The sequence below is a fragment of the Pristis pectinata genome, chromosome 2 (assembly GCF_009764475.1).
Source record: "Pristis pectinata isolate sPriPec2 chromosome 2, sPriPec2.1.pri, whole genome shotgun sequence".
NCBI classification, from domain to species: domain Eukaryota; kingdom Metazoa; phylum Chordata; class Chondrichthyes; order Rhinopristiformes; family Pristidae; genus Pristis; species Pristis pectinata.
In genome coordinates this window covers 114440941-114726401 of record NC_067406.1, presented here as the reverse complement: position 1 = coordinate 114726401, position 285461 = coordinate 114440941, and the positions used below count along the sequence as shown (strand labels likewise).

General features: G+C 40.9%; 2 protein-coding genes across 8 annotated transcripts; one reads left to right on the top strand and one right to left on the bottom strand.

Moving 5' to 3' along the window:
• Positions 1 to 93509: 93509 nt before the first annotated feature.
• On the top strand, positions 93510 to 123108 carry gatb (glutamyl-tRNA(Gln) amidotransferase, subunit B). 2 transcript variants are annotated; one of them, XM_052041495.1, is made up of 13 exons: positions 93510 to 93646; positions 96784 to 96925; positions 99917 to 100030; positions 101920 to 102112; positions 103705 to 103827; positions 109094 to 109207; positions 109498 to 109582; positions 110599 to 110643; positions 111879 to 112068; positions 113244 to 113377; positions 116078 to 116156; positions 117389 to 117523; positions 122650 to 123108. In XM_052041495.1, the coding sequence occupies exons 1-13, from the start codon at positions 93534 to 93536 to the stop codon at positions 122800 to 122802; spliced, it is 1620 nt and encodes a 539-aa protein (XP_051897455.1). In that variant the 5' UTR covers positions 93510 to 93533; the 3' UTR covers positions 122803 to 123108. The 2 variants fall into 2 exon arrangements, with proteins under 2 accessions (XP_051897455.1, XP_051897464.1); XM_052041504.1 differs by lacking the exon at positions 109094 to 109207.
• A 540-nt stretch (positions 123109 to 123648) lies between these two features.
• fhip1aa (FHF complex subunit HOOK interacting protein 1Aa) lies at positions 123649 to 255848 on the bottom strand. Of its 6 annotated transcripts, none has more exons than XM_052010118.1 (13): positions 254835 to 255848; positions 251869 to 251888; positions 186261 to 186492; positions 182855 to 183478; positions 170444 to 170602; positions 168448 to 168534; positions 163592 to 163759; positions 161773 to 161852; positions 145311 to 145513; positions 142766 to 143827; positions 135697 to 135875; positions 129417 to 129558; positions 123649 to 124909 (listed from the first exon to the last, which is right to left on the bottom strand). In XM_052010118.1, the coding sequence occupies exons 3-13, from the start codon at positions 186360 to 186362 to the stop codon at positions 124710 to 124712; spliced, it is 3006 nt and encodes a 1001-aa protein (XP_051866078.1). In that variant the 5' UTR covers positions 186363 to 186492; positions 251869 to 251888; positions 254835 to 255848; the 3' UTR covers positions 123649 to 124709. The 6 variants fall into 6 exon arrangements, with proteins under 6 accessions (XP_051866078.1, XP_051866081.1, XP_051866077.1 ...); XM_052010121.1 differs by lacking the exon at positions 254835 to 255848 and adding an exon at positions 253911 to 253928; XM_052010117.1 differs by lacking the exon at positions 251869 to 251888.
• Positions 255849 to 285461: the final 29613 nt, after the last annotated feature.

The following is a 285461-nucleotide window of genomic DNA, read 5'->3' as shown; positions in this document are numbered from 1 at the left end:
TAACCTAGAGGCATAAAAACTTCCTAAGTTTTTAATCATTTTACAGAGAATGAAATAAAGATCGGTACACACATATGGCATTAAGCTAGTAAGTGAAATGCTACAAACCTTTTAAAATAAATTGTTTAAAGCCCATAACATTTAAAGTTTTTCTGGGGGAATTAGACCATGTGCCAAATTCGTGTTTCATAGCTTGTTCATTAATTATGGCTTAGTATATATCTCTTTACAAAAGAGAGGAGTATGATGCAGATGTTGTAGTTAGAGGACAAGTATGAAATATTGGATTGGATAAATGCAGAAAAGAGGGAGTATTAAGAGTTGTAGAAACTTTGAAACGGTAAGTCCCAGATGAAATATATACCAGGCTGTTAAAGAAAGCAAGGGAGAAAATTGCAGAGACTCATGAGTATTTTTCAATTTTCCAAACTCCAGAAGTTGTGCTAGAGAATTGGAGGATCATTAATGTTATACAGTTGATGGTATGAACATTGTGAATAAAGGCCAGTTCATTTAACTTCAATGTTGGATAAGTTATTGGAATTAGTTCTAACAGACAGTACAAGCCTTCAGAATTAGATTTATTATCATTGACTTGGGTGTTGTGAAATTTGGTCCAGTGTTATTATCCCTTTCAAAGTGTGCATAAAAGGCATTGAGTTCATTGGGGAGTGAAGCATCACTGCCATTTATGCTGTTAGGTTTCGCCTTATAGGAAGTAATGGCATTGAGAAAGGCACGAATTAATCAAGGACAGTCAGCATGAATTTATCACAGGAAGTTCAGAATGTTTGACTAACTTAGTTGAATTTTTTGAGTAGGTAACAAGATGGGTTGATGAGGGCAATGCATTTGATGTAGTCAGCAGGTAGGCTTTTTAGAAGGTCCCATGTGGTAAGCTAATCAAAAAAGAAAAAGTCCATGGGATCCAAAAGAATGTTGGGAATTGGTTCCAAAGTTAAACTGCTGCATAGATGCAATTTCCTTTGTCCAGCTCTGAGGGGTACCCACCTCCAAGCAATGATAAAATAAAAAAAAGTTGATGAATGTTGTTGACCTAAAAGGTTACTTTGTGAAAGACATCATAACTCTCCAGCAACATGACTGATTGTACAAGAAACATTTTCATTGCACTTATCGGCCTATGTGGTTGTGAACTTGTTTCTTGACCGTGTTCCAATCACATGAGCAAATTGCCACAGTTAGATTCATCCAATTACAGTCATTACAGAGAAGTCTTCCTCCTTGGGACCTGATGATGTTGGTTTGGGGATTTCAGTTTTCTCCTTGGTTAGTTTCACTTCTTAAGAGAACCTGTGCCACTCTATTACTGATTAGAGTGTCACAGTAAAATGACCAAAGGTTGATGGTCATTGGTTGCTTTGGTTCAAACTAAGCTTGAGAACCCTTCAAGTTATATTTATTGTTCCAGTGTTTTCTGAAATATTCTCTTCCCACCCAGAATATCCAGGCATCTCTATGTTGAAGAACCAATGAGATGATCATCCTGTTATTAGCAGCCGTGTTTGCAGTCAGTTACCATTTCTTCCCTCGCTGATTTTTTTCCCCTCGCCTCCTTAGATTTTGATTCCTTTCTGAAGTACAATTCCAAGTACTTTTTGCTTTCTAGTGCTTTGATCAATTGGCAAATTTTCATTTCCAACTATTGAATGCGCGTTGCAGTGGGACCTGAGCCAATCAGAAATCCTATGAAGATCTAATGACAAGTTTAAGGATTTCCGAGCAACTGTGGTGAGTTTAATTATTAACAAGTGTTACACATCATTTTCACAACAGTGACCTTTTAAGCTTGTTCTGGAAGATTCATTGACTGAAGACAATATTGATAGTTGGTATGAGTTTTTTGCTGGAAAGTAGCAAATAAAAAGAAACAGCAAAACAGCTAATTCTTTGTATTTAGGAATGTGGGCATAGGTTGCTTTAATCATACTGACTTTATGTACCAGTTCTCTTAAACTTATAGCATTATTCAAAATACTTGCAGCTTGCATTGATAAGTGAGTAAATTTTACTTTGGCATCAATTTGAGGAAATTGCAAGATTTCACCTACTGTGATGAATTTTCATACTAACAGTGTTATCTGTTGTGATTGTGAAATTCTGCAGAACATGCCCTTCCCTTTGGACTGATCTCTGATATCTTTATTCAACTTTAAAACACTGAATGAAAATTTAAAAAAAATTACGGATATTGGAAGTCTGAAATAAAAGCAGAAAATGCCGGAAATGCTCATAATGTGGTTGTCTCCTCATTGGACAAACCAAACACGGATTGGCTGCGTGCTTTGTAAAGCACTTGTGCTCAATCCACAGGGATGACCCCAACCGTCCAGTTGTCTGTCACTTTAATTCTCCATCCAAGTCCAACTCTGACCATCTGTCTTGGCCCTCTGAACTGTTATAATAAGGCCCAACATAGGCTTAAATAACAACATCTCATCTTCTATCTGGCTATGTTGCAGCCTTCCATATTCAATGTAGCTAACGCAGTTGCTCTGTTTGTATCAGAACTGTCCAATTATGCTGTGGTCATCCATCTGTAACATTGAGTTATTCTCTCTCCACTAGTGTGGTCTGATCTGCTGGATACTCCTTACAGCTCTGCATCTCACAGCATTTACATGTCCCTTTATTTGCGCACTGTCTCTCCAACTGTCAACATTAACCAATAAACCAATTAGCTTATTGTGCTGTATTGTTCTTGTTCTATAACTTATCAGTATAGCAACCCTGGCAATATTATTCCCCTTGTCCTGTCCATCTCTCACCCACCCTCTCTACAACTTAAAACTAACTTGTTGTCTTACTTTGCTCCTTCTGTTTCTTTACCTAATTTTCTGCAGATGATTGGCATATTGATGCAGAAATGTTGCTGTAAAGAAGATGGGGACTCAATGCTTGTAGTAGGGCTCCATTTGATTTTCTGTACTTACAGGATCAAAAAATATTATTGAATTATATTGGGCTGCCAAAGGAGAGACCTGGCACCAAACACATTGTTTCTGCAAATCTGCCATCTTCATGTAGCTTTTAAAATCTAAATAGCTTTGATTTTCTCAACATAAGACTCACAAGCCTATAGTTACATATGTAGGTGTACACTGAAATTTCAGAAATGATTGATTAGTAGTCGAGTTCTCTGTGTTAAGCTTTCTTGATCTATTGGCAGAATTGTAGATCCAGTTTTTGTGGTTTATGGTGATCATGACTCAGTAATTTGAGCCTGATACCACAGAAATCACTTAAGCAGTTATTTTCCATGGTGGAAGTCTGCATGTGACATTTTAGCAGGGGAAGCCAAGGCACTAACAGCAACCTCACAAACATGACAAGTGGGAGATCAAACACATTGAGGGCAAGGAAAATCCAAGACAAATGGAGATTCTCAACTTGTTGCAGCCTTCATTTTCCCTCTCAATATCACTCTCAATATCACCTTTGGTCTGATCTGTCATTAAATCCATTGGAGATTGCACTACACTTAGTCTGAAACCTCATCTCAGGCTGGTTTGCCATGTGACCTAACCCTGAGAATCATTGAAACACATAGACCACATATGATAAGGTCTCACTCCATGGAGACCATGTGGTCTACAATAGCGTAACTGCAATAATCTCACCAAAGCAATGACCTGTATGAATGCAATGACAGAGTTGCATTTTGTGCCTTTTGCAAAATGGATCCTCCAAAGTATCACAATATCATGAAAATGTTTTTATTAACTATTCAGCAACCAATCAGTCATATCTTTATTTACAAAATGGCTGCCACATTTGCCTACATAAATCACTCCACTTCAATGTAGTACATCATGCAGAAAGTGTCTTGGGGCAAGGAAAGCATTATACAGTCTTTCTTTCAAGCCAGAGCAAGCACCCATGTGTCATAAGTTATGTGCTCCTCACAGAATGAAACCTGTTTTGTTGACTATTTATCATAATTGTTGAGATGAATTTGGCTACATGCCACTACTTTGCTCTTCCCAATTTGTCAACAAGGCAATTTCATTTTAAAGTAATTTATTTTTTCTTTATGCTATTACATTGAGTCACATTTTAATCTCATATCAAAATAGGCAATCCTAAATTATTAAGAAATAGAGAATTATATTTACAATATTTTTGTGAAGGAAGTAAATCCTTTTCAATTTTTTTTACTGATTTTACAATGTCCACAACAAATTAACAGTAACAAGAAAAAGATGAACCATTCATTAAATCTGTAAAAAGAATCATTATATAGGACACAGTCTGCCAGTAATCAGCATTAATCTGATCAAACGTTTTAATTCAAAACCATGCAGGTCATCTGAAAAACATTGTATTCAATTTTATGCATTTGCACACTCTTATTCTTTTATTAAACCACATACAGTTTTTGTTCAGCTACAAAGAGCAAACCGCCTGTGGTTCCAAATGCTCTATGTTCATAATTGCAGAGCTCACCTGTAGGACTAAACAAGAGGACTCTCATATTGCAATCTTCCAGCTGCAGCTGCTGGCTTATGGCTAGTGACAACTATGTACCATCACTCTCCCTTGGCTTGCAAATACTCCTCATTCAAGTCTCGTTTGGAGCTCATAGGACAATAGGAAATAGAAGCAGAAGTCAACCATCTGGCCCCTCATGCTGCTTTGCAATTCAATGATCATGGCTGATTTTTTTACCTTAGCTATACTTTCTTGCACGAACCCCAGATACTTTGATTCCCTTAATATCTAAGCTTCCAAACTCAAGAGAGTATAGGCCCATTCGGCATAATCTATCCTCGCACAACAAACTCACCATCTCGGAGACAGTCTGAGGACCTTTGCTCTATTGGAAGTATATTCTTCCTTAATTAGGGAGAACAGACCTGTACACAATATTCTACGTACAGTCTCAAAGGGCCCTATATAATTGGAGCAAGGTTTCTCTACTCCTATATATAAATCCTCTTACAATAAAAGCCATTTGCCTTCCTAACTACTTGCTGAACCTGAATGTTAACTTTCAGTGATTTGTGTAAAGGGATACCTGTGTCTCTCTGAGCAGCAATGTCTTTCAATCTCTCACTACTTAAAAAATAAAATGCCTTTGTATTTGTTTCATCAAAGTGGATGATCTCACATTTTTCCACGCTACATATCATTGGCCAAGTTCTTGCCTGTTCACAAAGCCTGTCCATATCCTCCAGAAGACCTTGTTTATCCCCTTCAAATCCCACACTGCCACTTACTTTTATTCATCAGCAAACATTGATGTATTACATGTGGTCATTGATTATATATTGTGAGCAACTGGAGTCCCAGTACCGATCCCTGCAGCCTCCCAACCTGAGAATGACCCTCTTATTCCTATGTTCTGTTTTCTGTCCATTACCAATCCTGAATCCATGCCAGTGCATTACCTCCCAAAAGCACACACTCTAATTATGATTAATCTCTCGTATGGCTCTCATTCAGAAGTCTAGGTACATCACAACAACCAGTTCACCCTTTTCTATTCTACAACTTCAAAAAACTCTATCAGATTTTTCAAACATGATTTTCCTTTCATAGATCTGTGTTGACTCTGCCCAATCCATTTATTATTATCGAAGTGCCTTGTTACCACTGGTCCATAGTTCCTTATTTGCCCTCTCTCATTGATCCCCCAGGGCAAAATGAAGCATCTCAACTTTGTCGGACTCTGTAAAGCTAACCCACCCCACTTCCATTTCCTTCTCCATTATATTTACAGATTTAGCATTCAAAACATCATCCACCATTCTCTCCTTCCTTTAATTCTTTCCCTTTTACTGATATTTCATACTTCAGCTTTAACAAGGCCTTAATAACCTGAACTCTTTCTATTAATTTCATTGGTTTTCCTTGGGTTATTTTTGAAAAAGAGCGATTGTCATGTAGTAGCCTGTTCTTTCATAGCAACCAGAGGTGAATACTGAAAAAAACAGTTTGAAATATGCTGAGTAATGTGCAGGGTATTTTTTTCCATATCTTTATCCACCTTCTATATCCCTACAAGATCACTTTGAGTGGAACTTAAACTTGGAGGCCATTTAAGTCCAGGTGTGGGAGCAGGGGTTAAAACTGGCAAAGATGTCATCGCATCAAGAAACCAGCTTTTGGGCTCGACTGCACACTGTAGCATTCCTTCTGTGAGGGACTGTTGCCTTTAATCAGACGGGAGTCACACAATTAGAGCAATACTTCAACACAGTTTTAAATTTAGTATCACATCCACATGTTTCCTGAGCTTCCTAAAACTTGCCAATGAAATCCTTTTAAGAACGCAGGTAACCGAGGAGACTGAATCAGCTAATGGAAACCTTGCTGTAAATACTTAGTCTTCTTGCCTGCTAATAGAGTAGGTTTTGCATACAATACTTGCTGTGAGGTTACTTTCTACACCACCTCAATCACAGCAGAATGCATGATGTAACAATTGCCTTGGATTTGATCTTAGATGGAACAAAAATGACCAACAGCAAGCTCTGTTCTGAGCCCTGTAGCTGGACAGCAGCAGTGGGTGCATCGCATGCACAGCCAGAGCTCAAGTTTCCTTCACAAGTCTAAACTGCAGTCTTTTGGGAAGCTCAGGGTATTGCATCAAGTTGTGGGAGACTTCTGCTCTCTCCTGGATAAAGATCTAGTGTCTGGTGAACTTGGTGTGCATTCTTTACAAATAACTTTCAAGTTAACCACCCTCAGCTTATTAACCATGAGATCCTTCTGGGACTCTGCCTAAGATACATTAAGGATTTCGCGGTCAACAGTCCACAAATGCTCACTTTGCCTGATCGGTGGGTTCCCAGGGTGACAATTACACAAAATTGCCTGCAATGATATCAATCGAAATGAGAAGCTACTTGGGTTTGTAGCTCTGGTGTCTTCCCACTATTGCAGACTCACAACTCTCATTCTGTACACTCCCAGATCATTTGAATATTTGTAAATACTAAAGCTTGCACTCTGTTAAGACTTAGATCTTCAGGAGGGATTAAAACAAAGACTTAGATCCATTTTGGACAATCCTGCAAAGGAAAAAGATGAGGACAATACTCCTTACTGCTGCCCACTTGCCCCAAATCAATTACATTCCACCCCAAGGATGCACTTGTTCATCACAACAAGCTTCAATTAGTTATTGGGTTGGATTAGCAATTGATGATTGCTTTAATGTTGATGTCACCAAATCTAGTGAAATGTGTCCAGCTCTGCAGAACTCAAGCCAGAGCTCAAGGTTGTGTCCTTGGATGCCAACCCTCCACTGCTGCTTCTGCCATCACCATCTATACTTGAACGTTTTTGAAATGGGAGTCACCAGGTAAATACCCAAATATCCATCCCACTTCTTCCACCAAAGTGTGAGCACAGAGGCTGGTGCAAAGCCTGACAGACTCCTGTGGCAATGCACTGTTGGAAGGGTGAAGCTCCTCTGAGAACTTGTCAGCCATGCTGGTCAATGCATTCTGCTGAATTTTTGAAGGACCTGCAGAGAGAAAAACCTTAGTTAGTTTTGGCAATATTAGAACACTTTGCAGGCTATCTTTATGAATCATATTTCACTCACTTTTGAAATGAAGCCAATATGACCAGGTGTGGTATCATTTGATCACCAATATTTAACTGTGTCATCGTGTTGCTAGGAGCTCCCCAACTCTTCAATAGCCAGAGACACTGAATTTCCACAGATCTTCAGCACCACATTTTCCATGCTTGTTTATTGAGAAACAAGTTTGATACTTTCAAGTCTCTGTGCACCCACCTGCTCTGTGCTCCTCCCTTATGATGAGTATCTCTCTACAGTTATCAGGATCTTTCCTTCCAAGCTGAGGAAAGCAAACCTTTTCAATTCTTCCTCAGAGCTCTGAGAATCAATCTTATGATTCTCGTCTGCATTGTTTCATGTGCTTGAATATCTCACCAAATGCCTTGGCAATCAGGACAGAACATATTTTTGAAGATACAACCCTTGTGCACAATTTGATTCTAATCTTACCTGACCTATACTTCACTGTTCTGAGGTTCACATTCCCTTGGTTTTGTTGCCTGTTGCTCTACATCAATTTGTGTCAATCTTTCAGCTATTCCAACAATATTCATAGGTTATCCATATTGTTTATTTTACCTTATTATTTGTACTTCTATGCACTTGTCCTCGTAAATATCTCACATTTTATAACTAAGCCAACTCTACTGCTTTTTGGTATCAACAGCAAATCTGACAAATTTGCATTTAATTTATAATTCCGTCATTTATATAAATGAAAAACAGTTGTACTCTGAGCTCTATGCCAAAGGATTCCCACTCGGTACAGACCCCGCACCCAGCCTAACCCTTCCAATGAGTACTCATTGCTTTCTGCTCTTCAATATGTTTCTTTTCATCTTTGAATTTTATTTTTACCCTACTGTTCTTAATTTAACAAATAATTTTTGTGTGCGTGGGGGGCACATGCTATCTGTCATTTAGAAATCAAAGTTCACACCTGGACACTGAGGATGTTACTTTCTGAAAGAAATTAATGAGTATGGTCAGTTCCATTTGCTTTTAACTTCATGTTCACTAGTGTTTACTAGATGACTAGAACACAGACTTTCCTCAAGTTTACGGCTGAAGTTTACAATGAGTGGAAGTGACACTAATCGATTGTAATTACACCTGAGTGTCTTATACCATTTTTTGATCATTCATATCATAATCAGCTTCCAATGTCCATTCTGATAAGCAGTGTGTTCCATATCACCTCCCAAATCTTTCCTGGCACCTTGAATTAGATAGTTTTAGTTATGTTCAGTATCTCAGAAATGGAACCATGAAGCTACTGACTTGTTGAAAAATCCCATCTTCATCATCAATGTCCTTCAGGGCAAGGAAGTTGTCCATCTTTCCCTGGTCTGGACTGTATTTCATTCAGGAGTAATTATGGATGGACAAAATGTGCTGGTGATATCCATATCCTGTGAATGAGTGGGAAAATAATTGGAGGACAACAGTCAGATTGTTCATATTTTGATAGTGCAATTGCAAGTGACTTGGAAGAAAGATTTTTTCCAGGAGAACGTGGAAGTAAGTTGTCAAAGGGGAGGGGGAAGTGACTGGTAGGGATATCGGGTAGTGTTTAGAACTGGCCTGGTCTATGAACAAGACCACAGGAGCAGAGACACCATGGACAAAGGCAAAATATGGATGGAAAATTTTACTTTACATGGGATGGATAATTTAGGAAACACCAGAGGATAATTTAATCAGATGGGTTAGAACAAAGGAAAAACAAAATGGGATTCTTTATATGTAAAGGCAATAAAATATAGCAATTCTTAACCTATGTGCACTGCATGACTGAGGATTTCATAAGTTTTGATGAGATATTTATAGACTTTGTCCTCCCAGGTCTGTCAGGACATATTATATTCGCCCATCCCTCCTCACCTGTCCCAGCTGTGCAGCATCTGCCTTACACAATGACTTCTTTGTATTCAGGTAATAGTGAGACTTGAGTAAATCACATGATTTAGTAAAATCTTAGAACCATTTGTGCAGAGCCTATTACTTTACATATCATTAGGAACCATATGCAGTGACGTATGCCTTGAAATATTTTAATACTTGCCTTTCTGGTGTAGTAGCTCTGCAACTGCACCATTAATTCATAACTTAGTTGGTCAGTTCAGCTCTTTCTGAAACCAAAGGAAAACATTACGGGCTCCCTGATGGTTCACTGGGTAAATCTGTTTTCGAAGCCGTGCAACCAGGAACGTTACTTTGCAGTTTTCTATTAAACAATAGACTGGCATAAGGCTATGGCTTCTTCCTGTGGAACCATTCCCCAGTGTGAGTCATTGGGGATTAAACAGACTAACCTAAACTAGGCCTGGGATAGCAGTTCGAGATTAACCCACACTTGTTCTTTGCATTGCAGGTAAATTGCTGCTGCCTCTTATGATAGGTGATTAATGTGTGTACCCCACACTATATGTGCTATTGGTTGTACACATCAGCTGGGGGTTCAACTTTCAATGTGGCAAGTGCTCCTCTTCTTCTTGGACAATCCCATGGGATTTAGGAGGGCTTGCTGCTCCTCAGTTTCTGTGGGTTCTGAGGCGGCAGGGGGCAGGAAGGGGTTTATGGGATGGATGGGTTGATAGTTTGGGAGGCAGTGTACTTCTTCGATGTTAACATCAGGCTTTCTTCTGGCCCTGACTAATGCACTTGAGGTTCACAGTGCTAACTTGAATGGTCCTTCTCTGTTAGAGCAACGATGGGCTGAGGATCTTTTGGGCACAAAGATTGGCAGTCTTGTAGACAGTGAGAAAGATAATCTCAGGCTACAGAAAGATATTGATCAGCTTGTAATTTGGGCAGAGCAGTGGCAGATGAAACTTAATCCTGGTAAGTTATGAAGCAATGCATTTCAGAAGGTCAGATAAAGGTAGGACGTGCACAATGAATGACAGAGGGCTAGGGATTGAAGAACAGAAGGTCCCTGAAGATGGCAGCACAGATAGATAGTGTAGTAACAAAGACAGGCAGGATGCTGAACCTCATTAGTCAGGGTATAGAATATAAGAGCAGGGAAGTTATGGTACCAAAAACAAACTGTTGGAGGAATTCTGCAGGTTGGACAGCATCTATGGATGCAGAGGCGAGAGGGAATGTAAGGGTTGGAAGGAAGACTGTTTAGGAAGGTTAGGGTTGGAAAAATCTTGAAGGAGAAAAGACTCATGGGCAGGGAGATCGAGACCAAATGGGACTAGGGGTGGGTGGGAAGCAAGAAGGAGGCAGTGAGCAAGATCGTCGGTGACACACAAGTGTTTGTATACATCCTGACAGGCGTGCGTGTGTGTGTGTGTGTGCGCGCGCACGCGCGCACGTGCATGTTTTGATAAGAACATCTGTGTATCTGCATGTGTGTTTGCATACTGACATGAATATGTATGTGTATGTGTGTGCTGGCTAAATGGATCCAAAGTTAGCCTAGTGATAGGAGGCAAAGAGTAGTGGTGGAAGGATAATTTTCTGATTGGAAGTCTGTGACTAGTGGTGTACCACAGAGATCACTTCTGGGACCTTTGTAACTTGTGATATATATTTATGACTTGAGTGTGAACATAGAAGGTACGATTAGTAAAATTGTGGATGACCCGAGATTTATTGATGTTATTGATAGCAAGGAAGATTGTCTAAGGCTCTAAGGATATGGATCAGATGGAAAGTAGGGCAGAACATTGACAGATGGAATGTAATCTCAACAAGTATAAAGTGATACATTTTGGAAAGTCAAATAGGGGTAGGACGTATACAGTAAATGGAAGGGCACTATGAAATGTTGATGAACTGAGAGACCTAGGGGCTCAAGTCCATAGTTCCCAGAAAGCGGCAACACAGGTAGATGGGGTGGTGAAGATGGGGTGGCGAAGATGGGGTGGCATGCTTGCCTTTAAAGGTTGGCGCATAGAAAATAAAAGTTGGGACATTATGTTGCAACTTTACGAAACACTAGTTAAGCTGCACTTGGAATATTGTGTGCAGTTCTGGTTGCCACACTATAGGAAAGATGTGGCCTTATACTTGGCTATAAGGATTTTCGCATAACGCAGGGTTCTTAAGGAACATAACCCCCTCGTTAATCTGGAGAGAGTTGTGACTCTTCGTCAGCAGGTCACTTTAGTGTGGAAAACATTCCAGCCAATCCTAATCTTGTCTTCACCTTACATCGATCCATATGCTTTGAACTGAGGATTCCAGAGTGTGCCCTGGCTACAGGACACCGAACAAAGGGTATTCACTACACACTCTCAAAATATTAACTGAGCCCGCTTTCATCTGGTTCCATGTGAACTGAGCCCGGTTTCATCGTATGGTTATAATTTCACCTTTTACGGCAACAGGCTTCCTTTCCGCTTGGTCGCAGCTCAGTGGCTTTAAATCAGGTTCCATAAAAGAAATTGAAAGGGCAAACCCATTTACGACTGCATGTCTCATTCTTCTGCTCAGTCCTTCGGGGCAGAAATCCATGTCGCCATAGTACACTGTTCTTTTTAAAATATAGAGTACTAAGGAAAGGGTGTGACTCCAGTAAGTGTTCTGGGTTATTTGATTTCATTCCTAAATTGATTCATTAGACTTAATTTAAATAATTTTCAATGAGGGATCAGCAGACGAAACCCAGCGTCAGAGGAAGCAGAAAATTAATGTTGAGGATTTTACACGATATAATGTCAACCAGTTAATAAATATTGGCTTTAAATGCTTCTAACTGTGGATGACTGCTGCCATGGTCAATATCAGAGCTCGTTCATCTCGAGCTCAGCTTTCATTCAACAGCAATAAGTCAAGGCAAGCCTGCACATAAAAGTTACAATTCACTGTAATATAGAGTATTCTAATAGGAAACCATCTCCAAAGGTCTCAGCATGGCAAACAGACAGTCTGCATCTAAGCAATAATTAGCTCCAAGGTGTTCATCTAATCCTGGATATCTGCCAAAATGCAGGATAAGTACACACCTTTGAGCAGGTTATTATAGTTCTGATTTTTTAGCATATTTTTCTTTGCCGCCAAGAGTCTTATACAGTAACAATATCTGACTGCTTTCTGTCCTGCTAGGTTCTTAACTGAACACGGTTCAATTAGTTTGTTGGCTAGAAGTATCGGACAAAGCACAAACAGGATATCATAACCATTTTGTTTTCAGTTTAGAGTTTCTTTTAAGTATAGTTAACATATTCTGTTTATTTAAACAACAGTGCTCAGCAGTGAGATAACTTTAGACATTTCTTTTACCTCGCAGTGAGGAGGAATGCTGAAATCTGATTGCATCTTGAGTTGAGAATTCAACACTTTTCAGCTGAATTGCCTGATGTGTTGTCCCACATTATACATTTTGTCTGCCTGCCTTGTGTTGTTTTTGCTTCTTGTTATTCAAACAAGAAGCAACACATTTATTGGAATTTACAATTTTCTTGCCTGACCCTGCTAATGGAGACAAGTTGCCACAGTGCCAGGGAAGAGCATGTCTGAGTGAATGCCATGAACAGTTAGTCTAGCAATAGACTCCCAGCTCCCCAGCCAGATGATCATGAATCCCAATGCCAGGGATAGTTGTCACTCAAACCCACTTGAAACAATTGGACTGTTTCTGCAAATCTTGACCTAAGTGATAAAAATCCAGGCAACAGCCAATTGTGTGTCACAGCAAGGCAGGGAAACCCCTGACAAGTTTGCCATGGCTCAGCGTAGGGCATTTCCTGTTGGCAGTAAACAAAACTGGGTCAGCGACTGAGAGACAGGGTATTCCTGCCCTCCCTGACTTCAAGGAGAAGACGAGCAATAGAAAAGTGTCCAAATACAATGAAGTACTCCATAAATGGTGTCAGGATTCAGCACGGCTTCACAAACTGCTTCATGATTCTTTTTGTTCATAATACATTATTAATGTTATTTGTTTCAGGAAGCCCTTGTTGGACATAAGTAAAGCGAAATGCTGAGGACCCAGGCTGCCATAACTTGTTTTGAAATACCATGAAGTCTACTATTAATTTTGCGATGCTCCAGTTTAAGTACCTACTTACATTTCAGATCAGCCCCACTATCTTTGAAGAAAGAGAATCAACTTTCCAGGATTGCCCTGAACTCTCCAGGAAATACAAATTAATCTCTTAGGAAACTGCTGTTAGATCCCAGGAAAAAGAAAATAAATTGAGAAAAGAATTGAGCGTTTACTTATAATTTGTTCCGCTCTTTTGCTCGTTGGATTATAAAAATGGTGGTGAAGGTAAGTGTTGACCTGTTGATCAGCTGAAGGTGAGATATTATCAATAAAATCTTCAGCATCATCTTGTGGAAACTTGTCTTCTGCTGAATTTAATTAAAGTTTTTTTCAGATATTAAGGGGGATTGATAAGGCGGAGAGAAGTTATTTCTGTTGTTTGCTCTAGGACCGGGGATCATAGTCTAAAAGTTGAAAACAGGCCTTACAAGAGTGGTTAGGGTGAAAATTTAAAACTCCCTCCTGCGAATAGTAAATGACACAAGGTTAATTGTTAATTGAAGTCTGAGATTGACAGACTTTTGTGAACTAAAGGAAGGGAGGGAAATGGACCTTGACATTGTACCTTGCTTCAAAACCTAGGCTAAAATGACAGTCTGCTGAGAAAACATGCCAATTTTAGTGGGGACCAATGAATTTACTTGCACCATATCCCATTATAGTTGGACCTCTTATGGTGTTCTTTTCTAAACTGTGGCAAAGTAGGTTGGACTAATGGTAAGTATAGCAGCACAGACTCAGGGGTAGCCCCCACTTCTCTGATGCATGATCAGAACTTGTTCAACAGCTGGGGTGAAAATCAAAGCAGTTGGGACCCTCTCCAAAATAAGTAAAAGGTCACTTGCAAAAGAGCACAGGGCACTGGAGGGAAGTACGTTAGTGTGAACTGAAGATTGGTTATCGCAGAGGCAGCAACCAGTCAGAGTACATGGGTCTCTTTCAGACTGGAAGGATGTCCCCAAGGTTCTTGGTTTTTAGTTATTTATGATGTATATTAATGACCTGGAGAAAGAGGCAGAGTGTAAGGTATCCAAGTTTTCCAAAGACATGAAAATAGGTGGGAGGGCATGTTGCGATGATGATATTTGGGCTCTACAACAGGATGTGGTCAGTTTCAATGAGCGGGTGAATGGAGTTTAATGTGGGAACATGTGAGGTCACGCACAGAGGAACCTAAAGGGAGATTACTAACTATATGCTGAAAGATTGCTGATGCGTGAGGTATTGGGTGATCCAGGTATTCTTATGCGCAAATCACAAAAAATTAGTTGGTAGATGCAGCAAGTGGTTAGGAAGGCAAATGCCTATTGACGTTCATTGCAAGAAGGTTGGAGTTTGAAAATAGGAAAGTATTGCTACAATTGTACGGGATTCTGGTGAGGGCACACCTAGAGTACTGTGCACAGTTTTGGCCCCTTTATTTATGAAAGGATGTACTGACATATTGACATTGGAGGCAGTCCGAAGGAGATTTACATGGCTAATTGCCGGGATGAGAGGTTGTCCTATCATAAGCAGCTAAAGCAATTAGATCAACATTCTGGAGTTTAGAAGAATGCAGGGTGATCTTATTGAAACATGTAAGATCCTGAGGAAGAATGACAGGGTAGATGTTGAGATATTTGTTGGAGAATCTTGAACAAAGTACAAGATTGGGGGCAGTCATTTGAAACTGAGGTCCACAGGAACTTCTTGCACAGGGTGGTGAATCTCTGGAGTTCTCTGCTCCAGGGAGTTGTAGAGTTTGGATCACTGGGAGTATTTAAAGAGGAAGTAGATACATTTTTGGAAAATCAGGGAATTGGGGGCTATGGGGAACTGGCACAGAAGAGGAGATGAGGCCTAGGGCTGATCAGTCACAATCATATTGAATGGCAGAACAAGAGTGAGGGGCCGAGTGGCCTAATCCTGCTCATATTTTCTTATATTCTAAAATGATGAGAAATCTGACCCATTGGCACCCACAGAACACATTGTTGTCTACCATAACAAGACCTCCAATAGTCCTGTAAGGACTGTCCATTTAAGGATGCTCAGATAGGCCCTTCCTTGTTGAGGCCTGTTTGGTACTCACCTATTTACACCCTAGAGCTGCAACAGTTATGTCAAACATGCATTCCAAGCACAAGTCCATCACTGGCACAGAAAAAGGCGATTCAATGTTGTATCATGCAATATGTGTGTTAAGAGGTGCCAATCACGTTTACCATTCAGCCTTGCACCAATTCAATCCCATAACCCATTTTAAAAAAACATGAGCAATGCAATTGAATCTCAAGGCCATGATCTCATCAGCCTAAATCTCTAAATGGTGGAACAGATTTCAAAGACTTAAAAAGGCGCATTCATGCCATTATCTTCCCTCTATGTAGACATAACATAGCATTTATGAGTGGACTTGTTATATAAGCCTCCAGCAAAGACATCAGGTTGCTTGGCACTTTTTTCAGAGGAGTATTTCTGTTCTGTTAACATGCATCAAATTGGCTTTACCATAGAACCATACAGCACAAAACAGGCCCTTCGGCCCACCATGTTGTGCCATCCATCAGACCACCCTCACACTACCTAACCCCTTCCTCCCGCATATCCCTCTATCTCATGTTCTTGCATATGCCTATCCAACAAGCTCTTGAACCTGTTCAATGTATCGGCCTCCACCACCACCCCAGGCAGTGCATTCCATGCACCAACCACTCTTTGGGTGAAAAACCTCCCTCTGACATCTCCCCTGAACCTCCCACCCATAACCTTAAAGCCATGACCTCTCGTCTTGAGCATTGGTGCCCTGGGAAGGAGGCGCTGACTGTCTACTCTATCTATTCCTCTCAATATTTTATATACCTCTATCATGTCTCCTCTCATCCTCCTCCTTTCCAGTGAATAAAGCCCTAGCACCTTAAGCCTCTCCTCATATTCAATACTCTCCAATCCAGGCAGCATCCTGGTAAATCTCCTCTGCACCCTCTCCAATGCCTCCACATCCTTCCTATAATGAGGAGACCAGAACTGAACACAGTACTCTTCATGTATTTGTGTGGGGAGAGGGATTTCACCTTCACGGGGAGAATGTACCCTCTTGCCACCCACTATGAAAGTTGTGCTGGTCTGTGTCTGGGGGAGGATTCTTCATCCATTAGCGGCAAACCCAGCTATTAGGTTGGAGTTACTCAGGAGCTGTGAAAGGCCACAATGCAGAGAAAGCTGCATTTAATATCACTGCAGATTTGGATGTCACACACACAATGTGACCACAATACATTTGGCTTTAACTTGAGCCTTTGAGAAATATGAGAAGCTATCAATTTTCATATGGCCTTTTCAACACAATAGATGTGGAAGGCTGGGATTTATGAGGGTATAGAAATACGGCATAAAGATAAAAGCTGCAAAATCAGCTATGAATTTAATCATGGAATAAAACAAGGTGGAGAGAAGTAGTAGAATTCAGTGCAAATAGTTCTGCTATTCTTGTTGTGCATCACATTTTATTCCTCCACGTAGTTCACATTAACTTGCTTGTAAATAATTGTAGCTTGTAGCTTGCTTATAGTAATAGAATACTCATTGCAGTATCATGCAGAGACTCGTCAACACAAAGGAGTTCTGTAACTGGAGGAGGGTGATGTGTGATTTGCCTGCTATAGTCATTAGTACAGTGAACAACGAAAGTGTAGCCTTTTTTTCTTCATGTGTTAGTTGTGAAGGGCCACTCATCGTCTTTTAATACATACAAGGCACAGGTACTAGAGTTTGGGAGGTTTCACCACAGGATTCACGTGCTTAAAAATAATTTAATATCCATACAAAAAACTGTTACTAAGTGAAAATACCATCAAGTTATACACTGTTTAAATGTTCCCAAGCATCTTAAAAATGTACTTGGCAGTATAACATTTTGCCATTGAATGGATGTTTTGTCATAATTATTTGGTTCCACACGGGGACGTGTGCAGTGTGTGACATGCTCTCTGTTTATGATTCAATGCCTGTTGTTGGGCCCCTTGGTATTCAGCCTTTCATTACTTACAGACCCAGATCTGCAGACTACAGGAATAAAAAGCAATTCACATCTACTGATTTAACATTTCAGTTTAAATTGCAATTATATTTGTTACCCCAATTCTAACAAAACCATAGGTCATAAGATAACCCCATCCTTGTGCCAATGCTGACTCAAAATCAATCTACTCTGCATTTCCTTATGTATGTCCCAATGCTGTCAAATATTTTTCAGGTACTTGTTTAATTGTTCATTGTTTCACTGTAGTCTTACCTTCAGCCACAACTTATAGCAATGTCTTATTAAGACAACAAGGATCCAAAAGTATTGCATAAACATTGATTTATTGTATACTCATACAGCGAGATTTGGAGCGAGAGATTTGAAAAGAGGTGAGTCTCTGTGCTTGTACTTGGGTGTTTCACCTTGCAGGAGTCTAAAAGAGGCACATTTGCAAGTTGTTAATAGTTGATTGGATCATTGGCTAGTTAACAGCAGGCAGTGAAAAGAAGTAAGGGTCAAGCAGAGCAGCCATTTTGGAGCAGCCATTGTGTGAGTGTGTCAGTGTTAGAGTGTGGAGCTGAGGCTTTGGCTCAAGAGGCTTTGGCAAAAAGAGGCAGAGGCTAAGGAGTTGGCAACTTGGAGCGAGAGCGGGTGATTGAAAAGAAGTGAATCTCCTAGCTTGCTTGTGAGTTTCACTTGCAGGAATCTAAGAGGTAATTCAGCTAATTGTTAGTTAATAGGTGATTGGCTAATTAGCTAATTATCAGCAGCTAATAAAATGAAGTTAGGGTCAAGAGGAGCAGCCACTTTGGAGCAGCCATTTATTTTTTTTTCCAGAGGGGCTGCTGTTTAGTCAAAGTGCTGCTGGTTATCTAAGTGTGGGCTTTGGTGAGGAGGGTGAGAACAACTAAGGTAAGGTGAGGGTAGGTTCTTATTCTTCTTTTGTCTATTTATTTTCCCTCAAAGCTTTTTTAGTCATGGCAGGTGAGCTCAGACCTGTGTCATGCTCCTCCTGTGCAATGTGGGAACTCAGGGAGGCTGCCAGTGTCCCCGATGACTATGTGTGCAGGAAATGTGCCAGGCTGCAGCTCCTGACAGACTGCATGATGGTGCTGGAGCTGCGCATGGATTCATCATGGAGCATCTGCGATGCTGAGAACGTTGTGGATAGCATGTTTAGTGAGTTGGTCACACTGCAGTTTAAAGGCCTAGGGAAAGACAGGGAATGGGTGACCAACAGGCAGAACAGTAGCAGGAGTCCCCTGTGGTCATCTCCCTCCAAAACAGATATACCGCTTTGGATACTGTTGGGGGAGATGGCTCATCAGGGGAAGGCAGCAGTAGCCAGGATCATGGCACCATGAGTAGGGCAGGAAAATGAGTGGCAGGGCTATAGTGGTAGAGGATTCTGTGGTAAGGGGAGTAGATAGGAGTTTCTGTGGCTGCAAATAGGAGTCCTGGTTGGTGTGTTGTCTTCTGGGTGCAAGGGTCAGTGATGTCTGAGTGGCTGCAGGGCATTCTGGAAGGGGAGGGTGAACAGCCAGTTGCCATTGGTGCATGTAGGTACCAATGATGTAGGGAAAAAGGGGGATGGGGTCCTACAAGCTCAATTTGTGGCACTAGGAGATAAATTAGTAGGACTTCAAAAGCAATAATCTCAGGATTACTACCTGTGCCATGTGCTAGTCAGAGTAGGAATAGCGTCATAGTTAGGATGAATATGTAGCTTGAGTAGTGGTGCAGGAGGGAGGGTTTCAGATTCCTGGGGCATTGGAACTGGTTCTGGGGGAGGTGGGACCAGTCCAAACTGGACAGTCTGCACCTGGGCAGGACTGGGATCAATGTCCTAGTGGGATTATTTGCTGGTGCTGTTGGGGAGGGTTTAAACTAATATGGCAGGGGGATGGGAATCCATGCAGAAAGACAGGGAAGCAAAGCAGAGACCAGAGCAAAAGTTAGAAAAGAGTGGAGTACAGAAAAGTCAAATGTAAAGGACACAAGGGTAACTAGAATCTTAAAAAGTCAATGAGTGTAAGGGCACTTTATCTGAATGCCCATAGTATTCGAAACAAGATCAGGGAACATGTGGCACAAATCGGTACAAAGGGGTATAATTTAGTGGCCATTACAGAAACCTGGGTGCATGATGAAGATGATTTGGAATTAAATATCTAGGGGTATCAGGTAATACGGAAGGATAGGTAGGAAGGTAAGGGAGGTGGGGTAGTGCTCTTAATTAAGAAGTGAGAGACAATATAAGATCTAAGGAGCAGAATGTTGAGTCTCTCTGGGTAGAGATAAAGAATAGTAAAGAGAAAAAAAATTACTGGTGGGAGTTGTCTATAGGCCACCAAATAATAACATTACAGTGGCACAGGCAATAAACCAAAAAATATCTGATGCATGTAAGAATGGAATGGCAGTGTCTGGGGGACTTTAACTTCCACATAGATTGGGTGAATCAAGTTGGTCGAAGCAGTCTTGAGGAAGACTTCATAGATGCATCTGTGATAGCTTTCTTGAACAGTATGTTAGTGAACCTACAAGGGAAAATGTGATCTTGGATCTGGTCCTGTGCAATGAGACAGGTAAAACTAACGATCTTGTAGTTGGGGATCCTCAAGGAAAGAGTGATCATAGTATGATTGAATTTCACATGCAAATGGAGGGTCAATAGTTTAATCTAAAACCAGTTTATGATGCCTAAACGAGGGAGACTACAATCGGATGAGGGAAGAGTTGGCTAGCGTAGACTGGAAACGGGCGATATGGTGGAACAGTGGAAGACTTTCAGAGACTTCATGGTGCTCAACAAAAGTATATTCCAGTTAAAAGCAAGGACAGTAAGGGAGGGGAGAGCCAGCCTTGGATAACTAAAGAAATAAAAGAAGGCATCAAGCTAAAAGCTCGTTATACAAAGTTGCCAAGAGTAGTGGGAAACTGGAAGATTATGAAAACTTTAAAAAGCAGCAAAGAACCACTAAGCAAGCAATAAGGAAAGGGAAGATACTTTATGAAAGTAAAGTAATGCAAAACATAAAAACAGATGGTAAAAGTTTTTATAATTATATAAAGTGGAAAAGAGTGGATAAAGTGAAGATGAGAATGGGGAATTAATATTGGGTAATGTAGAAATGGCTGAGGCCTTGAATGACTATTTTGTGTCGGTCTTCACAGTGGAAGATATGTCTAACATGCCAAAGAGAGATGTTATGGACACGATGGGCGGTGAGGACCTCGATACTATCACTAAAGAGGTAGTGCTGAGAAAACTAATGGGCCTAAAGGTAGACAAGTCCCCTGGTCCTGATGGGATGCATCCCAGAGTACTGAAAGAAATGCTGGAAGTTATAGCAGAGGCGTTTGTGATAATTTACCAAAATTCTCTGGACTCTAGGTAGGTCTTGGCAGATTGGAAAACAACGAATGTCATACCACTGTTTAAAAAAAAAGGATGTAGGCACAAGGCAGGTAACTATAGGCCAGTTAGCTTAACATCTGTAGTTGGGAAAATGCTTGAAGCTATCAGTAAGGAAGAAATAATGAGGCACCTGGATAGAAGTGGTTCCATCAGGCAGACACAGCATGGATTTAGGAAGGGCAGCTTCCATTTGACAAACTTAGTGGAGTTCTTTGAGGATATAATGAGGGCAGTGGATAGAGAGGAACAAGTGGATGCTGCATACTTAGATTTCCAGAAAGTGTTTGATAAGGTGTTGCATGGAAGACACCTACGGGTGAGATAAAGATGCATGGAGTTGGAGGTAGTGTATTTGCATGGATAGAGGATTGGTTAACCAATAGAAGGCAGAGTTGGGATAAATGGGTGTTTCTCTGGCTGGCAATCAGTGGTGAGCAGGGTGCTGCAGGGGTCGGTGCTGGGCCTGCAACTGTTCACAATGTACATTAATGATTTGGAAGAGGACCAGGTGTCACGTATCCAAGTTTGCTGATGACACTAAATTGAGTGAGAAAGCAAATTATGCAGGGGATGTGGAGAGCCTGCAGAGAGATATAGATAGGTTAAGTGAGTGGGCAAGGGTCTGACAGATGGAGTACAGTGTTGGTAAATGCGAGGTCATCCAGTTTGGAAGGGAAAGTAGAAGATCAGATTATTTAAATGGTGATAAATTGCAGCATGCTGTTATGCAGAGGGACTTGGGAGTGTTGTGCATGAATCGTAAAAGGTTGGTTTACAGGTGCAACAGGTTGTCAAGAAGGCAAATGGAATGCTGGCCTTCATTGTAGAGGGATTGAATTTAAGAGCAGGGAGGTTATGCTGCAACTGTACAGGGTATTGGTGAGGCTGCACCTGGGGTACTGCATGCAGTTCTGGTCTCCTTACTTGAGAAAAGATGTACTGGCTTTGGAGGCAGTGCAGAGGAGGTTCACCAGGTTGATTATGGAGGTGAGGGGTTAGCCTATGAGGAGAGATTGAATCATCTAGGACTATACTTGCTAGAATTCAGAAAAATCAGAGGGGATCTTATAGAAACATATAAAATTATGAAAGGGATAGATAAGATAGAGGCAGGAAGGTTGTTTGGTAGGTGAGACTAGAACTAGGTGACATAGCCTCAGGATTAGGGGGAGCATATTAGGACAGATGAGGAGGAACTGCTTTTCCCAGAGAGTAGTGAATCTGTGGAATTGTCTATCCAGTGGAGGCTACCTCATTAAATATATTTAAAGATGCAGTAAGATAGATTTTTGCATAGTAGGGGAATTAAGGGTTATGGGGAAAAGGCAGGAAGGTGGAGCTGAGTCCACAGCCATGATCTTATTGAATGGCAGAGCAGGCTTGACAGACCAGATGGCCTACTCCTGCTCCTATTTCTTATGTTCTTGTGTTGTCTGATAGAATAAGCAAATCAATAGTTCCACTGAAATGTTTTGCTGACCTTTATGCCAGTTGGTTTTGATTGGAGGATCATACTTAGTAGTTAGAACAGATCCAGAAACACAGGGAGTCATTGCACCCAGTTCTGACTCCTGTCACCACTTCCATATGATCCCACTGTTACTTTGCCGCAGGCAGGAATAAAGTGATGTGGATTGATCTGTCCACTATATCGTTACGGGTATTCGATGTTCTCGGGGTTAATGATGCCGTCTGTTTCAAACAAAACAAACTCTGTGCAAACAACTGTTGGGTCCTTTTATGTGGCTCCACTTCACAGCTCTTCAATTCAATTAACTACAATCAGCCTGCTTCCCCAATGCATGGATCTGAACATCGTTAATCATTTGGTGCCAGTTTCTATTCATCTGCATCACCAGCTTGTGTAAAGAAAATCATTTAGAATAAATCACCCTAAATACTTTAGGTAACCCACATTTCTCCCTGAAAATATACATTCATGTATTTTTTACACTTGCTGGTTGCTGTATATTAAATGCTTTTTTAAACTCTGTTTGAGCTGATAAATTGAAAATACAGTTGGAGAAAGTGGTAATTGTATATATTATAAGGAACTGGAGGAAGAGACTGGGCCACATCATTCAGTAGTATCCCCCCCAGCAATGTTCCAGGCTTGGCACGGTAACTGATGGTGGTGGCCTTGGGTCAGGGGCACTGCTGGTGAATGAGGGATGGTGACAGGAGGACTTTGGATGTGAGGTGAGATGGGGGAGAGAAGCTACAGAGGGTGGAGAGTAGAGGACTAGAAGGGAGCTGTTGTGGGGATGAAAGGAGGGAACCAAGCAGCAGGGAACATTAGGGAGAAAGGGGGTCATGAGGGTTAGAGACAAGAGGTTTGAGGGAGGTTTGGACACTGGAGGAGAAGAGATTCAGGGACTCCCTAGTTCACTCCTCCCTCCCCACCCAGCCTGCTCCCACACCGGGGACTTGCCCGGTGTAGGCTCCCTGCCCCTACACCACCTCCATCCAGGGACCCAAACAGTCCTTTCAGGTGAGACAGATTCACCTGCACCTCCCTTAATATCATCTACTGGATTTGGTGCTCCAAGTATGGCCTCCTCTACATTAGAACATAGAACAGTACAGGCCCTTTGGTCCACAATGTTGTGCTGACATTTTATCCTGCTCTAAAGATTTATCTAACCCTTCCCTCCCACATAGCCCCCTATTGGTGAGACCAAACACAGACTAGGTGACTATTTCACAGAACACCTGTGCTCTGTCTGTAACTGTGACCTGCACCTCCCTGTTGCCAGTCACTTCAACTCCCCCTCCCACTCCATCACAGGTATGTCAGTCCTTCTCCACTGCCAGGAGAAGTCCAATCGCGAACTGGAGGAACAGCACCTCATTTTCCATCTTGGAACCTTGTGGCCTAATGGCATGAACATTGAATTCTCCCACTTTAAGTAATCCCCACAACACTGCCCTGCCCCCCCCCCCATGCCTCTTCTTTTCTTCCCTTTTGGAGTGTATCTCTTTTTTCTACCCCTTTTTCTCCTCCTTACCTTTGACCCATCCCCCAGTGGATCTGCTCTCCCCACCTGCCTTTCACTCTCTTACTTGCATCTACCTATTACCACCTTGTGCCCACCCTGCCTCCCCTCTTTTGTCCACCTATCACTGCTGTTTTTTCCCTCTTGTATTGGGCTTTCCCTTTTCCTATCTTCAGTCCTGAAGAAGGGTCCCGAGCCAAAATATTGCCTGCTTTTCTCCACAGATGTTGCCTGGCCTGCTGAGTTCCTCCAGCATCATCGTGTTTTTCATCTAGATTCCAACATCTGCAGTCCTTTATTTCTCTGAATCAAGGAAGAGAGTGGTTCAAAGGAAAAGCAAGGCAGAGGTAGTAGACAAGGTCTGCCTGATGTGTTGGCATGTGTGATTTGCATGTGACTGTGCAGATGTGTGTGTGCTCATGTTTGGGCACATGTGTATGAGTGCATGTCTGTGAATGTGTGTGCATGTAAAAGAAAACAAGGCACTTTGTTCTGAGCTCTATCCTGGCCAGAGACTGCCAGGTGGACAGAGGAAATGAGTCAAGGGTGTTTTCAAGGCCTCCTTGAGAAGGTGTAGCATCCCCATTGACTAGTGGGAATCCTTGGCCCGGATCATTCAACATGGAGAAGGAGCATTCTGGATCACTGAGAATCCTGAGTTATTTGCCAGAATCTCTCAAGAATAAACAGCAGACAGTGCACCAGCTCCTGAACTACCCACCTGGCCACTCCATCAAACACCACTGCCTGCCTCACCTGTGATAGACTGGGTCCCACATTGCTTTCATCAGACACCTCAAAACCCGCAGAACACGAGTAGCTCTTTGATGGTGCGGGATGGTCTGAGAAGAATTTGATGGTAAGAAACAGGCTCTATTTGTGTCAGTACAATATATTCCAAAGCTAAAGATCCTCCCTCTCATTGGAGGACCCTTCCACAGGCACTTGAAATTCTCCTGTGCCTCAACTACACTTCAACTGTACTGAATATGATGAATAATATAAAGGATGCTGGCAAGAAAGAAAATTTGGAAAGGATCACAGCTAAGCCAATTATGTTGTCACATATATTCAACAATTAGAAGTTGTTTCATTGTTATCAAGAATGAAGTTCCAGATTTTACTCTCCTTAAGCCACAGCTCTCAGTCACATTATAGTGTCTGTGCTGGTACCCCTGGCTGCGGTGGGTAAATCAAAATAGATCAAATCCTTCTTAACTTTCCTGCTTTCATTAACTGGTTAAAACACCAAATGGTGCACTTGCCCTTTAAGTTGCATATGTAAATTCAAATATGGAACGTCAAATATGTCAAGCATTTCTCTATAGGATAAGATTCGCACAGAGATTTCTTGATTTTATTCTTCTGTCTGGGGAAGTGGTTCAAGGGTCCAAGTTAACCCTGTTTTATTTAATTTGACTGTTACAATACAACAAAGTGTCTAACAAATAGGTGTCAAGCTGGCTCAACATTGGCAATCTTCGCGTCAAAAGGTTGTAGTTAAAGCTATGGTCTGGAATTTGAGGACTTGATCCAGCTGAAGCTTCAGTAGGAAATTCTTGTTTAAAATCTGGAACAAAATCTCCATGTTTGTTTTGAAGATTAGAAAGATAATGTGGCTCTCTGAGGGGGCAGTGAGGTGGTCTTCCTCTGTCCTGAAAAACATTGTTTATTCCTCCACCAAAAAATAAACATTGTTTATTTATCACAGTAGCAGAATCTTGCTAGGTGTAAATTAGCTTCTACATTTGCCTATGGCATAGTCGTGCTCTTCATTAAGCTGTTCTGTGTGATGCCCTGAGGAAGTGATAAGGCACTTGAGAAATGGAAATGCTTCTAGTCTTTGCGCAGACGATTAATATTCCTGCAGCGCCTGATGCTGATCTGTTCTCACTCAGGAACATATGAAGGTCGCAAAGCAGAGAGGTTGTTGTGGCTCCATTCCAGGAGCATGCCCTGAATCTTAGACTGCATAATAGAAATCAGCTACAATCCTTGTAAAGTTATGGATGAGCTATATTAAACTAGCAGCAAAACAATTACTAACAATTTTTAAGAATTAATTGAATTCCAGAATGACTATGTTGCCTACCTTCATGTTAATTAGTTGTATTTTACAAAATCACAATGTTTGAACACTGGCATTCAAATTATTGGAACTTTTTTTAACTGTCCCATTATTGTTGAGGGAAGTATCTTGGCTTGCAATGAACATTTTTTCCACTTTATTTCCAAGGTCTTAGTCTCTCTCTGAGGCTTTTATTTGAGTCATGCATCTTTAGTTATTGTTAGTGATGCTCTCAGCCAGCTGTCAAATGCTATGGAGGAGCTGCTGGGTGAAGGTGGTCAACTATTCCTGCATGGGCATGTTCCCTGTACCCAGTCTCACTTAATATCCTAGATATCAATCCTAGTAACGGGCTTTGAGGCTCTGACTCGTGTCCTCCTGTTCCATGGGCTCTTTCTAGGTCTGCCAATGCAAAGCAATTCCCCAAAAAGGAGAAAAGTGCAGTCAAGCAAGGATTTTATTATAGAAGAAAGGCAAACAATTTTAATACATTTTAATCTTGCAAATTGAATCACAGGGATAATGTTACTCAATGCTCCAAAATCTGTTCACATTTCTTATTTATGTGAACATGTAATATTGAGGTGAATGATAAATATTTTACTGAGGCAATATAAATGGAAGTTATTATTAAGTCTTAAATATTAATGACTATTGATGATCCACAAATGGAAATATATTGTGCAATTATTTAAAACATAAATCAGTTATTTTAGTAATGATGGCACTTTTTTTACAATTTGATGTATCCAAAAAATAATTAACACTGTTGGAGAGGTATTTATTGAAAACCAATTAGGTGTTTTTTTTGTCAGTATGTCATGGGCACTGAATGAGATATTTTGATGTTCAATGCACTGGCTATCAGTGTAAGTTTTACAATATTAATAGAACCTGTATTAACATGAATATATTGTATGCTAAAAGTGGGAGAATAACAAACATGGTAAACTTGGTGTAGTGCTGAACAGAAAAGCAGTATGTTATTCTGAACATAAATATTTACTAAATATCTACTGAGAATTTCACTGAGTTTAATACCACTGTCAATGTGCAAATCATCCAGATATATTTATGGCAATAAAGGCAGAGCCCCTGAGTTGCTAATCATCGAAGATTGCTGGACAGTGTATGCATATGTCTTGAAAACAGGAAGTCACCTTCAACCTTCCCAGGAGCTTCAAAAAATTGCTGCATTTACAAATTAAGTATAAACTACTCATCATAGAAAGTTTAGGCTGAAAGCTTACATTACAGGACATTAATCATGAGACTTGTGTGTCTGAAATACTGGTCTAGAAAGGCAATGATCATGTGTGGAATCTCACTTCTGTTAGTAAATCATTGTCAGGGATTTTTAAAATTTAACATTTTTCATTACCTCTTCTTTACATTGTTACTTTTCATTGATTTAATCTTTCAGTCTTAATCCTATCTTCATTTCCTTTCTCCACCCTAATTTGACTCGAGGTAATCCTACTTCATCCTTTGACCTTCCTCTGCTTCTCTCTCGATGCATGAATCTCATTGTGTAAGAGGAGAGAGGCAGGCAGAGATACCTGGTCTTTTTGTTCACCAAGGCCATTATCAATTTGCAAGAACAGGGATTGGTACCATGGGATATTTCTGGGTAGAAGACTGAGGGCAGGAATCTAACTAGCATGCAGCGAGAGTCCTCACTACACCAGTAACTGGGCTGGTGAGCTCGGGGCTTTATTTTGCTGTCCCAGTATAACCAGTGTTGTTCATCAAGGCATGACTTTGCATGAAGTGCTTGAGCAGTAAGAACCACATATAAAACAAATCCAGACCAAAGAGTTGAAGCTTTTTTTAATAATTTAGTCACCACATTGATGGTTCCAATTCACAGTGCACAAAACACTGGGAAATCCAGCAGCTTGGTATACCTGTCTGTCTGCCATGCTTTTACTGCAAGGATATTGTTAGGCTGATAATTTTGTCGTCCTGATCAATACCTTCACTAAGGGACTGATGCCACAATTGCTCCAAGAGGGTTCTGGAAGGAGAGCAGGTGATTGCTGTAGTCACTTTCTGGGTCCTTCACCAGATAAAAGTAATTCATGTGAGCCTGATAATAAAATCCTCTGGTCATGAAGCATTTCCTTAATATGTTGAAATCTTGGAAACTATATGTTACAGAAATCTGCAAACGGAATGTGATGAGTGAACCCTGAGGGACTTTCTTCAGATTTTCCTTATAGTAGAACTAATTCCTTTACGTCATCCTGCAGATAATAATCTTGCTTTGCAACAAAAGGCGCAAAACCTTTAATGTCTACATTATCTCAAAATATTCTTGTGTGAGAGGGGTATTTTTAAAGCCAGTAACAGAAGTAGGATCAAACCATCTGAATAATTCAATGGGCCCCAAGGCTGGATAATAGAAAGTACATTAATTTGAGGAAATTGTTTTCTCTCCTCCACTCCTGAAAGTGATTGAGTGGCTCTGAGGCAAAGTTGCAGGTCGTTGGCTGCTTTATAAAACCTCACCAAGTGGTAACAGTGGATCTGCCTGGTGAGTGTTAGCAGCATGCTCCTCTTTGGTCAGCAGCTCTTTAGTTTCCGACCAGGTACAAAGCTTCTTGGGCAGCAATCCATCTTCTGCGTCCCACAGCAGGTATTTAAGAAGGGAAAAATCATTCTTTCTTGAAATTGAAAATACAACTTAACTGCAACTTAAACTGCTTAAAGTCAGAATAGGGTGTAATTTGATATGGCTGGGGGTGAGGATTATCAAGTTTGGGATTGGGAGGAATGATAGCTCTGAGACAGGGTGCTACACTGTACTTTAAACATGTTTACCTTCTGTGGAAGCTTCACAAACAGTAACTTGTTTTATAGTCTGATGTAACACGGAGAAAGAACTGACAGATTAATTGTCTTTACTCTTGAGCTTTCCTAACGCTTAAAACTGTAATTAGAAATGCTTGTGAAAGGTTAGCACAAAAACCAATTGAACTTGGAAGGTCAAAGTTTGTGAATGAGCACCCAGCACAGCATTCCACAGCTGTGGAGGTGACTATTTTACCAGAGTTCAGAGCTAACGTAAATAAGAATTACAAACATTTATGTAGCCTACATTGCACTCTGAAATGCCCCTAGGCATTTGCAAACAGTGAATTACTTCAAAATACTCTGGCTGCTACATGTGCCCTGGGAAGACCCAACAATGGACTAGCCATACACACAGAAGCATTCTGTCATAAGGTCATGTTGCCAAGCTCTACAATAAGCTCTGTTGGTAATCCCATCTAATTTTTGTGGAGTAGTTTTTTTAAAATTTGTCTGACTTTTGGACTGCTTTATTTCCTGTGCAATGAACCTAATTTTTAATTTGTGCCCAAAGTTCTCCCAGTGGCTCAACAGGTTTATCCAGTCAGTGACTGAGGCCCGGGAATCAAGGAGTCCCAGATTCCAATAACACTGGGTCATCTGGTTTCAGTCAGGACTGTAGCACAGATGTCACAATAGACTCTGGTATCCTGTGGGCTTGGGACGGGGACAATTCTGAAAGCAGCATTGTGTGGCTGGCAAGTGAGAATGTTACTGGCTTTAAGAACATAGAACAGTACAAAACAGTACGGGCCCTTCAGCCCACAATGTTGTACCGACTTATATAAACCTACTCCATGATCAGTCTAACCCTTCCCTCCTACACAGCCCATAACTCTCCATTTTTTTTTTGCATCCATGTGCCTATCTAAGAGCCTTTTAAATGTCCCTATTGTATCAGCCCCTACCACCATCCCTGGCAGTGCATTCCAGGGACCCACCACTCTGTGTCATAAAACCTACCTCTGACACCCCGTAAACTTTCCTCCACTCATCTTAAATGGACGTCCTCTAGTATTGGCCATTGCCACCCTGGGAACGAGGTGCTGGCTGTCCACTCTATCTATGCCTCACATAATCTTTATACTTTGGATCTAAAGGCCCTGCAGTTTAAATGGCATTCGCATTCGAGGCTCACAGGAATAATAGTGACTTGGGAGGGAGACTTTGGAAGTGCAGCACAGGAGGGAATCAATACCTCAGTGTGGAGGAAGGGAAGAAGGAAAGGAAAAGGTATTTCCTTTGTCCAACTCTTTTGCACTAACCTTGCACTAATTTTGTATCCTGTATACTGTAGCAACTCGCCGCACCGGCTCCCGACATCGCGACGGCGTCGGAGGCCCCGATCCAAGATGGCGCGGGGCCGCCCTCCTTCCCCAGCGTTGGGCTGGGAAAGCCCGTGTGCGGGAAGGTTAGGCGACTCGCGTGTGACGTCAGCGCGGGAAGTTTTTGGCTATTAAAAGGTGCACCGCGCCCTGGTCAGCATTTGACCTCTGATTTTGAAACCAGCGACTCTGTGTCTTCATTTCGTAGTGTGTAGCTAGCTGCTACATTGGTGACCCCGACGGGCCCAAACGTTTTTGGATCCACGATGTCTGCACAGCAAGATGTACAGGCAGTAGCCCTTAAACTGCCCACTTTCTGGACCCTCCGGCCCAGTGTCTGGTTTGACCAGGCCGAGGCCCAGTTCCAGGTTCGCCAGATCACCAGGGACGACACCAAGTACTATTATGTGGTGGGTGCCCTCGACCAAGACACCGCTGCCCAGGTCGAGGATTTCATCCAGGCGCTCCTGGAGGAGGAGAAGTACGATAATTTCAAGACCCTCCTCGAGACTTTCAGCCTTTCCTGACACGAGCGATGGGTTGGGCGACGGACCCCCCTCCGCGCTCATGAATGAGATGTTGGCCCTGGCAGACGGGCATAAACCCTGCCTGCTGTTTGAGCAGATCTTCCTGGAGCAGTTACCTGACGACATCCACCTGCTCCTGGTGGATGCCGATTTCAGTGAACCCCGGAAGTTGGTCACCTGAGTGGATGTCCTTTGGCGGGTGAAAAAGGAGAGCGGGGCGTCCATCGAGTGCGTTGCCACACCACGTGCCCAGCAGGCCAGACCTGGAGATCGAACGCTCCCCACCCGCCACCAGGTCTGAGGCACTGACTGACCAATGGTGTTCCCACCACCAGCGGTGGAGCGCTGACACCCGCAGATGCCGGCCACCATGCAGGTTTCTGGGAAACACCAGAGCCAGCCTCCGCTGTTGGCTATGGCAGCTGGCCACCCGGATAGCCTCTTGCATGTTTGGGACAGGAGTTCCAGACATCGGTTCCCAGTGGACACCGGAGCCGAAGTCAGCTTCGTGCCTCCCAACGGCCGCGAGACTCGCAACTGCATGCCAGGACCCGCCCTCAGAGCCGCCAATGGCAGCGCCATTTGGACCTTTGGCACCCGGCTGGTACACCTCCAGTTTGGCACCTGCAACTTTACTTGGAGGTTCATCCTGGCCGCCGTCGCACAACCACTCCTTGGGGCAGACTTCCTTCGTGCCAACAGTCTGCCGGTTGACCTGCGGGGTAAGCGTTTGGTACATGCCAGGACCTTCCAAACGTTCTTGTTGGGTGAGGCCAAGCTACCGGCACCACACCTCAACTCTGTCACCACGTTGACCAACAAGCTTGCCAGGGTCCTGGCAGAGTTCCCGTGCATACTAACGCCCCAGTTCTCCACCACTTTGCCCAAGCATGGTGTCCAGCATCACATCCCCACCAAGGGCCCTCCCCTCCATGCCTGCGTCCGGCAGCTACCCCCAGATGAGCTCTGCCTCGCGAAGGAGGAATTCAAAAAAAATGGAGGAGCTGGGGATCTTCTGCAGGTCGGACAGCCCATGGGCCTCTCCGCTACACATGGTCCCCAAGGCAGCTGGAGGGTGGTGGCCCTGTGGCAATCACCGATGCCTCAACGACATTACTACCCCGGACCAGTACCCCGTGCCACACATTCAGGACTTTGCTGCCAACCTACATGGGCGGTCCATTTTTTCCAAGGTTGACCTCGTCCGCATGTATCACCAGATCCCGGTGCATCCAGACGACATTCCGAAGACGGCGTTGATCACACCTTTCGGCCTCTTTGAATTCGTCCGGATGCCCTTTGGTCTCAAGTACACTGCTCAGTCCTTCCGACGACTCATGGACGCGGTCGGGCGCGACCTTGACTTCGCCTTCATAATACCTGGACGACATCTTGATTGCCAGCAACAGCTGCCAGGAACATTTCATGCACCTCCGCCAACTCTTTTCTCGTCTGAGGGATTTCGGCCTGACCGTCAACCCAGCCAAATGCCAATTCAGGCTGGAGACAATCGATTTCCTGGGTCATCAGATCGACAAACACGGCGCCACACCCCTGCCTGTGAAGGTCGACGCCATTCGCCATTTCTCCAGACCCACCTCCATCAAGGGCCTGCAGGAATTCCTCGGTATGGTAAACTTTTATCACCGGATCATACCATCCGTGGCCCGCATCATGCGCCCGTTGTTTGCTCTCCTGTCAGGCAGAAGCAAGGACGTTGGTCGGAAGAGGCTCACACCGCATTCATCGAAACCAAGCAGGCCTTGGCGGACGCAGTCATGTTGGTGCATCCTCGCACAGACGTCCCGACTGCCCTCACGGTCGACACCTCCAGCACAGCGGTCGGAGGCATGCTCGAACAGCTTATCAAAGGGCGTTGGCAACTGCTGGCGTTCTTCAGCAGGCACCTTCGACCACCAGAGCTCAAATATAGCGCCTTCGACCACGAGCTGTTGGTATTGTACCTGACCATCAGACACTTCCCTTACTTCTTGGAGGGCAGGCTGTTTACTGCTTTCACCGACCACAAGCCATTGACCTTCACCTTCAAGGTCTCAGATCCCTGGTCAGTACAGCAACAGTGGCACTTGTCGTGCATCGCAGAGTTCACCACTGACGTCCGCCATCTGTCGGGGAAAGAGAACATGGTTGAGGATGCACTGTCACGGCCCACCATTCAGGTTTTGTCCCGGGGGTGGATTTCGGCACCTTAGCAGAAGTACAGCGAACAGACATGGAGATGCCCAGCTATCGAACCGTAGTTTCGGGCCTGCAACTGCAAGACCTTCTGGTAGGCCCCGGTGGGTGCACCCTGCTCTGCGATATCTCCACAGGTAGACCCCGTCCCAGCTGCCTGGTGCAGACAGGTGTTTGATGCTATCCACGGCCTTGCACACTCATCCATCCGGACTACTGTCTGGATGGTGTCAGACAAGTTCGTCTGGCATGGCCTGCATAAGCAGGTTTCCGAATGGGCCCGGTCCTGCACGCACTGCCAGACCTCGAAAGTACAGCAGCACGTCAAGGCCCCCTTGCAGGATTTTCAGCCTACTCACCGGAGGTTCGACCATATCCATGTCGACCTGGTCGGCCCCCTTCCAGTCTCCTGAGGAGCGCGGTACCTCCTCACAATTGTCGACTGTTTTACCCGCTGGCCTGAAGCCATTCCCCTTGCAGATACCTCTGCCCAGTCCTGCGCACGGGCCCTTTTGTCAACTTGGGTGGCCCATTTCGGTGTCCCAGCACATATCACTTCAGACAGGGGAGCTCAATTCACCTCCAGCCTGTGGTCTGCCTTCGCCGACTTGTGGGGTTCCCGGATCCACCTCACCACTGCCTATCACCCGCAATCCAATAGGCTGGTGGAGAGGTTCCATTGCCACATGAAGTCGACACTCATGTCCTGCCTTAAGGGGCCCAACTGGGTAGACAAACTCCCCTGGGTCCTGCTGGGGATACGCACCGCGCCAAAAGAGGACCTGCATGCCTCATCTGTGGAGATGGTCTACGGAATGCCCTTAGTTGTCCCGGGTGAGTTCCTATCAGCCCCTCGGGGGCCAGAGGAAGGACCTGCCACGGCGCTCGACTGGCTGCACGAGCGGCTTGGAAGCCTGGCCCCGATTCCCACCTCACGACACGGACAGGTCCCGACCCGTATGCCAACTTCCCTCCAAGACTGTAAGTTTGTCTTTGTCAGGAGGGGCGCGCACCGAACACCGTTGCAACAGCCGTACAATGGGCTATTCCGGGTCGTCAGGAACAATGGATCTACGTTTGTGCTGGACATTGGGGGGCGCGAGGAGGTGTTTACGGTCGACCGGCTGAAGCCGGCTCATTTAGACTCGGACCAACCCATGGTGGTACAGCGAGCACGGCGCAGGGGCAGGCCACCAAAGTCATAGTTTATTTAATTCTGGTTTTCGCGACGGTATTGCTGGTTCTTGTGGGGGGGGGGTTATGTAATGACTCACCGCACCAGCATCGGACCTGCTCCCGACATCATGACGTCATCACAGGCCCCGATCCAAGATGGCGCGTGGCCCTCCTCCTTCCCCAGCGTTGGGCTGGGAAAGCCCGCGCGGGAAGGTCAGGTGACCCGCGTGTGAAGTCAGCGCAGGAACTGTAGCGCGGGAAGTTTTCAGCTATTAAAAGGTGCACCGCACCCCGGTTGGCATTCAACTTCTGATTTTGAAACCAGCGACTCTGTCTTCGTTTCGTAGTGTGTAGGTAGCTGCTACAATACACTATTTTTTGCACTTTTTGTGCTTGCACAATTTTTCTGTGTTTATTGTATGTCATCTGTTGTGAGAGTCTGGGGGAAATGACATTTCACTCCTCCATGTGTTTTTACAGCATATGGGTGAATGACAATAAAGTATAACTTGTACTTGACTTCTGCAGTCTGAGCATTAAGGAGACTGCAAGTGCTGGAAATCTGAAATAAAATCAGTGTTTTAAAAACTCAGGAGGTCAGGCAGCATCTGTGGCCGGAGAAATGGTCGGTGTTTCGGGTCAGTGACCCTTCATCAGGACAGGGAAAGTGTGGACTCTGCGTATGTGCCTGATGCGCTTGTTGGTTGCATTTAGATGTATGTAATGAACTTCTTTTAAGTTACTTTTGGATGTGGGTAACCACTGGAACTTCCTTTGTGTCAGAATTAGACGAATGTAAAACAAACTGAAGACGGTGTGGTATAATGATCTGCTGACTGTGCGTAGAATCATTTTATGATGCATTACAGAAGGCCATTCAGCCCATTGCACCAATGTCAGCTTTTTAAAATACCTAACCAATAAGATCTACCCTCCTGTAGCTCTGTAATTTATTCCTTCAAGTATTTTTCTAATTTCCTTTTGAAAGTTACCATTGAAAAGACTTCCACCACCCTTTCTGACAATGAATTCCAAATCAAATTGAGTAAAAATATTTCTTCTCATGTTGCTTCTGATCTGTTTGCCAATTGCTTGAAACCTGTGCTAACAACAACTGTATTTATGTAGCACCATTAAGCTAACAAAACATTCCAAAGCATTTCACTGGAGCTTTATCAAACAAAATTTGTCAGCAAGTCCATTGAAACTAAAGGCAGATTGGCCCTATGGAGCATTTTAAAAGGAGAAAAAAAAAACGATAGATGAAAATTTAAGGGGGTACTTCTGAAGTTTGGATCCTTGGAAGCTGAGGACTAGAGAGACTAGGTTCAGAGACTGGAAATGGAGGAGCAGAGAGATCTGGTTTGGATTCCTCAGGTTATCAGCTCTTCTGCCATTGTGAACTTTTTCACCTTTTTATGTAATCAATCTTTTATGGATTTGATCATCTTTAAATCCCCACTTGACATTCACTGCTCTAAGGATGGTCAGTCGAGTTATTGTCATATGCACAAGTACATGTATGCACAGGTGCAATGAAAAACTTGCTTGCAACAGCATCACAGGCACACAGCATCATATAAGCAGCATTCAAAAGAAAAACAAATTAAGCATAGATGTACAATTTTTACAAGGAAGAACATAATTAACACAAAGAAAAACAAAGTCCATTTTAGTGCAAAGTGGTATATGGTGGTCATAATGTTGCTAAACTGTGGTGTTTAGGGTTTTGCCGGTTGGTTCAAGAACCAAATGGTTGAAGGGAAGTAGCTGTTCATGAACCTGGTGGTGTGGAACTTCAGGCTTCTGTATCTCCTTCCCGATGGTAGCTGTGGGAAAGATGGTATGGCCTGGATTGTGGGGATCTTTGATGATAGATGCTGCCTGGAGGCAGTTCCTTCTGTAGATACTACAATGATGGGGGAGGGATGTGCCCTTGATGTGTTGGGCTGAGTCCACTACTCTCTGCAGCTTCTTACATTCCTGTGCATTTGAATTGCCATACCAGACCATGATGCAACCAGTCAGGATACTTTCAACAGTGTATCTGTAGAAGTTTGTTGGAGTGTTCAGTGACAAGCCCAACCTCCTTAACTTCCTGAGAAAGTAAAGATGCTGGTGCACTTATGATTGCATTGATGTGCTGGGCCCAGGACAGGTCACCTGATATGTTAACGCCCAGGAATTTAAAGCTGCTGACTCTCTCCACTGTTGAAGTATGTTCGCCCTCCTTCCCCTTCCTGAAGTCAACAATCAGCTCTTTAGTTTTGCTGACGTTGAGCAAGAGGTTGTTGTTGCGGCACCTCTCAACCAGGTGTCCTATCTCGCTCCAGTAAGCTGAGTCATCGCTACCTGTGATTCGTCCAACAACTAGTGTTGTCAGCAAGTTTGAAGATTGCTTTGGACCTGTGCTTAGCCACACAGTCGTGTGTATGGAGAATAGAGCAGGGGACTAAGCACGCAGCCTTGAGGTACACCTGTGTTGATGATCAGCGAGGAGGAGATGTTGTTACCAATCCTCACTGCTTGGGGTCTGCCAATGAGGAAGTCGAGTATCCAGTTGCACTGGGAGGTACAGAGGCCCAGGTCTTGAAGCTTGATGTTTGGATGGGATGATTGTGTTGAACGCTGAGCTCCAGTTGATGAACAGCAGCCTGACATATGAATTCCTGTTGTCCAGATGGTCCAGAGCAGAGTGAAGAGCCAGACAGATCAAAACTGCTGTTGACCCATTGTGGCAGTAGGCAAATTGGAGTGGATCCAGGTCACACCTGAGGCAGGAGTTGATTTGCATCATAACCAACTTCTCAAAGCATTTCATTACAGTTGATGTAAGTGCTACCATATGGTAGTCATTGAGGTAGGTCACCATGCTCTCCTTGGGCACTGGTACAATAGAGAGCTCTCATTTCTCCAGTTTCTGCAGATTATGTAAGACTTCCTTCCATTATACCATTCCAGTAAATCTCCCTTGCATCCTTCCTAAGACCACCAACATCATTCCTAATGTGTGCCCTCAATGTTCATGCCAACAATTGTTTCATAACTTACTTGGCTTTGATCTTCTCATCCACTTGGCCAGTCTCCCAGGATCTAGGATGACTTTCTCCTGCTCCGCTTCTGTGGGTTTTGATGTAGCTGGTGAGGCCAATATTGGGCCTGCAGACTCTGCCACAGGTGGAGCAGGAGGTGATGTAGTTTGGCACACGGTGCACTCCTGCATTTTATTCTGGGTTTCTGTGTAGTCCCCACCAATGGACCTGAGGTCCTCAATGCTCCTTCTCTACTTTGAGCAGTCATTGGCCAGAAATTCCCATAAGCCAGTGAAGATGTCACGATTATTCAAAGAGGCAAATGAGAACACCCTTCCGTCTTTTCCTCCATCCACCTGGTAATCTCTTTCTATGGCAAAGCTGGTTTTGAGGTTGACTGAGAATAATTAGGGCCCTAATACTGGGATATCAGCCCATGAGAACACAGATATTAGTTCATGGATCATCCCAGTGGATTTGGAGGAGTTGGCAGAGACAATATTGCTAGTATCTTTGTGATGTGCCTGCTGCAGGTAGTCCAGTGTCAGAAGCACTTGGGAGAGCAGGAATCACTGCTACCTAGTAGGCCAGAGCTTTGTGTGGAGTTTCGGGTCTTGGTCTTCCTCAGACAGCCAAAAACTGTGCTGAATTTCATCACTTGTGTCTCTCTTTGCTGAGAGATGCGAAGCACTCCACATTTTCCAGGGTCTTGTTGGAGGACAATGTTGTACAGTGGGAACAGGTTAGTGGAGGACCTTTATTTTATGGATGTTAAATGTAAGGCCTGCTTTCCCATGAACTTCGAATGAGTTAAAGATAACTTGAAGCTTAGCCCCCAAATGTATACCTATGCAAGCACTATCTGTGTACCACAGCTTGTGAAGTTGCGTTGACTTGATTCTAGAATAAAGGTGATGTAGGTTGAATAGTTACCCATTTGTCCTGTTGATTAACTCCATTCCAGCAGGAAGCTTGGAGGTGATTCACAACATTGTAGAGGGGAAGTTCCATGAAGGATTGGGATGATGATTCTGCCTTGCTTGACTCTGGTCTACACAGAGAATGGATCTGTTGTGGACATATTGGTTGATATCAAGGCTTGCATGATTTCATAAAGCTGATATAAGATGGTGGTATTAGTATACTTCTAATTATACTGCCAAGGATCCCATTTCCTTTGGAAGGCCCTGTTAGTGTTATTCCTCTTTCAAGGACAAGTGCATGCTCTCTTGGGTCTCTGTACTCTGTTCAATATTGTGCCAATCACTATGTATTGGTGTTTTTCATTCTTCCTACTAACAGCTAACATTTCTCACTCCCAAGCTCTGCAGAATCAGATTTACTAATACCAGTTTACTAATCTGAATATATTCCCCTGAAGTATGGTACTATCTTCCTCCTTTTACTCCACTGCTGGCTTTTATCAGCTGTATCCTCAGATCCAGATCATTATTATATATCAGTGTCTTAACATAACCACACTTCTCTCCACCCTGAGAAACAACTGTTTACCACTCTTCTCTGCTCTTGGTCCCTTAACCATGCATTTTAATGTACAATGCATTTTAATTTTGCTAACACTCATTTTTACAATTATCTTTTGAAAATCCACATTCAAATCAACTGCCCTATCCTTATCAAAGGTTTCTATTACCCCATCAAAGAAATTAATCCAGTACAAATGAATTTGACAAGGGCTTCTGATGCAATAGGTTTTGTCTAACACCCTGCCATTTCCTGTGTGTTTATGTGACCTCCAACCATTGTATCTCAGACATTGAAATGTCCCCAAATGTTGCATCAATGGGAGAAGGGTTGAAAGTTTTGCTCATGTTGACTAATGGAATGATCATCTCTGTGTAAATTTATAAGCAATGTCAACTAGAAAAGAAGATACTGGCATTGGTGTTAAGGGTGGAAATAACCCTACTGTCAGGTTGCAGGTCAGCTACAAGTACCCTTGTTGTGGTAAATCTCCTCAACTGGTGCCCAGCTGACCAAATAAACCTGATGAACTGATCATTGGCTAGTAGGTTGCTCATGTTTGCTAATGCCACATAATGACAACAATGAAATATCTTCAAGAGTTAAAGAAACCCAAATAGTTTCTTTAAAAATATATATTAATACAAAGAATTAAGAAATACAGAAATGTATTTATTGAAACAAAATGCTGGCAAGGAGGAGTAAATATTCCAAAATATGTAGTGCACAATCACTTAGGGCTCCTTTACTTTCAATTCAAGAGGAATAAAGAGAAAATGCTGCTGAATTAGCCCCCACCACTAGCACACACATGCATAGATCTCCCTCTCTGTAGTTTTGTCCATCAGCACTGAACAGTTTGCTATATGACACTAGATATTTGTTATGCTATTTTCTGCAATTATTCCACAGACCCTAGTCAGATCTTCAAACTATTCACCATTGTAGGGGCCAACTGGTTCATTGGTTCCTACATAAGCACAGTATTGTTGTTTTGCAGGGCAATAGATCTTCAGAGGGATGAGCTTGCCTCCTATATCCTACCTGTGATCCTAATTCCTCATTATGTCACAACTTCCAGCTTTAAAAGGAATAGGGAAAGATTGTCAGAGGCGCTATCGTGAGGCTACTTTATCTACCAAAAAATTTAGAACTAGGAGTATAGGCTCGGAATCAATGGTTGGCCATTTGGAACTGAGATAAGGAAATATTTCTTCATGTGGTGGGTTGTAAATCTCTGGAATTCTCTATCACAGAAGACACTGAATGCTCAATTGTTGAGTATGTTCTGATAGATCTTTAGATATAAGGAGTAAATCAGAGAATATTGGGGTCATGGAAAATTGGATTTGAAGTACTCGACTACAGTGCTCTCAATGAATGGTAGAGCAGGCTCCAGAAGCCATGTGGCCCACTCCTCCTATTTCTAACAATATTATGAAAGTGCCCAGTGCGAACAACTTGGGGGAATTGGAGATGGACAACAAATGTAACTTTGTTAAGGTTTTTTAAAAAATTGCAGTTTTTAAATGCCTAACATGATTGTGGTTTTGTTTGAGGAATGAATAAAAGTTTCTTTATTTATTTTGTTCACTATCTGGCGACGTCAGACCCTTATAATTGGGTGAAGCATTAAAAATCTGCATATTTTCATTATATTGAAGCTCTGAGCCATGGGACAAATTTCAATAAACAGTGTTTTGTGTTGAAAAATATTGAACTGTTGGTGGTTGGATTGAGGAGGGAGGGAAATGTGGAGGACTTTCCTTTTTATTGCCACCATACAATTGTTCAGTGAAATTGCCAAGGATGTAATAGTCTGAATGTAACCCGCCCATGCAAACCACTTTAAGGTGCCTGCACCACAGCAAAAATTAGAAAGCAAACAATGAACCTTCTCTTGAAGCATAACAAAGGGGCTAGTGTAAAATGGAACAACACGGCTGTGTTGCAGCCAGCACCGTCTTGCATTTTGTTTTGACAATATTTCCTGTTTGTAAAGAATAGGCGTCTATTGTTGGGGCAAGTGTAATGTGGTTATCTGAAGCAATCAGTCTCCATAGGAAATCAGTTAAAAATAACAGCAGGGGAAGAGTGGATAGTGTACATGTCCTAGTTTGTGTACAGCTCTGCTGTTAACTTGACCTAGGCTCGCGACACCATCAGCTTTTGTTTTTATGAATGTATATAAGAGGCTGAGTTTCTAACAATGTCTCCATATTATTTTGCTAAACTAAAAAAAAGGAAGAAACCTAAGTCATTGGAGAACATTTCTAAATCACAAAATGATGTAAAACCTCGAGTCAAGAGGATACAGGAAAGTGCTGACGGATGGGTTGCGTCCATGGTAACCAGAAGATCCTAGTGCTCAATTCAGCCTTTGGATGTCTTAATTTTAATACAGGAAGAATTATTCTTTTAAGAATTTAATAAAGCTTGGTCTGCTTTGTGCATAGAAAATATCAATTCCCAAACCGACATCTTGCTCTGGGTGGGCACTTTTGACGTCGTTCACCTTGGTTGCCTTGATAAGAAAATAAAGCGTACATTGTTTTCGTCCTTCCATTCTCTGTAAAGTGTATTAAAATAGAGAGTGGGTTGTGTTGAGGTAATCAGAAATGAGAGAAGAGGCTATGAGATGTGAGAGTCATTTTGACGTAGGACAATTTATTTTTATTCTCAATGTAGGTGGGAGCATATATAACTTAATTGAGTTAGTTCATGTTGTTGGACTGAATACATATCATGCCATCCAAACACTGCACCAAGGTCACCAACTCTGTAGACACTTCTGTCTTCTAAAAGTTATATTCACAGAAGTTATGAGTTTCTATTTCACACTGCAGGTTAATGCAGCTCAGTATGAAATGCATAGTTCAGTACTAAAATGGAAATACTAATAAGATAAAGGGAGGCATTAGATAATTTGGGATTCAGAGTAGTCCTGATAACAGCTTTGGTGTGGTGTGGACATCTTCTTATGTTTGGGCAATCCAGCCAGCATATTGAATTTGTTGACAAAATTCGGTGCATCTCAACCTCCCTACTATAGCCTTTCAACCTGGCCTCCTGAGGTCTAGCCCTGGGCAGACTCTGTTCATCTCCCTATTCATGGAAGCAGCAACTGTATACTATAGATAGCTAGCCCTGAGCACTCCAGGCTGCACATACATTGAGATGAAAGGGGAATGCTTCTAGGGACCAGCAGGAAACTGATGGCGGTAACTCTCCATTCTCTCCACAAACAATCATCTGCTCCTGTTTGCACCCTCCCTCCATACTGATCCTAGTGTACAGAACTAGCTGTGACCCTGGGCCTGAGTCAGTGCCATGTACATGGCCCAGTACACGAAATTCAGCTCAACTCTTCCTCTCACAGCTCAACCTCCATTACACCAGGCCTATTGATCTTTAACAAAATTAAAGCATGTACGTTTAGGGATACCCCTAAGAATTGAGAGCACTATGTAGCATCACCTTTATACTTTGTTGTACTGGGCACTGCTGATTGGCTGGGAGTTTCTGCCTTCTGCGGACAACTTTAGCCTGCTCTTTGCCTTTGCATTGACAGCACAATGAGCCTGCAATGTATGCAGTGAACAGGTATCACAGGATTTCAGTTTCACCAGATCTTGGAAGAGGTAACATTTTCCAATCGTTAGTAATTTAAAGTTATTGTTTTTGGGTGGGGTTCCATGGAAGAATCAGCCCTCCATTAAAAGGGAGGAATGGTGTGTGTAGCGGCCACTGAGGCTTCACAGCTCCTGTGACTATTGGATCTCCTCTGTCTGATATGTTCTTCAATTGTCATTTTTTTTGCAGGTTGTTGTAATGTCTTCTCATCTTTCAGAACAATAACGTTAAGAGTGTTGGCAGAGATATTTCCTACTCTCCTCTTGTAATCACCTCCACCCCCAAGCCACACCCAAACACCCCCTCTCAGTAACTGAGTCTTTACATTGAAGTACTTGCTATATTTGTTTTGCCAGAACCACATAGACTGTGCAGGGTAGGTCAGTGCTAAGTGTTTATCAACCTCGTGATGTATTGCCTGTTTTCCAAGTGCCATTGTTCTTAGTGGGAAGCCCGTTGCAGTCATGGACAATAGTGAGTTGTTCATTTATAAATGTGTTTTGGGATCAAGGCCACATCATGGACTGAATAAAGTGCCTGGCAATCTGAAAATCCATATGTGTAATAATCTATTTTTAAAACAATGTGCCTTGTTTTTGTTTCTAAGCTTTTGTCAGTGTTCTAACATGATTTCACTTATAGTGAGTGTTGGAGTTAGTGATGGCACCAGAGTCAATCAGTTGTATTCACACCTTCCTGCTTCTTCAATTGCCTCCATATAAAACTCTCCTGCTGTTACACATGTTCAGAAAATCATCTCCCCATTTACATGCATTTTAACTTGTTTGACAGAGCTAAAAGACTTCTGTCCAAGCTTAGCTGAGGAAATGAAAAGGGAGGAGATGCCAGTGAGGAGGGGAAACTATTTACTGAGGTTTGTGCTGCTGAGCTCATCTTTGACATTTTTTTCTGCAATTGGAGGACCTATTTCCAGCATAGAATTGGGAGGAAGGTGGGAATTCTACAAGAGAGAGGGGCAAGGAAAGTAATTCCCTATGGATTTCTCTAAAAACAGCCTATCTTTAATGTTATGTAATTGGTACATTTTGATGCAGGGTCTTGACCCAAAACATTGATAATCCTTTTCCCCTACAGATGCTGCTCAACCCACACTGAGATCCTCCAACAGTTTGGTCTTGTTTTGCTCCAGACTCCAGCATCTGCGGTCTCCTGCGTCCAGTTTATACCAAAGTTCAGTTTAAGGATATTCTGTCACATCCGCATCAGGAAATGATGATCCTTTTTGTTAATATCCAAGGAAGAGCTCTCAGATTGTACTATTACTGTTCATTTGTGAACTTAAGATTTTGGCAAAGGAGGCTGACCAGGGTGGAGTGTATCCTTCCCAGATATGTTTCCTAGAAGGAGGCTGTTTCACAATATGATGATTGTGATTAGTGTCATTCAGTATCCTGCCTTAGGAAATCAAGATAAAATGTTTGACCCACTTGACTGAATATTTTTATTCTTAGTTGAAGAGTAGTTTTAATGCTACTTTGATCTTAACATGAAGTATGAACTAATTATGATAATCTCTAGTTAAAGAGACAATGTACAAATGATTAGATCCAATTAAGTTATTGGAACAGATATTGCTGGAATCATGGCATTTTTTTTTCCTGGGCTTTTCATTTGTTGAAATCTGTTAATAGAGGAGTCATGAAATTTCTATACGCGCAAGATTAATTCTACAAGAGATTCATTTAATGTTTTCTCTACTGTTCTTTCAGGTGGACAGATGGGAATCATTTGAAATTTAAACAACTTTTGCAAGAAGCTGTATGAGCACCCAGCAATGATTCAACTTTTAGCATTCTTCTGCAGTTAAACTATTCCTTTCAAATGTTAGCAAACTTACAAGGTATTCTTAGCTGAAACAGTTTAACATATCTCTGAAGTATGGCTTCAAGGATTTTTGCTTAGTGACTGTGGGGAAGGTGATTTGCTCTGCCCTCATGGGTAACTGCCTTCATTCTCTGAAGTAGCAAGACTGCCCAAAACTATATCAATACATAGGCAGCAATTTTGATCTGAGGTAGGCAGACGTATTCCATCTCCATTTCAGCCAAGTAATCAAAGGTGGCGTTAAAGAAGTAAGATATTTTCCACAGCCTTAAGTATCCACATTTCTAGATTCTTCACCTACTTAAAACGCCTCATTAAGTGTCAGCAGACATGAAGCTTGTCATTCCTTCCACTGCCCAACATTGTTGTAACCTGGTTTCCTCTTTCCTTTTTCTTCAGACGGAGGCCAAGAGTTCTGGGTCCACAAGCACTTCATTCCACACAGTGTTATTCCCTCTCCCCTCCAAAGCACCATCCAAGGTAAATGGATTTAGGGAAAGCCAGAGGGAGTGACTCAGTCTTATACAGAATATGTATAAGCATGAGCAAGTGTAAAAACGGAGGGTAAGAGCTTCAACATAAATGAAAATCAACAAAACTGCAAATGCTGGAAATCTGAAAGAAAGGCAGAAAGTGCTAGAAAAATGCAGCAAGTCAGGCAGCGTCCATGGAAAGGGGAACAGGCAACGTTTTGGATCTGTGTTGACAGGGTTTCCACCTCTGATGAAGGTCACAGACCTAAAACATCGATTGTTTCTATTTCCACAGATGCTGCCCGGCATGCAGAGTTTTTCCAGAGTTCTGTTTTTATTTTAGAGCTTCAACATACATTCTTGAACAGTTGCCTTGGACACGCAGGGTGAAAAATTGCAGTGACCAGCCCCTCTAACCAGAGATCAGGTGGACGGATCAGAGGCAGCACATTTTCACTGCTGGTTGTTGATGTTACTTCTGGATTCCTCCTCTGTGGATTCCACTGTGATACCTTTTGCAGAACAAATTCATGCAGCATGTAGCTAATGGCATCAATCCTAAAAGCTCTAGACGGCAATTAGTTGTTGTGGCTCCAAACTGGCCCAGACATTTCAGAATGTCGGTATTCCATTTGACCATACCTCTAATAGAGGCACACACAAGATTACATCTGCATTCAACTCTGATCGGGGAAGTTGCAAAAATGTCATAAGCCCTGGCTGCAAAGGATTGTCTTTATTTCCCACAAGAGACATAAAGATCAAATATTGGTAGGAAATCTTGCAGAAAGTCAAACCTTTACTCGTGTTAAGTCATAGTAACAATTATAGATGAGCTGCACGTTGAGACAGCACTATCCTGTGTGATTCATATTGTTAGTTGCACTGTTTAATGGCAAATATAGGGCCACACAAATATAATCAATAGCTCACTGCACTTTTGGGAATCCTGTTGCTCTGAAATTGTACAGCTCTTTCAACTGCTTACTGTTGGTTTTGGGAAAGGAGATGAAGGTTAATGCTTCCTTCGCCTATCTTGCATCCGCTGTTGATATTTGCAATTTCCCCAGTGACCACTTAGAAGCAGCCCTCTGTATAAAAACTGAGTGAAGCTGTACCTCTAATGATCCCTGAGGCTACGTTGATGTTATTTTCTGCTCCATTGCTTAATAAGTCTCATTTATTTCTCATCTACGTGCTGCCCCTTTGCCAACATCATCCCAAAACTCAATGTCAGCTTGCACTTCTATGCTAACAATCCCCCAGCCTTGTCTCACTGCCGCCCTGCTTGACCCAAGATTACTTCTCTGACATTAGAATTTGATGAACAGAAATTTCCTTTAACTAAATATTGGGAAAACCAAAACTGATGTCATCCAAAACTCTGTTGTTTGTGTACTAACCCTACATTATCTCTCATTCATCCATTACCCTTGTACAAACCAACTGACACTGGCTCTCGATTTGCCTCAGTTTTAAAGTTCTCACCCTTGTTTTCAAATCTTTCAGTGGTCTCACCCTTCCCCTTCTCTGTAATCTCCACCAGCCCTATAAATCCCTGGGATGTCTACACTTCATCAATCTGTCCTGTTGATGAACTCCAGATTCACCTTTACTGGCTACAGCTGCCCATATGTTCTCTGGAATTCTGTCCCTTAACCCTTCCATCTCAATTCCCCAATTTTCTCCTTTGACAAACATTAAAGCCTACCTCATTGACTAAACTTATGGATTTATGATATTAATAGGCCAAATCTTCTTGTTTGTGCCTGAACCTGCTGACTTTTACCTGCTTAACTGGGCAGAAATTCAGGGCTCCCAAATGAAGAAGAAAGTCCCAATCTCTCACTCAGCAGATTGTCTATCCCAGGACACCTGTACCATCCTGCAGAATTCCTTCATGAATTTCAATAAGGAGTGAAAACTTCTACAGATTTTCCAGCATTTAGGCTTAGGAATCTACATGGTGAACCTGAGCCAGTTAACCTGGTGTAAGTGCAGTGAGCAGATTGATTAAGATTTTAAGATTTCTTTATTATTCACATGTACGTCGAAACACACAGTGAAATGCATCTTTGCGTAGAGTGTTCTGGGGCAGACTGCAAGTGTCACAATGCTTCCAGTGCCAACATAGCATGCCCACAACTTCCTAACCCGTACATCTTTGGAATATGGGAAGAAACCGGAGCACCCGGAGGAAACCCATACGGTCATGGGGAGAATGTGCAAACTCCTCACGGATAGTGGCCGGAATTGAACCCAGATTACAATGAGAAGAAGAGGCGGCAGACTGAAGCTTTTGGTTTATTATTGTCACTTGTACAGAGGTACAGTGGAAAAACTTGTCTTATTTCATACAGATCAATTCATTACACAGTGCATTGAGGTAGTACAGGGTAAAAACAATAACAGAATACAGAGTAGTGTCACAGCTACAGGGAAGTGCATTGCAGGTAGACAATAAGGTACAAGGTCAAACAAGGTAGATTGTGAGGTCAGGAGTCCATCTTATCGTATAAGGGAACTGTTGAATAGTCTTATCACAGTGGAATAGAAGTTGTCCTTGAGCCTGGTGGTATGTGCCCTCAGGCTCCTGTATCTTCTGCCTGATGGGAGAGGGGAGAAGAGGGAATGACCTGAGTGGGTGGCGTCTTTGATTATGCTGGCTGCTTCACCAAGGCAGCAAGAGATATAGACAGTCCATGGAGGGGAGACTGGTGTTCATGATGTGCTGGGCTGTGTCCACAGCTCTCTGCAGTTTCCTGCAGTTTCTTGCAGTTCTGGGCAGAGCAGTTGCCATACCAAGCTGTGATACATGCAGATAGGATGCTCTCTATGGTGCATCGATAAAAGTTAGTGAGTGTCAAAGGGGACATGCCAAATTTCTTTAGCCTCCTGAGGAAGTAGAGGTGCTGGTGAGCTTTCTTGGCCGTGGTGTTTACGTGGTTGGACAAGGACAGGCTATTGATGATGTTCACTCCAAGGAACTTGAAGCTCTCAACCCTCTTGACCTCAGCACCATTGATGTAGACAGGTGCATGTACACTGACCCCATTCCTGAAGTCAGTGGCCAGCTCTTTTGTTTTGTTGACATTGAAGGAAAGGTTGATGTCATGCCACCATGTCACTAATCTCCCTATCTCCTTCCTGTACTCCGACTCATCGTTATTTGAGATGTGGCCCACTATGGTGGTATCATCTGCAAACTTGTAGATGGAGTAAGCAGAATCTGGCCACACATTCACGAGTATATAGGGAGTAGAGGGCTGAGGACGCAGCCTCGTGGGGCACCAGTGTTGAGAATAATCGTGCTGGAGGTGTTGCTGCCTATCCTCACTGATTGCAGTCTGTTGGTCAGAAAGTCAAGGATCCACTTACAGAGGGAGGTGTTGAGTTCCAGGTCTCAGAGTTTGATGATGAGTTTGCTTGGAATTATATTACTGAAGGCGGAGCTGTAGTCAATAAACAATAGTCTAACGTGGGTGTCTTTACTGTCTAGATGCTCCAGAGATGAGTATAGGGCCAGGGAGATGGCATCCACTGTAGACCTGTTTTGGCGATAGACGAATTGCAGTGGGTCGAGGTTGTCTGGGAGGCTGGAGTTGACGCGTGCCATGACCAGCTTCTCGAAGCACTTCATGATGGTGGATGTCAGCCACTGGTCAGTAGTCATTACCTTGTTTTTCTTGAGTACCAGGATGATAGTGGCTTTCTTAAAACAGGTGGGAACCTCAGAATGAAGCAGGGAGAGGTTAAATATGTCTGCAAATACACCCGCCAGCTGAACACAGTATCTGAGGACACGACCAGGGACACCATCTGGGCCAGATGCTTTCCTTGGGTTCACTCTCCAGAAGGCTGATCTTGTGTCCTCGACAGTGACCACTGGTTCAGTTGCATTAGAGGCCGTCAGGGTGAGTGGTGACAATCCACTCCCCTGTTCAAAACGCGCATAGAATGTGTTAAGCTCATCAGGAAGGGATACACTGTTGTTGACTCTTCTGCCCGACTTTGTTTTGTAGCCTGTTATAGCGTGTAAAGCCCTGCCACAATGGATGGCTGGTCTGGGACTCTATTTTGAACTGGTGTTGTCTCTTGGCATTCCTGATAGCTTTAGAGGTCGTACCTCGATTTCTTGTAAAGGTCAGGGTGACCTGATTGTAGGTGTAAGGTAATTTCCTTTTAATTTCATAGTTAAGGTCATAATGTCATGGAGATGTACACGAAGTAATTGGCCCTGCAGTCCACCATGTCTATGCCGACTTATTTGACCAAATTAGAACTGCATCCTTTCTATGCCTTGCCTATTAAAGTGAATGTCTAACTACCTCTTAAGTGTAGTATTTGTACCTGATTCCATCACCTCCTCTGACAGCACATTCCAGATATCAACCACTATGTGTAAAAACACATACCCTTGATCTCCTTTAAAGTTTTCACCTTTCACCTTAAAACTATGTCCTCTTGTTTTTGATATCTTTACCGTGGGAAAAAGATTTTGACTATCTACCCTAGCTACCATATTTCACTTAATTGAGTCAATTTAAGTGTATTTAATTATTCCAGATTTTTAAGAACTTGAATTTAAAAAACATTTCTAATAATTTTAATATCTTAACAGGAATTTTTAACAGTGCTAGTAATTTTCACTGTTTCTGAATGTCAGATGTCCACAAATATTCAAACTATGGTGCACCACAGGGATCAGTGCTGGGATCTCTGTAGTTTGTAGTACATATAAATGACATGGATGAGAATATAGGGGGTATGATTCATAAGTGTGCAGACGACACACAAGTTGGTGGGGTTGTAGATAATGAAGAAGGTTGTTTAAAAATACGGGGACATGGATGGAAGATGGAATTTAATCCAGACAAGTGGATGCACTTTGGGAAGACAAATTCATTGTGGTGCTCTTTATTACTGTTGCAAAAGGCTAATTTTCATGCCTATCACAATAAACTTGAACTTGATTTCTAGTCAGACCAATGGAGTAAGTGGCAGAGACGTTAGGAGGGTTGATGTACAGAGAGACCTTGGGGTGCAAGTGCGTAGCTCCCTGAAAGTGGTGACACTGGTGTTCAGAGTAGTAATCGTGTAGCAGTTAGCATAACACTTTACAGCGCCAGCGACCTGGGTTCAAATCCGGCCACTGTCTGTAAGGAGCTTGTACATTCTCCCTGTGTCTGCGTGGGTTTCCTCTGGGTGCTCCAGTTTCCTCCCACATTCCAAAGACGTACAAGTTAGGAAGTTGTGGGCATGTTGTGTTGGTGCCGGAAGTGTGGCGACACTTGCGGGCTGCCCCCAGAACACTACGCAAAAGATGTATTTCACTGTGTGTTTCGATGTACATGTGACTAATAACGATAAAGATGCTTGCTTTCATAGGCCAAGGCATTGAGTATAATTGAGATGTCATTTTGTGGGTGTGCAAAACATTGTTTCGACAGCACAGAGTATTGTGTAAAGTTCTGATTGCCACACTACAGGAAGGATGTCGTAGTAATAGAGAGAGTACAGAACAGATTCCCCGAGACGTTGCCTGGAATGAAGGGCTGTAGTTATAAGGAGAGATTGGATAGGCTGGGTTTATTCTCACTGGAATGTAGGAGGCTGAGGGTGACCTTATAGAGGTTTACAAAATTACGAAGGGCATAGATAGGATAGATAGAATCTTTTTCCCAGGGCAGGGATGTCTAATAACAGGAGGACACAGGCTTAAGGTGAGAGGGGAGAAATTTAAAGGAGATCAGAGGGGTAAGTTTTTCACACACAGGATGGTGAATATTTGGAACGAGCTGCCAGAGGAAGTGGTGGAGACAGATACAATTACAATGTTTAAAAGGCACTTGGACAGGTACTTGGATAGAAGGGCATAGAGGGATACAGGCCCAATGTAGACAAATGGGATTAGTATAGATAGGCATCACAGTCAGCATAGACAAAGCAAGCTGTAAGGACCTGTAACTGTGCTGTACGTTTCTATGATTCTATGAAAATCCATGACAACTTTGACATGAGGATGGTCTTTCATGAGTAATTAAGGCAGATGGGGGCAGTGCCTGTTAGTTACAGCGGTGAAGTTCTGTGCTATAATGGAGCTTTGTGAACATCCGGAGCCAGTTTCCTAGCAGAAGACTGCACCAAAGGCCTACTCCAAGTTAGAGAGGGCTTGGAGGGCAGGTGACTAGTGAGCTCATGTAACTCAATGTCAGACTGGCCCATTAACTTCTTGTGCCAACTTTTCTTTGTGTTGTACTGTGTTAAAGATACTATATGAAAGAATGTTGTTTGTGCTGTGCTACGAGCATTTCACACCTGCTTCCCTGGTAAACAAAGCTGCTGTGGGTACTGCCCTTCATACAAGTGGAAGTGTCAACACTTTGACCTGTTAATCTAGTACGTGGAAACTGGTGGCTGGGTAACAAATATCCACCATCAAATGAGACTCATTGGAAATGCATGAGCAGACAGAATTCCCAGTAGGAATCTGCTTGTGACTGAGAGAGAAAAATCAACACCATTATTAAAAACTGCTGCAGCGTAATATTACCAATAGATTCCGCAAATGTGTCAGTAACAACAAGTGAAAAACACAAGAAGCCCTTCAATGAAGGTGGGGCATCACTGCAGTCTTGGGGCTGATCTCGACAACACCAATTACATTTATTACTTATAGCAAAGCTATTCTGAGTTACTACACAGGAATGTGATTGGAACAAAATCGATGCCTTACAACAATTCCTAACATTTCAGTCAAATATAAAGATTTTGGGCAGCAGCTTAAAGTGAGTCGGTGAGGTTTAATGAGGAAATTCCAGAGTTTGGGGCCTAGGCAGTTGAAGGAAGGCCATAAGCAATGAACTAATAAATCCATTGGAGAATCAATGACCCCATGCAAATGAGGAAATAAAAAAATATTAGTGAAAAAATCTACTGGGGAAGTAAATGACCCTGAAGACTGATAAACTGCAAGGACCTCACAATCTACATCCCAGAGGTTTGAAAGAGTTGGCTACAGAGATATTGAATGCATTCATTATCATCTTCCAAAATTCTACTAGTTCTGGAATGGTTCTTGCCGATTGGAAGGTAATAAATGTGACCCCACTATTAAGGAAATGTGGGAGAGAGGATGCAGGGAATGCTGACCTGTTACTTCAAGATAAGCAATGGGCAAGTGCTGGAGTCTATCATAGAAGATGTGATATTAAGGAATTGGAACAAATAATAATATTGAGCAGAGTCAACATATGTTTATGAAAGGGGAATCAGGTCTGACTGTTGGAGATTTTGAGGATGTGTCTACTAGAGCAGTTGAGGACGAACCAATGGATATGGTGTATTTGGATTTTCAGAAGACTTCCGATAAGGTTCCTCACAAGGGGTTGATGAACAAGGTTAGGGCATATGGAATTATACTAGCCTGGATTATGTGTTGGCTAACAGATAGAAACCAGAGAGTAGAAACACAAAGGTCCTTCATGGGCCAGCAACTTGTGATGAGCAGGGTACAGCAAGGATCGGTGTTTGGGCTCCAACTATTCACAATCTATATCAACAAATTTTCCAGGGGAACCAAATGTACCATTTCCAAATTTGGTAATGACCCAAAACCATGTGGGAATGTGAATGGTGATTAAGAGGCAAAGAGCCTTCAAGGGATTTAGATGAACTAAGTGAATGGGTAACAACAAGGCAAATGGAGTACAATGTAGAAAAATGTGAGGCTTTGCACTTGAGTAGAAAGAAACAGAAACACTGAGTTTTTTTTGAATGGTAAGATATTGGGAAGCACTAATGTTCAGAGCCCTTGTACACAAGGCAGTGAAAGCTAATATGGAGGGACAACTCATTTAAGGCTGTTATTGAAAGAGGATTTAAGAGCAGAAGAAAAGCTGTCTAACTACAACTATATAGGGCCCTGGTGAGACCAAATGTGGAGTATTATATGCATTTTTAGTTTCCATACCTGAGAAAAGGAGATACTTGCAATAGAGTGAGTGGAGTGAAGATTTACCAGGCTGGTACCTGGGATGAAAACCATGTGGAGAGACTGAGTGGGTTATCCCCTTATTCCCTGGTATTGAAATACACAAAATTCTTAAAGAGCTCTATGGGGTAGATAGGATAGAATGTTTCCCCTGGCTAGATGTTTGTTCTCACGTGCTCTCTCCATAGAAATGGAGACAGAGAAGTCGAGGCAGGAAGGTAGGTCTTGGAGATGAGAAATGTGAAAGTAAGGGTTCCAGATATTTTGCAAGCAAAGTTGATGAACGTTCCTGAAACCAGGGAAGGAGTAGGAAATAGCACTAATATTGTCATCCATTTACAAGGTAGAGGAAGAAACTAGATCAAGGTATGATTCACATTTTTCCTGAAAAGTCCTGGGTGGCTGGGAGCCAATGGCTTTCCCATGGTATCTTTTTTACTGAAGGATATGAATGGATTCAAAGGAGAAGTTCAATTTAAGAATGTTTAGCCAGGTGGAAGAGGGTGGTGATAGATCTCTGTCAAGGAAGAACTATAGGCACCATAGACTGTCTTGTATTGGACAGAGGTGTAAAAGGACTAAATGTCCCTGATGAAATGGGGATTGCTGGGACCAAGAAGATGGTAATGGCTAAAACGACAGAAGATGTAGAAGATGTTGCATATGCATGTCAAGAGAGACGAGACAGGAAGATAGCAAAAGAGTTGAGCTCGGAGGAAATCAGTCCAATGGGGCAAGGCCAGGCTGAAATGAGAGGACCACCTGGGCAGCTTTCCTTGTGGATCATGGCAAGAAAGTCAAAGTGGACTACACATGTCTGATAAGCTATGGAAGATGGGCATAGAGAGAAGGACCTCCAGGAGAAATTATTTTGGGTAATGATAGTATTATGTTCAGTGGTGAGGTCAAGATCCAGGAGAGGTTTAAGGCATCAGAATTGGTGTTGAGACTTCCAAGGTAGGAGCTAGTTTAATATACCATCCTTATCAGCGCAGTTCATCACAATGTGCAGACATTATTATGTGTTCATGTTCAGAGGTGGGATTGGTTCGAGTGAGGAAGGTAGAGAAATCAAGGTGCCTGACTGACAGATTGTTGACGGGATTGCAATGTAAAGATCTAAAGAAGTTAAAAGGACAAAGTAAGGACGCCAAGTGAATGGAGAATGTTGAAGATGAGATCAAGGATCTGTTGTGTAATGAGAAGAGTCAGACAGACGTGGATGAGAGGTGAAGGTTATGGAAGAAGAGCTCAATGTCATGTCAACCTTGAATTTCATTGAAGTGGGGGACATAAGGGGATAAGACTAAACTGAGGACCAGATTTTCACAGTCAGAAGAAGAAAGCCAGAGTGATAGTTAAAGCACAACAAAGAGATTGGATTGGATGAGAGGATTGTTTCAAAGGAATGTGTAGAAGAAGTAGGATCTGCAGGGGTGCTGGTATTCTAGACCAAGGAAGATTGTGCTATCTGGCATTTGAAAGAAAATAGTTTTGTATTAAAGACAGGATGACACAAGTATAAAATGGAACTACAGACCAGGATAGCTTTGAGATTGTCAGTCAATGCTGCTACTGCTGCTAAGAGATCATTCCTGTGATAGCACAGCACAGGATGTGGCAAGAGAGAGGCTGAAGACGTATTGAATATTTAGGGAATATTGTGGAATGGTGCTGTGTTTGATAGAATGGGAGGAGTCACTCAGTCTGGTGTCTCCGTAAAATAGAACCTTGCAATTTGACAAAACTAAAGGTTGCGGTGTGTTCTTAGACTTGCTGGTGGATTCCTGTATCTGGTCACAGTGAAGGGACACTAACAGAGTGAGGGTTTGTGATTAAGAACTGGAGGAAGGGCCCCAAATTAGCATCAATAGTTTGTAGCTTCCTAACTGATTTCTTATAACCAATTTATATGGTGGTTTTTGATTGATATCAGGTCATATTATTCTTTATTTCTCTCTCTCACACAGAGTTCTGCATTTAAGATCTTCAACTGTCCATCAAAAATTTCAGATCATCATTGGTGTATTCCTGCCAGTTTTCAGAAATCACAGCTAACATTTCTCTCTCATGTTAGGAAAGCCAAGTCCAGGGTTTTGGGAGGGAACAAATTTCAATGAGGGAATAAAAGATATGAAAGGTGACAATGAATAGGTTTAATCATTGCCTTGTTTTGGGATTCATTTAACATTTTTCCAGAGATGATATATTCTTGTTTGTCTTAAAGTGTAGTGAATTTGCCATCTGAAATGATAGGTGGTTTAGATGCTAATGAGCTAGCTTTGATGATGTTTCCTCATAGGCCATAAATAACAAGCAAATCATAAGCTGTGCTGGCAAGTTGCTGATCCTTGGTGCATGGCAGGAGACCTGGCAGACCTTCCCTCTCTGACTGTGAACAGTGAGAGTTAAGATCACAGAGGCATAGACAGTCAATCACCAGGAATTTGAAACAGAATTCTGCACGATGAGTCAAGATTTCAAAGAGAAATCTATAAAGCATTGAGGCCAGTAAAAGGCTGTAAGAAAGTTACATAGGAAATGATTGTATAATATTTTTTATTAAGTTAAGGAAACCCACCCACTGATATGGGGAAGTGCAACACATTCATTATTCATTATAATTGACCAAGTGAATCCAATCATAACTGTTGGCAATTTATTGATTCACATCAAGCCTCATTCCAACAAATGCTTCCTTAATCTATCATTGGGGATATTTAAAGCAGATATGCAAGCAACATAAATTTCCTGTTCAGAAAATGACAATGGATTATTATTCTAACCCCAGGTTATGCTATTATACAAGTATGTAGAAGTATTGAGCCAATGTCCATGAAAATAATGGGCTAAATTCCATGTAAAGTGCTTTATGTTGATGCAGCAGTCAAATAAGACAAAAAATGAGGTTGAGGATATGTGCACGTACTTCCAATAAGAAGGGCATTGATTGCCATCTTAGTAAAGGGATTTTTTTGCATACTGCTACTGACTGTCAGGAATATGCAGAACAGTGAGATTATGATGTCAATCGATGTGCATGCTGATTTATTGCCAGCACTGCCACCTTTGAACTCCACATTCCAGCTGACGTCCTGTTTTAGGCATGTGTGACTGGAGAGAGCTTTAATGACTTGAAGGATTCTGCATCCCCCACCAGAAGTACTTAAAGGTAGATGAGCTGTGTACTGATTACTTGTTGGGTTATTTCTTCTGGCTTCTGGCTCAACTGAATGGGATTTTAGAGCTTTCCAATACTGAGCTATGCGTTGTCTGCATGGAGTGGTTTATGGTTATATCAAACATGTAGGCAAATGCCTGATATCATGATGTTTTGCAGCATTTCACTGTGTCACATTTACTTAGCCGTGAGACGTCAAAGCCTGGCAAATAAGCGAAGCATTATCCTCTTACAACCTCTCTTTGAATTACATTCTTGCGCAGCAGATATATAAGTATCTTGCTATGACGGGACATTATAATGTTCAGCATCAATATCCACCTTTCTATCTTAATTCCATGTGATCAAGTAATTAATGAGCCAAATCAATACCCCAAAAATAGAAAATGCACATTGAACTCTGATCTTATAGTGTGGTCATCATATAATGCATTCAAAAATCATCCTTACTGCCTTTGTCTCTCCTGGTGTTTCTATGAAGTTTTTCTCCAGTGGCTGCAGCCTGGATGATTGAGGAGAGTCCAGCTGATTTTGGAGGGTGACCTTCAGCGGGTCTGGATTTTGAGCACCTGACTTCAGTCTGCGCCATCACAGCCTGGGCTGCTGCAGCTCGGACTGGCTGGCTGACAGCAGCTGCAAGCACTCCAGCAGAACAGAGCAGAAAGATGAGCAAGTTCAGCAGGTCTCCATTTCATGGAGGCACTGCCAGTCTTCCAGGGTGGTACCTCAACAATCCTACTGATTTGTTAGGGGCAGATTGATGGGCTGGCATTGACATCCCTGCTTCCATTAGAATGCTTATGGAGGTGACCAGCCACTTCATGCTGAAAAAGTTGAACTCCAAGCTTTGCACAAAGTCCTGTGCCAGACTTTCTTGGCATTGAATATTTCCAATGCACCAAGCATTTGGCTAATGGACAGCTACCTTAGCAGCTTGATACATTGAAGTCCTCACCTCTATATCAGAGTTACTGTATGACTTCACCCCATGGCAAGATGGCATCAAGGCTGTTCTCTGAGGTCCAGATCCTAGCTCTAAACTATGCATAGTGTCAGTCTCTGAGGAGGGGTGGTTGTGAGTGAGTGACAGACTCTTTATTTAACTAGCTACTTCTCTGACTGGAAAGTCTCCATTTCTTGGGTATCTGAAATGAGAAAAAGTATGACTGGATTGTGGAGAAAAGAGGGTAAACTGTTTCTTCTTTCATCATCTGTAGTTTGTGAGCCAGAGAAGATTATGGGACAAGCCAGAAGTGGATGTGAGAAGGATGATTAGGTATCCCAGATCACTCGACAGACATGATTTCAGCGAAACCCTTGCTGTGATAACCAACATTGTCTTTCTATGGGGCTTAATACATGCAGGTGTATTGGTCTCCTTCAGTTCTTTCCAACTATCCATTCTTGCCTGATCTTCTCCTGCAAGGAAGGGGATCAGTGATTATCCTGCAATATGCTTGGGGAATTGATTGATTTGATGCAATAGCTGCCGGTCAATGCAAGTAGTGCATCATGGGTGTGAAGTTTGCAACAGTGCAAGTGTGTGAGAGTGAAGTTAAATATTCAAACTGAAGTGTTGATTGATGAAGATTATTGATTGATGGCTGATGGGTTATTGAGCAGTGGATGAGGCCAGTGGAACAGTTGGTAGGTCACGCTGTTTGAAGATGAACCCATTTGACCGTGGCAACATATTAAAGTTACTTGCTTAGTGCATTCCCCTGCACAGCATCCGTGTTGCTGGTGCAGTACTCCAACACTACTTCTTCATAAGTACATGCCACAAGAGACTTCTACACCCCTGTGGGCACAGAATGTCTCTTTTCTCCACACCCTGCTCCAAAGCTTCTGGGCATTATTGGAATTTCTGGGGTACGGTCCTCAACCATGACCCAACTTGAGCCATTCCTCAACTACTTTCAACACAAGTTCAGTTCCCAAAGGTCTCCCACCATTAAATACACAGTGAATGCATGTCAATCATGGCTCAGGTAGGAGTATTGTCTTCTCTGTTTTAAATGTTTGTGAGTTCAAATCCCACACCAGACACTTGACCTCATTGTACATTATTGAAGGAGTACAACATAGTTGGAGTAGTTGCTTCTGATTAGACATCCCGCATAGGCCCTGTCTACTTTAAGATGAATGTTAAAGAGTTTGCAACATTATATTAAAGAAAACCAGGGGAGTTAGCACAGAGACCTGGCAATATTTAATTCTCAATTTGCAACACAATATCAGATTATCTGGTCATTATTACATTGCTGTTTGAATTTATGGTGCACAAATATGGGAAATTACAACATTGACTACATTTCAAAAGTAATTAATTGGCTATAAAGTGCTTTGGAATATTGTGAAGACTATATGAATCCATTTTATTGTTTTTAATCTTTTATATAATTCAGCAGGCAGCAATGCAATAAATGGGTATGAGTTCACTGCATTGTCAGAATCCACAATTTTCTTTAAAAAATTTGATAAATAGTAAATTGACTATTATAAATAGCAGTCGTTGTGTAAAAGCAGAAAACAATCTTCCCAGGAACAGTAGTTTGAGTGATTTTAATTAGTTCAACAGCAAAAACATCAGCACTGGCTTAATAAGCCAAATGGTTTGCTTCTCTGCTATTACATTCTAAAGCTGTGGTTTATAAATCTTGCCAACCGGTATCTGTTTTGTTTTCAGCAGCAGGTTTGCTCATATGAGGCCCCCACTGGAAGGTTTGTTTATTCAGTAATGCCTGATCGATAGGGGTGCTTCTGATGTTTACTTATCTGATTGTGGAGCTGGAAATGTGGAAGAGCAAGAGCATTTCTCCTAGACTGCAATCAAAAATGTTGCCTGCTCCCCTCCCAGTTTCCTGATTACAAAGTCTTTCTAACTCCCCAGTCACTGTTTCCTTCCTCAGTCTCCTGAATCCCTCCAGAGCCACAAAGAACTGAAGTTTGTTTCTAAAGGAATGGATTTTTTTTTAAATGGAGAAATTGTTTTAAGCTTATGTGGGACTTTGGTTAGACGAAGTTGTATAGATTCTGATCTCCATATTACATAAAGTATGCAGCATTGGAGAAGGTGCAAAAATGATTCACAAAATTATACCAGAAAAACAACATATTTGGGGATCCTGTCTCAAGGAAGGATAATACTGAGCATAGACTGAAGGAGTTTTTAAGATGACAAAGGGTTTTCACCGGGCCAACAAAAGAAAGGAAGAAGGCCATTTAATCCATGTAGTCTGTTCCATACTTTAATGAGATCATGGCTACATAATATCTCAATATACTTCAGTGCATTTGGTAAACAAAATTCTTACAATCACAGATGTAAAATGAACAAATAACCTACAATCTATTGGTGTTTCAGAAGAGTTTCAAGTTCCATCACCCTGTAAATTCTGGATCTAGATTCTAATGGCCTGAAAAATCGGATTCTAATGTTTAAACTATGCCTTCCAGCCCTGACTCCCAACCTGCAAAAATAGTTTCTGTCCATCTACCATAATCAATTTCTTTCAATATGTTGATATTTTCATTCAAACTACCCTTTAACATCTCAGATTCCAGGAAATATAACCAATAGTTTGTATAATCTCTCCTCAGAATTTAACCCTTGGATCTTTCCATAAATATATTCCAAATTCCCTCCAAGACCAATATCTTTTTCACCCAGCTTCATTTCCTGCCAATATATCCTTCATTATGTAGAGAAAATGTTTCCAAAACGAGGAGTCAAAAATGCAAGATAGTTACTAAAAAATACAAGAAATTCAAGAGAAACCTCATTAATCAAGATGGGCGACATGTGAATTTTTCTATAACAAAAAGTTTAGGTGAATAAATGCATGAGGGAGAAAGGAAAAGAAAGATATACTAATAAGATTTGGTTTCAAAGAGATGGAAGGAGGTGTGTGCAGAGCATAAACCCTGGTACAATGTTGAGTTGAATGGCACATTTTGAGCTGTAAATTCTGTGTATGTATCTTGGGTGAATGTCCAATCTATTTCGGTTCAATGGAGCAGAGGCAAGAATGTTGTAGGTTGGCTCACTTCAGTATCCCAGAGTCAAATAAAATCTTGGAAAGAGTTGCAAGACCAAGAATGCAACTGAGTTGGAACCTGCAGGAATGAGGGCACCCTCCCTTCATCCTGCCTCTTCCAAAATATCACGAAAGAAAGAATGGATGTAAGAAACCTCCTGTCTTGTAGAACTTTTGCTGCCCAAAAATAGACTGAGTTAATAACAAGCACCTCTTATTTCTGAAACCCTGCTCATGTCATGTGAAATCAGTACTGCTGAATGAGTGACATTAAGAGATTCAGGAGTGGGGAAACAATGGGACTGAGGGGATAGACTGGGAGATTGGAGGCTGAGCCATGAGTGGGAGTAAGGAACAGAGTGCTGGAGTCTGCCAGATAGGTCAGAGAATGGGACTGGGCCAGGAATGGATGACTGCTTTCTCCCAAGTGAGTGGCCATAAACAACATCTCTTGTTTAAGGCGGTCAACCCCACCTCCAACTTTCTCCCTACTATTTTCAATCTACAGACCTAATTTTCTTTATTTTTATCATAAATTTAGGAAGTAATTTTTCCCCAGAAATAGGACCTTAAGCTTAGTACAAGTAGATTCCAACCTGTGTTAATCTGTCACCTGAAACTGGGCCATGGTCTCAATAGGGAAATCAGTGGTTCTGGAGATAGTAAACAGAAAACAGAGATACCTTTTGAGCTGATGTATAAACATCTCCAGATGAAATTGTGTTGGTGGAATAGATATTTTTCATAATGACATATGTCGATCAGAATGACAAATGCTCAGAAATGCAAACTGGTGCATTTGTCTCCGTTTTTGATTTTCATTCAGAGGCTCCTTTAAATTAGCTAGCTTGGAAATATGGTTTCCAATGGTTGCAAATGTTAAAGCCAAAACTTTAAAATTCACATTTTCATCTGCAAGATGTTTTGAAGCTCAGGAAAATCTGAGCCATTAGCAAACATTAACCATAAAACTGCTCCACTCTCCACAGAAAAAAAAAGATACTGAAAGCAGGGTCCTCCTTAAAGGGATCTCCAGAAGCCATCCAAAACACAGTAGTCTTACGGTTTTGATGATTACACCATATGGACATTCCTATTTTACAAGAAACCTGCCTGCCACTCATAGATTGCTACAGGTCCCATCACTCCCAACCCCAGCTCCACATAAAACTCTTTTAAATATTAATCTGTTGCTTGATTTTATTGAGACTTTACCAGTTTTCCCAGCCCCAACACCCTGCATTCCAGACCAGTGAGCTGCCTGTCACCTCTGGGCATGAATAGCTCACTGGTTCTACAGTACCCAAATGAGGGTTAATCCTGAAGTCAATCCAAGCTTCTCACTTGTCATTAGCCATTGTGAAGTCACCTTGCCCAAATGGTCCATGGAATGGGCCCCAACTGAAGAAATGTCTCTTCAACATAAAATACGTGGTTATAGCTGAGAGCCAAGTTATTCTGTGTGATATACCTACTGCATAATTATAGACAAGCTAAATAGATTTGCATAATTATCTTCTTGCATCATTTCCAACATTATTTGAATGAACATCAATTGTTTGATTTTTTCAACACCAACGAGATTTGAATATTTCTTCTCTGAGTCAGACAGGTTTTGCCTTAACTGTGGTAATGATGATTATATAATGCTGGTCTCTATTGCATCCAGGGCAGGCACGGTAGTGTAGTGGTTAGTGTAATGCTATTACAGTGCCAGTGACCTGGGTTCAATTCTGGCCATTGTCTGTAAAGAGTTTGTACGTTCTCCCCATGATTGCGTGGGTTTCCTCCGGGTGCTCCGGTTTCCTCCCACATTCCAAAGATGTACAAGTTAGGAAGTTGAGGACATGCTATGTTGGAGCTGGAAGCATGGTGACACTTGCAGGCTGCCCCCAGAGCATTCTATGCAAAGATGCACTTCACTGTCTGTTTTGACATACATGTGACTAATAAAGAAATTTTAATCTTTAATCTACACTTTCATTTTGCAAAAGAAAATTTCCCAGTTTCGACCAACCAGATATCTGAGTGAAGGTGTGAGAACCTGTTAGGGAAGAAATGCCCTTAGCAATTTAACCAGAGAGAAACTTTAATAACACCCATGAATGTAATCATCTCATTTGCCCTACCCAAGCAAGATCTCTGTGGCATAGGCGGTGTTGCTGGATAGCCTCCAAGTCTGGGGGAAAAGAGGAACTATTGGGGGAAGATATATTTGAAAAGAATAGCAATGACAACTTGCATTAATATAGTAGGTATTTTCACCTGGAACTGAATATAGCAGACTGTTGCAAAACTGCAGAAAAATACCAAAACACAATCAGTTCTAAATTCATTCCTCCATTCAAATAAACTTCCAAAGATTCTTGTTGCACAGTATTTTTTACTTGAAGCCAGCAACATATTTATAAATGAGAGTAATGTTTAAGAAGAGTTAGAGTGAGTTAAGGGTGACTTCTATTGAGACCAGGTTCAATTTTCAAGTAGACAGGAAACAAAGTTCTGCCGGAATCAAGCTGATTACTGCGTGTTTATTTACTCTCACTTACTGGGTGGCAGGATGTGTCACTGTAGGTGTCCTTCAAAATTGCAATTTGCTGAATCCGCTGTGCCAGAACAAAGCTTCACCTGCTGGCAGCACACATCAGGAAATCGTGGAATGGAAAATCACAGGAAAAATGTCTACAATTTCCTAATATACACCGGTGACAGGTGAAGTATGAGTGAGCATTTGGAAGATCAGCTTTACAGTGTCCACTGGTGGAATTGGTGCCTTGCTAGCTCTTCTGGTGTGTTCCCCTTTTCTGTCTGCAGGAGAACCAAGTCAAAGCACTATGTGTCAGTCACACCACTTGGCACAAACAGCAGCACAGACTGAGGATTTGTCCCTGAGGATTTGGTCGGTTTGAGGAAGGAGCACTGAGTGAATTACAAAGCAAGAGTGGGTGTGGCAGGTGACAGTGATGATGGATGAGAAGCAAGAAGCTGCTGGACAGCTGGTCAGCTGCAAAAATAGGCGTTTGGATATCATTGGGCCTGCATATGAAAATTAGTACATGATCTTGATCATATTCTACAGCCATTTAACGCAAACATAGGATCTGTGACAGAAGTCATTACTTTGCTCTGTGCTGTTGAACCTGATGTCATATTAAACTGAAATTCACAATGGCATATTGAAAAACTGCACATATTTCAGGAGCAGGACTCATGGAGTCAGGTAAAATTTACACAACAGGAAATCTATTATTGATAACCTTCCTTCAGTCAAAACATCAGAAGTCAGGATGTTTTCTGATGATTGCACAACATTCAATTTCATACACAACTGCTCAGCAAATGAGGCAGTCCAGGATTGCTCCTAGACAACAGGACCTAGACAACAACATCCAGGAATGGGCTGAGCAGTACAAGTAATGTTGGTGCCACAAAAATGCCAGGCAATGACCATCTCCACCAAAGGAGACATCAACAACCTACTCTCAACATTCAATAGCATTATCATTGTCAAATCCTCCACCATCAACATCCTGGAGGTCATCATTGACCAGAAACTCAACCAGTCCAGCCACATATATACCATGGCTATAATAGCAAGTCAGAGGTTGGGTATCTTGTGGTGAGTGACTCACACCTCCTGACATAACAAAGTCTTTCCACCATCTGCAAGGCACAAGTCAGTCAGCAGTGTGGTAGAAAACTGTACACTTGCCCAGATGAAAGCAGTCTCAGCAAATTTCAAGAAGATCCATCAACAAATATGTTTGGGATTATGCTGAAGTTATGAAATTATAGATAGCAGATATTAATTAAAATGAGAACCAGTCCTTTCACAATTTAACTTTAACTGATGCTTTGGGTTTATTGAAACCAATCACTGGGTGTGGGACATTCTGATTCTGTCCCATTGAAACTACATGGAGGGGGGGGGGGGGGGGGGGGGGAAGACAATAGATGAATTTTCATGTAGATTGGTAGTCATCAAAAACTTCAGGATGAGATCAGGGAAGGCATTAAATGACCATCTCCTGTATCAACACATTGTTAAAGGTGTATCCCTGTCACTTAATGCACAGTTCAGGGCAGGTCTGTCTTGTCACTGAATATTCTGGCTGGTTGTATATTCAGGGAGCCATCCCTCAACACAGTGACAAAACAGGCATATTTTGGGGGTTTGGAGTTTGCACTCAGAGGCTTTCGGAACAGACACCAGTATTGAATATTTAAAGAGGTTCTGTTAGTTGGGATATGCTACCATTGTAAATATGTATTCTGCAAATTTACCTGACTATATTCAAAATGTTAAGGTTAAGTAGATGATTATAGCCATTGAAACTGTAGTTAATTGTTTATTGTATCTTTGTGTTTAAACAGTATAAAACATTGTGTCAGGAAAGTGAGATTCTCTTTGACCCTCTCTCCAGAAGACCTGCTGTGTGAATAAAGACTTCTATATCTCCATGTTACAGCTTCCAGTTTAGTCAGTCACAACAAAATGAAGCAGCCCACTTGATTGACACCATGAGCCATTCTAAACATTCATTTCCTCTGCCACCGGCACATTGCGGCTCCAGTGTGTACCATCCACAAAAAGGTCTGCAATCACTTGCCTAGGCCACTCCAATAGACTTCCCAAACCTAAGACCTTTACTGCCAAGCAGAACAAGGGCAACAGGCGCACGGGAACACCACCAATTTCCCTCTAAGTCATACACAACCTTGGCTTGGAAATATATCACTGGTCCTTCATCATCGCAGGGTCTAAATCCTGGAAATGCCTACCCAACAGCGTTATGGGAGTACCTTGATCAAAGGGACTGCAGTGATTCAAGAAGGCAGCTTGTCACCATCTTCTCAAGGGCAATAAGGGATGAGCAGTAAATGCTGGCATTGCCAGTGACTCCCAAATCTGAAAAACTGAATTTTAAATAATGCCAGCAATCTTTCACATTACAGATCCTCCGATCTAGCTTATTTAAGGATCATACGTGAAGCAGATATGATAGCAACATTTGAAAGGCATTTAGACAGGCTCATAAACAGGCAGGAAATGGAGGGATACAGACAGTGTGCAGGCAGATGGGATTAGTTTGGATTGGCATCAAGGTCAGCACAGACATAATGGGCCATGTTGTGATTGCTGGATTGAGTCATTCGGAGGCTGGAGCTGAGAGACATAAAAGGTCTCTATTCAGCTCAGCAGATCTTTTGGGGAATCTATTTCTCCTCTCCCAACACTCAACAGTACAGTGATGATTTATATTTTTTAAACACAGAGACAAAATAAATGATTAACTATAGTTTCATAGCTATAATTACCTACTTAACTTTAACATTTTGAGTGTAGACAGAAAACTTTTGCATAATTACACGTTTGCAATAGGAGCACATCCCAACTGACAGAGCCCATTTTAATATTCAAATACTGGTGGCTGGTCTGAGAGCTTCTGACCATAAACTCCAGACACCCAAAATAAACCTCTTTTGTTACAATGTTGAGGGATGGCTCCTTGAATATACAACCAGAATATTAAATGACAAAAACAGACATGTCCTGAACTGTGCATTAAGTGGCAGGGATAGATCTTTAACAATGTGTTAATGCAGGAGATGGCCATGTAATGGCTTCCCTGATCTTGTTATGAAGACTTCAATGAGCGTCAGTTATACGAACGTGCATCTATTGTCTTCCTCTGCATAGTTACAATGGTACAAGATCAGAATGTCCCACACCTAACATTGGTTTCAATGGCCTTAAAGTGTTACTGAAAGTTGAATTGTGAACAGGTTTTATTTCTGAAGACTGGTTCTTATTTTAATTAATGCTTGCTGTACCATATAATTCCATATCTCCAACAGTCCAAAGGGCGGGGCTGTTCCTCTGCGGTACTGTTCTATGTTCATATACAGAGAGTCTTTATTGGTAGACTAATGTGCGCCACTGCTTTGACACTGAATGGGCGTGATTGTTAGCCATAACAGTGCACATCTGAATTAGGCACACTTATAACTGCTGAATCAGAATATTGTCACAGTCAGGCTCCAAACTTCCTTGCCCAGTCCATAAAAAAGTACCATCAGTGCTGATTGGCCAATATAGGCTGCAGAATCATCCCATACCTAACAGAAGAGGAAGCTTCCATTCTTAAATAACACTTCTCACCAGACAAATGTCTAGCATGAACATGAGGACAGGTTAAAGGAAGCATATTGCAAATAATTAATAGGATGCCATTTTAACAATAAATCATTAAATGTTGATTTCACCTCAATCACAGATTGGCAAAAAATGTTTTCATAATTAATGATCAGAATTAATTAATAAATTGAACATCAGATAACACTTCTAAATGGAATAGACAGATTGAGTTGATTCTTTTGTATTTTTTAGATTTTTTTTCTGAAGAATGTACAATAACTGCCAAATGAACACAATGTTTAAAGCAAGGTAACATTTATGTAATTGATTTAAGCATATTTATTTATATTTTGACGAGTGATTATGCCATTTTAATGGCATTTTATCATTGATAGTCTGACCTCACTTGTTGATTTATGCAATCCTGAAGACTGGTCAATAAAAATTAAAAAGGCTGTCTTAGGATGAATGTTTATTTTACCTGTTGAATTCATTAAAAACTAATAATTGGATTCTGCAAGCCTGAATATACATTTTCACCAAGAGGATTTACCAGGCAAAGCATATGGCTATCCGTCCTTTGGGAATAAACAGTTGCAATTGTTATTTTCACATTGTTGTGATAGTTTTGTTTTTGATTGTGTAAAATAGTATAGGAGTTGATTAAAAAAAAATGGACACCTGTGGCGCTGTGGTAGTGGGAGCACAGTGCTGTTGAGGGTTAGTGAGCCATCAGATAGTCTACATGTGTGTGCAACTCTTAGTGAATTGAAAATTTGGAAAATCTCATTCATCTGATAGAAATGATCTATTATCGTTCATGACAATTTCAGCAGAGATAGCTTCAGGACATTTCTCAATGTATTGATCTACCTTTGGCTGCTCCACAACTAAATGGTTCAGCCTACTTGAATGGTAGATGATATCAGCAAACAATTATGGATTTAAGAGACCTGAAATCTCCTTACTTATCTAAATGTCGGAGCCACCATTTGGAAACATCCTCAATATATGCTCTAACCACATTGAACTTGAATCAATATTCACCCAGTCTTCATTGTTATTGCAATGATTTCATTACTTAGAATTGAACTGGTTACTTAGAAGCCATCCTTCCAGTCCGCTCTTTTGTATAACTTAGATGCAACATTAAAAGAATCATGTTTGCTGTCAGTGAAGTGTGTATGAGCTGTCATATCCTGTGTTCCTTTTGCAAACTAAATTTTTGAAGTGAAATTGTTTCTGTTTCATCAACATTGTGAAATTCTCTGTAAGAACATAGGTAACATCAATAATATCTTTGGGGAAGTCTACAAAGTGGTCCTTCATTTTGCTGAACAGGACGAGGGACAAGTGACAATATCAACAGTGAAGATATCAGTTTTCCTGCATTCTCAATATTCTCCTTTTTGTCTTTTATTTTGTTCTGCTTTTCTCTGGGAGCTAACCTAATATAAAAAAAGTTGCCTTGTGAACAAAGCAGCAAGGACCTGCTTGATGCACCTGATGTACATAGTGCACTGACATTGCAAAATTTCTTCAGTTGTTCATGAGGAGATGAAGGAGTAGCAGATTGCAGCTAATGGTATAATTCATCCACTGTAACTCCAGAAAACCCTAGAAAGACACTCAATGCATTGAGCGAATGTGTAGTGTAGTCATCAAAATTCCAGCAGTTCATTTTTAATTTCCTAAAAGGTACTTACCACTTGCCTTCAACATCCATTGTATAGAACTCAGCAGTGTAAAGACCAGGGACTAATGTGAAAGGCTAATTTAAATAGAATTTTCATTTCACTGATTGTGGTGATAACATTCTTACATGAGTCTTGAGGCTGTTCTAATACATACGCTGTGGATTGAAAAGGAATTTGTACAAACTGCAATTTCCCATACCTTGAAACCCATTGCATGTCACTGTGAAAACTTCCAATTGTTACCATACAATTAACATTCATTGTGCATGAGGAATGATCCTATAGATGTTACACCCAGAGCCAGAGTTTCAAATGTGATGTTACTTGACTGATTGGTTATAATAGGCCTGTACCTAAAATTATATGACAATATTTATTGAACCCGCGAGGGTACCCTCCACCTGAGAATCCAGATACAAATATCAAGATAGGCAAGTGAAAAAATAATGTAAGACATTGTGGTGTGAATCAGTGGATTTCCTGATGTTTGTCAGCTGAGTGTGCCTTCCCTGTTGCCTACATTGCTTCTAATCTTGTGGTCTTTGCGTTCACTGCTTCTCCTTAACTGGTGTCCAAGGGCATCCATTGTCTGCATCCATTGTCTCCCCCCTCATTTCCCCTTCCCCCACAAATTCTCTGTGGATCTATGGTCTTTGATCTGAATCCCTTCTAGTCTCAAAAGGTTGGCATGGTCAGAAGAAAACAATCCGCCTCATGTCAAACACTGGCTAGGAACAGGACTGAGAATGCTACCTGTGACAGAAATAAATGCTTCTTGATTTTTTAAATTTTTAAAATTTTTTTTTAAATTTTAACTTTTATTTACAGGGTGGTAACAGGACCTTCCGGCCCAATGAATCCGCGCCGCCCGTTTTAAACACAAATTAACCTACCTGTACGTCTTTGCAATGTGGGAGGAAACCGGAGCACCCGGAGGAAACCCACACAGACACGGGAGAACGCACAAACTCCTCACAGACAGTGACGGGAATCGAACCCCGATCACTGGTGCTGTAATAGCATTGTGCTAACCACTACGCTACCGTACCACCCGATTTCTCACTCATTCTTGAACCTATTTTCATTGTGCACTACTTTCAAAATTTAGATTGATGTCTGTGGTCTTTGCAGAAAGAGGGTAAACCCTTTGAGCAGCTGTGGGCTGGAACCAGATTGATAGATGAGGGAAGTAAACAGAAGCCAAGGTTTGCTGTAGTATTCAACAGATCAGACACATTATGAAGGCTCAGAGGGAGCAACATTACAAGTACAGCAATATCTACAGGGGTTAGGGAGAGAAGGCTGTGTCAGGTAGAAATGAGGCAACTTGAGAGGCAATTTTAGAACAGGTATAAAGAGGATATACTGTATATGGCTACCCAGAGCAGGAATTAGATGGGTAATCAATGAGTAGATGAGCAAAAATAGTGAGGGCATGACAAAGTCAGGGGAAGAGAGGCGCAGGCTGTTTGTAAGTGTAATAGATTAGATGATGCAGAAAAAGGAAGAGATGGATGTGGTGGAGTACAGAATATAAGGTTAGGAATACCACAAAGGCAGAACAGTTGTAGTGGGAGTGGTGCTTGGTGAGAACATCAGTGGCAATGGTAAAAGTTAGGCAAGATTATGTGGGTTCAGCAATAGTCCACATCATGCTGATGGTTAGCCGATGGGCCTGTAGACAAACACAGTAGTTTACCTGACCTCTTGCTCTTCCCCAGGACTGAGTCGAGGGGCAGTCAGTAATGCCCTGAACTGATTGCCATATACATTTCTAGTTATTTAAATATACTTTAGGTAGGTAGGTTAATACAAATGAAAGTGAGTTCTGAAGAGGAGATAAATTAGTAAACTTCTAAATTGGTTTATTATTGTCACATGCACCAAGGTACAGTGAAAAACTTTGTTTTGCATGCCATCCATACAGATCATTTCATTACATCAGTGCTACAAAGGGACAGAGATAGGTTAAGTGAGTGGGTAAAAGATTTGGCAAAAGGAGTACAATATGGAAAAATGTGAAATCATCCATTTTGGCAGGAAAACAAAAGCTTAAATGGTGAGAGTTTGCAGAACTCTGAGGTGCTGAAGGATCTCTATGTCATAGTGCATGATTCACAAAAGGCTAGTGTATAGCCACAGCAAGTAATTAGGAAAGCTAACTGAGTGCTAGGGGAATTGAACACAAAAGTAAGGAGGTTATTCTTGACTTGAAAAGGGCTTTGGGGAGACCATATCTCAAATACTGTGTACAGTATTGATCCCTATAACGAAAGAAGGATGTTAATGAATTGAAGGCAGTTTAGTGAGGTTTGCTAGACTAATATCTGGAATGGGCGGGTTGTTTTGTGAGGAAAGTTTGAACAGGCTAAGCTTGTTAGTTTAGAAGAGTGAGCAGTGACTTGATTGAAGTATTTACGAGTGTGATCAGAATCTGTATTGGAGAGGATATTTCTTCTTAAGGGAGAATCTAGAATTAGGGGTCACTGTTTAAAAAATAGTGGTCTCCTATTTCAGACAGAGATGAGGCAAAATTTGGAGTCTTTGAAACTCTCTCCCTCATTGGAGTAGGAAGTAGAATCTTTGAATATTTTTAGGCAAGAGGTAGATAGATTCTTTATGGGCATGGGGGAGGAAGGTAGCTGGAGTAGACAAGACAGCAGAGTGGAGGTTACAATCAAATCAACCATGATCTTATTAAATGGTAGAGCAGGCTTGAGGGACTGAGGGGCCTTCTCCTGCTACTAATATATATGCTCCTATATTGTTCAGCTACTCCTAAATGTCTCTGGTCATGGGAGCTATGTGACAGCAAAAGGTTTGTGCACCACAAGGCTGAGTGTGTCTACAAGTCACAAACCAAGTCCAGTGGGATCCATTCGATTATCAGAGGAGCAGAAGTTAGGTAAAGGAGCAGGACAGAAGAATCGCTAACTGGGAGCTGGAGACAGGGAAAAGGTCCATACCAGCTATAAGAGATAGTTAAAATACATAGTGAGGAGATGTTGATCATGATGGAAAAATGCTGAAAATGCCTGTAATCGGACCACATCCTCATTATTAAAACAAAACCTCCCTATCCCATGACATTAAATGCATTCTATGGTCCTGAAATAATCCACCACCTACACCATAACACACTACAACAGCTGTTTGTTTGTGGTCTTCCCTACAGCTGTTTCCAGTGCACACTGCCAGCGTTTTAGTGCTTCCTGATGCTCTGTGGCCTCCATCTTGTGGCTTTTTTTGAGTCTGATTCTAATGATTTTTATATGTTGTTAGTATTTTTGTTTCTTGAGTTCCACCCCTAATGTTTACATTTTCTTTACCTGCTCCTGGTGTTATTTTTATCGGTCACACAGCTAGTGAATCTCTGCTCTCAGCACAGTTCTTCACTCCTGTGTTTTTTAGTCTTCCTATGTCTAAGCTTTATTTAAGTTTTGTCTGCAAATATGTGGAGTCTTTTTTACTTATCTTTGAACTGGTTGTCCAAGAGTGGGACAGATCACACCTCCTTGTCCACTTCAACTGAAAGATGATTGACAGCATAGGGAAAACCTGAAAGAATCATGGAATCATTGTTTCCTATTTGTCACCTTCTCTTCCTATCTCGTCCCTCCAGATGGCACTAATTTTCACAGGCAGCCTCCTACACCTTAGTTACATGGTCATTATTCATACACAAGTCCAGAGTAGATCAGCAGGTTATTCTACAGCTGAGATTCTTTTTGTTTGGTTATTGCTTTTTTCAGGAATAGGGCATTACTGGCATTTATTGCATCTCTAATTGATCTTGAACTGTGTGGCATTTAAGATTCCACAACACTGGTGGTTCTTGAGACACATAGATTCTAAACATTAGTGAACAAAATGGATTTCTACAGCTACCCATTAGATTTGTAATCAGCAGTATTGATTTATTAATAATGCCAGATTATTAATTGAATTTAAATGTCGAGGCTGCCATGATGGGAATTCAGACTGTTAGTCTGGGTTTACCTGGACTACTCATCCAGTAACTTCCCCCACTGAACCTGCTGATACACATGATCCAATTCAAGGGTTTCTGAATAAGAATCAGAGATAAATTTATTTCAACCTTCCTAAACAGGGAGTGTGAGGACAATTGTGGTGATTCATTGCACCCCAAAATAGGACTCCAAGAGCAAATGGTTGCTTTTCCCACTTTACAAACAAAACAGGAGAAGAACGGAAAGGTTACTGAACATACTTCAATTAAACCTTTTGGGCAGTAAAATGTTTCTCAACTTTGTACTTACCTTCCACTGAGCCAGTCAACATTGAAGATAGGAGTTCAATGGTCCAATTCATGACTTCACTGGAAATCAGTAAATTCTGTTAAATGAACAAACTTTGCACCTAAACTTCACTGTTTTTGAGTAAGGTTAGATTGAGGCTTTCAAAATAATTTTTTTTTTGGCTTTCTAATTTTTCTTTAAAAGGTCTTTCAGATTTTAAAGACCAAAGTAGAAAATCTAACGCAATGGTTCAGAAACTCTGGAGACATGCCATGTTGGAACCCAATGCAACCCAGTTCCAATGCAGGGTTTCAACCCCAAACATCGACATCCTTCTCCCCACCCCCCCCTCACAGATTCTGCTTGACCCACTGAGTTCCTCCAGCAGATTGCTTTTGCTCCAGATTCCAGCATCTGCAGTCTCTTATGTCTCCTGTTAGACTAATAACATCTGCTCCATACAGACATGGTGCTGGCTTCTGAAGCTTTCCATGAGCAACTTTTCCCAGTGAGACAATGGCTACCACGAGGGGACATAATTTTAAGGTGACTGGAGGAAGACATAAGGGGGAATGTCAGGGGTAAGTTTTTTACACAGAAAGTGGTGGGTGCATGGAACGCACTGCCGGCAGAGGTTGTGGGGGCAGATACATTAGGGACATTTAAGAGACTCTTAGATAGACACATGAATGATAGAGAAATGGGGGGCTATGTGGGAGGGAAGGGTTAGGTAGATCTTAGAGCAGGATAAAATGTTGGCACAACATTGTGGGCCGAAGGGCCTGTACTGTGCTGTATTGTTCTATGTTCTATGTTCTATGACCAGCAGACACCACAGGACACCAAAAGTTTTAACAACTCTGACTTTGCAATCACAGTGCCGTGATATCATTCAGTGGCCATGTATTTTTTTAAAATTCATTTCAGGATCTGAGTGTTGCCATCACTTATTGTTCATCCCTAATTTCCCTTGAATAGGTAGTGGTGAGCTGCCATCTCGAAGGAGTGCAGTCCTTCCAGCAAAGGTACTCCCACAGTATTGTTTGGTTGGGAGTTCAAAACTTTAGACCCAGCAACAATGAAGAACTAGTGACATATTTCCTCATCAGGATGGTATGCTAATTTGACAGGAACCTGCAGATGGTGGTGTTCTCATGCATCTGCTGCCCTTGTTCTTCTTCATGGTAGAATTGCAGGCATGGGAGCTGCTGACGGAATAGCCTGGGTAAATAACTGTGGTGCATTTTGTAAGTAGTATACATTGTAGTCACTGTGTACTGGTGGTGAAGGGAATGAATGTTTAAGATGGAAGACTATCAGGTATTGGAACTGCACTCATTCAGGCAAGTGCAGAATATTTCATCCCACTCCTGACTTGTGACTTATAAATGGTGGAAATGTCAGGAGATGAATCACTTACTGCAGGATGCACACCTTCTGGCCAGTTGAATTTCTGGTCAGTGATGGCCTCCAGGATACTGATGGCAGAGGACTGGACGGTAATGCCATTGAATGTCTAGAGTAGGTGATTAGCATCTGCCTTGATGGAGACGGGCATTCCCTGGCACTTTTGTGGCACCAACATTACTTGCACTTATCCAGCCATGCCTGGATGCTGTTTAGGGCTTGCTGCATACAGGTATAGGTTGCTCTGTTTGCTGAGGAGCTGCAAGTGGAATTGAACACAAGGCAATCTTCAGCGAACATCTCAACTCCTGACCTTATGATGGAAGGAAGCTCATTGATGAAGCAGCTGAAGATGTCAGTTGTAATCGGTATTCCCCTCAATCTGAAGGAGTGTGGTGGGTTTGAGGATGGGATTAGATTGGTGATGGCACTGAAGCAACCATGACGACGCACAGAAACAAAGGAGCATATTTCACTTTGATGTTTGATGAAAGTTTACCACTTCGTGTCTGGTGAAAATAGAGCCATTAGGTGCAGTGATTATTTTATGAGACATTAATCTATTCAAAAACCAACTCATTTGGAGTAGTTTCTAAGTTAAAATTTGTGTCAGGTTAACAATACTTCTTTTGTAACAAAATGCACTTAACTAAATCATTTTTTTTAGCAAATGCATTGTGTATCCTGAATATTCACAGTTAAGTGCTAGTGGCTGAACATCAGGGAATAAAGTACTGGAATGATAGACAACATAAACCTTCAAAAGCATTCTTCCGATTTAATTACAGTCCATTAAATGTCAGTAAGACGGATTTATCCTATAAAGAATGCTGATAGTTATGAAACTGTGAATAAAGAAACACTATGGTGTTATTTATAGAGCAGCATGTCCACAATGATGGTGTAAATTTAAAAAGCAGCTGTTGAGGAAACAGCATCACATTAAGCTGTTGTTTTGGAAACCACATTGAACATAGAACATTACAGCACAGTACAGGCCCTTCGGCCCATGATGTTGTGCCGACATTTTATCCTGCTCTAAGATCTATCTAACCCTTCCCTCCCATATAGCCCTCCATTTTTCTATCATTCATGTGGCTTTCTAAGAGTCTCTTAAATGACCTTAGTGTATCTGCCTCCACAATCTCCGCCGGCAGTGCGTTCCATGCACCCATCACTTTCTGTGTTAAAAACTTCCCTCTGACATCCCCCTTATACCTTCCTCCAATCACCTTAAAATTATGCCCCCTAGTGTTAGCCACTTTTGCCCTGGGAAGAAATCTCTAACTGTCCACTCAATCTATGCCTCTTAATCATCTTGTACACCTCTATCAAGTCACTTCTCATCCTCCTTTGCTCCAAAGAGAAAAGCCCTAGCTTGCTCAACCTATCCTCATAAGACGTGCTCTCCAATCCAGGCAGCATCCTGGTAAATCTCCTCTGTACCCTCTCTAAAGCTTCCACATCCTTCCTAAAATGAGGCAACCAGAACTGAAGTGTGGTCTAACCAGAGTTTTAGACCATTGGCATTGGCATTAGAATTTCTTCTTATTTGTAAAAGAAATGTTTCACAAAACTGCTTGCAAAAAAACCCAGCACTTTAAGTAACTTAATAAACCAAAATGCAGATTGAAAACGATGATAAAAAGCTTATGCCTGCTCAGTTTTGGAGTGTTGAGATAAAATCTTCCCAAAATGCTGGGTGGACATAATGTGGACTGATGACTTTCTGAAAAATCAATGTGCATTTTTCTTCCTGTATTGCAAGGGAAAGATGGTAAGTAAAAATGAGAATGGGATATAAGTCAGTACTCTCAACTGAGGAAAGGGAAAGTCGATCAGGATTGTCATTTGTTGACCTCTGCCAGAAAGCCCATGGAAAAGGCAAGGTTAGGCAACTCAGTTGAATTATGGCATGAAACTCATTTGCTGGAACTTTCCTCTTTGCTGGTCCTGGCTCGCCTTGAGAGAAAATATTTTAAAAATCTGCAAACAATCTGCTGAAGGAACTCAGCAAGTCAATTGGCATCTGTGAGGAAAAGAATTGTCAATGTTTCAGGTCAAAACCCTGCATCAGGACTGATGCTACTCAACCTGCTAAGTTTCTCCAGTAGATTTGTTGCTCCAGATTCCAGCATTCGCAGTCTCTTCTGTCTACATTAGAAAAATCTACTTTTCCTGTCATCACTTTCTGACCACTTGTTTGGAAAACCACCCATCTGGGAATGAAATTCTTGATATGAGCTCCAGTGGAGCTGAAGTGGAAAATCCTGACTACTATTTTCACACTCAAGGGGTATCCCTAGTATTTGCTAACTCTTTCGATCCTACATTGGGAATGGACACGTTTTCTCTCATAGAACCTCCTGACACCTTGTCTGAACCTGGTTTCTCTGAAAGTAAGCTATCCTGTTCATTTATCAATCAGAAATTTCTTTAAAGATTGACAATTCCACCTAAATGGACATAGCCTTTCTCCTACACCTGAATTCCAGGCACTGCTTTTACCATAGCTTTGCTCATTCCTGTTCCATTGAGTGAACATACTGACAGTTTTCCCAGAACCAATAATCTCTGCTTCCAAAATTAGCTGAACTCAGCCACCACCCTGTTCCCATCCTTCAGACTTTTTGAATTCAATACTTTCCTCATTTCATGTGCATCTCAGCTCTTCCTGAGAAAAGGTTCTGGATGCTTCGGTTTCTGCTTCTCCTCCTCCAACTACTCTACTGAGCTTGTCTTTCTTTGCTGCTCTTCTAAGGATGATTCATGTGCTTCCTAGATCTGCTCTTGGCCTTCCAAGGCTAATTCTTTCTGCTACAGGGTATCATCCATTGTGCTCTATCAACCCCAGCCTTCACTCTTAAGTGCCACAGAATCTATTTTGTTTCTCATTGATATGCCTGGAGATTGGATCATCCAACGATTTTTTAGTACAAAATTGATTTAACCCAGAGTAAATTGCGTTAGTAATTCTTTCAGGGTGAAATCATACCAATCAAGAAATTGAACCAGGTACTTCAGGTTGCAATTCATGTTGGCACATCTGATGTTTTCCCTGCATCAGATGTTCAATTAATGGTGTCAATTGCCATACAATGCATGTTTCAACTCCTCATGACATGAATTGCAGCTTCAAGCTCCTGCAAATTGATGTAAATTAAGAGTCACAGGAAAACAAGGAACACTATGTGCTGTATCCTTTAAGGTATCAAAGAAAACTCAGCTGAAAGCAATTCCAATACAGACTGATAAAATGCAGACTGATAAAACACCTCGCAGTTTCTCAAAATATGGTTGAACTTGTAAGGAGTGCTGTAAGCATTTGATGGGTACCTCAGTTATCACTTTCTGAAAGAAAAATTTGGGTTAGGTGTTATAAGTAAGACAGTGAGGATTAGGGACTTCAGGGCAGGGGACACAAGGATGCACATATCTGAAGAGCTGTGCAAAGAATTTTCAGAAATACAAGATCCTATCTTGGCTTCTCAGAGGGTCAATGTGTACACAGGTTTTCAAAGGCTACCACTGAGATATGTGTCATTCTGCAGGATGAGTTCTAACCTAGCTTTTAGGCTTGGATCAATCTCGGTGGGGGGGGTCAAGGTCAAAGTGACTCTTAGCTTCTTCGGTATCATTCTGGGTGGTCACAACTGCACAGTTCACAGATCACAAATCACAAATCATAGTTTGCTGCCCATTGATATAGCAACAACCATGCAGAATATGTTGTGATGAAGCATGCCATCAGAAACCTGATGGTGAGATCCCTCGATCCACATCAGCCTGGAGGTGCACATAGTACACACCCTTTGTTATCACTTCCTGCATGCACTACAACCTGGCTAACCAGCGACAACAACTGACACCTGAGGAGGACCAGGCAGGAAAGTTGGAGCCTGGGGGCCAGAAAACATTACAAGTAGACCAATCAGGAGCAGGGGGAACAAAGAAGATCATGATGGCTCAGAGATGGATGCTCCAGCATAACCAAACAAGTTGGATCACCACACTCTACGCAGGGCAGAGGCAGCAAGCAAGAACATTCTTGATAAAACCTACTGCTTCCACATAGCCCCACACTATTCAGATGGCTGCACTTAGCTGATGTGGCAGAGGGGTATGGGGCATGCTGAACGTCTTCACACTGTGACCCTTCTGTGAAATGGAGTGGGCTGCAAACACTGGGTGGGTGTTAGGCAGTGGAATGTGAAGCCCTGTCCTTAGCACTGTCTGATGGCCTTTAACACCCTTTGATATTCAAAGACAGCTAAAACCATTGGAAAGTATATATAAAAAAATTAACAATAAAAATATTAAGTACAGTACAAAACATATTGCACTACAGTTGATTAATTAAAAACATAAGTATAGAATGCAACACGAAAAGAGAGACAAAAAGCTTCACTAATCTTTTTAGTGAAGGTCAGTGATTCCATTCAAATGAATGAGTTTATTGCTTGTAAATCAGCTGTAGCTGGAGTAAACCCAGACACCATGTGCAATGAGCCCCTCAGCTCAGTGTGGGCTCCGCGATGAATCGAGTGGCGAAGCAGAGGGAAAGATGCATCAGCATCCCGACTCCCGTACTGCAGTGTGCAGACACAGAAGCTGAAGACCTGCTGAACTGGGCATCGCTTCCCTGTGGAGCAACTGGCCAAAACAGGACACAGATGGGCCAATGGCTGGATGGAATTCCCTCACGGAGAAATGACTCACAAACACACACCACATTAGAGTCATAGAGTCATACTGCATGGAAACAGGCCCTTCAGCTCAACTCATTCATGCCGACTGTGTTGCCCAGCAAGCTAGTCCCATCTGCCTGCATTTGGCCCATAGCCCTCTAAACCTCTCCTATCCATGTACTTATCTAGATGGCTTTTAAACGTTGCTAATGTGCTCACTTCAACCACAATTTCTGGCAGCTCATTCCAAATACACACCACCCTTTGTGTAAAGAAGCTGCCCCTAATGTCCCTTCTAAATCTCTCGCCTCTGATCTTAAACATATATCCTCTAGTTTTTAGTATCCTCTCCCTGGGAAAAAGACAATGTGCTTTCACCCTGTCTATGCCTCTCATGATCTTATACACCTCTATCGGGTCACCTTTCAATCTCCTACGTTGCAGGGAATAAAGTCCTAATCTACGCAAGCTTTCCTTGTAACTCAGGCCACAAAGTCCAGGCAACATCCTGGTAAATCTGTTCTGCACTCTTTCTAGTTTAATTACATCTTTCTTATAACAATGTGACCAAAACAGTACACAATACTCCAAGTGTGGCCTCACCAATGTCTGATATAACTGCAACATAACTTCCCATACTCAAACGCCCTGACTGATGAAGGCCGGCGTGCAAAACACCTGCTTCACCTGTCTACCTGTAACATCACTTTCAGTGAACAGTGCACATGCACTCCTCTGTTCCTCTGTTCTACTAACACTCCCCAGGGTCCTACTGTTCGCTATATAAGTCCGACACTGGTTTGATCTCCCATTGTGACAGTGGGCTAGTGTAGGAGTGGAAATCTGAGGCTTTAGTTCACGAGGCTTCGGCAGGGAGGCACAGGTGAGTAGCAGGTAAGAACAGGTAAGGTTTTTTATAGTAGTTAAAGAAAAAGACATCAAATTATAACTAATTGAATAAAGTAGGGATGTAGGATCAGGTGATGTGCTGTAGCTGCATGATGTGGGAGCTGGTGGACCCCTTTGTGATTGATTGCTCAAGGAACTCAGGCTCAAAGTTGATGACCTGCAATTTGAGCTTCAAACACTGCGACGAATCGGGGCGGGGGGGGGGGGGGTGGTTGGGAGAGTTACCTGGATGCTGTGTTTCAGGAGGCAGTCACACCTATTAGATTAACTACTTCAAATTCTGTCTGTGGTCAGGGACAAGAGGGTGTGACTGTGAGTGAGGCATGTACAGGGATCCAAGAGGTAGTGCTGGAGGTTCCTCAGCCCTTGAGCTTGTCCAACAGGTCTGAGATTCTTGCTCCCTTTGCGGATGAGATGGGGGGTGTAGGAAGGATGAGCAACTGAACTGTGGCACTGTGGTTCAGGGAGCCATTCAAGAGGGGGCAGAAAAGAGAAATGTAGTTGTGATTGGGGATAGTATAGTCAGGGGAATAGACACAATACTCTGTTGCAAGGATCAAGAGACCCGAAGGCTCTGTTGCCTGCCTGGTGCCCTGGTTCAGGACATCTCATCTGACTTGCAGAGGAATTTGGAACGGGAAGGGAAAGAACCAATTGTCGTGGTCCATCTGGGTACCAACAACATAGGTAGAACAAGGAAAGAGGTTCTGCAGAGGGAATTTGAGCAGCTAGGGACTAAATTAAAAAGCAGAACCAAAACGATAATAATCTGTGGATTGCTACCTGAGCCACGTGCAAATTGGCACAGGGTAAATAAGAGCAGAGAGTTAAATGCATGGCTCAAAGACTGGTGTGGGAGAAGTGGGTTTGAATTCGTGGGACATTGGCACCAGTATTGGGGAAGGAGGGAGTTGTTCCAATGGGACAGGCTCCACCTGAATCATGCTGGGACCAGGGTCCTGGCGAATCACATAACTAGGGTTGTAGATAGGGGGGTGGGTTCAACAGATTGGAAAAGTATGGATGCATACTTTTCCAAAAAAGGAAAGCAGAGTGCAGGAGAGGTTATTAAAGTCTCCAGAATAAAGAATAAGACAAGTTTAGGAAGGGATAAGAATTTAACTTCAGGCAACATGGAGACAAATTTCAGATGAAGGGTGGTGAATACAGGACTGAAGGTGTTATATTTGAATGCATGCAGTATACGAATTAATGTGGATGAGCTCATAGTGCAGTTAGAAATTGGCAGGTATGACATCATGGGCATCACAGAGTCATGGTTGAAAGAAGATCACAGCTGGGAGTTAAACATCCAAGGATACGCATTCTATCGAAAAGACAGGCAGGTGGGTAGAGGGGGTGGTGTGGCTCTGTTGGTAAAAAATAAAATCAAATCCTTAGCAAGAAGTGACATAGGATCAGAAGATGTAGAATCCTTGTGGGTAGAGTTAAGAAACTGCAAGGGTAAAAGGACCCTGATGGGAATTATATGCAGGCCTCCAAATAGTAGCCAGGATGTGGGGTATGAATTAAAACAGGAGATAGAAAAGACATGTAAAAAGGGCAATGTTACGGTGGTCATGAGGGATTTCAATATGCAGGTATATTTGGAAAATCAAATTGGTACTGGATTCCAAGAGAAGGAATTTGTAGAATGCCTACGAGATGGCTTTTTAGAGCAGCTTGTGGTTGAGCCCACTAGGGAAAAGGCAATTCTGGATTTGGTGTTGTGCAATGAACCAGATTTGATTAGGGAGTTTAAGGTAAAGGAACCCTTAGGAGGCAGTGATCATAATGTGCTAGAATTCACCCTGCAGTTTGAGAGGGAGAAGCTAAAATTGGATGTCTCGGTATTATAGTTGAGTAAAGGTAACTAAAGAGGCATGAAAGAGGAGCTGGTGTGAAAGAAGTAGATTGGAAGGGTACCCTAGCTGGGATGACAGTAGAGCAGCAATGGCAGGAGTTTCTGGGAGTAATTCGGAAGATGCAGGATCAGTTCATTCCAAAGAAGAAGAAGAAGTAGCATTCTAAAGGGAGGGTGAGGCAACCATGGCTGACAAGGGAAGTCAAGACAGCATAAAAGCAAAAGAGAGGGCATACAATATTGCAAAAATTAGGATAGAAGGACGTCCCTTTATAACAGAGATGAGGAGGAATTTCTTTAGCCAGAAAGTGGTGAACCTGTAGAATTCATTGCCAAAGATGGCTGTGGAGGCCAAGTCATTGGGTATATTTAAAGCGGAGATTGATAGGTTCTGATTAGTAATGGCATCAAAGGTTACAGGGAGAAGGCAGGAGAAAGGGGTTGAGAGGAAAAAATAAATCAGCAATGATCAAATGGTGGAGCAGACTTGAAGGGCCGAATGGCCTAATTCTGCTCCAATGTCTTGTGGTTTTATAGTCTAAAATGCAATACCTCACATTTATCTGGATTGAAAGCCACTTGCCAGTCCTCAGCCCACTTACCTAGATGATCAAGATCCCCCTGTAATTTTTCATAACCTTCTGCACTATCTACAACACCACCTATCATCCACAAACTTACTAACCATGCCTTGTACATTCACAGCTAAAGCGTTTATATAAATTACAAACAATAAAGGTCCCAGTATCAACTCCTGTGGCACACCACTAGACACAGACCTCCAGTTTGAGAAGCGACCCTCAACCATCACCCTCTGCTTCCTACCACTGAGCCAATTATGAATTCAATCCACTATGTCCCCCTGGATCCCATGCAAACTAACCTTCCAGACTAGCCTGCCATGAGGGACCTTACCAAATGCCTTGCTAAAGCCCATATAGAAAACATCCACTGCCCTAACTTCATCTACCCTCTTGGTTACCTCCTCAAAGAACTTCAAGAGATTTGTCAGACACGATTCCCATGCACAAAGCCGCGCTGACTGTTCTGAATCAGACCCTGTCTCTCCAAATGTTGGTAGATCCTGTCCCTCAGAATCCCCTCCAGCAATTTACCCACTACCCATGTCAGACTCACTGGCCTGTAGTTTCCTGGCTTGTTTTTAACTACCCTTTTTAAACAATGGTACCACATTAGCCACTCTCCCATCCTCCGGAACCTCACCCATGGCTAGAGTTGAAGCAAAAATCTCTGCAAGGGCCTCCGCAATTTCTTCTCTAGCTTCCCACTAGGTCTGAGAATACACTAGGTGAAGCCCTGGGGATTTATCCACCTCCTCCCTGCTCATTCGTTTGTGGTCCAAGACAAGACCATTCATTTCCCCCATTTCCTTAGCATCCGTCATTTTCTCCACAGTAAAAACTGATGAGAAATATTCATTAAAAATCTCACTCATTTCCTTCGGTTCCACACACATATGACCATGCTGATCTTTAAGGAGACCGATTTTTTCTCTAGCCACCCTTTTACTCTTAATATATCCATAGAATCTCTTGGGATTTTGCCTCACTTTGCCTGCCAGGTCCTTCTCATATCCTCTTTTTGCCCTCCTAACTTCTCTCTTGTGCACCCCTACACTCCTTGTAGTCATCAAGAGATTCACCAGTTCCCAATTGCTTATGCTCAGTGTATGCCTCCCTCTTTTTCTTAACCAGAGCCTCAATATCTCTCATCAACCAGGGTTCCCTAAACCTGTCAGCCTTGTCCTTCACCCTAACAGGAATATGCAGGTCCTGCACTTTTGACATCACACTTTTAAAGGCCTCCCACTTAGCAAACACTCCTTTCCCTGCAAAAAATCTCGCCCAATCAACCACTGCAAGATCCCGCCTAATGGCTCCAAAATTTGCTGTACCTCAGTTCAGGACCTTAACGTGTGAACTGGTCATATCCTTCTCCATAACTATTTCTAAACTAATAGAATTATGGTCACTGGACCCAAAGTGCTCGCCACTTGCCCTACCTCATTTCCCAGGAGGAGGTCCAGTCTTGCACCTTTTCTAGCAGTTCCTTCTATATATTGATAAAGAAAACTTTCTTGGGCACATTTCACAAATTTCAATCCATCCAAGTCTTTCACACTATGGTTGGCCCTGTCAATATTAGGGAAGTTAAATCTCCCACTAATACTACCCTATTATGTTTACAACTAGCTGCAATCTCTCTACAGACCTGGTCCTCCAATTCCCGCTGACTATTGGGGGGCCTATAATACAATCCCGTCAGAGTGACCATCCCCTTCTTGTTTCTAAGTTCTTCCCATATGGCCTCACTGTATGATCCTCCAAGAATATCCTCTCTATTGAACATTGTTATGTCCTTGAGCTTTCCTGCAAAAGTGACTCTCTCCACACTTTATTTGTAACCAGAACCAAAGTACACCTTTAAAGAGAAGAGTCATCTCAGATAACCCATTATATTCCTTCACATACTGTTTTGCAGGTCCAGCTGCTCTGAAAACACATCAGAGAATGAATCCTATTACTTAAATATGTTGCTATAATGTATCCCTATTTGCCTAAGAATGGTACCTTGCTTTAAGCACTCTGTGAACATTCCATTTTTCTTGCAAGAGACCCACCCTGCTGATGTTAACAGTGGTCAAAACACTGTTAATACCAGTAAAGTGGACCTTGGATCTGCTTATCTACAGCAATGGTGAATAGTCACCATTGCAGCCAATGAACATCTGAATATACTTAGCAAATTGGCCCGCAAAGATTTATATGACAGGTAAGGCACTAGTCTTACTTATTTAATATGCTGCTTGGTAGTGAGTTCTTCATTTTTATTTGAACAGCATCCTACTCAGCCAGAAACAATCAACTAAATCCTCAAGCTACTTGAACTGAAATGCATGCTATTAGCATCCTAACTAAGTAAAGCATCACCAGGTATGCAACAATGCTAGCGTCTGACAGACCACTGACTTCTCTTTACACACTGAAGGATGTTTTGGAGGAGACAATTCAAACCACCATTGCAAGGCTCTTTTCACTGTGGCCCTGACGGTTCTCCTGGTACGCAGGACCTCCCTTCAGGCATTTATGAGAACTTCAATGTCCTTTGTGTAAACAGTGCACTCTCTCCCTATCACCTGCAGCTTCTCTCTCCCCCATGGCAGTCATATTGTGTGCTGCTAATAGCTGGCTGTGGTAAGGATGTACCTTTTAGGGATGAAACTGTTCCTTGACTGTTGCATAACAAAGTGATGGCACCTGCATAGAATTCAACCTGGTTCTGTCAGGGAACATGCGGGTTGCATTTTAACATGCTTTTTGGGTGAAAATCATGCTACTGTTCTTGACCATTTGTTTTTCACCAATTTTATCATTTCTTGGGGGATGCGATTTACCAGTAGTGCTTCTCGCAATAATCAATTAGGGCACGAAGACAGGTGAAATCCAATTTCCAAGCAATAATAATCTCCTAAACTTCCTTATTACCCACCACTCCAACTCCTTCTGATTCCATCCTCTCCTGGGAATATCCCTTCATTTCCTTTGTCATATATGTGTAAACTTTCAGGTAAGATGATAAACCAATACTTTATTTGCCCTGTAAGGTGTATATATAAAGGATCCCAAGTCACAATTTCAAAGGAGAGGAGCAGAGTTCTTCCTGGTGTCCTGCCAATATTTCCCCTCAACCAACACCATGATGTGATTATCATGTTGTGTTTCCTACATTAAAATAGTTGTTACATTTAAAAAGGTACAACATTGAATGTAAGAAGCTTTGGAGCATCTGAAATGCTCATGAAAGGAGCTACTTCAATGAAAGATTTCCATTTTGTTTTCCCATGGTCAGTGTCCCAGTCCAGTTATCTTCATTATAAAGTGCTCTGAAAATGTTCTGGACTTGTAAGAAATGCTTACACATTGTTAGGCTAGAAACAGTTAATCTAAGTAACCTACGGTGCCCACAGTCTCAGCCTAGTCAACATGGGAAAACAAAGAGTTGTTTTCACCACTTTTATATACCTCCTAATGACAATTATTGGGTGGAATTGCAAAAGACAAAGACACCTGGCACAAAAACCCCACAAAAAGGGGAAACACATTTATCAGAAAATGTACACAAGGCTAAAGGAAGCAAATATGCTGCATGATTCCAAACATGAACCTGGCTCCATTGCAATCCAAGCCAACTCTTTGTCACCCACATAAAAATCCAGAGAAACTCTCGTTAACTCAATTCAGAGGGAGAAAGTTTTTAAATGTATACAATCTGCCAAGCACATAAGTTCCATGAGGTACTTTAGTTATATATTTCCCTGTTTTGGTTGACTTCTTGTGCCAAGTATCTTCTAGTTCTGCCAATGTACCTCAAAACTATCATTTGGAGGTACATAACATTGGGAAAAATTGTGCTTTCCCACATTGGCAAAACTAAGATTGATAGTTCATTGCATGGGGAACTACAACCACAAACCCACTTCTTAATAGTGCAGTAAAGGGCTCCAGTAGGATACCTTTGTAAAAGATGCTGCAAAGAAATGAACAAGTCACGTACACTTATTCTCGCTGTCAACACGAATGTGTATAGAAATAAACTTCAAGATTTATAAGAAAATAAAATGGAAAGATTAAAATTAAACCAATAATGGCAAAAACCTGATAATTTATGAGAAAACATCTGCAAGACATTTTATGGAATCCTAGGTATGCAAGAACACTTTTGGCTCCCACATCTGGAACATAACCCAAAATAACAATCTAAACAATCAATTTAAACAAGAAATTATTGAGAATGTTTAGTTACAACCTTTTAACATAGCTCCAGTAATTTAAATATCTGTCCTACAAAGATAACTACTTGGCTTACTTGAAGTGTAAACATTGATAGAAAAGGAAATTAGGGTAAACATAAAAGTAACATATCCAATATTTCCCCTTTTACACAATTGTCAAATGTTAAAATTATCTAACCTTAATGAGAGAAGTAAAAAAAGCACTGTGCCGGTGAAACGGCTTTAAAGGTTTTGGGGAAATGATATAATAACTTTAACCTTCCTGATCAGTTAATTCTCAGCACTCCTTCCCCTGAATAATAACTTGTGGAGAATAAACATTGATTGTTTCTTTTTGCCAAAAGGATTATAATTAGCATGAAGCTGCAGATCTTCTATTATGATAGAGTAGCTTTAGACATGAAATTACTTACCTGTGACCACCTAGATGCCAGTGGTTGCCTTTTGATGACAGCAAGAAGTCTGATTTGGCTCAATATTCTAAAACAGGAAATATTTAAAGAGCTACGTTTATTTTTTTATTTATTAAAACAGGAAGCTGATTAGATATTGTTTGTACTACTGCCCAAATCAAAATTAACCAGCTATTCAGTGAACTGGTGAGCATAATTGAACGTAGTTACTTTACATAAAGTGGAGACACAGGAGGTTTTGCAGATGCTGAAAACTGGGGCAACACACACAAAATGCTGAAGGAACTCAGCAGGTCAGGCAGCGTCTATGGAGGGAAATAAACAGTTGACGTTTTGGGTCGAGACCCTTCATCAGGTGATTTTCCCCTTCCCTTTGTTTTCCCTCATTCCTATGGCCCCCTTACCCCTTCTCTTTCCCCTCCCCTGCCCTCATAACCTGCCCATCTATTCCCCACCTCCTTCCCTTTATTCCATGGTCTACTGTCCTCTCCAACCCGATTCCTTCTTCTTCAGCCCCTTGCCTCTTTTACCTATCACCTCCCAGCTCCTTACATCACTCCCTTTCATCCCTACTCCTCCACCCACCTAACTTCCCCCTCTCACCTGAACTCACCTATCACCTGCCAGCTTGTGCTCCTCCCACTCCCCCCCGACCTTCTTATTTTGGCTTCTGCCCTCTTCCTTTCCAGTCCTGATGAAGGGTCTCGAACCGCTATGTCGACTGTTTATTTCCCTCCATTGATGCTGCCTGATTTGCTGAGTTCCTCCAGCGTTTTGTGTGACCTTGCATAAAATGTTTAACTTTTGCAAGGTGAAATCAAATGTTTTTGTAATTTGGCAAAAATATTATTTTCTTGAAATGGATTTTATCACATTGTCAATACATCTGAAAGTTTTCCAGTATGAACTCATGGTGGAGAAAGTAGCTCTCAACACCTGCTCACAAAAGTTAAACTATGATTTGGTGATATGCACGTTGTGAATCTACTCACAAACAGAAACAGCAACATGAACAATATAATCTTTTATGTACTGTAATTTCTATGTGTTTTTTTCCCAATAATACATTCTAGAAATTGAAATGAGCTCAGGAAAAACCAGCAAAATGTATGCGAAATGATTTGTACATGTTCCAAACTTTTTTTAAATGGGATCAAAAAAATCACTAAACTCAACTTCAATTTTAAGTGTAATTTGCACATAGATTTCCAACTGTGCCTAAAAAAAGGTTGTTTATAATTTACAGTGGGAAATCAGAGCATTGTTCAAATTCTTCATCATGAAAGGAAATGTTTGCTTTGATATTTCTCAGGAGTTTAAAGTACTGATGCAAAAGCATGGAGCAAGGCTATTCCACTTGGCTCTGCAAATGACTTTGCAAAACCAAACTTTGTCTTTAATTCTGTCATACAATTGCAATGATTAATTACATGGCACACTATGGACAATGGCAAAATAATCACGAGCCATTAGTTTCATTTGATGGTTCAGATATTTATGTACAAGGTTTGAAAATAACCTATTGCCTGGCAAGAACGATAGTAATTGTAATTAATTACTTCAGGAGGATAAAATAAGTGATTTAAGATGATGAGAAAATTTAGAAAATAAATTTATTTTTGGGGCCACCCTCTTGCTACAATGTATCACAGGAACACTCAGGAAAGTCCTCATACTATCTTGAATCCTGATATCCACCTGGGTACTCAGAGAAACTACCTATTGGAGGCGGAGAAGAAAGAGGGAGGAAATTCTGGTAAAAAAAAAGCTTTCTGTAATCCTTGAATAATAAGTGCAGGTCCTCTCCAGGTTATGACAGGGTTCCATACCTGTGAACTGTTCATAACCTGAACAATTCACAAGTCAGAAATGCAGCTGTGAACTGAGCTCCCACATAGCAAAAGATGCTTGCAGCCCCACAGCAGCCGACAAGTCCATCCTGCCGGTCTCCCAAATGCTGGTTCATATGTACAGGCTATACATAAACCAGGCATTCGTAAGATGGGAAGGGCCTGTAAGAAACAGATTGCTACCTGAATTTCAGAGTCGAGTTTATTGTCAATATGCTCAAGTACATGTATGCACAGGTACAATAAAAAACTTATTTGCAGCAGCATCACAGGCATATAGCATCAAATAAGCAGCATTCACAAGAAAAACATGTTAAACATAAACTATACACAATTTTTTCAAGAGATAAAACACAATTAGAACAAAAAAAAAGTCAATTTTTGTGCACAGTGATGAGAGTGGTCATTATTGCTAAAACGTGATTGGGGTTTTGCCGGTTGGTTCAAGAACTGAATGGTTGAAGGGAAGTAGCTGTTCTTGAACCTGGTGGTCTGGGACTTCAGGCTTCTGTACCTCCTGCCCAATGGTAGCTGCGAAAAGGTGGCATGGCCTGGATGGTGGGGATCTTTGATGATGGATGTTGCCTTCTTGAGGCAGTGCCTCCTGTAGATACTACTGATGGTGGACTTCATGTTGGAGGGGAATAAGGAAACTGAAAAATAATTGACAAAAAAATTTATAAGTCATCAGATACATCACAATACAGATCTCAGCCAGCCATATCCTATGGAGTCTGTGTCGGTTGTCAACTGGATTCTTGAAATTCAGGTGTTCTCTTGCTTTGTCAAGATCTCAATGTGAATGTAAAAACCAACTTCTCTTAGGAAGGTCATCTGTCTTCTGTTTAAAGTTTACTCTGCCCCCTAATTACACAACAGGTTTCTATTTTGCTTTCATACAGCAGCCAAACCCATCAGTTATTTTGACACAATTCTTAAAAAATAATCATCCACTGCTGTAGGAGCTGTAGCTGCAGATTGCAGCAATTTCCATGTCTGCTTACACATGCCTGAAATTGAGACTGATAACAGCTAGAATATCTCACCTACCTAGATAAAACTCAACTGACACAAAATGCTGTATTGGAATCTCAGAGAACTCTGACTAAAGAGTGGAATAATAATTTAGAAAATTTAAAACAAACTCATAGATTTCTGTAGTTCCATATATCAGAATAGAAATAGCCAAGTAAATTCAAAAAATGGGGCATTTGTGGCATTTTTCACTTTTATTTCTTCCTTTTCTATTAGTATGATTTGACCTCAATGGCCTAGAGCAAGGGAAGGTAAGTTTCTAGATGTTGATTATGGGGGATGTTTCAGAGTGAGGAATGCATTACGCTCATCTATATCAAACAACAAAAGCTGCACATGCTACAAATGAAATGCATCTTTTTGTGTTACTAAGAATGTGCTGGGGGCAACCCGCAAGTGTCGCCACTCTTCTGGCGCCAACATAGCATGCCCACAGCTCCTAACCTGTACGTCTTTGGAATGTGGGAGGAAACCGGAGCACCCGGAGGAAACCCACGCAGACATAGGGAGAACGTACAAACTCCTTACAGACAGCAGCCAGAATTGAACCCGGGTCGCTGGCGCTGTAATAGCGTTATGCTAACCGTTACACTATGAGAGGTGGAGATAGAAGATCAAACTCAGAATTTATGAAAGGAATATTCCCTTTGGAACACTGAGAGGGGAGGAGAGGGGGAGATATGTCTGCTGCAGTATCATTGAATTTGAAGTTTGATGGAATGGAAGATGAGGATAACCCTATCCTTTCTCAGGCTGGGAGGAGACAAGTGAGAGCAGAAAATACACATTGAAAGACCTGTTAACTATGGTAGAGGTAAAGTCACAGTTAGAGAGAAAGGAAGACATCTCAGGAGGTACTGGTGTATCTGAACAGATATGGCAGAAATGTAAAGGCTGGGAGAATGGAATCAAGTCCTTATAGGAAGCAGGGTGAGAGGAAGTGTTGTTGATGTATCAGTGGGAGTCTGTGGGTTTATAACATATATTGGACACTAACCTGAGATGGAGATGGAGAGGTCAGGAAAAGGAAGGAAAAACTCAGAGGTGGATCATGTGAAAGTGAGAACTGTGGAAACTGGCAGAAAAATATGAAAAGTAAAAGTAACATTTATTTCATTGATTCTTCACAAAGTAGGAGTTACAGCACCATCTAGTGTCCAAAATCCTAGTACCAATTTAATGACAGAATGAATCAATTCTTCAGAATTTCGGTTGGATTAGCTCACAATCCAATATAACTATGATTTTATTTAGTGCTTTATTACCCTAAAATGGTTTGGGATAAAAAAGCACCAAATAATGTATGTAGCCTCTGAGTGTTCAAATATTTCACTGAAGGAAAATATTTCTGGCAGGAAGAGAATGGTGAGAAACTAACTATGTACTCCACCAGCAGGTAAAACAGCAGCTCAGCTAATACAATAATTTGTTATATTGTCTCTAGCTTGCTACTAAGCAAACAGTGAGAGTATACCAAGTAATAAAAACTGAAGGAAGAGAATTCTACTCTACCATTCCATGACAAAACCTGCTGCTTGTACGATGCACAAGAGATTCTGCAGATGCTGGAATCTGGAGCAACACACACAAAATGCTGGAGGAACTCAGCAGGCCAGGCAGCATCTATGGAGGGAAATAACCAGTCGACATTTCGGGTCAAGACTGGTGAATCCCGATGAAGGGCCTCAAACTGAAACCCTCACCTGGATCCACCTATTGCTTGCCAGCTCTTGCTCCACCCGCTTCCCTCCACCTTTTTATACTGGTCATCTCCCCTCCATCAGTCCAGATGAAGAGTCTAGACCCAAAAGGTTGACTATTTCCCTCCATTGATGCTGCCTGACTTGCTGAGTTCCTCCAACATCTTGTATGTCGCAAGGGGACAATATAGGCTGAATAATATTTTTGAAGCATGTGTTGGACAGAGATACCTGGGTATAAATCTTTGCAAATGGCAGAGAGTGACAGTAAGAGAATGATCCTGAGTTTCATACACAGAGGAGCACAGTACAAAAGCAGGGAAGTTAATTTGCAAACTTATTGAACGTTGGTTAGGTCACAACTGGAGCATTGCGTCCATTTCTGGTTACTTCACTTTAGGAAGGATGTGAAGGTCGCAGAATGGGTGCATAAGAGAGTTATTAGATTAGTTCGAGTAATAAAGATTTTTAGCTACAAGTTTATACTAGAGCAAAGAGGATTGAGAGTAGATTCGATAGTGAAGACAATAATGCATTTAAATAAACTGAAAAGAGAGAGGCAGTTCCCATTAGTGAATGGTTCAAGGATTGGGGGCACAGGTGCAATGTGAAGGGCAAAATGCACAGAAAGAACTTCAGGGAAAAAAAAACTTTATGTAGAGTTGAGACATAAGAGACTGCAGATGCTGGAATCTGAAGCAAAAAACAAACCGCTGGAGTAACTCAGCATCTGTGGAGGGAAATGGACAGTCGACGTTTTGGATCGAGACTCTTCATATGGACTGAAAGAGTAGAGGGAGATAGCTAGTATAATGAGGTGAAAGGAAGGGGTGGAGCAAGAAATGGCAAGCGATAGGTGGATCTAAATAAGGAGGGGTGATGGGCAGATAGAGGAGGGTAGAGTGGAAATATAGATAGATGCTGGGAGATGATGTCCAAACCTCTGTCGCTATTTCCACTCTTCCCTCCTCATGAATGTGAATATGCAGGAAATGGAGGGACATGGATCATGTGCAGGCAGAAGATATTTAGTTTAATTTGGCATCGTGATCAGCACAAATATTATGGGCTGAAGGGCCTGTTCCTGTGCTGTACTGTTCTATGTACATCAAAATGGCTAAAAGTTGGGAACTAAATATTTAGAGTACTTCATATTGTGAAAAGTAGATGACTAGCCCTTGCAATGAAGAAATAACATAAAGGCAATAGTGAGAAATGACCTGCAATCATTAGATCAAAAAGTAGAGTCAGTTTGCATGTGATAGAGATAAATGGAGATGTAAAATAGTTATTGGATTAATGTATAGGCCACCTTACAGTAACTATACTGTTGGATTAAGTATTAATCAACAAAAGCAATAACCATGTGAGACTTTAATCTTCACAAAGACTGAATAAGTCACATTATCAAAAGAAGTTTGGAGAATTGAAGCAAGGAAAAAAGTTTGGCCATAGTTTCTTTCCATAAGGAATTGATCTTATTTCAATAAAAAAATAGATTGTCCTGTATAAGATTAATGCAGAACTTCCTATTTTCCCTTCCAATTTTCCCAATCTACAAAGCTTGGGCCCTAAAACAGGACAGAAACAACAGCCTGGAATAAAAACAGAAAATGCTGGAAATATTCAGCAGGTCAGGCACCATCTGTGAAAACAGAAGGAATATTTCAAGATGACAAACTTTACCCAGGATTCTGCAGTCACTAAATTTAAAATAAACTGAAATTCACCAGATAGTGATCAAGTTTGCAGATGACATGAAAATTGATGATGCTGTTGATAGTGAGGAGGATAGTCATAAGTTAAAGGATGATATTAATCAATAGGCAAGATGGGAAGTGTAACAGCTGCTGGAGGGAGATAAGCAGGAACACAAAGCACCACCAAAGCTAGATTCTGATAAGTAAAGGAAGTGAGAATGGGAACCATTAGGGGAGAGGCAAATAGCAGTTGCAACCAGATGGGTGGGTGGGGTGGGGGTCAAATTGGTGGATGGAACCAGGAGGGGGAGGGGGACGAACATGGGTGAAGGGGGGCTAGGGGATGTGTGGGAAAGGGGAAAACTGTCACCTATCTTCACCCCCCCCCCACCTTGCTCCATCTGCTTTCTTTCCCTTTTTCCTCTCTCTCTTTGTCTGCCTCCATCTATCATTCTCCTGCCAATATCTTCCAACTCCATCCCTGCTCACCTCCCCTACCTGGCACTACCTGCCTGTCATCTTCCACCCCTCCTGAGGCCACCAATCGCCTCAGAATCCTTTCTCACCAAATCCCCTTCTCCTCTATACTGGTCACCTCGCCTCTCCACTCGCAGTCCTGATGCGGGAATTAGACAACTCCTTTCCCCTCACAGATGCTGTTGGACCCGCTGAGTTCTTCCAGAAGGTTGTTTCTTGCTCCAGATTCCGGCATCTGCAGTCTCGTGTCTCCATATCTCTTGTCTCCATATCTCTTGTGTTTGAAGTCAAATATTAACTACCTTCTTTTGAATTCTCTACCTCAGAGAGCTGCAGATATTCAGCTGTTGAGTACATTCACGACTGAGATTGGCAGATTACTGGACACCAAAGCAACCGAAAGTTCTGGGAATTAGGGCGAACGTGAAGAAGGAAGTCTTCAGAAATAATATTGAACGGAGGAATTGATCCCACAGGCCGTAGAGCCTATCCATCTCCTGTCAACTTAATATTTCAAAATCTGTCACATTACACTGCACTCCCTTTGTAACCTTGTATTTCTGACACTTTCAAAAGCTCATCCTACTTTAACCTCGACAAAAAAAAGCAGTGATTCCCGGTGAAGCACAAACGGAAGTTGATGTCACTTGGCCCACTGGGTGTTGTAGTTCGCCGAGCCGCACAAAGAAGCGTGCAAGACGCGTTTAGAACTACACCCCCCATCAGCCCTTGCTGTACGCTGCATCTCCCGCCCCTGTGCAGGGTGAAGCGTTATGGCGCTCCGCATGAGCGGCCGGTGGGCGAGAGCGCTCGAGAATACGACGTTGTGCCGTTTAACGGTCTTCGGGCGGAGCGCGCGGTCGGCGGCAGGAGGGCGAGGCGGCAGGTGACGGCCTGCAGATGGCGGCTCACACCGCCCGGTTCTTACTCGGGCTCTGCGGCTGCACGTCGCACATTGGGACTGTTGCATTGATGTCCAGTAGTTTAGTGTGTTGTCGAGATCAGCTGCCGGGTTTATGACCCGGTGTTCCAACAAACATAGAAACCGATGGCCCTTCAGTGTAATCCGCTGTTTGACAGCTGTGGCTCGCTGTTGTAGCTTTTTTACTCAATACTGACGTTTGCAGAGTATATGTTTAACCACTGATCTCAAGTACAATGGCCACTTCCTTTATGTTTTTTTGTGTTGTAATCTGAAAGCAAAAGTAATTAAGTTTACCTTTGTGGGAAATGGGACGGCTAATAACAAAAAAAAACACATTTGCTGTTGGCAAGCCTATTTTCGATTGTTTAACAACATCCTTTAACAAAAGTATTTTTGAATGTGGTGAAATAATTCACGCAGTTTTATTCGTATTTTGAATTGATGGGTGAGTCAATAAGTGAATGTAATTAGATCAATATTCATCGCTGCTTTTGAACATCCTTAGCAACACACAAAGGAACTGGAGGAACTCAGCGCGTCAGGCAACATCAATGGAGGGAAATGGACAGTTGACGTTTCGGTCGAGACCCTTCAGTCCTGTAGTCCGTGACGTCGACTGTCCATTTCCCTCCATAGATGCTGCCTGACGCGCTGAGTTCCTCCAGTTCCTTTGTGTGTTGCTCCAGATTTCCAGCATCTACAGGCTCTTGTGTCTCAACATCCTTCCTGGCTTCAGATAATCTGTGGCCACCAAGCCCTGGTTAACAAGTGGAAAACATTTTACTGATAAATAACAGTGCTGTCTGCAAGTTGTCAAACTTTGACAAATATAGCAGAATCATCAGAAGATTCTTCCAACTAAATTTTGAAGTCAAAAAACCATTTAACATCACTAATTTCAACACTTTGCCACAGATTGGAAGCCATTCATGGCAACTGTAAGAAATGAATCAGACTGTGCAACTTTGGAGTTGTATTTCGCCTTGAGTTGAGTTTTGGATTTACTCTTGATGATGGCAGGAAATGGTCTTTTTTCAACCTCTCTACCGTCACCTGACTCTACCCATACCTCAGTTTATATGCTGACATCCTTATCAAATTTCTGTTACCTCTAGACAATACCAGTGCACTACTAGTTGGCCTACAGTGTAGATTCCTTGTATTTTAAATTGTTAAACATAATAGTCTTAGACCAAAAATGGATAGCTAAGTTGGGTCTTTTCTGACATCTGAACTTGCTAGCTTGCCAAAATTGTAAGGGAGCAATGTAGAGCAAATATTTTGGTTAATTTTTTCCCCAATATCCAATCTAAGGGCGAATCACAAAGGAAGATGTACTGTTGTCCCAGTTGAGACTGACTAATTGAATATCCAAATTTTTCCCTGCTAAACCACTGTGGGGAGAGGAGATGACGAAAGCGAAAAGTTTATAAAATCTCAGAACTGGGGTCATACACGGCTGATTGGTGGCAGGTATTTCTCATGTGACTGGCAAACTCAGATGGAAGAGTCTTGGTCACTGTTGTCAGCTGTAAATAAAAATATATACAAAGATAGGAAATAAAGTTTAGAAGATATTAATGGGGAAATAATTTAAAGCAGTTTGCAATTAGTAAATTGTTCATCCAAATTGATATGCTGTATGTAAGTAAATCTGTTTAAATAGTTTAAATATGTTGCATAGTGGGAACATTTACTGTTTTGATTGTGTAACAGAAAAGTTGTGTTGCAGTTCAGTTTAAAGCTGGTGTTAAACTCTAGACTTTATTGGAGTGTTTTTCATTTGTCTTTACTGATAACATTGCAACATAAATGTAATTTGCTTATCAGCTACTGCAGAAATGTCCCAAAGGAATTCAATAAATTAGGTTGAATTAATATTCTTAGAAGAATAATATACATTTGACTTCGTGCATTCTTAGCATGTTACGAAGAACTTCATTACGAAAGCCTTAGGCTACACTGTAAGGTGCTGCAAGCACTAGGGAAGTTATTGACATTAATCTATAGTCTCTTTTTGGGCAACTTTTCACTAAAGTCCTTTGAGGTTCCTGACTTTTACAGAAGCGTTGTTTGATCTTTAACATCAACCTTAACTAGTTTCACATATCATCGAAAGAATTATTTCTCCAATATTGCAGGATTTCCTTAGTTCCGGATTAGTGTCAGCATGCACTTACTATTGGGTTGAATTCTCATGAATAAGCAGGAAAGAGGCAAAGTTCCAAGTTGTCTGTAGGTTGAAACCTCCTTTTGATGGACTTGGTAGATTTGTTTGTCTTGGTCTGTAACAGCAATGCTTCATTACACTGTACTGCCATTGTGAATATGTACAAGGAATCCTGTGGTTACTGGCCTAGAGATATACATTTAACTTAATTGAATAGTGTTGAAGATTTTTTATGTGGTGAGACATTGATAACTTTTATGATCAAGGTTTTTTTATTACATATCTCTAATGTAATTAAACCATGTATGTTTCTATAAAATGGATTCAATTTGGCCATTGGGTGCAGTGACAATCTATTGATTGACAAGTGCAACTTCATTAGAAATCCAACTAAAATGCAGCTTTCCAATTTTTCTAGTGTGACAGGAGCATTCAGATAAGCCAATACACACTAATTTGGGCGAAATTATCTTAGCTAGAGGAGACTATAGGAAGGTTGCCAAATAAATGAAAAGCATGCAGTATTTTTTATAAGCTTATAATATCCTCCAGTCAGCTTTTTCTCTTAAAAGAACACACCTTTTCTTTCCTGAAAACAGATAGGCAGTGCATTGCAGCTAGCTATATTCACTTTACCCCAAGCAAAATTAGGTTCAGGTAGTACTGCGACAGCATTAACAACATTTTCAGCTAATCTAATTGTTGAAATTTTATGTTCCTAATATTGTTTACAGAAAACATAAATTAAGACCTCTTTTCATAAACCACTTGATAAATTCAAATGTTACATGAACAGCTACTAGTATTTTTGAAATATTTCATTTAAGCAGAGGAATAGATGTATTGTAATTGTTTCTGTAAGGAATTGTAATTTTGATTATAGTTCATGTTTATTCCTTGTGCTTTATAAACTACTTTGCTTTCACAGATGGGAGGCAGTCGTGGGATTGGAAGTCCATGCTCAGTTATGTTCCAACTCCAAACTTTTCTCTGGGTCACAGGTGCAGTTTTCAGCACCTCCAAATTCATTGGTATCATTTTTAGATGCTTCACTTCCAGGCACTTTACCAGTGAGTATTTTTCAATGAATTCATACTGTACTTATTGAGTTGAAAATCATGGCACTTTGTATAACCTCCTTTGGATAGATTCTTACAGGACACCTCTTAATAATGTTGAGTTAGCTTGTTACAGATTGTCCATTGACCTATATGCATCAGCCTTTTGAATGACATATAACATTAGGCACCCTGCCTCTTGCTATTATCTGAATAAGAAAAACTCGTTTTTTATTGAGAAAGAAAATGGTATAAGAAATAGCTGGATTATTTTATGGCAAAATTGAAATGTGTGGTGTGATGGATATACTGTGTTGGTAGTCAAGTTGACACTGGCATACAATATTGGAATGACTAGAAACCGTTTGTCCCTGTAGTTTGTAAGAGCACTGAACTTTGACATCTTGTCATGTATATACCAAGGATCCAGGGAATTATTTTAATCACTTTGGTTTAATCCATTGTTTTGGCTATGAATGAGTGATGCCTGAATTGGGCATCAATTCAAACTGTTGATGACTGCTTTGAGTATTATGCACTGTAGCATTTAGTTTATTATTACTCTTTTGCAAGTTTTCTTGACATCTAACTAGTGGGTTATTAGCTTTATCAAAATCTATAAAACAAGAGAGCGTATGTGAACTGGCTTTTATATCGCTGTTTAGTTTTGCTGCAAGTTGTACAAAAACTGATGGACAAGAATTTAATTTGATAACTAAATCAATAAATAAAAGGTAAAAGATCAGTAGGAAAAATAATTTCTGAAAGCCAAGTATTATATTACAGATGCTTTATAGTACACTCCCATACAAATAGCCTGCAATAAAAACAATAAAACACTTCAAATCTGAAGTAACATATTATTGGTAAGGTCCTAGGGAGTACTGAGGAACAGAGGGACCTGGGTGTGCAACTCCAAAGATCCTTAAAGGTAGATGTGCAGATAAATAACATGGTTAAGAAGGCATATAGGATACTGGCCTTAATTAGTCGGGGTATTGAACACAAGAGCAGGGCGGTTATGTTTCCACTTGTAAAACATTGATCAGACTTCAGCTGGAGCACTCCATGTAGTTCTGGTCACCACACTACATAGGAAATATAGAGCTGGAGATTCTGCAGAGGAGATTCACCAGGATGTTGCCTGGGATGGAGCGTTTCAGTTGTGAGGAGAGACTGGAGAGGCTAGGTCTTTTTTTTCCCTGGAGAGGAGATTAACATGGGATGTGATTGATGTATGTAAAATTTGAGGGGTATAGATAGGGTAGGCTGCAGGAAACTTTTCCCTTCTCAAAGGTAAATAAAACTGGGGAACGTAGACTTAAGGTAAGGGTTAAGAGATTTAGAGGGGAATTGTGGAGGACCTTTTTCATCCAGAGAATGGTGAATAACTGGAGAAAGTGGTGGAAGCAGAGTCACTGATGGCATTTAAAACGTGTCTAGATGAGCACTTAAATTGCCTAGCTACTGGCCAAGTGCTAAGAGATGGGATTAATAAGAATGGGTGCCCACAGGTCAGCATGGATGTGATGGGCCAAACGGCCTGTTTCCACGCTTTATATGATTCTAGAACTCAACACCTTTTAGGACAAAGTAGTCACTTGATTGACATCCCTACCCCGTTCAGTTCCTCCACCACTGGTGCACCAGGACTCTTGTATTGCTCACCTACAAAATGTAGTGCATCAACTTGCCAGCGCCTCTTCGACAGAACCTCTCAAACCAGTGACCTCTACCATGTAGGACAAGAAGAGAAAGCATATAGGAGCACTTCCACCTCCAAGTTCATTCCAGGTTGTATATAACCTGTACTTGAAAATCTATTGCTATTTCCTCTTCATTCTGGGGTAAACTTCCTAGAAACCTATCCAACAGCACTGTCAGAGCATCATTACTTCCAGCGATTCAACTACAGCCTAATGATCAAGAAGGATGTTTTTTTAATTTCAAAAATAAACTTTATTCATAATAAAATATATACAAAGGAAGAAACAGTGCAAAACCAAAACCTTAACATTAATGGTTGTTACATTCAGTAGTGTAAACTTGAAAGAGAAAAACACACAAACAAAGATAGCACCATTGCCATTTATGTGGCTCCCTGAGGTGATACCCCTTCCATTGTTCGAGGGATTTCCCCACCCAAATCTGCCCCTCTGTGTGATGCTGGCTTTGTCAGTGTCACCCACATCTCATGAATGAATGGAAAAAAAATTGAGCTGTAACTAAGAGCCTCAAAGTGTCCAGGTTTGTGTTTTTTGTCATGGTGAAACAGCAGAATTGAATGTTTTTGTTAAGAGGCAAGTAAAAGACTAAAGATATGACAATTATATGGGGCCTTAATGAGTCCACAATGGAGTATTGTATGCAGATTTCGTCTCCTTACCTAAAGGTGGATATATTTGTTTTAGAAGGGCTGCAGCAAAGATTTCTGGGATGGCAGGTTTGGGAGAAATTGAGTGACTAGGCCTCTATTTAACTTGGAAGTTTAGAACAATAAAAATTGATCTCAGTGAGAAATACATAATACTTAGAGGTTTCAACATGGTGGATGCCGGGAGGATGTTTCCTCTGGTTAAGGAGCCCACAGTCTCAAAACAAGGAGTAAGATATTTACAACTGAAATGAGAGAAAAAATTTTCACTCAGAGGGTGATGTCTCAGGGCTGTGGAGTCTCAGTCAATGAATGCATCCAAAACAAAGATCAAAAGATTTTTTGGTATTAGCAGAGTCTTTAGATATGGGGATAGTGTGAGGAAATGGTGTTGAAGAAAGACCATGTGAAATCTTGTTGAATGGCAGAGCAGGCTCAAGGGGCCACATGACCTATCCTTACTTTTCACGTTCTTATGTTAACTCAACACAGACTAAAGTAAAGGTATTCCTTTAGTTTGTGATGGTAATCGTATTTATTTCTTAAGCTATTGCCTTCATTTATTGCAAAACATGTTGTCAATTAAGTGGCTTGCATAAGAAAATCATAATTATATTTCTTCACCCTAGGTTTTAAATAAGCATTGTGTCGAAGGAGCTGTGAAGACAGCGTTAGCTGTAAACTGTACTATTAATAAGAAATCTACCTTTGACAGAAAACATTACTTCTATGCTGACCTACCAGTAAGCTTGTACATTTTCAGTTCACTTGTATTAATTGGATAATTTTTTAAGCTGATTTGAGTTTTTAATAATATCACTGAAATAGAATACTGTTGTTTGCTAACAAGCTAAGCTGATTAAAGTACAGAGGCATACTTGTGAGAGAAAATTTAAATTTAGCATAGAAAGTTTAGATCTGTTTCAAAATGCTTACGTTTTCCTGAATTATATATTTTCTTAAATATTTAGAGGAGTACTTTTAACAAAAAGGAAATGTTACTCCCTTTACCTTTCATTTAAAAGCTGTAGAATTTTTGTTTTTTTTTAATCAGTGTATGGACTTTATATTTCATCCCTAACTAAAGTTTAAAAAAAATCTTGCCTTTTGATATTTAAGTTCCTTGATTTCACTTAGGCCATTAAAGCAAAAATACTACTGTCAGATCCTTCAATTTGAGTGACTGCAGCACAATCTTATCTATTTGCATTGAATTTTTACTTTGATTTGTGTTGCAGGAATCTGGGTCATGATCAATGTGTTATTTTATTGTGTTTCAATGGACTAAAAATTCCTGAGAAGCATTTTTATTAACTATATTTGAAATGACTTGAAAATATCTAAAATCATTACTTACGGCAATTAATATTTTTCCTTTTAACATTAAATAGAATATCTTAAATAATAAAGTTCTAAAAGTGATGATTGTACTGTGATCTTGATCTTTTGCTTGACTTTGGAATAATATTACAAATATTTTGTCATTTTATGACAATTCTTATTTTTATTGTGATGGAACAATTACATTTGAATGCTATTTTCTGTCATAACTTGCCTCCATTCTTACACTTCAGGGCTTTGCCCACAATCTAAATTATTTTGACCTAGAGAACAAATTATGCCCTATTCTTCAGTCACTAAGATGGTAGATCGGGAGAGGTTTCCATTTGTTTTTCAGTAACAATTACTTTCAGCTCTGAAACTTATAGTATACTGTTTCAGGCCTGATTTATCTCCTAAATGCATGACTAATTGTAGGCTTCCTACTATTGTCCCATCCACTATCAGTTAATGTCGCATGGGCCACAGATCAAAAATATAATCTTATTGATGTGAATTAGTTTGGACAATCTGAGTGGGTTAGAGTGTAAATTTACAGAATTTTTTTATACCCCATTCTAGTCTTTTTTTCCCAATCTAGGAAATTACACAGTTACTTGGTGGGGGAGAACTGGGGAGGAAGGGGATTTTTTTTATCTATGATGGTTCACTGTGTCCTTCCTCGGTCAGCTTCGAAGACATGTAACACTCAGGTGCAGTTTCCCAAAAGGTTCTCTGACCACTAACCCTTCCTCCATCCTCCCCAAGAGTGCACACAGACCTCTGGATATTATGTCTTTACCCATTCAGCAGAGGGCATACAACAGCAGTATGTGCTACTATCTAAAAATTTTTCACAACTGTGATATGAAATTGACAAGTAGTAGACGTGGATGTCTGCACTGGAATATTTATGCAGTCCAGATTCTGTTCCCCACACTCCGCCAAACTCTTCCACACTTCCACTTGATGTAGATATTTTTTCTTTCTATTGTTCTGGCAGTTTTTAAAATTTGGTTTCTGTTTTCCTAGCTAATTTGCTTTGCTTTCATTCTTTTTTGGTAATATCAAGACTCGGGCTGCAAAAGCAAGTTTATTATTACCCTGCCTCAGACTGTCCATTGTCAGCGTAATGCAAATTTACTGAGAGGTGGTGTATGAATATAGATTATTTTATGAAAAATACTATTGATTTCCTGGTTGAACTATTAACATTTCCTGAAGAGCTTTTATGCAACTGTATTAAGGATTGATGACAATTAAATCTCTGATTTTGAACTGGCTTCTTGAAAAGTTGTGTATATCCATTTAGGTCGGATATCAGATAACACAGCAGAGATGTCCAATTGCCGTCAATGGAAACCTTGCATACAACCTTTGTGTTGGGAAGAACCATGTGATACCCAAATCTGTGCGCATCAAACAAATCCAACTGGAGCAAGATAGTGGCAAAAGTCTTCATGATGATGCAAGAACTCAAACTTTAATTGACTTAAATAGGGCAGGTAGGTGTGCAGATTTAATTTGTCATTATAAAGTGGGCACTTTGCTCATTTTAAGGAGGGAGCCGTTGGCTAGCGTTAGTTTTCCCACCTGAACCATAAGGTACGGGTTTGGTTCCTGCTCTAGATGGCTCTGATTCCAAAATCTGGGTTGACAGACAATGGAATGTGACTCTAGTTAAATATTAGCCCCACTGACCTAACTTCCCCTCCAACCACATGCATACCCCAATAATATGAGTTGTCAGAGCCTATGAAACCCTTCAGCCATGTTGGACTAGTGCCTGTTAACCTAATATAAATATGATTTTGATCATGGAAAGAGTTTTGATGTTCATGTTTGTTAGAATTTTAATCAACCCACACCTAGTTTCAATGTTCTTGACTCTTCAAGTGAAGAACCTGAGGATATAGAAGGAGTATAAATTTCAAGTATTTATTTTGATTTAATGGCTCTGAGGACCTTATCAGAAATGCTGTTTGGATGATTTATGCTACAGATGGAGTGCTTGGGTTTTTGTCTTTAGCAACACACAAAAAGCCAGAGGAACTCCGCAGGTCAGGCAGCATCTACGGAAGGAAAGGGACTGAAAGATAGAGGGCAGATAGCCAGTATAAAAAGGTGGAGGGAAGGGGTGGGACAAGAGCTGGAAGGCGATAGGTGGATCCAGGTGCAGAGGGGTTGATAGGCAGATGGGGGAGAGGAGAGTGGGATTAGTGCCAGATGCTGAGAGGTGATAGGTGAAAGTGACAGTGGGCTGAAGATGGAGTCTGATAAGAGAGAAAGGTGGAGCATGGAATAAAGGGAGGGTGGTGGGGATGGCAGGTGGGAGTAGTGGGGGGAGGGGAGCCAGTGTGGGTAATGGGCAGATGGAGCAGGCAGAGGAGGGAAAAGAGATGGGGTGATAGGGGCTGGGTAGTTCAGGAAGAGAAAGAAAGGGGACAGAGGGGGAGCAGTTTACCGGAAGTTGGAGAATTCAATGTTCATGCTGCTGGGTTGTAGACTATCCAGGTGGAATATAAGTTTGTGTTTAGCCTCATCATAGCAGTAGAGGAGGCCGAGGACAGATGTGTTGGTGTGGGAATGAGGAAGAGAATTAAAATGGCTGGCAACCAGGAGATCTAGGTGGCCACGATGGACAGAGCGAAGATGCTCAGCGAAGCAGTGGACCAGTTTTAATCCAGTGTCACTGATGTAGAGGAGGCCACATTGGGAGCACTGGATACAATAAATAATGCAGAAGATGTGCATGTGTAAGACTGCCACGTCTGGAAGTTGCCCACTTCTGGCAAAAGATCAGTGTTTCTAATGAGATGCAAGTCAATTTTGTCCATTCAAATGAATGTAAGTTATCTTTCCCACCAGGATGTTTTTCTGTTCAAGCCAACAGTTAAATAGAAACAGATGATGTGCCTTTCATTTTCTTGTGTGCAGTACCACATTTCCCTTCATAGCAGAAGCAACATTCTTCAAAACTTCATTTGATTACAAATTGCATTAGGATGTAATGACTTCCCATTCTCAACCTTCCCCTCCCTTTAAAATGACATTTTATACCCCTCTAGAATTAAATCACTAAATTGTTTGATTGCAGGGGTTGGTTTGATAGAGATTGTTATGGAACCAGATATGTGTTGCGGTGATGAAGCTGCAGCAGCAGTTAGGGAGCTTCAACTTATCTTGCAGACACTTGGGACAAGCCAGGGAAATATGGCAGGTAAACAACATGTTCTCTAAATCTGAAGTAGTGCTCATGTATTCACAGAATTTATATTTTATGTTTAATTTTGAAACTCTTGGTTGCAAATTGCTGTTTTGTTGAGTGGGAACAGTTGTTGAAGAATGTTCTCCAGCACATCATAAAATTTTATTATGAGTTGTTTTAAATAAAGTGTGTAAAGATGTGAAAAGACTGCTGATATCAGTTTTGGCTGTTTCTACTCTAGGTGGCAGCAAGCCTGTTATAATTGGTCTTTTTGCTCATGAATTGGGGAGGAATAAATGCATTAGAAATGACAGGAATTGGGAAATGTGTTAATGTGCATCAGGTAGGAAGGGTATTATTAGAGCCCTTTATTCCAAAAATACAAACTATTGTTTGGATCTAGTTTCATAGTTGTGAAGTCCTGAGGTATATTATACTTTTGTCATTTTTAAAGACTACTCTACAAGAACCATCACAACCATGCTTGAACTTGTCCAAACTTGTTGATCAGAGGTGCACTTTCCAACAGTTGCTCCTAGAGTTAAAAAAACTTAACAGATGTTGTTAATCCCAAAGTGATTGTTAATAGTACTGCTTTAGCACCTTGCTGAGTTTTTTTTCCTTCAAGCAAATTTTTTTTTTTGCCTGCCCACCTACCTACACACACTTAGTTTGGATGCAGAGGGCCATATTTGCTGGCCTTCAGCATCGTGCATTGGTGTACTGCTAAGTTTACGTCCTTTAATATCCCAGTAAGATTTGATAGAATTCAAAGAGGGGAATGGAAACTTGTGAAAGCCCATAATTGATCTGATCGGTTATTTTTAATGACACGTTAAAGTTGATATATATATATAATTAAAACAATTTAAAAAATAAAGTTAGTTAAAATGCATAAAGAAGCTTAGATGTACAAACAAAAACCCGAAGTAAAATCATTTTTAAAATACTTGCCCTTGCTGCCTGAGCAGTTGGTTGAGAATACCCAAAGAAATGAATGGGGTTGCTAATCACGTATCATTTTAGACATAGGATTGAAAGTTAGTTCCCCAGAGCAATGCTGGGGAATCTCAGCACAACCAGACTCCATGTGGAGTCCAGTAGCAAAACATAATGACAGATGTAATGTCATCTGTTTCCGAATAAACCTCGGATTTATAATAGGCATGTGTAAATCTAGGACTTGTTCCAGTTGGAATGCTGAGTGCCATCAGGGTCCTTCAGAACTGCTGATCACAGCCTGCAAGATTTGCCCCATTACGTTTCCAGTGCGTTGAGCAAAGATGCAGTGCATGATCTAATTCAAAGGAATGAAGTGGGGAAATTGGTGTACATTTTTTGTGGGAGAGTAATTGGGAGATAATGATCAAAATATCATTAAGTCTAAAATATTAGGAAAATAATATAGAAAGGTCAAATACAAAGATTATTCAATTGAAAGAGTGTTAATTTCAGTGAGTTGAAAGAATTTCTGTTTCAGGTGAAATGGAATCAAAGATTGGCAGATAAAACAGGAAATGAGCAGAGGGAGACGTTCAAAGAAGGGATGGCTTGGATTTGGATGAGAAGCATTCCCACGGGGATAAAGTAAGAGCATCCAAAGATGGAGCTCATTGAAACTAAATATCTATAATTGGATTCTATAATAGAAATTAAAGTGCAGCAGAAAAAAGTTGATGAAAAAAATCAGGAAATGGTTAAGGTACTAATAGTTCTGATGTAGTAGTTCGGATGAAAGGTCATCTTTCTGCATAGGTGCTCTCTGACCTCTGAAAATTTCGGCATTTTCTGTTTTTATTTCAAGTTTCAAACATTTGCAGCATTTTACTTTTTGACTAATAATAAATCTTGGATTCATAATCCCTAAACATAAATGGAGTGAGAAAGAATTGAGAAAAAGAAAGAAGTGGCAAAGAGATTGCATGAAAATAGAGGAGCAGGTACTTTCAAAGGATTTTCCATCATCTGTGATAAATGTATAAAAGGCGAGGGCAATTGGGTATGACAGAGGAGATCTAGAGGAGGAAGAGGACATAGTTATGGTACCAATGAGTTCTTCTGCATCTATCTTCAGTGAAGAAGTAATGCTGCTAGTTTCACAGTGAAGAAGGCAGTAAATCTATCAGACAGGAAACTGGTGGTACAGGCTGTAAAAGCTGTCATTGGGATTGAATATTTGTGTCTCTGAAATTTGTACTCAAAAGCACTCAGTTTAAAATTATTAATATTTTTAATGATTTTAATATTTTGAAAAGTTAAAACACAGAGCAACATTCGTGGAGTCATACAGCATGAAAAAAGGCCTTTCAGCCCAACTCGTCCATGCTGACTGTATTGCCCAGCGAGCTGATCCCATCTGCTTGCATTTGGCCTGTAGCCCTGTAAATCTCTCCTATCCATGTACTTTTCTAGATGGCTTTTAGATGTTGCTAATGTGCCCACCTCAGCCACCCTTTGCTTTGAAGAAGTTGCCCCTGATGAATCTCTCCTCCTCTAAATGTCTCTCCTCTGATCTTAAACCTATTTAGCACCCTGTTTTTAGCACCCTCTCCCAGGGAAAAAGACTATATGCTTTCACCCTGTCTATGCCCCTCATGATCTTATATACCTCTGTCAGGTCACCTCTCAATCTCCTATGTTCCAGGGAATAAAGTCCTAGTGTATGCAACCTCCCCTTGCAACTCAGGCCCTCAAGTCCAGGCAACATCCTGGTAAATCTGTTCTGCACTCTTTCTAGCTTAATAACATCTTTCCTATAACAGGGTGACCAAAATAGTACACAATACTCCAAGTGCGGCCTCACCAACATCTTGTATAACTGCAACATAATGTCCCAACTCCTATACTCAATGCCCTGACTGATGAAGGCCAGTGTGCCAAACACTTTCTTCACCAGTCTATCTACCTGTGATGCCACTTTCAGTGAATGATGCACTTGAAATCCTCTGTTCCATAACACTCCCCAGGGCCCTACCATTCACTGTATAAGTCTGACCTTGGTTTGATCTACCAAAATGCAATACTTCACATTTAACTGGACTGAAAGCCACTTGCCAGTCCTCAGTCCACTTACCTAGATGATCAAGGTACCTCTGTAATTTTTCATAACCTTCTACACTATTTACAACACCACCTATTTTAGTATTATCCACAAACTTACTAACCATGCCTTGTACATTCACATCCAAATCAGTTATATAAATTACAAATAACAAGGGTCCCAGCGCTAACCCCTGTGGCACACCACTAGACATAGGCCTCCAGTCTGAGAAACAACCCTCGACCATCACCCTCTGCTTCTTACCACTGAGCCAATTATGAATCCAATTCACTATCTCCCCCTGGATCCTAGCCTGCCATGATGGACCTTGTCACAGGTCTTGCTAAAGCCCATATAGACAATATCCACTGCCCTACCCTCTTGGTTACCTCCTTGAAGAATTCCCAAGTGATCTCAAAGCTGGGCTGACTGTCCTGAATCAGACCCTGTCTCTCCAAATGTTGGTAGAACCTGTCCCTCAGAATCCCCTCCAACAATTTACCCACCAACGATGTTAGACTCACTGGCCTGTAGTTTCCTGGCTTGTTTTTGCAACCCTTTTAAGCAATGGTACCACATTAGCCACTCTCCAGTCCTGTGGCCAGAGATGAAGCAAAAAACTCTAAATGCCTCTGCAATTTCTTCTCTAGCTTCCCACAAGGTCTAAGAATGCACTAGGTCAGGCCCTGGGGATTTATCCACCTTAATGCACTTTAAGGCCTCCAATACCTCCTCCCTGCTGAACAAATACCTTTAAATTAACTCAAATAATAAAGGAATTGACCATGTACTTGTTTGTAGTTTTTTCTTCCAGTTGAAATGAATGGGTCTGTTGGAAGAACAGCAGTTACGGAAGAAAAGTTCAGCCATCTCTCTGGTGGGAAATTTGTGGAAGTTTGCACACCCTCACTGGACTCTGCAAGGAGTACAGCAACGGAGTGTGGATGTCTAGAGAGAAACAATTGGCTGAATGGGTTTGGAACTTTCACCTATGCTTAAGTCCCTAAGTCCCACCCAGTTATATAGGTAAAATCCACTGGTTCTAGTGGAGCTGCCTGCTGAATTGCCGTCTCATAAAACATAGAATATAGAACAGTACAGAACAGGAACAGGCCCTTCAGCCCACAATGTTGAGCCAAACCAATTACATTAATAATAAAATGCCCAACTAAACTAATCCGTTCTGCCTACATTTCTGTCCATATCCTACCATTTCCCTCACATTCATGTGCCTATTTAAGAGCCCCTTGAATGCCCATATCATATTTGCCTCCACCACTACCCCATGCAGTGCATTTCCAGGCACCCACCACTCTGTTAAAAAAAAAACTTGCCCCACACAGCTCCTTTGAACTTTCCTCCTATCACCTTGAATGCATGTCCTCTGGTATTAGACATTTCAACCCTGGGGAAAAGATACAGGCTGTCTATGCCTCTCATAATCTTATAAACCTTCATCAGATCTCCCTTCAGCCTCCGCCGCTCCAGAGAGAACAACCCAAGTTTGTCCAAACTATCCTCATAGCACATGCCCTCTAATCCAGGCAGCATCCTGGGAAACCTCTTCTGCACCCTCTCCAAAGCCTCGACATCCTTCCTATAATGGTGCAACCAGAACTGAATGCAATACTGCAGATGCGACCTAACTAAAGTTTTATAAAGCTGCAGCATAGTAGAAAGATCTTGGACAATCTGTTTTTATAAATGTTAAGCAAGATTCCATTTTGACAGCTAATTTCCTCCCTATATTAAAATTCTGACTTTGAGAGTTATATTTGGATCTAATAAATTGAAAATAACACTAACAATTGTTTATAAAAATAAAACAATTTCAATTTACTGATACTTAGAAAAAGTAGAAAAGTAACTTCATTCAAAAGCAGTGTACTGAGGATGCTGCCAATTTAAAAGCAGGAAGCTCTGAAACTGCTTAGCTGTTATGTTTCATTATTCACCATGATGCAGTATAATGTTTAGAAAAATAGTATCCTGCAAGTTGTTGAAGATTTTCTGACTTAGAAATTTAATGTAGTCTGAATCATGTCTTGCTAACTTTCCTCTTGCATTATACTTTGAAGGAAATTGATTTTAATTCTTTCATGTCAAAGTGTCGTGATTCAGTGAAGTTTTAATTTAAATCTATATTTACAAATCATTATCCTGGAACCATAAGCAGGTTGTGTGCATTTCATTTTTGTAAAGGCAGATTGTAGTTGTTTCTCACTTTCATTTGTATAGAGGGACAGTTGAGAGTGGATGCCAACATTTCAGTACGTCGACCTGGGGAACCATATGGCGTGAGAGCTGAAGTGAAAAATATTAACAGTGCCCGATTTCTGGCAAAAGCAATTGGTCTGTGAGCGTCCTCCATCTGTTCTAATTTATATTTTTAACTGCTTAGTACTCTAAAACTTTTATTTCATCCTCTTAGCAATATTTGCAGTTTAGTCCATTAACTTAAAGTCCACTCAAATAAATCGGTATTTGTACTTTGATCATATGACCATACCTTCATGTGCAAATAATTGTTTTGAAAACATTTACTTGGAAATCTTCTTGAGAACAGAATAATATTATTTGATTTATTGGGAGAAATAATTGCTGTAATTAATTGGAATATAATGTAATTCTCTTTATAACAGATTATGAAATTCAGAGGCAGATTGAAGTACTGGAGAATGGAGGGAAAATATTAAATGAAACCAGAGCATTTGATTATAAATCAGGGTGAGAACTTATTTTGGACTTGTATATTCCTCTGAAGAACAGGAGAAATTAAATGTTAGACTGTATTTCCTTTTGGCTTAGTGGGTACATTTTCTCAGTGTTGCTAGCCATACAGAACAGGAAGGTCCCAGCTTTTATCACTTTTCCTTATTGTGTTGGCTATCTCCCACCCATTACAGAGCAGATAACACAGATGGTTTTAGCATCTTTGAGCTAGGGAATGATCAAGCAGCCTGTGTACTCTCCCACTATGAGACTACACATACCACTGAGGTGCATAAAATGTGAAAAGCAAACACAACCACTTCTGACATCATCTTCACTAGGACCCTCAAATATGTAATAATAGAGCACCTAATTTATCTCTCCTGAAACTCCCTTTTTTGAATAATTTCAGCTTTTTTAAAGTAACAATACTGGCTTACCTAAAATTGCAAACAATATACTTGTTTTCATCCCCAACATTTCCAAAGAACATTTTATGACCACATCTGACTACTAGTACTTCCAGGATACACATAGGCAAAGGTTTACAGAGGATTTAGATCAGCTATGCAGATGAATTTTAAATTTAAATTTTCAATTAAGCTATTGCACCAACTCTAGTTTTCAAATACTTTTGAGTTGCTCTATGCCTAAGAATGTCTTCATAAGTAAAGCTTCTCTCTCTTAGAAGTAGAATGAGACTTGCATGTTTACCGTTGTTAAGAGATCCCAGGAACTGAGTATTCTGTGTCTAGCAGCAATACTGATCGCAGCAGTGGTGTATTATTTATGCTTAAGAAATAAATTGCATAATCCTTTATTAATCCTGTAAATAATTCTAGATTCCAAATCCATTTGCATGAAGTATTGTTGCATTTTTCAAGGAAAGAAGTAAACAAAAAGATCTTGTGGATTTATTTTAGTGAATTTAGAGAAACTTTAATGTGTTCCTGAATGCATATATCTTCTGGAGAAGAATTTGCACTTATTCTAAGAAATTTATTCTTGGAAAAATATGAATTTACTTTCAGACAGACCATATCTATGAGAGACAAAGAGGGAAAGCAAGACTACAGGTAATCATGCATTAGAGAAAATGTGCTGGATAAATATTGAGTTTACCACTATTGTTTCTTGATTGTTATAAACTCTGAGAGTAATTTCAAAGAAAAACATTCCTCTATTTCAATTTTTTTCAATTCAAAATGAGTTGATATTTTTCTCTGTAGCTAATTGCTCATTTAGATTATATCTACAGTCTGCTATGGGTACTAAGTTATTACATTTACAATTCATTCATGTATTTTAGTAAGGAACTTTAACAAATGCTTCCGGAACAAGAATTTATAAAAATATTTTACATAATTATGAAAAGAAAGCAACTGCTGAAATTTAATATAATATAAATAGTATAATCTATTACAGAAAATAAAGTTGTAAATTTCTTGTAAGTGAAAAAAGCTTATAGCTGCAAATGACAGATGGAAAAACTTCATTTTCTCACAGTTTAATGTTTTCTTTCATTACCCTGTGACATTTAGCTAGGAGAGTGACTACTCTGGGATATGAATTATCTCCATCTACTCTGATCATAATAGTGAAAAATTATTATAAAATTGTTACTAGTATATAAAAATGTAACAAAGCAACAGCACTAAGAAAGTGAGGTTTTTGCAACAGCTGTAAAAACGGTAAATAATAGAAAATGATAGAAACCAAAAGAGTAGCTGGTGGTGGTATTAATCATTGTTATTAAATTGATTTGTTGTTCAACTGATTTAGTGCATTATTTATACTGAACTGTTAGTATTTTGGTGAATAATATATGTTAAGTGCTTCCTATCTTTTTTGAACACAATGACTTGTGAGATTGCATAATAGGTGTAAGGCATTCATTGTCGACTTTTCAATGGAGTTTTCCTGTAAGATTAGGCTGCTTTCCAGCAAGCAATTTTTGTGTACATTTAATTTCATAAAATAGAATAATATTTATTTTTTTTTGCCTTAGATTTTTGAAATTAAAAATGTTGAATTAACCATCATGCACATCCATATCATTCAGTGTGCATTTAGTTGTCATTGCATTGCTAAATAAAAAAGTTGTCTTAATTCTAATGAAGCAGGGAAATACTAATGAAATACAATAGAATTTAGTGATGTTTCAATTTAAAATTTGATTTTTTGAAATGAAATTATGACAAACTATGATTTTTGTCAGCCTCCCATTGAATATCTATTTTATTTAAGATCAAGGAATTTGGAAATGAATCCACTGAGTTTTAAATTTACAGATGTTTTCAAAATCTTTAAGGTTTATGCCGGAGCCAAATTTACCTCCATTGATTATTTATGACAATGAAACTCTCCCTTCTCATGTGAATCCTCAACAAGTGGTGAATATTGACTGTATTCATGAACAGCTGCCTGAGCTACCTAATGTGAAAAGAACAAGACTGGTGGAAAAGTATGGTATTCTTGTTGAACACAGCTTCACTTTGGTGGTAAGTAATTGGAATTGATGTTGAAACTTGCAATATGTGATTCACTTTATTAATGCTTTTACTATATGAAACATTAATATTTCTCCACAATTATTTTTATAAAACTTAAAATAACATTATTTCACAATTTTAATGTTGCCTTGATCATTGACACTGACAAAATTATTAAAAGGATTTATTTTGGGATAAAGATTAATTAAAAATTTGAACTTTATAAATTAACTAAAGAAAGCTTTTTAAAATTGTATTCACTGGTTTATTGGTAAGGGCAGGCAGGAGTTTTCCATTGAAATATTTTAGCCAATTAGAATTTTTTTTTAAAAAGTAAGTTTGATTTGCTGATACAGTCCCTTCTACTCTATACCCAAGTATCTTACTTTACTTTAATACAGCAAAAATACTGAGCATGCTGCTTTTTCATAAGAATGTATATTATACCAATTGTTGTTTTGTATTTGGTTCTTATCAACTCAAAGATGAAAATTAAAAATCTTAATTTTTTTCAGTTGTACCTGTCACATTTATTGTCATTAACCTGTTACGCTACAGTAATCTTAATCCATGGAGTACATTTCTTTTTAAAATAAGCATAGGAATGGAAGGCTTCCAAGTAGCTTAATTGAAACTTGATTATGTAAGATAAGATATAAGATATCTTTATTAGTCACATGTACATCAAAACACACAGTGAAATGCATCTTTTGTGCAGGGTGTTCTGGGGGCAGTGCGCAAGTGTCACCACGCTTCCACTGGCAACATAGCATGCCCACAACTTCCTTACCCATACATCTTTGGAATGTGGGAGGAAACCAGAGCACCCGGAAGAAACCCACGCAAACACAGGGAGAACATACAAACTCCTTACAGACTGCAGTGGGAATTGAACCCGGGTTGCTGGTGCTGTAGACGTAGATCATCTGAAGCTACCGCTGGACTGATGAGTGGGTTGACCTCAATGTAATATCGCAAGAGAACCTATAACTGCATGAGCAAACATCTGGCATTGAATCTTGTTGGAGTTCATGATAGTCATAGAGTAAATTATTAGTACCTGCTTCAGGTTTAGCATGTTTTCCTTGTTTGTTTCAGCTGAAGAAAAATTTAAGGAGGAATATTAGGGAAAAAAAGAGAGAATATTTTGTGCAGCTTTGTGGTTTTGTCACTTTGTTTTGCAGAATGAAGATGGGCTTGTGCAATTTTTTGAAAGTGTTGTAGAACAGACCCAAGCCAGTCCAAAGAAGGTAATTGGTTGGATAATTAATGATTTCCTGGCACTTCTGAAACAAAATAATCTCAGAGTAAACCAAAGGTGAGCCATATGATTTTCTATAGACAACTTGAACTACATTTTGTTTTGCAGTACTCTTGTAACTCTGTTAGAAGGGTAGCATTGAATACCTGCCAGTGTAAATATTAATACATTGGTCTTTCTTGGGCTATCATTCATCTGGTGGCTGGCTTGGAAATATTGTTCCACATCCTTTGCATTTTACTGTAATAATTGCTACATTTACAACAAGCATTAAGTGATATTGTTTCCACAGAATGCACTGCAATTGAATAAAATGGCAATAAAAATGTGCAGGATGGTATTTCAAAGTGCATTTAGAAGAGTGTAAATAAGATGTGGGCAATGGCTAATGTAAGCTAGAATGTGATATAAAGGCAAGGTGGATGGGGAGAGTCATGTTAAGAATGGCCTTGATTTGGGCTGAGAGTCCAAGACAGCATGATCATAGTGGACCATTTAGCACCTGTGGTAGAGCAGGTGAAGTGGTTGATGTCTATTAGCAGAAAGCAGAGCTTATGCACATGGGGTCCTAGACACAGAAAGGGTTATGAAGGCAAGGTGGTTGATGCCATGGAGGATTGGTAAACTAGAATTCAGACCTCGAAACTGACGGACCAGGGCATATTAAATATGATTTCGTGCTTAACTTGTTGAAGAAGTGATTTAGAGTAAAAGGCAGGTTTGTTGGAGATATTAACTAAATCTGCGTTCTGAGGATTTTTAAAAAGGCTTCTGAAAAGCCAGAAATTGAAAAATATAAAACTGTGGATGATGGGAATCTGAAATAAAAATGGTCATTGAACTGAAACATTAATTCCTTGTTCCCTCCTGTTTCCCTCTCCACAGATGCTGCCTGACCTGAGTACTTCCAGCATTTTCTGTTTGTATTTCTAAGACTAGTATTGGTAATGTGGAAACATGCATGTTAGTTTTTCCATGTGCAATGTGATACAGGCTTTGAAAAGTGAAAAAACTGAAGATACTGGAAATCTGAAATAAAAACAAAATGTTGGGGATACTCAGCATGTCAGGCAGGATCTGTGGAGGGAGAAACAGTTTCTTTAGAGCAGAATACATTAAAAAAGTATTACATATATTTTTTTAATGTTCTTCATTGTGCTAATTTTAGAAGTTGTCACTGGCCTGGAGAAAAATGTTGTCAGAAACAAAGTACTGAGAGTGCTTCAGATTATGCATCTAATTTAAGAAATCTGCTATAAATGTAGTCTTTTTATTATAATGCAGAATTAAAGAGTTATAAAATATCCATGCATCTATTACTACTATTACAAGTTTATATTTGTTAACTTACAATATCTCAGCAGAGATCATATAACAAAAAAATTCAGAAAGCTTTCATACTTTCTAAATGAATACTCAGTATACTGTTTTTAATTTGCAATATATGCCACATGAGTTGCACTTCACCTGGGCCCCTTTTTGTCCAAATAATGTTGTTCATTTCTACTAGGTGTCCTTTGTAATATGTGTTTTATTTAATTCTTCACCCCTATTCAAGATTATATGGTAAAGGAAAGCAGGTATACAGCTGCTTTCTGAAGAACAGTTCTAGCAAAATGATCTTCCTATAAAGTTCCAATTAAGGAGTTGTTTTAACCATTATTTTTATAGTTCTTTTTTTAAGATGGTGAAATGTCTGTACAATTAGTATACACGGGCACAATTTCTTTCAATGTTTTCAGTATCTCAGTTTATTTCTGAAAGTACTTAGACTGAAGGAATCTGTTCAAGTATTTTTAGAAAAGGACTCCAGAGGGAAGAGTAGAGGGGGAAAGAGTTCGGTGGTGAGATCACGTTGTAGTTGAAGCTGATTTGCTAGAAGTGAGCATAAAGTGTGTCTTGATGTTATGAAAGGAAGAGAGGTGGTAGGTAAGAGCAAAAGGGTTGTTAATGGCTGCTTCTGATCAAGGTCCTGTTGTTATTGTCAAGAGAAAACCTCAGTTTAGGAAAAGGAGAATATTTTTGGAAGTACTAGTATGCAAAGTAGAGAGTTCAGAAAAATGTAATGTAGAAAAATGTAATGTAGAAAAGCCTTAAAGGATTGGAGCCTTTACAGAAAATGAGTTGGGAAGATTCAAATGCTGTGAGAGGAGATGATGGTATAATAATGGATATAATTTTCCCTGTCTGTCAGAAAAAGAAAAAAAGAAATCTAGGGCAGGAAGAAAATTGAATATGAAAAAGTGAGGACTAAATTAAAGCCACCAGTTTTCATCATCTCCTGTTTATGGAGAGCTTTGACTCTCAAATATAGTGCAAAGTGATATCCCTTCTACTCCCTTCTCTAGAATTGCAGCTTTCTTCTAAAGTTGAATTGTTACAAGTACAGAGCATGTCTACATGGAGTGTGTAAAATTCAAAAATGTGATGGTTTGTCATTGACATTGCAATTGCATTACATTCAAACACCATGTAAGCTATTGTTTGGGAAAAGAATGCATAAATAAATTTGTTACTTGCCCCATCTCTGGAGTATTTGATTTGTCTGAGAATTTTTTGCCTGGTTAATCATCACTGTATAATTTTGATTAAAATGTGACATTAATAAACCAGCAGCCCAAATGGTGTAAAGGGTTGTTAAGTTTCTCAATTTTACTGTTTTGCTGTTTTGAATATGTAGAATTTGTTTCTATATGCTGTTAATTTTAATTTGCAATTTACTTCCAACATTTAATTTCAGTCCATGCTATTTTTCAGCCCCATTAGGCCCACTGATATGTCAGAAGTACTTAATCTCTTGGAAAATGGATTTATATCTTCATCTGCAGCAAAGCAAGTGAGTAAACATTAATTTCTGCATTATGGTTGGTTGATAACCAAGCAGACGTTATTAGCATTTTTTACTTTAAATAAAATGTGATTACCAAAAAAAATTAACTTTTTTTAATGGACTTTGATTTAAGTGGAATCTCCCATGATTTTAATAAACTGAGAGCTGGGATGAATAATATTGGTTAATAAACGATTACAGGTGTGAAATGAGGTAATGTTGTATCAAGGGACCAAAAAAAGTGTGTAATTATCGCCCTTTTCCCCTTCCCTAATAGACAGAACAGCAAAAATGTTGGAAAAGTTAATAAGGTAATGATTGTTGGGGATTTCGGCTTTTCTAACACTAATTGTGACATTTTAGAGAAGTTTTTTAATCATTACTTAGCAAGACCAAAGTTTTAGGAAAAATGGACAGAAAGAATGTAGTGGAGGCAGCGGGGGAACGTATTGGAGGCAGTGATCATGATTCAATTAAATATAGCATAATTATGGAAAAGGACAAAAATATATCAGAAGTAAAATATTTTAAATTGGAGCAAAGACAGTTTTACAAGACTGAGATATGATTTAATGAAAGTGGGTGGAAAGTACTCCTTGAAGGTAAATTGGTGTCAGTCTAGTGAGAGGCATTCAAGGATGAGATAGTGAAAATTTAGAACAGATTTTTTTTTAAATCAGAGCTCTCAATTACAAATCCCCATATGTGTTCAACACGTATCTGGTAGAAAAGAACAAAAAAAGGAAGCTTATGGCAGATACTTAGAAAGGTAGAAAGCCAGGATGAATATGGGAAGTTTAAATGGATTCCAGAGATCGTTCAGTAATTCTCTCATGCATTTCTGTCAGTTTTGTCATGAAGTATCAGTTGTCTTTTCAGCCTTAATGAACATTGCAGCCAAGCCTAATTCCTTATTTGAGTACATACGTATCATATGGGGAACCCAGGTTAAATCTTTCCTTGCTTTCCCTAAAAGTATGTGGATTTTTTTTTAGCAATCCTACTATGTCCTCATCTTTGATAAACTGCACACATGGGGTATCCTGGTAAGATTTTGTTTTGTGTGTGTGGCTCAGCTATTGATTAGATAAAGATGACAATGTATGAGGGAGGCTGAGTCTAGAGCATTTATTGACATTTAAAAAAAACTATATTAGCACTATCTGAGTAATGGGTGATACCACTTCCTTTGGAGATTTAAGCAGTGATGTATTTCTTTTCTGAATCTGGTTTGGTAGGTACTTGTTGAAATGTGGAAGGGTGAAGGTAAAACTGCAACCCAGGTAGTTGAACTAAAAGAATTGGGACTGATCAAAGACCAGAAGAAGTTAGAACAAATCTGTCAGTGTGTTATTGAAGATCATCCTGCAGAGGTAAGTAATTTCAATAGCTGCTGCTGCCTTTTACTTGAATGTCAGAATGATGAAAATATTACTCACAAGCAATTACTGGAAGATCAAAGTTTTTTCCTTATGTTGGTATTACAGACATTTCTCTGCCATTCATTATCTGATTTTCTTTACATAGAGCAGATGGTTATGTAGTATTAGTAACTGATTTTAACAATTCATCTAATGTAATGATATATGGTTCATTTAGCCTCACACTGTTAAACTATGGTTTAAAGTTGGTAACAATATGTTGTGTTTTATACATAAGAAGCCTGTACCAGTATTGAGAGAGATTAGCCATGATTGATTTGCAATCTAACTGCATTTTACTTACTTTTTCCCATACTCAATATTTTGGATTAATAATAATCCATTAATCTCAAATTAAAAATTAACTATTCTTGTAGTGTCAGTTGCTGTTTGCATTCGAGAGTTTCAAAATTGCAGCAATCTTTGCACATTTGTGTGTTTTTGGAAAAACTTGACTCTAATTTTGAGATCATGCCCATTCATCCTAGATTCTTTACCCAACAAAAATAGTTTCTATATATCTACTTGTTCCATCGTAAACTTTAAATCACCCCCTAATTTTCTAAATTTCAGGGAGTACTTTATGTAATCTGCCCTTGTAATTTAATGTTCAGAGTCAAGGTATTATTCTGGTAATTTTTTTTCTGCACTCTTTAAGGGCCAATGTGTGGTCAAAATATTGACAGCTTTGGTTTTCCTGGTAACTTTAATAAGAAATAATTGTTCATCTAGATGTCAGGCAAATATTATAGTACTAATGCAGTGGAGGTGTTAAAGAGGTGACGGAGAGATGGTGTTGTGTGTTATGTATACATGTGTTGTTAGTTTTCATATCTGGAAATGTTAACAGAATATAGAATTTAGCTGAGGGAAAAAAGGGGTCCAGCATGGTTAATTAAGTTACAGTGCGGAAGTGGAAAGAACAGTCATTGCTGGACTAATCAGGAATGGTAAATGTTTTATTTATGCTTTTGATTTTTGGAGGGACAGATTTTGATTTTAATGTAATCAAAAAGTTTCAGAGTGATCACAAATCTGGACAATAACACTACTGATCTAGCTTTTCCAAGGTAAATTGAAGGAGGGTGGGGAAGAAGGAAACTTGCAAAAGGCAAATTTTGTAGAAAGATCATGGGAGTTTATAAAGGCCCAGCATTCAAGGAAGCACTGAGACCAAGAAACATTGTTGTGGTATTCATGGAGGGCTGGGTGAGAAAGGAAGAGATGTTGTGCATAAGTAGTGATGCAGGTGGGGGGTGGGTTTGATCAAGGTCACAATTAGCCTGGGGTCCATAAGGACACCTGCAGGAAGAAGGGACTGGGAACAAGAGGCAAGTACAAATCGTAAAGGAGACCTACTTGTAGCAGAGTCCATGCACCAGACTCCAAGGCTAAGAACAGGTTAAGTTAATCCCTTTCAAGTCGCACAGAAGCAAACCTGTCTTGCGCTATGCAAGCACAAATGATGCTGAGCAATTACCATTTAAAGTCGTGCCACCCAGGGAATATCTTGAACAAATGTAACATTCCTCAAGACCGTGCATAAGTACCCAATCACGTTTAGTATTAGGTGTTTGATTAAATTCACATAGTGCACATGGAAGTTGTGCCTATCTAAAAGAATTTCTTTTTGAATCTCTTTCCACCACTTTTCAGTGTCTACCACAGTTGCAGTGAACAATGATTTTCTGAAATGTGCAGTATAGCCAATCTTTGAATGTAAGCTTTCCAACTGCCACTGAATTATTGTGGTAATAACCAATGCACTCAGAGAAGTGAACCTGTTTGTACTCTGAGAATTAAAACATCAATACTGTTTTTATGGTGGTGTGCTATTGAAGAAGGAAAAAACATGGAAGAACACTAGCTGAACCTCACCAGCATCAAATCAGACAGCAGTATACTGAACAATTGTTTGAAGAATTGAAATTCAATTAATTTTCTGACCATCCCAAATTTTCAGTTTAGATTTTGCAAAGGCAGCTTTGGTGTTATTTCTACGGTGTTTTGAGGTGAATGCTGTTGGTCATCCATGACTCTAAAAGATGTAGGATGGGGATCACTGCTGCAGAGTTGACCCAGAGCTGGGGGCCAGGTTTGAGGTCTCAGACTTTGAACAACGTTTTCCTTGGTTAGCTGAAAGCTATGCTGGCATATTCAAGGTGATGAGTATGATGAAATTCACCAATGTCTGCCTTCATGGAGAAATGGCTCCTGAGGTGTGGAAAGTGTTTTCCGAGCTCTCACTGCAAATCTTAATTGTCAGGGTTACAGTATTGGGTGCAGATTTGGAGAGGACTTCAGTCTTCCAGATGTTTGTGAGGCCCAACCTTCATACACTTCATTGAATGAGCTTGGTGTCTGAATACTCACATATGCAAGCATTGTCTGTGTACTGTCAATGAGTTAGATTTATGTATCATGTCCCATATCTCCTGTGGATAAGCTGCACTCTAATTGGAAGTTTGTTGGAGGTTAGGTATAGTTTTGCTGCAAGGAAGATTGAGAAGAGGATTAGAGTTGATAGATGGCCTTCCTTGACTTCAGTCTGTAGTGGGATTGGGTCTATAGGATCTTAGCCTGCAAGTCATTGTGTAACGTATATGAAATGGTAATAAATTTCAGAGAACAGCCAAATTACTAAAGGATTCCCCATCCTCCTCTGCTTGACAGGGTAAAGGCATTTCTGAGTTCCTTATTTCAACACTAGGTGGAGCTCTTTGGCCACTGGGGGCAGTGGTTCAGGAGAATGCTTGGATGACTTTCCCTGTAGCAGATAGCAGAGAGACTACGACGGAGTCACATTTCTTGAACGTGGCCATGATTACAGTATGTTTGAGCATGTTTCCTTCTTCCCAGATGAGGGAAATGAGGTCCTCCTCTGCCTTCTCAGCCCTCTGAAAGCGATGTTAAAGTTAGCTTGCCTGGCATGTGTACATTTGATCCAAGATACCAGGTTTTATCTGTCACTGGTGGGAGGTGCTTGGCCTGCATTCAGCAACTTCATAGTTTAGTAGAGGTGAGACTTGGAATTAACCATCAAATTGTGGAGGCAAACTGGTATCTCAGCTTATTCACAAGATGCAGAAAGGATCCCATGAGCAGTCCTGATGAAGGGTCTTGGCCCAAGACGTCGACTGTTCATTTTTCTCCATAGATGCTGCCTGACCTGCTAAATTCCTCCAGCATTTTATGTGTGTTTTCATAAGTTAAGCATTTCTGGCTGTACTGCAATCTTAAGAGGTAATTCATGTTTATATTGAACATGTCCACACAATAATTGTGCTTCATGCTTGAGACCTTGAGGAGGTCCTAACATTTGTTATTTTTGTATCCAAAATAAGTTAATTCCAGTGACTTAAATGTCCCTGGATTCACTGGAAGTGGTAATTAATAGAGTAACATGGAATATATTTTAAATTGAGTAGAAATTCCCTGGCCAAGAAAAGGCAAATGCATATCACAAAGATAGTCAGCCACTGACCACAAAATCTGGCAAATTGAGTTGAAGTTGGTTAATAGTTTTGGGAATCTTGGGCATCTAGTTACCCCTGTTGAGCAGGCTGAGTAGCCAAGAAAAATTCCAGACTTTTATCCAGAAAGTAAAAGCATTATTTAAAAACACTAAATCTTTAAACATTTTACAAAGCATGAAAGGAGATTGGGGTGCACAAGAGATTGAGATGCAAGTTGAAATGTCAAACCCTTATAAATATAGTTGAGTATGGAATTTTGATGTAATTGAGAAAATGAGAATTCACTTTTTTATTAGGACTAGAGGGGGTGTAATGCAGTGTTTATGGCTAGAACAGTATTTTAAAAAATTAATTATTCAAAAGGCATAACATTATCATGGTTTTCTGCAGAAAGGACAGTTTATAAACAGTTAAAATTGAGAAGGCAAGAACAGGAAAAAGGAATTAGTGACAACTTCTGGATTTTTGCTTTTTAACTACATGTCGGTTCTCTTGACGTTAGTTAGATTTCCTCCTTGTAATGCATCAGCCATTGCTATCTTTTCAAATTCCTGGGTAATGTTACAAACACATCACCCAGAAATGATAAAGGGGCTTAGTGCACTGTTCATAGTGATTTGCTGGGCTGGAATTATGTTGCGTTATCCTGCCAGATTCTAAAGATAAAAGCTAAACTTTCCTTAATTATTGGAAGTAAAAAAAAAAGTTCTGGAATTTAAAAAAAAAATCCGATGTATTAAAGCTTTGATAATCCAACATTCCATTGTTTGGACATCCTGATGGTTCGGCATCTGCCTCACTGTGACCCCGTTTCTGCACTCCCTTTAAATGCACCTGGTTCACTGGAAAATTTTTTCTACTGTGTAATATCGTATTAATGTATTTATAGGAGTAATATCCAATAGAAAATATGCTAGTCTGGCACCACCAAAGTCCTAAGGTGCCAGATTATTGGTAATAATAGTAATAGTAATAGTAGTAATGGTATAAAATAAAATTTGATTCATCTTGTATCCAAAAGAAGCTGCTTCCAATGATTTAAGTGCTCCCAGATTCACTGGAAGTGGTAATTAATAGAGCAACATGGAATTGTATTTTAAATTTGGAATAGAAATTGTGCATTGTTTCGCCTGTTCAAGAAACGGTAGTGTAGTGGTTAGCGTGACACTATTACAGCATCAGCGATCGGGGTTCGATTCCCGTCGCTGTCTGTAAGGAGTTTGTACATTCTCCCCGTGTCTGCATGGGTTTCCTCTGGGTGCTCCAGTTTCCTCCCACTTATCAAAGACTTACGGGTAGGTTAATTTGGGTTTAAAATGAGCGTCACAGACTCGTTGGGCCAGAAGGGCCTGTTACCACGCTGTAAATAGAATTTAAAAAAAAGGCAAATGCATGTCACAAAGATAGTTAGCCACTGACCACAAAATCTGGGAAATTGAGTTGAAGTTGGTTAATAGTCAGTTTTGGGAATCTTGGGCATCTAGTTACCCCTATCGAGCAGGCTGAGTAGCCAAGAAAAATTCCAGACTTCGATCTAGAAAGTAAAAGCATTATTTAAACTGGTTTACACTGGTTACATACATATTTTCCTTTCAATTTTAGGTTTCTGAAATACAGCAAGGAAACTGGAAAGTGGTAAATAAACTGATTGGCCAGGTTCAGAGAGCAACACATGGTCGTACATCCCCCACCCTGGTGAAGGCTATTTTGGAAAAGAAATTGTCCTTAAAGGTGCACCATAGAAATCAAGATTGATGGCAAAAATTATTTCCAGAGTTGCTTGGAATCACTCAGAATTAAGATTGTACTTTTGCATGGGCTTTGTTCCGATCATTTACCATGACTTCGGGATTTCATGACTCGGACACTGGAGATTCTGCCGTAACTTGAGGTTAATGATGCTGCATAATTTTAAAAGAATTGTGCTAGCTGCATTATTTGCACAGGTATGTTCATTGCTCCCATGATGAATTGTGACCAGATTGTGTACTAGTTATGGGGAAAAATGTTTTCAATAAATGTAATTATATTTTAAAATGATAAATAAAATATGTAGCTGGATGGTTCTGTTACTTGTGGCATTTTTGCAGTGACAACCATTCTTTTTGTTTGTTGATCACAGTTGTGCTTAGCGATTTCAACTGAATACAGATCTGTTCCATTTTAAAGTATCCCGAAGTGAACTCTGTGGCTGAGATCCGGCATGGGATTTCTAGTCACAAAATTTATTTTGCTATGAACTTAGATAGATGTGAGTTTAAACTCGAAACTGCAGTTAGAATTCCTTTTCTACTACTGTTGCTAAGCTTGGAAAGCTGGCACAAAAATGATTATTAATGAGATCTTTTCTACTCTCCTGATTGCAGTGGATTGCACAAACTTTGCCCAGTTAATTCAAGTACTTGCATCATTGCAAGGTATTACATTTGTGGCTGAGAAAGTTGCTTTTTCAAATCATCTTGCTTTAGATATTACTTTAGGATATACAGTATAAACACTAAAATAACAAACATTCTGCTGAATTTTTGGAAAACTAATGCTTGAAATCAAACCACTGTAATAAAATAAATAGTTGCTTAGTAGAGAGCTTAAGTTGCAGCTTGTACATAGACACACAGACAATTATTTTTACTGAATCCACAGAGAATATTTTAATAAGTTATCTTGCTCTTCAGAAGAAACTTCTCTGCTTATTTATAAATACCAATAACCCTCAATTCTGGAGAAGCATCTAGATGCAATAAAAATATTTTCATTTTATGAAGCCAGAAATATTCCACTTAAGACTTGTATTTAAATATTTTTTATAATTCTATTAAATTTTAGAAATTTGTTCCTTATACCTACCGATGTTACAAAAGGAAATAATGTCAAGGTAACTTCAACATCAACAATAAACTCTGTTGCCTCTCATGAATTCTGCCGCCAACATCGCATGCAACAATTTTTTTAATATATAGAAACAATATCAGGATATCCACAAACTTCATGCCTTTGTTTGTGGTTGTTGCTTTTTTGCTTCTAATAGTCGTGCTCAACTTTTTTCTTATTTGCTTAAAAAATAAATTGTCATATTGGAGTCAATAAACTCCAAATGTGATCTAAAAAAGAGGAGAGACAAACTATCATTCAAGTGGAAAGACTGATTTCCTCTCTCTCCCCCCACCCCCAGTATCTTCAAGGCAGACAATCTTGTTACTTTCTCATTTGGTCTTTGGTGTTTTTTTTGCAGTGTAATGTTGCAGAATGTCAACAGTAGAAGAATTGAATCAGATATGCACATCTCAATTCCACAAACAGCCAGAAGATTGTGTATTTGTGTTATTTAAATATACTCAAAAATGCAATAACCTTTTTAAATAATTAAAATATTTTTGTCCCCAGAACAATTCATGTACAGCTTGCATAGAGAGACAATTATTTGTGCCTATTCCAAAAATAAGGTGACTACATTTAAAAACAGAACTTTTAGGTGAGTACGCTGAGCTCGGCCTCTAAGATTCTTTCTCATTTTGTTGAGATAAAATAGTCCACTCTCCCCCACTCCTCTATCCGGTCTCATTTTGTATTAAGGCTTGGTAGAAATACATTTTGTTTTGGAAAAAAAAGTTAAAAGGAGAATGCATCATTTGTATTAAACACTTCTTCAAAGTAGTTAACTCTTATTCTTCACAGTCCACAAGAGAAGAATGAGATAAGATGGAATGTTCTTGTGCAATTGCTGCAAGTTCCTTAAGAAATTCAGTGAAGATAACAGCTGCATTGATGGAATTTTTCACACTAGAAGGCATCGCTGTCTTGCTGAAACTATTCGAAAGGTGTTGTGCATTTTGGGCACTACTTGGTGTCTTGTATCCACTTTCTGCAAGAGAATTTTGTTTTGAGAAAAGGGAAACTACAATTCAGTTACTCAAAATGACTAATTTTCATATTCTACAATTCACATTTACTCTTAACATTTCCACATGGAGAGCTAATCTAAATTTTCATTTATAAATATTTAAAAATTGAATACCATTAAGATAAGGGAATACAGTGACTCAGCCTTGTGTGACTAACTGTACAAGAACTACCTGATTTCACAATTTTACATAAGATTTTCTTCTGGATTCATATTAAAGTTTTCTTCCAACCATATTTTTTCCTCTAAACTAGTCCAGGACTTCAAAACAAATATTGCCCCATGCAGAAAGTCACATGACCGCTGGCAGTGGTGGTAGACTAGCTGGTCTTGTTACATAACCGTGATCTACCTGGTATAATCCCTGATGCTGATACAGTCTATAGTCGCCGTGTTTGTACAGAATAGGTGCAGTATCAGCTAAATGTTACTTTTAACAGAGTGCAAGAATATGAGAAATGGAAGGGGATGATCTCTCTTCAAAATTTAGTTAAGTTAATCACTTAACATTTTACTTTAACCTAGTTTGCTTTACTGTGTTAGTAATAAACAAATTAAGTCAGAGCTTGAAAATGGGAGTGTTTTTCTTGTAATAGTTTGCGCATAACTTCACAACAGTGCAAAAGTCAGAAAATGGTAAGCATGGCAATTTGCTGAACCGGGTAAAAGAGATGCTGTTGTGGTATTTTAAAACAAGGGATAAATTAGAAACAGAAAGCAGTTTTCAAAACAAGTGCAGATTTGAATGATGTTTATCTCGGGTATTTGATCACAGTGGGAAGGAGGGGTGGGTAAAGTTCAATGAGAATAAGATTGGTATTCAAGTAAGATTAACAAATTATTTATAAAAGGAAGGTTGTGTCCAATATCAAGGAGAGATAACTAAGACTCATTCCTTGTAATTCCTGCACGATCACAGAACTTCAGGGCAATGTGCCTCCATCTGCTTGAACTCAAAATCAGGATTTTTGAGCTTGCTGATCATATGTTCTTGAAAATGGCCAATTCTCAGGCTTAGAGGACAAGGTGATTATCCGAAAGGATTGGAAGTGCAGGAATCATCAGGCTGTATGTCTCACTCAAACCATTATTCAACATTAGAGATTGGTGGGGGTGACTGGTGAAGAAGTGCAGTCTAGAATGTGGCACTGTGGGACAGGGGAAACAGAAGGCTATCAATGCAGTGGTCATGGGGGATTCTGCAGGGGTACAGAGAGGCATTGACTTCACCTTCAATCTTGGTTTTGCATTGCTTGTTACCACCTAGTGCTAGGATAAAAAAATATCAAGTAAAGGCTCTAAGGGGAGGAGCCAGAAGTTAAAGTCTATGTCACAACCAATAACATAGGGAGTAAAGAGATTGAAGACCTACTGCTAAAAGTTTTAGGAATTACTGAGGTAGATTAAAAAGTAGGACCATCAAGCTAGTTGTCCAGATTATTCCCCATGCCATTCACTAGCCTGGCTAGAAAAATGATAAGTTGATCAATGCATGAAAAAGGTGCAAGGGGCTGGAGGGCTTGAGACATTTGGAGGGACCTGTTCAACCCAGATAAGTTTCCACCTTTTTAGTTAATTTGGCAAGGGATAGACACCAGCATACTGGAATAAGACGCACAAAAGAGTGAATGTGTTACATGGAAATAGAGAAGTATCACAGTACTAAATGGGAGAAGACCAACACGACAATGAATACGAAAACTGGGTTCAGTTACTGCCACATTATAATTTAACTAGGATTCTATTTGTAGAATCTTATTTGTACTTCCAATCTTCCTTACACTGGTTGCAGTGTAAGATTGGTGAATTGGAAGTACAACTAGGATTCTACAAATAGAATACCAGTTAAATTATAATGTTGTGACAGTAATCGAAATGTGGCTCAGAAAATAGGACTGAGTACTTGATATTCCAGCAGAAATGATACAGAAGGAAGAAAAGGGGATGTTTTGACAGTACTAATTAAGAATTGGTTACCCATGAGGAGTCAAATACATTTTTGGTAACCAGTATGAAAGCACTGATGGGGTATTTCATGGGCTATCAAATCAAGAGAGATAAAGCAGCAAATCTGCAGTGAAATTACAGATATTTCCCAGAATTGAAGGGTTGTGTTATTGATTGGAAATAATGTTAAAGGGTGAAGAAGGGGAGGCTCTCTTGAAAAGTGTTCAGGAGAACACTTTTCTGTTCAGTATGTTTTTGACCCAACAAGGAACAAAGCACAGTTGGATCTGGCTCTGGGAAATAAGATGTGTCAAGCAGACCAAGCTTCAAAAGAAAGCAGTGACCATCAGATCATAAAGTTTAATAATGGAGAGGAACGAGGAGCAATCTAAAGCAGAACTTCTTAACTGGAGGTGGGGGTAACCTAAATGAAATGAGAAGCGATCTGCCTTGGAGTGACATGGAACCAAGTATTGGTAGGTAAGACTCTAGCAGTACTCTCGAGCAGGTGTTTCAGGTAGAGGTAGTTACATTCCCACAGGAGAAAGATAAAAGAACCAGGCCTCCCTGAATGACAAAAGGAATAGCAAAGATGACATTAGAGGGTATATGAAACACTGCCAGGTGAATAACTCCAGTGAGACCTAGGCTAAATATAGTGAGCTGAAAAGAAAAATAACACAAGTGAAGAGAGAATAAATAAAAGACAATGAAGGTGTCTTCTACTGGCACATCAGTAGTGAGCAGTAAGATCTGGTAAGACCAGGGATAAAAGGTTGTGATCTACTAAATAATATAATAATGATACTAAATAAATACTGTGTCAATGGTTACTACGGAAGAGCATGTTGCCACTAAATTTAGTTTGGGGAGATAACGGAAAATGCATGGGAGAAAGTTCTACTAAGGCTGAGTATGCTTAAAGTAAACAAGTCACCTGATCTAGATGTGATGCATCCTTTTTTGTTGAGGGAACAAGGTTTGGTGGTTGCAGAACAACCTGCTGTAATATTTGTATTCTACATGGATACAGGAAAGGTGACAAGACGACAAGAAAATGGCAGATTTAAAACCTCTCTCTAAGTACATGTGTTACCAGTTAATCTAACCTTTGGTGTGGATGAGCTCTTAAAAATAATAGGAAAAAAAAAGATAATTTTAAAAGTTGAAGTTAATAAATAAAAGCCAGCATGTACTTGTTAAAAACAAATAAATTTTGACTAACCTGACTGAATCTTTTGTTGTGGTAACCAAGAAAGTTGATGAAGGGACTCCAGTAGATGGTGTTTGATAAAGTCCCATGCAAAAGGCTGGTTAGCAAAGTTGAGTCCCATGTTATTACATGGTCAGCAGCAGCATGGATTGGAAATTGGCTTAAAGGCAGAAAGCGAGGAGTAGCAATAAATGATTATTTTTCAGAGCAGAGGACAGTAGATAGCTGTGTTCCCAGAGCTCAGTGCTAGGACCACTGCTCCTTTGAAAATGTATAGTTAACTTGGACATGGGTGTGCAGATGACATGAAGCTTCAAAGTATACTGTAGTAAACAGTAAAGAGAATAGTACTTGTACTGCAAGAGAACATATATAGGCTGATAGATTGGGCGACTGGCTAACGGATTTCTGTTATGAAATTAGACTGGAGATGAGGTTCGCTTTGAAGCACGGAAAGTTGAGGCGAAATGCAATGGAGCTATACAAGATCATTACTGATTTACAGATAAAATAGAGAGAATCTGTTCCCATTGTTGAACAATTCAAAGATCAAGAGGCACACAGTAAATGTGAACAAAATTTTTTTACTAGCTAGAAAATAGTTAATGATCTGGAACTCGTTACCTGTACAATGATGGGAACAAATCCAACATGGCTTTCAAAAGGAAACTGGACAGGTGCTTGAGAGAGAATAATCTGCAGGGCTATTAGGCAAAAGCAGAGCAATGGGACTGATAGGGTTGCTCAGCTGGCATAAATGGGCTGAATGGCCTTCAGTCTTGAAATAGTTTTATGATTCTACTTAAAGTGAAGTCATCTAGAACTTAAAAAATCTTGAGAAGCATGTAATAACCAAAGAAAATAAGGGTTTCACAAATACAACAACTTATCTGCAAATGGTTACCACTTGTATCAATCTCAATCAGTATTCAATCTAAAATCAGTTTAAAAAAATACTGGACATCCATCCATTCAATACTTTTACAAAAACAGCTAAACTTGTTTAAAGACAAATTTTTATTAATTATATTTTTAATTTGTTCCTTGAATCAAATAATTAAATCCTGAACAATGCAGATAAGACCCTTGTCCAATTTTTGACCTAATTAGGCATAGTGACTTTTTTTGATAAGTGCTTTAAGGTGTGGGGTAAATTGTAAGAATGTCGGGAGAGAGCAAGGGAGTGGGTGGAATTGAATAGCTCTTTCGTAAAGCCAGCAGAGGCACATCAGACCCAGTGGCAGCCTATTGTGCCATGAAAGTATTTGATTTCATTACTGCAAGCTTGAATAAAGTTTTAGACATTACCTTTGTCTGTTAATTCTCCTTTGCGTGATGGAGGGATTTCAACCCGAGCAAGCAGATTTTCGCGAGACTGGGTTAAAAATGATGTGAAGTTTTCCCTTGTAGAAGCAAACTTCTCAATAGTATTTTTGACAGATGCCAGCACCTATGTAAACAGAAACATAAAAACTGATCAAAACTTTCTCATTTCTTACACTGGATGAAATGGTGGTTCAATTTAAACAGCCAAAAATTGTTTTTATTTTGCTTCACAACAATATAAACAAGTAAGAATGAGGAAAAGTAGGGCATTTGGCTCCTCATGCCTGCTCTGCCATTTAATAAGATTATGGATGATCTGATCATAATTTCCACTCCGCCTTTCCGTCTACTTGCTGTAATCTTTCATTCCTTTGCTCATCAAGAATCTACTCACCTTGGCTTTAAAAATACTCTTTTTACCCATTGCCTTTTGAAGGGAGTTCTAAAGACTCATTACCCTCCCCCTCAGAGAGAGAATTTCCACTTATCTCTATTATATGGGCAACTCCATTTTTTAATAGCAACTAAGGAGCAAAACTTCCCTACTTTTTTTTTTATTATTCAATTCCCCTGGCAATAAATATTCTGTTAGTTTTCCTAATTACCTGCTGCACCTTTTACAAATCATGCAGTAGGACACTCAGCACAATCTGCAGCTCAGACCTCTGTGATCTCTCACCATTTAGTTAATTTGCTGCTTTATTTTCAAGCCAAAACAGTTAATTTCACATTTCTTCACAATATATTTCATTTGCTAGATCTTCACCCACACGTTTCCAGAATTATTATATTAAGTCAGCTTGGATTCATTTTAAATTCAAAATAAATATTAATTCAGAAACATTGTCTGAAAATGTAAAACACAACAAATGCATTGGCAAGCGATCACATGCCAACATTTTAATTTGACTTCCCATTTTTGAGGGTTTTCCCCATAGAAAACAATATATTAATAAATCATTGTGATATTTTGTCAGATGCAGCAAAAGGGCTGCTAAGTTGATTCTTAACCTGTGCTGAATTAGCTAAGCAGCAATGAGATGGTTTGGGCTCCCCAGCTAGTAAGGTGTTTCCTCTCCAATTGCTAGCCAGTGATCTGTGCTGTGAATTCACTCATGTAGATGCATCTTACTTGATTAGGCCCAGGTGTGATCCAACAGAATATCTCTTAACAAAAGACAATAAAATCATAATATGAAGTTGAACAAAGCTTTAAAACATTTGGTTGGGTGTTACAAGACAGTATACTGAACTGTATTCCAAGACTGGGAGCTCACTATCAACAGAACCGGGTATTTCATACTATTCAAAGACTATGAGATTAGCTGTCTCTATTACAGTACCCATACTTTTTCCAACTACAAACATTTCTCAGTACTTAGCAAGTTAGTTTTGAAAGCTTCAAGGGCCATAGTCAAAACCTGAAAGCAAGTCTGGTCTTTAAGATATCAAACTTTATCTCAGTAGGAACAGTAAAACTTTAACTTTCATGAGGGATGCCAGTTGCTGTGGATGGTAAGAAAAGTCAGAAGCCAGTCAACCTCCTTCCAGTAAGGATGCAATAAATCTAAAGCAAACTGCACTTGTTTAGATGAACTGAAATAGACAAGCTGAAACTTACAAGACATTCATCCAATGGTTATTGTTGCCAGATGGAAGAGGGCAAGTGCTCAAGAGAATTAGTTTTTCCATTTTAAATAGCTTGTTTATTTCACAGATTCCTTCCCATTAACCCAATCAAAATTATTGAATGCTACTACTTTTCATGGATCTACATTTGAAAGACAGTCTCCATATGTGTTCCTATACTTCACTGTAGCAAATGAAACCTTTCTTAAATGACAAATTAAATAAAACTGTTTGTTGTAGCGAAGGTTTATTAAAGTGAATGTTCACTAACAGGGGAGATCAATATTACAGCACCTTGACTTGAAAGCTGAAAATTATTTTCAAAGTTGCCTGTAACAAGTGATAAACAGGAGGGGGAGCCTTCCAATCACAGAGTCTCACCAGGTTGGAGGGTTGTTGGTGTCACTCATGTTCCCTGGTAAGCAAGTATCCACTGAATCCTTAACATGCCATCCTTTCGCAAAGTCCTGAATGTTCTGACTCAATGTATCTGCATGTTAGCTGGTTATTCCTGCCTGTCAATGCTGTGCGCTCACCATGATCACATTCTAGCTTTATCATGGTTGAGGAAGTGAAAACAGGAAGGAGGATACTGCATCGCTGTGCCTGACACCACAAAACACCAGTTCGGATGCTGGTGGTGCAAGGATTGGACACACACCTGGTGCTTGTGGGCAGCAGACAGGCCAGATGGAAAGTTAGATGGAAATACCGCGTATGAGGAGGTTGCATTTCAATACTCGAGGACTTTAATGAGAACTGCAATAGGGGAGCATGGCCCAATAATCCCATATAGATGCCTGTTGAAGTATTAAGTGCACTGTCTGGCTTGCCTGACAGAATGCAAGTGAAAGCACAGAAAGGGAAGAGTCCATCCCCACCTTCTCATGTGACTTCACGTGGAGCCAGAAGTACATTGTTTCTAGACTGTAACTGATGTAGACCTTCCTGCCGGGAGGTGGGGGAGGGGGGGGGGGGTGGGGGAGGGCACTCTCGTGGTACAGCAGCTGATGCAGCAGGTTTCTGCTTCCTTGAGGGCACAGGTAGGGGTCATCCGTCTCAGTGGAGTCTCTAGCTGAGCAAACCAGAACAGACTGGTTTTCTTCCAGGACAGAAAACCTAATAACCTTGGGAACTCATTTGCTTACAGAGAACAGACTATTGCCATGTGGCAGTTAAATATGGGTCTGGAGGTTTGATGGCAATTGTAGAATCTGGATCACAAACACACAGCACATTGTCCAACTTCTACTGGCATTGTGGAGCATAAATCTGCTGTCATCTCTCAGGATGTCAGCATTCCTCCTCTCCCTGTTGGTTCACAGGTAATCCCCTGACCTGTGTTACACAGTCAGCTACAGCAAGATACCAGTCTCCGCCCAGCTCTTCCAGGTGCTGCTCGTGATCATTCATCACAGACGTTTGCAAAGCAGCCAACTGGAAGACTGCAGCAGTGGGTGGTGAGCACCAAGTGGAAGTGTAGGCTTAGCAAGGCCAACTGGAAGGCATTCAGAGAGTAAACACATGAGTTTTTAGTCAACATCTATGTTTAAATATTAAATTCCCATCACCTTAATGGCTTGGCATTAATGTTAATTTAAATTTTTATTTAAATCATTTCCATACCAGGACTTCCTGGAAAAGCGAAGGTGGTGGATGGATGGTTGCAGATGCTTCTACAAGATGGAGCAACACATACTGCTCCTGCACGACGTTTATCATTCATTTGCTGAATGTGCTTGAATGCAAACACCCAGTGGAGAGAACTCATTGTTTTAATGTGTGTCCATTTCTACAGCACGTTACCATTCCTCTCCAGCAAGGAGAGACAATTGTTGCAAGATTAACCTTAGTTACGTGCAACGTGTGCAAAAAGTAATCGGTGCAAGGAAGTTGTACCATTGCCGTGAATGGTTTCCTGAGCTTGTGACATTTCCTCCTTTATTTCTATCAGCAGAAGATTCCCTGGTACCATTCAGAGGAAGGTCATGCTGATTAATTACTAAGACTTAAGATGAAAGTCAGGTTTGGACAATAATTGCTTGGGTATTGAGAGATGAAGGAATTTTGAAGGCCAGGTGAGCAGCCATAGTTCTTAGAAATAAATGAAGTCTTTGGAATGGGCAGTAAATTTTATTTGCTGATATTACATTGAACGCAATCTTGTCATTTATGGCCTGGTTAAAGATCAACTGTTGATCAACTGCTCAAAGGGGAAATCACTGTGAATGATTCTTCAGCTGACAGGCTTCTTCATTGGTTTGGTGTTCAAGCATCTACCACATAATGATCTGGATTCTGGCAAATACCTATCACAAAGGTGTATTTGTAAAGTCAACTGCAAGGATGGGCAAGTATGTCGATGAGTTTACTGCCTTCATTATCAGCACTTCTTGTACAGCTATTGGTCCAGGTTTTGTCCATTGGTTTCGTATAACACTTTCTGTAAATTACTCCATGGCCCAAAATAGATTTTCCAAAGATACCAATTGGCACAAAGTCTCATATCTTGCTGGTCCCTCAGATAAGAGCTTACTCTGGACTCAATGCTACACAGCTCAGTAGGGGTGTCAGAAAGACCACAAATGCAGTCTGTCATTCCCTAAACCACTGGGAAGCCACCGAGCCTCTTACGTCTGCTTAAGTGCTCAGCTGATGGTCTCTGTTCAAGACAAAGTACCTTTTCCTTGAGTAGGGAATGGTGACATCTCCTAATTCTGAGATGAATGGTGGACTGGGATATATGGCACAGATCAGCCAACACTGCCTTGAATCATCAGGAGGCTGGAAAGTTTAGGGTAACAGTGTCTTTCAGCCTGGATGGCTAAAGCAGTCAAGGCTCAGATGAATGGCTCTGCCACTGAAGGTCAAATTTCATTACCATTGATTTAGAAAACCTTAGGCTCCGAACATACTGCTCTTTGGAGAACTGAGAGAGGAGGGTGGTCACCTGGACATTGGGAGAGTAAAATAGAAACAGATAATGCTGGAAATATTCAGCAGGTCAGGCCACGTCTCTGGGAAGAGAAACAGAGTTAATGTTTCATGTCATAGATCCTTCATCAGAACTCGGAAGGAGACAAAAGAAGGTTGTTAAGCTGTAGGGAGGCTAATTTGGGAGACACACCTGGGAGAGTGTCAGCCTGGAGAACCCATCTTCCCCTCCTCCCTTGGGGTCATGGGCCAAACTTCTGGCTTCTGATGCCTGTACTAAAATTCCAGCTTAGGTTTTTCCAAAACAGTGAGTGCAGGGCAATGGCGAAATCAAATTGGCAAGTCTAGGTGAAAGACTACACTCAGGAAAATTCAGTTCTATATTTTCTCTACTGCCATCTCTTGCTGAGCATCCGTGAAAAGAATCATTCATTCTACAATAGACATGAGCGTTTAATTAGGCCATCCAAACCATGAATTGATCCCCGGTAGAAAATTCAAACTGCCTCTGTCCCACTGCCTTTTTAAAAACCTGTAGGAATTCAGTTTGTTTAAAATTCAATATTTAGAGATTTAATTTTTAAATCCTTTCCATGCAGTTAAAAGCAAACAATTCTGAAATTTGACAGGCTTGTTACCCTGATCAGAGACACAAGAGACTGCAGATGCTGGAAATTGAAAGCAACACACAAGATGCTGGAGGAACTCAACCGAGTTCCTCCAGCATCTTGTGTGTTGTTACTCTGACTAAATTTCTGGGTTTCCTACACTGTTCCTAGAATGTTCCCTGTGACAGCAGAGCTTACCCTTCAGTTACAGTTGGCTCAGACTATCAGAGCCATTTAAATAAGGTAGGGGTGGGCATCCTTGGCAGCCATTTTCCCTGCTACCCATTTAACTTAACAGTGTGGCCTGCTCCCAGCCAAACCCTCAGGTCCAAAACCCCAGCAATCAGTGCTTCAGTGGGAGTCCACAAACAGAGCCAATAGTGCGAGCACAGGCTTTCTGAGTAACACCTTGAGAGACTCTAGTTTCTAATCTCCACTTGCACTTGGCAGATGTGTATCTCCAGGAACAGACATCTGAGGTCTAGGCCACTTATGCTTCACTTGCCTCCTGGTAATACCAGAAGAAAGGGCACTTGCACAGAAGTTGCTGTAGGAATAAGTACAGTTAAATCATTGCAGACAAGAAACCCCAGCATGACTAGATTCAAGGAGCAGTATATTGGAAACAAAAATAGGCAATGTCACTAATTTTTGATTTATATAAAAAAATTGATAAATTTCCAGAACTGAAATAATCAAGTGTTTAAAAAAATCCAGGCATCCCATGTAATGCAAATAGAACTTCTTGGCCCCAAATTTCCTGGGAACAGTGAGCCATTGTACTTGCTTCCATCCCCACACTTGATCGTACTTACCTGGAGCAAATCTTCAAATGGCAACTTTATTCCCGAAGCCAGCTCCCACCTGTTCCTGAAGTCCTGAAAAGTGCTGAGCTTTCTGGTCATAAATCCCAAAGATATACCTTGACAACCGGATAAGCCACACTCTCAGGCTTAATTGTGCTGAACAGCTTAATTGCAATCAGTGAGAAAAATTTCCTAATACAAAATGAGGTCAAAGTATTCAATGCTCTTTGTTCTGAATTCTAAATCTTAGTGAGACGCTGGTGAGCGAAGATATCTTTGTTATACCTGATAAAGTGAGCGTACACTGGGCTGAAAGACCATGTTAGTGTTGAGCAAGAAGGAACGGAGCAGGGGTTGTGGATAGCAAGCCAGTTGTGTAACAATCCCAGTAAGCAGCAAGTTGACATGTAATTCATTTTCCATCATATTCTCCAGCTTAGACAATAAAACGCTAATGAATGGTCCTGTAAAAGAGAAAGTCAAAGTGAGTCAGAGGAAGACAGAGTACATTCAGCTAATGCCGATATTAATTCCTTGACTGTCAAGAATATGCAGCTGACAGCTATTAGCCTCTCAAGCCTGTTTCACAATTCAACAGGATCATGACTGATCTATAACTTAATTCCCATTTACCTGGCCTTTCCTCATATTCACTTATATCTTTGGTTATCAATCCCAGGTTTAAAATTATCAATTAATCTTGTATTAGTTGCTGTTTGCAATAGAGTGTTCTAAATTTCTATCACCCTTTGCATTTACAATTGTTTCCAAACTTCGTTCCTAAAAGCTGTCTCCAATTTTTTAGACCATGCTCCATGATATTACGCTCCAGAAATCAAAATAATTTCTCTCTCTCTCTCTCTCTACCCCTTTCAATTCCCCTTAGTATCTTAAATTTCAACCAAATAGTTCCTCAGCTTGTAAATTCCACAGAATAAATCCTGTTTTGGGTAATACAAATCAAAATACTGGAGATGCAAGAAATCCAAAATAAAGACAGAAATTGATGGAAAACTCAACGTGTCATGTCAGGCAGCATCTGTGGGAGAATTAGAGTTAGCACTTCAGGGTTATCAGATCTTCATCAGAACTCTATTCCATCTAAGCTCTGATAAAGGACATCGACCTGAAAATCTGTTAATCCTTTGCACATTTTCTCTGTTATTCCTACTTCGTGATCCCTCTTCATAATTTAACTTCTGTAGTCTGAGGGTCATCCTGGTGTATCTACACAATAATTGCTCCAAGACCAATATAATCTTAGGGAATGCACTCCAGAAATGCTCACAGTAATCCATACATGGTCAAGATAAGACTTTGATTTCTATTCTGTGTACTCCAGTCATCTAGATATAAGAAACAACGTTCAGTTGGCTTTCTTGACTATTTTCTGTACTTATTCACAGCATTTGATGATGGGCACACAGAACCTCAAGTCTCCCCAAGCTTTTCACCATTTAGAAAATATTTGTTTCTATCCTCTTCAGTTCCAGAGAGGATGTCCTTACATTTGCCCACACCAACATACATTTCTCAATGTTTTTATCCTAGCTTTGTCAATTAATATGTCTTTATAACTTAATATTTTTTCCCCACACTGCATACAGATTTTAGTTTCTACTCTGTTCCCACCATTGACTTCAATATTTCTGGCCATTATTTCTACTCTGTCTACGATCCAGGGACTTCTGTTGAAGGCTTTAAATGAGTTGAATATTAGAAGAGGTCAGGTTAAGCTAAATATTGACCTGGCAAACCCTTTATTTAGCAAACTCAAAGTGTTCAGTTGTTTTATACTGGCAATAGTTAGCAATATAAGCAGAAGGTGCAAAAGAACACAGAGTATGCTTTATATAATTTTTTCCGCATTCTACAACATTTTGATGAAAGCATCAACCTTAAATGTTAACTCTGTACAAAGTCTTTCCAGCGTTTTCTAATTTTGTTTCATGCAGTGGTTAATAAATATTATTCATATGTAAGGGAGAACTTGCAGGAATGTTTTATAAATGCAAACAAAATGGTCTAAATTTACACCAGAGACATTTATCTTCCCAAAATATTACAATTTAAAAATGATACAAGTGAAACCTTTATGAAGTTCTCCTTTACAAAAGTATAAGACATTCATGAATCTCTTACCTGGCTCTTAAGAAACAAGTACAAGTAAATTGGACTGCCTGAACATATAAAGTTTATGCTCGGGGCAGTGCCTCAAGACGACGGCATCCATCACTAAGGACCCTCACCATCCGGGACGTATCCTCTTCTTGTTACTACCATTGGGGAGGAGGTACAGGAGCCTGAAGACCCACACTCAATGATTTAGGAACTGCTTCTTCCCTTCCGCCATCAGATCTCTGAATGGCTCATGAACCCACGAACACCACCTTGTCATTCCCTTCATTTTGCACCACTTATTTTGAAATTTATAGAGTTTTTTATGCCTTTGCACTGTACTGCTGCCGCAAAACAACAGATTTCATGTCATATCCAAGTCAGTGATAATAAACCTGATTCTGATTCACTTTGGGAAAACTCCCACCTCCACCATGGTCAACAGATCAGATTTATTCAATTCTGAATACAGGGAATGCAACCATGAACAGTATATTTAAACACTAGTATCCCATTCATGTGATGCAACTAACTTAAATATGTTCAGCACCAATGAACTACATCCAAGGGCTTCAAGGAACAAAATACTTATGTCCCCACATCACTAGGCTCAGCCACTATTGAGTGCTGTGGAGCACGCACAAAACAAACAGTCTTACAGATACTGAATGAATGCCATTTCAAAACTCATTTTCTCTGCTAATATTTTCAATGCTTCCCTTACAAAAGTTGACACAAGAGAGGCTACAGATGCTGGAAATCTAGAGCAACACACACAAAATGCTGGAGGAACTCAGCAGGTCAGGCAGCATCTATGGAGAGAAATGAACAGTTGACGTTTCAGGCCTAGACCCTTCAGGAGACTCCAATGAAGGGTCTTGACCCAAAAGGTTGACTGTTCATTCCCTCCATGGATGCTGCCTGACCTGCTGAGTTCCTCCAGCATTTTGTGTGTTGCTCCTTGTAAAAGTTGACCAGGTTTTATTTGAGATCACAGATTTAAGAATTTGGGACAGTAGTGTATTCTGCTTCCAAATTTACAATGAAGTTCCAAATCTTACATGAAAAAGAAAACTGTTCCTTTTACAGAAAGGGACATTGATGTGCTCGGAAGCAACCTATCGGGGGGCAGTGCTGTGTGCCAGGAGGCAGTAGGACAAACACAAGATGCTGGAGGAACTGGCAAGATGTCCCATAAATTGTCTTCTTCAGGAATGAGGAATCCTGAACAACTTCATGACCTCCTATGAGATGTCAAGGTGAGCTGCAGCACTAAAAATATAGCTCTCTTACAGAGAGACTTCGGGGGAAAGACATATCCAAGCTTTTACTCACCCTGCCCTCTAACTCTCACCCTATCATTGACAGTTTAGCTCATCAACCCCCTACACAGAGGGGCAAACATCAAGATGTAGGAGAATGTGAAGCCACAGGTTAAAATAACAAGGAGGGAGAACACTTGAACAGGGAGGGAGGAGGAGATCATGTCAACTGCAGCACCACACCAGGCCAGAGGTAACAAGCAGAGGCAGAGGGGCCACCAAGCCTCAAACCATCTCAAATCCCCTGGCTCATTAACAATGTTTGTGATTATTACAGTCCTCAATAGTATACATCTTCATTACCACATATGCTGCTGTATCACCACAGAGGAATTGAGGCACAGCTTCTCTGTGCATCTCCCTTCTGCTTTGTCATATTAGGGTACGAGGAGCGGCCCTCTTCGTCGTCCCACCACCACCTCAGGACACAGAGCTGGAGAAGCAGGAGGGATGAGTGGAGGACAAGGATGATGATTACAGTGCATCACCACGCCTGACAATCCACGGGACCACTTCAGAGGCTGACACTGAATGGGATAAACAGATTAGGCTAAAGCTAGGTGTCATGGAGACATTAGAAACCCAGCAGGCTGCAGTAAAAATATTTTGTGTGTAAGTAATCAGGTGCCTCCATGCATCTGAACTCCCCCAGGACACTCAGAGGAGAGCTGTTATGGGGCTGCCCTCAAGAAAAGGTTGATGTGATGCACAACCAGGTGGCTACTGTGTTGTCAAGCCTGCCCAACCAAACCAAGGAGATGTCATGGCACATGGAGCAGTCCATCTCCAAGCCCTCACAAGAATGTGACCTCCACTCTGGGAGGGCAGTGCACTTATATGCAAGTTCTCAGTGACATTCCCATGACATGGTGGCTACTGGTTTAAGTGATGGCATCTGTAGAGGCAGAGATGGAGGCCACTTCAACATGAGCCCAAGGAGACCCAACTACATATGCATTGGATCAAGTTCTCTTGCTGGGGGTCAGGTTGGACCAGTTGTTTTATAAATAAATTCACCAAAAAGCCCTGAAAGATAGCAGCTGGACCACAGCCACAGAACGGTCTAGGCCATCGAAACTCAACTTCAAGGCAGTCAAAAGAGACAGGCACCAATCTGTTCAATACAAAAAACAAATATCATAATTTTTTCTCTTTTTTTTGTATTATTTGATTTCACTTTGTTATAAATGATCTTCAATGTGCAAGTAAAGCTGTGCACAATGGCGCAAGTAGTAGTGCTGCTGCCTCACAACTTGAGCGACCAGGTTCAACCCTGACCTCTGGTGCTGTCTGTGTGGAGTTTGCACATCCTCCCTGGGACCACATGCGTCGCCCACATCCCAAAAGGTGTGTAGGTTGGTATGTTAATTGGCCACTGTAAATTGCTCCTAATGTATATTAATGTTAGAATCTGGAGTTTGAGATAGAAATATAAGGAGAATAGAAAGGGATTAGTATAAAATGGGCACTTTATAATCAGAACAGAGTCATCAATAGGCCAAAGGAGCTGTTTCCATGCTGTATGGAATCACAGAGTTAGTAATACAGCACGAAAACAGGCCCTTTGGCCCAACTTGTCCATGTCAACACAAGATGTCTATCCAAGCTAGTCCCACTTGCCTATATTTGGTCCATAACTCTCTAAGCTTTTCTATCCATGTACCTATCGAAATGTCTTTTAAACATTGTTATTGTACATCTTCCTCTGGCAGCTCGTTCTATATATCCAACACCCTCTGTGTGAAAAAGTTTCCCCTCAGACCCTTGGCCACCGCAGAAAGGCAAAAGTAGAGATGTTCAAAATCTCTGCATAGAGATTTCAAGTTGAACACCACAGTTCACCTCCATGTGTAAGAACACCAAACACCATCCTTGTATGAAAGGCACTGTCTGCCTTCTCTAGTGGTCCTAGTGGATCTGATGGCATTGTACAACAAAAAACGAGGAGTTCTCTAGGTATCCTCACTAATATGTATCCAGTAGCCAAAAAACAACAGATTGAAAAGCAAAATGATGTGGATGCTGGAAATCTGAAAAAAATAAACAGAAAATGCTGGAAATACTCAGCAAGTTAGGGGGCTTCTAGAGAGAGAGAAACAGAGTTAACATTTTAGGTTAATGACTTTTAATCAGAACGTAACAGGCCATCAACCTGAAATATTAAATGCTTCTTTCGACATAGATGCTGCCAGAGCTACTGAGTCTGTTGTACACTAGAATAATTGTTGTTTATTATGGTGCCTGGGATCTTGCTGTGCACAGTTCAGTCTTTTTCTACAAAACAAGTTATTCACCCATTGGTTGAGGCATTTTGAGAATTCCTGATGCACAATAACTTAGTTAAGTTATCCTAACACACCAAGCGAGGCTGGAAAAAGCAGATGGTCCTAACTTATCTGATGTGTTCTCTTAGTACATACACTGCAATACATAATACTAAAGAATATTATTTGAAAGTATCTGCTCGACAAACAGTTCAAGTTCTCGGCTGTACTTAAGAACATTATAGATCGACTTCTCAATTTGTATTTAAAATAAAAACTGTGACAGATGAGAACACACTCTTCTCCAAAAAAATTCACATTGCTATTCTGTGATATTGTTTCTCAATTTGCTTTTAACATTTATCTCTTGATTCTGAACCATGTAAGTTAACTGCTGGGAAACCACAGAATTTCATTTGAGCATTTTGAGATCATTTTCCCAGATTTGAGCTATATCTGGCCTCTGGGTTAATAAGTGTTAAGAAATAAATGAAATGCATGTCTCAGGGCATCATGAAGCAGTTTACAACCTATTAACTATTGTCACTGTTTTAACATAGGGAACTTGACAGCAGATTTGTGCACAGTGTTACGGACTCAGTGAAAGTCCCTTTAAGATAGAGAGTGTGTGTGTATGTGTGTGTGGGACGTGCTTACGTCAATAGAAGATAAAGGACGTAATTACGTTGTTGAAGAAGAAGAAGGAGAGAGAGAGAGAGAAGGGAGAGAGACACCAGCCTGCTAGTTTTCTCTATCGATGGATGAGAAACAATAACTGTGTCTGCCACTGAAATCCATGTATGGAAGTTGGAAGTAATCCAGTGGAGTTCACTTTGTTGCTGACCTGTAGAAGGAAACAGGTGTGTGGACGACCACGATTCGGATGCTTTTCGGGGTGAGGAAGTCACTACCGAGTAAACACTGAAGTGTCGCTGGAACATTTGGATTTCGTATTTACTCTATGTTTCTCTACGTCTACGTCTTATCTTCAGACAACGGTGGTTGTTGAAGAAGCCCTTGCTCATGTTTCACCTTATGGCTTGCGGAACTGAACTTTAAGAACCATTCCTGAACTGGGAGTTTTGGACTATGCCACACACACACACACACACACACACACACACACACACACACACACACACACACACACACGAAGAGTTTAGTTTTTGGGGTTAACGTTCGAGGTTTAACATTTTTGAAGTCTAACATACTAACATTTTTACTTTTATTTTACGTATTATCATAAGTAGTGATTAATAAAATAGTTTTTAACACTGAATCATGCTCAGTGTGTTTCTTTTGTTGCTGGTTCATGACAACAGTAACATTCCACAAACAGCAAGGATTATCTGTTCAAGGATCTTTTACATCCATTTCCAATACAGTCCCCCTCCCCCCTTTAATGGCTCAGACAGTATAGGATTCCCTTATTATTATACTGAAATGTCAATCAAGGTTTTGTTTTCAAGTCAACAGTGTAGGTGTTCAATGGCTTGGGGCTTGAATCCACAACTCCGCAAGATAAGAGTGCCACAACCAAAGCTGACAGCCTCACTAACTCATAGTGTTACTGAAATGACCTCTCCCTAATGTTGGCTGCTAGATTTATGATACCCAAATTCAGCAACTCCTTTCTGTAAGTCAACATACCTGTGAATGGAGCTCCATGTATCCTTGCTGGATTATTGGAATACATTAAGTGAACTTTCGGACCAAATGGAAAAGTTAGATTGTCAGAATGTGGGGCCACAGTGAACTTCTCAAAATCATCTTCATCCTCTGTAGGAGTGCTGGGTTCAGAAGAGTTTTGGTTCAATGCAACCAATTCATTCGGATTATAGTTTAGTTCTGCAAGAAGATCATGATACTGAGAAAGGAAGTCTTCAGTCTCCATGCTCAGCGTGTGCTGGTTGGAGCCTTTGGACTCGGTGCTCAATCCATCTTCCTTGTTCTGATCTCCTTGGGCAGGTCCCTGTCCAGAATGCTCCATTTCTGTGCCCTGCTCAGTGCGGGTACTCCCAGTGTTTTGTTTCTCAGAAACCGTGCTCCTTGATGTGCTCTGCATTGTCCGATTCACCGGCCCGTTGCTCAACTGTGCCTTCTGATCTGTGCTCCTCTCAGAAGCTGGTGCTTTTACCTTTTTAGCATTACTTTCAACATTATCCTGAGCATCCTTTTCGGCACAGAGTCTATAAACCATGACATCATCATGGAAATCTGATTCCTCAACGTAGGACCCTCTAATAAGCATTAATGCACTTTTCTTCATCTCCTGAATGTGTTTGGGAGGATCAGCTGGTTGTGCATCGTTCACAGTTCCTTGCTTAATAGGTAAATAAGGCTGTAGAGAACCTTCATCAGACCCAGGAGACATTCCAGTATCGTAGCTGTCATCCCATTCTAACTCCAGCTGCATCTTCTCCCTGATGGAACTGGTCTTTGACCTGGTCCTCCTGACGACAGAATTGTGCTGGCTCTTAGCTGGTGTTTTGCTACTGAGTTTGCTGGTGCCCTCTGACAATACAGGAGAAAAAAGTTCAGGATCCGGATTTTCACCATCATAAGGTGCAGACCACACTTTACATTTTCTCATGCAGGCAGTAATGTTAACCCGAGCCTCCCACAGGTACTGCAAGTAACTGATATCCAGTGGTTTTCGGAGTCTGTCCCAATCCCCTGGGATTTCTGCGCATGCTACCATTCCTTCAGAGCCTGAGACAAAATAAGATTAAAGTTAATATTATGAGGGGCACCTGGGTGATAAAGGAGCCACATGATTTATATATGAATGAAGTTCATATTTTTCACCTACTTCCCTGAAAGTAGGTGAGCTACTCATGTGAGCACAAGTTTCCAGCCTCTGGGATCTCAACTGTACTTGCGTCTAAATATTTTCCAATTTTAGGCATTTTTCTACACTTGACAGCACAACGGATTGTTAAAAGAAAGAAAAAAAACAGGGACTAGCATGGCTGATGGACTGAAAAAAGTGGGAAATGGTTTGCTGCAAGAACACGTGCTGGGATCATCATCACTTATAAAAAAACTAAATAGAAACTAAATAGATACATACAACAATGAAGGAGGCTATTTGGCCCATTGGTTCTATGCCAGTTCACAATGTAATCCCATCAATCCTAGCTTCCCGAATGAGATCCTGCATCTTTTCAATAATATATCAAGTTTTATTCTTTACCTTCTAGAAAATGATGGGTTAGCTTATCATTGATAGATACACAGAATAAGTTATCATAACCTAATGATTAGATAGGGTGATGGCTGGACGAGTAACCCAAGGACCGGGGCTAGCAACCCAGAGATGTATGTTCAAATCCCACCATGACAACTGTGGAATTTATATTCAGTTAAAGATAATCTTATTTCTTAAAACTTATGATGAAACTCATCTTTCTGGTGGCAAGCACAGAATTATAGCATCATTGTTTAAAAAAACAATCTAGTTCACTAATGTCCTTCAGGGGACAAAATCTGGTGCTGTTACCCTGTCCAGCACTTGTGTGACTCCCTGACTCAACTGCCCCTTGAAATGGACTAACAAGCCACTCTGTGCTGCCAACTCTGGTAGGTCTGTCTCCACAGTAGGATAGGATCTATCCAGGAACTGCGATGGAGGAGTCTGGCACATTGTTTGTAAGTATAATCCTATCAAAGGTTCATTATGATGGTCAAGTTAAAACAGGAGGAGGATAAGACTAGATGGACAACCTGGTATTAACCTTGGTACCAAACTCACACATAGCAAAGTCACTCCCAGCATAGTCGACTTTGCAAAGTCGTCGACACAGACGTCTGGGAACCAATGTCTAAATTTGGAGAGATGTCCCAGGGACTACTTTAGCGACAGCCTGACATAATTGAACTCGCAGGATTATACTTGTAAAAATGTGCCAGACTCCATCACAAGTCCTGGATATATCCTGTTCTACTGGGGAAACAGACCTAGCAGAGGTGGCAGCACAGTGGTGTATACAGGGGAGGGAGTAGCCCAGAGAGTCCTCACTATTGAATCCAGATACCATGAAGTCTCATAGTTACAGATCTAATATAGGCAAAGAAACCTCCTCCTGATTACTTGAAGTCAAACCCCTGGTACTATTAATGGACACAAAGGTACTCTACAACTTTCAACTGCAGGAGATGAAATGAAACAAAACACCAAACAAAAAACCCATACCTGCCGTGATTGTGTGAGATGGATCAGAGACCGTTGATTCCAGGATGTTTTCACCCTCTGGTTGTCCTTGGATGAGGGTGATGCCAGAGTTACAGCAGGCTGGCATCAAGGCAAGCAGTTTGGCAGCAGACACGGAGTAGCAGTCTCTCTCCCTCACTGCCTGACGCTGGCTCAACATCATGTGATTACATGGTATTAGATACCTGCAAAATCCAAGCCCCCTAATTAGTCATAAATCACAACTTTATGTTTACCACTAACATATCCTTTATATTGTCTCTGAAGCCAAGAGTCCATTTACAGGTAATCTTTCAGAATAAATTGTCGGAAGTCCTGGTCACTGGAGGCAGTGTAATTCTATTGGATTGTAATGTCACTTCTTGCCTGTAACAAAAATAGTAGAGATGCAAAATAAATAATTTCCAATTGCAAATTTGGCTTTGGACTCTCAGTTTGGATTTGGCCTCAAAGAGGCTGATCCTTTTTACTATTAACATGGACAATTTTATTGTCAACAAGGTGATTCAACCCAAATATGAATAACATAAAAAGGGCATCTTCCAAGGAAAGGGTGTTGCTATGGAAACCTGTATGGTTTCTAATGAGCCTGTCTTTTCATGGGGTATGTAGAACATTCTTTGTTCTGCTTAGGTCTCCTCCTTCCCCCTTTCTCCATACATTAAAACTGGTGCCTCCCCTTGCTCTCACTCTGAACTGGAACATTTCATCTACTTTGATTCCAATTTTCAACCTTACCTTCTCTTTACATAATTTATCACCAAATCTATTCTTCTTTCCCCAGATTGCTATATCTGCATTTCTGGGGCAGACTACTGACCAATATCTACTCTAAACCTATCGACTTTCATGACTACCTTGACTCTATTTCCTTCCACCCTGCATTCTGTAAGGTCTCTAATCTCTCCCCGTGTCTCTGTCTTATTTGTTCTGATGATGCCATCTTCCATACCAGTGCTTCCAGGTTAACTTCTTCCTTCCTCAACCAAGGACTATCCCTGCTCAGTCCTCACCCCCTGACTCAAATGTGGTTCACAAGCCCCTGAGCCATGTACATTCCATTTTCTATACTGCCCTGGCCCATTCTCCTCCCTCACAAACCACATGATTGTTCCCCTCACGATCACCCTCCAGCCTACCAGCAGCCATATTCAAATGACAAACATCTGCACGATGCCACAAGTAAACACACTTCCCCTCCTCCTGCATTGCTCTAAAGGGATTGTCCTTTCCCCAACACCATGGACCGCTACCCACCCTGCCACTTACCTGTGACACCTATCAGTGCAAACACAGGGAAGACAACACCTCCAGAGCAATGCAGCTCCAAACATTTCTTTCAGGTGAAGTAGCAATTAAAGTAATTGAGTTGGCATTTGCCGCTTTACACAGGGAAACCATGGGTGACCACTTTGCTGAACATCCCTAGGTCCTGGTTGCCACCAGTTGATTCTCTAGGCCCAATCCAACACTGTGCCATGGATCATCTCAGCATGAGATCGAAAAACAGTACACCACCATTCACTCAGGTACATTCCAGCTTGTTGGATTCAATATTGAGTTCACCAACTTAAGATAATACTGCAATTCCCACTTGCATCACCACTGTACACAACTTTCGTTTCATTCCCATGTCCTTTGGCTTTTTAACCACTTCAGTACTCAGCCTTATCACTGATCCTCTTTCCTCTCCTCTAACCTTTTCCAGATCTGATGTGAGGTCACCGACCACAAACAGTTGTTGGCGACAGTTCCATGGAGAACCACCAGTCACCTGCCCTCCGCTGTTCACTGTATCTGCAACTTCCATCCTCTACATACCGCAGCAGAAAGGTAATGACCACACTGTAGATCAGGTGTTGGCACATCGACCTCCTGCTTCACCACCAGACCCACCAGTGGAATGACTGGCACACAAGCAGTACTTAACGTTCATTTGAATCAAATGACTGGCTATTAAAAGACAAGCTTTTGTTTATTTTTCTTTACTATTAATTAAAGCATACATCCAAAGAGAAATAATGTGTTTACACTTGATTTTTTAAATGTATTTTATTCTGGATTGGAAGCATCCAGAATGGGTCAACCCACAAGTGCCACTAGAAGCAAATGTTGCTACAGAATTACCACCTGGGTCAAGCACAGATGGCAGGTCAGATCAAACACCATCTGGCCCACTAACTATTCCTCTCTTAACATGCTCTCTGAACTATAAAGTATTTCCTGCATTTTCTGTTTTTAAACATTTCTTCTGAGGCAGAAGATACAAAAGTTTGAGAGCACATACCACCAGCTCAAGTTCAGCTTCTATCCCACTGTTATCAGACTCTTGAACAGACCTCTCATATGCTAAAACTTGAACTCTTGATCTCTCAATCTACCACGTCATGATTCTGCACTTTATCTGTCTACCTGCGCTGCACATTTTCTGTAACTATAACACTATATTCCGCATTCTGTTTTGCTCTTTGCTACCTTGATGTACTTATGTATGGAACGATCTGTCCAGATGGCACACAAACAAAAGCTTTTCACTGTATCTCGGTACAAGTGACAATAATAAACCACTACTAATACCAATACCTCGGTGCATGTGACAATAATAAACCAATACCTTCTTTGTTCTGCTCCCATTTGGAACTCAAGTTAATTTAAAACATGCAGTAGCAGCACCTTGAGACTGACATTTGTCAAGGAAAGCCCTTAGGCAGAAATCTGCCAAAATTTTCATAATATATTTCTAAACTGTGCCGTCTTAACTGCCCAAAGACAGTCTGATAATTATACCCAATGCAGATTGGGGGATTGCTTCATTAAGCACCTTCACTCCGTCCACTATCCCTGCCAGGATCTCCCGGTGGCCAGCCATTTTAATTCCACTTCCCATTACAACATCGACATGTCTGTCCGCGGCCTCCTCTACTGCCAAGTTGAGGCTAGATGCAGATTAGAGAAACAGCACCTCATATTCTGCCTTGGCAGTCTCCAACCTGACAGAATGAACATCAATTTCCCTAACTTCTGCTAACCATGGTAGGACACTAGGGAGTGTAATGGAACAGAGGGAGTACAAGTGCATAGTTTGTTGAAAGCGGCGTCACAGGTAGGCAGGGTGGTGAAAAAGGCATTTAGCACACTGGCCTTCATCAGTCAGGGCACTGAGTACAGGAGTTGGGACATTATGTTGCAGTTATACAAGTTGTTGGTGAGGCTGCACTTGGAGTATTGTGTACAGTTTTGGTCACCCTGTTATGGGAAAGATGTGGTTAAACTGGAAAGAGTGCAGAAAAGATTCACGAGGATGTTGCCAGGACTAGAGGGCCTGAGTTATGGGGAGAGGTTGGCCAGACTAGGTCTTTATTCCTTGGAACATAGGAGAATGAGGGGCGACCTTATAGAAATATCTTAAAAGGGAACTGAGGGGCAACTTTTTCAAGCAGAGGGTGGTGAGTGTATGGAACAAGCTGCCAGGAAGGCACTTTTTTCAGTTTAAGCACGTCTTTCCTATGACAGGATGAACAAAATTGTACACAGTACTCCAAGTGCGGCCTCACCAACAACTTTATAACTGCAACATAATGTCCCAACTCCTGTACTCAATGCTCTGACTGATGAAGGCCAGTGTGCTACAGGTGAGGTACAATAGTATCATTTAAGAAGCACTTGAATAGGTACATGGAGGGGCAGGGCTTACAGGGATATGGACTGAATGCAGGAAATTGGGACTAGTTGGGTGGCCCTGTGGTTGGCATGGACTCGTTGGGTCAAAGGGCCTGCATCCGTGCTGTATTGCTCTAAGACTCTATGAACCACTCCGCTCTGTCCCCGTTTTCCCTTATTCCACTAGCCCCCATCACCCCATCTCTTTCCCCTCCACGGCCCTCTCGATCTGCCCATCACCCACACATTCCTCCCACCCATTCCCCTCATCACCTCCTTCCCTTTATTCCATGTTCCACTGTCCTCTCCTATCAGATTCCATCTCCTTCAGCCCTTTGTCACTTCTACCCATCAGCTCCCAGCTTCTTACATCATTCCCACTCTCCCCTCCCTTCATCTGCCAATCACCCCCCACCCCCTCACCTGGATCCACCTATCACCCACCAGCTCTTGCTCCACCCCTTCCCCCCCCATCTTTATAGACTGACCATCTCCCCTCTTTCTTTCCAGTCCTGATGAAGGATCTCGACCCAAAACGTCGACTGTTCATTTCCCTCCATGGATGCTGCCTGACCTGCTGAGTTCCTCCAGCTCTTTTATGTGTTGCTCCTGATAGGTATAGTGCACTCCAAGCAATGCACGACAATATGAAGAATGGTCACTAACAATCCCCACAACATTCCTACATGAAAGAAGGAAGAAAAACCATTTCCATACTTCTTGAAACTGCTAAGGTGCAAAGTACTCAGTCATACTGTGGGGTGGATCCGGAAACACAGAATGGCCATACAAAAGTTATGATTATGACCCTAAAGAGACCGTACACACAGCTAATGCAAAGTCATGTGACTGTATCCATCCACCTGGGAACTTTGCAAAAAGTAGGCTGATCAGATAAGGCAGCAAATTGCAAAGTCTGAAAATTTATTGCAAGTTTCATTGGGGAGAGTCAGTTAGCTTTAGGGGCAGTATACATGCACCTGTCTACATCAATGGTGCTGAGTTCGAGAGAGCTAAGAGCTTCAAGTTCCTTGGAGTGAACATCACCAATAGCCTGTCCTGGTCCAATCACGTTGACACCACGGCCAAGAAAGCTCACCAGCTGCTCTACTTCCTCAGGAGGCTAAAGAAATTCAGTATGTCCCCTTTGACACTCATCAACTTTTATTGTTGCACCACAGAAAGCATCCTATCTGGATGCATCACAGCTTGGTATGACAACTGCTCTGCCCAGGAACCACAAGAAACTGCGAAGAGTTGTGGACAAAGCCCAGCGCGTCACAGAAACCAGCCTCCCCTCCATGGACTCTGTCTTTACCTCTCGCTGCCTTAGTGAAGCAGCCAGCATAATCAAAGACCCCACCCACCTGGCTCATTCTCTCTTCTCCCATTAGGCAGAAGATACAGGAGCCTGAGGGCACATACCACCAGGCTCAAGGACAGCTTCTATCCCACTATGGTAAGACTATTGAATGGTTCCCTTATATGATGAGATGGACTCGATTTCACAATCTGCCTCGTTATGACCTTGCACCTTATTGTCTACCCGCACTGCACTTCCTCTGTAGCTGTGACATCTTACTCTATACTGTTATTGTTTTTAACTGTACTACCTCAATGCACTCTGTACTAACTCAATGTAACTGCACTATGTAATAAATTGACCTGTACGATCGGTATGCAAGACAAGTTTTTCCACTGTACCTCGGTACAAGCGACAATAATAAACCAATACCAATGAGCAGCACTTTTCCTTGGCAACGTTACCTCAGGAGAGATTAGGAGCCTCCAAAAGCACTGACAGATCATTTACATTAGCTAATACTTGATGTAAGAAATGCAAAACATAAAAGGGGACATCAATGGTACTTCTCCGTAATCAATGCATGGAGTGGATTCCAATCATTTAAAACAAAAATTACCATTATAATGGATTGAATGGGATTGTGTAACTATTCTTTTGGACAGCTTGCCTCAGAATAGAAAACAATGGGTTTTCATGCAGAATCACAGCACTGGCGATTTAACAAAATTAGCTCTTGCAACCTCTTTAGCATTTGTGAAAAGTATAACAAAAGGCCAATTTTAGGATTAATATTCAATCTAGTTGATTAAATTGATGCTGGACTAGAATTTGACTTGCTATTGATCCACAACAAAGGCAGGCAATAAATGAGATTCCATTAATTCTTTCAATGGGTATCTGTTGCCAAAAAAAGAATGATAAAGGGATTTGAACCTTTATTATCTTTATTAGTCACATGTACATCGAAACACACAGTGAAATGCATCTTTTCGCGTTGAGTGTTCTGGGGGCAGCTCACAAGTGTCACCACGCTTCCGACACCTACATAGCATGACCACAGCTTCCTAACCCGTACATCTTTGGAACGTGGGAGGAAACTGGAGCACCCGGAGGAAACCCACGCAGACACGGGGAGAACGTACAAACTCCTTACAGACAGCGGCTAGAATTGAACCCGGGTTGCTGGCACTGTAAAGCATTACACTAACCGCTAACCGAACCGGCATCATATTAATATTTAGTAAATTATGAAAATATTTTCAGACCTTAAACTGGTGACTGCAAGTGCCAAGGTCAAGATTAATCAAAATTGGGTTTTAGACTTCTGAAACAATTTCCTCAAGTTGTGGGTACTGAGGTGCTTGAGGCAGTGTCAAGCTTCCTAAAGACCTATCACACCTCTCTGATGTGTTATGGAGGCAGTGGTGAACAGCTGGCAGCCTGAAGTGTTGCTGTGGAGTCTGTGCAGAAATATACTTGCTCTTCCTGACTCCATGTCTGGGTAGTTTACAAGTAAGTTTTTTTTCCTCTTGCAACCAGTCTTTTTAAGGATAAGTAGGTAAGCCACATATGGAAGATTATATATAAAAAAACAAAACTGAGCAAGTCTTTTCAAATTTCAGGAGGAGATTTATGGAAAAATGTCAAGCCCCTCATTAATGCATATAAGGGGGCCATTGTGTTTTGGTGGCCCCAGGGAACACTGAACATCACGCAAAATACTGCTTTTTATGCTCCATCTTGCACAGCAGAGCCCAATTTTATCCCTAGCCATTGAAAGTTATTGTATTTAGAATAAGCAAAGATAACATGGTGTGGCAACAATTTCCACTTTACACCAGAGATTATGCCAGTGCTTCTACCATTTCTGGGTTCCTACCAATCTCCTGGCAAAGTACAGCAGAAAATCAAGTGAAATTCAGACCAAGTCACCTTACAACTACCAACTCCACATACTGAATCAGTGAATGCTTGCTGCTGTGTTAAACAAATATCATGCAATAGCTGGCAGTGAAGTTAATAGTTAAAATTTAATATTAAGTTAATAGTTACCAACAAACTAATATATAAAAACTGAAAAGCAAATTAGCATGGTAATGGAAGTGTGCCCAGGCAGATAGTAGTCACTTGTTCACACCCCTCCACAATCTTCCCACAGTCAACATAGTTATCTAGGTACAATGAAGGACGCAGGAAAATGAGATTGCTAATCTTGTATGACCTTCGTTATTCTTTAAAAGGTACTGCATGTCACAGGGACATTAGTAATGGAAGCACTGGATGAACAGAAGACAACCTGGAATATTGCTGTAGAGTCGGAAGATTCTAGGAAAGTCTGGTGCTCAGATTTGTATAACCTTTTTAATGCTGACATCATACCAGATAACAACACACCTGATCCGTTGCTTCCTAAAGTGCTGAATTGTGTGCCCAAACTTTACCACTCTGAACAGACTCTAAGATGGCTTGAGATGATATTTTTGAATCATCATGGTGTCTAAAGCACACCATGAAGAAGTTGTAAGAATGAAAACTTTGTTCTCTCATCCCAAGCCAATGTAATATCCTAAATGACATGGCTGCAACTGAAACACTGCCCTCCAAGGCCAGAATACAGGTGCTGTTACCAACTCCAATTTAACCAGTATCGCATAACTGATTAGCTGAGAACTGATGGCTCTTGGCCAAGAATGGAATAGCCCTCAACAGACCTTGGAACTGATCTCCAGTTGAACAATAACAGAGACAATACATGCACCATTGTGCTCTGTGCTGCTTTGTACCCATTACCCTAACCAGCCTACCAAAATCTGCTAGAATTATCATCTACTGAGGACTCTTACCCAATTAAGGAGGGTGGTGAAGTTTGGAATTCTCTATCCTGGGGAATCTCATTTGTTGTTTATTCAAAATAGAGATCAACAGATTTCTGGACATTAAGGGATTCAAGGGATATGGGGATGGTGCAGGAAGATTGTGCTGAGATGGATAAGCCATGATCTTGATGAATGGCAGAGCAGGCTCAAAGAACCGGATGTCCTACTCCTGCCCCCATTTCTTATGCTCTCATCGGGAAGGAGAATTGTAAAAAAAAATCTTTTAGCCCAAATGAAACTGAGAACCTTTTATGGCAGAAACACCGATTTCAAGAAAAATTACATGCTCATGTTAAATCAAAAAGAGCTGAACTATCACTAAAACTATAGCTCACCAACTTTATGGATTAAACAGGATCAGGAACACACTCTTCCCAGTAAAAGTTGTCAAATTGTGCATTGAAATTGCCACTCAGGTTCACTCAGCTACTGAAGAGTAGGAAGGACACAAAATAACAGACCCAGATTACTGTTGTGCCCAACAGTACTAGGACCAAGGAGAGATGGGCCATCCAAGTTTGGGCCACATCAAAACATTTGTAACAAATACAGGAGGGCATAATCAATTCATGTTTTAAAAAACACACAATAGTTGGCTTGGATTACATCCCCAATGTACAATGGTTGATTTTATAAACAATATTTAATATTACAAAATGGAACACAATAGAAATAATTTTTCAATATCAAACTTAACCATAAAACAAAATGGTGCATACATTTGAGAAGGGGGAAGTTAAGCCTGGAAATTCTGTCAGCTAGCTCAATATTTTTGCATGCTATATGTCACGAACCAGCAACAAAAGAAACACACTATCCATCGATAGAGAAAACAAGCAGGCTGGTGTCTCTCTCCCTTCTCTCTCTCTCCTTCTTCTTCTTCTTCTGACTTCTTCAACAACGTCATTACGTCCTTTATCTTCTATTGACGTAAGCACGCCCCACACACACATACACACACACTCTCTATCTTAAAGGGACTTTCACTGAGTCCGTAACACCTCCCACCTAAAAAAAAATTTTCCCAAGAAAATTTTAACCGCGCATACAGTTAGTAATGTTAATAATTATCATGCTACACAACTACAGACTATCAGATTAGTACAGATACATGTTTCCCATTTAACATCGGGAAAGACAATCAGCAATCACATTATCTTTGCCTTTAATGTGAGTTATCATGAGATCAAACTCTTGCAAAATTAAACTCCAGTTTAACAGCCTTCTGTTTTTGTTTTTGACTCGGCTCAGAAACACCAATGGGTTATGATCTGTATACACAGTCAATGGTTTCTGAGCGGTGCAAACATATACACTGAAATGTTGCAAGGCTAAAACAAGCAACAGTAATTCTTTCTCTATGGTGGAATAATTCTTTTGATGCTCATTAAATTTCTTTGAAAAGTAAGCTACAGGATGGTCAATATCATCAAGGTCACCCTTCTGCAACAACACAGCTCCTGCAGCTTCATCACTGGCATCTACTGCTAATGAAAATGGCTTTTCAAAGTCAGGTGTTCTGAGCACAGGATGGTAGCATAAAATGGCTTTCAGCTTCTCAAATGCTTCTTGACAAGAATCTGTCCAAACAAACTTTACTCCCTTCTTCAGAAGATTAGTTAGGGGAAGAGCAATATCAGCAAAATTTTTACAAAATTTTCGATAATATCCAACCATTCCCAAAAATCTTCTAACAGTCCTCGTACCTGTGGGAATAGGGAACTCAGATATTGCTTGAACTTTTGCCTGAACAGGAGCTTGCTTGCCTTGACCTACAACATAACCAAGATACGTCACAGTGGCATGGCCAAATTCACTTTTAACCAAGTTAACTGTAAGGTTAGCCTTGGAAAGTCTTTCAAACAACCTTTCTAACGCAGAGATGTGATCCTCCCATGTATCATTCCCAGTCACTAAGTCATCAATGTAGGCATCTGTATGTTTTAACCCATGAATCACTGAATTAATCATTCTTTGAAATGTTGCCGGAGCATTTTTCATTCCAAATGGCAAAACATTGTATTCATACAATCCAGAAGGGGTTACAAAGGCTGAAATCTCCCTTCCTCTATCTGTTAATGGAACACACCAGTACCCTTTTAATAGGTCAATCTTTGTAAGAAATTTTGCCTTTCCCACTCTGTCTATGCAATCATCCACTCTAGGAATAGGGTAAGCATCTGACTTTGTTACAGCATTCACTTTCCTGTAATCTGTGCAAAATCTAACAGTTCCATCAGGTTTAGGTACAATAACACAGGGCGAACTCCAATTTGAAGTAGAATGTCTAATAATATCATTTTCCAACATGTATTTTATTTCCTGATCAACAAGTTTACTTTTTTCCACATTCATTCGATATGGGTGTTGTTTGATTGGTTTTGCATCCCCAACATCAACATCATGGGTAATTATCGATGTTCTGTTTGGAACATCTGGGAACAGATTTTTAAATTTTAAAATTAATTCTCTCATCTGTTGTTTTTGTGAAACTTGTAAATGGTCCAACTTCGTTTCAAGGTTCTCCATGATATTTTGGTTTTTCAGTTTCGATGGAACAATATTTGGTCTAAATTGGCCTTCCTCAACATCAACATCAGGCATTCTAGAAACAACCTTTTCACCATCCACCAAGGCCACAACTGAATCCCTCTCATAATAAGGTTTTAGCATGTTTACGTGACAGAGTTGTGTTTTCTTGCGTCTATCTGGTGTTTTGATTATATATGTTAGATCAGTCACTCGAGATTCAATAACATAGGGTCCAGAAAAACGAGATTGCAAGGGATTATTTTGGCTAGGGAAAAATACCAACACCTTTTGCCCCACTGCGAATGTCCTAGGCCGAGCACGTCTATCAAAATATGTCTTCATTCTTATCTGGCTTGTTTTCAGATTCTCTCTCGCTAGCTGGCAGACTCTCTCCAACCGAGTTTTAAATTTTTGGACATAGTCCAACAGACTCAAGTGAACTTCCTCATTAACCCACTGCTCTCTTAACAACTCCAAAGGTCCTCTCACCCTATGTCCAAACACAAGCTCAAACGGACTAAATCCTATTGACTCCTGGATCGATTCTCTAACGGCAAACAAAAGTAAATGGATACCTTCGTCCCAATCCTTGGTGTTTTCAAAGCAATAAGTCTTCAGCATATTTTTGAGAGTAGAATGAAATCTCTCCAGAGCTCCTTGAGATTCTGGGTGATATGCAGATGATACAATCTGCTTTGCTCCCAGCTCATAGACTATTTGTTGAAAAATTTTTGACATAAAATTACTACCTTGATCAGATTGGATTTCTTTTGGCAAACCAAACAAGGTAAAAAATTTTACAAGAGCCTTTGACACCGTCTTGGCCTTAATATTTCTAAGGGGTATTGCCTCTGGAAATCTAGAAGTAGCACACATGATGGTTAACAAATACTGATTTCCAGTCTTAGACTTTGGTAATGGACCAACACAGTCCACAATCACCTTCGAAAAGGGTTCACCAAAAGCAGGAATTGGTTTCAAAGGAGCCACAGGGGGTTTTTGATTTGGTTTACCTACCATCTGACATGTGTGGCAGGTTCGACAAAACATCACCACATCTTTTCTCAAACCAGGCCAATAGAATTGTTTCAAGATCTTCCCTACAGTTTTATTCACACCAAAATGACCACCCAAAGGCATACTATGGGCCAGGTTTAAAATCTCATCCCTATAAACTTTTGGAACAACAACCTGATGAATAACTTCCCATTCCTCAGTAACAGGAACATGAGGAGGTCTCCATTTCCTCATTAACACTCCATTTTTGACATAGTATCCAGTTGGCACCTTTTCAATCTCCTCACATGAGAGTGCTTTTTCTTTCAATTCTGTCAACTCAGGGTCCTTTGTCTGTTCCACCATAAAATCCTTCCTCGACAAAGACAAATCTTTAAATTCAGGCTCACTGTAAGGATGTTGATCCTCCAGTGAAGACAGAAAAGTCTCAGATAAGGCATCAAAATTTTCTTCCTGTTTAGGACTGTCACAAGGAACTACATCAGACTGCACCGGACTGTCTGTCTTGGCTAATTCTTTAGCTCTAGCTCGAGTCACCGCACATGATGGGTAAACATCTGAATCATCCTCAGACTCATCAATCCTTGGTTTGGTCGTTAACCGTACCACAGGATCACTTTCTCCATTTGCAAGGTCATTTCCCAATAACAAAGAAACTCCTTCCACTGGCAAACTAGGTCTTATCCCTATCTCAACTGGTCCTTCTACGAACTTTGACTTTAAAATCACCCTGTGAAAAGGGACAGACATGGTCTCACCTGTAACGCCTCGTACTAGATTTACTTCACCAGTGTCACTTTCTTCACCAAAATTTAAAACACTGTCCAGCAAGAGAGATTGACTAGCCCCAGTATCTCTAAGAATTTTCACTGGCACCTGGGGTGACTCATCATTCAGTGAAACAAAACCCTCTGATACATAAGAACGGAATTCTTTTCTCACCTCCTCCAACTTTTCCGCTTTTCCCTCTTGCAAGGACTGATCTTTAACAGCATCTCCTAAACCTTTTTGATTTTTAATTGCCTGAAAGCAAGCATTGGGCCCAGCTTCCTTCTTTTTCTTCAAAAGGGCACAATTAGATATCACGTGGCCAGGTTTCCTACAGTAATAACAAGTACGCTCAACAGGTTTCTCCAGCCCTGGCTTCTTTTCATCTTTTCCTTTTTGATTACCTCCCAATTTAATCTCTGGTTTACCTGGATTGTCTTTGTAACTCTTTTGAAAGGTTTTAGGTTGTCCCCATTTGGATTTATGGGTTAAAGCATAATCATCTGCCAACCTAGCAGTTTCTTGTAAAGTTTCCACTGCCTTTTCATTTAAATATGTTGTTAATTCAGCTGGAACACATCTTTTAAAGTCTTCCACTAGTATCAATTCTTTCAATTTATCAAAATCCCCATCTACATTTTTAGCCATGTACCATCGTTCAAAACATATTCTCTTTCCATTGGCAAATTCCATATAAGTCTGATCTGCAGATTTCCTCAAGTCTCTGAATTTTTGTCTATAAGCCTCAGGGACCAATTCATAGGCCTTCAATATAGCTTGTTTTACCTTGGTATAATCAGCTGCATCCTCAGCAGACAAAGCAGAATAAGCTTTTTGAGCTTTACCTTTAATCACACTCTGTACCATAAGAGCCCATCCTTTCCTTGGCCAGTTTGAACTCACAGCAACCTTTTCAAAATGTTGGAAATACTGATCAACCTGATCTTCTTCAAACGGAGGGACTAATCGAACCTCCCTGCTGGCTGAAAAACCATCATCAGAATCAGATTCCGAACTCCTACGCTTCATTTGTAACTCATGCTGCCTCTGTTTCTCCTTCTCCTCACTATCCAGCTCCATCCTCTTCAATTCCATCTGCTTCATTGCTAGATCAGCCTCTATCTTCATCTGAGTTAGCTTTTGTTCGGCCTCTAATTTCTCTCGCTCGGCCTCTATCTTTAACTGGGTTTGCTCTCGTTCGGCCTCTAATCTCTTTTGTTCTCGTTCAGCTTCTAATTTATTTTGCTCTCGTTCAGCCTCTATCTTCGCCAGCTGCACCTGTGCCTCAGAAATTGCTATTTCACTGCCAGGAAACTGTTTTAACACTTCCTTCTCAAACACCTTCTTTTCCACATAATGGCCAGCTATCAGTCTCTGAATATCTGCCTTTCTCATAGACTGCTTTACTTCTGTAAGGTTTAGCCTTGTAGCAATCTTTATCAGATCATCCTTTTTCGCCACCTCCAATCCCTTTTGGGTTGGTGACTCCAAAAATGCCTTAATATCCATTGCTGCTGGTTTCCACACACACAAGCCAATTAAAAAGAATTTATCAGACCTCCCTCAAAAATCTTTGGATTGAATCTCGAACAAATCTCGTCAATCTGGGGTACAATCCCAGACGACACTCGTTAACCTTGGGAACTATCCTGGACGAATCTCGTTAACCTTGGGAACTATCCCGGACGAGCCCCCAATTTTGTCACGAACCAGCAACAAAAGAAACACACTGAGCATGATTCAGTGTTAAAACTATTTTATTAATCACTACTTATGATAATACGTAAAATAAAAGTAAAAAAAAATGTTAGTATGTTAGAATTCAAGAATGTTAAACCTCGAACGTTAACCCCAAAACTAAACTCTTCGTGTGTGTGTGTGACAAAGTCCAAAACTCCCAGTTCCTGAATGGTTCTTAAAGTTCAGTTCCGCAAGCCATAAGGTGAAACATGAGCAAGGGCTTCTTCAACAACCACCGTTGTCTGAAGATAAGATGTAGATGTAGAAAAACATAGAGAGAGTACATACGAAATCCAAATGTTCCACGATGGAACCCAAACGACACTTCAGTGTTTACTCGGTAGTGACTTCCTCACCCCGAAAAGCATCCGAACCGTGGTCGTCCACATACAAATACCTGTTTCCTTCTACAGGTCAGCAACAAAGTGAACTCCACCGGATTACTTCCAACTTTTCCATACATGGATTTCAGTGGTAAACACAGTTATTATTTCTCATCCATCGATAGAGAAAACAAGCAGGCTGGTGTCTCTCTCCCTTCTCTCTCTCTCCTTCTTCTTCTTCTTCTGACTTCTTCAACAACGTCATTACGTCCTTTATCTTCTATTGACGTAAGCACGCCCCACACACACATACACACACACTCTCTATCTTAAAGGGACTTTCACTGAGTCCGTAACATATACAATAGTATTTTATCAAATGACATCAGGTACTTAATGCACAAGTGGCACACTTCCCTAAATTAGATGGGGTCCTCCACATGCATGATGTCAAATACAAAAGCAGGATGCACTTAGGCATCACTCAAGTAAAATTCTTTTGTGAACACGAGTCTGTAAAAGGATCAGGCCTCACAGCCCAAAGCAGGTCTCAACCGGAGATGAAGCAGGCTTCAGCATTAATTAAAGGGAGGCCTGACTTTAACTGGGCCACTGCTGGTGATTCTGAGGTGTCCAAATTCCTACAGAGAGGCTCTTCTGAAAGTGCTCTTTCTTAGTGATCACTTCTATTGCTCCCCTGCCACCCCCTGCTATCTCTAACCAGCCCCCTTCCCAATCATCTCCCCAACCTTCTTTCATCTTTTTACGGACAAACACCCCCAACCATCTCCCTGATGGACCTTTCTCTATTTTACATATGGATCCACCCAATCTTGAAAATCTCCCCAAATGATCTCTGACAACCATCCACCAGCACCTCCACACCACCTCTCCAAGGCATCATCTCCTGACCTTCTCCCCGACAAGTGTCCTCCTAATCCTCACAACCAACCCTTCCCAAACTCTCTCCCTCACCACAATCAGCCTCGCTCCCTCCACTCTCTGCATTGGTGGAAAGTGTGGGAGAAAGCTCATTGTACAAGATTTGATACACAAGGCCTATTCTAATGGTACAATGCATTAGGCCATATGGAGAAGAGAATATTGCTGCCAGGAGCCTCAGAAGAAACTGGCAAATTACAATTTCTAACCTACAGTTGTCCTGAAGTGTGAATACCTTAGTCCTCTTGGGAGTATGAGAGAGGATTGGAGGGTGGGGGATGGAGGGAAGGTGGGAAGAGGTTACAGGCTCAGAGGGCACCAATGGAGAAGAGATTCAGGGACAGAGAAGACTGAGGTGACAGGAGACAAGGAGAAGGTTGATGGGACAGGCTTTCCTGAGTGAAGAAGAGGCAGTGGGCAAGGGCACTTATGCCCGAGCCCACCCACATGCATATGCAAGTGTATGTGTAGTCATGGGCCTACTCTCATTCATGTTTTAATGTCCACGTAGCAAAGCCTGGTCTCCTGTCATCTTGGACCTCCTTGAAAATGGACCAAGACCTCAGTGTCAAGTCTGTGTGGTAACTGGTGTGGAAAAAGCTACCTCACACTAAAAGAAATCCTGCACAGACAACTACCACTCCTCAAAATTAAGTTCAGGAGCTGGAACATCAGGAACCTCATGGGCAACCCCAACAGTAACAGACCTGAACACTGCCTTGTTAACATGGATAGGGTACTCAGAATCATTAACACTGACATTGCTGCAATGAATGAGACATAAGAGGCAGGAGATGGCTAGATCAAAGAAGCCAGCGGGGATATTCTTCTGGAAGAGCAAACAGGAAGGGGAATGCCATCTTCTTGGGATGGGTTTTGCCAGCAAGAATAAGTTTGCCTGGTATTTCAGTAATACACCTCGTAGAATAAGTGAACTACTCTGGCTAACTCCATCATGGAACCAGCACACTACAGACATCAATGCACAGGTCCCAACCCTGGAAGCTATGGTTGAAGCCAAGATGGACCTATACTCCTGGAATGCTGCAAACATTGCACAATGTGATACACAAAAAACACATTAGCAGGTTTGTATGTAATGCCTCAGTGTCTTATTTTCATTAGATTGCTCTGTCAGTTTCATTAAAAGAGTTTAGAGAAGCATTCTCGTGGAACTACATTAACATGTTAGGTTGAGTATCATCTAGCAGGTTCAAACCAGGACTCTTTTGCAATTAATTCTTCTTAATTAGATCTTTATTTATTCAGAATTTTCTTACCTCAAGACGAGCTGCAGCATGACATCCTCGCAGTTCAGACTGATGAGGGTTCTGAACAGAGCCAAAGAAACGACACACAACTGGCAGAAGAATTAAAAGAAATAATCAGGCTTTGATTAACATTACTGACAACTCCATAAATGAACATGGTTTGGTTTGTGACAATCCTGAAAAAAATAAAATTTTTAATAAATACAAATGTACAATGTAAAACATGTTAAGAGTCTAAAATTAAGAATGTGAAAACAGAACACTTAGAAAATATCAACAGGATTAGATAAAGTCAATGTGAATTTATGAAAGGGAAATCATGAATGACAAACTTATTGGAGTTTTCCTTATAGATGTAACCGGTATAACTGATAAGAGAACCAGTGGAAATGGTGTAATTGATTTTCAGAAGGCTTTTGCTAAATTCCCACATAAGAGGTTAGTGTCGAAAATTAGACCAAATGGTTTGGTGGTGGTGGTGGTGGGGGGGTGGGGTCGTGCAGGGTAATAAACTTGGCATGGAATTAAAATTGGTTGACACACAGGAAACAGAAAGTAGGAATAAACCAGTCTCTTTCTGGAGGCATGCAGTGACTATTGAGGTAACCATATGGATCAGTGCTTAGGCCCCAGCTATTCACAATGCATATCAATGATTTGGATGAGGGAACTGAATGTAATATTTCGAAGTTTCCTAATGGCATGAAGCTGGCCGGGAACATGAGGAGAATGCAAAGGCTGCAACAGGGCTCCAACCAGTTCCCTCCCCACTAACACTCTCATCTGCCTGGCTGCACGTTCTCACTTTGAACAAATTTTTTTTTACTCCTTGCACTTCCTACAAATCAAAGGTGTAGCCATGGGCACTCTCATTGGCCCCAGCTACACCTGTCTTTTCATTGGCTATGTGGAACTGTCCCCTTTGCAAACTTTCTCTGGTACCATTCCCCATCTCTTTTCTCAGTTACATTGACAACTGCATTTGTGCTGCTTCCTGCACCTGTGCAGAGCTCATCAATCTTATCACCTTCACCACTAACTTCCACCTTGCTCTCAAATTCACAGGGACCATTTCAGACACTTCTCTCCCTTTTCTAGATCTCTGTCTCCATGTCAGGAGACAAACCATCCACTGACATTTACTACAAACTCACCAACACCCACAGCTTCCTGGACTACAGCTTTTCACACTCAGTCTCTTGTAAGGATGCCATCCCTTTCTCCCAGTTTCTGCGTCTCTGCCGCATCTACTCTCAAGATGAGGACTTCCATTAATTAGAATAACAACTTTTAGCCAAATGCGGAGCTAGAGAAAAAGAAACAAAGTTCTTCATTTCATGTAGTGATGAAACATCAAGGACCTGAAACTACTTGACCCAGTGAACATTTCCAGCAATTTCTGCTTCAGTAACATTGATAAGCAAAAAAGAAAATCTTCATCATTATTTCTTTCTGAATAAAGAACAACTACAGGAAATGTCCTCTCTACCCTGGCTTGTGCAGGATGCACACACTTTCAGTCCAGTATGGGTCACTGCACATTCAGGGACAACAAACCTGGCTACATTTTCCCTTATTCAGCTCAGACACTGAAACCAATGTACTGTCCCCACTGCCACCCCAGCAGGAAAAAAAATCCAACAGACGAGTGATAGGACTTGTGAATCTGCTGCTTCAGAATCTTGGACCTATAATTCATATAATAATCATTTAAATTCATGCTTCACTCTTGCTGCAGTTTTGTGCAGTAATTCTGTTGGAAGGAAGGGAAGCAGCTGGTTACACTGTTACATGCATGAAACAACAGCAGAGTTAAGGATGACCTTACCCGAAAAGGGGTGTTAATTCGACTGACGAGTGTGTCTAAAATTGACACATTCTCATGCTCATGCAACAGAATGAAGCTCAGGAAGGTCTGCAACATTGCGGGTTCCGAGATACTCCGGAGGAACAGATCCAAGTATGCTGTTGTAGTCATAACCTCTTCTACAGTTGTCTGAAATCAATCAAAAAAGCACATCAATAATAATGAGTGCGCAAAGGATAACATGTGCACTGCAAAAGCACACCTCTGAATTGCAAACAATCTGTGCAACTCAATGGGACAGATCTGTATCCTCGTATGATGAGGTAAAGTGAGAACTAGCAAACTACAGCCTATTTACCAACTCTCCAAATATTTATTTCCATTTACGTCAAAATCAAATTGTCATAGTCCATCTCACTGTTTCTAAAACTCATACAACCAGGTGTCATCTATGGCTCTGTCAGCAGAGGCGTTTTGTCATTCAACCTCTGATGAATACTTCCGTTGTCAAGTTCAACAGAACTATGCAACAGAATGGAGAACATATGAAACGTAGTTACACTCACAATTATCTGGAAATACAAATATTGATTGATTTGCCCCTGCTGTTTGTGTTAAGTTCAACACAAAAATCATTTAGCACATGATTTTAAGTGTTTCCACACATTTTCTGTTGAAGTACTGCCCACTGGAAATTGCAAGCAGCATTTCCAGGTGCGATTCATTCAAATGAGGTGTCATTTGTCCACTGTCAGTATTTTGCACCAGAAATTGAATTGAAAGATCACAACCTGCAACTTTCATTTCTCACTCACAGTAAAACAAGGAGTAAACCACATATCAAGTCAGGAACCATGCATGAATTAAAGGGGCCCTACTGGGACATCATATTTATAAGCACCAACTTTATTTTTATTTGCTGATCTTTTCCCTTACAGGCAGCATTGACACAGAGCACAGCATCTCAGTGCAAGGTGCTGCAACCTTTGGCCTCAATGATCCCACCACCTCCAAAACACAGGGGTCTCCATGACTAAGTGCAACAACCACAGAGTGCACTTTAACGGTGCGAACCCACTTTGCAGCACACTCTGCGGCCAGCTGCTGTATGTAAACATGCAGCTCTTGTTCCACTGTTTCTAATTGGAGAGAACCCCCATGACAATTTCTTAAAGCAAGGGTATCTCACTTTTGTGATTTTGTTTTACCCATCACCTATTGTTGTTAGCGCTATACACCTAACATACTTAATCAGATAAGAGTGAAATCCAATTACTAGGCAAAAGATTGGTGCTATACAATTTGACCAAAACGAAGTGCCCTTTTCACTTCAGAACGGCAATTTTCCTAAATAGAGATATATGGGCTCGATGGAAATCACACAAACACTTACAGTGGTGACTAACATCCAGAAAGTCTAATACTGGATGAAAAAGAATTTAAAAATCCCCAAAATATTTTCCTGTACAAGATAAATAGATGACGTCAGGTTTCTCAACTAACTCTTAGACATTAGCTAAAGAGGCATCCTGAAACATACTCAGAGCCTTCATCTTCATGAAAGCCTAGAGCTGGATCTAAAGCTGAAATCCACAAAACAAACCTGCTGAAACTTCAAGGTATGATGCATATTACTTTACTCACACACACTTAAGAAGCATCTGTTGCTACCATGGTTGGAAGCCTTCTTGGAGATTTCATCACTTGACATTTTGACCATTACTTTAAGTCACTGTAGGAAGGTTCAGTCTCCCACCAGTGGGACAGGTGAGTAGAAGAACTGGGGGGAGGGAGAAGGGGACGTGGAGGTAGTGAGGGATCAAGGTTGCTAGTGAGAAGAGATGGGGTCAATGAACGAGGGAGCATGGTGGAGTTGGTCAAAGAACAGCAGGTAACATACAGGTGTAAGGGTGACCCCTGAACAGAGGAAATGTAACGGGTTGAAGGCTGGTGCTGGGGTGGGGGGGGGGAAGACAGGGGGCAGGGGGAGAAGGCAAAGAATAGAGAAAAAGTGATGGGGGAGGGCAGGAGGGCAGGAAAACAGGAGTGGGGTTAAATGGGGCAGGTGAGCCAGCAATACAGAAGGGCAGGGCAAGGGAACAGAGGGCAGGAGGGGTGGACAGGAGAACAGAGGGTTGAAGGGCCCCTCTCAGTATTGCTCTCACTCCATGTTGATACTAATCCCAAATCTGGGAAATGCACACCTCCATGCTCAACTTGAACCCATTCTTTCCCCACTGGCTTGAACCCTAATCTCCTGCTCCCATCAATTTCCATTCCCAATTACTCATTTCTCACCCTCCACGCCCCATTCCCCCCATCACCATAAGCCCCAATCTGTCCCTCACCTCAAACCCCAGTCACTAGTCTCAAAAACAAATAGAATTTACATAACATCCTCATGCTTCACAGGAGTATTCTCAATAAAAATTGGATATCAAAACCGGAGTTATTAAGGCAGATGCCCAAAAGCCTCATGACAGGAAAAGCTTTTAAGGGAAGGTTTAAAGGAGGGTTGGAAAGAGAGTTAAGAGATTGATGATGGAAATTCCAAAGCTTAAGGTCTTAGCAGCTGAAGGCATTGCTGCTATGGTGACATGCTTAAAATTGGCAACAAGCATGGGGCCAAAATTGGAGAAGTACAGAGTTCACAGAGGCTTGGATTCTTTTATCTATTCATTTTTCAGGATGTGGAAGTAAGTGCAAGACCAACATTTACAGCCATCCCGAGATGCCCTTGACAAGATGGTGGCTGTGTCCCTTCAGAGGGAAGTGTTATAGAAGAGGAAGGTGGTCGTCTTTGATAACAGAATCAGATTTATTATCACTGACTTATATGACGTGAAATTTGTTGTTTTGCAGCAGCAGTACAATGCAAAGACATAAAATCTATAAATAACAAAAATAAATAGAGTGCAAAACAAAGGAATAATGAGGTAGTGTTCATGGGTTTATAGATCGTTCAGAAATCTGATGGTGGAGGGGAAGAAGCTGCTCCTGAATTGTTGAGTGTGTGTATTCAGGCTCCTGTACCTCCTCCCCAGTGGTAGTAACAAGAGGTAGTCAGAAGGTTAAGTCAACATCAAATAAGAAACCAACAACTTCAGCTTCAGATGGTTGCCAGAGAGATAAAATTAGATAACAATGGTAGATCAAACTAGAGGACATTGATTTAGGGGAAGGTGGAAGAGATTCAGATGGGATATGAAGGGTACCTTCTTCACCCAGAGAGTGGTAAGTACCTGGAATGCATTGCCTAAAAGAACGGTTGGAGCTGGATTTAACGTCTAGATGAACACTTGAATCACTGAGGCACAGAGGATTCTGGACCAAGTGCTAGACCATGGGGTTAGTACAGAAGGGTGCCCCACTGGTTAGTGTGAATGAGTTGGGCCAAATGGCCTGTTTCCATGCTATATAATTCTATGAAGGGAGTCAGTAATTAAGGATCTGTTCTTCTGACAGAGATCAAAAACAGAGCCATTGTCTTGATACAAATGGGAAGGAGCCAAGGATATTCCTAAGCGACATCTGAGCAAACATTTCTGGAGCAGGAAGAGATGCCATTGCAGATTTGTAATCACACTGTGGAGCAGATTATCCATTTCGACTTCATCTGGAGTTCCTCAACGTTTTTGAAGTTGTCCATGTGAATTCACATGCTCTTCCCATGACCGTGTGGATTTCCTATGGGTGGTCCAGTTTCCTCCCACATCCCAAAGGTGTGCAGGTTGGCAAGTTAACTGACCACTGTGAATTGCTCCCCAGTGCATAGTGAGTGATAGAATCTGGGGGCAGTTGATGGGGAGAATAAAAATGGAATCAGATTTGATATAGGATTAATGTTAAAGTAGGTGCTTGATGGCCAGTCTACGTTGACTTGGAGAATCAGAATCAGGTTTATTACCACTGACTTATATGACATGGAATTTGTTGTTTTGTGGCAGAAGTACAGTGCAAAGACATAAAAATTACTATAAATTACAAAAATAAAAAGTGCAAATAAAAAGGAATAACGAGGAAGTGTTCATGGGTTTATGGACCGTTCAGAAATTTGATGGTGGAAGGGAAGAAGCTGTTCCTAAATCATTGAGTGTGGATCTTCAGGCTCCTGTACCTCCTCCCAATGGTGTTAACTAGAAGAGGGCATGCCCTGGATGATGGCTGAGGGGTCTGGTTCCGTTCGGTATGACTCTGTGACTCGCTTTCTCTTCCCTACCCCCCCCCCCCACCCCTTCATGTATATTTAGAGTACCAGTGGTTTTCTATTTTATCTTTTTCAGGTGCTCTTCTCAAAAGCTGGTGTTTATACAACCACAAGCATTGTTCACCCTTGTCCAACTGGCTATTACTCATACACAAGCTGTGCATGGAGACAGAGGCAGTTATTGTAAGCTGGTCTGACGCACATTTCTCCCTTCCTAATCCAGCTACATTGGAATACTATTATCATTACCTCTCATCAGCTAACACAACAAAAAAAACGGAGGAAGTTATAGTCCTAAATGCACCCTTGAAACTTCAGGAAAGATTTTATAGTTTGATTTACAATTAACAGCTTCGCCCCAGAAGTCAATGAAGTGTTACAATCCAGTTCCATAGGTGTCAACAGTTCACCTTTTCCTGTAACACTAAAGTGAGATCACTTGGGTATATACCTTTCTGAATTATTAGACAAGATAATAAAGCTGGAGCACATTTAATATTATTTCTATGGAGGTTAAAATACCCATGGAAGAAGTGGGAGAAGTCACAAGCCCTGCCAAATGCTTATTTCTATATTCCACTCAGGTTGCAGGTAAAACATTTGCCCAAACTCCAATATAGTTAACCATTACAAAATTTGCTTAGGAATTCACAGCATACAACCTACTAACTTTATGAAGAGCAGGAGCCATGACAGGCACAAGGAATCCATTGTAGATATAGTTCACAAGTTGATTGCGTATCAAGGGATGAGCCACCTAAATCAGAAGCACAGATTGCAAAATTGAATAAAAAGTTAAAGGAACACTCAACATATTTACAACCAACTTCCTTTAATCCAAGCCCTACAGAACAGGGAAACACTGAAGTTTATTGGATCATCTGAGTTAGGAATGGGAGTGCAGCTGTTTTTAATATTAGCTGGTACTTTGCTGCATTTTATCCAAGAGGAATTAAACTCTGTTGAAATTCTGACATCAATTTTCCTACTTTAATCTAAAACTGTGCGACCCGGGCTGGCAGCAATAATCTTTTTAACACCGTCAGTGACTCCCTAATTTTGATCGTGCTCCTATCAGTTAAAAGATTCTTATTATTATCCCAAGTCAGGCAAGGGCTAAACTTTCCCCCATGTCTGTTTTATTACTTATTGCACACCAAAATTTAATAAGGTCTCCTCCCATATAACCCATTGTTAGTGGGCAGACGATATAGTGATAGGTTAATTGGCCACAATAAATTACCATTAGTGTGTAGCTGAGTGGGTAGAATCTGGGGGGAGTTATCAGAAGGAGAGAAAAAAATGGGATAAATGTAGATTTAGTGTAAGTGCGTGGTTGATGGTCAGCATAGACTCGATGGCTGAAGGCCCTGTTTTTCTGCTATATCACTCTATGATAATGACTCTACGACTTTAATCAGGCTCCCATTAGAAAGAAAATGTAATAAAATCATGAAATACAAATAGGCAATGTTATTCCTGGGTTTTAAAAATCAGGGAATTGCAAGGGAAAGAAAGACTGGGTTCCACTAGGTACAGAGGTTCTGTGAAAGAATAAGGGTGAAGATCAGACTGTACAGTCTGTGTTGCTTTTGATGTAGACTGGTATTGAAATCAACGCAGACAGGTGACTGGAGTTTAGAGACAGGATTACCTTCAAATAATACCCGTAAATGCAGTTGAGATATTGAGATTTTTGACAAATTGGGATAGAAAGATTGCAAGATTTTTCAGCATTAGTGGGGACTTTGACAAATATTGAGCTGGGTGCAGTTTTGGGGTTAAGTAGCACTGAGTAGGTAAAAGAAGTCTATGCATGGAGAAGATCTTTGGGCTTGGTGCAAAAATTTGAAGGAAACAATTTTGAAGCCCTTTGTTGCAAGACAGCTAACATAATAATATAAGAAAGTCTGAATGTAAAAAATAATGGCTTTCAACAAAAGGAAAACAAGGTCACACTATGTCAGAGTGCTAGCAGTTAAAACAGCTTTGATGTGAATCAATTACTGAATAAAGTTTTCTTAAATTCATATGTTATCTTATTTTGACCAATCTAGTTTGTCTTTTCCTTTTTGAAAAATGAATGGTCAACCAACTGGCTGGTAGGAATTTGAACATGAATCAATTTCATATCCTAAATATGAAACAAAGTATGGTAGCTGAAGTGTAATGCATATAAAATGCACTCAGTCCTGGTTTATTTGAACATAACCAGCCAAATAATTTATGGAATTGCTTATCTGAGTAAGAGACAATACTAAAGTGTGATCTTTACAGAAAAACAGTATAATGCAGAAGTTTGTATTTAATGCAAGATTTATCAAATAATAGGTACAGGTAATTTAACATTGTTATTATTAAAAAAGAAGCCTTTAATGAAGTGTTGGTAAATATTTTCTATCCCTGAAGGAGAGAGAGATATATATAAACTTTGGGCAATTTAATTTTCCAACTTACATTCAGTCTTAGATTCTGGAAAATATGAGAAGATTTATCATAAAGAATGTTGAATTATAGATAATTTTGTCACATGATCTCAGGTGAAGCTCGAAAACTTAAGATTCATAAAAACACTGCAGGGAATTTGATATGGGCTGAACATTAGACAACATCCATGAGGTGAAAAATGACACCGTATTTATGCATGTTGCTGAGTACATCTTTACCTGTATTACTGCATTACAGAACTCCAGGGAGTTCATAAACTGTACCAGTGCTGGAATATGCATCCAGTCCTCTCGCTGCAGATAGTGCCACTCATCAGATCTCACCTCCAATTTAGTGGGCAATGAGGAGTAGAGGCCACTCAATCCCGTGGCTAACACCTGTAGGTCAAATAATAGCGTGACCAGAAACACTGAATGAACAGTAAACAAAAGCTACCTAAGTATAATTCAAAATATAAACCAACAAATGCTGTTAAAAATCTCACATAAAAGCAGAAACTAATGAAAATGTTTTGTACTTTAAGCAATATCTGTGGAGAGAAAAGCAGTTAAGATGTAAAGGATTTAATAAGAAGTAGAAACAACTAGGAGTTAAATATGCCCATTTGTTCTAATCCTTAAAATTCTCAGAGTTGTGAAAAGTAGATTCTTTGTCATGGGTCACTGCATTACACTACTGCACAAATGATCTGACACCAGGTCCAATTTCCTTTCAGTTCATTTAATCTTAAATGGCTGTGTGTCATCCTCACTGGGATTGCCAGCTATAACTAACTACATGTATTCCTGAAGGTTTGTAACCACACTGTAATAATGACTGTTCACTATTTGCTTACATGGCCACATTACTCTTATGAAGTTTGGACTCCATTTGTTGACCATCTTTGCACCCACACAGCCAAACAAGAAGGAAATAAAATAGTTTTTTTTAGATAAAAAGCAAATTTCAAGCCAAGAATTCCATAATCACAAACAGAAAGAAACAGCCATTTATACAAGAAAGTAGTTACACAGCAATTGTACTGTGTGTGCAGCCTGTCATTTAATTGGAAAAATTAAAGGACAAACAGAATGTGATTTTTGTCCACAAAGTTTGCAAAAGCAGCCAGTTTCAGAGATCAACATTATGCGCCCCAAGAACACAAGAAAGACATCCAGCACACCATTTTTTCAGAGGTCTGGGGTAAACACTCAAGACAATAAGGTCTTTTGCAAATGACAATAGGAGTCAAAATTTTAAGATGCCTTTGGGAAATTAGGCCACACTCAACAAAGCAAGTACTAGGCCTGTTCTACTATTTTTAGGAGTGGGAATAGCCCAATGTCACTTTTAATTTGATGAGAACCAGGTTTCAGTGTGACTGGTTCTCCTGACTCCACTGCAATCTCAAGTGCCACTCTTGGTGCATAAGTGATACCTTCTGTCCATCACCCCCAAACCCTAGCACCCAAGACTGGGAACCCAAAATTGGATTCCTCAATGTGAGTGACTGGTGGAAACTCGTCTCACTTATTAAAAGCATTGAGAATCAAATTCAGGCGTTTTGCCAACTGTCCAGATCCAGCCCACAAAAGGGCACAAACCAATTACCCCATGCCTCCTCACATTATCATAGAATCACACAAGAGGGAAATCGATCCTTTGATTCACCAACTCCATAATTGATCATCAAGCACCTATTTACATTAATCCCATTTTATTCTCTTCACATTCCCATCAACTCCTCCAATTTTCCTACTCACCTACACACTAGGGCAACTTACAGTGGCCAGTTAACCTTCTGACCCATACATCTTGGGATATGGGAGGAAACCAGAGTATCTGGGGGAAACGCACACATTCACAGGGAGAACATTCAAACTTCACAGACAGTACCAGAGATCAAGATTGAAACTGGAAAATACAAGGCAGTATATCTACCAGCTGCCCAACAGTGCTTCCCGCTGTGTTTTAACACCTTTTCATTATTATGAAAATATCAAAATAACAATTTTACCTTTATGTATAAATAAAAATTCTATTAAGTAGAAATGATCAGTATTCCAATGTACAGAACCTTCAAATACTTTATTTTCTTATCAATTATAGACCCACCCCCCAATAGTCAGTGGGAACTTGAGGAGCAGGTGTGTAGACAAATTGCTCACTGCTGTTAGAATAATAGGATTGTGCTAATGGGAGATTTTAATTTCCCCAGTATTGACTGGACTACCCAGAGTGTTAAGGGCCTAGATGGGGTGGAATTTCTGAAATGCGTCCAGGAAAGTTTCCCAAGTCAATATATAGAGGCCCCTACTTGGGAGGGTGCAATACTGTACCTTCTCTTAGGGAATAAAGTAGGGCAGGTAACTGAAGTGGCAGTCAGGGAGCACCTTGGCTCTAGTGACCATAATTCTATTAGTTTGAAGATAGTGATGGAAAAGGATAGGACAGGTCCACAGCTTAGGGTCCTAAACTGGAGCAGGGCTAATTTTGGGGGAATTAGGCAGGATCTAGCAGAGGTCGATTTGGTGAGGCTATTTGTAGGAAAAGGAATGAATGGCAAGTGGGAGACTTTTAAGAGTGAGATATCAAGAGTCCAGTGGCAGCATGTTCCTGTTAGGGCCCTTGATGACTATAAAACGATTAAGAATACATTTACGAAGGAAATCAGGAGGGCAAAGAGACAGTATGAGATGGATCTGGCAGGTAAGGTTAAGGAAAATCCCACAAAGTTCTATAGCTATATAAAGAGTAAAAGTGTGGCTGGGGAGAGAGTAGGTCCCCTTAGAGATCAACAAGGGTGCCTATGTCTTGAGCCTCAGGAGGTGGCTGGGATCTTCAATGAATATTTCTCCTCGGTGTTTACTGAGGAGAAAATCATGGTTGCTCAAGAGATGAGGGAAACTAGTGGAGACGTTTTGGAGAACATTCATATTACCAGGGAGGAGATATTTGCAGGCTTAAAGTGGATAAATCCCCAGAGTCTGACCGAGTGCATCCTAGGGCTTTGTGGGAGGCTCGAGGAGACATTGTGGAGGTCCTTGTGGAGATATGTGTTTCATCGTTAGCCACTGGTGAAGTTCCTGAAGACTGGACGGTAGCTAATGTTGTTCCGTTGTTTAAGAAAAGTAGCAAGGACAAGCCAGGGAATCACAGGCCAGTCAGCCTGACATCAGTGGTGGGGAAGTTATTGGAGAGAATTGAGGGACAGGATCTACCAGCATTTGGATAGACAGAGTCTGATTAGGAGGAGTCAGCATGGCTTTGTGTGTGTGGAAAGTCGTGCTTGATGAACCTTTCAGAGTTTTTTTTTGTCCATTTGAACTTTAGCAAGGCCTTCAACAAGGTCCTGCATGGTAGGCTAGTCTGGAAAGTTAGGTCCCATGGAATCCAGGGAGAGCTATTCAGGTGGATTCAAAATTGGGTCAGAGGTTGGAAGCAGAGGGTGGTGATTGAAGGCTATTTCTCAGAATGGAGACTGGTGACTAGCAGTGTGCCACAACGGTTGGTGTTGGGACCCTTGTTATTATTTATGTAAATGATTTGGATGCGAATGCACAAGGCTTGATCAGTAAGTTTGCAGGTGACACGAAATTAGGTGGTGTTGTTGATAGTGAAGAAGGTTATCATAGATTACAGGGAAATCTTGATCAGTTAGGGAAGTGGGCCAAGGAGTGGCAAATGGATTTCAATACATACAAGTGTGAGGTGATGCATTTTGGGAAGTCAAACCAGCATAGGACCTATACTATGAATGGTAAGGCACTACAGAGTGTAATGGAACAGAGGGACCTAGGAGTACAAGTGTATAGTTCATTGAAAGTGGCATATAGCACGCTGGTCTTTATCAGTCAGGGCACTGAGTATAGGAGTTGAGACATAATGTTGCAGTTGTATAAGTCGTTGTTGAGGCTGCTCTTGGAGTACGGTGTAGTTCTGGTCGTCCTGTTAAAGGAAAGACGTGGTTAAACTGGAAAGAGTGCGAAAAAGATTTATGAGGATGTTGCCAGGACCAGAGGGCCTGAGTTATAGGGAGGGGTTGGCCAGGCTAGATCTTTATTCCTTGGAGCGTAGGAGTACGAGGAGTGATCTTATAGAGGTTTATAAAATTCATGAGGGCAAAGAAAAAGTGGATGGCAGCAGTCTTTTCTCCAGCATAGGGGAGTCCAAAACTAGGGGGCATAGATTTAGGGTGAGAGGGGAAAGATTTAAAAGGGACGTGAGGGGCAACTTTTTCATGCAGAGGTTGGTGAGGATATGGAACGAGCTGCCAGAGGAAGTGGTTGAGGCAGGTACAATAATATCATTTAAGAAGCACTTGGATAGGTACATGGAGGGGCGGGGCCTGGAGGAATAGGGGCTGAATGGAGGAATTTGGGATTAGATGGGTGGGCATGGACTCGTTGGGCCAAAGGGCCTGTATCCATGCTGTATTGCTCTATGACTCTTATGGTATAAAAATCTGCATTTTTGTAGTATTACTATACAATTCAGATTGAGTTTTACACGTATGAAATATTTTGAATTTATTCATATAAATCGTATATTAGCATTATCAATTCAAGTGTAGCACAAATACAAATATGGAATGGCTTCCAATTTGATAGATTTATTTCACTTAGTCTGTTTCTAGCTGTTTTCACCTGTTTTTTTTTATTATCCCATCACTCCACCTACCTGCCAGCTACAAAGCACCATGTAGGACTTTTAAAGCTGACTGCCTACTTTATGAAAAAAGGGTGACCTTTTGTTATTAGATCAAAGGAATCGTGCAGATAAGCAGCAGGCTGGGCGGTGAGAAAGTGACATTCATTACCCACGTCATCAGCTCTGAAACTCTTCCATTGCGCAAAGCCGTGAACAGAGTCTGAATGAGGTATGTCATCTCAAAGTCTGGCCTCAGTTTGACATTTATGGCAAGTAAATTATTTATTTTCTTTCAGAAGCAGGATTAATGCCCAATTCTAAATGTGCTTTTGTATAATTAAAGCTGAATAGTGGCCCTGGCAGGAATGAAAGTCATGTTTTGGCTTGATAATACTATTGACGCAGAAGGCTGTGTCATTATACCATCTAAATTTCCACATGAATTGAACTGTATGTCCATTATTTGTGATGTTCTAAACAGATATCATATGAGGACTTGAATTATTTTCAATAAATTAATAACAGGTATATGGACAGAAAGGTTTAGAGGGGTATGGGTCAAATCCAGGCAAATGGGACCAGCTTAGTTGAGCAGCTCGGTTGACATGGATGAGTTAGGCCGAAGGCCCCGTTTCCATGCTGTATGACTCTATGACTGTAAAACTGATTATTACTATTGATTGCATCCTGTTTAGAAGTGTCTGCTAATCCTCCATTTTATTCTATTTTCACAGTTTTGCTAATAAATTAAATTTATCTTCTCTTTCTTGCTCTTTCCCCAGCTTTGCAGGCCTATTTTTGAGTCCACACAAAGCACAACATTGAGATTGACAAACTGCTCTTTGGGCAATGGGAGCAAATGCAATCTTGCAAGATCTGCACAGGAACCTTTGTTTTAGAAGACAAATATACCCATCCACCTCTCCACAGAAAGGGGGGGGGGGGGGGGGAGAGCGGGAAACTGTTGTTCAGTTCCATTTAACTAGGATCTCAAGGAAAATGCATGAAGACCACAAGCTGAAACAAAGCTGTTTAATAATGAATATCCACAGGCACAAATCAAGAGTGCCAAAGCAGTATTTTGTTATGATTTCTCAGCATTTCTCACAACAGTGCCCAAGGAAAGTAATCTTTCATTTATGGCGATGATCAGGGAAGTTTTGAAATCCTAATCCTAAAGTAAAAGTATGCTGCAAGATGAGCTTTAAAGATTATACAGTTGTCAATAAAATTACATCAACATTATGAATTGCCATTGCTTTGAATTTACTTATATTTGTTATTTTAAACATGTTAAAATCTGCAAGGCAGCAAAGTATTAGTGCACTAACATCATCATAAGCTACTATAGAGACAAAAGTAGCAGGCCAAATTTCCTTACTCAAAGAGAAACAAAGGACTGCAGATGCTGAGGTCTAGATGAAAAACACTATGATGCTTGAGGAACTCAGCAGGCCAGGCAGCATCTGTGGAGAAAAGCAGGCGGTCAACGTTCCGGGTCAGGACCCTTCTTCAAGACTGAAGATAGGAAAAGGGGGAAGCCCAATATATGGGAGGGAAAACCAGAGCAGTGATGGGTGGACAAAAGAGGGGAGGCGGGATGGGCACAAGGTGGTGATAGGTAGATGCAGGTAAGAGATAGTGATAGGCAGATGCAGAGAGGAGGGGAGAGCAGATCCACCAGGGGATAGCAGATCCAATAGGGGATGGGTAAAAGGTAAGAAAAGAAAAAAAAAGGGTGGAGAAAAAAGAAAGATAGGCTAGGAAAGGGTAGAAAAGAAGAAGCATGGTTGGGGAGGGGGGTGGGGGGGGGGATTACTTAATGTGTTCATGCCGTTAGGCTGCAAGGTTCCAAGACAGAAAATGAGGTGCTGTTCCTCCAGTTTGTGCTTGGAATTCTACTGGCAGTGGAGGAGGCAGAGGACTGACATATCTGTGATGGAATGGGAGGGGGAGTTGAAATGACTGGTAACAGGGAGATGCAGATCACGGTTATGGACAGAGGACAGGTGTTTTGCGCTACAGTCACCTAGTCTGCATTTGGCCTCACCAACGTAGAGGAGGCCACACTTGGAGCACTGAATGCAGTAAATGATATTAAGGGAGGGGTAGGTGAATCTGTCTCACCTGAAAGAACCGTTTGGGACCCTGGATGGAGGTGGTGTGGGAGCAGGTGTTGCACCTATGGCAGGGGCAGTGGAAAGGGGTGAGTTGTGGGGGGGGGGGGGTGGTGGTGGTGGGGAAGAATGAACTAAGGAATCGCAGAGAGAGCGGTTCCTGCGAAAGGCAGAACAGCTGCGCTCTGTCTGTAACCACGATCTGCATCTCCCCATTGCCAGTCACTTCAACCCCCACCCCACCATCACAGATACGTCAGTCCTCCACTGCCAGGAGAATTCCAAGTGCAAACTGAAGGAACAGCACCTCATTTTCAGTCTTGAAACCTTGTAGCCTAATGGCATGGACATTGAATTCTCCCACTTTAAGTAATCCCCACACCCTCCCCCAACCACGCTTCTTTTTTTCCCCTTTCCTAGCCTCTCCTCTCTCTTTTGTCTACTCCCCTTTTTTCTCTCTCCATACCTTTCTCCTCTTCTCTCCCCTCCTCCCCCGCACCTACCTATCACTATCTCTTACCTGCATCTACCTATCACCACCTTGTGCCCACCCCACCTCCCCACTTCTGTCCACCTATCACTGATCTGCTTTTCCCTCCTATATATTGGGCTACCCCTTTTCCTATCTTCAGTCCTGAAGAAGGGTCCTGACCCAAAACGTTGATCACCTGCTTTTCTCCACGGATGCTCCCTGGCCTGCTGAATTCCTCCAGCATCATAGTGTTTTCCCTTACTCAAATCATTTCCTCTCTCAGATCAGAGTTCTGCATCTTGTTCATCATATAGACTTACATTTCAATTGCACCTTCCACATCCCTTTAAGGTGTCCCAAAGAGTTTTACAGCCAATTAAGTACTTTGAAGTTAGTCATTTGGGAAATGCAGCAGCAAGGCAAGCTCCCACAAACAGCGGTGTGACAATAACTAGATAAATCACTTTGTGATGTTAATTGAACTTTAGAAATGGAGTTATGGCAAAGAAGGCATCAGATGTCAAGTCCATGGCAGCTCTATGGAGTGCAACCCCATCAGTCTCATTCCTCCACTACTCCTACATGGCCCTGAAAATTGTTTTTCCTCAAGCACCTATCCAATTTCCTTTCTACAGTCTTGATTAATTGTTTGCATCATCTTTACCGAGTGTTCTGAATCATAAACAAGATCTGCTTTAAAAAAAAAGTGTTTCTCGCCAGGTTCTCCAAGGTCTTTTGTCCGGTACTTTGAATCTGTATCCCTGGTCCTCAAAGCCTCCATTAATAGGAACAGGGTCTCTCAATTTACTCAATCGAAACCAAACATAAGCTTGTACACCTTTATCAAATGTCCTCTCCATTTTTGTGCTTCCAGGAGAACAACTCCAGGTTCTTAAGTCTAACTCTTGTAAATGAAATCCCTTATCCCTGCAACTATTCTAGCAAATATTTTCTGCATCCTCTCGAGCACCTTCACGCCCTTCCTATGGCGTGTTGATCAGAACTGGACTCAAAACTCCACATAGCCATCCCAGTGTTATATAAAATTCAATATAACCTTCCTGCTTTTTTTATTCTTTACCTGGATGGTGTTGCATTTCTTGTGTGTTGCTGGAACTGCACACATCCAGACAAGTGGAGAGTATACTATCATATTCATGGCTTGTCCCTTGTAGATGCCAATAAGCCATGGGAGTCAGGAGCTGAGTCATAATCCAGGTTACACAACCTCCGATTTGGACATGCGATGTGACTCATCCATTTAAGTATCAGGTTATTGCAACCACCAGGATTTTTTACGGTGGGGCCACAATAATGCCAATGGAAGGTCAAAGGAAGGTGGCTAGATTCTCTCCTGTTGGAGATGGTCACTGCTTGGCACTTATGCGGAAAAAGCCACTGGTCACTTATCACCCCAAACCTGAACATAATCTGGATCTTGTTGCTTGCTCCATTGAGATTCTTTAATATCCAAGGAAATTCAATTGGACTTGAACATTACTCACCAACAAACATTCCCACTTCTGACATCATGAAGGGGAGATCCTTGATGAAGCAGCTGACAATGGTTGGGCTTAAGACCCTACCCTGATGAATTTTTTGTAATGATGTCGAAGAGTTGAGATGGTCGATCTGTAGCAGCCACAACCATTCTCTTTTTTGTTACATATGAATCCAGCTGGTTGAATTTTTCCTTTGCCTTCCACTGACTTTAGTTTTACATGCACACCTTAATGCCATACTCAATCAAACTGCTGCTTTGATATCAATGGCCGTCACTGTGTTCTTGCCTCTACTATTTTGCCACATTGCTGCAGGATTTCATCAGAAAGTATCTTGGGTCCAACCATCTTCAATTGCTTCATCAATGATCTTCCTTCTTTTTTAAGTTCAGAAAAGAGAACATTTGCTGATGATTTCACAGTGTTCAATTCTAATTACAACTCCTTAGAAATTAACATACCTGCTTGATAGCAGTAAGACTTAGACAATATTCACATAAGGGTTGATGTGGCAAATAATCCATGCACCACATAAGTGCTTACGACAATCACCAATGAAAGAGTCCAACCTCCAACACTTGACAATCTGTAACATTACCACTGACAAATCCCTCACTATCAATATTTTGGACATTACAAATTACCAGAAATTTTAATTGGAACACCAATACTGTAAATGCAAATCAGGGTATAGGCATTCAGCATCAGACCTTCCCTACTGCATGGTAATCACTGCCTTTTCTTCATCTTCAAGGCACAAGTCACCTGTACGGTGGAATAATCCCCACTTGTCTAAGGAAGTGTAACTCCAAAATGCATGAGGTTCTGGATAGCACCCAGGACAAGCCAGTCCATTTGAATGGAACTTGATCCACCACTCTAAGGTTCATAGTTTCTACCTCTGGTACACCATGGCTACAATACATAGCAAACAGCACCTCCCAAACATACAACCCCACCACAACAGAGGAAAAGGGCACAATTCCAAGTCACATATTATTCTGACATTGAAATATATCACTGATCATTGTCACTGGGTCCAAATCCTAGAACTCTCTACAGAAGACCACTGAAGGAGAAACTTTACAAAATGAACAGCAGAGGTTCAGGAAGACGGCTCATCACCACCTTTGAGAGTAGTCAGGGATGGTCATTAATTGCCGGCTTTGCCAAAAAGGCCACATCCTGAGAGTCGATAACAAAAAAATTATTACCCATTAAACCAGACTATGATTTCAATCTGAACAATATTTGCTCAAATTATTTGAGCTTTGGCATAATTCAGAAACAGAAGCCTGAAACAAGGACATTTTTGTCAGGTGCACATCAAGTGGTTTACACTTTAACAATTACTTTTTCCCAGCTATTTTAGGTCATTCCAAACATTACAGGTAGATAATTAAAAGCATCAACATTTAGGACAGAGGCATCAGTATGAAGCTCCAGTTTTTTTTAAATGAACCTTTGCCCTATACTGCAAGACACACTGGAGTTACTGTATAAACCAATATGTGTTTACTTTAATGGATAAAAGCCAATTCACCCGTGGAATTAACCTCAAATACAAAAAAACCCATTAAGATGACTGGATGGCACACCCTGGTACTGATGTACTATTAACAAATGTATCAGAAGTTTCATTTAATTCATGCTTTAAGCATGGTGACATTTTAAGACACTTCACTGTGCAATTAGGCAAATGAAGGAACATTAGGACGTGTGACTGAGAACTTGTTCAGAGACATGTGTAAGGAGCAGAGGTTTATAAAATGCGTGGAGAGAATGGTGACACTGCAAATTTTAGAGGGTAGACAACTAAAAGAACAGCAGCCAATATTTGGCAGGGGTGGGTATGGGGGTCGTAGAGAAAGAAGAGGGGAATGCACAAGAAGCCAGAACCGAAGGAACTCAGCGTTCTCAGAGTAATGTAGGACAAAAGGAAACAACTGAAGTAGAGAGAGGTAGATGCATGGAAAGATATGAAAACAGTATATGAGAAAAGAACCTTAAAAGTCGAGTTGTTAACAGATCAGGAGTTAACATAGATTACAAAGAGCAGAAATAATGGGACTTGATGCACGTTAAAATACTGGCAGTAGAGTTTTTGATGAGCTGAAATTTATAGAGGGTGAAATATGGAGGTCCAGCCCAGAGATTATAATAATTAAGTCTGATTGTGGCATTAGCATAAATGTGTGTTTCAATAGCAGATAAACTGAAACAGGGTTCAATGCTAAACTCAGCATAAAATAAGATGCATAGACCTCAAATTAATGTCAAGACAAGATGCCAGTAAGGGAGATGGTATCAATGGGTAGGAACAGCGTTAGTGCAAGGGGTCAAAGAGAGTGACTTTGGTACCTCCAGTGTAAGCGGAGGGAATTTTTGCTCATCCAGTACAGGATACTAGACAAACTGCCTAACAAAACTGAATCAGTTTCAATGGCAAAAGAGGTGGTGTTCACAAAGCTCTGGAACCAGTTCAATTGCAAATTTATTCAATTATTCAATGTGATTGTTCTGTTAGCAATTTTAAATAAATTACAATGTTCAAAAGATACTCCAATCTGACCAATTCTGATTGCATTAATTCTACATACTCTTCTCAGTGGGACTTCTTTCCCTTTCCACCCACCAGGAGCTATAATGCCTTATTTATGGTAAGAGAACGTATAGTTCCCAACAAAGCCCCTTAATCCCTGTTATCCCTCACATAAAACCATAAAATACGGAGCACAATTAGGCCATTCGGCCCATCGAGTCTTCTCCACCATTCAATCATGGCTGATTTTGTTTTTCAACCCCATTCTCCTACTTTCTCCCCATAACCCTTTAACCCCTTTACCAGTCAAGAACCTATCAATCTCTTCCTTACATAGTCCCAATGACTTGGTCTCCACAGCCCTCTGTGGCAATGAATTCCAGACTCACCACCCTCTGGCTGAAGGAATTCCTCCTCATCTCACTGTTAAAGTGACATCCGTTTCTTCTGAAGTTATGCCATTGGATTCTAGATTTTCCTACTAATGGAAACATCCTCCCTTTGTCCACTCTATCCAGGCCTTCAGTATTCAACTACTACAGATCAAGAGATTTTATCTGAAATCTACAATATTGTTAGGGCTAAAATGACACAATAATGCTACAATCTTTGGAGATGCAAACAAAATAGAAAAACTCACCACAAATGCCTCTTTTTATATCACTGTCAGTTTCCTGCTGGAGTGTACACATAATTTCTGCAGTTATAAATTCAACTCCGTGGCTGTAGAGTGTGATCTACTCAACAAGTACCACACAACTCTACAGTGATGACTTACAATGGATGCTCTGCACAGCCAATTTGAAAACAGGTATCACTGCTCAAATCCCTTCCTTCAGGAAAGTCTAGAATGAGAGATGTGGGTTGATGCAGAGCGTAATGACTAGTTGGTTCTTACCATCTCCTAATAAGAGGGATAGTGGCAATCGTCCAATAGTTGGCTGTGTAGCCAGCCTCATGATCAGACCAGAAAATGAAGAATTTAAACACTGGCACAGAAAGTCAGTGTTGGCCCAAGGTACCATTATTTTGATTAAAAGTATTTTGTTTATCAAACTTAAAAATGTGACATTTTGGCTCTACTTTCTCCAACAATGGTATTAGACATACAGAATGAATGAGTTCGTACTGTGAATTTTTAAAAATTCAAACTCTTTCAAAGATGCAGCTATATAAGATAGAAATGTAATAAGATATTTCTTAAGAACAGAAGGATTTAGAAATATTTTCTTTAGTACTTCTGCTGTGGATGGGTGAACTGATGTGAGCCCTTTATGAAATAACAGTGATTTTTCACATCCATGGATATCAAGTTCCCAATATCAAAAGGTGCCATAATTACCTATACTGAATGCTTAAACTCTTACCGGACAAAAATATGTATTATCCACAATGTGCTTTGCCACGTCATGTTCTGCTGAAATAGACATGATAAACAGCAATGCATCTCGAGCTTGTTGTCCCACTCCTCCTTCTCGGTGAATGAAAGGAATCAGCAGAGAGAAAATGAGGAAGTTAGTTGCTCCCTGATCTTCACTAGTATGGAAAAAGAGTTCCAGGATGGAAGGGTCCTTGGCCAGGATGGAACAGAGCTGGTTAAGCAGTAAAACCAGTTCAGTCTCCACAAATGAAGTGGTGGTCCCAGAGCATGCGCTTAACATCATCATTAAAGGCTTCAGGATTGGCTTGTGGTGCAATAACGGCTGATGACATTGGGTGACCAACATCTCGTACATCTTTATTTGCTCAATTTTCATTTCATCTGTGAACTCCCTTCGAAGGCTCCACAAGAAAAGTTTTTCCATGACATTTTCTGACACTACAAACTCCAGGATGGGACCCATGGCAGCATCTTCAGCCCGCTCCTCAATTAGCAGAAAGATCATGTGCTCAACGTAATTCTGGACTGCACTTGCTTCATCGGGAGGAATAACCCCATGTCTTGCGCTAGAGTTCTTCAGTGGGTCGTGCCTTTCTAGAATCTTTATCACCTGAACAAAGGAAGGTTTGTTTTAATTAGTCAAATTTAACAAAAAGTTGTTCTTCGGTCTTTAAGAATTAAATCTCGTTTGGATTAGCAGCATGGTACTCCAAGTAGCCTCAGTATCCCTGGAAGAGAAAAATCACCAGTGTTCCTATTTCTAGTTGCTCTCCACTGACCTGCTTTGGAAAGTAGACACAAATGGAATTCAGAAGAAAATTAGGTCAAATTAATTATTCTACATTCCTAATGACAATATACAGCAGGTGTTGGTAAAAAGCTCTCCCGAGCAGGAGATGCATCACTTCCAAAATTTCTTTCAACCACAGGCCACAAATGCACTAAATAGTAAGCAGAAGCCCTGGCTTTTCTTTTTACCCTCTGCCTCTAACTCATAGGTAGCATTGTGGTGCTGCAGTTGGTTCTGGAGTGTTAATTGACTACTGTAAATTTTCCCTTAGTGTAGTTTAATGGCAAAAAGAATCAAAAATAGTTGATGGGCGTAAATTGCAGACTAATGAGGTTGCTCCCCTGTTTAAAGCATCATTAGATAAACAATGAATCACCAGGACACCCATCTAGTTTAATACATTTGAATTGTCACAAGGGTTAGCAGATGAGTGGAGGGATGAAGTGGGCCATAATGCCTTAATTACAGCAGTTATTACTTAGTGAATTGGGAGTGGCTGCCATTAATGTTGGTGGAAATTCTGCCTTCTTCACCGCTATGCCTCTTTTGAAAATAGTAAAGGACTGAAATGGATTAATCGTGTAGTAAAATTCATTCATAAACAGGATAATAACTGAATTACTATACAAGGAATTTGAAGTGAAAGGATTAACTAGTGCATTATCATAAGAAAATAAACTCCATGGAAGTATGAGCTGCTTTTTAAAGGATTAATCAAAAGAGGCTGAAGAGGGTTGTAGCCCCAGCCAGCTCCATCACGGCACAACCCTCCCCACCATCGAGGACTGAAGACCCACACACAACGGTTTCAGAAACAGCTTCTTCCCCTCCACCATCAGATTTCTGAATGGTCCGTGAACACTACTTCATTATTCCTCTTTTGCACTATTTATTTATTTTTGTAACATAGTAATTTTTATGGTCTTATGTCTTGCACTGTACTGCTGCCACAAAACCACAAATTTCACAACATATGTCAGTGATAATAAACCTGATTCTGATATAGAGAGAAAAATAAATATTCCTTATGTGGATCTGGATCTAAATTGTTAATCACTGGTATCTTCTCGCTGTAACAAAGGAATTGGAATTAGTTTTTATTTCACAGATGCTGTTGAACCTACAAAGTACTTCTACATTTTCTGATGTTGTTTTGGAATTTCAAGACCTCTCTCAAAATAAGCAATGTTATAGCCAGAATAGTTATAACAATTCCGACAGCCCATAATTTAGGTTCTTACAATTTAGTGTTTTTTTTACATTTTTGGAACAGAGAACGAGCCCAGACCAGCAATCCAGAGACAAGTTCATCTGGTCCGACAGGTTCCCATTCAGAACTGTTGTGACAAGCAATGTATTTAGAAAAAGCAATTGTTAAGTAACAAAAAATGTAGTTATTTTAATTAAAATGCAATAAAAACAAAGAAAAGAATACTTTATTACATTGTAATTGGACCAAAAGAAATATTTGTAAAATTAATGCCATCAATTAAGTGCAGAGTGTAATATTTCAATATTTCAGGGCATGGTTGGGCACAGACTAAAAGGGTGATATCTGCATTAACGTAACATTTTAACGCCAATTGTACTCGGTTTGGCAAACTGGATTAATTTTTAATGACAGATCATTGTATGAAATGTCAAGGCACGTCAGCATGTACAGTGGTGAATTAATGTAAGAACCGTATAAACTACAGAAAGCCACCCATAGGCTTGTCAAATTTCAATATCAAATTAATTTGTCTTTGATTGTGAGCCCTTCTGTTTCTAAAAAGATTGTTCACAAAATCAGCATAATCATTGGAAGGTCGTTGAATAAACCAGCAGCCTCTGATTGTCAATGCCTTGATATTTCTGAGGAAGTTATGTAAAGAAACTGGAATATGGTAAAATGAACCCTATAACAATTCATTTCTAAAACAAAAATGCACTGCCCTGATATAACTCCTTTAAAGTGTTCTAAGATGCTACACGGTGGCAATATTAAAGAAAATTTGATACCAAGTCACATAAGGGAATATTAGGACAAGTAACCAAAAGCTTGATCAAAAGGGAAACATTCTGAAGTATTTTCAAACAGGAAAGAGAAGTAGAGGTATCAAGGATCTTCTGTAGAGAATTTCAGAGCTTGGGACCTTAGCAGTTGCCAGTAGTGGAATAGTTAAATTTGGGAATGAGTAACATACAAGTTAAATGAACACAGATATCTCAGAGGCTAAAAGGCTGCAAGAAGTTACAGAGAAAGAGAGAGATGAGACCATAGAGAGATTTGAAAACAAAGGTGAGAATTTTAAGATCAATGTGCTGCCTAATCAGGAACCGCTGTAGATCAGCAACTGCAAGGGGCAATGGGTAAATGGGAGACGGGGCAAGTTAGACATCAAAGTTTTGAATGCTGTCAAAGCATCATAAGAATTGTGGATATAGATCAAAAAAGGTTGTAAAGGGGAGAAGGTAATGTTTGAATCAAAGACCTAACTCTGGAGGCTGCTTCTACCACCTTCCCAGGATCCACAAGCAGTGCTGTTCTGGTAGCTTTAGTCTGTCCTTGCCCCAGTACTTATAATTAGATAAAAGAAATATCACCTTTATACAGACTCACCTGAGCCCAATGGTTTTTAAACACAATGGTGCAGGTTTCCGAGTCCACTCCTGAGAGACTCGGGGCCTGTCGAATCTCCTTGTTCATGGCAGCTGAAGCCATGTTCTTCAGCAGATCAGTTTTAAACCATGCCGGAAAAATGCCAGCAGAACATATGTCGCCCTTTTCTGCTAACCCACAGTTCCAACAAACATGCTGTACCAGATCTGTCTAGTTTAAGATCCGTAATGACCTGAGAAAGAACAAATATACATACACATAAATGCATGTTAGCTAGTCCACTTACTAAACAAAAATGCAACTGATCATTTTAGATGGAAGCCCACAGCCAAGTCCTTTTGGCTTCACAACTTGATTTTCTAAACCCTTTAAAATATTCTACTTTGTAATTTTTCCACAATAAATTGCAGTAAAAGTTTGCAGAATGTTAACGATTTCCCAATCACACCAAACAGAATATATTTTCTTCAGCTTTTATCTCATCCCACTCTACCAGTTAAGGCCTCATTAGCCCTGATCACAAATTAATCCAATCACAAATTAATTACATTGGTCAATTTGGTTCATTTGCAGAAGATTAAGTGATCAGACTCACATTAATTAGTTTGGTAAAAACTTTGGTATACTTTCACCTCAACCAGATGGCACATTTTGGGTGCAATTTCCCCATATTTCCACACATTGAGGAAAGTTCAGGCTAAGATCATTCATTATTCAGATATAAAAAGCAAAGTTAAAAAAAACAATCGTGTATACTGTAGCACTGTACACACATGGGGATGGTGGTTGAGTTTAGTAACAATTCAGTTGATACTGCTTGGCTAGACGAACTGGCATTGTGACGTTGATGCATTTACCTTTTACCTCTGAACCAGATACTGGAAATGCCCAAACAAAGTAGAACTGAACATTTGTGATGTCCAACAATTGCTAACAAGGTGAGAGTAACCGACCAACAGAGATTACAGATCCAATTCATTCCGTTTCTGCTGCAGTATGTTTGTCACAGCACCAATGGCCAGGAGTTAAGAAATACTAACAATTACTAGATACTGCACTTAGGGCAGGTGGGAAGTTAATTTAGAAATTTTCAAACCCAAATCCAACCCACCTACTTCCGGTTTTAACTGAGGTGAGGCAGCACATGGGCTAACAACCTACTTTCAGGAGAGAGAAATTTTATTTTGTTTTGATACTCCTGCTTTAATACCAGCCACCTTGGGAGTCAGAAGGAACAATGGGTACTAAGTACCATTGGATTAAGTGGCATGACAGCACTGCTTGTGGCCACAAAAAACATGCTCTCACCTTCCCAGTGCTCCAAGCTTAGCCGAGAACAACTCATGTGAATAGAAGCTTCCTTTCACCTGCAATTCAATACCATCCAAATCTCCTCCCCAGCCTGCAACCTTCGTCAAAGTCAAGTTTATTGTCATATGCATAAGTACATGTATACACAGGTGCAATGAAAAACTTACTTCCAGCAGCATCACAGGCGTATAGCATCATATAAGCAGCATTCCCAAGAAAACCATAAATTAAACACAAATTATACACAATTTTTACAAAGAAGAACACAATTAGAACAAAAAAAAACACGAAGTCCATTTTAGTGCAAAGTGATCAGGGGCGTGCTGATTGGGTCAAGAACCGAATTGTTGAAGGGAAGTAGCTGATCTTGAACCTTCAGACTTCTGTACCTCCTGCCCGATGGCAGCTGCAAGAAAATAGCAATGGCCTGGATCTTTGATGATGGATGTTGCCTTCTTAAAGCAGCGCCTCATGTAGATACTACCGATAGTGGGGAGGGATGTGCCCGTGAAGTATTGAGCTCCCCTCCTCCCCCAATCTTGTTGGGCTACTAGTGACTCCCTGACATCTGCCACCAGTATTGGTATTAGTTTATTGTTGTCATTTGTACAGAGGTACAGTGAAAAACTTGTCTTGCATACCTTTCGTACAGATCAATTCATTATACAGTGCATTGAGGTAGTACAGGGTAAAAACAATAATAGAATACAGAGTAAAGCATCACAGAAATTTAAAAGTGTAGAACGATTTAAAGTAATGAGTAGATCTGCAGAGAGCAGCTTGCAATGAGTTGCCACGCTCCGGTGCCATCCCGAACCTCCATTAATCCCCAGGTTCTCTGAGACCCCCCCACCGAATCACCATTCTCTCTGGGTCCACAACTGATTCAATCCAAACTCTCACCAGAAGCCTGATCTCTCCAGAAACCAGCCCTCAAACCACTCTCTATGACCCTCACCATTGTTCTAATAAGCTTGACATCTCCATTCCTCTGAGTCCGTCAGCTACCCCACTCTCCCCATGCTCTCCAAATGAATCAATTGATCTATCCTCTGATCCCACCAAGCCCTCTAACCACTGCTCTCTACACCCTCTCAAATGATGTTCTTGCTAATCCTCAACATTCAATCTCTCCAGCTCCCTGTCAATATCCCCCAAAATTTGTCAATCTCTAAAATCACTCCCTCACGCTTTTTCCGGCTCCCTACTTGAGCTCACCGGCAACACCACCACAACCTATCCAATATCCACCATCAACATCCCCAGTGAGTTACCCGCAGAATAGGTCTACCTCCCCAGTAGCAACCCACCATCTCACTCACTTGTGGAACAGAATCCAAAAACAGTAATTAAGTCCACTCACTGAATTCACAGAAAGTGAGCAGACTATTATGATAGTGACATCCAACTCCAATCCAGTCCCTCAGCCAACATCAGCATATTTTTTCCCAACAGGGTTCATAGAATTGGACCTCAGAGTGGTCATCTTTACCATGTAAGAATTAGCGAGCTGTGTTTCCTCCACTTCCCTCCAGGAGCTGAAAATCTAGTATCACAAAACAGTCCACCGATCACAATTTCTAGAATTCAACACATTATGTTATTTAGGGCTGCCATTCTGGTCTACTACAATGATTATTTAGCTGCCACTGTCCTTCAGGAAGAAGTGAAGAATCACGTACAAATACCTAATTAGCTCCAAGAAAAATAGAAATAATGTGGAGGTCAGGACACAGTCCCCTGTGTAGATCTGGGCAACACTTCCAGTCAACTGTTTTAAACCATCTGAATGTGGTTTTGGACACAGCAGGCAAGAATTACTAACATTCTCAGTGTTAACTTTGCCTTCTGTTGTCCTCCCTGATGCACACAACCACCTCAGAGAGGCACAGTGCCAAATCCACTCCAATACTCACAGCCTTGCCATTATAAAATCCAGTTTGGGAAATTCGCAGCTGGTGGGTGAGTATCCAGAGCTCCCCCGATGGTTTATGAATTTCTCCAGTATGTAGGCAAACCTGAAAACCTGGATACAGAACCCAAGATGAAGAAAACTATGATGCTGGAGGAACTCAGCAGGCCAGGCAGCATCTGTGGAGAGAAGCAGGTGGTCAATGTTTCAGGTCAGGACCCTTGTTCAGGACTGAAGATAGGAAAAGGTGAAGCCCAATATAAAGGAGGGTAAAGCAGAGGAGTGATAGATGGACAAAAGAGGGGAGGCGGGGTGGGCACAAGGTGACGATAGGTAGATGCAGGTAAGAGCTAGTGTTAGGCAGGTGCAGGGGAGGAGGGGAGAGCAGATCCACTGGGGGATGGGTCAAAGGAGGAAAGAAAGGGAGGTAGAAAAAAGATAGGCTAGGAAGAAAAGAAGAGGCATGGTTGGGGGTGGGTGTAGGGATTACTTAAAGTGGGAGAATTCAATGTTCATGCCTTCAGGCTGCAAGGTTCCAAGATGGCAAATGAGGTGCTGTTCCTCCAGTTTGCAATTGGACTTCTCCTGGCAGTGGAGGAGGCTGAGGATTGACATATCTCTGATGGAGTGGGAGGGGGAGTTGAAGTGACTGGCAACGGGGAGATGCAGATCGCAGTTATGGATGGAGCGCAGCTGTTCTGCAAAACGGTCACCTAGTCTGCGTTGGGTCTCACCAATGTAGTGGAGGCCCCACTTGGAGCACTGAATGCAGTAGATGATATGCCTAACGGCATGAACATTGAATTCTCCCACTTTAAGTAATCCCCACCCATGCCTCTTTTTTTCTTCCCTTTCCTAGCCCGTCTCTTTTTTCTACCCCCCTTTTTTTCCTCCTTACCTTTGACCTATCCCCCAGTGGATCTGCTCTCCCCTTCTCCCCCGCACCTGCCTATCACCATCTCTTACCTGCATCTACCTATCACCACCTTGTGCCAACCATTCCTCCCCTCTTTTGTCCACCTATCACTGCTCTGCTTTCCCCTCTATATATTGGGCTTCCCCTTTTCCTATCGTCAGTCCTGAAGAAGGGTCTTGACACAAAAAAATTGACTGTCTGCTTCTCTCCATGGACCTGCCTGGCCTGCTGAGTTCCTTCAGAATCATAGTGTTTTTCATCTAGATTCCAGCATCTGCAGTCCTTTGTTTCTCTAGTATTACAGAACCCAAGTCTGTACTTATGTATGCAGAGTTAGCTAAAGTCAGCCAGCTGAGTGGTAGACTAGGCACTAGTTGAGGTGCGAAGATATTCCACTGGGATCTCAGGCAATGATTGTCTTTCCATCAATAATCAACAAATTCCTGCATGTAAAAAAATACTTCCCAGGACTGAGCATGAAACGTAGTAATAAAAAGCTAATTAATCAACTGTTAAACACTTCTGGGAGTTCCAATGCCATGAAATGTGCTATACAAATGTAATCCTCTTTTCTTTCTAACCTCCCTTAATATAAGTTGATTTCAGTGTTTGTTTCTTTAACAGATTTAATTCTTCAGTTAATTGTCAAATTTTTTGTGTGAAGACCATGAGGCAGGAGGTACAGAAGCCCGAAGTCCCACACCACCAGAACAGCTACTTCTCTTCAACCATTCAGTTCTTGAACCACCCTGCACAACCCTAATCACTACCTCAGTACGGCAATACTGTGACCACTTTGTACTACAATGTTCTAATTGTGTTCTTTCTTGTATACTTCTGTATAATTTATGTTTAATTTATGTTTTTCTTGTGAATATTGTGTTTCTAATGCCATGTGCCTGTGATGCTGCTGCAAGTGTTTCATTGCACCTGTGCATACATGTACTTGTGCATGTGACAATAAACTCAACTTTGACTTTGATCTTGAAGACATTTTCAAAGAAATGATTAGGTGAGTAAATGGATAAAGTGGGAGACTGATGACATTTTATTGAAAAAATAGTTAAGGATATTTGTATTACTAGCAAGGCTACCCATTAACAACCTATTCCTAGTTGATAACGAGCAGGTGTGGTAAGCCTTCCTCTGGTGAAGTGCTGACAGAGACAATTTCCATGCTTTTGTTTTAGTAAGAGTAAAGTGTCAAAGTCATGATCTCACAATCTATTTTCAAGGTTCACATAAATACTTTATAATTTATGTCATTCTTTCTTTGTTTTAGTAACTAAAATCTCTCATGCTCAAAACAACAGCTTAAACAAAATACAAATTACAAAAATATATACATATCATAGTATGTATTCATTTTATCCATTTCCAGTGCATTTTAAAGCCATCAATAATGTTTCACGTAAGGCCTGTCACCAGACCTCAGAGTCTGAGCTTGGACGAGTTCCTGAGTTAGATTTCAAGTTGTCTTATGCAATTTCAGTATAAGGTTTATTGATTTCCCAGGTTGCACCAAACTGCTTAGTCAGTAAACTATGGAATATTTTTCTTCAGTTTCCAGCACTTTATGCTTAACATATTTTCTTCTTCATTTAGGATCAAGAGGACATATTCAGAATGTAAACTTTTTTTTTGAAATATACAATTTCTCTATGCAAAAGGGAAAAACATAATGGTGTTGCAAATTTCATCTTGTGTTTTCTATACCAAGAGGCAGGGAAAGATAATAAATTCTGTTGTCAATATTTCTGAAGGAGGTTCCTTTTCCACAGATAAGTTCTGAAGATGTTAATTTCAGAAAGAAATAGAAGGCCTGATATTCAGCCAGATTGCCTGTCTGTGGTCAGCATTTGGGAAGGAAGCAAAAGAGATCTCACTCATCCTGATACTTTTAGGCAGAATCAAATAGACAGATATGGGTAAATAAGAACATAGAAAACATGCCCTTCAAACCATCAAGATCTTCTACCACAAGACCATTTTCCGACACTATTCCCATATCCTTTGATTCCAAACATCTATCGATCTCCGTTTTGAATGACACAATAACTGAACCTGCACAGCTGAGCAGAGTAGAAAAATCACCACGTTCTGTGAGAAGAAATGTTACCTATGTCCTAAACAGCCTGGCCCTCATTCTCAAACTGTGCCCCCAGTCAGAGACTTCTCAATCAGAAGAAACATGCTCCCTGCATACAGCCTGTCAATCCTTTAAGAATGTTGTAAGTTTTGTTGAGAGCTCCTCTCATTCTTCAAAATAGAGTCCCAGCCTTCTGAATCTTTCCTAATCTAACAAAGCCACCATCCCCAGAACCAGTTCAGTAAATTTTCATGGCACTCCCTCTGTGGCAAGTGCACAGTAAGGTACATGACGGGGGGGGGGGGGGGGGGGGGGCAGTCCAGTCTATGTCTACTCCAGAAATTCTGTCCTTTTTCCCCCCAATAAGGCCTTAACAAAATTCTTGTTGTTTGTCTTCATCAATATACAGACACTCCAAACACCAGTGGTGATACCTAATGGCTAAATACAGTTACCTAACAGCCCATGTTTAAAGGGTGGAGTTCAATGAATTCAGTGCTCTGATCAACAAACTTACATAAAAGGGCTGTCTGGATTAAAGAACTGAATCTAGCAATTAAAAAAAGGTGCAAGATTTTTTTTTAAAAACTGGAATATGTTCAAAGGAAATAATATCATCCAAACAGACAAGTGAAAACAATGGCAAGTAGGCTTTGCGAAATTAAATAAAAACACTTTTCAAGAGAGGCACTGACAATTTACTTGACTGGTTCCGGGGATGGTGGGTGTGCCAAATTAGGAGAGATTGAATAGACTGGGACTCTATTCTTGGAATCTTACTGAATGAATCCATGCCACAACTTCTGATGATCAGAGCTGCTTCTGCAATGTGTGTTCCAAATGCTTAATTTACAAAGATTTCTCATAAATTTACAGATAGTTATAAAAGACCACAATATGCCACTAACAGCAGCTATTTCAGATAAATGTTATTCTTCCAGTATCAACTTAAAGTACAGATAAAGCCAGCAGTACATGATTTTTACAATTCACCCTCCCAGTAATATATATCCCATATTTTTAATAAGAAATATGCCTTTTATGTGAGTGAAGAGAGCTCCACAGCACTAAAAAAGTTAAAAATGCTACTCCCTTTGCCTACATTGAATAAAATATACAATGAGTTCATGCATCCCTGTTACCAAAAAAAAACCATATATAATAGTACATAACATTACCTTGTTCACCAATGCAAAGTAAGGTTTATCATTCCTTAGTGACCTTGCAAAGCCATAAATAGGTGAAATGCAAAATAAATAATGTCATATGTGTGGGCTACTTGCTTGCTTCAAAATTAAAGGTTTATTAGTTACAGTTCCCCCAATCTCTTTGTTTTAACACATAGGTAATCACTTTTTTTTCTGAACTCTCATTGTTAATGGGTTTATTTTATAGTGGTTGATAAATCATAATGCATATTATGACAAGGGAAGTTTCCAGTTCAGTGGTTCATAGTTCTGCTACTCTCTGGCAATGCAATAGGACTGCTCAATAAAACATCTGATAATAAATGTTAGCATTCCACTGATTTACAAAATAATCTGTTTGTCAACAAATCGCTACTTTTCAAATTACTGTTGAACCCCAAGTTACGCAGAGGATACGTTCCTGAAAAATACGTTAAAGCCATCTAAACCCAAGCCACTAAGTCTGTGAAAAAATACGTGGATAGGCACCTGCTACCAAGATTTAATCATTTTAATTAATAATAAAAGGATGTTTAAACACAGAATAATGGGATTAACAGTCCAATTAAAACCTTGTTTATTGAGCCACAAAGAAATCTCTGGGCTGGGGGAACAGCTGTGTAGCAAAACAAAGCAGTGACAAACGAGTCTGTAGGATCAAGACGATCTGTCATCACGTGGAGGAGGTGGTACACAGCAATAGGCCACACAAACTGCGCAACACAAGTCTCACATCTCAGCACTGAGCGGTCACATTGCTTGCCCCAGACAACCTAACACCAGCCTTTATTTGTCAGTGGGGCTGAATCATCGCTGCAGGAGCATCAGCAGAGGACTGGGTTTGTGTCAGATTACCAGCACCGCAGTGGGGAGGGCAGGGGTTTGTGTCAGGTTACCAGCACAGAAGTGGGGAGGAACTTTGAATTGAAACTTTGGTCAATTGATACAATGCACTTTATACATGCATCAGTGCAACTCAAAACCATATCTGATCCCCCAAACTTAACTATGGCTGACTGTAATACTATAACAGTTTCAGACATACTCAGGAGTGTTTAAGTTTAACATATTCTTGATGCAGTAGGACCTCTAAATAGGTGCTGAACGACTGGTGTGAACTGGCGGGGATGGAACATTGTTGTGGACAGCCTCAAATAGTCCAAACAGACTTTATAAATTCTTATGGTGTTCTGTTATCTAGGTTAACATATCACATCCTTTTCCTTCTAACACAAATATACATGACCAGTTCTGCAATAAACTTAATGCAAATCGTTAGGCAGATTTCTACTACAGTTAAATCAAGGCCTTGTCCATTCTCTCAGGTGGGCACAAGAGAACCCAAGACAGTAATCTGAAGAAAAGCAGAGGATCTTTCCCTGGTGAAAATAAAAAAAACTGTAGATTGTAGGAAAACTGAAATAAGAATGAAACTGCTGTTAACACTCAGCAGATCAGCCAGCATCTGTGGAAAGAGAAATAGAGTTAACATTTCAGGTTGACAATCCTAGGTCAGAACTGGGAAAGACAGAAAGCAAGTTTGTCTTAAGTTGCAGACAGAGTAGGGGAGGGCATAGCTTTACCAACAGGACAATTCCAACAGCTCTGCATTTTGCAGGTTTTACATTCCTTTGTGTTTTTTCTTCCTAACTGCCATCACTAACCTATCGAGCAGATAACTTCATCTACAGCTCTTTCTCATAGTAACCCTGGCCTCATCCTCTCAGAGATATTCACATTACATCCATTGTCCTATCCATCGCTCCTCCACACCTTCTGCAACTTAAAATTAATTTGCTTTCTCTCTTTCACAGGTCTGACATGGGATCTTTAACCTGAAACATTAACTCTCTTTCTCTTTCCAAAAATGCTGCCTGGCCTGCTGAGTGTTTCCAGCATTTTCTGTTTTTTTTAAAATAAACTCTCCTTGGTGTCCTGGCCATTATTTATTCTTCAAGCAAGATGAATTTAAAAAATATTCAGTTTTTTTTACACTATTCTTTAAAGACTTTGCTGTCACGGGCCTAGAAATTTGACTGTGTAATGCTCAAAATGTTGGTATTACACAGATAAAAACTGAAATAACTAATTTTATCCATGTTTCTGAGTGATTTGGCATCACTTCTTAATGAGTCCATAACTCATTAAGAAGTTATCAGGGAGGTATCTGTAAGGGCATGCAATGTATGCTTGCATTTTTGAGACCCCCACAATGCATCCACTTATGGGAAAACTAGTTAGAAGCTCATGCAGGTACCTGCACTGCTCTCAGAGTCAAAGTCAGGGTCACCCTCACACTTTGAAACCTTGCCCCAGGATCTTGCTGATATATGCCACATATTTTACTTTGCTGCTCAACACTGCATCACAGAAGTGATAAATAAAATCTCTACAAGCACAGTGGGGAAGCTTGGATTTTTGATAAAACTGAATTTATGCATTTGCACCACTCTGATCACTTCGCACTAAATGGACTGTTTTTGTTTTGTTCTAATTGTTTTTTCTTGTAAAAATTGTGTATAATTTATGTTTAATTTATCCTTTTCTTGTGAATGCTGCTTATATGATGCTATGTGCCTGTGATGCTGCTGCAAGCAAGTTTTTCATTGCACCTGTGCATTTGACAATAAACTTGGCTTCGACTTTACACCTGGAAGGGGAAGGGACATTTGGCTGCATTCCACTGTTTTTCAGAAACCTGTGCAGATTCCTCTGTCACTCTGGAAGGACCTGCGATGCCCTGCAATCTCTGGAGTCTGCTCAATTTTTCTCAATTCTCCCCAGTAGCTAAAAGAGTACTGGCTGCATTGAGCTGTGACTCTACAGAGAGGTCAGAGGTGGAAGGCAGGATGCTATGAGCAATTCAACTCCTAGCACCCAATGTTTCTAAAACATTGGCATGAGGGACCTCATTGGCACAATTTTCATATTCACTTTATTAAATATCTTTTTGAAATAGTGTTACGGGGATTGCTGATGCTGTTTTACTGCAAGAAATTTAACAGGGGAGACAAAATTCGATGTCATCACTCCCTGATAACTTCAACAATAATTCAGTGGCTGTAAAACACCAAATCAGCACAAAAAGTTTTGAACAGGTTTCTAATGTGCAAGCTGACAGGAAGAGAGTTGTACATCCAGAAACGTACATTTGGAAATGCTGTACTGAATGTCGAATACATTAGTGCTAAAAACACATGGAATCATGAAAGACACTACATGAAATGAAGTCTCTTTGTTACGGGTACTGTTCATTTGTCACATAACAGACACTGTCAGAAATAATAGAAAATATTTGCAAATTCTGCATAAAAATAAAAGCAGCTTCCCAAGCAGTGAGCACTTCCACACTATTAGGTGATCCCAATGCACTTTACAGTCAATGAGATGCATCTAAAATGTTTTAGTGACAATGGATACTAAGAATCCATGTCCGGCCACTGTCTGTAAGGAGTTTGTACGTTCTCCCCGTGTCTGCATGCGTTTCCTCCGCGTGCTCCGGTTTCCTCCCACCTTCCAAAGACGTAAGGGTTAGGAAATTGTGGGTATGCTATGTTGGCGCTGGAAGCGTGGCAAAACTTGCGGGCTGCCCCCAGAACATTCCACGCAAAAGGATGCATTTCACTGTATGTTTTGACGTACATGTGACTGATAAAGAAATCTTATCTTAAACAAACCATCTTTTCAACCAAAACAGTTTTATAAGAAAATCAGTGGGAGAGAATGTAGTAGGCAGCCGAACCGATAGCAGTTATTCTACACCATCCCCCAGATATTGTGGGAAATAACAAACCTGCGTCCAATCACTTCGTGGAATTCTGTTACTCGAACCCCGCAAAGGCCGGGACCTTGGCCCTCATATGGTAAGATTACATCTTTTTATTCCTTCTCCTGCAAATTGTGATATGATTTTGATGTACAAAAAAAACTTGAAGATCACCATGTTGAGCTTGTTCATTACATGAGGGGTATTAATCTATTTTGTTTCTAATAAAATAATAATGAACAGAGACAAAAAGAGCTCCCCTGATATCCAAATTATATGTTTGAGGCTCAGCAAAAAAAAAGTTAGCCCAGAATAACTTAACTCTTGGAAGCAGGTCCTACACTTCACTAAAACCATAAAACTCAGTATAATGGTGGTAAAGGGAATGCTTAGCTTTGGCCTCTAATATGAAGCAATGAAATCTCAGATGATCAAGTTATACCAAAGCAATCTGCTTAATACTACAGAGAGATTCAAATGAACCATGCCTGACACTGGGAAATAGATACTCGAATTCATCATGAATTTTACAATAGCATAAGGGAATAAGAAAGTGAGGTGATGAAAATTATACTCGTTAAACTTTGATTGGTTAAGGAGAAATGAGTAGATGATAGTTCATCCCCTGCAATATACACAGCACCAAGAGTATAACTTTTTACCCTAAATATAGAAATGCAGGCTTCCAGGAACTAGGTCACCTTTATCCGCAGAGAACTGCTCATATCCCTTGAGCAAAAGAATTCAACAACTAACAGCTATCTGCTCATGTAAATGAACACCAGACTCTGCCAATTATTCCCTAAATATGGTGTTAGATGAGCTAAATTTATATTGAAATTAGAATCAAAGCTTAATTTTTCCCCAAGTTTTACCCCAGTGAATTGAGATTTAAATTTGGTAAATAATCTACCAACAGTCACCGCAGAAAGTCAGAGGGGTACAAAGTTGCTTTTGCTCACTTTCGGAAGCAAAAGTGATGGTGTTGCCATTGTGCATTGCAAAATGGAGACCCAGAGTTTACCAGAAATTGAGCCCCATACTAACAAGGCAGCGAACTGCTGGTCGCCATTGTTGTGACTATCTAAACTGAGCCACATGGAAGCTGTAACTGTGAGATGTAAAAGTCTTTACTGAACACAGCAGCTCTTCTGGAGAGAATCTAGTTCTCCTCTCCTCACACAATGTTTCATACTTTTTAAACACAAAGGCAGCAATAAATGATTAACTACATTTACAATGGCAATAATTACTTAACTTTAACATTTTGAATGCAGACAGGTAACTGCAGAATTATATATTTACAATGGTAGCACATCCCAGCCAGCAGAACCCCTCTGACTATTCAAATACTGGTGGCTGGTCCAAAAGCTTCTATGAGCACAAACTCCAGACACCCAAAATATACCGCAGCAACAAACAATCTGCTGGAGGAACTCAGTGGGTTAGGCAGCATTTGCGGGAGGAAAGAAATTGTCAACATTTCAGGTCGAAACCCTGCATCAGGACTGAGAGTGGACAGGCAAGGTGGCCAACATAGAGGGGAGAAGGGGAGTGGCAAGAAAGGATTCCTAGGTGATTGGTGGACTGAGGAGGGGTGTAAGATGACAGGCAGGTAGTGCTAGGTAGGGGAGGTGAGCGGGGGTGGAGTTAGAAGACTGGCAGGTGAATGATAGATGGAGGTTTGGTTACAGAGCTGAGGGATGGCTCTCTGAATATACAACTAGCCAGAATATTAAGTGACAAAACAGACCTGTTCTGAACTGCACATTAAGTGGCAGGGATATGCCTTTAACAACGTGTTATTACATTTCCTTAATGCCCTCCCTGATCTCATCCTGAAGTTTTCAATGATCACAATTAACAAGAACATTCATCTTTGGTCTTCCCCTGCATGGTTTCAATGGTACAGAATCAGAATGTCCCACACCCAGTGATTGGTTTCAATAGCCTTGAAGTTGAATTGTGAACAGGTTTTATTTCCTGAAGACTGGTTCTCATTTTAATTCATTTCTGTTATCCATAATTTCATAACTCCAAAATAATCCCTCACAGTCAGTGTACTTCACTCAGTGGCAAAGATCAAATTTAAGCTTGCAGTCTGAGTTGCACTGGCTCCCAGTTGTGAGAGGGGAGGAGGAAAACTCCTTGGGAATTGGGAAGAGGGCAAGCAAAGTTGCCAGCTGACCACAGCAGACCTGGAAAGAGTACCTGATTCCACAGCAGAAGCAGCAACAAATACTTCCCTCCTTTGCTCTGGCAAAATCAATTACACCCTTTCAGAAACAATTAATTGGGACTCGGTTCACGCTGCAGTGTCTATTTTCCACAAGTTAATAAATGCCACTCAGTAATTCAATATCGTCCGCTTACAATAAAGATTGCATTGGACTGTAAATAAGCATCAAATTTTGAGTTAAACTATTAACTCAGATATGACACTGGCAGCAGAGCCAAGTTAACCAGCAAAGGTGGGCAAAACCCTAACTTTCCTTTCCAGGCTCAAAGAGTGGCAGTTGCCTTGACAAACAGTGAAGATGATCCATTAAGACACAATATAAGTGGAACCAGCATGGTCTGGCCAATGCTGTTCGAGGCCCTGTGCAGAGCCCTAATTGTCGCCATTGCCAGAGGAATATTACTGCTCCACCTGTCCCCACAAACAGTTTGAAAGGTGACATGCTTAGGCCTAAATCCCCATTGCTCTTCCTCATGGCTTCACCTAGTAGGAAAGCCACAGCAGCTCCCCCACTAAGACAGGCAATCATTGACACCTGGTAACATTGTCATCAAGACATTTATGGAAGGTCCCTCCTGGTTATCCTTTCTGAGATGAAATAATGCTGAAATGAAAGACAACAAGAGGTTGCAGAAGAGAAACAAAGGACTGCAGATGTTGGAACCGAGGTGAAAAAACAACAAGATGCTGGAGGAACTCAGCAGGCCAGGCAGCATCCGTGGAGAGAAGCAGATGGTCAATGCTTCAGGTCAGGACCCTTCTTCAGGAATGAATATAGGAAAAGGGGAAGCCCAATATACAGGGGGGGAGAAACAGAGCAGTGATAGGTGGATGCAGGTAAGAGATAGTGATAGGCAGATGCAGGGGAGGAGGGGAGAGCAGATCCACCAGGGGATGGATCAAAGGTATGAAGGCAAGCGCCCCACGGGGGGAGGGGAGGAAAAGAAAAGAGGCAAGGATGTGAAAGTCGACCTGCACTGTAATAAATCAGACAACAGCAGAACCAAAGAAAATATGATTAATGCTTTATTAGTTTAACGCTAGCAGAAGTGAGGGATACAGGGAAAGAGTAAACAGTGTAACCTGAGCTCTGTACTGAACCCCACTCAGAGATGCACCGGTCAGTGTGTACTTTTATACCCACTTCGTGAGAAATCTTCGTGGGAAGCTGCACTTACTAAGGCAGTTGCTTACAGCAAGCTTTTAGCAAAACAAGATATGTCTTAAAAAAAACTTCTTTCTTTCTCACCCACACCTGGACCCTTTTCCAGTCACCCCATGGCAGGGCATTATCACACCAAGGGAAGAAAGGCTGCATACCATTAACCTTTACATTGCCAGTTGTTAACCCTTGCATGTCCAGTTATCTTTTACAAGGAGAAAAAAGATAGGTTAGGAAAGAGAAGAGGCATGGTGGGTGGGGCGGGGGGGGGGTGCATGGTGGAGAGGGGTTGGTTTACTTAAAGTGGGAGAATTCGATGTTCATGCCATTAGGCTGTAACATCCCAAGACAGAAAATGAGATGCTGTTCCTCTAGTTTGCATTTGGACTTCTTCTGGCAATGGAGGAGGCTGAGGATTGACATATCAATGATGGAGTGGGAGGGGGAGTTGACGTGACTGAGAACAGGGAGATGCAGATCATGGTTACAGACGGAGCACAGATGCTCTACAAAACGGTCACCTAGTCTGCATTTGGTCTTGCCAATGTAGAGGAGGCCACACTTCGAGCTCTGAATGCAATAGATGATATTAAGGGAGATGCGGGACTGAAAGGACTGTTTGGGTCCCTGGATGGAGGTGATGTAGGGGCAAGTGTTACACCTATGGTTGGGGCAGTGCAAAGTCCCAGAGTGGGATATGGGGGGGGGGGGGGGGAAGGGGAGGGAGGGAGGAAGGGAGGAAGGGAGGAGTGAACTAGGGAGCCATGGAGAAAGCGTATGAAAGGCAGAAAGGGGTGGGGAGGGGAAGAATGCTTGGTGAAAGTTGCAAGAAGTTGCAGAACAGTCAGGGCATTGAGTACAAGAGCCGGGACATGATGTTGCAGTTGTACAAGTCGTCAGTGAGGCCGCACTTGAGTACTGTGCACAGTTTTGGTCATGTTATAGGAAGGACATGGTTAAATTGGAAAGAGTGCAGAAAAGATTTACAAGGACGTTGCCAGGACTAGAGGGCCTGAGTTATGGGGAAGAGGTTGGCCAGGCTAGGTCTTTACTCCTTGGAACACAGGAGAATGAAGGGCGACCTTATAGAAATGTTTAAAATTATGAGAGGCATAGATAAGGTGGATAGTAATAGTCTTTTCCCCAGGGTAAGGGAGTCCAAAACTAGGGGGACATAGATTTAGGGTGAGAGGGGAAAGATATAAAAGGTACTCGAGGAGCAACTTTTTCATGCAGAGGGTGGTGAGTATATACAGAACAAGCTGCCAGAAGAAGCGGTTAAGGCAGATACAATGGTATCATTTAAAAAGCATATGGATAGTTACATGAAGGGGCGGGACTTAGAGGGATATGGGCTGAATGCAAGAAATTGGGACTAGCTGGGTGGGCACCGTGATCGGCATGGACTCTCTGGATACTTCCTAAATATTGCAAAAGTCTCAGCCTCCAACATCTTCTCAGAGAGTGCGTTCCAGATTCCACCCACTCGAGTGAAAAAAATTCTTTGTCCTGACTCCCCTAAACCTCCTACCCCTTGCCTTAAATCTAGGTTTTAGACACCTCTGCTATAGAGAAATATTTCTTACCAGCTATCCTATCTATGCCCCAATAACTTTGTACACCTCAATCAGGTACTTCCTCGGCCTCGTCTGCTTCAAAAGAAAACATAGCCTGTCCAGTCTCTTCTCATAAATGAAATGCTCCATCCTGGCACGATCCCAGTGAATCTCCTCTACACCCTCTCCAGTGCAATCATATCCTTCCTATAGACTGGCAAACAGAAATACATGCACTGCTCAGCTGTGGTCTAACCAAAGTTGTACCATCATCTCCCTACTCTTATATCCTACATTCCAGCTAATGAATGTCAATCCTTGGACTCGTACACCACTATTCCCTAGGGTCTTACCATTCAGTATGTAGGTCTTCCCAAAGTGCCTCACCTCACACTTAACAGGATTAAATTTCATCTGCTGTTGCTCTGTTCATCTTACCAACTGATCAATATTGTTCTGTAGCCTAACTCACTCGCAACAAAATGAATTTTCATGTCTTCTGCCCCCATTATACCTAAACTATAATTATATTTGATTTATAATTACAAGTGACCTCCACATTACAGGGAAGGGTTGCGGTCCTACAAAACAGTCCATATCGTGATTTTCCATTACACGAAGCCACATCATTTGCACATCCGTCAAGAAAAGCAAGTTGAAGAAAAATGTTTATTTACTTTTCTTTTCCCCACATGAATTTTGTGAGAGCAAATTTTATTTCCTTACCTCAAATTTTTGGGTGGCGACTGGGAATTCTGTAAAGGCAAATTTCTGTTACCCAAACAGCTATAACGTGGGGGTCACCGGTATTTTTGAAGTACAATGACTAAACTTGTTAATTTTTAATGTAAAACGTATTCCTTTCATTGGAACCAATTGTGTGGAGGCAAGAGCAATTCGTGGCCAGTGTTTTTATATGTGTTTAGTGCTGGGTGATCAAAGACTAATTTCTTCCCCATTTAATTTTACTTTTAGCTTTTCAAAGTGTTTACCAGAGGGGAACGGAGAGCATGGAAATGACACTACTGACAGTCCGTACGGATAAAGCAAGCCATTCAAAGGCAGGGTCAGCTATCTGAAGAATTGGCTTAGATTCTGCAAGGAATCTGTGATTTAAAGTTGGCCACGTGACCATAAAAGAGCTACAGGGCAAATCTGCCACCCAATGCATTACTGTAATGATGAAATTAACCACTGTCCTCAATCTTGGTGTCTCATGTTCCTTACAGGAACTTGAAGGTATTTCTGTTGTGAGCCAAGTTGCTCTGCCATGCTCCTTTCAGGATTTAATGAAACTCCTGGATCAGCACTATCACAATATGACCTCTGGCATTCACCAGCACCAAGAAGAAAGTTGATTCCTTTTCAGTTTTTTTGGCATGAGGTCCACTCATGGAACCCATAGAGGATGCTTCTTCTGACTTTCATCCTGAGAGAAATTGTAAAGTCATGACTGGTAATGCAAGGAATTTTGTTAAACATCCCAGTTTCTGGAGCGTTTAAGTTGGAGTCACTAGAATATTTTAGAATTGAAATAACAGGATTGATTTTTAATCGGTGATTCCTGGCCTGTGTGCACAAACCATAAAATATGCAGTATCTTGCACTATTGTGATATTGCCATTTCTCTACAGCTACTTTACCTTTTCTTCTTGTTCCAATCCACCATGAGCATTACCACATATTCTTTATCTTCAGTGACATGAGGTAGTGAGAGTCTTTTCCTTCAGTGGAACAGCAATAGTGTACACAGTCCTATTGTTGCCCAATCATTGCCTTGTAGTACAGAGTTTAGAAACAGTTTCCATGACAATCTTTGAAGAGTAATAATTTATAAACACTTTTAAAAGACATTCAATACACATTTCATGTCTCTGTTTGCACAAGAGTAATATACTTCACTTGATTCCTCCATTAAACAAATCCATTCCATACTCAAACAGCGGGTGATTAATTTCCTGAAACCAATGTTAGGATTCCTTTTCACAGATGAAGACAGGGCATGACTGTTTTAAAACTGTTTTTTCCTTTTGTGACTAGGTTTTCCATTCTTGTTTCCTCTGCCCCTCTTCAAAAGGTATTGACTTCTTGGTTATTATCCAAAGATCAATACCTTACACAAGTGACCATGTTTAAACCCAAGTATATAGGAAATTTCACCACAGGAGGAAGCCCTGACAGGTCCTTGTCATCACTCAGTTACCAGGAGTGGCCCCAGACTAGTAAATCAGGGGTCTGACATCCAAACTGTGGATGTCAGCTATCTCAGACGCCGATGGGGGAAATGGCTGAGATTTATCTAATGTATATACCATGGCTCTTCGCTATAGTAACCAGTTGGAACGTCAAGTCAGGAGACAGGAACTTCAATAGAAGACTTATGAGTGAAGATATCAATGTGGCGGTTGCTGTGAGTCAACCAGTGCAATTACATAGCAACTGTTAGGTGGGGCAAATTCAAAAGCTTTAACTGCAGGAGTACAACTTTGTCCCACATATTCTCAAGTGTGGAATAGGAAGGATGGTGGAGTTTATGTAATTGCAACACCATTCTATGTATTAGTAACGACTTTGAAGTAAGAATCCATATGATGCATCACTTCATCACAGATTATTTTGACTGGATATTAAAAAAACAAGTTTAATTATTACGTTTAGTAGAATGTTATATTTCAATAATGGAAATTGAGGGCACAGATCCATTGCAAAGACCACATTAAAAGAAACAAATGTCTCAACTGCTTGTTATTATGTTGTAAACATAATACTGATTTCTTTGGTATCTATGAAAATAACTTTTCAAATATATAACAAGCAGTGGTTAGTGCTGCTACCTCACAACTCACGCAACCTGGGTTCGATCCTAATCTTTGGTGTTGTCTGTATGGAGTCAAATGCACATGAACACAAGAAGCTGCAGAGAATAGTGGACTTAGCCCAATACATCACAGGCACATCCCTCCCCACCACTGGTAGTATCTACAGGAGCAGCTGCCTCAAGAAGGCGACATCTATCACCGAAGATCCCCACCATCCAGGTCATGCCACCTTCTCCAGCTACCATCGGGCAGGAGGTACAGAAGTCTGAAGTCCCACACCACCAGGTTCAAGAACAGCTACGTCCCTTCAACCATTCGGTTCTTGAACCAACCTGCGCAACCCTAATCACTACCTCAGTATAGCAACACAATGACTGCTTTGCATACAATGGACTTGGTTGTTTTTTGTCCTAATTGTGTTCTTTCTTGTAAAAATTGTGTGTAATTTATGTTTATGTTTTTCTTGTGAATGTTGTGTATCTGATGCTCTGTGCCTGTGATGCTGCTGCAAGTAAGTTTTTCATTGCACCTGTTCATGCATGTACTTGTGCATATGACAATAAATCTGACTTTGACTTTGATGTTCTCCCTGTGGCAGCGTGGGTTTCCTCTGGCTGTTCTGGTTTCCTTCCTTGTCCCAAAGGCATTCGGGTTGGCAGGTTAATTGGCTATTTACTGTAATAAGCCCTCAGGGTAGATGGGTAGCAGGAGATTTGTAGAGAGTTGACAGAAATGTCATGGGTGATCATTACAATTGTTTCTACTTCATGATGTGTAGGGCTTTGTAAAAGAGCCAATTTGGATAGAAAATTTTTATAACATCATCTGACACTAAATCATAGCTGAACTAGTTGTGGATGACAAACATTGACGAGTGTACTTCTGTGACAAATGACACAAGTAATTGTGGAACTCTATGAAAATTACATTCTCGTAGCAAAGCTAGTTTCAAAAAGATAACATTCCATGATTCTCTTTCCAACTTGTACAAAACAACTCACCCAGCCTTCCTGGTCCCATCATAACCAGCCTTCAATGGCTTCCTTTCCCCAATACTTTCTTTTAAGACCATTATTTTGAGGAAGATCATGACAACAATCTTGCCTTCAATCCAACTGTCCCAAGTTCTATCCCATCCAACTTGCCAATCATCCTCATACATGTCATCACTTCTCCAAAGTATCTCAATCTGAACTCTGGCCTCTCTGTCACATTGTGTAATATCTCTGGACAGAATCATAAATAACATTCTCAACAGATGCATTATTAAACCTTGTTCTTCTTAACTTTCCATAAGTTTTGACATACTGGACCATAACCTCCCTCTCAAACCTCTTTCCTATGTTGTTACACTGTGGAACTTTCCTTTACAGTTTTGTGCCTATTTATTCTGGCAAAGCATCTCAACAACAGCTGCTATCCTTGTCTTTTGCACCTTTACCCCTCAACGTTTCCATGGGTCTACAGTTAACCCATTCTCTTCCTCACCTACCTGCCACCTCTTGATTCCATCTTCTATACACATGGAGTCACGGTCAACTTGTGCACAAATACTGTCAACATTCAGGTCTTCCTCCCACCAGCTCCCTTAAGCTATCATAATCACCACGCAGCCAAACTGTTGTCCTCTTTCAGTGACAGATATCCATGTCTAATGTCCTTCTGACCGAACATTTGAAAATCTAAGTCATCGGTTCCAAACCCATCTTTACTTTACTGTGTTGCCACCATCAGCTGCTCAGCTTGTACAACATGAAATGTCTTTGAGTCAGATAGTACTAGGTTTGGACACTACATTTCATTTACCACCAAGAAAGACTGCTTATTTCCCAGTATTGTCTATGCCAACCTTTATCTCAGCCTCATTGCTGTCAAATTGCACATCTGTGAAATTCTTTTTGCCACTCTCATCCATCCACATTCACCCTCCATAGAGTCCAATGTGCAAAACTTTACTATCTTTATCTGTTCACGATCACTCATAACCTCACCACAACATTCTCAGATATAACATATCCTCTTGCCTCTTTTTTTTAAAAAATCATGAGTGATAGACCATTCAGTTGATTTGGTGGCAACGAATTTTGGTCCCCAACCCACCTTTCCACACTTGCCGATGATGTTTAAAACTTAAAGAACTAACTTCCACTATTTAGCATTTTCCCCATGTCTCCTCAAAATACTTCATGGTGAATGAAATATAGTCATTGTTTTTAATGTGGGAGACTACAAAAATTTATTTCTAAACTACAAGGTCTCACAAATGACTGTAAGGTGGTCAGCTAGTTAAACAGAGCACTGAGGTTTTTTATATTTAATTGAAAAAGCAGAGAGAATCTGTTTGACACCTCCGCAGAAGATGATGCATTGGATGTGTAGCATTCAATCAGAAATGCACTGAAGTATCAGTTCAGATCGTGCACATTAGTGCCTGTAATGGACCTTAAATTCATGACCTCCTCATCAGGCAAGAATGCAATGATTGAGGGAACACTGAAGGTAATATATTGTTCACTTAAATTTTCCAAGTAATGTGTGGTTGGATACAATCGGCAGATCTCTTTGAACCAACATAACCACTATTGTGACAACAAAGTACTGTCTCCATATTCAGCATGTTTATCAGTAGGTCACTATTCAATAGTGTTACATTCTCAAGCACTGGACATTGCCACATCTCCATTCAAACCTCTGTCAATACTGCTCAAAGATGGTACCAAATTAACTGCATCACCTGGATACTCTTGGTCTCCAGCCTATCATAGACATTCCCTTTGTTCTCTCCACTTCTCTTCCTCTCAATTTATAACAGGCTTGTTTTCTCACTTTCCCCAGTTCTGATGAAGTACCATTGAGCTGAAAGGTTAATTCTGCTTCTCGCTCCACAGATCCTGCCTGACCTGCTGAGCATTTCGGGCATTTTTTGTTTTCACTTCAAATTTCCAGCATCTGATTTTTTTTTGGTGGGGGGGGGGTTAAATGCTTATTTCAGCTTTGAGTAAAGTAACCATGTCAGTTGACTAATCCAGAGGTTTTCAACCTGCAGGTCAGCAGGGGGTCCACGAGCAAGCAAAGGAAAAAATGGAAAAGCGACCTGTTACAAAGACGTAGCTTACTTGCTTGCTCCAGTTTACCACTATTCAGAAAAATCGGCCTATCTATTCTATCTGTTATAGACGACAATCTTAGAGACTTAGACAGTGTTCCCTTCTGGTAAGCTGCCGCTTAATATTCGATTTGTGTAGTCATAGTAGTCAGTAGTGTTCACTACTCACTACTATTCTGTTGTGCACTGTAGTGTTAGCGAAACTGAGTGACGTTGTTGGTGTGCCTTAATAATATTGCTTACTTACCATGCATTTATGCCACTGTTAAACGAAAAGTGCACAAGCGTATAAATTTTAGATCAGTTTTGATAATTTTGTTTATCAGTAATAGTAATTAAACTGTCCAGCGTGTATTGCTGAGTATGGAGAAATTTCTGAAGAGAAAAGCTGACCAGAAACCAGAAGATTCTGATGACGAAGGGGATAAGGGTGACCGAAAGAGAAAACAACGCAAGTACAATCCGGAATACATTTCATATGGCTTCATCGTAGTGGGGACAAATGCGGACCAACCTCTGTGTTGTGTGTTTGCAAATACTGTCCAACAATGCAATGACACCAGCGAAATTGAAGCACCATTTAACGTGCATCCAGATATTGCCAGTAAGCCGAAGGAATATTCTGAGCAGTAAAAGGAGCTGTACCTCAAGCAGAAAGGCAAAATGACAGCCTGCACCACTGTAAATGAGGAGGCTCTTCGCACATCCTATTTGGTAGAATTACGACTAGCACGTTCCAGAAAGCCTCACACAATTGGAGAAGAGCTTATACTGCCTGCAGCAGTAGATATGTGCGAAGTTGTACTGGGTAAAGAATCCAGTCAAAAGCTGAAAGCCATTCCACTGTCTGATAATACAGCAAGCAGAAGAATTGACGATATGGCAGAAGGTATACAGAGCCAGCTGATAGCACATCTTCAGCAAGTCAGATTTGCGATTCAGCTCGATGAAAGTACTGATGTTGCCAGTGCTGCGCAGTCGTTGGTTTATGTTCGATATTGCTGGGAAGGAGAGGCTTCGGAAGAGTTTTTTTGTTTTGCAAGGTGTTCCCAGGGCGTACAGCCGGTGAAGAACTTTTCCCATTGTCATGAACCAGCAACAAAAGAAACACACTGAGCATGATTCAGTGTTAAAAAACTATTTTATTAATTACTACTTATGATAATACGTAAAATAAAAGTAAAAATGTTAGTATGTTAGAATTCAAAAATGTTAAACCTCGAACGTTAACCCCAAAACTAAACTCTTCGTGTGTGTGTGTGACAAAGTCCCAAACTCCAAGTTCCGGAATGGTTCTTAAAGTTCAGTTCCGCAAGCCATAAGGTGAAACATGAGCAAGGGCTTCTTCAACAACCACCGTTGTCAGAAGATAAGACGTAGATGTAGGGAAACATAGAGAGAGTAAATACGAAATCCAAATGTTCCATGATGGAACCCAAACGACACTTCAGTGTTTACTCGGTAGTGACTTCCTCACCCCGAAAAGCATCCGAATCGTGGTCGTCCACACATAAATACCTGTTTCCTTCTTACAGGTCAGCAATAAAGTGAACTCCACCAGATTACTTCCAACTTCCATACACGGATTTCAGTGGCAAACACAGTTATTGTTTCTCATCCATCGATAGAGAAAACAAGCAGGCTGGTGTCTCTCTCCCTTCTCTCTCTCCTTCTTCTTACTTCTTCAACAACGTCATTACGTCCTTTATCTTCTATTGACGTAAGCACGCCCCACACACACATACACACACACTCTCTATCTTAAAGGGACTTTCACTGAGTCCATAACACCGTGTGCTTGACACTTTTTTTGTACGATCAGCATTGGCGTGGACACAATGTATTGGAGTATGCACGGATGGTGCTGCCGCAATGACGGGACTGAAGTCGGGTCTAGTCGCATGAGTGAAAGTAGCAGCTCTACACGTAGCAGCAACCCACTGCATGATTCACCGTGAGGCTTTGGCTACAAAGGATATGGATGAAAATCTTGCGGATGTGTTTTCCACGTGCATTAAAATCGTTAGCTTTATCAAAGCCAGGCCACTCAATCATCATTTGTTTGAAAACATATGCCGTGAAATGGAAGCTGAGCATAAGCATTTGTTGCTACATACAGAAGTCAGATGGCTGTCACGAGGCCGCGTTGTGCAGTGTGTATATGAATTGCAAGATGAACTGCTCATTTTTCTACATGAGCATAACGGATCATTGGCACAGTTCTTGACAGATGAGACGTGGGTTGCCAGATTAGCTTATCTTGCAGATATTTTCAACATTTTGAACAGCTTAAATCTATCATTGCAAGGACTTGGCTCAAATGTTCTGAAAACGCATGACAAAATCAATGCCTTCCAGAAAAAACTCCGTATCTGGAAGGGAAGATGCGAGCAAGGCGTCTATGATATGTTTCCGTTGCTAGCTAACTTTCTGACAGTGAACGAGACTAAGGCAGAGGCCATTGCGAGCACCGTTTTGAACCATATTCAACAGCTGTCACATTATTTCCATGAGTATTTCGGCGACAATGACGTGAGCATGTTTGATTGGATTCGAAATCCGTTTGAATGCATGCTTACTGATTTAACTGGACGTGAACAAGAAGAATTGGCTGAACTATCATCTGACAGGACTTTGCGCTTGCAGTTCAACCGAATGTCACTGTTGTCGTTCTGGATAGCACGTTCCCAGGAGTATCCACTGCTGTCCGGCAAAGCCGTCAATATTCTGTTACCATTTGCAACCACTTACTTGTGCGAAATAGCATTTTCTGCAGTCACTGCCATGAAAACCAAATACAGATCAAGACTGAATATTGAGGATGACATACACGTATGTTTGTCGCACATATCACCACATTTGGACAAACTCTGCAGTGCAAAACAGGCACAACCTTCACATTGAACTGAACACTGAAAGACACCGCTGGTAATTATCGGTGATTGAAATAGTCACTATTTCAATAGGGCCTATGTGCAGTAATTTAAGTGTTGTATGCATAAATTATCGATTGTTTGATTTTGTGGGCTTTGGGGGTCCGCCATCTAACAAGGACATGCTCTGGGGGGCCACAGCATGAAAAAGGTTGAAAACCACTGGACTAGTCCCTCTGTAATACAAAACTTTTTTTTTGTTGGGGGACACCAACATTGTTCAGTGCCCAGGTCCACATAACCAAAACCAAAAATTAGTTACAATAATTGTGGTTGATAAAAAAAGGTTTTTTTTTAATGGTCTTTGTTCAAAATTACTCAGTTGATAAGCAGAGTTCAGCAGGATTAAATTACAGGCCTTCCACTTCACCATCCTTCATCAGTCAGGGCAACGAGGTTAGGAGTAGGGACATTTTATGTTGCAATTATACAAGTCATTGGTGAGGCCACATTGGGAGTATTGTGTATAGTTTTGGTCACCCTGTTATAGGAAAGACATTGTCAAGCTGGAGAGGGTGCAGAAGAGATTCACGAGGATGCTGCCTGAATTAGAAGGCCTGAGTTATAGGGAGAGGTTGGCTATGCTGGATCTTTATTCCTTGGAGCATAGGAGAATGAGGGGTAACCTCACAGAAGTTTATAAAATCATGAGGGGTGTGGATAAGGTGGACGGTCATAGTCTTTTCCCCAGGGTTGAGGAGTACAAAACTAGAGGGCACAATATAAGAGGGGAGAGATTTAAAAGAGACCCTAGAGGTAACTTCTTTACACGGAGGGTGTGAGTACCTGGAATGAGCTACCAGAGGAAGTGGTTGAGGCAGGCACAATTGCAACATTTAAGAGGCATTTGAATAGGTACATGGAGGGGAGGAACTTGGAGGGTTATGGGCCAAACCCAGGCGACTGGGACTAGTAGGGAGGATACTGTGGTCGGCATGGACCAGTTGGGCCGAAGGGCCTGTTTCCCTGCTGTATGACTCTATCCTTGGCCAGGTTCTGACAGGAGTCATGATGGCATTGCTGAAATAGGTTCAATTTATGGCCATAGGATATTCCTGAACCCAACCCCATCAATTTCCATCAGTGAAATGTAAAAATCTGCACATTACTGTCCTCTCTGCTTTGTTCCTAAATAAACTTTACCATAAAGTAGCTGTGAAGTTGGAATACTTGCCCACTTTCTATGTCATAGTGTTAGGGCTGGTCCAATAAATGGTGTGCATTTTTCTGATATGATAAATACTAATTAATACCAAATACTCTCAGGTGCTTAAAACAAGTGAAGAGTCCCAATCCTTCAAGTTTTAATTGTTAAGAGATTTTAAAATCTTTTCCCTCTGAATCCCATCTTTTATTTCCTCAATTCCAATTTCAGTTCATGATCCTACTAAACGTCTTTACCTCCTAATAATCAAGTTATTCCAATGCATTTTGAGTCAGCCTCCAATGGATCCACCAATAACTTTGAGTTCATTGAAAGCTCTGCAGCTCGCAACCTAACTCCTAAATCCCAATTCCCACTCCCCATGTTCATTCATTCGCATCAGCTCCTGATTGAATTACACCTCAGATTTTAAATTCTCAATTTTGTTTTCAAATTCTTTTGCAGCTTCACAACCTCTATAACTTTAATTGCCTTGAATCTTACAATTATTTGAGATTTTTGCACTCCTCCATTACTAGCCGTGAGTAATTACTCCACACTGAAAGCCATCAACTGCAAAGGCTCCAAGGTCTTAAATACCATCCTTTAACCTCACTACCTCTGCCCCATTAACCAAACTGTTGGTCATTTGCTTAACTATGCCATGAGTGGTTTAGGGTCACAGCTTGTTTTGATAATGCTCCTGTGCGGTGCCTTGGGACATTTTCCTACCTAAAACGTACAAGTTGTTGTTGATTTTACATTGAATCAAAATATTTTAACTTGTACTTGTTTAGCCATTGAATGTCTCAGCAAGGATTTTTCAATCAGTTTTGATTTTTAAGCATGTTGCCCGGCATCCTTGCATCCATAATGGTCGGAGACGGCTTAACTGTTTTCTCCCTGATAATCTGTAAGAAGCCACAAAGTCCACAGATAAGGAAGTATGATTTCATTGCAATTCGTCTAAAATCTGAGCCATCATTTTTCTTTTAAGTAACTGTCCCTTCCTGGAAGTTTTTGATTGAATACAAAGCTCTGCCTTTCTGCTAATTTATTTATCTACATTCTTTCAGCTCTCAAATTCAATATGCTTTTCCTAGATAAGAGGCCCAGCGCTCTAACTTGATATTCATTGGGTCTTCTTTAATCTTGTAAACATTGTTGAAATCACATGACAGAGCTTCATGATCCTACACTGCTTACTTTTTTTTAAAAAAACTATTTGATTGTTGCACAGTTAGTAGAGCTACTATTGCACAGCTCCAATGACCCAGCTTTCATCTTGACCTCTGGTGCTGTGTGTGGAGTTTGCATGTTCTTCCTGTGATCACGTGGTTGCTTGGGTTTCCTTCCACATCACGAAGGCATGCAGGCTGGTAGGTTGCCTGTAGTGGATAGTGAATTTGGGGAGAGTTGAAGGGAATAGAACATAGAACAATTACAGCACAATTCAGGCCCTTCGGCCCACAAAGCTGTCCCTACCCTAGAAATTACTAGGCTTACCCATAGCCCTCTATTTTACTCAGCTCCATATACTGATCTAACAGTCTCTTGAAAGACCCTAACGTATCAGCCTCCACCACAATTTCCGGCAGCCCATTCCATGCACTCACCACTCTCTGAGTAAAAAACTTACCCCTGACATCTCCTCTATATCTACTCCCCAGCACCTTAAACCTATGTCCTCTTGTGGCCACCAATTCAGCCCTGGGGAAAAGCCTCTGACTATCTACCTTATCAATACCTCTCATCATCTTATACACCTCTATCAGGTCCCCCCTCATCCTCCATCTCTCCAAGGAGAAAAGGCTGAGCTCCCTCAACCTGCTTTCATAAGGCATGCTCCACATCCCAGGCAGCATCCTTGTAAATCTCCTCTGCACCCTCTCTATGGCTTCCACATCTTTCCTGTAGTGAGGCGACCAGAACTGAGCACAGTACTCCAATTGGGGTCTGACCAGGGACCTATATAGCTGCAGAGCTGGAATGTGGGGAAAATAAACATGGGATCAGTGTAAATGGGTACCTAATGGTTGGCACAGACTCAGTAGGTTGTAGAAATTATTTCCAAGCTGTATAACTCTAACTCCATAGAACCATGAATGACTTTCACCGCAGCAGTGAAGTTCCAGTGCTAAAATACTGGCATAAACATTAAAATGAGATAAAAGATCAGCCATGGTCTTATTGAATGACAGAGGAAGTACAAGGGGCCAAATGGCTTCATGCTGCTTCTATTTCCTATGTTCTTATGACTTTCACAGCAGGAACAGTTCTAATGTTGAACCCTCTATAAATGCTTCAAAGTGATGCAATAGCACAAGGAATAAGTAAACTTAATTCATGAAATAATTTGCCTGTTGTCCAAAGCACCAGCCGAATCATTAACAAAAAAATAGTTTATCCTTGTTTGGTTTAAACTTGTCAACCTTGTAAAGAGGAAGTTAGACAGATGTTCCACTGATTAAACATTTCAAAGCCACAAATAATCAACTATAAATTAACTCCTTTTCAAATAATTAGTCCGGTCAGCTTTTAAGAGCTTTCTACAGGCAGACTTATGTTAAATTAACACAATTAAATAGGCAAGGCAAAACCACAGGCGTGTTTAGAGGCTTTCAGAAAACCATTTTAAAAATGAAAAAAAACATGATCAAGTTTCAACAGGACATAACCCAGCTGTGACTGTAAAGGGAGTTACCAGTCACTTTACTGTCTCTCTCAACTCTCCCTCTCTTCTCCTTCCCCCTCCCTGCGCCTCCAACGAATACACATTTTGCATTCAGTGCCGAGTACAGTAACACCAGAAGAAACCTAAACTGTTAAGCATCCCAAGCATTTCCCAGGAACATTATGAAACAAAATCTGACACACAACCACAAGTAGAGATATTAGGACAGATGACCAAAGCTTTATCAAAGATGTAGGATTTAAGAAGGATTTAGAGGAAAGAGGAGGCATGGTTCCCTAGCTTAGAGGCTTGACAGCTGAAGGTCAGCCACCAACTGTGCAACAATTGAGAACTGGGATGTATAGGAAGCCAGAAATGAGGGAGTGCAGAGGTTTGTGGGCAACAGGACTGGAGAAAATAAGACATTAAATAATTGCTTCTTTACATTTCCATTATCTAATTATTACAAGCTGCCCAATTTCTTGTAAAATGTTTGTATTTCTGTATTACATTTATTTTTCTGACCACTCTATCCTCTGGGGATTTCAGATGTGTACAGCATAGAAAGAGGCCATTCAGCCCCCTACGCCCAACCATCTTCAGCTACCTCATTGAAGGCGGCATCCATCACTAAGGACCCTCACCATCCGAAACATGCTCTCTTCTCATTACTACCATCAGGGAGGTGGTACAGGAGCCTGAAGACCCAAACTCAACAATTCAGGAACAGCTTCTTCCCCTCCACCATCAGATTTCTGAACAATGAACAATACCTCATTACTCCTTTTTGTTTTGCACTATTTATTTTTGTAATTTATAGATGTTTATGTATTTGCACTGTACTGCTGCGGCAAAACAAGATTCATGTTATATGTCAGTGATAATAAATTCGATCCTGATTCCAAGTTCAGAACTGGGGATGTTCATTGAGGATTGCAACAATGTTTTACTGCAACTCTTCGGCAATTCACAACTCCTCAGCAATTGAAGCAGTTCATGCCTGCATGCAGGAGGTGATAATCGGAACCATTACCTCCATCTGGGACAACCCAAATGCCCAACACCTTATCTTCACTAACCAAACTGGTTCCCACTATCACCTCCTTTACTTATCAGATTCCAGCACTGGGAGCCCTGTGTGTTCCTACTCATCTCCCTCCAGTGGCTGTTTCCAACCTTCACACCCCACCCACCTCCAACCTCTCTCCCCCCAGCTGCCTCTTATTTTTTTCTTTGTCTGCCTCCACCTATCATCAGGCTGACCTGCTGAGTTCCTTCAGTATTTTGTGTGTTGCTCCATCCATCATTCACCTGCCACTGTCTCCTAACTCCATCCCCACCTCCCCTATCTGGTGCAACCTCCCTGTGATCCTTTACCCCTCCTCAGTCCACCAATCACCTCGGACTTCAGTTTCACCACTCCAAGTACAGAGTCGGAGTACGAGAATGAGATAGAGTGTCTAGTGACATGATGTCACGACAACAACCTTTCCCTCAATGTCAGCAAAACAAAAAAGCTGTACCTCACTGACTTCAGGAAAGGGGGTAGTGCACACGTTTCTGTTTACATCAATGGTGCTTTGGTCAAGGGGGTTTAAAGCTTCAAATTCCTAGGAGTGAACATCACCAATAGCCTGTCCTGGGCCAAGAAAGCACACCAGCACCTCCACTTCTTCAGGAGACTAAAGAAATTTGGCACGTCCCCTTTGACCCCTAACAATTTTTAATCAATGCACCATAGAATGCATCCTATCTGGATGCATCACGGCTTGGTATTGCAATTGCTCTGCCCAAGACAGCAAGATGTGGACGCAGCTCAGCGCATCACATAAACCAGCCTCCCCTCCATGGACTCTGTCTACACTTCATGCTGTATTGGTAAAGCAGCCAACATAATCAAAGACTCCACTCACCCCAGACATTCTCTCTTCTCCCCCCTCCCATCGGGCAGAAAATACAAAAGCTTGAAAGCACGTACCACCGGGCTCAAGGGCAGCTTCTATCCCGCTGACTATTGAATGGGCCCCTGGTATGATAAAATGGACTCTTGACCTCACAATCTATTTCATTATGGCCTTGCACCTTATTGTCCGCCTGCACTGCACTTTCTCTGTGACTGTAACACTTTATTCTGCATTCTGTTATTGTTTTCCCTTGCACCATTTCAATGAACTGTTTTAATGAAATGATCTGTATGGATGGCATGCAAAACAAATTTTTCCACTGTATCTCAGCACGTGACAATAATAAATCAATTTACCAATTTATCCTCCTCCTCTTTATACTGGCCATCTCCCCTGTCCACTCTCAGTCCTGATGCAGGGTCTTGACCCAAATGTGAACCCAAATTCCTTGCCTCCCACAGATGCTGCTCAACCCACCAAGTTTCTCCAGCAGATTGTTTGTTGCTCCAGATTCCAGCATCTGCAGTCTCGTGTCTCTACAATCCAGGACAAAGCAGCCAACTTGATTGGTACCCATCAACCATCGTTAACATTCATTCCCTCCACCACTGGTGAACAGTGGCTACAGTGTATATCAACTCCAAAATGTGTGACAGTCGCTCACCTTAGCTATTCCAATAGCACCTCCCAAAACCCAGACTCTCTACCACCAAGGAGGTCAAAGGCAGGAGGAACATCAGCACCTGCAAGTTCCTTTTCAATCTGAACTCCCAAGCCAACAGCATTGTGTGAGTACCTTTACCAGACGATTGCACCAGTTCAAGCAGTTCACCACTTAGGAATGATAAAAGAGTCTGCAGATACTGTAACCTGAAGCAAAAAACAAACTGCTGGAGCAACTCAGCAGGTCAGACAGCATCTGGAGGCAGAGGGATGGTTGACATTTCGGGTCGAGACCTGGAATCAGGATGGAGTCAGTTGACCATCCTTCTGCATCCACAGATGCTGCCTGGCCCTCTGAGTTCCTCCAGTAGTTTGTTTTTTTTGCATTAAATGATGGCCTTGCCAGAAACACCCAGGACCAAAAAGGGAATTTAAAAAAAATCTCTCCCTCCCTGAACTCCTCTACTTCTCCTTTTTAAGATATTACTTATTTATACCAAGATGTCATTCATTTGTCTCAGTATTTTTTTGTGTGGCCCTGCTTTGGATTTTGTTTGAAGATACTCCAAAATCTGTTGGTTGGGAGCCTGGGATGGTGGTACACAATGGTTAGAGCCAGGCCTTCCAGATATTAAGTTAGGAGACACTTCCACATACACAGTTTGGTGGAAGTTATGAATTCTTTTCAAAAATGCCAACTGATGCTAGATTAGCTGCTACTATCAACTCTGAGGCTGTGGAACAGTTTTTAAGGCAGCTGTAGCAATCATCAGCCACAATCTCACTAAGAGGCAGAACACATTTAAATGACTGAATGGCCGACTCCTGTTCCTTTGTTACAGAATGTTAAAGGCGTTGAATAAATTGAAGTTGCTGCTTACATAAGTAGGAAGGAAAACTCTTCCAGGATTTCTGAGTATTGTTCAGTGTCCCTTTGCTGGAAAATATTCATGAGGATGTCAGGTAAGACAGGATTGTAGTAGACTATGATGCCTACTATGGTCGAACAGCCTCCTCATACTCATCAAGTCCACATATGAAAAATAACTATGTAGAGAAAGAGACAAAATGTTGTTAATTCCCATGGAATCTTTTCTCAGCAGAGGTCAGCAACTTGGAGAAAGGCGGGGAACATTCCAGCTAGTTCTAAGTCAAGTCAATTATCAGGTTGCAACCAATATTTGTTTTTCCCTTTTCAAATGCACAAGAGTCTCCATGTATGTAATTAGAATTAGGACCTACTACAAGCAGCTGTTGGTATCTACTCCTCAGTTTAAAACAGTTGAATATACAGTGCCATTGAAGCAATGAACAGAGTCAATTGTTTAAAACCACAACATTCTGCCAAGAACAATGCCTTCTAATGCTAATTCCATATTGTTAACAGTATAGGAGCAATGGTTAGGCAATCAAGTCACTCAAAGTTTGGAGTGGTATCAGTACACAATTGGAACTGCCCAGCACCACTGCCAAAGAGGTGGTTGTACGAATAGGCCTATTACCTCTGTGTTGTCCTCTATTGTGAAGTACTGATGCAGACAGAAATACTGGCTCAGAGGGGGAAGAATAACTAGGATGTGGTATGGTTCTGGAAAACCAAATATTTCAGTAGCTAACAACTGACATTCACATTGAAACCCTATAAATACAAATTAAATATAAATACAATTATATACACACAGTATTAAAAAGTCAAATGGCATTTAACTCAAACAGTGGTGCTTTCAAATATTGAGTCAGTATTGTTAGCAGTTTATATTTTGTCAAATGAAATATAGAGTACGGTGATGACACAATGGTCAAGTCACCAAATGTAAACTAGAGACCTAAACTAACAATCTAGAGACCCAAGATTAAATCCCATTATGGTAGCTGTGGAATTTAAATTCAGTTAATAATAATGGGATCAAAAAAAAGTCATTAGTAATTATGACCGCAAATACTCATGAGACTGTTGGGGAAGAAAAGCCTTGGGGTTGCTCATGTCCTTCGAGGAAGGACACTCCGCCGTTCTTACCCAATCCGGCCCATATGCGACTGCAAACCAACCAAAAGGACTCTTAAGTGTCCTCTGAAATGAATGGTCTAGCAAGCCACTCAGTTGAAGGGCAATTAGGGAAGGGCAATAAATGCTTGCCCTACCAGTGATGCCGAGATCCTGAAAAATTAATTTTTTAAACAAGTGGTCAGGATTTCCTTTAGCTGCTGTGCTGTATGACTCTCTCTCTGACCTCACATGCACAGTAAATTTAAAAATGTGTCATTCATTTAGAACAGTTTTGAACCTCAGACATTTTTCAGGATCTCCCACCCAACAGTGCTCATTTCAGATCAGATAAAATGTTGATTAATTTTAAAGTAACCATCCTTGGTTTCAAATCCCACTATGTATTTTTTATTCTGCCCCATTTCCCTGCAACCTCTTCCAGTTTCATATGCCAGAATGCAGCTCACTATTCTGTCTATCTCCATGTGACCACTTCCAGTTCAGGGCATCCAGCACACTTGCGAGTGTTCATCCTCAATTCCTCCATCTTGCCATTCTTCTAACTACAATTTATTTAATGAAATGACAATTGCCTCTGTTACCTTATTGTCTTGTCTCTTTATCCTTCAATCCTATCACAAGGTGCTCTGCTGCATTTACAAGTGCAAATTGTCACTTCAAGCTCTACTGTGAGTTTTAAGTAGAGTACCCCCTCAGATGTGCTGTGTTTGGATGAGGGGTCCCGAATTCCACCTCGGAAGGCTGCAGAAGATCCCAAGGTACTCATCAAAGAACCATAGGGAACATTGCTGGCCATCTGGCCAATACTTACCTCTCAACCAACATAAAGCAGATGTAAAATAAAAAAAAACACAGATGATGGAAATCTTAAAATGAAAACAGAAAATGCTGGAAAAACTCAGCAGGTCAAGCAGGATCTGTGGAAAGAGAAACATTTAATCTTTCAGGTTCAGGACCCTTCATCCAGAGGGAGGTATGAAGATGTGTGTGAAAACTGCCACTTGGCCTCTCTGCAAGATAGTGATCAGTTCACCACAGTACAACAAAGCCACCTTTATTGGCAATAACCACATCAAGGATGGTTCTTAGTGAAGTGCTACAAGTTCAGAGAACAATAAGTTAGAGTAAGTGAGGGGAGTGGATGAAGGGTCCCAGCTCTGAAACGTTAACTGTTTCTCTTTCCCTAGCCTGGCCTGCTGTTTATCCAGCACTTTCTGTTTTTATTAAAACAGGAACATGGATCATTGCTGCTTCTAAGACCAAGCAGTGTGCAAATTGGCCTCATGGAAGAAACATTTTTTTCCATGCATTATGAAGATCTTGGCAAAAGGCCCTATATAAATGCAAATACTTTCTTTAAACAACTTTCTGACCATCAACAAAAAGAACTGAGGCACACAATGGCCACAAAGACGGATTTATGAAAAACATCCATAAAGAACACACCCTGAATAATTATAACACTACTATAATTATCTTTCCAGTTAGCACATAAATTTGCTATGGGAATTCAAAGATTCAACCTGTCAAGGACAAAAATACTTTTCTTTACAGTCCAAGATTGGTACTCGTTTTACGAATGTGTCTTAAAAGTGGAGAGGCTCACAGTTATTTGCAACTATCTTTGTCTCTCTCTGGCATGCCATTAACACAAAAAGTATGTCACATGCAGGACAGCATTAAAGGTAAGAGTTAATGGAGATCTATTAGAAAAAGCAGATACAGAATAAAAGAATCAATCCTGAGTGGGGATGTCACATTTCTCCTTTTGCAAAGCAAAAACTACAGGTCACAAAAATGAACTCACTTAGGGTTTGATGATAATACTAGAAGACTTAGCATCAAGCTTCAGAAGTTATTCAACTTTATTGGTAAGTTGGTTTATTATTGTCACATGTACCGAGGTACAGTGAACGGTGCATTGAGGTGGTACAATAACAGAATGCAGAATAAAGTGTTACTGTTACAGGGAAAATGCAGTGCAGGTAGACAATAAGGTGCAAGGTCATAACGAGGTAGATTGTGAGGTCAAGAGTCCACCTTATCGTACTAGGGAACTGTTCACTAGTCTTATAACAGTGGGATAGAAGCTGCCTTTCAACTTGATGGTACATGCTTTCAGCCTTTTGTACCTTCTGCCCGATGGGAGGGGGGAGAAGAGAGAATGGCCGGGGTGAGTGGGGTCTTTGAATATGCTGGCTGCTGTACGAGGCAGCAAGAAGTATAGACAGAGTCCATGGAGGGGAGCCTGGGTTTTCATGATGTGCTGAGCGGTGTCCACAACTCTCTGCAGTTTCTTGCGGTAACCAGCAGAACAGTTGCCATATCAGCCGTAATGTATCCAGATAGGATGCTTTCTATGGTGCATCAATAAAAATTGGAGACAGTCAAAGAGGACATGCCAAATTTCTTTAGCCTTCTGAAGAAGTAGAGGCACTGGTGAGCTTTCTTGGCCGTGGCATCAATGTGGTTGGACCAGGACAGGCCATTGGTGGTGTTCACTCCTAGGAACTTGAATCTCTTAACCCTCTCGATCTCAGCACCATTGATGTAGACAGGAGCATGTGCACCGCCTCCCTTCCTGAAATCAATGCCCAGGTCTTTTGTTTTGCTGATATTGAGGGAAAGGTTGTTGTCATGACACCATGTCACTAGGCTCTATCTCCTTCCTGTACTCCGACTCATTGTTATTTGAGATTTGGTCCACCATGATGGTGTCATCTGCAAACTTGTAGATGGAGTTAGAGCAGGATCTGGCCACACAGTCGTGAATGTATAAGAAGCCGAGTAGGGGACTGAGGACACAGCCTCGTGGGGCACCAGTGTTGAGAATAATCGTGCTGGAGGTGTTGCTGCCTATCCTCACTGATTGCGGTCTGTTGGTGAAGAAGTCAAGGATCTAGTTGCAAAGGGAGGTGTTGAGTCTCAGGTCTCGGAGTTTGGAGATGAGTTTACTTAGAATTACAGTATTGAAGATAGAGCCGTAGTTAATAAGCAATAGTCTAACATAAGTGCCTTCACTGTCCAGATGCTCCAGAGATGAGCATAGGGCCAGGGAGATAGCGTCCACCGTAGACCTGCTTTGACTGTAGGTGAATTGCAGTGGGTCGAGGTTGTTTGGGAATTTGAAGCATGCCATGACTAGCCTCTCGAAGCACTTCATGATGGTGGATGTCAGAGCCACTGGGCGTTTTTCTTAGGTACCAGGATGATGCTGGTCTTCTTAAAGCAGGTGGGAACCTCAGATTGAAGCAGGAAGAGGTTGAAAATGTCTGCAAATACCCCCATGGCATATATGGGATATTTCAGATGTTCATACTTTTGAGGAAGCACAGCTGGATGAATAGAACTGTCAAAGGAAGTGAATAAAAATGGAATCTAATCAACTCTTGGGTACTTCAACATTAGCCAATGCTCCCAGATTCCAAGTCTGAATCTCTCTATCCACCCATACATTACAATCACCTAACCAAACACCTTTGTTTGCTTGACATGACAGAGAAAAGGCCTTTTGCCTTTTTACAGGCTAGAATCTAGCTGGCAGCGAACCTTGCACAAAGTGAATGCGGGCCCACCCCACAGTACCTTTCGATGCATAAAAATTTTTATAGCCACTGTCCTAACTTCAGTGATAAAGGTCAACGTGTAGGAAGAAGGGGAAGCATAAAAAATGCCAATCTAGGCAGTCATTCTGGAGACACTTGAGAGCAATGGGGACGTATGTTGAGAGGGAAATACGAGGAGCAGCTGATATTCTTGCATGCATTTAGCATTGAGTGAATCTCTACCCCAGTCTGGCTTTTTGCCTCAGTTAACTTCCACTTAGAATTGTTGCTGCCCATCTTTTCAACCCCTTTCCTGGGTGAAAGTATTAAAGGCAATAGAGCATGTCAATAATTGTGTCACCTTAAATGGGCTGTTGGCAGAACTTGCTCTGATCCATTTAGGCACACAAAGTTTGGTTTCAAATGATGGATCCTCGAAGACCTTGGTTGCCATTTTCACTTTCTGTATTATGCTTTGTTCATTGGGTGTGGCAGTTGGGACACTTATGTCTCCAAGCCCACAATGTGCTCGGAGACTAAAGAGACTGCAGATGCTGGAATCTGGAGCAACAAACAATCTGCTGGAAGAATTCAGCAGATCAAGCACCATGAGTGGTTGGGGCATGGAATGCGCTGCCTGGGGCGGTGGTGGAGGCAGGTACATTGGTCAAATTCAAGAGATTACTAGATAGGCATATGGAGGAATTTAAAATAGAGGGATATGTAGGAGGAAGGGGTTAGATAGTCTTAGGCAAGGTTTAAAGGTCGGCACAACATTGTGGGCTGAAGGGCCTGTATTGTGCTGTACAGTTCTATGTTTTATATGTGGGAGGAAAAGAATTGTCAGCATTTTGGGTCAAAACCCTCCATTAGGACAATGTGGGCTTCTTGACACTTCTCATCAAAAGGTTCCCTTCAACAAACATTAATTAAATGAAGGAATAATAGTGAGAGTCAGGCTAGCAAGCACCCAGGATAAAATCAGCAGGCACAGAGCAGCTACATATAGAACTTGAAAGTAAGGGCCATGTTTGAGAAATTTAGCAAAAAATACCAAAACTGGCAGTGCAAATGATAGTAAGGAACAAAGTTCTCAGACTTACTGGGTGAGTACTAAAAAAAGCAAATGAAATTTCATCCAGTGCTGGCAAACAAAGTGAGCGAAGACACAAAAAATGGCAGGATACCAACAAACGTAGTGCAACTAAGGGATCTTTAAATGCATGTTATCTGAGCCCTGAAGATCCACAGCCATATGGTTGACTCTGAAATAGTCTGCCAAGCCACTCTGTTCAAGAGCAATTAGGGATGGGCCCTGCCAGTGATGCTCACACCCTGAAAAATGAATAGTGTCTTCCTTATTAACTGGCCTCTGGTTTTTGAGGAGGTGTGTCTAAGGAGGCATGTCAGATAGGTGTGCTAACAATTTAGATGCTCAAGGCATACCCTTTTGCTATTACCTGTTCATACAAGGCCAGGCAATGGAGATAGATTCATGTAACCTAGCTTCCTTGCAGCAATTGTACGTAGAAAGCTGTTCTGTTACCTCAATTATATTTGTGAGTTATTCCTAACACACTATGTCTGATGAGCAGGTCAGCACTGAAGTTCACATTTGGATTGCACTTGGATTAGACTATGCTTTGTGTTCCGGGGTGCTCAATAAACTTCAGTGCTCAGTCTTACAAGTAACAGCCAATATTAGTCTAATATAGCAAAACAGCCTTACCCATATTTTGTTTAACTTGTTTTGAATCAAAATCCCATGAGATGAATCCTGGTGCCCAATTAATTTTGTTGATTCTTCCCAGTGGATATTAAGCTCTCAGTAATCACACCCTTGCAATCCATTCTCTCATTATTTCCAATTAGTGTTTCTTCAAAATGTGCACGTTTCAATTTACTGTTCCACTAGTCAAAACAACACTCTTATCCATTGATAAGACATCATCATTTTTTTTTCAATGCTTCACACCAAATCCTCACTGAAGAGCAAGCACTTGTTTTGTAGACAAATGTACAAACTAATTTGCGTAAAGCAAGGTTCTCCTAAAAGTAAAGAAGAAAATGGTGAGCAAGTCAACAGTGAAACTGCTTCCCTATTAGACTACAGTAAGATAATAGTTAATTTCTATCATATACCAAAAAGTGATGGTCAAGACACAAATACTTTTCTGTTAATGGAGATTCCTAACGGGGAGTTTCTAATAGGCTCCCAATATAGCCAATGAAACAATGTCCAGCTCCCGCACTATCATACTGAAGTTTCACCATGTGCGCAGGTCCTGAGTGGGCCTTGAACCTACAGCCTCCTGACGTGGGTAAGAATCCTAAGATACGAAATGTATAGACAAGACATGCTATTGAAAACTATCACTTGTTCTGGACATCTGTTACTGTTTGATATAACCATTATATTTCACGGGATACATTACCCTCCTTGTTGCGAATGAATTGTGAGAACAGAGATTCCTTTGGACAAACATTAATTACTACATGCTCCACCCCTTTTGGCCTTTTTCATCACAATTCAATGCTTTCTATTGCCATGTCAGTTCTCAGTGCTTGTTCTGATGAAAGGTCATTGACTAGAATTGTGCACTCAGTTTCCCTCTCTACAAATGCTGCCTGAACTGCCGAATATTTCCTCTGTGTTATTTCAGATTTCCAGATCAGATTTTCGTCAAACTGGCTGATTTGGGATTTTTTTTCCCAACTTTTGCATCCTCAACTGCTTTCTGAAAAACAAAGTTATATCAGATTCCAACATCTGCAGTTTTATTCATTTTCCAAGTTATATCCGCTGATCTGTTCTAATCAACTAATCTCCCTAGCTACTCTGTAACATCAAGAATATTTCATAGTTGTAGAGTACTTTGGAGAGGCTTAAGGCCATGTTAAAGAATATATGTTTTAAACTTTCCAAAGAACTCCTGCCTATGCAAGACATATTTAAGGAGGGAGGGGGCAGGCAGATAAACAAGTAATTTTTAATAAAAATAAAATGCTGGAAGGACTCAACAGGTCAGACAGCATTCATGGAGATATAGTCAACATTTTGTCTCTTCGACCTAATGGAGAAGCTAGTCTTTAGTTACTAGTACCAGACACCTACAAGAGTCTGCACTAGCTACTGCTTATACTCACCTTCAAACATTCAATGCAGCTGACTTCAACAGAAGTTAAGTGTGAAGATGGGAACACCCAGTTCACTGCCAAGTATTCATAAATGCCAGTGACCCGAATATTGCCAAATACTCTGACAGTTCTTTCTTTCTTTATTATGAAGTATTCCCTAAAATGTTCCCCACCCTTGTTATTCCCTCTTCTTCCCCTCCCAACAAGATACAAAAGCTTGAGAACCCTTACCACCAGGCTCAAGGTCGGCTTCCATCCCACTGTTATAAGACTCCGAAAAGGACCTCTTATACGATAAAAAAATGGACTCTTGATCTCTCAAAATACCTCAAGGCTATTGCACTTTATTTGTCTACCTGCACTGCATCTTCTCTGCAACTGTAACACAATATTCTACACTTTTTTTTTCCATTTTGTACTACCTTGATGTCCCTATGTATGGAGTGATCTGTTTGGATGGAATGCAAACAAAAGCTTTTTACTGTATTTCAGTACAGGTGACAATAATAAACCAATTACCAGTACAGATGTTAAACTAATTAGCTTGCAATCTTTAAGTTCATATCTCTCTGTTTAGAATATCAGATTACCATTTGCTCTTGCATTGCATTCACAGGGTTCCTATAAAAACATAATTCAGATCATCTGGAATTTGGTGCGCTGGATTCCATTATAACACAGGTCTATATCATTAAATATGCATGCCAACTACTCTCACTTCATGCAGGCTGCAAATGTTGGAGGTCACATTCACAACTGGGTACAAAAATTAAGGTGGACTGGGTCCCCCGTCCCTCCATGCTGCTCAAACCCATGTCTACCATATATTGCAAATGTTGGGAAATTTGAGAGACAGACATTCGAAGTGCAAGGAAAGGAGGCAAAGCAACAAAGCCAATGCCATGAGTGGAAAATGTGGCAATGGGAGATGACAGAAAAAGACTAGACCGGTTACTTTTGATCACTAGAAAGACCACATTCTAGGGGTAGGATATCCTGCTTTTGGTGGCACAGGATTTTAAAAACGTTTTCTTATGCAAGAGATGATGATGAAAATGATTTTGTTAGCCTAAGGGAAGACAGTGATAACTTGTAATCCACAGAACTGTTGCCAATTCCTTGTATTAGGGGCTCAACTGGAGAGCAATGACACCCTGCTAACAGTGCTAACCAGGATTATACTGGCAGAAGCCAGAGCCTCCACGTTCAAAGAGGGTGGCTTCTGTCTTTACAGTGATGGAAGCTAAGACCTCAGCCATTAGATTCTGCATTGTAGTTGGAGCCATGAGTGCTGACATGGAGCTGGCTGCCACTTCCATTCTCGAAAGATCAGGCACCACTCCTCATGAATGTTTGGTGCTGGACCTGGACTCCCCCAGCTCTGAAGCATCACGCACATGCTATCAGACAACGTCCTGAGTATTTTCATACGCATGCTCGTCAGTTTCCAACCCAAGGCTACCCTGTCACAGTTGTCATCTGCGTTCACAGGAATAAAAAATGTGTAAGATGACTGCTGCGAATCTGACACGCAAGCTTTCCTCCCCACCCCACAGGTCTGGCAAGGACTAATCATATCTAGGTTCCCCCTCAGAACTACCCTCCACTGGCTCCAAAATGCCAGAATCAGAGTTGGCGCATACAGTATGTTTTCCAGCTCCAAATGGGTTAGCTCTTTATGAAAGACAGTATGATGCTGCAGGAATTCAGCAGGCCAGGCAGCATCTATGGAGAAAAGCAGGTGGTCAACATTTCGGGTTAGGATCCTTCTTCAGGACTGAAGATAGGAAAAGGGGAAGCCCAATATATAGGAGGGAAAAGCAGAGCAGTGATAGGTGGACAAAAGAGGGGAGGCAGGGTGGGCACAAGGTGGTGATAGGTAGAGGCAGGTAATAGATAGTGATAGGCAGGTGCAGGGGAGGAGGGGAGAGCAGATCCACCGAGGGATAGATCAAAGGTAAGGAAGAAAAAAGGGTAGAAAAAAGAGATAGACTAGGAAAGGGAAGAAAAGAAGAGGCATGTTGGGGGTGGGGTGGGTTGAGGGGGGGGTTACTTAAAGTGGGAGAATTCAATGTTCATGCCATTTTAGGCTGTGAGTTCCAAGATGGAAAATGATGTGCTGTTCCTCCAGTTTGCACTTGGACTTCTCCTAGCAGTGGAGGAGGCTGCGGACTGACATACCTCGGATGGAGTGGGAAGGGTAGTTGAAGTGACTGGCAACGGGGAGATGCAGATCGCGGTTATGGACGGAACACAGGTGTTCTGCGAAACAGTCACCTAGTCTGTGTTTGGTCTCACCAACGTAGAGGAGGCCACACTTGGAGCACCGAATGCAGTTGACGATATTAAGGGAGGTGCAGGTAAATCTCTGTCTCACCTGAAAGGACTGTTTGGGTCCTTAGATGGAGGTAGTGTAGAGGCAGGTGTTGCACCTATGGCAGGGGCAGTGGGAAGTCCCCGGGGTGGGAGCAGGATGGGTAAAGGGAGGAGTGAACTAGGGAGTCGCAGACAGAGTGATACCCGCGAAAGGCAGGAAGGGGTGGGGAGGGGAAAGATATGTTTGGTGGTGGGGTCCCATCGGAGATGGCAGAAGTGGCGGAGAATGATGTGTTGGATATGTAGGCTGGTAGGATGAAATGTGAGGACAAGGCAGACCCTATCCCTGTTGGGTCAGGGAGAGGTGGGGTCAGGGCAGAGGTGCAGGAAATGGTAGAGATGCGGGTGTGAACTCTCTCAACCACAGTAGGGGGGAAATTGAGAAAAAGGGATAGTGCCCTTGCAAGAGACAGGGTGGGAGGAGCTGTAATCGAGGTAGCTGTGGGCATCAGTAGGTTTGTAGATGTCGGTGGATAAGGAATCTCCTGGGATAGAGATGGAAAGATCAAGGAAGGAGAGAGAGGTATCAGAAATAGTCCAAGTGAATTGGAGAGCAGGGTAAAAACTAATGGCGAGATTTATGAAACTGTCGAACTCCACATGGGTGCAAGAGGTGGCACCAATGCAGTCGTCGATATAGCGGAGAAAGTTGAGGAATGGGGCTAGAGTTGGCTTGGAACAGAGACTGTTCAACGCAGCCAATGAAGAGACAGGCATAGCTTTTGCCAGGGTTAAGTATCAGAAATAAGGAAGGCAGAAGGGTATGATTGTGGTTGAGCGAAGAGATGGGTAACAGGAGCACATTTAAACAAGGTTGACAATGTTATAGGATGAGTGGGATGCCAGAAGAATTAGATAATAAGGAAACCTTAATAGTCTAAGGAGCACCAGCTTTATGGCAAGGGGTAGGGTGGTTCAGGTTCATGATCACCAGCTACTCTTTAAACAGCTCAGTGTGTGAGCATAGTTGGAGGTGTGTGTGTCCCCTACCTGTCATGGTAAGGCCAGGTCCTGGGAGTAATACTGCACTTGAGGTTGAGAATGGCTTACTTTTCCTCTAGCTCTTTGGATTCTGAGTTGGCTGAAGAATCCCATATGGGATCCGTACCTCTGGCAGAGATGGTTTGGCAGGGCGGATGGATAGTTTGGGATGTTGTATGCTCTTTCCACTGTTTATTCATGGCCTTCATCTCCTTCCATTGCTATTTACATGTGTCAATGAATTTCAGGTTTTTTCTTACCCAATAAATAAAAGCATAATCAAGATCCCACCACATTCACTAATTAAGATCAACTAAAACCCAATCAAAATATTATAGGAGTGAGCTTAGGGCAACACTGTTTGTATATGAATTTTAGATAACATTAGAATGGACCATTTAAAAAACATTCAACCTAGCACATAAATAAAACTTACAACACACACACCTTTCACAAAGTACTTAGAACGTGCAGTCGGTAATGTTGTTTAGGCAAATGTCACAGCTTTCTGCTCACTGCTGGAACCCAAAACCAACAATGAAATGAATAATTACAATATACTTTTAGTGTGTTGACTGAGGGAAGACTGTTGGTCAAGAAATTGACAGAACTTCTATCATTCTCTTCAAACAATCTCATGTGATTCAGACTAGAACAGAAGATCTGAAAAACAGGGCCTCCCATCGAAGAAAAAAGCTTCCGCTGCATTAACACTGCACTGAAGTGCCAATAATTTATTTACTGGCATCACTGAGCACTGAGTATCTATGACAGAAGCACATGGAGGCTACGAATTAACAGTGGAAAGAGCATACAACATCCCAAACTATCCATCCACCCTGTTAAGCCATCCCTGGCAAAGGTACAGATCCCATATGGGATTCTTCAGCCAACTCAGAATCCAAAGAGCTGGACAAAAAGCAAGCCATTCTCAACCTCAAGGGACAGTCAAAGAATAAGAATTCACAAAACAATGTTGGGAAGAAATGAATACAAGGATCCATTTAAATCTGGTAGCGCACAGTTCCAAGAACCACCTTCCTTTTAGCTGAAGCTGAATAACCAGATAAAACAGTCATTCTTTTTTAGGATACGAAGAGCAGGTTCTGAAACTGGATTAACAGGTAATCTCAGACAAAGTTTATAAAAGCAGCAATGAACCTCTTCAAGGGTGGTTCTGAATATTTTTAAATCATAATGTCCATCAGTATATTGTTGCTTTTATTTTCTGTGAAGTGACTGATAATCATCATCTGAGTTATTGTTACAATGGTCTGTAAATAAAAATCCTCATATGGATTATAAACCAGGGAAAAATAAATCTTTCTTAATTCTCCCCCTCCACTTCATCCAAATTTCTTAATACACATGGTCAAAATTATTAGGTATGTTATGCAAAAATAATCAGAACATTTAAAAAATCCTGTTTGTAAGAGGACTCACTAAACTAAGCAAAACTCAGTACTCGATTCCATTAATTATCTGTTCATACTCAGGCAAAAGAAACTTGAAGAAAGTGTCTGACTTTCACTTCTGGAAATAAACCAGGTTCTGATTCAAATGCGTACATTATTTGATGAAGGATGACAATTCTGCAGTAGCGATTATATGAATGATATAGTTCACTGTCTGGACTTGAAATGTGAAACCAACAACATAAAACAAAAGTTAGCAGAGTGATTTTGTCAATGGACCCCATCTTAGGACAAAAGTTTCCCTCTATCGAGTTTTATTTTCCTATTTGTTTATTTGCCAAACTAAACGTGGCTGATAAAAGGCCAAGAGAAAAGGTGGATGCAAGTGTCCTGTCAAAATACATACAACATCATGATTGTCAGGCAGACCCATCTAACTCTATCAATTTCCTATCTTCCAAACCTCAAAAGATTTCTGTTTATTAATCACTCTGGCTCATTCGTTATCCTTTGTATCCTAATCCATTATCCCTGAACAGGTTGCATTCTTGCTTTGTGACTGGCATTGAATGCAAGGACTTATCTTCCTGGTGTGGTGCTTGCATGCCAGATACTCACATCAGACACACATGCCCACACAATTAACTTCCCATTGATTTTAATAGATGGAAAATGAAGCAAGGTACAAACCCATCTCTCCGTGAGGATTTCTGATCCAGCAGAGCTAATTTATAAAATCATCCCAGAAACTAGTAATTTCCTTGGTGCTTTTCTATCATTATAACTTCACTAATAATATAAACCCTGTACTTCATGCAAACATACTTTTGAAGTTGGCAACGTTTTCATTCGAAGAATAAAATGTCTAGTGGTTGCCAATTTCAGTTAGATAGTACCTTCCACAGACCAATGGAATACATCCTAGTACTATAACTCTTTCAGTTAATTAAATACATCATTGTTAGTTGCACCTCCATTTACTTTGCTAAACAGTAAATCAGAGAATGTGGATTATACAGATACTGAATCTTCCCCATTGACTTGGAAAGACAAAGGAACTTCCAGGACACCACACTTCTAAACTGTAATATTAAGGAATAATGGCTTTTTGGAGAGAATGCAGTGGTAATGTGCTCTCAATCCAATGTTGTTTTAAACCCATTATGTTCTTGTTGCATCTTTTTTCATCACTTTGATAAGAGTGTTAGAAGCAGGGCAAGACCATTTGGCCCTCAGACCTCTCTGACATTCAACAAGAATCATGGCTGATCTTTTTTAGTATTATTTTCCTACACTAATCTCACAATTCCACGATTCCTTAAATATTTAAATATCTATCGATCTCTGTCTTAAGTGTACCTCCCCTCCCCAGCCCTCTTGGGTCGAGAACTCTTAAGTCCAGCTACCTCTTCTCATTTATTCGGGAACAGTCAAACTCTAATACTGGTATTGTGGCTCTGGTTCGAGACACCGAGGCAGAAGAAATATCAACGTTGCATCTATCCTGTCAAGCCCTGTTTGAAATTTGTATTTCAATGGGGTTGCTTTTCATTCTTTTAAACTCAAGAGTATAGGTGCAGTCTGCTTAATCTCTTAATCTTTCCTCAAATGATGAACCCACCACTTCAGGAATCAATCTAGCAAATCTTTGCTGTATAGGCAATCCCCACGTTACGTTGGGGGGGGGGGGGGAAAGAAAGGGGGTTGCAGGGCAGGGTTGCATTCCTAAAAAACAGTCCGTATTGCCATGTAATCTGTGCATATGACAGGAAATGAGAGTCACTAAGGGGCCACACCATCCGGGACATGCCCTCTTCACGTTACGACCATCAGGGAGGAGTTACAGGAGTCTGAAGACCCACACTCTACAATTTAGGAACAGCTTCTCCCCCTCCGTCATCAGATTTCTGAACAGTCCATGAGCACTACTTTATTATTCCTTTTTTTTTGCACCATTTATTTTGTAATTTGTACTAACTTTATGTCTTAGCACTGTACTGTTGCCACAAAACAACAAATTTCACGACATACAAGTCAGTGATCATAAACCTTATTCTGATTTTAAAAAATTTTGATAATTTACCTTTTTCCCCCCACATAAATTCCAAGAGAATGAATTTTATTCTGCATCTCAAACTTTAGGATGATTTGTGAATTCTGTAAGGGCGAATTTCCATAACACAAATGGCTGTAATGCGGGGGTTGCCTGGATTCATCTTTCCTTAGGTAGGGAGGCAGGTACACAATATTTACAATGCAATCTTACCATATCCCTTTATAACTGGAGCTAAATGTCTCTACTCTTGAGTTCAAATCTTCTTTCAATGAAGGCCAACATACCATTAACCTTCCTAATTGCTTACCTTACCCGCATGTTAAGTTTCAATGACTGGGGTACAAGAACATCCATGTCCCTCTGACCACCAACACCTTTCAATCTCACACCAATTAAAAAATTCTGCCTTTATTTGATAACCAAACGTGATCTTGCATTTTTCATGTTATACTCCATCTGCCCTGTCCTTCCCTGATTATTTAGCCTGTCTGCATTCCCCTGAAGCCTCTCTGCATCCTCCTCAGTCCACACTGCCCAAGCTTTGTTTCGTCAGCAAATCTGAATGTACTATAGTTGATACCCTCACTAAGCTATCTTAATTACACCTCCCCTCACATTCTTCCTTATGAAGGATTCCATTTCATTCCATTTTCCCAGTTTCTTCTTGTCTATTAAATATATGTTCTGATGATAACTTTCCACACTAGTGTCTGTTACATCCTCCTTTCCCCATAACCATGGCTTCCCCTCTAGCTTAATGAATTAATAAATGTCAGGGCTTAGATGAAGAGTCTCAACCCAAAACATTGACTGTCCATTTCCCTCAACAGATACTGCCTGGCCTGCTGAGATCCTCCAGCAGCTCATTTTTTGCTATTAATTAATGTCCTATATTTGCAATATTTTTGCTTTCATCCTCTCTCCTCCCAGCTAGACTGAGATTAGAGTTCCCTTGGTCCTCACCTTCCACCCACTAGCCTCCACATTCAATCGCTCATCCTCCATTCACAATTTTCAATGAGATTCCATCAACACATACATCTTTCTTTCCCTTTGGTTCCATCATTCCCAAGGAACTATTACTTCACATCTCCTTGGTTTGGTCCTTCATCTCCATGAAACACACCCCTTCTCGTGGCACTTTCCCATACAACCGCAGGACAGGCAACACCTGCCCTTTTACATTGTCCCTTCTAGCTATCCAAGGACCAAAACAGCCTTTCAAGGTGAAGCAGCCATTCAGTCGCACTTTTTGCAGTCTATTGTATGGAACTTGGTACTCACATGATCCCCTCTACACTGGAGAAATGAAACACAGATTGAATGACCTTTTTGCATTCAATCCTAGAGGGTGACCCAGAGCTTCTAGTGCTCATCACTTTAATTTTCCACCCCATTCTGACTTCTGGCATCCTTGACCTCCTACACATCTCCAATGATGCCCAAAACAAGCTCAATGAACAGCATCTTTGGGCTTAATGCTGAAGTCAACCATTTCAGATAACCCATCTTTCATGGTTCTATCAGGTATGACCAGATCAGATACTGCCTCATCTGCTGAGTATTTCCAGTGTTCTTTTTTGCTTCAGATTTCCAGCATCTGCTCTGTTCTGCCTCTCACAATTCCAGTAAATTCCCTCTAACTGCCTTCATTCATCTACTATCTAAACAGTTCTAAAAGCGTTATGACACCTGGACAACCTTAGCATTCACCCTACTGAAGATTCCATCAGTTCTCTCCACCCATCCCTCTTCTGCAATCTAAAGCAAATTGACTTCTCAATTTTCAAGTTCTGAAGAAGGGTCAATGACCTGACTTGTTGAAAGTAAAAAAAACTGAAGATGCTGGAAATCTGAAATAATAACAAAATGCTGGAAGTATTCAACAGATCAAGCAACCCAATGTCCCTTCTGATGAACAGATTGGATGCCCATTTTGATAAAGGTCCTTGACCTGAAATTTTAACACTCTTTCTCTCTCCACTATGTGGTCTGTTTTGTTTCAGATTTCCAGTACCTGGAGTCTTTTTTGATTTTCTGTTACTGTATTTTAAATTCTCAAGGTAACCATGGCTGCACCATTTTTCTTATTGCTTCTAAATATATATACAACAGTACTTGTGAACATTTAATTACTCTTTGTAATCAGTTCCTTTAAGTGATCAGTTCATGGATCAGTGAGAGTAAAGAGAGACTCAGACCTACAACTCCCTACAAAGCAGATCCATAATCCCAGGGATTTCAGATGGAAGCTGCACTCAACAAAGGCTAGGAATTTGCAAGGTGGGAGTGAAAATCAGAAGGGAATTTACCTCTGACTTGTTTAAATTTCTCTTAAGATTTTTTTTGTTTATCTAGCACTTTTCATATCCTTATCAGGACTTCCTAATGTGCCAAAGCCCTTTTGATGGATGTTCACAGGGTAAGAAACACATCAGTTTACATGTATATTCATGGCTTGTGGGCACCTCAGGCAAAGGCAGCTTTTAATGTACAAATCTAACTGCCCTTCAACTGAATGGTTGCTAGGTCCTTTCAGATAGCAGTTGGGAGTCAATTACATTGCTATGGAACTGAAATCACGGGCAGGCTAGATCATGTAAAGGCAACAGATTTCCTTCCCTAAGACAGTACTGGTGAACCAGAGTTTTCTATTACAGCAGTTGGTAGTTTCATAGTCACCACTGATATTAGCTTTATTTTCCAGACTTGTTTACTTAATAGGAATTTAAGTACTTCATATAAATTGTAAGCTCTCACAACACTAATGTAATAATGACCAGATAAATCATTATTTTTTAATATGTTGACTGAAGGATAACTATTGGACACATCACCAGGGTTACTTCCTATTTTTCAAAATAGCACCAGAGGATTTTTACTTGGGCCTGAGTTGAGAAAGAGGCCTTCAGATTAAATAACACAAACAGAAAATGCTGCAAGTGTACAGCAGTCAAGCAGCAACACTGAGGAGAGAATGAGAGGTAAGGGCCTTTAATAAGAACTGGAAAAACGTGAGAAAACAAAAGTGTTTTACACTGCAGTGAGGGGGAGGGGTGGAGAGAATACAGTGAAAGTCTGTCACAGGGCGGAGGTCAAACTCATCAAGGTAATAATTACTTTAAAAAGTCAGCTGCAAACGAAAAAGAAAACCAAAACAAACCGAATTATAAAGATCCAGCCACATCTGTACAGAGATAAAAAAAAGTGGTTACCTGAAATTGTTACACTCAATAATGAAGTCCTAACAGTTATAATATACCTCAAGCTTATGTTGGGCATTGCAGGAGGCCAAAGTGGGAGCAAGGAGTGACAGGAGACTGTCTTAGGCTTGCCCTTGGAGATGGAATAGGGATACTCCGCAAAACAGTCAAGCTGCATATGCTTTCTCCAATGTAGAGGAGACCACATTGTGAGCACCAAATGCAAAATAGATCTCCCCCAGTTACTGAACATACACTTAACAAACCCTCACAACAAAAGGTTTCTTAAAAAAATTTAATCCAATTCTTTCCCTAAATGAAGGTTACGCTCACTGAAGAGTGCGGAACACGTCTCACTTCTTGCAACATAGTTCACACAAGAAAAGGCAGGTCTCAGTAACTAGCACCACTGCACACCTTCACTGGTTTCACTAATGCACCTTCTCATGTTACCATTCTTTTCAAATGTGGTTAAGTATAAACAGTGCTCTTTCACCCTCCAACTGTTTAGTGCTTCTGATATAGCAATCAGAAAACATTGGAGAATTGCCTTGGCGTAGATGTATCAATTCTGTTCTAAAGTCAGCTACTTTCTTTCCCTGATCAGCTGGAATACCATCTGGTGTACTGGATTCAGATCCCAATAGTTGAACTAAAGCCAAGTTAAGGGATTTTTTTTTCCAACTCAGTAACCATGTTAAGCAGTGTATCAGGGTCATATCACAGACTGCCTGAAACCTCCCCTGGTTCATCAAGAAAATGTAATAAAGTGAATTTTCCTGCAGTCATTGTGAAATGTCCTTGTCACAACAAACAATAAGTATTTGATTGTTTCACCGCCACCACCCCTCCACTTATTGAACAGAAGGAACCCAGTAGAGTTGGGCTGATACAAACCCAACCATGCAGGTTTTTAAAAAAAGTTATATCTTTGTAAATGGGAGAACTCAAAGTAAACCTAAATCTACAATCAACAGGAACTTGCTGGGGAACTTAAAATCAACTCCAAAATATTTACAAAAACATTGAGAGGAAAGGATAGCCAGGTGCAATGTGTGCTCTTAAAATTAAGTCAATGATGATTTGTAAATGAAAATAAGGAAGCACCAGGCATGATGAGCAATTATTTTGCATTAGATTCAAAAGAGGAAGAGAACAACATGCCAGTCATTCAGGAATGGGGATTTATCGAGACAAACATTAGGAAAGTCACAATAAATGAACAAAATAAGAAACGTGACTGATAGCCCTTATTTTGGTCTGTGACATCACAAAATCATCAGGGGCAGGATCTGTCCTCAATTTCTGAAATGAGAAACAAATTGTTATACTTAATAAGTGAATTCTGAAGCATATCGCTTCCATCTAAGAGTTCTAAAGGGAGTGAGAACAGTATAGTCACATTAACTACAGGTTTCCAAAGTTCATTTGATTCTGAGACAGTAAAATTAAGAACATCAATCTGCTATTTAAGGTGAAGAAACAAAGCCATGGAATTTTGGACCCAGTAACTTTACTAATTTTTTAAACAATCAAGGACAGGGTAACTGAATGACTTACATTTTCAAATAAAAACAGAAAATGCTGGAAATACTCAGCAAGTCCAGCTATATCTCCAGAGACAAACCGTGTTAATAGGTCAGGTCAAAGACCTTTCATCAGAACTGGGAAAAGTCAGAGAAAAACAAGTTTTAAAATGCACAGAAAGGTGAGAGGGGAGGACAAAACATAAAAGGTCAAGAGTAAACTTGAAAATTGGGGAGATTACATGACAAAAGGGGCAACAGTGCAAAGTATCCAAAGACCAGAGTAGATTAACATGCAGAAGTTATCTGAAATTGCCAAAGAAATATGAAAGGAATGCTGCAAATCTGGAATAAAATTTCTGGAATGCTGATTATTTGAAATCGTTGAATTCAGCAGAGTCCAAAAGGCTGTACCTCCAAGTTATGTTAATTTCTGGGAAGAGTGTGGGAGGCCAAATACAGATGTCAAAGCCGAAGCAAAATGGAGAATTAACATGACAAGTGGCTTGGAGCCCAGGGTCATGCTGGTTGACAGAACAGAGGAGCTCTACAAAGTGATCATCTAATCTGCATTCAACCTCCCCAGTGCAGAGACAACATCATGAGCAGCAAATCGAGAACAAGTAAATCTTTTTTTTAAACATAGAAGGAGCTTTTGGGACCCTGGACTGTGGGGGAGGGAAGACGTAAAGGGGCATGTGTAGCATCTTCTGCAGTTACATGGAATGTGTAAGCGGGAAGGGATGTGTAAGCGGGAAGGGAAAGAGCTGTTGGTCAGAGTGGAAGAGCAAACTAGAGCTTCCCCGAGGGAAAAGTGGTTTTGGAATGCTGAAAAGGGAGGGAAGGCGTACACTTGACTTGGAGGAATGATCAGAAATTGCAGAGGATGAGTCATTGCATGTAAAGGCTGGTGAGGGTGGAAAGACCTACATTTTTAGTTTATTGGGAGGATCAGGGATGGGGAATGTCATGCAGGAAAAACTGGCTGAAATTTGAGGCGATGACTAATGCAGCGGACAAGGGAAACATCAAACGATGTGGCGTCAATAAAGCATTTAAAGCAGTTAGTCATAAATGACTGTTAGATGAAGTTGCAATATGGAATTGAAAGCAAATTGGAAGAGCAGCTGGAAACCAACAGTAGGGTTGCAAACTAGGCATTCAAATTGGGAGGATGTAATTAGTGGTGTCCCATAAGGATCTCTTTTAGGGTTACAGCTATTCACTGCATTTATGAACAAGCTGGATGAAATGAAAAATTACATTTGCATGTTTGATGATGATGCAAAGATACACAGCACTGAAAGCATCAGAGATAACGCATTAAATTATAAAATGGACCCAAGTAAATAACTAAGTACTAGAAACAACAGAAGCCCAAAGTGTCAGGGGTCTATTAATGTAGATCATTAAAACGTCCCAAAATAATAACAGAAAATGCTGTGAACACTCAAGAGGTCAGGCAGTCATCTGCGAAAAGCCAAAAAGAATTAATGTTTTATATCCTTAAAAAGTCAAAAACAGACACAAAACAAAACAAAATGGAATGTTGGTCCTTATATCTACTGGACTGAAGTATAAGGAGATGAAATTTTGCTGCAGCTGTACTAACTCGGTTAGACTATGTGTGAAGTATTTGAGGATCAAACATGTTCTCACAGCCTTGCTGGAAAATGTGTAAAATTTCACCAATCTAGGGGCCAACGATTTACATGGCCACTCCAAATGAAGCACAAGCATTCACAACGGCACTGAGAACCTGAAGTCCTTTCATTGGAAGCACATGGAAGCCTGGCATAAGTAGAGGAAGGAATGCGTTACCCCATGAACTACCCACCTGCCCCCTAAAGCACATCCTTACCTATCTACAGCAGAGTCCATGGACATCACATGGGCCTCATCAGCCATCTCAAAACCCAGGGGTGTAGAATGGAAACAAATCATTCTTAGTTCCAAGGGACAGCCCAGGAGAAAATCGTGCAATTCTAGAGACCACACTCAGGTAAGATATAGAAGTTGTAGAGAACTTTAAAATTATCAGTGAGATTACACAAACTAGGGTTGCAATTCCTGGAATTTAGAAGGTTAAGGATGAGCTTAATCAAAGTTTTTAATATTTACAGAAATAACAAGAACAGAGAGAACCCATTTCTACTAGAGAGAAAGTCTTGCAGAAAAATTAGAACCAGGTCTATCAGAAGTGAAGTAGGAAACAACTTTCTTTTAAGCACTAGCTCCACTCTGGTTTTAAATTGGTTTATTATTGTCACTTGTTCCAAGGTACAGTGAAAAACTTGTCTTGCACTACCGTTCATACAGATCAGTTCATTACACAGTGCATTGAGGTAGTATAAGGTAAAGCAATAACAGAGTGCAGAATAAAGTGAAACAGCTACAGAGAAAGTGCAGTGCAGATAAACAATAAGGTGCAAGGTCCTAACGAGATAGATTGTAAGGTCAAGAGTCCATCTTATCATACTAGGGAACCATTCAATAGTCTTACAACAGCACGATGGAAGCTGTCCTACAGCCTGGTGGTACATGCTTTCAGGCTTTTGTATCCTCTATCCGATGGAAGGGGGGGGGGGGGAAGAAGAAGAGAGAATGTCCAGGGTGGGTGGGGTCTTTGAATATGCTTGCTGCTTTTCCAAAGTCATGAGAAGTGTAGACAGAGGAAGGAGAGGCTGGTTACCATAATGTGCTATGTCCAGAATTCTCTGCAGTTTCTTGCGGTCACAGGCAGAGCAGTTGCCATATCAAGCCATGAGGCATCTGGATAAGATGCTTCAATGGTTCGATAAAAATTGGTGAGAGTCAAAGGGGACATGCCAAATTTCTTTAGCCTCCTGAGGAAGTAGAGGCGCTGGTGAGCCTTCTTGGCCATGGCATCCACTTGGTCGGACCAGGACAGACTATTGGTGACGTTCACTCCTAGGAACTTGAAGCTCTCAACCCTCTTGACCTCAACACCATTGATGTAAACAGGAGCATGTGTGCTGCCCCCCACCCCCTTCCCAAAATCAATGACCAGCTCTTTTGTTTTGCTGACATTGAGGGAAAGGTTGTTGTCATAACACTATGTCACTAGGCTCTCTATCTCCTTCCTGAACTCATTGTTATTTGAGATTGGCCCACTATGCTGGTATCACCTGCAAACTTGTAGATGGAGTTAGAGCAGCATCTGGCCACGCAGTCCTGAGTGTATAGGGAGTAGATAGGGGGCTGAGGACACAGCCATGTGGGGCAGCGGTGTTGAGAATAATCATGGCAGAGGTGTTGCTGCCTATCCTTACTGATTGTGGTCTGTTTGACAGGAAGTCAAGGATCCAGTTGCAAAGGGAGGTGTCAAGTTCCAGGCCTAGGGATTTGGAGAGGAGTTTGCTTGGAATTATAGTATTGAAAGCAGAGCTGTAGTCAATAAACAATAGTATAACATAGGTGACTTTACTGTCAGATGCTCCAGAGATGAGTGTAGGGCCAGAGAGATGGCATCCACTGTAGACCTGTTTCAGCAGTAGGCAAATTGCAGTGGGTTGAGGTTGTCTGGGAGGCTGGAGTTAATGCGTGCCATGACCAGCCTTTCAAAGCACTTCAAGACGTTGGATGTCAGAGCCACTGGATGGTAGTCATTAAGGCACGTTACCTTGTTTTTCTTAGGTACCAGTATGAGTGTGGGTTCTGAGGTAGCTAATGAAGCCAATGTGGAAAGATGTTGGCCAATGGAACAGACAGGTGGGTAGTTTGTGAAGTTTAGGTGATTTCTGCTGCTTAAGTAGGGCTTCTGTGTACTCCCAATCCACAGCCAAGGTTTTCAGTACTACCCCAAATGCACTTTGAGCAGTCATTGGTCAGACACACCCTGGAGTTAGTGGGAATGCTGTACTTCAAGGAACCTTTTAAACATATCCTCAAATCATTTCTTTCCCTCTGGTAATCTCCTCCCATGACACAGATCAGAATAGAGTGTCTGTTTCAGGCATGCAAATGACATGACTATTTAAACATTGTCACCTGAGAGTAACAAAGGCCTCAGTGCTGTGAACATTAGCCTGGTAGAGGATGATGACGTTTGATTATTCCTCCAGTAAATTGGGAGGACTTTGCAGATGCAGCATTGATGGTGAGAGATTCTTGAGATGTCTGTTGTCAAGAGTCCAGGTCTCAGAAGCATGCAGGAGACCAAGGGTCACTATGGCCCAGTTGACCGAGTTTGGTGCCAGATTTGAGGTCTTCAAAACAGCTTTTTCCTCAAATGTCCAAAGGCTGTAGTGGCACATTTAAGGCAGTGGTGAATTTCATCATCAATGTCTACATGCACCAAGAGGTGGCTCCCTAAATATGGCAAAAGGTGCACTTTCCAGGGTCCCATTGTGAACATTTATTGTTGAAGGACAGCATGGTGCAACTGGGGGAAGTTGATAGAGCACCTTGGTGTTGTGAAAGCATGCAAGCCAATGATGCCAACTTCATTGAAGACCAGTGTCACAAGGTTGCATCATTACCCCAACCCTTCTCTCTCAATCTTTCTTTCTGCAACATTGCACCTCACTTCTACCTCCACTCCCACTGGAAGTTCGTTAATTTTCAGAACTAATGTTAAACCTACAGTGAATGCACTCCAAAACCAAGGTTACCTGAACTTTTGTACTTCAGCTGCAGTACGAAAACAATTTTTGCAAATGCTTGGAAGTTGACCTTTAAGACCTTGACAAGTCATTCACCAGAGCATACAAGAGGATAGGTCTTGACATCCGCTAGTCTCCAAAGTAGTCAGAAACATCAATACAATGAAAGAGTGGCAGAAGTGTGTCATTTGTATATATTCCAATGATACAGGTCAATTGTTGATTTTACATCTGAGATTAACAGTCTTTTCTTGTTAACCTGAGATATCTTAAGATATAGGACAAAGGCAAGTACATATAATTTGGCCACAGGTCACCTATGATATCAATGACTGGTAGAAGTCACCAGATGCTGAAAAGGCTTCTCCTGTTTCTATAATTTGAGCAACATGAAAACATGAAATGCGAGTCAGGAATGGATACAGAGCCATACAGCACAGAAACAGGCTCTTTGGCCCACCAACTCTGCGCTGACCATCAACCACACATTTACACTAATTCTACATCAATTTTTATTCTCCCCACATCCTCATCAACCCCCCCCCCCCCCGATTCTACCACTCGCCTATGCACTAGGGGCAATATATGGTAGCCAATTAACCTACCAACCTGCATATCTTTGGGATGTGGGAGGAATCCAGACCAGCTGGTGGAAACCCACACAGTCACAAGAAGAGCATGCAAACTCCACAGAGGCAGCACCAGAGGTCAGGATTAAACCCAGGTCTCTGGCACTGTGAGACGGTAACTCCACCAACTGTGCCACTGCGCCCCTTATAGCAACACAGAAGCAGTCATGTTCTTTAGAAGCAATTCAATTTCTGGGTCACATTGAAAGATGTTATGAATATCTTAAACCCTAGGAGCTACACCATGTTGCAGCAGCAATAAAAAGAACAAGCTTCTTCTCCTCCTGCCCCCATCCCACCAACACATCACATGTAGGAACTTAGCGGGGCATCAACATTTTTACCCCCAGTTATTTTTACAACTTTTACATTTTAGTTCATTCAATTCTTTTTGTCTAAGAAGTATTTGAGAAAAAAGTTACTCTTTAAATTTGTGCAAATAAAAACCATTTATTAACACATGCATTCACTATTCTGAACGATATTTTGCAAATGTTTTACAGTTGTTTAGGTCTGTGTGCAACCTTTACTGATCACTCTTCGGCAGGTCACTGGAGCTCCTATATATTACTGGGATAATATCCTGGCTGGTCACTTCACCCCAATCAATGTGTGTACAGCAGCAAAAAGTCAATACCATTAATCTTGTTCAATGGAACCGTTATTTACTTGCTTGAAGTCATATTCCTACCTTATCTCATTTCTGTCCCACTAGGCCATTCTACCTAAACCATCCATTATTCCCCTCTCTGAAGGCACATACTAAATTGTTCTGCTAACAGCTCTGAATACTTATTTCCTATTCAACTGGATAGCAGCAAGAATAGCATGGATTGATTCATCCTCTCAAATTTCTTGCCTGACACATTGGTTGCATTCAGGAGTACAATGGATGCAGAATACAAGTACTCAGTGACTTTACTAGTGGGCACAGGTTGGGCATTCAATTGTTTATCACCTCTAACAGACACAGAGGACTGAAAGGTTGTTTGAATTACCAACCGAGCCACAGCCTCCCTCCTGGAGACGCACATGAAATTTGAAGTATGGTAGTTATTTTCAGTGGACAGAAAGGAAATATGTCCAGTTAGAGAGCAAACGTTTTCCACTCTCCTACGAGGAAGGTGTGAACAGCTGGCTTTCTTAAATCTTAGCTTTTGTATATTTCCAATTAAGTTGAATAAATGTGCTTTTCATGAATGGCCTTTGGAAGTAGTTTGGGTTCTAAATTTGGCCCTCACCACAAAGTTGTGTCCCATGTCAGCCTTCCATCTGGAGCCTGAGGACAGGCCAACTCCCTCCCAGCTGCAGGTTAACATGATTTCTTATCACAACATTTTCATACCTTTCCTTCTGTCACTCTCATCCCTGCACACATGAAGAATGCCATGTAAGTGGAGGTTACTCTTCTGAAAAATGTCAAGGGTGTTAGGAGAGGATGTCAAGTAAGAAAATTCTAAACTACTAAAAACCAAAATAAAAATCACAACATCCAGAAATGTGACATTTTAATTCCTGTGTTAGTATTCATTCATTTGGTGAAAAAAAACATGTCCATCTTCATTTTCTGAGATGAGACAAAAGTCACACCGCAGAAACAGGATATTTAGCCCAACTAACCTGTGGCAATGTTTATGCTCCACACGAGCCTCTACCTATGCTTACCTCATCCACCTCCATCAGTAGATCCTTTCTCCCTCATGCATTTACCTAGCTTTCCCTTCAAGTACTCTAGATATCCCTGCATTGAAATAAAAAGGTAGATCAAGTGCAGAGAGCTATACAAAAAGTTAGTATGTCATTGGTAGGAAAGACATTGGTGTGGAATAACCTTTTATAACCATAGTGAAATTGCCAGTTTTCATCACAGTCATAATGTGAAACTGAAGGTCGGCTTTGGTATCTGCACATTAGCAGTTATACACCAAGATCAGGAAGTCGTTTGTTGTCAGTAATACCATCCTCCTCCAGGACTTTACGTATGGCAGTCTTCACTCAAGTAATCAGCACAGAAATACTGATTTGACAAGAACCTACCCTTCTCACATTAAAAACATTATTCCTTGTCGAACAGATGCCATTTAGATTTTACTGGACTAATAAACCATAATTACTGAATAACCTCCCCAACCTTGAAAAGAATAGTTTTGCAGGGAGTCTAATCCATGTGACAAAAATGAAGAAGGAAATCTTATCCATGGCCTTGTTTATCCCTTTGACTTAATCTTTAGTTCAGTTCTGATTTAGACGGAGCCCAAGTTATTCTGCCTGATTTCACTCTCACCCCCATATATAATAGGTCTGACATTTTGAGCACTTTTTTTAAAAAACAAGTTATTTTAATTTTATCCCAGTGACCACAAAATTATTTTTATTGATGAGAAGCAAATAAAGATAGAGGCCAAGGAAACATATACCATGTATTTAACTTGAGAGAAATCAGCATTGCAAATTAAACACTTCAGTTACTCTGACCCACAATAAACAAAAAACCCCAGACGATGACCCAATTCATGTTTTAGTTGTGGCAGTGATATTTTGAAGCTAAAAACATCCAGGCTGATTAGAACAGCAAGATCTTTATAGTTGAAACAATATCATACAATAAACAAAGGAGTTCCAGTACAAAAAAAACATTTGTCACAAAGTTGTCTGGTCATAGAGTTGTCAAAGGCAGTTTAGTTATTAAGATATCCAAAAGGATTTTGTTTTCAATGTAGGTTTCTTGAGTAGTTCATGACATGAAGTCACATCTTACATTTCAAAATGTCAAAACTGATTGAACCTAAAAAAAAACTTCAAATTAATCCTTGTCTTTGGTACAAGGACGATGGTCAAAAGAAAAGAAAAACACGAGGGCTTTGCAAAGGATTCCAAATCATAAACAAATAGCTCTTAAAATGAAGTGTGCCTGGACCCACCCCAGCATGGCAGTCTCAGAGCTGGTGACAGACACAAACCTTGGATTTACAATCGTCTGCCAGGTACACAGGAAAAAGCACGGTGATCTCATCGGACTTGCATTCTCGGTTGCCTAGAAACCTTTGAAGACGATTAAAAAGGTAAGTGATGTCATTCTGATCCGGCATTTTAGCTGGATAAGCTGCAAAGCACATACAGAACAGAGCCAATGGGAGCAAGGACTGTGTTATTGACTGGTATTGTTGAATTGTAGGTTAAAAAGGTTCAAGTACAACCCAATCTCTCCCTGCATTACAGGTGTACATTTCTCTGAAAGAAATAAAAGCAAAGATGTCGAAAATCAGTAAAGTGATTCAATAAAGTGCCAGCCAGACCAGATGGAATATGAATTTTGTCAGGGAGCAAAAATTAAAAGTAGTTTTAATAATACTAATTAAAAAGTCTGGTAATACTCAACTGTGTAAATAAATTTAAAAAAAGAGGGCTTTGCAAGTGATTCCAATAGTGAACAAATAGCTCTTATAACAAAATGTGCCTGGACTCGCTCCAGCATGGTAGACTCAGAGCTGGTGAAGGACACAAACCTTGGATTTACAATTGTCCTTAAATCTTATTAATTTTAATTTACAATTAAAAAATAAACAAGAAAGTTTGCTTATAACGAATAGCCAACTATAACTCAAAAAGGAGAAGGAAATAATTAGTTTCCAGTGCTGAGCTCAATATTTTCTTTCCCCAAGTTAAACAGCTAATACAGCCAAGAAGTTGAAAGCAAATTGTTCTGTGAACTCCAACGTGATTCCAACCTTCAGGTGAAAGGTGAGCAATGGTAGTTTCATAGTAAATGTTTGGTTATCATGGAGAACCACAATTATCAGGAATTCAGCAAAATGAAAACAATCCTGTGAGCCATTGCATATCACCAGAGCCTTCAGTGCAGTGCAAGAAAATGCCAAGCATTGTTTAATTCTCACTACATGGGTGTCACTGCAAAGACCAGCACTTATTACCCATCCCTGGTTGCTCTGTGAATGTGTTGACAAATCTCCTACTAGGTCTGTAACTGCTAGACCACTTTAGAGGGCAGTTAAGAATAAACCACACTGATATGTATTCCACTAGAGTCACTTCTAAACTAGATTAGTAAGAATAGCAGATCTCTATCCCCATAGAGTCCAATCCACCTTGGCAGATCTATAAAAATAAGCACTGGTGAAGCATTTAGATTTTTAATACCAATCCAGCACCTTCACGGTATCATAGAAATGCATAGCACAGGAGGTTCGTCATAACCATGCCAGCCAAAAGCAACCATTTAGGTTAATTCCACTTCCCAGTTTTTTGCCCATAGACTTCTAGAGTAAGACCAAATCCTTTGGAACTCAATTACACAGGTGGTTTCCAATCACTACAACTTCCTCTGACCAATACCCTTTTATTTCTGCAATTCAACCAAACGTCAGCGATTAGAAACGTTTTTCATGTCAATCAAACATCATCCCAGCTACTGATTCCAGAATTAATAACATTTCAATATCAACATTCTTGAAAGAAGAACTTGGACAGCCAAGTCAAATCAATACCATAACTAATGAGACTTGGATAATTCACTAGATTCAGAGAACAACATAAGGTTGCTTTTGATGATGCCAGATTTTTATTGTTAACCGTTTACAACCTTGGTGTCATATCTGACTCCAAATGACTTTCTGACTTCATAACTTCTCCATCACCACGGCTTTTGACTGCCTTCTCCCTAATATTGCCCATTTCTGTCCCTACCCCTTTAGCCACCTCCAATACTAAATGCCTCCAAGATCTATTCACTCTTCCAATTCTGGTCTCTTGAAGAATCTTCAACTTTTCATCACTCCACACTGTCAACCGTGCATTCAGGAGTCCAAACTTCCTGAATCTCTCCACCCATTTCTCCTTTAGGCTGCTTCTTAAAACTTAAATCTTCCACCAAGATTCTGGTCACCTCCACCAATATCTTAAGCAGTTTGTCACACTATGTTTGATAACACCCTGTTAAATGCTTTGGAATACTTTACTACGTATAGCAAGTTTCAGAAGGTTTTTAAAAAAAAGCCATTACTTCCCAGCACAAAGAATGAAATTTCATTCTTACATATTGCAACGTGCACAATATTTATCAGCAATTTGTGAAGATCATGACGAAAGGGGGAATTCTTTGAAAGGTTAATGAACAGACTTATTAGTCCTGAGCAAATTATTGTAATATTTATTAACATAATCAGATCATGCTGCAAGCACTCAGGTCAGTTAGCAACTGCAAAAGCAGAATCAGTTATTAATTCACTGTCATTGAACGCAGGAATAGGTCCTTCGGTCGACAGAGTCCACACTGACCATCAAGCACCCATTTACACTAATCTCATATTATTTTCTTCTCCCATATTATTTTCACCACACTACCATCAGCTTCCACCCCCACCCCAGATTCTATGACTGACCTACACACTGGGGGCAATTTACTGTGGCCAATTAACCTATTAACCCACAAGTCTGTGGGATGTGGGAGAAAATCAGAGCACCTAAGGGAAATCCATGTAGGTACAGGGAGAATATACAAACTCCACACAAACAGAAGCCCAGGTCAGGATTGAACTAAAGTCGCTCAGACTAAGAGGCAGCAGCTCTTACTTGCTGTGCCACCAGAAATGAAAACTGTTCCTCTAACAGGGCTAAACAAATACAGAGGGAGAGAGGCAAAGAACAAAAGGGATAAAAGTACAGAGCAAGAGCATGGTAATGAGACCAGTGAAAAAGCAATTAATGAGCTTGGAGGAGGTGAAAATGGGAACAACAAAATTATTAAATAAATTGTTACCCAAGCAAATGGAAGTGACAGCTTTCAATCGAGATATGGATAAATATTTGAATTTTTTAAAAATGAAGAGGTAAAGCAAATGAGTGGGAGACTGGTTAGCTGTAAAAAAGAGCCAGCATAGACCTGATGGACACTATAGCCTTCTCCTGCATGGTATCAATGAACTGCACTTGCTGAACAAGATGATAAGTAGGAAGGTGATGAAGTACCTTGTCAAATGATGAGACGTTGACAAATTTACCATTTAAATTGTTCCTCGAGCTTATGTTGAACATTCATTGCAACAGCATAGGAACCAGAGGCCAGAGTGGTCAGTGAAAGTGGAACAGGACATTGAAGAGAGAAAGGTCTTTTCAGACTATGAAAATGGAAAGAGAAGGGAGCATGGGCTTGCACCAGAAACGGTAGAAATGGCAGCAGGTAATTTATTTAATATGGAGGATAGTTATGTGGAAGGTGAAAGCAAAGGGAACCCTACTTCAACTGTGCAAAGTGGAAGATCAGGATTATACGGAACAGAATGGACATAGCTGAGAGCTCTGCCAACCACAGTGGAGGGTAATCCTTGTTTGAGGAAAAAGAACACTATACTAGAACCATTTTAAACAAAGGTGATGTCATTATGCAACTCAAGGCAAAAGCAGGAAGTAGCAGCGTTATACTCAATGTACTAAAAAGGCTAAGGGGGAACCAGAGTATGACAAAGAATGTTCCTCATATCCTATGAAGATAGGCACAGTTGTACACAGAAACAACAGAATCATCAAATGCTGAAATAATGCGAGCAGTGAAACTTGGTTCTTTCTATAAACACATTCTTTATTACATACCAATAAATCCAAATCTATATGCATTTCCAGAAATCCACTTTCCAAGTACTGAGGTCCCATGCTCAAAATAATATCCATGAAACATTTTGCAATGCCAATGAGAGCTTATTTTGAACCTATGCACACAGAGTACTTCCAGCATGTTTTGATTTCATGGAGACACACAAAACTGCAGATGCTGGAATCTGGAGCAACGCATAAGATGCTGGAGAAACTCAGCGGGTCAGGAAGCATCTAATCCGTCCAGATGAAGGGTCTCAACCCGAAACATCAACTGCCAATTTTCCTTCATAGATGCTGCAAGACCCACTGAGTTCCTCCAGCACCTTGTGTGTTGTTTTGATTTCATGTTTCCTGAAACCCTGCAGTTTCCTTCCACATAATAATTCCTTTTTTTTCCCCCTAGGTGGCAGGTGCTAATGATCCTTCTGTAGCCACTTCCACCTCCTCCCAACCCTTTTGCTTCATATTCCACTACACCCCTCTCTGCTTTGCGTACTGATCCCTTTCATCATTCCTGCTTTCAACCTCAGTGACTTTCCTTTTTTGTTACATACAAATGAGAGGCAGAAGTGAGCCACTCGGCTCCTCAAGCCTGCTCTGTCATTTAATAAGATCATGGCTGATCTAGCCTCAGTTTCACATTCCTGTTTTCCTTTGGTAACCTTTCACCCCTTTACTTATCAAGAATCTATCTACCTCTGCCATATAAATATTAAAAGATACCTCCTCAAAGGGTGGTGAAAGCAGAGGCCCATGAACATCTGAACAAAAAAAAAAATCAACCCATACACCATATCTAAATTCTCCCACAAGAGGAAACAATATCCTGACATATTGGATCCATGTCAGGATCCAATATTTCAATCAAGTCTCCTCAAATTCTCAGCCATTGGAGTTTACAACACTGGCCTGTCAAGCTATTTCTCATAATGCAACCCATCCATTCCAGGTATTACTCCAGTGAAACTTCCCCGAACTGCTTCCAACACATTAACATCCTTACTTAAATAAGGAGACCAAAACAGTACACAGTTCTCCAGATATGTCTCACCAATAATAGCTGAAGTATAACCTCCCTACTTTTATGATCAATTGTCCAAGTACTAAACAAAAACATTGTTAGCTTTCCTCATTACCTGCTGTGCCTGTCTCACCAAGATCCCTCTACAATCTCTCACCATTTGGATAGCATGCTTTCTTCTTCCTACTTGCTATCCTCTCTTCCCCAACCTTTCCCTGATCAGTCCTTGTTAAAAACATGTTTGAAGTGGTTACAGACTGGAAGTGCTCATTTTATTTCTTGATGGATGTTGCCAAGCTCACGGGGTATTTCCAGCATTTTTGATTCCATTTGTAACTCACTGGCATGCATCCATGCAGCAAGACCTGTACAACATTCAGGCATGAATTGATAAGTGCGTAGTAAAATTCATGGCACAAAAATGCCAGTCAATGTCACGTCCAACAAGAGACAGTCTAACCACCCACCCTATCCAATCAATGGCATTACGATTACCAGGTCCCCCATCACCAATATGCTGGGGGTCACCAGAAACTCAAGTGAACCAGTCACATAAATAATAAGGTTACAAGAGCTAATCAGAGACTGGGTATCCTGTGGCGAATGACCCACCTCCTGACACCTCAAATTGTTTCCGCCATCTACAAGACAATTCAGGAGCACAATGGAATGCTCTACACTTGCTTAAAGGATGCCACTTGGACAACAATCAAGGAGCACAACAGCATTCAAGACAAACCAAGCCACCGAATTGGCACGCCATCCCCTCCCCAAATACTTTTTTCCACCACTGACACACAGTGAGCACAATGAATACAGTCTGAAAATGCACTGTAGCTACTCACCTAAACTTCTCCAACAGCACCACCTCCCAAATTCATAACTTCTACCATCAAGGAGGTCAAGTGCAGTTGGTACATAGAAAAACCAGCACCCTCAACTTTCAGATCCTTCATAGTCCCCAAGTTTAAACCCTGGAACTCCATATCCAACAGCATTGTGCAAGTACATTCACCAGAAGAACTATAGTGATTCAATGCAACAACTCACTACCACGTTCCCAAAGGCAATTAAAGATAGGCAATAAATACTGACCTTGCAAGTGATCCTGCATCCTGAAAAATGAATAAATAAAAATTCTGTTTATACTTCAGCTTTGCAGCACCCACAATATTTTGCCTTTTACAAGACAGCAATGTTCAAACAGGAATACACAAAGCTTACACTTCAATTGGTGACATGATGCATAATTAACTATAATTAACATATAACAGCAAGGAGACACAAGAGACTGCAAGTGCTGGAATCTGGAACGAAAAAAAATAAACTGCTGGAGGAACTCAGCAAGTCGACATTTTGGGTCGCGACCCTGCATCAGGACAGAGTGTGGAGGGAAGATAGTCAGTATACAAAGGTGAGAGGGCGAGAGGGGGCTGGTCAGTGATAGGTGGCACAGAGAGGTGGGCAGATGGAAGTGGAAAAGGTGAACAAAAGGAGAAAGAATATGGATGGACCAGTAGGAATGGGAAAGGAATACAGGGGGTGTGGATTAACCAGATAAGGGAGGGATGATGGGCAGATGGAATCAATGGGAGAGGGGATAGGAAGGGTAGGACAAGGGAGAAGAAACCCAGGTGTACAGACCCACACACCCTGTATTTCTTTCCAACTCCTACCTAATTTCTCTCTCCCTTTGTTCACCTTTTCCATCTCCATCTGCCTACCATCCACACACCTATCCACCTGGGTTTCTTCTTCCTTGGCCTACTCTTCCTATCCCCCTCAACCATCTGGTTCCACATCACCTTCTCTATCCTTCCCCCTCCTCCCTACCTCCCACTTGATTCTGTTTGCCCTCTGTTTCTACCCATCATCCACCATTCTCATCTGATTCCACCTATCACCTACCAGCCCCTGTCTCACCCCTCCCTCTCACCTCTTTATACTGGCCATCTTCCCACTACACTTTCAATCTTGATGCAGGGTCTCGACACAAAATGTCAACCTTCCCTTAGCCTCCACAGATGCTGCACAGCCCAATGAATTGTTCCAGCAGTTTGTTTTCTGCATACAACAGCAACGGATGTGAGTTAAAGTATCAGCCTTCCAGCCATTAGCCCTGGCTGACCAGGCTCCTTCTACAAAACAGATGGTCAAGCCATCAATTCCCAAACCACTACCCTGCAAAAGTACCAAGGGGCGTAAGCTACCAGACCCCCCTAAGGGCAGATAATGTGGAAAGGAAATGCAGAAAGCAAGGAAAGAAAAAATGAAGACTTGGGTGTTTCAATTATGAAGCAAATGTCTAGTATTTAATGTAAAAGTTTAGCATCATGAGCATAGACTGCTTTCCCTGTGAAAATTCTTTTTAAGATGTGTAATGCTGACTCATTTATATGGAAGGTGGCTGGGGAAAATATTCAAAAACATCTCACAAGTGTTCTCATTAAAAACTTGTTAAACAATACCAATTTATCACAAGTTACACAACTGGCTAATAAAGCTATTTTAAAACTAAAATTAAAACTGACTCTATAGAAATTGTGTTTATATAATGATTCCTAAAGGACTCTTCTTCCATGAAAATGGAACAATAAATTGGTTAATTTGGCATTAAGAATCATATTTTAAAAAGTTACTGTAGTTTAGTAAAGCTTAATCTTTGATGCTCTCTTTTGCCAACAGCAGGAATGCACGACGCAACTTCATCACAAGAAAATACCAAATTGCCCAGAAAGTTACAGCAGTGCAATACATGCCACCTAATACTTTCCAGCTTACAAGCACAGGCCTAATAAGAGTATATTTTCTTCAAAATGAAGTTTCCAAACCATTCACAAATATTCATTTAAGGCTGACTCATTACCAAAACAACTGGCCTACAGTGACAGAATAAATGCAAATCTGTTTTTGATCATTTGAAATTCCATATTTTAAAATGATTAAATTAGGAATCTACATCAGCAATTCTGCTCACTTCCCCATAAATACTCATCGTCACTTTTATACCAGATACACGAGTGCATATAATGGATGATGCGATAACCAAAAAGTCAATTGCACTGAAACAGTTCAAAACACAGAAAGCTGCAACTCTTTTGCCCCCTGAAAGGTTTTGAAAATACACGTTTACTCACATCCCCACTCGAATTGATCCTCCAGAACTTTAGATAGATATTAAAGTATGGAAAGTAAAAACATCGCAGCGGTGCAGGTTGAGGGCAGGAGGGCGCAGGCCGGTTGTTGCAAGCGCCGGTGCGTCCCTCAAAGAGTTAACGATGGTGATGTAACGTTCCAAGACATCTCCTTAACAACCGTTCCTGCTCGGTTCCAAGGGACGTGTCACGTGACCGCTGCCTGCCTGCCTGCCCGCCCACCGAGGAGTGCAACCTCCCAGTGCAGTGTAGCCCTGACGGGGAGTGACGAACAAACTTTGTTCCAAATTGACCAAACTCTTGTGCTATTGCAGCCAAAGTTTATTTTTAAAAAAATCTATTGCACTGGAGTGTCTCGGGCCAACTGATTTCCCGGCTAGTTTCAATTCCACCAAAACTCTTGAGGATCCCTCACCTATCGCAGGGCAAAGTTGTACTCATTGTGCCTGGGTTGACTGAAGGATCCTGCAATGAATAATCGGCTCAAGTATGGTCCAAATGCCTCTCGTTTTCCATTTGCAGTGATATTCAACCATGACTAATCTCTCGTTTTCTTCGGACCACCAAATCCAACAGATTTTGCCCAGCCAATAACACGCACCACACACATCGTGCTTAAGTAGGCAGCGGTGCGAGACTTTGTGAGGGAAGTGCTGCGAATATTGGCGCTAAAGTGGAATAACTCCCCGTCCTTACCTCCAGCTGCCGCTGGTGCAGGAACTATGTTCCCCTTTCCAACCCGAGGAACCGAGTGTGTAGAATTAAGAGTTACTTCACGATGGTAAACAAAAAGTTAAATCGCCACGATCACCACCCCCCCCCCCCCCCCATTGCTGGATTAGCGAAATAGAAAGAGGGAGAGACCGGACTCAAAGCGAAGGGTGTAAAAAGGACGTGTAAACTTACCCAGCACAGGAGCAGCGGCTCTGCAAGGATCTCCCTCTGCACCAAGTCCCCGAGACCTGTTTGTCACACAGTCTCTTGCTTTGGAGCAGAAAGCCGCCGGGAGGGAGAGAGAGACTGCTCTGGCCTCTAATCCCCTGGATTAAGCAGTCACTTCCTCCCCGCCTGCATCGCAGACACCTCCACCATCTGCTCTCCGTGGCGTCGAGGGGAGGAAAAGGTAACCGAAGAACTGCGGATGACTTGGGGTAGCGTCCGGGTGCGGTGAGAGCTGGTGCCACACCGGGGAGGAGCTGTCACACGAGTCTGAGCTCACACAGGTGCCGATGTGAAACTTCCCCGGGCGGGACCGCCAGAGGGAGGCGCACCTCCAAACTTCCCACGACCAGTGCAGCAGGTTTTCTTTGAGCCCCAGGGATCCCGGCAGTGACCCAGCCCCGTGGGAGACCAGAGCTCTGACACCCAGTCCACAGTGAGTCAGGACCACTCTTCCTCATCGTGCCCTCGGACTCAGCATTGAAAGGCCAAGGTACCAACACCCAACCCTCAACTGAGTTCTGTCTCACGGCCTCGGTACAAATCTTGCTGAACATTGGGTTTGGGCTGTATTAGGAAATGAAATAACAGGCGGCCATTTGCCCTTTAGTGCTTGTGTTAGCGTTTCCAAAGAGAATGCTACCCAGTTCCTTCTCATAGCCGGGGACATCCTATATTTCAACTACATATCCAATTCATTCTGAAGGTAAAACAAAATAATGCTGGAAGTACTCTGGCTGCATCAGTGAAGAGAAACATCTTTAAAGCTTCAGGTCAATGATTCAATGACATTTCACCAGAACATTCAAACTTGTTTCTTGATCACTTTTCTGAAGATGTCATTGCATCTGTTTTCACATCTCTTCCACTTCATGCAATATATTCAAGATCATGACAACTAATTAAAATAAATTAAGAATTATCCACTCTCAGCCGCCAATTAATTTTGTAATTTAACAGAACTGTGTCATCCCATTCTCAACATCTTCTCCCACCCCACACCTAGTTTCTCCATATCAAATATACTAAAACCTTTCATTGTCATAGAGTTGTACGGCATAGAAACAGGCCCTTCAGCTCACCGCATCTATGTTGAGCATCATGCCTATCCATACTAATCCCACTTGCCTGCGTTAATTCCATATCACTCTATGCCCTGCTCATTCGGGTACCTGTCAAGATGCCTCTTAAATGCTGTTACTATTCCTGTCTCTAGTGGCAACTCATTCCAGATGCCAACTACTCTTTGTGTGAAAAATATAGTTGGAACTACTCTGCTGAACCTTGCTTGTGGAAAGGAAAATAATCCCAGGTTTTCCAGTTTCTCCATTTACATGAAGTCCCACATCCCTGATATCGTACTTGCAAGTCTCACCCTCACCACCCGGCAATATGAAAAATTGTCTAGAGAATAATTCCAATCTAGTGAATTACCTCCCAAATAGTCTACTCTCAATTATCAGTATTACTTGATCATCAATATTCTGCTCACTGATGGGTGTGTTGTTCCCACTGTTTGGGTTCCACCAGGATCAAGTGGCTCCAGACCTCTTCACAGCCTTAGTCCAAATTTAGACCAAAGCGTTGAAGTCCAGCTGTGAGGTTAGAGTGACATCAAGGCAGCATTTGAATGAGTGTGATATCAAGGAGCGTTGGTCAATGGGCATCGAAAATAAATCACTCCAGTGGTCGAAGTCATACCTTGCAAAGGGAAAGTGGTTGTGGTTGGAAGTTAATCATCTCAGCCCCAGAACATCACAGTTGGACTTCTTTAGAGCAGTGTCTTAGGCCCAATCACTTTCAGCTGCTTAATCAACAACCTTCCTTCCATAAAAAATCTCAGGTAGTATGATCATTGAATAATGTTCAATTCTATTTGCAACTCCTCAGCAAGTGAAACAGACCTTGCCTACATGCAACAAGACCTAGGCAACATTCAAGCATGGGCTGATAAGTGGCAAGGAACATTCACTCCACAAAAGTGTACTAGTACACAGTGGCTGCAGGGTATACCATTGATTAAATCCTGGAACCCCTGCCTAAAAGCATCCTTTACCAGAAGGACAATTCAAGACAGTAGCTCACCACCACCTTCTCAAGCTCAAATAGGGATGGATAATGAATTACTGGACTTGCCACTGACATCCTGATCTGAAAATGAAATAATAAAAAAAAGCTCCCTCTCTGCTCCTTGCCGTTCTTCCTGAATTGCAGGATCCAGACCCTAACTAATGGTTTATAAAATCTGAGCACAACTTAATCCTTTTGTATTCTATGCATCTTTAATATCTCGCTCAGCCAGGCAGTAGTGCCCACTTACCTCAAAAGTGCCATCATTATTCCTGTCCCTAAAAAGTCAAACCCAGCCTGCCTGAATGACTTCTGCCCTGTGGCCTTTACACCAATAATAATGAAATGCTTTGAGCGATTGGTCATGCAGTATATTAAGACCTGTTTTCCTGCAAACTTAGATCCCCTACAGTTTGCATATAGAGTCAATCAATCCACAGAGGATGCAATCTCCACTTTGCTCCACCTCACACTGTCACATCTGGAAGGGAAGAATACATACGCCAGGATCCTCTTCATCGACTTCAGCTCAGCATTTAACATGATCATTCCACAACAGCTGGTGGAAAAGCTGAGGCTGTTAGAGGTGGATACTGGCATTTGCAATTGGGTCCTTAATTTCCTGACGCAGTGGCAGCAGACAGAGTTGGCAATCATACATCAAGAACCATCTCAGTGAGCACAGGCTCACCTCAAGGCTGCGTCCTGAGCCCTTTACTGTTTAGCCTGCTCACACACGACTGCATTGCTAGATTCAACACCAACTACATCATTAAGTTCGCTGATGACACAACAGTGGTGGGTCTCATCAGTGACAATGATGAGTCTGCATATAGGATGGAGGCGGAGCAGCTAACAGCGTGGTGCAGATTCCACAATCTCGCCCTCAATGTGGACAAAACAAAGGAGATGGTGATTGATTTCAGGAGGGCTGGCAAGCATGATCATACACCGCTGACTATTGATGGTGCTGCTGTGGAGAGGGTCAGCAACATTAAGTTCCTGGGGGTTCACCTAGAGGATGATCCGACCTCCACTATTAACACTGCAGCCATCGTTAAAAAAGCCCAGCAGCGGATTTACCCCCTCCAGAGACTCAGAAAGGCAGGCCTCCCTATTCCATACCTCATCACTTTTTATAGGGCACCATTGAAAGCATCCTGACCTACTGCCTCACCTCTTGGTTTGGTAGCTGCAAGGCCTACAAACAACAGCAGCTCAATAGGATGGTGAAGATTCATTGGTGCCCCTCTCCCCTTTTTGATGGAGATCTATCAGCAACTCTGCCTTCGCAGAGCTATGGCCACCATTAAGGACTTTCATCACCCTTCTCATGACCTGTTTTCCCTCCTGCCATTGGGGAAGAGGTATAGGAGCATCTGCTCTAGATCTAGAAGGATGCTGAACAAGCAGTCAGGATCATAAATGGACTGTGTCCCCTTCCACTTCCACTGACAAGCTCTCCCTCCACACACACGCACATACTCACATCAATACAGAAACAGTTTGATAGTTACCTGATACGTTGAACTTCATCTCGAGCTGAATAAGCACTTATTAATACATAAACGCACTTTAACAGATATGAATATTTGGTGTTGATAATGTTTTTTGTTTTGTTTTAGAGATGTTTTTTTAGACTATTTTAGATATTTATCACTGTTCTCTGTTGCACTGATATGAGCTGGTGGGAAACACTATTTCGTTTTTTTTGTGTATGTAAATACTCAGAGAAATGACAATAAAGTAAATCTTGAATCTTGAAATCTTGAATCTTGATTAGAATTCATATGCCTTCTTAACAGTGTGAACAGGACACCTCTTTTCCTAAATGTAACAAATGTAACCATGGCACGGTAGTGTAGCAGTTAGCACAACGCTATTACAGCGCCAGCGACCCAGGTTCAATTCCGCCGCTGTCTGTAAGGAGTTTGTACGTTCTCCCCATGTGTCTGCGTGGGTTTCCTCCGGGTGCTCCAGTTTCGTCCCACATTCCAAAGACATACAGGTTAGAAGCTGTGGGCATACTATGTTGGCACCAGAAGAGTGGCGACACTTGCAGGCTGCCCCCAGCACATTCTCAGTAACGCAAAAAGACACATTTCATTGTGTGTTTTGATGTACATGTGATTAATAAATAAATATCTTATATCTTATCTAAATGCATTGATAATAAGCCCCAAAATTGCTATTTTTCTGAATGCATCAATTACTGTTTCTTAATTTTTGCCTTGTGTTGCTTGTATGGTTTGTTCATCACCAGGACATACTTCTTTCATCACAGCTCTAAAGAACCATCCTAATTTTGCTCAGCCCTCATCGAAAGCAGTCTGTGGGCCAGTCACCTCTTACATCCTCTTGGGAATTCTGTTACATTTGCACTAATATGGAGAATAAGCATGAACAGAATGAAAGAGAGGTCCCAAAAAGAGAATGTAAGGATGACAAGGTACATAGATGATGTTTGCAAAATCTGTACCTAATCCATTCTGTGGTGTCCTATGTCTGCCGGTAGCAAAAACTAGCTGTTCACTTTTTGGGACCTGAATATCTCTGACAAGGTCAGCATTTATTGCCTCTCCCCAATTGTCTTTGAAAAGGTGGTGGTGAGCCACCTTCTTGAACTATTACAATCTTTCTGTGGAAAGGACTCCCACAGTGCTTTCGGGTTACCAGAACTGAGAACCAGCAATGGTGAAGGAATAATGAATGTTTCCAAATTGGACTAGCATCGGACTTGCAGGGGAACCTGTATTTAGTCACTTTTCTGCGTACCAACTACCCTTGCCCTTCTTGGTGGTTGAGATCGTAGGTTAGGGAGGTACTGTCGGATAACCTAGGTGAGTCAGAATAGCCTAGGTGAGTAACTGCAGTGCATTTTGCAGGCGATAGACACTGCAGCTACCATGTGCTGCCGGTGGAAGAAATGAATGTTTAGTATGATGGATGAGGTGCCAATCAAGTGGGCTGCTTCATTCCTCATTGGAGCTTCATGAGAGTTCTTGGGGTCGCAATCTTCCAGGCAAATGGAGGGTATTTCATGTCTACCTTGTAGATGGTGGGAAGGATTTGGGATGTCAAGAGATGAGTCACCCAGCCCTGCTGTTGTATTTGGATGGCTAGATGAGTTGAGTTCCTGGTCAATGATGACTGCAGGATAATGAACATGGGGTTTCAATGAGGGGAGTACCACTGAATGTCAAGAATAGATGGATAGCCTCTCTCTAGTTGGAGAATGTCATTGCCTGGCACTTGTGTGATCTGAATGTTAATTGTCTGGACTGATTCATTTGCTGGGGAAATGTAAATGGAATTGAACGTTGTGCAATCATCAGTGAACACCACACTTCTGACCTTATGGTGTAAAGAAGATCATTGATGAAACAGCTGAAGATGGCTGGCCTTAGGACACTATTCTGACAACCTCCTGCAGTGAATTCCAGGAGCTGAGATGATTGACCTCCAACAACCATAATCATCTTCCTGTGCACCAGGTACAACTCCAGCCGATGGAATGCTTTCCCCTTGATGCCCATTGACTTCAGTCTTATCAAGGTGCCTTGCTGCCAAACTCAGTCAAGTGCTATCTTGAAGTCAGGGACATTACAACTTCACAAGGTTGACGTCTCATTCTTTAGGTATGCCTGGTACTGCTTCATGATGCACACCTGCACTCCTCATTGATCCAGCTTGATAATATGGACAAGGTGAGGCACATGCCAGGCCATGAGGTTGCAGACTCTAGTGATATATTTTTCCACTGCTGTTGATGGTTCACAATACCTCATGGATGCCCAGTTTTGAGCTATTATTTCTTACTTGATCTCATTAAGAATAAGAGTAATGCCACACAATAGAGTCATAGAGTTAAACAGCACGGAAACAGGCCCTTCAAGGTGCCTTCCTGAGCTAGTCCCATTTGCCTGGCCCATATACCTCAAAACATTTCCTATCCATGAACCTGTCCAAATGTGGTTTAAACATTGTAATTATGCCCACATCTCCCACTTCCTCTGGCACCTCATTCCATACATTCACTTGACTATATATGCCTCTCTCTAAAACCACCTGCTATAAACTCTGCACTGTGATCAGGCTCCATCACACCTCAGCACTCCAGCTGCAGAAACCTTCATCCGTGCCTTTGTTACCTCCAGAATAATTATTCCACTGATAATTTTGGCTAGTTTCTCATTCCACTCCCTGAAATCATGGTAATCCAAAACACTACTGCCCACATGCCTTGTCTTGCATCATCCCTTTCACTCCATCTCTACATTCATGTGCCTAAATGGGCTTCTGGTTAATTATGAGTTTAAAATGCTTATCCTATTTTTCAGATTCTCCCATAACCTTTAAACCTCCTCCAGCCTAAAAATGAGCCGAGATATTTGAACTCATCCTATTCTATCCTCTAATACATCTCTAATTGTAAACGCTACACTGCTGTCAACTGCCAAGGCCCTAAAAACTGGAACTTCCTCCCTAAATTGTTGAGGATAAAAATCTCTTCTTAAACTCCACTAATCTGAACAACCCTTTGTTCACCTACCCTAATGCCTCCTTGATTGTGTTTCATCCCTAAGTATTTAACTTAAACATGTTATGTAATTGAAAGTTTTTCTCAAAAAGAGCCAGAACTTCAAAAATATTTTGAAACAGTGTCAACCACCACAGGGTTGCCTGCACACTGGCACAGCTGGTAGAGCTTCTGCCTCACAGCTCCAGTGACCCAGGTCTAGTCCTGACCTCAGGTGATATCTGTACAGGGCTTGCATCATCTCCTTGTGAACATTTAGGTTTCCTCCAGGTGTTCTGGTTTTCTTCCACATCCCAAATGTGTGGGTTGGTGGGTTAATTGCCTTTTGTAGGTTGCCCCTTGTGTGCAGGTAAGCAGTAGGAGCTAGGAGGGGAACATAGGGAAAGTAAAAATGGGTTTCATGTAGGATCGATGTAACTGACTGCTTGACGGGTGGCGTAGGCCAAGGAGAATGGTTCTATGGATTTTAAATCTACATTGTTTTGGGTTTGTTTTAATTTAGTTAATATTTCTTGCAATACAAGTCAATTTGCAGCTTAAAGTAGTCAGCAATATCAAAACATGTGCATCTGTATGTCATTTGTTTTTCTCCCAACCATCTCCCCCCTCCCCGTCCCATCAAAAGAATTTGGACGTATGCCCTAGCATGTCCATCACTAAGGACCCTCACCATCCGGGACATGCCTTCTTCTCGTTGCTACCATCAGGGAGGAGATCCAGGAGCCTGAAGACCCACACTCAACAATTCAGAAACAACTTCTTCCCTTCCACCATCAGATTGCTGAACAGTCCATGAACACTATCTTGTTATTCCTTTTTTTTGCACTGTTTAATTATTTCTGTAATTTATAATAATTTTATGTCTTAGCACTGTACTGCTGTTGCAAAACAACCAATTTCACGTCATATAAGTCAGTGATAATAGACCTGATTTTGATCAGTCAATCCCAAACTTCAAATATCTAACTAGTTGTATGTGAAGTCTTGTCCCTGTTGTAAATAGTGCAGTCACTTCATACAAACCACCACCCCCTCCAAAAAAAAGCGATCATTTCACCTACTGTTGGTGGGGATTAAGGATGGGGCAATCAGAGATCCCCCAATCTCCGCACCAGCTCTCATCCGAACAAACTTGTCATCCTCGTTGTCACTCACCTCTGCTGCCAGTTTTCTTCAGTTTTCTGATGCCAGGATAGTTTTATTCAAAAGGTCATTGACGTAACAAAAGCTCTGCCACCACAGCCTCTGGTCAGTTGGAGGGTGTCCTGATGTGAAGGTGGGATTATTTCTACTCAAGAAGTTTCAGGTGGTCACTTCTACCAATATTATCATGGCCAGATGGATCTGATCAGATTGGGGAAGGTGAAGTCACATAGGTACAAATTAGTGGCCTTGCTAAGCATTTAAGAGCCAGCCATGTTTGTAGGTCAGGAGTCACTACCCCCACCCCCTCTTCAACCGGTTTGCCTTGAAATCCTGACGAGTGCTTTGTGGCTCTCCAATAAAAGATCCATTATTCACACTGGAAAAAAGCTAACCCCAGAAAGTGGTTGTGGGGATTAAAGATGTGGGGATTAGGCAGGAATCAGACAAGATACTTCATGATGGCAGGCTCAAGGACTGGTGTGCTAATTTTGCCACTATTTCTTACGTTCTTAAGACCTAATGTTATGCACTGCAAAAACATTAAGAACCAGGGATTAACCTGTGAAGAGCATTGGAGCAAGGGGGCTATATATATTGGAGTTCAGAAGAATTAGAGGTGTTTTCATTGCAACATTCATGACTGGAAGGGTTTGAATGTCCAGAGGCTGAAGAATCTAAATTAAGGAACATAATCTCAATATATGGAGTTGGCCATTCAAGTTCAAGTTTATTGTCATGAGCATTTTTCCAGCAGCAGTGCAGTACATTACAAACGTGACAAATATAAATTACATAAACTTAAATTATACATAACTTACATGACAAAATAAACAAAAATAGACATAACAACCTAAGTGCAAATTGAGGGAAACATAGTCTGAGGCAGAATTAGGGTTTTTCAGTTCTGTTCAAGAACCTGATGGCAGTGGGGAAGAAGCTGTTGTTGAACCTTGAGGTGGGGGTCTTCAGGCTTCTGTACCTCCTGCCTGATGGCAGCAATGAGAAGAGGGCATGGCCCAGATGGTGGGGTCCTTAATGATGGATGTTGCCTTCCTGAGACATTGCTTCTTATAGATGTCCTCAATGGTGGGGAGAGTTGTACCCGTGATGGAACTGGCTTAGTCTACCACTCTCTGTACCCTCTTGCATTCCTGTGTTTTAGAGTTTCCATACCAGGCCATGATGCAACCAGGCAGAATGCTTTCCACTGTACATCTGTAAAAGTTCGTCAAAGCCTTCGATGACATTGCTGAATCTCCTTAAACTTCTAATAAAGTAGCAATGCTGGTGCACCTTCTTCATGGTTGCATCTATGTGCTGGGCCCAGGATAGATCCTCTGAGATGTTGACATTCAGGGACTTGAAGCTGCTCACCCTTTCCTCCACAGACCCCTCAATGAGGACTGGTGCTACTTCACCTGACTTCCCCTTCCTAAAGTCTGTAATCAGTTCCTTGGTTTTGCTGATGTTGAGTGCAAGGTTGTTGTTACGACGCCAGTCATCTGTTGACCTATCTCACTCCTGTATGTCTCCTCATCACCATTTGTGATTCTGCCAACAGCAGTGGTGTCATTGGCGAATTTGTAGATGGTGTTGGAGCAATGCTTAGCCACACAGTCGTAGGTATAGAGAGAGTACAGCGGGGGCTGCATGCAGCCCTGAGGTGCGCCTGTGTTGATGGTCAGTGAGGAGGAGATGAGGTTTCCAATCCATTCTGATTGTGGTCTTCCAGTGAGAAAGTCGAGGATTCAATTGCAGAGGGAGGTATAGAAGCCCAGGACTTGGAGCTTGATGATAAGTTTTAAGGGGATTGTATTGAACACCAAGCTGTAGACAATGAACAACAGCCTGATATCAGTGAGAAATTTCTGTACGCAGGGAAGCAGTGAATATTTTTGCCATCCAGAAGTGATTCCTCCCTATAATCCCAGTGACAAAGCAAAAACCACAATCATGCCTGATTCTACTTTCTCATCTGTCACAGTGTGTCCACAGCCTCTGCACTTCCTCATTTGCCATCAGATAAATTCCCCTTTCAATATTGCTACCACTAACCTCCATATATTTATTATTTCTTTCCATAACATTATACAACAGTCAACTTTGATGTTTCCAATTGCAGGGATGGAACCATTGGTAATAATAAACAATCAGCTCATTTGAAATGGTTCCATTAAAATAATTCTCAAATGGTTTACCCACTGGCGACATCAGTTATGCCCTGCAGAGTTATTTTATGTTAGAGTGATGTTAGCACAATTGCTACATAATAAATCCACTTTTAAGTGATTGTTTCTGTATTAAATACTTCACTGGGAATGATTATTTCCATACATAAGTCCCTTTGGTTTACAATAATTGAGACAATTTTAAATGTTAATGGTTAAAAAAAACTCCAAGGAATGTTCATGCAAATTATAACTTAGTTGAAAGATAATTTTGATAAAAATGAAAACTACAGTTTGCTTCAAATGATGTTTTTGTAATGCATTACATTAGGTCTTAGTAACAGAAGAAATGGTGTCAAAATTAGCATACCATTCCTTGAACCTGCTGTCATGCAATATCATGGCTGATCCTGTCTCATCCGTTTTCCTGCTCATTAATCCCCGTACTGATTCCTTCCCAATACTCAAAAATCTATCAATCACGAATCAATCAAATTATTCAATGAGTCAGCACACACAGCCTCTGAAGCAGAGAATTCCAAAAATAATCCTCTGTGTAAAGAAATTTACCTTCACTGAGTTCTAAATACCCAACTCTGTAAATTGAGATTATGCTGTCTAGATTCAGATTCTTCAGCCTCTGGATGTTCTATCCCTCTCAGAATCATGAGTGTCTCAATGTGAACACTTCTTATTCTTCTAAACTCCAATGTATATAGACCACTTACTCCAATTCTCATCACAGGTTAATCCCCAGAAATCAATCTTATGAATCCAGATTGCACTAACTCTGAAGTAAGTGTATCATCTCTTGACATGTTTGTAGGCTATCAGGGAATGAGAACACATATTCTTGGTCAGTATTGTCTATAATCAATGACTGTTCATCATGAGTTTCAGCAAGAGTCATGGGGTAGTGATGGCTCAGGAACGTTGCTCTCCTTCACTTCCCAGGAACCATATGGTCAATTGGAGCACCTCAAATTTGTCAAGAAACATGGCACTACTCAAATTTATGGGTTGAATAGAAACCAAATTAGAGTAACTTGATATAAACCTCCCTATAATAGAAGAGACGTGGTTGGGTGAAAATCTGAAACATGGGCCATGAAGTTAACCCATCCTGTGGGAATCTTTACCAATCACAAGGAATTTCATAGAAAGTTTATGGAAAGTTGATCTATGATTATCTAGAATTATCCAGAAGTATGTGCTTTCAAACTGTGGAAGTCCAAAACATATTTCAGAGTGATCCCGATCATGGCCCAGAAGTAATTGAGAAAGCAGCAACAAGCACTGAAACTGTGTACTTTTATTGCAGTGGATATTGAGGCAACCAAGAGTCCTGCCTTGGAGGAGTGGAATGTGTTAACATTCACGTCGCACTCCTACAATGCAATTGGAAACAAACTTTAAATTTTCTGCTGCAACATGGATTTCTTAGGGATTAGAAAATTCACAATAGAAAAGAAACAAGATTACATAGTACTTTACTAAAGTGATTAGAAGTTAGGAGGCCCAGTATCAGTAAAGATTTAGTGCCCACGGTTGATTTCCCAATTCCCTCTGTACAAAAGTTAGTCACAATGCTTGGCATGAGAGATTTGGGAATTTTGAATTATTCATACAGGTGTGATCACAATGTCTGCCACCTTTGCTGCTCTCAATGCACTGAAGAAAAATGAAAAAAATGAGGATCAGCATTAACATGGGAGTGCTGTGGAGGGAGATGCAGATAGCTACCAGAGAAGGAAGCAATAAAAGGGTTAAGCTTGCAGAAGGCCTCTTCCATTTGTACAGACAGTGGTTGAGCTTCCTTGACCTGTTACAGGGCCAGTGTTTCCAAAGGCTGAGATTGCTGAAGCATTTGGTCTCAGGTTGTTTTTGGGGAGACATCCTGCTGCCATTTTGGGTGGTATGGTATTCATGTGTTACTACCACACATAATTTGTTTGTATCCAGTTCTTCCAGGCTGCCTCCAGAGCCTTGTCGTTGATCTATGCAAAACTACATAATATTGGTGATGGACAGATTGCTTACAATAGACACAGACACAAGAGAGACTGCAGATGCTAAAAATCTGGAGCAATACACACAAAATGCCGGAGGAACTCAGCAGGTCAGGCAGCATCAATGGAGGGAAATGAACAGTCGATGTTTCGGACTGAGACCCTTCATTAGGACTCAGATTGCTTATAATGCCTGGATGTAGTTCTCCAGACAAACAACAGCTAGAATAACCAGACACTGAGATTTACAACTCTGGCTGAGGTGGCATCGCCTCCACATACATGACAATCCAAGCAGCCCCAGTTCAGTTGGAAGTATTCACTCATCATATGGGATTTCGTGGAAGGTTTACAGAAAGTTGGTTGATAATTATCTGGAACTGTTATAGTGCTTCCATACAATGGAAACCCAAAACATATTTCAGAGTGATCCCAATCACTCTTTTACAGCAAGTACCCACACTTAACTGTGGCCCAGAGAGAAGTGAGAAAGGAGCTATGAGCACTAAAACTGCCATAATGTGGGGGTATAGTAACAAGCTATATGTCACTATACCCCCACATTATGGCAATTTGGGTAACGGAAATTTGCCCTTAAAGAATTCACAAATAACTACCAAAAAATCTGGGATATTGAATAAAAATTCGCTCTTAAAAGTTATGTGAAAAAAAGTAAATAAACACAAAGTTTATTACTTTTTAACTCACATTTCTTGATGGCGTGCTTCACATTACAGAGAAATGCAATACGGACTATTTTCTAGGAACACAACCCCAACCCCACTGCCACCTCATAATGCGGGGGTCGCGCCTGTATATCTTCAACATAATTTTAATTCATTTAGCAGGATAAGGTGACTTGGCAAAACTGGTCAAAAATTACACAAGCATCTTTCTAATTGTTCTTGTAATCTGCAGTATATAATAAATGTGGCTAGGACTTCCACTTAGTGACAATCAACCTTTATTTAAAATTGTGCTTGTCCTTGAAAGTAAAAACATTCTTATTCAGGGAGGTGCCTGTTTGGGATATTGTAACTAATAATGGTTTTCTTCTTTTTCATTCTAGGATTTCCAGAGACATCTTTAGAAACCTGGGTGGAATGATTACATACAAATATATTCTTCAGTTGCTGAAATTCAGTATTTTCTTTGATAATTTAATTAAATGATTTATTTCAGGACTTGGGGGAAAGGGGGAGAAATTCTGCAATTAGAATTACAAGCCTAAATGTCATGTAGCAATCTGGCTCTCTACATCTGCTTGAGTTGACATTTGTGGGAACACGTGGTGATTCCCTCCATTAATGTTGTGGTTGATTGTAATATAATAAGAAGCCTGAAGGAAGTCTAGAAACACTTCTCCCTCCCACCCTACACCTACACAGTAGGCTTTTACCAGTTTTCTTTGTGGCATTCTTCCAACATTCAGATCTTAATATTAAAGTGACAATTGAAAGTAGTGGGGAGTACCGCTGGAATAACTGATTGGTCCTGATGCTTTATCTAAATGGTCAAACATCCCTCAACAAACTAAACACAGCCCTTGTTCACCATTTGATCCACACACGTACTAAAACTTACTGGTTACTGACAGGTTTGAATGATGCAAATCATCATTGTATCATTGGGAGGCTCTCTTTATCAGAACAGTTTGCGCAATTTATTCTCCTTCAAGGGACAAAATAACTTAGTTCAAGATAAATGTTGACAAATGTTTCATAAAGGAAACAGGATACTAGTTCTTCTGAATAGTATACACATAGTATAGAAGTTGTTCACAGTTATCTCTCACTGAGAAGAAAGCGCAAAAGATCAAAAAAGAACAGTTTTCCAGGGCTAATTCAATGCATGATTTTTTTTGGTTATTCATCACATAGCAGAATATATGGCAAACCCAAGAGAAAAATGTAAACGAAGACACCAATACGGTAATCACAATCCCATGAAATGAGTTTTAATAAGGTAGGAGGAGGTGTGGACTGAGATAAGCCTGCCACATTACAACAGGAGAAAGTCTGTCATTTTTAAAATCGATGCCTCTTTCAAAGTCCTGGAAGCCCTCTTAGTACAAGATGGAAAACCAATGGCATTTCCATCTAAAGCACTCACCTTGTCAGAAACAAGATAAACCAAGATAGGAAGAAAGCTACTAGCTGTCATGAATGAATGAGAGAGGTTCTACACTATATCAATGGAGGGAAATTCATTGTAGAAAGTGATCAACAACACCTAGAGCATATCTGTAAGAAAAACCTGTTAGCATTGCAAGGTTACCCTCAAGGTTTCAGAATTATGATTTTACTCTGAATTACCAGGAAAAGAAATGGTGCTGGCAGATGCACCAGTTTGTCTGTCACCACATCAAAAGCAAGAGATGAGAGATCTAGGCATTAAGGTGCGGTGCCTTTTTAATGTGAACCAACAAAGCTCAGTAGATCAGAGAACAGACAGACAAATACAAAGAATTACCAAGGCCGCCTCTGCATGTGCCTCAGGGGTGACCCTTAAGAATCAATGAAACAAACATGGCCAGCAATAAAATGTTATTGGTTAATCAGAAGTGACAACTCTTTGCATTTGATAATGTCCTCTCAGAGAGTGTGTGAACAAGGTTACAATGATAAGCCTGTATTGCTCTGCAAATTCTCTTGATTTTCTAGTGGTAGACTGAGTTCCATTGTCACAGGCCAGTTGCTCAGGAATCCCTTGTTCTGCTAACAGGATTTGAACAGTTGTGGTTGTTATTGTGGATCCAAATCTTTCGTCCTTCTGATGAATGGGAACTTGCAAGGTAGTTTATATCTCTAAGATACTACCTCTGGTTGTGTGTGAACAAATCAGCTTCAAGGCACGCCATGGCCTAAGTGGTATCTCAGTAGTTATATCTGTTCTGTTGCATATTTCTTTACTTCTGACACATTGACTGAGCTGATCTAGCTCTCAGATTACATTTCTCTACACCCCATGTGACCGACATATCTTCTGAGGCATAACGGTGTTCTATTGGCAAGATCTAGAATCATCACTGCCAAAAAGATGCAAGAATTGCTTCACGTGCATTGTTCACATTCCCACTTGACAGAAGGGTGAAAGACTTGGAGTCACAACAATAGAGTCATAGAGTTATACAGCACAGAAACAGGCCCTTCAGCCCAACTGGTCCATGTCAACCAAGATGCCCCATCCAACCTTTATATCCCTTCAACAAGTTCAGCTTTTAAATATTTTTTGACCTGAAATTGCCCTTTGTGTAGCTGCTTTGAGCTTATGACAGAAGATGCTAAGAATGATTTAGTCTTCCCTAAAATGGAACAAACATTAAGACACACTTTCAGTGATTCAATTTTCCAGATGCTGCAACACCATTCAGATTCCTTTTACTGAATTTGTTGTAATATTAGTGTAGCCAAATTACTGAAGTAGTATCCACAGTCCTGAGACATGTTTTCAAATGACACCCACACCTAACCAACACCCCAACAGCCTGACAGTCAGACCCCACAATAACCACAATTATTTAAATCTAGTTTGCAGAACAAGAGATTCCTGATCAACCTGTGTGTGACAATGGAACTCAATCTACCCCTAGAGAATTTAGAGAGTTTGTAGAGTGATACTGTCCACCATTGTGACCTCCTTCCTGCACTCTCTGAGAGGACATGTTTTCATGGAGACAAACGGCCAAACGGTCAAGGAGACCTAAAACAATGCAAGGAAACAAAGGAAAACTTAAGGAGTTTATTTTCAGACTACATTCCATGTGCTGCCGATTGATGTAACCTTATTTTTTCTCCTGGCTACATCTCATAGGGCTGACATGAAATTGCCAGTTTGGCCACTGAATGACAATTTTGCCAACCAATTATACTGTAATTTCTACATGACCAAGAAGTAGGAAAATGACTGACCAATGTACAAGTTAAAGGAAACAAACACTACAACGACCATGCTAAATCATTACGTCAGTTGTTGGTCGTGTGTGCGGTGCAGGTACAGGCTACATTTATAAAACCCAGATAAAGTTATCAATGAAGTTGATGCCCCAAGATCATACATCAAAACTGACCCAGGCCAGAAAATCGGATGGAACAAAATCCATCTCCATCCTACACAAAAACTAATAAGGGAGCGTCTGAACCAGGAGATCCACTCCCTACTGTAGGTGAGGACTGCTGCACACAAACCTGGTGATCCTGATCTGTACAAGAAATCGAGGTATGACCTTCGGAAAGCTATCAGGGATGCCAAGAGGCAATATCAACTCAAAATAGAGTCCCAGACCATGACATAACAGGCTACAAAACGAAGTCAGGCTGCATAGTTAACAACAACGCATCCCTTCCTGATGAACTTAATGCTTTCTATGCTTGTTTTGAACAGAAGGGAAGTGGATTGTCAGCACCCACCCCAACAGCCTCCAATGCGATTGAACCTGTGATCACAGGTGAGGACGTAAGATCAGTCTTCCGGAGAGTGAACACGAGGAAAGCACCTGGCCCAGATAGTGTCCCTGGCCATGTACTCAGATCTTGTGCTGATCAGCTGGCAGAAGTATTTGCAAGACATATTTAACCTCTCCCTGCTTCAATCTCAGGTTCCCACCTGTTTTAAGAAGACCACTATCATCCAGGTACCGAAGAAAAGCAAGGTAACATGCCTCAATGACTACTGACCAGTGGCTCTGACATCCACCATCATGAAGTGCTTTGAGAGGTTGGTCATGGGACGCATCAACTCCAGCCTCCCAGACAACCTGGACCCACTGCAATTCACCTATCGCCGAAACAGGTCTACAGCGGATGCCATCTCCCTGGCCCTACACTCAGCTCTGGAGCATTTGGGCAGTAAAGACACCTACGTTAGACTATTGTTTATTGACTACAGCTCTGCCCTCAATACAATAATCCCAAGCATGCTTGTCACCAAACTCCGAGACCTAGGACTCAACACCTCCCTCTGTAACTGGATCCTTGACTTTCTAACCAACCGACCACAATCAGTGAGGATAGGCAGCAATACCTCCAGCACGATTATTCTCAACACTGGTGCCCCACAAGACTGCATCCTCAGCCCTCTACTCTACTCCCTATACACTCACGACTGTGTGGCCAGATTCTGCTCTAACTCCATCTACAAGTTTGCAGATGATACCACCATTGTAGGCCGTATCTCAAACAGCGATGAATCGGAGTACAGGAAGGAGATAGAGAGCTTAGTGGAATGGTGTCATGACAACAACCTTTCCCTCAATGTCAACAAAACAAAAGAGCTGGTCATTGACTTCAGGAAAGGGTGCAGTGTACATGCACCCGTCTACATCAATGGTGCTGAGGTTGAGAGGGTTGAGAGCTTCAAGTTCCCGGGAGTGAACATCACCAACAGCCTGTCCTGGTCAAATCATGTAGATGCCACGGCCAAGAAAGCTCACCAGCCCCTCTATTTCCTCAGGAGGCTAAAGAAATTTGGTTTGTCCCCTTTGACTCTCACCAACTTTTACCGATGCACCATAGAAAGCATCCTATCTGGATGTATCACGGCTTGGTACGGCAACTGCTCTGCCCAGGACCGCAAGAAACTGCAGAGAGTTGTGGACACAGCCCAACGCATCACTGACACCAGCCTCCCCTCCTTGGACTCTGTCTTTACCTCTCGTTGTCTTGGTGAAGCAGCTAGCATAATCAAAGACCCCATCCACCCAGGTCATTTTCTCTTCTCTCCTCTTCCATCGGGTAGAAGATACAGGAGCCTGAGGGCACGTACCACCAGACTTAAGAACAGCTTCTACCCCACTGCGATAAGACTATTGAACTGTTCCCTTATACAATGAGATGGACTATGACCTCACGATCTACCTTGTTGTGACCTTGCACCTTATTGCACTGCACTTTCTCTGTAGCTGTGACACTTTACTCTGTACTGCTGTTGTTTTTTACCCATACTACATCAATGGACTCTATACTAACTCAACGTAACTGCACTGTATAATGAATGGACCTGTACAATCGGTATGCAAGACAAGTTTTTCACTGTACCTCGGTACAAGTGACAATAATAAACCAATACCAATACCAATACCAGTATCAACACCTGGAACACTGAGCGTAACATCTGCATAAGGATCACAAGCGCCACATCACCAACACAACCATCATGGAGAGGGGTGACTACATTCAAGTCCATTAAATGAAAATACAGCGTCCCAGGTGCGCAAAGAAAGTGAACAACACTTTAAGAGACATGACAAGTTATAATATGATTTAAATGAAGTTTCAAGCAGATCATCCAAGAAAGATTTTTAAAGATCTTTTTTGAAGAGAATTGTTATATTATTGCAAAAATGATTGAGGATCTCTATTGTTAGAAGCACAAGAATGCTATTTGTAATTATTGTACCTGTACTGAGTCACATACCAGAACATGATGTTCCTTGTAGAAAACACACATAGTATCACTTGGCAGTAGATGGCCGGTAATTTGAAAATAATCTGGTTGTAAACCATAGGTTTGAGTCTGAAAGTGTAACTAAGAAATAGAGCTCTGGGAACAAGATGTAATGATAGGAATCTCCTGCCAGGAACACCTGGCTGTAAACCTGGAGGATCTCTGTAACTGCATAAAATATTATCCACAACCAGTCCATATCGCTCTATGAGAACCTGGGAGCCCTCACCCTACCCTCTACAATCTCTTCCATCATTGCAACAGCAGACTTTCTAGAAGTAGAAGCATTCTCCCAAATTGTGCACGAGGCAGTAGTCTTATCTCACTGGGTGCGTCTGTCACTGTGGAACTGTACTCAATGTGGTACTTGTCCAGTATCAGAACCCCGTGTTTGGACCATGAGGCGAAGTGCTGGCAACTGCAAGTTTTTGCGATGAATCAGTAGAATAATGTAAGTAAAATGACTCAGCATTTCATTACTCAGGGACTTGATGATGCTCTTTTGTCAACTTTGCATGGTAAAATTACAATATTTCTGACACTTTATTTAAGAGTTAGCATGCTGCACAACACTGTTTTACCACAAGAGACAAAATGAAAATTTCTGGCCAGGGATGCTAAATCCATCTCAGTCTGCTATCTAATCTCTTGATTCCTTACGTTTCTGATCTAGTCTCTGCACTTTGAGCTCTTTTCCGATCTCTATCTGTCCTTCTTCAATATTTCTCTAATGCTGAGATCAACAATGAGCCAACAATTTAGAACTAAGCTGTACTGTAGTTATTTTATGGGATAGCCAGTTCTGATAAAACTTAAAATGTTAACTTCACTCTCCACAGCTGCTGCCTGACCTGCTGAGAATCTTCAGTATTTATTTAATTATAGAGGTGGAGCTGTTCACTAAAGCCATTTTGTGTAAATGGCGCCTGATGATTTAGGGTGTCACCCAATATCATTGTTACAGTTGGCAACTTATCCTCAGAGAAACTGTAAAAGTTCTGACTCAAAAAAACAAGCCTTCAAATCCAGCCTGTTAAGAAGAATATCACACAACACCAAATTCCTGTCCCATCAACTCCGAGAGGCTGTTTACTTGAGTTATACTTGTCAACTTATTTTCAGGCAACAGCAACCATGGAGTTAATAGAATAGGAAACACATGTTACTGAAGTTCATTCAACCAATCCACTACCTCCAGCTTAGCGTGAGACAGTGGGCCTAAGGTCAGACAGTTAGTGAGCTGAAACTATTATTTTCATTACTGAAGATCATGTGGAAATCAACTGTTCTCAGGGTGAAAATTGTATTTTGTTCTTTTATTTAAATTAGGCAGGATAGACATTAGAAAGTAGATTAAAAAAACACAGAGAACTAGGAGTGACTGGCAGGCAAAAAAGATTTGAAGTACATAGGTCAGAAATTATATTAAGTGATGCAACATTATTTTGTGCGACTTAATGGAATTTAATCTAAAACACAATTACTAAACAGTCAGACGCTTTGTCCATCTGAAGTGCTGTTTCCAAAATTCATAGGTAAACCAGTGGTGGCTGGCAACAATACAAACATAAAATGTAGAAGGTGGAGTAGCGCATGTGCCGATATTCGGTGACTGAGCATCCACAACTTGCTGAGGTAGAGAATTCCAAAGATTTACAGCCCTCTGCCTAACAAAATTTTTCCTCATCTCAGTTCAAATGGCAAATTCTTTACACAGAGATTATGCCCCCTGGTGTTAGGCTCCAGCAGCAGGAAACATTTCTCAGCATCTACCCGGTCAACCTCTTTCATTATATAGAATGGTTTAGTGAGATCACCTCTCATTCTTCTAAACATAAGAATCATTCCCAGAGATCTATGTTATATTGACGCAGACAAATATGTCCTTTTTTAGTTATGAATAACTCACTACAGAAAATATTCCAAATAATCTCATCAAAACTTCTTTACTTTTGTATTTCCATACCTTTGCAATAAAGGCTGATGTGTCAGTTACCTTCCTAAATACAGGCAGTAGTTGCATGTTTACTTTTCACCCCTCCTGATGATCTCTGGAGCCATTATCTGTGCCAATTGTGGACCTACAGGTGCTTCCAACGCAGCATCCAACATTGTTTCAGTACCCAAGAACACTATTAATTTATTTCTGACCAAAGCACCTTTCATTTAGTTTAACTATCCCCGTACTACTCTGGCCGACTCACTTCTGAGCAGGTTCTGAACCCGGAAGCTTGCTGACTGATGTATTCCATTGCTGTTTGAATGAATGAATCTTAGAATAGTTCTTAAACCCATCACTAATATCAAAAAACAATTAAAAGAATTGAGTGTATGTGTGTAAATGGCAAAGTGCATTTTATGAGGATTCAAGCTCTATATATATGCCAAATAACAACTGTTGCAGAATACTGAACAAGCAGCAATTTCAGCAATTGTTTACTTCAAGATCCATTGTTCTGAAGTTTGATGTGTATTAAATCACTGCTATGTTATTGGATCCATTACTACCTTCTGCTGAGATAAGCTGAAATTTCTCTGTTAATTTCAACGAAGAAGTTAATGACTTTATTAAAAGAGCACAGATGGGAATGTAGTACATTAACCACTCCACACAGAGGATGTTGATTTCAGAGGCACAATAAAGGCTCAAATTAATTAATTACTACTACTGATTGGCTTGGAAAAGACACAAGAACTGGAAATCAGGCCTTGATCTGTATTAGCATATTCACTGGTGAGCTGCAGGTTCTAATTGGGTTTTCAGAGGCATCTTGTCCATTTCCAAAAGTTAGGTTGGTTGCTTCCACAGTAGAGGCCCCCAGGCAGGTTGGGGGTGAAGGTAAAGTCACAAGCAAGTCCAGCTGGGTGCTGGCAATGGTCGAGCCAGGAGCAGTTCACCCGATCTATGTTCTGCTACATTTATGTTCTCTTTACACAAAAGCTAAGCCTTGATGTTATTCAGCACCTGCAGATGGGCATTAAATTGTCAATGTGCAGTGGGCCAACAGATGTCTTATTCAAGGTTTCACCACTGCAAAATTATATATATGAGGCCTGAGGCATCACATGTATGGAATTGGCTGTCCACAGATAAAGCAGAGATTAGTTATTCCTTTGTGACTGCAGGAAGAGTGAAGCAGGAACAGTTGGAGTCAATCACAGATCCTGCAAGACCCTGGAGGAGAGATGGTGGAAAGCTGGGCCGCTGGTCAATAGGGCCCTTGTGGTTCACTTCAGTGCAAGGGAGGAATTCAGATGTTGAAATTGGTTGGGGTCACAATCAGGCTGGGGGGGGGTGGATGTCAGCTTTTGACCGGGATACAGAGTGGGGTTTGATTCTAGGGAGGATGATAAGGACAGGAGGAGATTTACCATGTGAGCTAAGTCCTTAACTTAAAATTTGCAAGTTTCACAATTTTCACACTGGATTCCTTGCGCATCTGATCCATTAACCCAAGGAGGCATCTGGACTTGCACAGTTTCAGGGCTGGACTCAACAGCCTGGGAGCCTTTAAATTATACCAAATCAGGCCTTGTACATAAAGCATGGGTGTGTCTGTAGGCCTCTCATCATACACCACCATGCAAGTACGGGTGCATTGCAGAATTTTCAAAATCTGCAGTAAGCTCTGATTTCCATTACCAAAGATTCTTTTGTGGAAATTCAACCCTGTAAAGCATGTAACATTGTGATGCAGGTTAGAATTTCTCAGTCCTTCTGTTTTCTATGTTCATGTGTTGAAATGTTATTTGAATATGCCATCAGGGCGGCTCAGTTTTGCATGGGAGTGGAGGACTAAATTAAACCATAGCTCTCCTATTTGCCTATGCAAAGTACCCTACCAATACAATGGGTGATGTGTACAGCAATGCTACCCACCGTAGTTAAGGTCAGGAAAATGTGTTATACCTTATGGTATGCAAATACTTTGTGGCAGGAGACTATGTAGTGAATAAACATAGAATCAATGCAGATACATGACCATATATAAACTCGGTACAAGTGACAATAATAAACCAATACCAATACCAATAAAGGAAGTGTGGAATCCGATTTGTGCAAACCATTTAAATTGAGTCAATTTCATGATTTAACATCGCTGCTCTTGTGATAAACAGATTCACTAGAATTGAGAGCGATGCCATGATTAATGCACATTGAGGTCCCATGATGTCAGAGGAACCTTAGATGGATTTTAACTCAAGCCTGAGTGAGAAAGCTTCCCTGCAAGGTGAAATCATGGCAAAAGTTGTTGGGAAGCAAGAGGATGCTGGAAAGATAAGTGGAAAACCTTTCCCCATGGAGTGTGGAAGAACAGAAATTTTCCATTAGGCCACTGGGAAAACAGTGTCGTTTCCTCCTGCAGAGTCTAGCTCTCCACTTGCCCAACTCCCTCCTGGAACTCCCAAATGACTCTCTAGCCAGCAGCTGCTCTATTCAGAACAAACAGTTTAAGGAGTAGTGACTTTTAAAACAACATTAGTGTTAAAATTACCAAGGGCACCTGTTGCACATGGCAGCAAAAATTAACTTGTCTGAGCAAGATCCCAGGAACTTACTTATTGGGATAGAAAGTTCAAAGATTTAGTTTAAAGTAATGATTTTACAGTTAGTGTTCCATAAAATTATTTGTATTTCTGTTTCATACACATTTATAAAGAAGATATTATGGTCACTGTTATCTTTATTCTGAGTTGGTGATTAATTTTGTAAACTGCACCTTTAACTATTTTGTTGTTTAACTGATTCTTCTTTTAAAAGAGCAATCCCAGCAAAAAATGGGATTAGGGAAGCCTGTCAGTTGTGTCGTGTTTGGAATTTTTGAACCATGTTGCACATGATCTTACATTTCTTTAATAGTGGCATTTTTTTAATATTTCCTCCTGACCATTTTTGATGACACTTTTACTGGTACATATTTTGACTGGGGTCTACCATTTAAAGTTACCAGTAATGACACATGTTTTCACTGGGATTAACCATCTGGAGATATCAAAGTTGTTTGGATGTACTCCTCAGAAGTTATTTTATCATTGCAAGGCTTGTCACAGTTTGCTTATGTTCTTGCATACCTTACATACCTTATCAAGATTGCATCCCCGCCTCATGGTGATCTTGACCAACAGCACACTACAATGACTATTGTACTGTTATATTTATGCAGCTGAAACTGAGAGTTCCAGATTTCAACATAGATTGTGTAAGCAACGTGGTAATGAAACATTTATTTTTGTATTAAACTCTCAAAGCCAAATTTTACTGCAGCCATTCATTTTACTGTACAAAGCAAAAATAACTCTTAAATTAACAAAGATCTCTCAATGTCTTTATTTGCTTCAAAACTCACCTTTCCAGATATTAAAATCCAGAAGACCCAGAGCGATGAGCTTCAGTCAAACAAAAAATCATTGAAGTTGAACTCAAGTGATAGATTGTCCTTTATTACTGGATGTTCATTCGTTGCAATATTGTTTATATAGTTTGAATTTTTCAGGTACTTTTCTGACCCACCGTTTGGTGGGGAAATTGATTGGAATCTAAATCATTTGTATGATATATTAGTATATTGATAAATTCTTTATAGACCATAGAATTATATATCCTGCTTTATTTTGAAAAATGCTTAACATTGTAACTTTATTGCAAAAAAAAGTTTAGAAAGTTCAAAGATTGTGCAAAATAAATATGAAAACTGTAAACTAAAAAAAATGACAGTACAAAAATCATCTTTCATTAAATTCGAGACAAATTGCAATTATATTTTTAGCAACGAAATGCATAAAAACATATATCTGTTGCTCAGTAAAAAATACATACTGATTTCAGAGAAGGTACACAGAGTAGCAGTGCATATGGCAAACTTGACAAAATATACTAAGTCTGTTTGGAGAAGCCTACCTGTGAAATTACAATGGTGAAATAAAATTAATTTTTAAATTCTTTTTTCAGTCACCAACAATGTTTTCCTTATACTGATCTTTTTAGTTAATTAATCTGTAAAAATAGTATATGCAATTTTCATTTTCTAAATTCCATTTATTGTAAAATGCTTCTTTTGAAACTGAACTCATTGCGGAAAGCTCAGTATTTGGGGATGTAATGCAATGGAGGCCAGATGAGAAACTGGGTCCTAGTCCTGAATCTCTTCATGGGCCAAGCTAGTACCAACACAGTCTCTCACTGTTTCCTCACCGGATTGAGAGAGGTGCCACTGGAGGTAGCAATAAAACATGGAGCCACAGGAGGGAGCTCCAACAACACAATCATCTCAGGGAGTGTTCTGTTATCTGTTCATCTGCTGGCTATCTGTTCAGCTTTCTCTCAAGTTAAGTTCATGATCTGCAGGTGGCAGAAAAATTGATTCCAATGTCAACCTAAAGGCACCCTGAAGTAAATACCTTTTCAACAGAAAGGACCTCTGAGGATTCTTCAATGCTTTAGTTGGTTTGATTCCTACATTTTGCTTTGCTAATTGATGATGATGGCAAGGATATAAAACCTGAAATAAAAGAGAGAATGCTAGAAATGGTCATAAAACCAGGCAGCATTTGTAGAGAGGTAAAAATGTAAGAAACAGAACCAGGAGCAGAGCATTCAGCCTCTTGTGCCTGCTCTGCTCTTTAACAAGATCATGGCTTATCTTTTACCTCAGCACCACTTTCATACACGAACCCCGTATCCTTTGTTTCCTGTAATATCAAAAAAATCGACCTCTGCCTTGAATTATCAGAGTTAATGTTTCAAGGTCATGACCATTCATTTGAATCTATGAGTCTATTAGAACCGGGAACAGTTACAGATAAAAGATGCAGAGAAAGGGGAAGAAGTAAAGTCAGGATAGAAACTTAATAGGCAGGAAGGCAGGAGAGATTACATGACAGCCAGATGATAAGGACATTAGTGAGGGTAGGTGTGGAAGAGTTGTAAATAGAGATGAATAGTTATCTTAAGTTACCAACCGAGAAGAAAAAACTAGGCTCTGAGTGCTAGAAATGTGAGAGACAAAGACAGAATTGCTGATTATCTAAAATTGTTAAACTTAATTCTGAGTCCAGAAGGCTCTAATATGCCAGGTCTGAAGGTGAGTCATTGTTTGTTAGATCTGTGTAAGAGGTCAAAGACAGAGGTCTGAGCAGGAGTGATACAGACAATTGAAGTGACAAGTAATTGGACAATCGTGCTTAGAGATTGAACAGAAATATTCAAAACAGCAGTCACCCAGTCTGTATTTGACCATATCATGAACAGTATAATGAATAGATAATCCACTTTTGATGGTTTTTACTGAGCGATAAATCATTGAAAATTTAGATATTGCAGGTATTTTGATATTTGTCCCTCCATGCCTGTGCTGGCAGAAAGAAATCTACTCAGCCTATTTCCATCTTCTAGCAATAGGTGAAAGGGCTCTTCAACTACACATCCAAGTACTTCTTAAATGTGATGAGGGTTTCTACCTCTACCCACCTTCTCCTTCAGGCAATGAGTTCCAGATCCTACTAGGTGAACAAATTTCTTACTCATCTCCCCTAATTTTTTCTATCAACAACTTAAAATCAATCCCCCTCTCCGCCTTCTGACCCTTTTGTTAAGGGAAAGTCTTGATTTGGAACCAGGGAGATCTGCCCTGCTCTCTTTCAGAATAGTGCCATGAGGTTGTTTATATCCATTTCAAAGGGCAGGCAGTGCCTTGGTTTCATGGTTCACCTAAAGACAATGCTTTCTATAGTGCAGCACACCCTCAGAACTACACCAGAATGTCAGCCTAGATCATGCATGCAAGTCTCTGAGTGGGGCTTAGCCCACAACCTTTGCTCAGAAGAACAGTGCTACTGTTCCATCGTTAATGACACTGCACAGTTGAATGTCCAAATAAAATGAAATGCGCTTAAGTCTTCTGCTTTAGTTACATGGATTAGGCAAATCCCAGATTCCATTCCTAGCATGTGATCAAACTCACTTAAACTGAGGCATCCACAGAATCACTGGAAGTAAGCTGGCACCGTGAACTTGAGCTGTGAAAAAAATCAACAGTTCTTACCTTAATTATTTACTATACAGTATAGTATGCTGCATTTCAGGTAAAGGCAGGAAAGACTTCAGTGTGGTATCACTTGTGGGAAAAACTAACCCACTCAGACTAACAAAAATTGTTCATCACTGCCTGTATCCCAGCATGGATCACAGACACTTGGGGTGGTGCTGCAAGGCTTTTTAAAATTGTTTTTCAAACATTAATGAAAAAAACTTTAAAAGAAATATCAGGCTTTCTGAACCACTATCCGAAGCAGGAACCCTATCTCAGATATTCCCTTCTCTCCACTGCTCTCCCATCTCTGTGATTTATGTCACACTTATTTTCTCATTTTGCAAGTTCGAATAATGGCTATTGACTTAAAATATTGACTTAACTCTGTTTCTCTCTCCACAGAATGCTGCTTGACCTGCTGAATAGTTCTAGCATTTTTGTTTTTATTTCAGACTTCCAGCACCTCCAGTTTCTTAATTTTAAAAAAAGTGTCCTTGAAGTGAATTTATCCTTGGCAACTATTCTGACCATTGATCAAGTAGTCCAATATTTTGTACACTTTATTTGATACCAGAATCCCCAATATTACTCTAAAAAAAGTACATAAATCCACTCTGTCCTTAAACTTTGCTCAGACAAGGCATTTTACAAATAGAAATATAGGCCATCTTTGCATAGCTTCCTTCAAAATGCTGACTATACCTTTTCAAGCAGTCCCTTATTTGATTTAATCTGCTTGTGGTCTTATTTTACTGCTGTTGTGATTTAAGGTAATCCACCTCAGCAGAAGACAGTAACTACTCTTTTTGTATCACTGCCTAGATAATGTATATAAAAGGATTGCTGTGAAAGGTTACTTCCAGTATTCCTTCAACAGTCCCCTTCATAGATCTTAATGCACAAATTTTAATGTAAATTGAAATACACTCATTTTGATAATGTCACCACCAGCTTCAGTTCTTCTACTCCTGAAACATGCATCTACGGCCTTGTTGCCTTTTGACTTGACAATTCCATTGCTCTCCTCTCATCTTCCACTATCTCTACCTTGCTGCTCCTAACCTAAGTCATGCCAAATCAGTTTCACTCTTCTTGGGTTCACATGGTGTGTACATCACCTTCCAGTCAGGGAATGCTCCATCTTTGTCTCTGCATCCTTCCAGGGTCTTAGGTCTTTTACTTCCATTATCCCCTCCAGGCCTATAACCTACTGAAATCTATGTACCTTTCTCAGTGGACCTATTATGCACCAAGAATTTTACCACACCACCAATGCCAGCCGTGCCTTGGTCCTGAGTTCCAAAATTCCCTCTATCAACTTCTCCACCTCGCGCCCCCCACCAGCCGCCCCCCCAACCCTGCCACCCCCACCTGCTCTTTTTAAACAATTCTTAAAATGTATCTCTTTGACAAAGTGTTTGGTTACCTACCCAAATATAACTTTAATTGCTCCATTTCATTTTTTTTACACTTCTCCTTTGAAGCATCTTAGAGTGTATTATTATGTTTCAGATGTTATATATGTTTAATTTGTTGTCCTTGTTGATTTAGTGTAAATGTTCCCATAAGAATTTATGACTGGAAGGAGTTAAACATTGATAATAAAACAAAACATGTGCTTAAGATGAGCTACAATTTTGTCTAATTAAACATTGGGGAAACTAATTCCATTACCTTCAACTCCCACCACAAACTCTGGATCAGTTAACATTCTCATCCTCGTCCCCTCACACTGGCTGAGATTCAGCCAGGCTGCTTATAATTTACAGTTGTACTTACTCCAAGGCTTTGAAATTCTCTACCCATCAGGACTGTGGCGGCTTGATCACTTTGTATATTCAAGGGTCATGTTAGTAGATTTTTGGATATTGAGGGAATCAAGCGTTATGGGGTTAGTGCAAGGAAGTGGTGCTGAGGTAAAAGATTAACCAGACTCTTGTTAAGTGATGGAGCAGGCATAAGGGCTCAATGGCCTACTTCTGCTGCTACTTCTTATGTTCTCAGGTTAATTGGTAGTAGATAGGAGGGGAGTTCAGGGCTAAAAAATCAACCAAAGAGTGCTGAGAGCCTGAAATTATACAGGTCCTCCCCAGGTTACGAACGCCTGACCTGTGTACTGCCAATACAGATGGGAGACCGGCAGGATGGATTTGCTGGCTGCTGCAAGGCTGCGGGCATCTTCTGCCATGTGGGAATTGAGTTTGTAGCAATGTCACTGCATCTTGCAGAGAAACCTGTATGGTTGTTAAACGCTCTGGTTTAACTACACTGGTTGGCCTTTGTTTTTATTTAAATATATTGCTGGGCATCTCCAAACTTGCGAACTGTTTGGGTTACAAACAGTTCTCAGGATCGGAACCCTGTTTTCTCTATGTTTAGATGCAATCAATTGTGATTAACAAGATGTCACTAGGTATGAATCGATTAACAGGTTTTATTTCTGGATTACATTTGTGGATTAGTTACTTTTGCAAATAGCATAAACATGGTACAGGAAATGTGAAATTACTATGTTTTGATTTTACTTCTATATAATGGTTTAATGATATATAAAGCAATTTGTTGTCTTCTTTGTGGGAGATTTGTAATAGAAATAAGTACACCCTATGATTTGAAAATTTAGTTTATTTATGTGTTTGTTATGGCATTCCCATTGTTACAGGGAACAACCTACACCCTCTTTATTACAGCAATCTAGATTCAGAGGGCATGTGTTGATCCTGATCCACTAAATCATGTTTCAGCTTCTGGTTTAGTGAGTTATACCATAATTGCAAGTCATCATATCTTTACGACATAGTTTCAACTCCATGCCAATTTTCTAGCATTTCACAAGAATCATCTATACCTTTGACTGCAATCAGAGCTCCACAGTAGCAACCAATCACGTGAATAGGAACCAAGATTTCAGAAACCAGTTGGATCTGTATGAAGCAAAACTGGACACCATAACTCCCAATCAGAACGGTTGCATAGAATAAGAAATCACCAAAACTGATCAGATTAGCTTGTAGGTGAGATTGTTAAAATTTGGAATGAATCAGACGTTATGGCTTCTTATGTAGAAACTTAAGGGTGGAAAGGTAAATTTTGAATTGATGAGTTCTGGGAATAATATGCCGAAGAATTTGGTCAGATCTGATAAGATGCATGCAGAGGCAGGGCAGACGCTGCACTGAGTCACAGAGAACAGTAAAATGGTGATGGCAAAGCACGATAATAGACATGCAGCCAGCACCACCCACATGATTCATTGGCTTCGTGCCTGTTTGGAAGAATGGGAAATCAGGTTTTGCTAACCTCAGTTAAATCAGCTCAGACACCTTAAAAGGCATTGTTGCTGTAGAGTTGTAGTGCTTGGTTTGTTCTGTAACTTGGAAAACTGTTCTGAGTTTACTGTGGAGGTCACATCGTCTCAGGTGAATAGATCGCTACCCTCTTTATTACACCAATGAAGATGCATGTGACTGGTCAGACCATTAGAAATGAAAAGGATTGCTGACTCTGGAGTGGAAGTCAGTCAAGAACTCTTGAGACAAAAAAGTTCATAATTTTGGTCCTTTGTTTGCTCTGCGGTTTTACTTATGATTGCTTTGTACACCGGAAAATAAACCCTTTTGACATAACAATAACAGATATAAGTTGTAGTTACAAATGACCATAGATGGAGATTTTGTCCTTATGATGTGTTATAGAATGGATATTTGAACAGAAGCATTTCCCATTTATTTTAAACTTGCAATCAGCTAGAAGTCTTCCCTTTTGGCTGCCTGGAATTTCGTTGCAGTTCAACAATATGTCTTGAGCAGCAGCTGTTACCATTGCCCTTTTGTGCAGTCGATGGTTTGGGAGGGGCAGCCAAGGGAGCTTTGGCAAGTTGCAGCAATGCATCTCCCAGCTGGTATTTCTCTCCAATGCAGTGTGCCAGCGACACAGCGGTGCCAGCTTTGGTGAAGCAGTCAGCATAATCAAAGACCCCACCCACCCGAGTCATTCTCTCTTCTCTCCTCTCCCATCAGACAGAAGATACAGGAGCCTGAGGGTACATACCACCAGGCTCAAGGACAGCTTCTATCCCACTGTGATAAGACTATTGAATGGTTCCCTTATATGATGAGGTAGACTCTTGACCTCACAATCTACCTTGTTATGATCTTGCACCTTATTGTCTACCTGCAATGCACTTC

Coding starts and splice junctions, on each gene's coding strand:
- gatb (XM_052041495.1), top strand. CDS start 93,534: ATGGCGCTCCGCATGAGCGGCCGGTGGGCGAGAGCGCTCGAGAATACG. Junction 93,647..96,783: donor GCAGGAGGGCGAGGCGGCAG/GTGACGGCCTGC, acceptor TTGCTTTCACAG/ATGGGAGGCAGTCGTGGGAT. Junction 112,069..113,243: donor AACACAGCTTCACTTTGGTG/GTAAGTAATTGG, acceptor TTTGTTTTGCAG/AATGAAGATGGGCTTGTGCA.
- fhip1aa (XM_052010118.1), bottom strand. CDS start 186,362: ATGGCTTCAGCTGCCATGAACAAGGAGATTCGACAGGCCCCGAGTCTC. Junction 163,760..168,447: donor TGGCTCCTGCTCTTCATAAA/GTTAGTAGGTTG, acceptor GATTGATTTCAG/ACAACTGTAGAAGAGGTTAT. Junction 129,559..135,696: donor GTGTACGCTCACTTTATCAG/GTATAACAAAGA, acceptor CTGTTTACATAG/GTGCTGGCATCTGTCAAAAA.